This window comes from Theropithecus gelada, chromosome 11, assembly GCF_003255815.1.
Source record: "Theropithecus gelada isolate Dixy chromosome 11, Tgel_1.0, whole genome shotgun sequence".
Taxonomy (NCBI): Eukaryota; Metazoa; Chordata; class Mammalia; order Primates; family Cercopithecidae; genus Theropithecus; species Theropithecus gelada.
Window position 1 is genome coordinate 24,801,674 of NC_037679.1, and position 288,358 is coordinate 25,090,031.

At 39.2% G+C, this 288,358-nt stretch overlaps 1 protein-coding gene and 1 long non-coding RNA gene across 8 annotated transcripts; one reads left to right on the top strand and one right to left on the bottom strand.

The window, feature by feature from the left end:
• Window positions 1–34,019: 34,019 nt before the first annotated feature.
• HMGA2 (high mobility group AT-hook 2) lies at window positions 34,020–175,315 on the top strand. Of its 7 annotated transcripts, none has more exons than XM_025403047.1 (5): window positions 34,020–35,209; window positions 37,828–37,914; window positions 48,339–48,389; window positions 160,325–160,357; window positions 172,333–175,315. In XM_025403047.1, the coding sequence occupies exons 1-5, from the start codon at window positions 35,099–35,101 to the stop codon at window positions 172,378–172,380; spliced, it is 330 nt and encodes a 109-aa protein (XP_025258832.1). In that variant the 5' UTR covers window positions 34,020–35,098; the 3' UTR covers window positions 172,381–175,315. The 7 variants fall into 7 exon arrangements, with proteins under 7 accessions (XP_025258832.1, XP_025258830.1, XP_025258829.1 ...); XM_025403045.1 differs by lacking the exon at window positions 172,333–175,315 and adding an exon at window positions 161,304–161,475; XM_025403044.1 differs by lacking the exons at window positions 160,325–160,357; window positions 172,333–175,315 and adding an exon at window positions 123,519–124,327.
• A 61,458-nt stretch (window positions 175,316–236,773) lies between these two features.
• Window positions 236,774–240,014, bottom strand: LOC112633964. The gene is made up of 3 exons (XR_003121701.1): window positions 239,909–240,014; window positions 237,509–237,620; window positions 236,774–236,917 (listed from the first exon to the last, which is right to left on the bottom strand). It is a non-coding gene; the product is annotated as an uncharacterized LOC112633964 (long non-coding RNA).
• Between the last annotated feature and the right edge of the window lie 48,344 nt (window positions 240,015–288,358).

A 288,358-nucleotide genomic window follows, 5' to 3' on the forward strand; every position in this document is an offset into this window, starting at 1 on the left:
TTTAAGTTTCACGGCTGTTTTACATTAACCTAATCTGTGATCTTCCCAAATAGTTTGAATAATTAAGAAGACCTAAGTAACAGATGAAGCCTGTGATTTCCTTATAGTTGGTTAACTTTACTGAGTTACTCTTCTTCAGTTTCACAACCAAAATAAGGAAAATTGGTATAATAAAATTTATGACTCTGGGCTTCAGAATTGCACGAATTCTAAAATAACACTAATAGAAGTTAGTTAAGCACAGTGTTAGACTCCTTACATACATCACCTCTCTTTATGCTCAGATCGGTCCTTAAAGATGGGAAGTATTTCTAGCTCCATTTTACAGAAAGGAAACTGAGTCTCTGAGGAGTAATTTGTATCAGAGATTATAACTAATGATTATTATTGGAAATAGATTTGTCTTGATATCAAAATCACAAGTAACTAGAGGAATCATTATTTTAACCCTATCACCATAATGTTTGCCCATTTAAACTAAAAAGTTCTGTTTAAAGGCTATCCTTTAATTGACAGAAGTACTATATATAACAACAGATTTCAGTATGAAGACAGAAGTTGCCATTTGCTTAAAAGATCTTATCTGCTTTCCTGTTGTACCTTGAAGTATATCAGGTATATCAATTCTACAATCAACTATGATAATTAGGGGGACAACAAATGCCCCAGAGGGAGCATTTTCTAGTGATTATATCATACATACATAATAATATCTTTATAAGCTAAGCAGGAAAACATTCTCAGAAGCATATTGTTCAGGTCAGTGATTTTAAAAGAATTCCATAGGATGAATAGCCCCTCTGTCAGAATAAAAGTTGTGGCACAAATTCCATTATAATTCTCTTTTCTCAGTCACTTGGAACTTTCTCAAAAAATTTCTTTCCAAGTGAAACTGTCCCTGGTGACTGCTTTCCAAATGTGATTTTTTTTTTTTTTTTTTTTTAGTAAAAAGAAAATTTGTTTCTTCATCCAAGAAGGAAATAGTTATTCAGTTACTTTTTTCAAAGGCTTTTAAGTGTAAATACCTCAAAATGCAAATTGTTAAACACTTAAAATTTTGTGTAAAATTAGGTGGCATTTAATTATTGTTCTTCTTGTTATAGCATATGAGAAATTAGGAAAATCATCTAGAATTTTCCAGAGTTCAATAAATTGCTTACCATATTGAAAAATTGGAGTAAAAGCAAGACTGGCTTTATAGAGCTATAGTTGGATAGAACTTGACTAAACACTTGATTAAGGTTTAATTCACAGTGATTTATCCACATAACCAGTCATGGAGTCAAGATAAAACATCACCGGCCTTTCTGTTCAAACAACATTAAGGCCTGTAGCAAAGCTGACAAAGCTGTCTTACTGGGATTCGTCTCTACGCCTTTAATGATTTGCCTTTGTTAAAGGAAATCTTCCTTAAGTTGAACTTAGCAGCTCCCTAGGATCTACAGATGCCAAGGTCTTCTTCAGTCGTAAGGTTGAACAACTGAATATCTCCACCCCCTCACCCTTCCTAACCTGAGAATACAGAACACTTGACTTTTTGCTTGTGAATTTATCCTCATGTTGTTCACACAAGTACAGTGCCAGAAAACGTTATAAGGTAGGCACACAATAGACTTCACTATTTCAAGGAGTATTTCACCTGCAAAATCTGTTGAACTACACATTGCCGGGTATTATTCAGAAAGAAGAAAAGTCATTTTGTACCATGTAAAATATAAAAAGTATTAATCAGCAAATAAATTCGTAAGTGATCAAAACTCAGCAATGTTCTGATCATCTGAGCATATGTTTATGCCTGACACCAGAACTCTAACACTAACTTGTGCTGGACACTGTTGAGACACTTTATAAGCAATAAAGATCAAATGTGATAGTAAATTGTATATTGTTTTGGAGAAAGTGATTTGATCGCAAGTCACAAAAAATAAAAAGCAGATTAAATAAGCTGCAAATGTCTGTCTTAAGTTTAAGAAGTCTGAAGGCAGTTGATCCTGGGTGGAATGGTTTTCCCAAATGGCAAAAGTTCACCTCCTTCCAGGTGGTTGTCTTGCCGGGTGTGTGAAGCCCGCTTTTCAAGATCACTTCATGTTTGAAGATGGCTGCTGAGGCTCCAGACATCACATCACCATTTCAGTCTACATGAGGAAGATGCTAAAAAAGGGCATGCATTGTATCATGATTTCCATTGCCATTCCATTTGCTCAGATTACTCAGATGGCTTCACCTGGCTATAAGGAAAGCTAAAAAATGTCATATTTATTTATTTATTTATTTTACTTTGAGGGAGTCTTGCTTGCTCTGTCACCCAGGCTGGGATGCAGTGGTGCAATCTTGGCTTACTGCAACCTCCACCTCCTGGGTTCAAGCACTTGTCCTGCTTCAGCCTCCCAAGTAGCTGGGATTACAGGTGACTGCCACCACAATCAGCTGATTTTTTTTTTTTTTGTATTTTTAGTAGAGATAGGGTATTTCCATGTTGGTCAACCTGGTCTCAACCTTCTGACCTCGAGTAATCCACCTGCCTTGGTCTCCCAAAGTGCTGGGAGTACAGGCATGAGCCACCACAACTGGCCGGAAATGTCTTTATTCTTGAAGGCCATATGTGCAGCTAAAACTCAGGGGTTTACCTTTATGAGGAAGAATGGGTATTTGAGGCAAAACTGAATTTCAGCCTTGCATATGATTAATGAATACAATAAAATTGTATAAAGTTACAGCAATTACAAAATAGGAGGAGCAGGAGAAAACCTGGTAAAGATTGAGATATTTGAATTAGATTGAACAAGAACATAAAAATCAATTATTGTGGAACATTTCCTTTTGTGCATTACTGTCACAAGATCTTCTCAAGGTCTTTAAGCTTAAACATCTTAAAAGTTAAGATCTGGCTTAAAAGTTGTATCTGCACATTCTAAACCAAAGTTGATACTTGGCAATCAATGAGTAAATTCAGATTGTGTAGTTAGCAGTCTAAAGGTTGAAAAAAATTCCACGTTGAATCAAGAATTGCCCTGGTTGCCACTGTATGGTATGTTTATGCTTAAATATTTATGATCTCCTAGAAAGATCTTATTCCTAAGAAAATATGTGTAATGTCATCCTTGCTATTTAGTACTTGGCTCTAGTGTACATTGCTCAAATATTTTAACAACCTAAAGTTCTCATTTTTTTCCCTACATTTTTTTCCATTTAAACAAGAGAGAAAATTATTTTGTTCATTTCAATATAAAAATAGAATGTAGAGGCCAGGTGCGGTGGCTCACGCCTGTGATCCCAGCACTTTGGGAGGCCAAGGCAGGTGGACCACTTGAGGTCAGGAGTTCCAGGTGAGCCTGACCAACATGGCAAAACCCTGTCTCTAATAAAAATACAAAACTAGCTGGGCGTGGTGGCATATGCCTGTAATCCCAGCTACTTGGGAGGCTGAGGCAGGAGAATCACTTGAACCCAGGAGGCGGATGTTACAGTGAGCCGAAATCATGCCATTGCACTCAAGCCTGGGCAACAAGAGCTTAACTCTGTCTCAAAAAAAATAAAAAATAAAAAAAAGAATACTTAAAAATGCAGGTGATACCAATGAAATACATAATGAGTGCAAGATACCTACTTCAAAAGCTTGTCAAGAAGATTAATGAATTTATGTAAGTATGCTTAGTTTTAAACTAATATTACTTTAATTTTTAAAATATTCATAAAATGTTATATATAATTATGCATAAAAACATAATTTAATGTGTTTTCATGACAAAGTAAATAGAGGTTAGAGATTTGTGATTTTGCTGAGTAAGATCTATAATTCACAGAACCACTAAAATATCAAAAGTCAAAATCAACTTTCCTTTTTCTTGTGAAGTTCATTTAATTTTGTTGTTATTGTTGTTTTCTTTTTTGAGATAGGGTCTTGCTCTGTCACCCAGACTGGAGTGCAGTGGTGTGATCATGGCTCGTTGCAGCCTCCAACCTCCTGGGCCCAAGTGATCCTCCCATCTCAGTCTTCCAAGTAACTAGGATTACAGGCATGTAGCACCATATCTGGCTAATTTTTTTTTTTTTCATTTTTGTAGAAACAGGGTCTCTCTATGTTGCCCAGGCTGGTCTCAAACTCCTGGGCTTCAGTGGTCCTCCTGCCATGGCCTCTCAAAGTGCTGGGATCACAGATGCGAACTGCCATGCCTGGCCCATTTAATTTTTTAGAATTACAGGTTTAATATCTTCTCTTTGCTGCCAAGGATGTTCCCTTTAAAGATATTTTAATAGTGCCCTGAAATATATCCATATCTATGTCTATATCTACACCTATACTGTATATTTAAACAGTTTTGCCACATGCTTGGAAATTATGCCTTGTAATAACTTATCAGTGGTCCAAGACCTACCAAAAGAGCCTTGTTCAAGACATAATGAACACATGTACAAAGATTGCTTTTTAGCTTCCAATTCCTAAGCCCAAGTCATACTGCATTTGCTGTAATGGAGCAATATATTATCTTGAAAAGTACTGTGTAAGCATTTTTTTGGTAGTTGAGCTAACATAAAATTTTAAAGAATGAATATATCACAGTAAAAAACTGTAAAATATGGAACATTGCATCATTTGTTTGCATTTCATATAAATATCAATATTGCTATTTCCAAAGAAAATATGGTAGAATATTAATTCTGATTAGAAAAATAAGTATTGTTAATGAGCCAAGCACATTAGATATTTGTCTTACAGCTTTGTTATAGTTTTGTTAAATAAAAAACTCTACTAAAAGAAGAAAATTGTGTTACCTTTGGGCCCTATTTTGCAATTTTTAACATAGGCAGAAACCTCCCCTACTTTCCCGGGAGCATGCTTCAATTAAACATGATGAGCATATTTCAATTAAGGTTTATATTTCATATGTATTTTCCCAGGTGTTAGTGCCAAGGTCCATAAATACAACCAAGAGAATTACATGGCTCTGTAAGAGGGTCCCACTCTGTGCTTCTGATAGTGCCTATGTGTGACTCCAAATGTCTGTGCAGCCAGTAGTAAAACGCTAAGCTTTTCTTATTGAAATCATATCAACATGCCAAACTACCATATCTTCCTGTGAAGTTATTGTCAAAATCTGAGCATTGCCTTAAGTCACCTTAACATCAGAATTACCATTACAGTATCAATTTTAACCATTTTCTGGCTAATGGTTATAGGTTGGAATATCCCGCAAGAGAAGTGCAAAGACAGAAAGTCCATTCTTGATGGTTCACAGCGTTGGAGGGACCCAGAGGTACAGGTCATCTGGAATGGCAGTATGCAAAGAATGTTAGTGGCATGCATTGTAGCTGTCATTTTTTAATATGGGCACTAAGAATTGAATTCCAGGTTAAGGTCTTATTAATATTACTTGACCCAGGAACTTGAGGTAGTTACCCAATGTCTCCAGCTTTCAGACTAATAACAAGGTGTGCTCACTGAATTATCTTCCTTACATATCAGCTTTTCAAAGGACTTCCCTGCATACAAAATCAGCAGTTGAGGTGTCAAAAAATATATAGGTAAATAAATGCAAGTTCTCACTTCAGAAAACACCAAATGCGTTCCATCGAGCAAATGTATAGAGATATCAACAAAACAGCGAAGTGTATAAAAAGGAGTTGTCAGCAATCATAAAATTGCACTGGCTGGTCTGCTCACAGAAAACACTAATCTATTAGAGCAACTCACTCATTTTTTTCCCACCCTGAGGCAGGGGAATAGCATGATTATAATAGTAGAAGCATGAAAAAGTTATGGTCCATCAGAGACTTTCTGATGGTTAAATGAAACTTGCCATTTGATTTCAGTTTAGAATTAAAACAATGAGGTTGACAGGTTTCTTTTTTCCAAACTGACCATTTGACTTTAGTGTATTAAAACTGCTAAACTGGTTTAACCAAAACTACCCTTAACTTGCCTCTGGATTCTGTCTCCTGAGAGATCAAGCCTCAGCTAATAGATCATGCTTCTTAACCCCAAGATAATCTTTAGTGAAGCCATCCGCATGTTGTTTTTTTTTTTTTTCCTTGCAGTCATTTTTAATTTTTTAGCAAAACATTGTGGAAGCAACTTAGCAATCTTGTTTTTCCTCTGTTGGGTTTCTGAAATGACTGGAAATGTGACATCTGTGTTTAAGGAGAGCTTCCTTTACAAAACTCAAAAGAAATCATTCTAGACAAAAAGATTATGAGCAAATGGAGCCTGTGTTCTGTTTGTTTGATGATAAGTCTCAGATTAATCCTGGAGCTCAATGATCCTTTCCCATTGGCTTAAATGCTGATTTCGTTTTATAAAAGCTTTACAGATTGATTGACTGATTTTTTTGTGACAAGGTCTTGCTCTGTCGCCCAGGCTGGAGTGCAGTGGCACGATTTCAGCTCACTGCAGCCTTGATCCCCTGGGCTCAGGTGATCCTCCTGCCTCAGCCTCCTGAGTAATTGGGACTACAGGAGCATGCCACCCCTCCTGGTTAAGGTTTTTTTTTTTTTTTGGTAGAGACAGGGTCTCACCTGGTTGCCAAGGCTGGTCTCAAACTCCTGGACTCAAGCGATCTGCCCACCTTGACCTCCCAGAGCGCTGGGATCACAGGTGTGAGCCACCACGCCTGGCCAAAGCTTTACAGATTTTTGTCTCCGACTTTTCTGTTTTAAGGCAGCAGTGTGTGGTGGGTTGCACTGTATCCCACAAAAATGTATGTACAAGTTCTAACCCCTGATTCTGTGAATGTGACCTTTTCTGGAAGTAAGGTCATTGAAGATGTAATTAAGTTGAGGATCTCAAGATGAGGTCATCCTGGGTGCAGGATGGGCCCTAACAATAATGGCTGGTGTCTTTATAAGAGAAAGGAGAGAGAGATTTGAGACACAGACATGCAGAGAGGAAAGCGACATGAAGATGGAAGCAAAGACTAGAGTGATAAACCTACAAGCCAAGGGTTGCCAGCTGTCACCAGAAGCTGGAAGAGAGGCATAGAAGATTCTCCCTTAGAGTCTCCGGAAGAAACCAACCCTGCTGGTGTCTTGATTGTAGACTTCTGGCTTTTAGAACTAGACTTCTGGCTTTTAGAATAGATTTCTGTTACACACAGTTGGTAGTAATTTTTTATGTCAGCCCTAGGAAACTGATACACAGTGTAAGTCTCCTGTGTGGCTCTAGGGATAATTCTTTTGTTCTAGAGGCCGTCAGAATGTTACAGGTACAGCCACAGAAGGCAGAACAACTGATACTTCACCATCAGCTGTTTCCATCACAGAGATCAGTACTCACACAACCACTTGTTGGCCTTAGTTGGTGGAAGTGTGTGGCCAGGATAAAAGCCCATGGTGTGCTTGCAAATATCAGTGTTGTGGATAAACAGTCTGATTACTCCTACGCAAAGTGCAGATTTCCTTGACCAGAAATGCCCACACCAACTACCCATAGTTACAAACCTAACTGAAGACAAACCCATGTTTTCTGTGACAATGTAAGTCAGATGACAACACCTCCCATTTCCTGAAGGCAGCATTTTTTCTCCTGAGCATAGTAGAAATCCTCTTTTAATTTCTCTGAACTTGCATAATATGAAAGTTACTTACTGCTCCCCCAAAAGAAGAACAAAGGAAGAAAGGAAGGAAAGAGGGAGAGAAAGGGGCAGGAAGGAGCAGAGGAAAGGAAAGAAGAATGGGGTGATGAGGAAAGACAGGAAAGCAGAGAGAGAGAGAAAGGGAAGAAGGAAAAGTCCTATTCACATCTGAAATGTGGAACGTATCACATTAGCATTAAAATCAAACTGCTCGCTGGGCAATGCTCATGGAATATTTGAATGTATTGTTTAGTCAAACCTTGTCTATCTTCTTCATTGACCACAGAAAGGTAAATTCATTGGCACAACTGACCAGAGCAAGATGGAAGGGCCTGGAGGAGAGCTAGGATGAGGGAGGCCAGCAGCCACCTCTTAAGGGCAGCTAAAGTCCTCACATACTCAGACCCCATCTGTATAGCAAGTCAGGTGGGCCCCTTCTGTCTGCACATTAGCCTGAGATTCTGTGCCATCACAGCCCATTTCAGCACGCTGTTGAAATTCATGCTGTCTCCATTTCTCATTGGACAGCGTAAGTAAACCAGCACCAGCAACAACACTGAAACTCGTGGCTAATCAGAAATTTTCTGTGTGCTAACATATTTTTCTTTTATTTGGGGTTAGGTCTTTAGTGAAACAGAACTTCCTCTGCCTTTTTCCTTTCCTCCCTCCATGCCCCTCTTCCCTCTTAATTTCACAAAGTAGAGGGGAATTCACAGGACAGGATATCTGGCTTTATGCCACTCTGTCCTGCAATTGAACAGTCAGCAGATGAGAGGAATGATGGTATTTAAGAACAAACAAAAGGAAAATATAAATCCTTTGGGCAGCAGATATGTGTAATTTACTCTAGTTTTCGGTTTCAACTTTTAAAAGAATGCAAGATCTTAGACAATAGAGAGTCAGAAATAGGCCAGTATAGCACTCAATCTCCCTCAATTAGGGTCATCAAAAAAAACACTATTTATGAACATATGGTGCAACTTCATGGAATTAAAAGAATAGTGGATCCAATTTGCCATCTCCATCCACAATGTCCCAGGAGTCGTGAAAACCTGTTCCTTGTGGAGTCATTTTAAGCATTCTCAGCAAATCTTTCAGACTCTCTGGATTCCACAGCATGACTCTATTTTCAATTATGGACTTGGGCTCCAGGTCTCATCTCTTTATTCTCCATCAGCCCCAATATTTATGGAAAAGTGTCATTTAATGGCACACCAATGTTGGCAAAAGCTGTATATGTCTAAGGAAAATGAAATATTTGGCAGAACATCAACCACAACATCTCTAGTTTGTATCCATTTGCATTCTATTCTGTACAGTTCTGACAGATCAACATTCCTGAAGGCCAGATTTAATCCTTTGAGTTCCTACAAGTAACCTTGGGCTTCTGCCGACCATGAAATGCTTAGACTGGCCTCATGGCCCTCCATGGTCTGGCCTATGCTAGCTGTCTGCTCTTACCTTTTGCGGCTCCCTTTCATACACTCTTCCAGATGGAATAATTTAAGGCGCACATATGTATCAGGCTTTACTTCTTCCCCTTTGATTAACCATTTGCTTGCCTGACCGTATTTTTTCTTCTCTCTCCCTGCCTCATATGTCATGTCTTTACATTATTTTGAGTGTTATTTGTATGTTGGGTCTTGCTCCTACTCAACTACAAGCACTTAGGTGAAGGGACTTATTCACCTTTAGCCCCTCTCCCTCTTTATTGGCACCTAGCACAGTGCTTTGTGTACAGCAGGCATTCCAGTTACTTGTTGACTGCAAATAGGAACAAATAAATGATAAGTAGATTAAAAGCTGAAAGATGAACATTAAATAATTTAAATCATGGCTTGGAAAGACATAAATGGGGAAAATAAATCTAAATCACATGTCATTCTTAATTCATGAGAAAAATACTATACTTTGAATCATTTTATATTGCTACCCTGTGTTACAATTATTAAGCTGGAGTGCTCCCACTTAAAATGTCTGTGTACGGGTCAGACTTGGTGGCTTACATCAGTAATCCCAGCAGTTTGAAAGCCTAAAATGGGAAGATTGCTTTGAGGCCAGGAGTTTGAGACCAGTCTACACAACACAGAGATTCTATCTCTACAAAAAAAAAAAATAATAATTAGTCAGGTGTGCTACTCAGGAGCTACTGTGTGCTACTCCCAGCTACTTGGGAGGCTGAAGTGGGAGGATTGCTTGAGCCCAGGAGTTTGAGGCTGCAGTGAGCTATGATCATGCCACTCACTGCAATTCAGCCTGGGTGACAGAGTTAGACCATGTCTCTAAAAAGATAATAAAATACTGTGTATATTATATGTTACAAGAGAAGTCAGGCTGGTAAGTTATTATGTCAGTATTAATGTTATTTTTATGATATTTCCTATAAATGAATTTGGAGAAATGCACATTTTAAGACTGTATTGCAAAAGAAATTCTATCTTGAGGTTCTGTTGCTAAGCCACTAAAAATTCAGTTGTTCATACTATGAAGTCATCCAGACACCTCAAGGAATTTTTTCCTTGTACTGCATGATTGCTCATCTGAACGCAAAAGGAAAATTTATATGTTAAAATATTTGATGGGCATTTTTATCAGAAAAGGAAAATACTAAAAAAGTGCAAAATAGTACAGAATCCTTGTTAAAAGATTTAATCAAAAGGAAGAGCAATGTCCTTTTCTATGAGATGCATATTCAGTGAATAACCGAGGACCTATATGCTTTCATGGAAACTGTGGAAAGACATGATTTCAACTTTTGATAATTATTTCCTTGTTAATAAAAAAGCCTTTGAAGTATCATGGCTCTAAGCATCAAAAAGCAAGAGAGAGATACCAGACTGAATACAAGACAATAAAAGATCTAGCCCATTAAAAAAAAAAAAAAGACACAAAAGCATTATCATCTCCTTCCAGAGTTTCTCTCCCTGATCCTAAACGCTGCATCCTCACACTACTTCAAGCTTCATGGGTAGAGAAGATGAGAAAAATGAAGTGATGGGGGAGAGAACGGGAAAATGGGAAGAAAGTGGGATAAGGGAGCTGGAGGGAGGATGCTCAGGAGTGGTTAGAATCACAAAGAAATGGGGAAGGGAATAAAACCTGCTATAAGCACCACAGACAAACAAGGTGAATTGAAGATGTTTGTGTCCCGTGTGATGTTCTACGCCTGCTACTCCTGCTACTACAATCTAGTGGATGCCATGTGCCAGGTATGGTTCTAAGTATTTTACATATAGTAAATCACTGAAGCTCATGACTCATCTACTGAGCGAAAGTCACAGAAAGCCTGACCCAAACAGTGTCAAACCAAACAAAAAAGGAAAGAGGATGGGTCTAGAACAGAGGCATCCTTCAGGCTGGGATTTATTCAAGGCTTAAATAGTGTATCCCTTTTTCCATTCCTTTTCCTCAACTGGTGCTATATTGACTCCAGACCCTAGCAAGCTCCCCACTCCTAGTCCCAAAATGGTTGCCTACAGCTATGAGCTAGGCACATATTTCCTATTCAATGAAAATGGAAATTTCTACTGTGCTTGGAAAAAAATAAGCAAAATTTTCATGATCGTCCAGAAGAAAGAAACTTGCCTATCTCTTCAACTTCTCAGGCCCATCGTACCACTCCTACTTGACGCTTCCATCACACGGGCCTCTTTAAGGTCTCAAATCCATCAGGCTCTTTGGTGGGAGTGGAGGTGAGTAGAAATAAAGGTTAAATAAAGGTCCTGGAATTTGTTGCCCTGATTGGGCAGATTTGCTCTTGTGATCAATCCCATAAACTAATCCTGCTTTGAGGAATGTGGGAATTGATGGTTGTTTTAAGCCAATTATATAGATCACCCCTGAAGCCAAGTGGAACCAATTCTATCCAAAGTAGACTGATGAAAAATTCAAGGAAACCTTAGAAAGGAGGCAAGAAGACAATCCTCATAATGATAGACTGGTGAAAATGAACATAAAAGTAAACGGCTAAATGTAAAAAAAGCAAAGAATAAAAATCTAAAATATTTTTTTATTTTGTAATACTGTTAATAATGTCTATATTTTCATATATGTGTGTATATACATGCATGTATCTATACTGAGTTGCAACATATGCTAATTTAGACAGAAAGGGAGAGTTTTTAAAAAGGGATTTTGACTGGTACAGAATCTCCTGAAAGTTGAGTGTCTTAGGTAGATTGCCAAGAAGCAGACCCTGGAGAATTTATGTCTTGGTGATTTATTAAATGATACTAGGAGAAGCCAACAAGAGAGTGGGGAAGTAAGACAGGGGATGGGAGAAAGCCCACACCCATCAAGGGTGCTAGCCTATGCAAAGGTAGTTTCAGCCTGATCCCACAGGGGAACTTTATAGCAGAAGTTATGGCTGTCTTGCCCCAACTGAAGGCACAGAAGCTGGGCTTCCTTATTCCACATCTCTGAATCACTGGTTAAGAGCGCTCCTTGGAAGGCAAATTCCTAGGATTTCCAGCCCTCTATTAATTCTGGCAAAAGCTAGCTCCAGAAGCCAGAGGACAGCCCTTGAGAGAAAGATTTAGGCACTGGCTTTTGAAATAGAAAGCACCTCAGATGCTGGGGAAAAGGAACACAGAAAAATAGCAAAAAAGGATCCAGTGAGACCTGGGCAAAGCACGAATTCAATGCGCCACTTTGAGACAATCAGCTTTCAAGTTACACATGCAGTAACAATACTCCAAACCACACTGTGCAGCTGCCCCATGCACCATCAGGGAAATCTCTGATGCTGCTGGTGCCTTGCCAGCACTGCTACCCACTGCTGCATCTAATTGCTGACTGCAGTCTTTGCCCCATCCTCACTCCCATGGATTCTGCCTGTCACCTGTTCTTAGAATCTCTAACTTCTAAAGTCTAGTGTTTATGGAATACTACACAGTCACAAAAAATAATGAAATAATGTCTTTTGCAGCAACATGGATGCAGGTGAAGGCCATTATCCTTAGTGAATTAATACGGGAACAGAAAACCAAATACCATATGTTCTCACTTATAAGTGGCAGCTAAACACTGGTTACTCATGGACATAAAAATAGGAGCAATAGATACTGGGGAATACTGGCGGAAGGAAGGGAACAACAGTTGAAAAATTAACTGTTGGTTACTATGCTCAGGACATGGGTGACAGTATCATTCATACCCCGAGCTTCAGTATCATGTAATGTACTCATGTAACAAACCTGCACATGTACCCCCGAATCTAAAATAAGTTGAAATTATAAAAAACAAAGAATAAAATAAAACAAAGTTTAGGGTGCTAAGTGATGGTGGCCAGGGTGTGTTTATACATCTGCTACAAGAAATGCCAGAAAAGGGAATATCTGGCAATTTTAGCTGCCATATCAAGAGGCAAGATCCACCTCATTAAATATTAGGTGGGAATGCCCAAAACACAGGGAGAAGATGATGATGTTGTGTAGAAAAAAAAAGTAAGAGGTATTCACTCCACTCACAAAAGCATAAAACATTTAGAATTGGGCCGAACGTGGTGGCTCACACCTGTAATCCCAGCACTTGAGGAGGCCGAGATGGACGGATCATGAGGTCAGGAGATCAAGACCATCCTGGCTAACACAGTGAAATCCCGTCTCTACTAAAAATACAAAAAAAAAAAAAAAAAAAAAATAGCCAGACATGGTGGCAGGTGCCTGTCGTCAGAGCTGCTGGGGAGGCTGAGGGAGGAGAATGGCATAAACCCAGGAGGCAGAGCTTGCAGTGAGTCGAGATTGCACCACTGCACTTCAGCCTGGGTGACAGAGCGAGACTCGGCCTCAAAAAAAAAAAAAAAAAAAAAAAAAAAAAAAAAAAAAAAAAAAAAAACCATTTAGAATTAATAAGAAATTGCCATCAGAAATTACCCTGGGGAGTGGAACCAGAGCTATAGTTTGAGGAGTGGGTGAGAGAAGATTCTTACTTCTCATTTTATATGTTTCAGTAGTGTTTAAGAATTTTATAAGTGACATGTTTCTTTTTTTGATTTCAAAGAACTGGTTTACTTTTTAAGAAGACCTGTCTCTTTATTTAGAACTGCTTTTAAAAAAAGGCTGGAGCCGGGCGCGGTGGCTCAAGCCTGTAATCCCAGCACTTTGGGAGGCCGAGAAGGGCGGATCACAAGGTCAGGAGATCGAGACCATCCTGGCTAACACGGTGAAACCCCGTCTCTCCTAAAAAAATACAAAAAACTAGCCGGGCGAGGTGGCGGGCGCCTGTAGTCCCAGCTACTTGGGAGGCTGAGGCAGGCGAATGGCGTGAACCCGGGAGGAGGAGCTTGCAGTGAGCTGAGATCCGGCCACTGCACTCCACCCTGGGTGACAGAGCGAGACTCCGTCTCAAAAAAAAAAAAAAAAAAAAAAAAGAGGCTGGAATGTTTTAATTAAATTATGTACCCTTCGCTTTCAGGAAGGGAGGCCATTCAGATTTGGTGGCAGTGGTTACCATTCATTTTTTCGTTCATTTATCAAAGATTTATTGATTGTATGCAAGGCTCAGGGGATAGAAATATGAAAGACAGAGCCTCTGTTCTCAAGGAGGGAATTAATGGTTATGATGAGAAATGTCTTTGAATGTCTTGGGTTTTGTTTTATTTTCTTACATATTGGTGAACCTTTTACTTCAGATGTAAGTACCTTCTACTATACAGCTTTAACTAGATTTACTTACGTTTTTTCCTATTAAATGGAATTAGGAAATATAAGTTGTACATCTTCACAATGATTTCCAAGCTAAATGATGTTGGTGAGGTCTTTGAAATGAGTTACTGTGGAAGTATTTTATGCTCTTGAACTTCTGTGGAAGTATTTTATGCTCTTGAACTTCATTCAAGAATTCAATTTAACTTCATTTAAAGATTTCATTAGAATTAGGTGACATCACCTTATGTTTTGTGTTGGATTGCAAAAGACTTATTGCTAGCCAGATGTGTTCCTTTTGCTGATAGTAATATAAGCATTCTAAAAGTTCTCATTTCTAAGCCTTGGATTTAATACAAAACCATAGGTAATAAAGATGTATAAAAATCTAGCACTGAGGCCGGACATGGTGGCTCATGCCTGTAATCCCAGCACTTTGGGAGGTCGAAGCGGGAGGATCACCTGAGGTCAGGAGTTCAAGACCAGCCTGGCCAACACAGTAAAACCCCCGTCTCTACTAAAAATACAAAAACTAGCCAGGCATGGTGGTGGGTGCCTGTAATCTCAGCTACCCAGGAGGCTGAGGCAGGAAAATCGCTAGAACCTGGGAGGCAGTGGCTGCAGTGAGCCCAGATCGTGCCACTGCACTCCAGCCTGGGCTGCAGAGCAAGACTTCATCTTAAAAAATAAATTAAAAAAAAAAAAATTAAAAAACAAATAAATCTAGCACTGAATTATTCTGTCTTCCTGACATCTAGTATTGACTTATGGAACATTCATGGTATGGTCAAGCTAAGTTGTAGCTTGAAGGAGGATGCTTTATCCCACCCTCAACAATCACTCTCAGTCCCTCCAAAGCCACGTAGGCAAGAAGCTGGCTGTGCGAATGCAGCAGCGGGATGAATCCAGCCTCTTCTAGCAATCAGCTTACCTCCTCCGATGCCTCCTCTCTAGACACTCTGGAGCTACCACTGCTTTAAAACTGACTGGCCTAAAATAATGCACTAGTCTTTTTTTTTTTTTTTTTTTTTTTCTTGACAGGGTCTTGCTCTGTCACCCAGATCAGAGTGCACTAGCATGATCATGACCCACTGCAGCCTTGAACTCCTGGGTTCAAGCAATCCTGCAACCTCAGCCTCCCAAGTAGCTGGAACCACAAGTGTGCACTATCATGCCCAGCAAATGTTTTTTTTACTAATGCTTGGTACAGAGAGAATCTCTCATGTTGCCCAGACTGGTCTTGAACTGCTGGGCCCAAGTTACCCCTCCACCTTGGCCTCCCAAAGTGCTGGGCTTCATGAGCCCCCATGCCTGGCCTACTACTCTTAAGGTAGTTAAAACTCTTTCATTTGTAATTAATTTGTTATGTAAATCATGTTTTAAATCCACCTTTACATTCTGAAATAAACCATGTCAATTCAGTTGGTTAAAGCAATGTTTTCAATCTGTATTCCAGGGAACCCCAGGGCTCTGCAGAGGCCTCTTAGGACAGTGAGAGGCAGAGGTTAAGAGAGAGGGTAAGGGGTTGAAGCTTTAGAGCTCTGCTTCCCTGCCCCAGCTCAATGTTTTTCCTCTCAACTTTCTATGCATTGGGCTTCCATGTAAAATTTTGTTTGGAAAAGGTTTCTGCTGATAAAAATAATAAATAACTTTAAATTTAAGATGTGCACTCTCTTCAACTCAGAAATGTAACTTTTAGAAACTGCAGAAATATTTGCACACATGCTCAGAAATGTATATATCAAGAGCTCCTTTATCATTGTTTTGCAATGACAGTAAACTGGAAGCAATCTAATATTCTTCAATAGGGGCACAGTTAAGCAAGCTATACTATGAAATACTATACAGTTGATAAAAATGCATGGAAAGATCTTTTGGACATGTTAAGTTTTTTAGAGCATTTTTCAATACAATGTGAAGAGTATGGTCCCATTTATGTAAAACAAAGCTGTATGTCTGCCTATTATATACATGTAAGTGCTTGGAATAAAGAACTAGAAGGGTGTACATGAACTGTTTCCAGTCATTACCTCTGGGGAGGATAATATGAAGACGTGGGAGGCTGATAAAGAGATACTTTTACATTTTACTCCAACTATTTCTCAGTTTTTGAATGTTCTACTATGAGAATTCATTCAAGTATAACTTGTGTACATTATTAAAGAAATAACTCAGCTTGGAAACCACTGAGTTAAAGCCTGGTGCTAATGAGGCCATGAATATGTGCTTTTTCCCTACATAGGCAGGTTGGTACCTCATATAGAAAATCTCTTTGTATGACAAAGACTGCACCCCATGTAACCCCAGCAAGCTCTTGCAACCACACATAGCACTTGTCACAATCAAGATCAAGTGAGAGGGTTTGACTGGTTAATTGCCAGCCCCCCCGGTCACAGCATGTGTCATGTTGGTAGGTCTGGCTTCATCCTTTATTCTTCATTTTTTTTTTCCTTTTTTTTTTTTAAAATTAATTTATTATTATTATACTTTAAGTTGTAGGGTACATGTGCATAACGTGCAGGTTTGTTACATATGTATACTTGTGCCATGTTGGTGTGCTACACCCATCAACTCGTCATTTACATCAGGTATAACTCCCAATGCAATCCCTCCCCCCTCCCCCCTCCCCATGATAGGCCCCGGTGTGTGATGTTCCCCTTCCTGAGTCCAAGTGATCTCATTGTTCAGTTCCCACCTATGAGTGAGAACATGCGGTGTTTGGTTTTCTGTTCTTGTGATAGTTTGCTAAGAACGATGGATTCCAGCTGCATCCATGTCCCTACAAAGGACACAAACTCATCCTTTTTTATGGCTGCATAGTATTCCATGGTGTATATGTGCCACATTTTCTTAATCCAATCTGTCACTGATGGACATTTGGGTTGATTCCAAGTCTTTGCTATTGTGAATAGTGCTGCAATAAACATACGTGTGCATGTGTCTTTATAGCAGCATAATTTATAATCCTTTGGGTATATACCCAGTAATGGGATGGCTGGGTTATTCTTCATTTTAAATAGCTTTATTGAGATATACTGTGCATATCATATGCTTAACCCATCTACAGTATACAATTCACTGGTTTTTAGTATACTCACAGCTGTGAAACCATTACCAAAATCAATTTAGAACATTTTCATCACTCCGAAGAGAAATCCTTCACTTATTAACAATCACTCCTCATCCCTCCCTCCATTCTCCCCAAGCCACAAATTTACTTTCTGTCTCAATAGATTTACCTATTTTGGACATTGCATATAAATGGAATAATATAGTATGTGGCCTTTTGGGCCTAGCTTATATCAGTTAGCATAATGTAGCATAATGTCATCCATGTTTTAGCATGTGTCAGTACTTCATTCCTTTTTTATTGCTGGGTAATATTCCATTGTATGGAAACATCACATTGCGTTTATTCATTCGTCAATTGGTGGACACTTGTGCTATTTCCATTTTTTGGCTATTACGAACAGTACCACTATAAGCATTCATGCATAAGCTTTTGTGTGGATGTATGTTTTAATTTCTCTTGGTGGTGTGTCCAGGAGTGGAATTGCTGGGTCATATGGTGATTCCACTTTTAACATTTTGAGGAACTGCTAGACTGTTTTCCAAAGTGGCAACATCATTTTACATTCCCACCAGCAATTTATGGATGTTCCAATTTCTCCATATCTTCACCAGCACTTATTTCATCTGCCTTTTTAATCATAGTCATTCTAGTTGGTGGGGAGCTGTTGTATACATTATTGTGTTCTTGAGAATGACCACTTGTATGAATTAGGCTTCTGCTCCAATACTACTGCCTATAAACAATCTCAAAATTCACTGGCTTGAACCGTAAGCATATATTCCTTCCTTATGGGTTTGCAAGTTAACTGTGGTTCTACTGGGCTTGGCTTGGCAGTAGTTCTGATCTGTTTCATGTGTCTTCATCCTAGGACTAGGCATGCTCTTCTCACAGGGGATCTCAGAACCTCAAGCAGCAAGCAGAAATATTCTGTGGCCTCGGACTGGCACTTGTTACTTCTGCTCTCAAACCTTTGTCCAAAAAGTTCATGTTGCCAAACCCAACTTCAATGAAGCCACTAAGTAAACAGTGGCTCACAGTGGCTAAGGGCAAGAGTGTATAATTGTATTAAGTAAAGAAGAGTTGGAAACAGTAATCTGGTCTGCTTTACCACTCAATTCTCTGTCCCCAGTTCCATCCTCTTTCTCAGTTTCTAGCACTGCTTAGCCATTATGTTGTTATTATAAATTGCTGTCTTTCAAAATTCCATGTCTCTCAAATCTCAGAAACTCTCTTAATTCCCCAAAGAACTCATTTTCCGACTTCTCCATTTGAGGCAACAACACCCAAATTTAGAATTATTAAAAGCCCAAATGATTAAGAATTAGAGTGTCTTTCTCCCATCAAACCTACTCCTCTTTTGTATCAAATGCTGCTAGCTGCTATGCAATAATACTTTTTTTCTTTCAAAACAAAACCAAAACCAAAATAACAACAACAACAACAACAACAACAACAAAAACGTGATTTTTTTCTGGCAATGTTCTTTCTCCCAGCCTCCCTTACTTGCAGCTGGGGTTGACCCTGTGGTGAAACGCTGTTTTAGACTTCTGGAAAAGTTTGGTTTCCTTTTCATTGTCCTTGACATTGAAGAAAATTCAATGTCATTGTCATTTTCTTCGTATTGTTTTCTGTAGGTGATGGATATGAAACTAGAGGTGGAGTGACCATACTTTAACCATAAGGTGATCATAGCAAGGAAAACCAGATGCAAAGAATTGGGACGTAGAATGGAAGAAGGCACGTGAACACTGATAACACATGGAACTCTGACTCAGCTGGCCTATTCACTTCTGAAGTTTCTGTTGTGTCACTATCTTGTTGATAAAGCATCAGTGCCTTTGCATCAACTATCAAGTAATTTACAAACTCCTTAGTGTGGTAATTAAGATGTTCCAAAGCCGTCTCTAAACTTCCAACCTTTCATCTCATGATTATTCCTTGATTTGCCACTAACTGCCCACCCAAGATCTATTCTTCATCCTTCTCTGTCCTGCTCTGTGCACTACCTAGAGGGTGATGCTGGTAGCCCAAGTCACCCAGGACCCCTTGCTTGTTAGTACTTGTTGAGTTTGGCCAATGGGATGCACTGGCATAAGGAAGCAAAAATGGGAAGAGAAAAATTTCAGAATACTTCTTCCCACTGCCCTGCTTTGGTGCTTCCCTTCTGGCAATGGTCACTTGCTTCCTGACCTCAGCTACTACCAGGTAGCTTCTCCTCCAGGGCTCCAAATCTCACTGGGTCTTCAACATGATTTCCTCCCCTTATCCATTAAGCCCTAGAATGATAATGGCTCTCGATTGCTGCCAATATCTAGGTGCCTTAACATCTCTGTTTTGCTCTTATAACCCTGTCCAATCTCTATACAAGGTCCTTGCATTCCAGTGCCTTCACAAGAACCATCTGCAGTGAATTGTTTCCAGCTGGCATCTGACTAATACAGTAAAACCTCTCCTGGTACATGCATCTGGGCTTGTATTTCAGCAACTTTTCTCATAATCCTCCCTTTGCTTGAAATCCCTGTCCTCTCTTCTCTGTGTCTAGCTGTCCTTCAAGGCCTTCTCAGGCACACTCCTCCCAAGTAGCCTTCCTTAATCCCCACAACATGGGAAATCTCTTCTTTCCTTGAACTCACTCAGCACATACTTGACAGTAATTATCTTTTTCTGGTTTAAATTATAGCGACTTATGTATATGCAACTCTGGCCAGTTGGTAAACACTTTGAAGTCTGAACCCACATCCAGGTCTGATTTGTTTTTGTTTTTCTTTTTCTCCTCTTTGCTTCTTCCCAACCTTTGCTTCTCTCTCCCAAAAGCTTGGCACCAAATGGATACTGTCTCATTCATTTGTATTACTACTTATTACTACTTACTACTTATTACTGTTTATTATTAGTACTACAAGAGATACCAGTTACAATCAACATTTTATCAAAAAATAGAAAATTATGGAACAGACTAAAATTTTCCTTTTGGTGATAATGCATTTGTTGCACTTAAAGTATACAATAATCATTCATCTATGATACCTATATGATAAGTGATTTTATTTTTATTTTAATATTTTAAGGTGATAAATCTGGTTTTCTCCCAGCACTTTTATTGGGTATCATAGAAAAAAATAACATATAAGCCAATATTCATCTGTAACTGAGGGTTATCTACCATTATGAGTTAGAATCAGAGGTATAGAGTTCTTTCCTAACCCAGTGTTTTTCACCTCTGCTCTAGGAAGTTCTAGGGATTATTTCCAAGAGTGGGAACAGGGGGATAATGGGAACCAGTGCCAGGGTAGGAAAACATGAACTGTAATTGATGAACTGCTAGAGGCTCAGAGTAGGCAAGCCTGAGAGTTAACAAACTCCATGGGGTTCCAGCCATGGGGTTGTCCACACTTCTGTGAGTTTTATCTACAGGATCTCTACCAGGTCTTCACAGTGAATATTGGAGAAAAATCTTCTCATGCTTCTGGCAAGGGAAAGGGTAAATAACCCATTTTGAAATTTTCAGCAGCATTCTGTCCTTAACAAGGTCTGCTCTCAGGAAAAACTATTAACTGGAATCCAATCTACTGGGGTTTTATTAGAGCCTAACCTACTTGAAGGAAGGACAATATCCAACCCCAGCCTCCTATAGCCATCCTGTTCCACATAACAGGCAGGGAAAAGAAGTGAGAAAGCACTCAGTTCAGGGACACAGGCTCACCAAAAAGTGCAACCTGATCATAGGACTATAGAAGACTCTCTCCCCTTCACTTCTTAGGATTACATTAGTGAAGGTCTAGTCTCCTCATTTCCTTATACCCGGTACAGCATGTCCACCTTTCAACAAAAATGGCAATGCACACTAAAAGACACACACACACACACACACACACACACACACAGAGTTTGAGTGACCGAACAAGCACCAGAGCCAGAGTCAGAAATGGGAGGAATGTTGGAATTATCAAACGAAAAATTCTTGAAAACTATGATAAGTGTGTAGAGGTCTTTAATGAAAAACGTAGAGAGTATACAAGAACAGATTATAATGTAAGCAGAAAGATGGAAATTCTAAAAAAGAATAAAAAGGAAATGCTAGAGATCAAAACACTGTAACATAAATTAAAAAAAGCTTTTGGTGAGCTCATTAGTAGACTAGACATGATTGAGGAAACAATCTCAGAACTTAAGGATATGACATTAGAAACTTCCAAAACAGAAAAGCAAAGAGAAAAAAGATGCAAAAAACCCAGAACAGAATATCCAAGAATTGTGGGACAACCATAAAAGGTGTAACATACAAAAAAAGAAAGAAACAGAAGTAATATTTGAAGCAATAGTGACTGGAAATTTCCCCCAAGTATTGTCAGACACCAAACCACAAATCCAGGAAGAGCTCAGTGAACACCAAGAAGGACAAACACAAAAAACCACACCCGAACTCAAAACAAACAAACAAGAAAAACTACACCTAGCTATAATACATTCAAACATCAGAAAATTAGAGATAAAGAAAAAGTCTTGAAAGAAGACAGAGGAAACATTTTACCCATAGAAGAGGGAAGATAATAATTACATCAGACTTCTCAGAAACCATGCAAGCAAGAAGAAAGTGTAATGAAATATTTAGAGCACTGAAAGAAAAAAAAACCCATCAACCTAGAATTCTATACCTTGTAAAATTATTCTTCAAAAGTGAAAGAGAAATAAAAACTCATAGACAGACTAAAATTGAGGGAATTTGTTGCCAGTAGAACTGCCTTGCAAGAAATGTTAAAGATCTCTTCAGGGAGAAAGAAAATGATATAGCTCAGTATCTCAGATCTACATAAAGAAGGAAGCACATCAGAGAAGGAATAAGTGAAGGTAAAATAAAAACGTTTATTTTTCTTATTTTTAGTTGATCTAACACATAACAGTTTCTTCAAAATAACAAGCAACAGTGTATTTGCATATATATATATTTACACGCATACTTATATATTCTTATGTGTAAACAAAGCAAATGACAGTAGGAGACAATAAAAGGGAGAGAGGAAGGAATTAGGGATGTTTTGTTATTGTAAGGTACTTGCACTACCCATAAAGTGGTATAGTGTTATTTGAAAGTGGACTTGGATTTATTGTAAACGTATATTGCAAGTAAAAAAAAGTTTAAAAAGTACAATTTATGTGCTATGAAAAGAGACAAAATCGAATCATATAAAATACTCAATTAAAACCATGAAAGGCAGAAAAAGAGTAGAAGACTAAATAGGAACAAAGAAAGGCAACAAATAAAATGCAGTAACAAATATCATAGATATTATTCCAACTATATCATCAGTAATCACTTTGAACATCAATAGTCTAAATGCACTAATTAAAAGTTCAAAGTGGATCAAAAAATAAGACAGACCCAAGTATATGTTATCTACAAGAAACGCACTTTACATATAAAAACATATATTAAAAGTAAAGGGATGGAGAAAGATGCACCATACTAACACTAATCACAAGAAAGAAGGAGTAACTATATTAATTTCAGACACAGAAGACTTCAGAGCAAGGAAAGTTATCTTTTAAAAGAGAGTGTTATATAACAACAAATAGGTCAGTTCTCCAAGAAGGCACAACAATTCTTAATGTATATGTGCCTAACAACAGAGCATCAAAATACATGAGGCAAAAACAGATAGAATTGCTTTGTTTGTTTTCTGAAGAACTTCTATACTGTTTTCCATAATGGCTGTACTAATTTACTTTCCCACCAACCATGTGCAAGAGTTACCCTTTCTCTTCATCCTCACAAGCATCTGTTATTTTTTGTCTTTTTGATAACAGGCATTTTAAGTGGGGTGAGATGATATCTCATTGTGGTTTTGATTTGCATTTCCCTGATGATTAGTGGAGTATTTTTTCATACATCTGTTGGCCATTTGTATATCTTCTTCTGAGAAATGTATATTCAGATCATTTGCCCATTTTAAAATTGGATAATTTGTTTTATTGTGATACATTGTTTGAATTCCTTATATATTCTGGTCATTAATCCCTTCAGACAGAGAGTTTGCAAATATTTTCCCCCATTCTGTAGGTTGTCTTTTCACTCTTGTTTCCTTTGCTCTGCAGAAGCATTTTAGTTTGATATAATCCTATTTTATATAAATCTACAGTAATCAAAGCAGTGTAATATTGGTTAAAGAATAGACAGGCGGGGCGTGGTGGCTCACGCCTGTAATCCCAGCACTTTGGGAGGCCGAGGCAGGCAGATCATGAGGTCAGGAGATCAAGACCATCCTGGCTAACACGGTGAAACCCCATCTCTACTAAAAAATACAAACAAATTAGTGAGGCGTGGTGGTGGGCGCCTGTAGTCCCAGCCACTAGGGAGGCTGAGGCAGGAGAATGGCATGAACCCAGGAGATGGAGCTTGCAGTGAGCCAAGATCGTGTCACTGCACTGCAGCCTGGGCGACAGAGCAAGACTCTGTCTCAAAAAAAAAAAAAAAAAAAAAAAGAATAGGCAGAAAATGGAACAGAAGAGAGTCAAGAAATAAACCTACATAAATATAGTCAACTGGTCTTTGACAAAGAAGCAAAGGCAGTACAATGAAGCAAAGATAATCTTTCCAACAAATGGTGCAGGAAAAACTGGATGTACAAATGCAAAAAAGAAAAAAAGAAAGGAAAAAAAAATAGATCCAGTGGGACTGCTCTGAAAAGGGAATACTTTTACTGCTGGTGGGAATGTAAATTAGTACAACCACTATGGAAAACTGTATAGGCCGGGCGCGGTGGCTCAAGCCTGTAATCCCAGCACTTTGGGAGGCCGAGACGGGCGGATCACGAGGTCAGGAGATCGAGACCATCCTGGCTAACACAGTGAAACCCCGTCTCTACTAAAAAATACAAAAAAAATAGCCGGGCGAGGTGGCGGGCGCCTGTAGTCCCAGCTATAGGGAGGCTGAGGCAGGAGAATGGCGTAAACCTGGGAGGCGGAGCTTGCAGTGAGCTGAGATCCGGCCACTGCACTCCAGCCTGGGCGACAGTGCGAGACTCCCTCTCAAAAAAAAAAAAAAAAAAAAAAAAGAAAACTGTATGGTGATTTCTTAAAGAACTAAAAGTAGAACTACCATTTGATCCAACAATCCCACTACCATGTATTTATCCAGAGGAAAAGAAATCATTATATGTAAAAAACATGTGCACACACGTTTATAGCAGCACAATTTGCAATTGCAAAAATACGGAAGCAGTCTAAATGCCCATCAACCAACGAGTGGATAAAGAAAATGTGATATATATATATATAGACATACACACACCATAGAATACTATTCAGTCACGATAAAGAATGAAATAATGGCATAGGCTGCAACCTGGATGCAGTTGGAGACCATTATTCTAAGTGAAGTAAATCAGGAATGGAAAACCATTATAGGTTCTCACTTATAAGTGGGAGCTGCCGTCGCGGTGGCTCACGCCTGTAATCCTAGCACTTTGCTAGGCCGAGGTGGGCGGATCACGAGGTCAGGAGATAGAGACCATCCTGGCTGACACTGCGAAACCCTGTCTCTACTAAAAATACAAAAAATTAGCCAGGCGTGGTGGCGGGCGCTTGTATTCCCAGCTATTCGGGAGGCTGAGGCAGGTGAATGGCGTGAACCCTGGAGGCGGAGCTTGCAGTGAGCTGAGATGGTGCCACTGCACTCCAGCCTGGGCGGCAGAGCGAGACTCCCTCTCAACAAAACAAAACAAATGGGAGCTAAGCTATGAGGATGCAAAGGCATAAGAATAATATAGTGCACTTTGGGGAACAGGCAGGAAGGAGGGAAGGGTTAAAGGATAAAAGAAAATACATTGGGTGCAGTGTACACTGCTCAGGTGAGGGGTGCAACGAAATCTCAGAAATCACCACTAGAGAACTTTTCCATGCAACCAAACACCACCTGTTCCCCAAAAACTATTGAAATTACACACACACACACACACACACAATAAATCTAGATACAGACATTATATTCTTCACAAAAATTAACTAAAATAAATCTATGATTTCCTAATAAATGTAAAATGCAAAATTATAAAACTCCTAGAAGACAGCATAAGAGAAAACCTAGATGACTTTGAGTATGGCAATGTTTTTTTTAGATACAATGCCACACGCATGATCCATGAAAGAAATAATGAATACTCTGGGCTTTACAAAAATTAAAAACTTTTGCGCTGCAAAAGACAATGTCAAGAAAATGAGAAAACAAGTCACACACTGGGAGAAAATATTTGCAAAAGTCACTTCTGATAAAGAACTCCTATTGAAAATATACAAAGAACTCTTCAAACTCAAAAATAAGAAAATTTTAAAAATCCTATTTTAAAAATAGGCAAAAGACCTGACCACAAAAGAAGATATACAGATGGCAAGTAAGCATATGCAAAGATGTTCAACATCATGTGTCATTAGGGAATTGTAAATTGAAACCACAGTCAGATACCACTACACACCTATTAGAATGGCCAAAATCCAAAACTCGTAACACCAAAAGCTGGCAAAGATGTGGAGCAACAGGGACTCTCATTTCTTGCTTGCGGGAATGCAAAATGGTAATGGTATAGCTACTTTGGAAGACAGTTTGGCAGTTTTTTACAGAGCTAAACATACTCTTACCAATCCAGCAATTGTGCTCCATGTTCTTTACCCAAAGAATTGAAAACTTATGTTCACACACACAAAAACCTGGCACAGGGATGTTTATAGCAGATTTATTCATAATTGTCAAAATTTGCAAACCACCAAGATATTCTTCACTTTGTGAGTGGATAAACTGTAGTACATCTAAACAATAAAATGTTATTCGGTGCTAAAAAGAAATTAGCTATCAAGCCATGACAAGACATGGAGAAAACTTAAATGCATATTACTAAGTAAAAGAAGCATATCTGAAAAGGATACATATGGTGTAAATCCAACTTTATGAAATTCTAGAAAAGGCAAAACTATTAAAACAGTAAAAATATCAGTGGCTGCCAGGGATTAGGTGGGAGGGGAAATGACAGGCAATGCATAGGGATTTTTAGGGCAGTAAAACTATTATTCTGTATGTGACTACGATGGTGGATACGTGTCATTCTACATTTGTCAAAACTCGTAGGATGTACATCAACAAGAGTGAACCCTACTGTAAGCTATGGACCTTGGGCAATAATGATATGTCAATGTAGGTTCATTGATTGTAATAAATGGTGTCAATGTATATATAGCTCGGGAGGTTGTATATATGTGGAGACACAATATATGGAAACTCTCTGCACTTGCCACTTTATTTTGCTGTGAACCTAAAAGTGCTGTAAAAATAAAGTTCATTGATTTTTCTAAAAAGCCAGTCACATTATAACTTTTGTCAATCATGCATGGATTGAATATTTTATCAATTAAGAATTACATTTTACTGTTCATGACAGAGAATGGCTTGAACCCGGGAGGTAGAGGTTGCAGTGAGCCAAGATCGCACCATTGCACTCCAGCCTGGGCAACAACAGTGAAACCCCGTCTCAAAACAAAACAAAACAACAACAACAAAAATAGGTTATAAATTGTAATGTACAGTATGAACCTATATTTGTTCACTTAAAGTCCAGAAGGATTAAAATAGTTTTAGAGTTTTTTCTCAGTGGTGTGATAATTGGGGCATTTTTTTCTTTACTTTTCTGTCGCTTACATTTTCAACAATGCATTTTCTATTACAGTTGTGATAAGAGAAAAAGAACAATAACAATAACTGATCAGAAAAAGAAAGAGATCCTTCTAAAAGCAGTGAAGAATGGATTCTTACAATGTAAGACTGAAAGCTAGGAGACCATGGAGGAAGATAGTGAAGAAATCCAAGTGAGAAGGGGAGGGAGCCCTAACTAAGGCAGTGGGGGTGGGAAGTAGAGTCAAGAAATATTTAGAAGGTAGAATTAGAGGGACTTGGTGATCATTTGATGTGGAAAGAGAAGGATCTAGACTGATTCCTAGCTAAGTGCAATTCCTAGTTAAGAGTGATTAAGAGTGATTGGTAAGAAAAGAAAATCGTTTTGGGGAAAAAATTATGGGCAGTTTCTATGGCTATGTAACAATTCACCCAAAAACTTAGTGAATGAAGAACAAACACAGCATGTGTTTTACCCCTAAATCTGCACTTGGGTCAGAGCTCAGCAGGGGTCTCTGCTCTCTGTTCTGCTTCACATCTGCTTGGGGTGGCTTAAAGGCAGTTGGGGGTGGGGGCCTGGAATTATCTGAATGTTCATGCACTCACTTATCAGGCAGCTGATGGGAAGATAAATGTTTGAGATCTGGCACAGCAAGGGCTCCTTGGCATTTCTATCTCTGTGTGGCCTCTACCCAAGGTCTCTACAGCATGGTGGCTTCAAGGCAGCTAAGCTTCTCATATGTCGATTCAGGAATTCTAAGGTGGCAGAAGGAGGCACAGGGAGAGAGAGATTGGGATCAAGGCAGTAATTGTATTATTCGTGTTTGCAGCCTTGTGTTATGTAGTCTCCAAAATGATGCAGCATGATTTCTACTGCCTTTTATTTATTACAAGCATGTTACTAAAATTGACCCACGTTTAAGAAGACTGGAAATTAGATTTCACCCTTTGTGGGAAGAATGTTGAAGAATTTACAAACATGTTCTCAAACCACCACACATGACCAATTCAGTTTCAGAGACACTGAGTTTGAATTTCTGGGTGCCTTAGTCTGCTTCCTGAGCAAACAAGAGTCTTGGGTAAGGATCAATCCTTATACTTTATTTAGAAATACACACTCAAGGCAGTGAAAGTAAGGAAAAATGAAGATAAGGCAGGGAAGGATGGAAAGCAATTGAAGACGATGCATTTTTATGCTGGTCACTACTACCCAATTACCACAAAGAGACAAGGCAGGTGGCTTGGTAGGAGTGGTGCAACCACGTGGGGCTTTTCCAGATAAATTCCAGATAAAGTCATTGTGCTTTGGAGCTTGGTGGCATTTCACGGATGGTGAAAGGAGAGGAAGTTTATTTAACTAGATCTCTCCTGTATTAGTTTTCAATGGCTGCATAACAAATTACCACAAACTTAATGACTTAAAATATGGTTAAAATACCCATTTACTAGCTCACAGTTTTGTGAGTCAGAGCCAGGTATGATGTGACTGGGATTCTTACTCAGGGTATCATAAGGCTGAAATCAAGGTGTCGGCCTGGCTGTGCTATTGTCTGAAGGCTCTGGGGAAGGCTCCACTTTCAAGCTTGTTCTTGTTGTTGGCAGAATTCTGTTCCTTGTCATTGGAGAACGGAGGTCCCTATTTCCTTGTTAGATGTTGGTCTGGGCTGACCTCAGCTCCTAGAAACCACTCATATTCCTTGCCACCCATGTCCTCCATCTTCAAAAACCTTCTTCAAATCCTTCTTGAGCCAGAGGAAACTCTCTGCTTTAAACATACATTTAGTATGGCTCCTCTGGATAATTTCCCTATCTTAAGGTCAGTATGTCAGGTAATACAACCTAGTCACAGGAGTGAAGTCCAGCCAGTGATTATGCACTCATGTACACCTCGAGGCAGAAAATCTTGGGTGCCATTCTGCCTACTACGCCTCCTATCCCTAAATCTGATTTCAAAGCCCATGTTCTTCCTGCTACCCAAAGCTGCTTGATAATATATGGAGACCGAGATCGCTTGGGGCTGACAATACGATGTCAATAGATGAAAGACAGACATGAAACTCTATCACTTCTGTTCTGTTTCCATGACTTTTGTTGAAAAGAACGTTCTGTGAATCCCAGCATGTATTAGGTGCTCAATAAAGAGGGTTGAATGAATGATGGATTGGACAGAGGAGACTGCTGGAAGACTTAATGTGATAAGTAAATAGATTTTAAATGAAGACCTAATTGTGTTAATTGAGATTCTCTGTAGTTCTAGATGAATTATATTTCTGAGTCCTGAGAGAATAACAGTGAGATTTCTGCAAAATCAACTCAACTCAATATATGTTCCTTGAATGAATGAGTGAACCAATTTATTTTGTTTGGTGATTCTCTGACTACAGGACTAGGAAGCCTATCAGAAAAAATTTAAAACCCCAAAACTAATTTGGCAGCATATATTTGTTCTTGATGATACTATAGGGAAACTCTTAGAGATAATCTCTCCGACATTTCATTAACTATTAACCATTAAAGACTTATTATTATTATTATTATTTTCTTTTTGAGATGGAGTCTCACTCTGTCGCCCAGGCTAGAGTGCAGTGATGTGATCTCAGCTCAGTGCAACCTCCGCCTCCCTGGTTCATGCCATTCTTCTGCCTCAGCCTCCCGAGTAGCTGGGACTACAGGTGCCCACCACCACGCCTGGCTAATTTTTTGTATTTTTAGTAGAGACGGGGTTTCACCGTGTTAGCCAGGATGGTCTCAATCTCCTGACCTCGTGATCCGCCCGCCTTGGCCTCCCAAAGTGCTGGGATTACAGGCATGAGCCACCATGTCCAGCCCACAAGTATTATTAAATAATACATTATTAAAGATATAATTTCTAAATTGTGGGTTTGAGCAGTGCAAATGACCTTATATTAAAACACATGAAACATTTTTCAGCCAAAGTAGAATGCAAAGCTCTTAAGGCAAGATTATGTGTTTATTTTGCTTTGTGTGTGTATGTGTGTGTGTTTTGACACAGGGTCTCACTCTGTCACCCAGGCTGAAGTACAGTGGTGCCATCATTGCTCACTGTAGTCATGACCTCCTGGGCTCAAGTGATCCTCTCACCTTAGCCTCTTGAGTAGCTGAGTGAGACTATAGTTGCACATCACCATGCTTGGCTAATTTTTTTATTTTTTGAAGAGACAGGGTCCCACTATGCTGCCCAGGCTGGTCTCGAACTCCTGGCCTCAAGTGATCGTCCCACCTCGGCCTTCCAGAGTGCTAGGATTAGGCATGAGCCGCTTCGCCCAGCCTATGTGTTTACACTGTACTTTACTAAACTTCTATTTACATACACACACAGAAGTGCTATGCATTCTGTTCAATCAAAATTAGTTATAATTTTTTTCTGTGACCTTACATAGATTCAATTCCAAAATACCTGATTATAATAAATCTCCATTTAATTACACATGAAATATATTCATCATTAATCAGTTATAATCTGAGTAAATCCTTAAATAATTCTTTTTAATTTGTAAATGTATTAAGGTGTCATATCACGAAAAAGTGCAATATGAGTACTTAAATCTCCTTGTCATAGAGGCATCTTTCTTTAGTTAAAAGAATATGAAAGGTATTTTAGTATATCTAAAGCTTTTCTCATCCTGTATGGTATGTTCTTTAAAATAGTAAATTTATTATAGGTGCTTTCGTCGTTGCAATAAATTAATAACTATCAGAAGTCTATCATGAACAGAACACTACTTAGACTAGTGCAACAAAAACAAACAAAAAACCGAGGTACTTGAAATGCTACCTGTCTTCTGGGAATATACATAAAATTTACATATAAGCATGTGTATTAGTCCATTCTCACACTGCTATGAAGAAATATCCAAGATTGGGTAACTTAGAAAAGAAAGAGGTTTAATAGTTCTGCATGGCTGTGAAGGCCTCAGGAAACTTACAATCATGGCAGAAGTCAAAGATGAAGCAAGACACCTTCTTCACAAAGAAGTAGGAAGGAGAAGTATGAGAGCTGGGCAAAGCAGGGAGCCCATTAAAAAAACCATCAGATCTTGTGAACACCTACTATCACGATAACAGCATGGGAGAATCACCCCCATGACTCAATGACCTCCCACCGGGTCCCTCCCACCATAGGTAGGGACTATGGGAACTACAATTCAAGATGAGTTTTGGGTGGAGACACAGCCAAACCATAGCAGCATGTATACTACCAAAACAGAAAAGACACTACCTAGTATGTGATAGCAGTGCTAAGACACCTTGAATTCTAAGATACATCCCAAATTCTGAGACGTTAAGGATGAAAATACAACCCATCTTTTTTTTTTTTTTTTTTTTTTTTTGAGACGGAGTCTCGCTCTATCACCCAGGCTGGAGTGCAGTGGCCGGACCTCAGCTCACTGCAAGCTCCGCCTCCCGGGTTTACGCCATTCTCCTGCCTCAGCCTCCCGAGTAGCTGGGACTACAGGCGCCCGCCACCTCGCCCGGCTAGTTTTTTGTATTTTTTAGTAGAGACGGGGTTTCACCGTGTTAGCCAGGATGGTCTCGATCTCCTGACCTGGTGATCCGCCCGTCTCGGCCTCCCAAAGTGCTGGGATTACAGGCTTGAGCCACCGCGCCCGGCTACAACCCATCTTAACAGTTTTCATACATATGTACTATATATCTAAGGCAGAAATTGTACATGTGATATTCTCGATCTTAGTCTACCTATTTTTTAAATGATGTTATGGGTTTGCTAAATTAATTTTACCACCCACTAATGGGCTGACCTGATCTAAACACTAATCTACATCAGGTATCACAGATAATTAAAAACCTTGTTAACATATACAACCAAGGTGCTAATTGCTCAATTCTATAGTGGGTACAGAAGAAGAAAAGACGGTTGAATATGGACAGAAACTACCTGGAAAGTTTTCAAATTAGAAAGAAGAATTGAGCCTTGAATATATGGGTAAAATATGGTGTGATAAAAAAGTAAATGGTTGAGAAGTTTAAACTGGGGGAAAAACCCTCAGATGTAAATGTAAAAAAATTCCTTTTTCTTTAAAAATAAAATCTAACCTTTTAGCATTATTTTTAAAATATATAAGAACACCATTTTGTATAATAAAAGTCTCAATAATTTCAAAGATTAGAACAAATTTTAATGTTTTGCCTACAGAAAATATACAGAATTCTGAAAAATTAAATACAGCTTCCAAAGAATGAAAATATACAAAATTGATTTGAACAGAACTTGATACAATATTTGTTTTATACCCTTGTTATAAATTCAAAAGGGGTCAAATAGTCTAAGAGCAAAATGATAGCAGCCTGAAAACAAGTGGCTGTATATTCCCCCACCCCCAGTTTTTCTGTGCTTCTCTTATATTCAAAGATTAATGCAAAAACAAAATTTTGGAATCCCCTCCTTGCTGACCTCTGTACACATTAAAAAAAAAAAAAAAAAATCCTAGGATATAATGAGGTATACAGCACAAAACTGGCTGGCTGAACTCCTCAGTGGCTCCCCTGCATTCACCCTCAGAATTTCTCTCTCCTCCTGTCAAAAAGTAAGCAAACACACACAAATCCAGAAATCTATTTTGTACGTGTATGTAAAATGTGCACACCACAGTGCAAATATGTGATCATAGTTTTTAAATGTGAACGCTTGTCAGTTAGGACATGTCACTGTAATCGTTAGGTGAAACTTCAATCCCTTTGATGAAGATACCATCTTTGAGCCAAGCCCTGACAGAAAACCTTTGGTTCCTGTTAGACCCCTCCCTTCCCAGTCAGCTGCTGGGCTCCATCCGGAGGGATGGAGGCTCTCTCTCTCCATCACAGCTAAGCGTTCCCAGACCCAGGAGAAACCCTGGATTCCTGCAGAGCACTCGACGTGCAGCAAAGTGTCCCAGCTCTGCAAAGGGCAGCTGGAAATGGATTTAAAATGGCAACGCGGACCAATCAGCGCTGCCGCGCCAAAGCAGACATTTACACGCGCCTCCTCCACATGCACAGGGGAACCTGGCGGTGCCTAACTCCTGCTTAGGGCTGCAGAGTAGGCGTTTTTATTCCACGGTGGTCTGTATCTTTGAAAAAAATAAATTCTTCCCCAGGTGAAAGTTTTTATTTTGGAATTAGTCCAAAATAATTTTGGGTGTGATGTGTGAAAATCTGAACCTAATTTTTTCAGAGTTTTGTGTTATTCAAGGATGAAAAGAGGTACATTTAAAAATGTACTCCACCTTTTAAAAACGGACTGTGGCCATTATGGTGTTCACATAACTCAGAAACAGCCCAGGCCATAAAATTAGGACTTGGCAGAAAGAGTTCTCAGGCAGAAGGTTAAATCGAGGTAAACTGAAGGGAGAGTTGGGCAGTGAGTGCAATTGTGGCGTTAGGAATCTACAAGGTGCCCTTTACTCTGCGAATGTCGGATCCCCGGGGAGGGAGATGGGGAGGGAACTTTGATTGCCTCTAGGCTTTCCTGGAGAAAAAAGTTCAATGAAGAAGCTGGCGCGCTGTGTGTGTGCACATTGCTTGCACGTGTCTGCGAATGTGCATGTCTATCTGCGTGCCTGTGTGTATGTGTGTGTGCGTAAAGGCGTGTGTTTACGTGCGCATGAGTGCCCCGTTTCCACGTGTATCTGCGTGCAAGTGTGCATGTGCTTACACGCGTGTTCGTGTGTATCTGCATGCATGTCTCCGTGTATGTGCGCGCTCGCCCGCCCGCAGTCTCTGTGGTGAGGGCATTCTGCGGCGGAGTAGGGCTGTCAGGGCCCCTCTCCCACTCCTCTGCAGTCCCTTCCCGCTCACAGTGAACCGGAGCGCTGCCTGGGGTGCAGCCTAGACGCTTCCTGCCAAGTGTTGGCTCGGGACCGTAGAGGCGCAGGTAAAGGCCGAGCCCCGAAACGTGGCTCGGGGACAGTCACGTTCCCGCGCCTTCCCAGGACAACCGCCCAGGGGTGACCTCGAGAGGCGGGTGGGGCTAGGCCCACGGCGAGCCAGTCCGGGATCCCCGGCCTGTCCCTTTAACCCCGCCGCCGGGCGGGAGCACGTGAGCTGGGCTCCGGGTGGCACCCGGGCGCCGCCGCCGCCGAGGCAGTTGTATTTCGAACGCTGCCTCTGGCTAGCAGCCAGGCGCCTTGGCTCGGCGGTCCGCCTGGCCTCCCTCCTCCTCATACTTTTCTTCCTGCGCAACCCCCTCCCCTTTATCCGCCCACGATTAGAGGTGGGCACTCCCCCCCTTCCACCACCCCCTCCCCAAGCGCAAGCGCGCGCAGCACACACACCACACACACTCACACTCACACACACTCACACACACTCATCCCACTTGAATCTTGGGGCAGGAATTCAGAAAACTTCCAGCCCGGGCAGCGCGCGCTTGGTGCAAGACTCAGGAGCGAGCAGCCCGTCCCCCTCTGACTCTCCGGTGCCGCCGCCGCCTGTTCCCGCCACCCGAGGAGGCGCGGTGCCACCCACTGCTCTGTCCTCTGCTTGTGCTCCGTGCCCGACCCTATCCCGGCGGAATCTCCCCATCCTCCTTTGCTTTCCGACTGCCCAAGGCACTTTCAATCTCAATCTCTTTCTCTTTCTCTCTCTCACTTTCTCTCTCTCTCTCTCTCTCTCTCGAGCGGGGTGGGGGGAAGAGGAGGAGGAATTCTTTCCCCGCCTAACATTTCAAGGGACACAATTCACTCCAAGTCTCTTCCCTTTCCAAGCCGCTTCCGAAGTGCTCCCGGTGCCCGCAACTCCTGATCCCAACCCGCGAGAGGAGCCTCTGCGACCTCAAAACCTCTCTTCCTTCTCCCTCGCTTCCCTCCTCCTCTCGCTACCTCCACCTCCACCGCCACCTCCACCTCCGGCACCCACCCACCGCCGCCGCCGCCGCCGCCGCCGCCGCCGCCGCCACCGGCAGCGCCTCCTCCTCTCCTCCTCCTCCTCCCCTCTTCTCTTTTTGGCAGCCGCTGGACGTCCGGTGTTGATGGTGGCAGCGGCGGCAGCCTAAGCAACAGCAGCCCTTGCAGCCCGCCAGCTAGCGCTCGCCCCGCCGGCGTCCCCAGCTCTATCACCTCATCTCCCGAAAGGTGCTGGGCAGCTCCGGGGCAGTCGAGGCGAAGCGGCTGCAGCGGCGGTAGCGGCGGCGGGAGGCAGGATGAGCGCACGCGGTGAGGGCGCGGGGCAGCCGTCCACTTCAGCCCAGGGACAACCTGCCGCCCCGGCGCCTCAGAAGAGAGGACGCGGCCGCCCCAGGAAGCAGCAGCAAGTCAGTACGCTGGCGCGGTGGGGGCACCAGCCCACCCCGTCCCCACTGCAGGGGCCCAGACACGCGCGGGGCGGCCGGAGCGCGGTAGCCCAGTCGCCGCGGCCGTCGCACGCTGCCCGCCCGCCGGCTGGGGGGAGCGGCGCAGACCCCACGAGTGTGCCGAGCGGCCCCGGGGCGCCAGCAACCCTCTGGGCGGGGAGGTGGGGAGCTGCGGCGGGCGGCCCGGGGAAGGCTGGAGGTGGGGTCGGGCGAAGCGCGTCCTCGGACTTTCGCTATTGTGCACCGCCCCGAGTGGCGCGGTGTCGCCGGGTGACTGGAAGCGACCGGGATCCGACAAACCCGGGCTCGCAGGCGCTCTCCGAGCTGCTTTTGCAACTGCCCGGGAGGAAGGAGGTGCCGGGGACCCGGGCGCTCCGGCCGATCTGGGCTGAAGGGGTTAGAGTCCTGGGGGCCGGAGGCTCTTTCTCCCGCCTCCCGGGGCTGCTCGCGGGTCGGGGGCTGGCGCGCCGCAGCCGCCCCCTTGGCGCCCTCCTCCAAGCTCTCGGTGGCCCAAGACTCGCGCCCTCCCGACAAAGAACGCATGGAGAGCCGGCTGCCTGGTCCTCTTCGGGCTCTTTAAATGTGCGGCGGCCGCCGGAGGGAGCCCGGGGCAGGGGCTACGGGAAACCTGGCTCCCCGCGCGACGGGGTTAACTCGCCCAGCCAAGGGCGCGTTGAAAGGAGTGTCCGAGAGAGTGCAGGGTAGCCAGGGTCGCTTCCTCGTCAGGCGCCCGGTCCCCCTTTTGCCCCTGGATCCCGCGCCTCAGAGCTGCAGCCATTAAATGCTCTTCTCCAAGGCCAGTGGCCGGGGGTTGAGTAGGGGACGATCGAGGGGCGCCCGGGACCCAGCGGAGTGGAGGGTTTTGTCTGCGGATGCAACCAATTAAGCGTGCAGCCGGCGCTTGCAGAGCTGCGCTCGGCGCGCAGGGCTGGGGGTTTTGTTCGCTGTAATTTCCAAGCCGCGGCGGGCAGGGTCGGAGCGGGATAAGTCTATTGAGAACATTTAAACTCCACTTTCTCGGGCTTTAAAACTTGCTCGCTCCTTAGTCTTAAATCGCTTCCTTCATGGCAAACACGCCGATTAGAAAATAATCCTAGAGTCCCAAAGTTGCCTGAGAGCAAGGTGGGGAAATTGAACAATGTTTGCTTGCCAGAGAATTTTAGAAAAATTGAGAGTTTACCTTTTCAAAATCATCAAAGGAAACAAGCCTATCTAGAGGCCCCTGAGTTTTCCCGCTCTGCCCAAGCGACACTTTACATCGCATTTGAATCCTGTTTTACACCTCCCAGGAAGTCTCTGCCCTCCCCCACTTGTTTCCCACCCGCCACCCAGCTCCAACTGACTAATTGCACCCCCCTCCAAAAAAAAAAATCCAAAAGAAATTACAATGGGGTCTGGAGGTGATTGGATACTTTACCTTTGAGTTAAGGCAGAGTTCACAAAGAAAGAAAAATGTGTCTCCGATGTATTTGCTCTCGATGTGCCCACTGGCGCTAGTGGTCCCACAGAAGCTTGCAGGGAACCTTCCCCGAATTCTGTAAATGGGATGCGAATTTTCATTGAGGACGTTCATGGGTTTTAAGTTAATTAGTCTCACTTAATCACCAAATCTGAATGAAATGTGAATAGATGATTCACTGGATAAATATTTGGGATCTGGAATATTAATCATCGCATTCTCTTAACCACTTGAGTATTTACTACTTGGCATAGGAGCCATTTAAAGTTTTGCTAAACCTAGTGATTGCTTCCATTTCTCATTCCCAGACACTCCATTCCTCCTCGCTTTTACCCCCTTTTAGTTTTCTCCACTCCATCCCCATAAGAGTTTTCTTAAAAGAAAGTTTTGAAGAAAATATGTTTATTTTTATCAAAAGATATTTAAATGTAGACTGGAGACCATGCCTGCATCTCCAAAAGGAAGTGGAGAATTGAAGCAATTAACTAGATAATTCAAGCAAAACCTCCCACAATAGATTTACTATAATTATTTGGAAATTTTAGGGGGAATGGAGTTATTTTGAACTGAAGAACTTGAATAATTCCTCCAGTATTTTACTCAGAATGTGTCAGTTGAATCATAATCCACCTAGAAGGCAGGTATACAAAGATTATTAAAAGCCACCTTTTCAATATGGAAGATTGTTGAAATATCTATGATGTTAGCTTCATATTTCTATTGTTTGAAATGCTAGTATAATGGAGAGTGGTGCTCGTTTAAAATGCTTATTATTCCTATGAGTCGCCAAATGCATAGCCCTGTAAACTTTACGCCTTAAAAGTATATGACTTTCTTTCTAGAACATGCCTCTTCAGTCTTTGTTACCATTTTAGGTTTGAAGTAGAATCTAGTTTTCATATACAAAATAGGGTTTCCTCTTTGAACCCTTGGATTAAAAGTATAGTTATTTCCCCTTTCTGTAAACTCTGTACCATCATCATCCATTTATGCTTGAACTGAAAGTGTTCCAACAGCTCTTTTGAGCAGCACATGCAGAAAATATAGCTAAAGAGTCAGGGTCAATTTCTTTCAGACATTCTTGCCACAACAGCATTTTTTTTTCCCCCCTCACAATTAGGAACCAACCGGTGAGCCCTCTCCTAAGAGACCCAGGGGAAGACCTAAAGGCAGCAAAAACAAGAGTCCCTCTAAAGCAGCTCAAAAGGTGAGATTTCTCGAGTCAAGCTCTCCTAACTTCATCAATGACTACAGGAGCCTCCCTGTAATTTTCCTATTCTAACTCCGCACCTAGGAATTTGTCCCAACTGGGTAACACAGACTCAATTCTTACATTTAACATTAATTAGATGCGAGTTAACCTTTTTTCTAAGCAGATGCTCAGCATAAAAAGTTTATGAAGATACTTAACAGTGTTGTTTTTAAACAAACAGCCACCAAATAATTTGAACCTTAAAACGGGTAGAAGTGAGGAAGGAAGGCAGGGGGGAGGGGAAGGTGGAAAATGACACAACTAATATTTGCACTAGTTGTAAGTAGTTAAAAACAAATCAAAACTATAGATTTTGCCTGGTGGTAAAGTTTTTGCAATTTCTTCTGAAAAATGATAGAGATTGATTTACTTTGTGCTTATTTCATGGCTACTGCAAACCAAATCCCCCTATTAAAGTACTTTGCCAAATAGATGATAATTAGAAGTAAATCTAGTTGTGGGATAGTGGAAAAATTTCATGAATTTTACAGCTTTAATTGTGATAATAAAGTATACTGCTTGTTTTACAATAAACCTGCAGTATAGTATATCATAATCTCAAAAAGCCTTTTCATCAAGTGACATAGAAATGTCTGAATTGGACAATGAGACTTTTTAAAACAAATATTTGGCTCATTTAATATCTCTTTTTGGGCAAAATAGAACCCAGTTAAGTGTAACATTCAGTGTTCTTCTTAATAAATTTAAAGTTGCAGTTTAAGATAACTTCAGGCTGGCTATATTTAAGATTGCAAAGAGGAACTATGTCAGGGTTAATGCATGTATAGAGAAGTACCAGTCGCTTTTTTGACTTTATAAATAAATTGGAAAAAAAAGTTTCTGCATTTTATTTGTAGGTTTGTATAGTAATTGAGAACAAAGTTTCAAAAATCAGAACTAAATTTGGATATACCTTTTCAACGGGTTTAAATACATGTACAGTATTTGTTAGAAAGGGCTATATGCTCATCGTTTGGGGATTAATGTTTTGTGTGGTTTTCTTTGTGACTGTGGGTACTAACTGTAATATATGTGCTAGTTTTCAGTGTTGTAAACTGCCATAGCAACTAATGGTACATATAAATTATTTAGGAAGTAACTATGAGTTCTTGTCTGTTTTAACAGTTTTGAACAGAGTTGAGGAGCATATTTTTAATATATTTAAATTTAATTGCTTCTTAGAGTTTAGATTTGATTGTGTTTCTTATTTAATCAATAAACTTTAAAATAGCTCTAAGTAACCTTGTTATTTAAAAATGGCAATATGTACTCTGGTATTTTTAATATGAATACTTTATATTTGTTTTATTTTACCTCATTTATAAATTAACTAAAAAGGAGTGATTTTACCAAGGAGTTTTTCTATGTTGCGTAAGTGTGGAGTTTACCTAATTTACTTTTATTCTAAGGAGATGCACAAATAAATACTTGTTAGATAGCTAACATGCATTTAAGCTATGGTGTAGTTCCTCTGAAAAATGCAGCATGATAGTATCTCCTAGGAAGAAATCTTTAAATTTCACCATAAATAAGTAATTTGAAATTTAATACTAAAAAGGAAAATGAATTGTCTCCCATATTTTACTATATTCCATGTTTTTTGGATGAATAGATAGAAATGCTCCCATTGCCTCCTCTTCATTTTAAAAAGCTTACCACTGACTAACAAAATTTGTATTGAGAAAAGGGAAGCTGAAACTAGTGCCTAGTTTACCACCTAAAGCAAAATTTTTAAAGTTGATCTATTCCTAAGTAAGGGTTGATTTATTTTTAGTGACTCTAGTGACAGGCGTTTGTAAATGAGCCCCCTAAGCCACTCATCTTTCTGAAAATTCTTCATATGTATGCATACATTATTCCAATTTCCGAAACAGAAGTAGGCTTTCTTTTTTCTAAAGATTCCTTCTCCAGAATCTTTCATTCTTTCAGACACAATTATTTCCAACAATGCTGTTATAAAAATCCCTCTTGTAATAAAAATGAATAAATACATTTGCCCATAACCTGACTTATTTTTCTTCAGTTTTATAAATTACGCTTCATCTGGAGAAGAGAATACCTTGCAAAATAATGAATGACATTGATGAATCGTTCATGGCATGTGTAAACTTAAGGTGTTTTCACTTTCAAATCAGAATTTGTTGAGTATGTTACTATTCTATATAAACATGATTTTCAAACATGTTTGTTTATTAAGCATATATTGTGTTCTAACAAAACATATATGTTCATCAGGATTTTGAAATGCAAATCTTTTTAGAAAAAATTATATTGTTCATAACATGTAAGATAAACATACCCTGTGAGACTGACCAGAGTAGATATGAGAAGTCTTCTATGAGTAACAAAGTGGGTGTTTTCCTGTAAACTGAGACCCATCACAGTGCAACATACATTGCAAAGACTGGTAAGTATATGAGAAGAAAGAAGCCTAAAATTAGAGGAGTTGCAGTGCACACTGAAATCCTGATGGTTATATGCTTAAAATGTCTTGCTGCTTGGAGTTTCTTGACTTACAAAGTTTATATTTGGATTCAGTAACTGGCCTTGGGACATTTGAAAACAAAGCTGTTTATTAGAAAATTAACAGTGTGAAACTGGACAATGCATGCAGAATGTTGCAAGACCAAGTGAATGACTACTAAATTAGCCATCACTTTAATTTCAAACCATATTCAGTAGAAAATTGATTTATATAATATGTAAAACAAAGACATTTATAAAAACACAATTTGCTATGCTTGGAACTTTTGGAAGAGAATTATTCTTCAATCTACTTAATATTCCATTAAAACGAACTACTATGCATGACCATTGTGTGATGATTCTAGTCATTCCTCAGAACTCCAATCTGAGTGCTCAAAATTTGTCCCTGAATCGGTTTCATATAGTTACCTGAATAAAAGAAAAGAAATCAGAAGTTAAAGTTTTCCTGAATAATTAATTTGTCCATGTGTGTATATGTCTGTGTGAGCATATCTTTACCCTTTTATTTTTAGTCTGAGATATACCTAAGACCAGTTATGTCTTAACCTCCTTTTTTGTTTTGTTTTGCTTTGCTTTGCTTTCCTATTGTGCTGGATGGAACTCTTTGCATTTTTACAGTTCCCAAATGGTTAGAGAGAAAAGTTATAATCTCCTTTAGTTTAGGGTTTTGTTGTACTTTTTTAATCATGACAGAATATTGGAGGGGTTGTCACTAATTCTTCAGTGTTGAAGGTCTCAAGTCAAATTCATCCTTAAGTTTTAAGCCAATTCTCATTCACATATTTTAGGAAGTTTTTTTTCTGAGGTTGAATTAAATTTTATTGGAAGGTAAATGAAAATTTAAAAAAAAAGATCTCAGGTGTGAGATAACCCTACTTCATCATGTCATATATTTGCTTCACCACCCTTGTGACTTTAGGTGTAATGGGCAGATCTAGGGAGCAAAGTGCAGAATGAAAATATCTAGATAGAGCAGCTATAGTTAAAATAACATGTTCAGAGTAAATGTTTAGTCTCTATGTTCAATTTGCTATAAAAAGAAGGCCTGCATTAATTAGATACTGTAAAGACTACTTCATGCTCCTTCTAATCATTTGCATTCCTAGAAATGTGGTTTGCTTTTCATAATCATTACCAACACCAATCACAGGTATTTTAAGAAGAGAGAAGATAGGTTTTAGTCAACATGCAGATAAATCATTCAGCATAAATGCTGAATGAGGACAGAATTTTCTTCAGAATATAGTAGGCCTAGTTGAAAGGAGAAACCAAAGGCATTATTATAGGTGAGTTAAGGAAAGGTAACATTGGCAGTTATCATATAATTCCGGCCTATGGTTTCTAAATTAAACTACTGTGATTTAGTTTAATTCCTCTGTATTTCAATGGGCAGGTAAGTTTTATTGGGGGATTCAGGGCCCTATCTGAGGATACAAATGAATTCAGGCAGATTCAGGGCCCTATCTGAGGATACAAATGAATTCAGCAGGTGAAATTAAGTAAAGCCCAACTGTTATTCCATTATCATGATATTTCAGGCTGACTTACCTAAACAATTGACTCATTTTTTTCTTTCACTTTGCCAGGGAAGATAAAGCCTTACTTAATGCACCAGCACATTCTATCTGGCAATGCTTTGAATCATCACAGATTATGATCCAAATATGGGAGATTGAAATACATTTGAATTATCTTACGAAGTAATTTTATTTCAAGGGACCCATAGTTCTACTTCTCTAGAAGCTCTCATCCTTCTGAACTCTTCTGAACTTGAAGGCTCCTCACTTCTCTGGCTGACCTACATTCCTGGCTCATTTTTATCTCAAGTTCTCAACAGATCATTTTGCTAAGGAGATAGAATATACCAGATTGGTATTCTATTGCATTTCAGTTCTTTCTCGAGAATAGATGGATGAAGAGCATTTTATGTCAGTTAAATCATTCAAAACTGTCTTGTCTTGTTAACTTTCTGCAGTTTCCAGAGCAGAAGGCACAAAGTAGAAACTGAATTTAATTTCACTGTCCTAGATTCTGAAGGTTTTAGTTAGGAATCTTTGTTCTGCCAACCAGGAGAAAAGGGGAAATGAGAACTGACTATCTGTTAGGGCATTGCATTATCTCATATTGTTTTAATACGCCGAGCAATTTTGAATGGCATAGTCTATTTAAATTAGGGAAGAGTAGTGCAGGCATTATCTTTTGTCTAGGATAATGTTTGCTCAGAAGGTAACTCCTATGATCAATAGCAGTGGTCTCTTGTATCATTGCTATTGATTTTTCTCATTACAAAGAAGTAGAGAGAAGATTTGGAGGAGGAGAATCTTAAACTTTGAAAATGATAACTTTGCCTGTCATTTGGCTTTGGTTTTAATTTAGTGTTTGTATACATGAAGATAAGCATGTGCAAAATAAGGACACCAAAGTTGACAGTAAGTGCTAACTTGGGTAATAAGCAGGAACTACAATGGATGATGGAAGTTACTTATATTTCCTATTGGTAAATATATTATGATAGCAAATTGTAATGTCTCTTCAAGGCTAAAAGTGTTGCTTGTAAAATTAGGAAACTCACAGAACTGGATTATCAAAAAGGTAAAATGAAAATTTCCTCAGTGCTTAGTGAGATTGATTTGTATAATTGATTTTGATATCAGTGTACATTGATTTATACTGTTTATGTTTTTAAAAATAGCAACTGAAGGAAATAAAATGTGTTTTCTAGGCTTTGGATAGTGGGCTTCATATAAATCAAGATACATGCAAACAAAACAGGGCACCATGACACCCAAATATTTTTCTAGTTTTTTTTTGGTACAGATGCACTGATGGATTTGCAGTGGGGGAATTCTGGCTATATCATAGTACATAAAAAATATGATGAGATAACTTGTAATAGCAAAAAATTAATAGCCATCTAAATCTGACCCTGAAGTCAGAATTGAATTATTCTTAGTTTCCAACCTCTGCTCTTGTCCTGTGTTTATAGGAAACCTGAAAATACATTACTTTTAACTAATTTGATTTTCACCCTAGAAGGTTATCTTTTATTTTTTAAATTTTCCCATGGCAGTTTTGTTTCATATGAGAATAGTTCTCCAAAGAACAGACACTTTACTGCCTTGAAATCCGATTGGGTCTCAGTTCTACTACCTGTGAACATGGGCAGGATGCTTAATCTCCCATTTGTAAAACAGGGGAATTAACAGTTGCCCTGCCCTACTTAAGTAACATAATGCTTGGAAAGTCACTTTGGAAACTTACAGAATTGGTAAGTATTATATTTGTGGGTAGCATTTTAAAGTAAGGGGAGGGAGAAGAAATTACATTTGCCTAACTGCTAAATACCATAGCTTTTGTCAGGCCCTTTATATGTCTATTAGCTCCTTTAATCCTCTGATTTAAGCATTGTGGTCTTCATTCCACAAATGAGAAAACTGTGATTCAAAGATGTAAACCAGGACATATCTGATACTCAACTCTGGTACATGGTAACACGTGGGTTTGAATTCACTTTAATTCTAAAGCTTATACTCTTTCCACTACCATGTGCTCCTGAATGTTCTGTAAAACACTTGTTAAAAGGTAGATTTCTGTTATCTCCAGTGACCTGAAATGCAGGTTGGAAATTACGCTTTGGGAAACCTTTGAAGGGCCACTCCAAAGGTTATAAAGAGACTGGAAATGTGTGCCTTCTGGTACTGATACCCACAAGACTTCTAGCTCCCAAATATATCATGGGGCTATGTCTTTGGGAATTGTAGTGCATCCAGAAGCTTTCTGCTTTGCTAAATGAGAGGGCTAGGTGAAATTATTTTTGCTAAAGTTTTACTGAACTCTAAATTCGGATGAGAAGAGGGAAATAAGACACACATATAATATAATCACTTTTCCTTCCTTTCTTTTTTCCTTCCTTTCCTCTTGCCCTCCCTTCCTCACCTCTTCCTCCTTCCTTCCCTCCCTCCCTCACTTACTCCCTTCCTCTCTCTTTGCCTCGCTCCCTCCCTCCACTCCTTCAACAAGTATATAGTGAACACCTCCTGCACACCAGGCACTAGTGCTAAGCACTGTTTTCAAGCTCAAGAGATGTGTTTGCTAGATGAATTTCTTTCCTAATTAGTTTTTAAAATCTGCAGTACATTGAAGAGTCTGCAGTACCAGAACTTGTTAGAGAAAGAAATAGTTATATTTCCCATTTAACATTTCTCCCAATCCTCGTGGACTTGCTTCTAAATATATCATAAAATTAAGTATACAGTTTTGAATCTAAAGTTTAAAACATAAAAATATTAATGAGGGCAAACAAGGGAGAAATGACACTTTTAATGAGAAATGATTGTTGTAAATATTCACATAATAGTACTGGTAATAGTCTGAAATTTCAGTTCTTACAAATGAGAATTCCGACCATATCTCCCTTTTCTCTCTCAATGAGAGCAATAAATAGTTAGAATTAGTTATGTCTCTGTTATACATGGGTTTGTAGTATAAAGCCAAATTCTATTCTGGCAAAGGAAAACCAAATATACACTTCTACAGTATTGCATATGTTAAAACAAAACAAGCCTCCTGAATGTTTTGTTTGTCTTTTTTGAAAAATAATATCCTGAAAAGCATTAAACACAGGAAAACAATATTAAAGCTGGTGTTTTCCAATATGTAAAAATTCTGGATCTAAGCTGGTTTACAAACTAAAACCCTAACTTGTTTTGCAGCCTTTGAGGAGTTTGATTAGAATGATTAAATAATGTGGGTTTTAAAGAAAAATGAAAACCTCCCAGATCGATGCCACACAGCACAGCTAATGTGTTTCTTCTAGATGTAGTCTCAGAAGAGGGTTTCAGTTTACATGTAACAGAGGCCTGAACGACCAAGGAGCGAATTTGCTTTTAACAAGTCCGAGTGATAATCGTGATATTTTGCCCTTTGGTTAATGGTGCAAAGTTTATTTCTCAGTAGGCTTTTTGTAAATGAGATGCTTGTTTAAAAGTCATCTTATTTGCAGGGCTTTTTCTGTTTTTGAGAGATTTGTTTTCTCTGACTTTGAAATGCAGTGAAATCCTTTTAGAAAAAACAAAAAACAAAAACTCTCTCTTCAATAGACTTTAAATACACCCGGATCACATCATGGCCCCTGAAACATAACAACCATGCAGAGAAAGCATGGTGTAGCACTGTTAGCTCCTAAGGTCAATAGCCTCCTTCTCCCACCCCCACTTCACACCCCCATTTCCATTAAAAAGGATTTATATTTTCCATGTTTATGTAATTTACTACTGGGTTAAGTGTGCAATCTTACAGTTGCTTCCAAAGATTAAGTTAGATGCTGCTTCTGTGCTAGAGAACTCCATACCCATATATAATTCACTATGCAGTAGCAAAAGGGATCCTTAAAAGCCTTATTCTAAAGGTGACAGATGGGTGTGATGGAATACTTGCATTGACCAAGCCTTCTGAGAGAGGGAACTAACTTGAAGAAAAACTCCCTTTTTGGGAGGCCGAGGCAGGCGGATCACGAGGTCAGGAGATCAAGACCATCCTGGCTAACACAGTGAAACCCCGTCTCTGCTAAAAATACAAAAAATTAGCCAGGCGTGGTGGCGGGCACCTGTAGTCCCAGCTACTCGGGAGGCTGAGGCAGGAGAATGGCAGGAACCCTGGAGGCGGAGCTTGCAGTGAGTTGAGATCGTGCCACTGCACTGCACTCCAGCCTGGGTGACCGAGTGAAAAAAAAAAAAAAGAAAGAAAAAGAAAAGAAAAACTCCCTTTAAGAGTTCCATCTAGTTAGGAGTGAAAGAACACTTATGGAGCACCTCATGGGAGGCAGGAACTTCTAAGTACTTGGAGGAATGACCTCTCATAGGAGGCGTCATGTCCATTTCACAGATGAAACCAAATTGAGGTCTTCAAGGCCCTGCCCAAAGTCATAAAACTAAAATGGCAGAGCAGGAATTGGAATCTAAGCGTTCCAAGGTAGAGTCTGTGATCTTCTCAGGACATCTCCCTCTCTCCATGAGGCAATGCTCTGAAGAGTATGTGATTTACTTGACACTCTGGGCTTTCACTGAATTCATGCCCTTGGGACTGAAGGTAAGACAGTGCCACTAACCTCTGACAATATATGATTCCTTTGTGGAGCCATTCAAAAGTAATAAACAATGATTCAGAGTGTCCAAATCTGATGGTTAGATAGAATTCCTAAAGGCTACCAGGTTTCCTTTTGTTCTGGGAAATTAACTGAATCAGTGACAATTATAGTTTCCTCAAGTATTTTTTTATGGTAACAAATGCTTGTATACTAAGGGGTAGTAGCATTGTTAAGAGGCTAGGAGCACAGTTTTTAGAGTTAGACAAAACTGGGTTCAAATCCCAGGTCTGCCACTTACCTGCTTTGTTTGTGACCTTGAGACAGTTGCATACCTAACCTATCTAAGACTTAGTTGTTCATCTACAAAATAAGAGAAATAATAATACCCACTTTATAAGGCTGCTGTAAGGATGAACATAACACCTGTGACTGACAGTCGAGTGCCTGGGATATTTTAAATGCTCAATATGTGTGAGTTAACATTACAATCATATAGAGTCTGGGTTAATTCATGGGACCTGTTGGATAGTAATGACAGATCAGGGAGACACTATTTTGGTAAGAAATGTTGTGGCTTATTTTATCTGTTATCTACCTGTCTGTCTATCTGTCTATCCATCTGTCTATTTGTCAACTATCATGTAAATCTATCTGTTTTTACCAGGCAGACTGAAGAGAAAAAGAGGAAAGTTTCATTTGGCAGTGTAGATAGTCAGTATCACTACCAAGTACCCCCACTGGCTGCTAACTCAGATAACAAAAGTAAAATGTGGAACAAGGTATCCTGGTTCAAGTTACCTGTATTTGTGTGTTAATATAGCCATGGATGATTCTTATACATGAAACAATATGTACTAAGTTTTCTTTATCCTAAGAAGTATGAACACATGTTTTTATAGATGTATGTGATATGTGTGTGTATTGGTGTGTTGTTGTGTCTGAAGATTGGACTAGGGCTGACAAAAACAGGGAAAAATAATTGTTTTATAAATCATGTTAACAACTGTGATATCAGAAAAATCTTCTGCGAAGTAAAGCAATGAAACAAACTCCCAAGATAGAAATGTATTCGTGTTAAGTGTGGGATTATTGTTAATAAAGTACATTTTAAATTAATCATTATTTCTAGGCACATATAGTTTTCATCACTGGGACAAACTGATGATTTCTGCTGCTTTTTTTTCCTCTGCTTTAGGTGAACTGATTGACAGGTAATTGTTTCAGGCAAGGAACATGAAATTAAACATGTAGAAGTGTACAAATGTTTGTTATTTTGAATTAGAATGCTTGTGTATTCTTTTTTATACATTTATACTTGCTTTTGACTATCAATATAGGTAGAAGAGCTTTGTAAATTGTAAAGCAATGTATCAATATTAATTTTTGCAACTTTAGTTGTGACATGGAAAGAATCTTGATCATCTTAAGAAACATTAATTTTCTAAAATACTAACATATGTAGTTACAGAATGTGGGGATAATGTTTTTAATATGGACAGAAATAAAAGCAAAATAGCTTTTTAAGAAGCATTTTCATGCATTTCAGAAGAGATCACTACAGGGGGAGTATTTTAGGGTGAGGGGTTGCATAGATACCTCTTTACATCATGCAATGAAGAAGAATCTACTAAAAAATGTGGAAAAAGATTAACCTTAGAGGAGATGGAGTTTGCTAAAAAAAAAAAAACCAAAAAACCGATACTTCATCTGCAAAGCAGAACATTCTTACTTCAAATGTGTCCCTTGGTGCAGTACTTATAAACAATGTCAGGTAGAAAACTATAATGACTTCCTTTGTCATTTGCAGAAAGCAGAAGCCACTGGAGAAAAACGGCCAAGAGGCAGACCTAGGAAATGGGTGAGTAATAAGATATAATTTTTCTTCTTTTTTTTGGAAAGAAAAATTTCTGTTGTATTAAATGAGAAAAGTTTTATTTCGTCGATTACATGAATTTCCAACTTCTGGTTTGATGAATCTTTGAAAGGGTTAAGGCAAGAGACAAATGATCATCACTTCCTACCACTAGGCTCCAGGTGTTTACGCAGAACACTTTTCTTTCCTGAAGGTGGACTCATTTTTCTATCTCTTACCAACATCAAAAGAGGCTCCACTCTTCCTTCAAATGGGGTAACAATGAGATGATTTGTTCAGTAGATTGAGTAACTAAAGTTAAAGGGTATTATGAAACCTTGGAAGTTGATTACAAATGGTGATAAAATTCATACACAATGTGTATGTGATAACTTTTTAATGTTTTTCTTTTTCTTTCCATTTTTTGTTTTGTTTTGTTTTCTCCATGGCTATTTTTTTTTGGACACATCTCATTTTCTAGGTGGTTTGTGTTTTCTTTTTCACATGGCTTTGTTAGGAAGCAAGGGTTTATTTCAAGTTTTTCTTGCTTCCCTTAGTAGTCATTCTCCACATGCAAACATTAGAAATAGCTGTATCCATACAAGTGCACTTAATCCCATAGGCACACAGATCCTGTATCTTTTGAGGCCAGAGATTCAGTCGCCACTGAAGAGCTTTGCTAATTTTATTGCTTGAACCTTGTTCCCTTGGTTGCTGTGTTACCCATGTTCTTCTGGTCTGTCTTTCCCACTGACAGAGAAGTCCTAAAAAATGAATGAACTCGTTTCTCAAGAAGGATGAGGGCATCCTTTATACCCAATGTTGTATATGATGGGTTCTTTGGCTTTCCTTTTTCCTCTTCCCCAGTTCATTCTTCACGCTCCAAATTTTTAAAAGTTTTTTTTTTTTTCCTGTTATGCTGGATTATATGTTCCTGTTTGCCATTCCTTTCTCCTCTAGAGTTCTGCATCACTTTCTATTTATACTTTGGTATTGCCTTTCATTTAATTTATTCATCTTGTATTTTTCCTCTGCTCAACATGTGTTGGGATTAGATTTCTTAGCACAAGGAAATGGGATGATCTTTAGATGAAAAACATCTCAGTATTAAAGTGTAACCTTAAAGTAAGGATATTTCATTCAACCTTCTGTTCATTAACTTAGTTCTCTCCAAACCTGCTTATCAAGTGGTGATCATCTAGCCTGTGCTTGATTACCTTTAAAGTTAGGGAACTTGCTACCTCTCAAGGCTGCCTCTTTCTTCTAGGAAAGTTCTGAACATTAGAAAATTATTCCATCTGACTCCCTGTAACTTCTGTCCACTGTCTCTAGGTCATCCTCCTGGAACATACAGAGTAATTGTTTTCACTTTCACTCATGATAGCCCTGCAAACAGTTGAGGAAAATAAACACATATTCTTTGTATGTATCTGTGTTTGTATGTAACACATACTCCAGTTTTCTCATTTTTTCCCCATAAAGGAACGTTCTTGTTGTTCTTTTCTGAGCATGTTTGTTCTTTAATCTTTTGAAAGATGTCACCTAGAACTAAATATCATATTTCAGGTGTGGGTTCCATAACCAGTGGGTTTATCACCTTCCTTATTGGACATATGATTCCAGTTATCGATTGCTGCTTAGTTAACCACTCTAAAACTTCATAGTATAAAAAAAGATTTTATTATGCACATGGATTCTTTGGGTCAAGGATACAGGCAGGGTAGATAGAGCAGAAAGTCTTGTCTCTGCTCCATGATGTCTGGGGCCTCCACTGGGAAGACTCAAGCATCAGTGGATGACTCTAACACTTGGGATCCAGAATCTGGAGCTGTTTCACTTACAAGTCTGGTGCTTTATCAAGATTGACTGGAAATCTGGGTGGGTCTGGGAGTGTGTGCACTGGATCACCCATACGTGGCCTCCCCAGGATAACCAGCCTTCTTAACATGCACTCAGAGCTCCCTCTGGGAGTGTTCTGGTAACTGAGGAGGAAGCTGCAAGGCCTTTTTTTGCCTTAGTCTCAGAAGTCAAAAACTGCTGCCTTCATTATACTCTAATGAGCACATTGTTGACTAACTTGATATTGACATACATATCAAATAGAGATCTGCTGTTTTCTAAGCATCAGAACTCTGAAAGGACATCCCATACCATTGAACATTAATTAATAAGAAAGATGTGTATAATCTTTCTAATAAGTAGCATAATAGAAAACAGATGAGTTATTTGAAGTCATGGGATTAATGTGGCTAAAATGAAATAAAATAAATTGTAAGCAACTACAGTGGCAGTTAACCAGCAAACTAACCTCCATCAAATGGGGCCTCTTAACTCTCTCAGCCTTTCATCTCCTCTGCCTTTGGACTGTCCTATAATGGTCACCAATTCACCTCCATAGGTTAGAGTCCTGTCGTCTCAGAACCTTCCTATGGCTCCACATCTGACCAGCTAATTAATTACAACCCATCCTAGTACTTCGAAGTCACCCGGTTTACATCTACCTTTCTTTACAGTTTTCTTTTTCACCACACATCCTTAAACAGTTGATTAATCAGCCAAGCCGGAGTAAACTATAGAGCAATTATATGTTTTTTTCGTAACGGGTTCTTGCTAATTTAGGGGGGGATCTGGATTGCAGGCATTCGATCTTCCTGCTGGGTAAGAAGCGCATGTGAGGCGCCCATCACAGAAATCCTTGCCTTTCTGAGAATAGCTGGGCCATTTTCTTTGACTCTCCTGGTTTCTAATTTTTACTGGCTGTGAGAATGGAAAATATTATGCAGTGAATTGTTACAAGTCCCTGATTTGGTCCCCAAAGAAGAGTTGTTCTACTGAGAAGAGGAAATAAAAGGAAATTGTATATTTTTTCTAGACAGCGTGTTTCCTCTTTGCTTGTATATCTTCTGTTGGGTAGAGTATGCAGCCAGTCACAGCAAGGCATTCCGTTCAATGGCATTCTTTGCTGGAAAGCTTGTACTGAAGAAATAAATTATTGCATTTTCCATAGGAAATGGGCTTATACTTTATAGCAAGTTCAATTCTTTCCAACAGTGTCATTCACCGATTTCCTTGAGTTAGAGATATATTTTTGAACCGACTGGATTCATTAGGTATATGGGTTAGAAGCCAAATTGTTCCCCTTTTATTCTTGTGGGGTATTTTGCTTTGTTTTAAAGCTCTTGTGCTTTTAAAACTTGTTCCAGTAGATATTATAGATTCATGTAAGAGGCCTGGGAAAAGATACTTAGTGAGGAATCCTCTGATCTGATGTAATTGGGATCGGTATGGGTAGGTGTAGGAGAGAAACTTGAGTCAGTCTTGCTTTCAGAGGGCATGAAGCATTGACCAATCCAGTGATCTAATGAGTGTGTTAAGTAGATTTGCTTAAGAACACGTCTATTGTTTACTTTAATTCCCTTCATCTTTTTTTTTTTTTTTTTAATCCCCCTAGTTTGAACTGGATTTCAGATCTATTATTTTTATGAGGTGGTCTGATTTTCAAGGGGTGTGTGTGTGTGTAGAAGAGGCTAGAGGTAAACGGGTCTCTTTTTTTTCTGGCTTTTTATAGTTAAGAGCTTAGGCTCTGGATTCAGATGGCTTGAGTTCAGATTCTGGCCCGCCATTTAGCTAACTGGAGTCTTGAGAAAATCACATGACCTTTAACTGTCCAGTTTCCTCATCTGCAAAAGTTATATTTCTAATAGAGTTGTAAGGATTAAATGAGATAATGCATGCAAAGGGCTTAATAAAGAGCATGGCACACAGGAAGTGCTCAATAAATGTTGGAAATTATGATTAATTTCACTGTACATTTTCATTTTGACATTAGCTATAGGCTAAACCTTAATTACTTAAAGCCACCAGTAGTTACACATAGAATGAATGACAGAGTTACATGTCAGACTAACCAAGTACCCTTGATGGTATCATTATGTCCTCAATATATTTATGCTGAATATTAATCAAGTTTAAGAACTGCTTATAAATAATACTAAAATGCATTTTAATTCTCTTTGCTGTTAAGGGGGAGTTTTACATTGCAGCTTAGAAGCCTTTCTTCTAATAGTAGAGATTTGGTGTCATGTGGTGTTCATCAGTTTGAAAAGAAGTATTTCTGCTGTTTGCCTCAAGATGTACATACAGAGATGGCTGATTCTCAGAACTTCTATAGAATTCCATTAGCCAGTCCTGCCAATTGAAATTTGGCATTTAATATTTGCATTTTTCTATTCTTGCATAGGAAAGGAGCTTGTCACATACTTAGTTTAGTGATGGAAAGCATTTGGAGAAAGTTGTAGAGAGTGGGGCTCAGGCTCAAGAATACAATGAAGTAATAAAGTTGTTAACCTCATGTATAAAATCCTCCGTGCAGATGTTGCTTAGTGATGCAGCTAGTGCTTCTGGAGAAAAAGAAGCAAGAACCAAATAATGAAGACTGCATCAATGGGAACAAGTGATACTTTTAGGTGTTTTGTTCTCAGAATATTTTAAAAGAAAGGAAATTAACAACAGAAGAAAAATATTTACAATATGAATTAATGGTTTTTAAAAGAAAAAAAAATCTTTCTGGAGATACTAAGATTGACCTAGAAGTTGATCCAAGGACCAGATGCTGAAACTGCACTTCAGTTGGTCACTAGAAAGATCCCAGCAATCCCCAGCTGGTTTCTCAGGCTGCTGATTCTCTTTATTTGGTAATGGGGTGTGTGCAGTACGTCGATTAAAAAATATGTATTTCCATTCCATTGCTTTTGAAGGGGGGCAGTTGTCTTTCTCTTATTAAAGAGCTTGTGATACACAGGAAAGTGATGTAATTTTATTTATTAGTCAAACATGTGAGGATTCTAGGTAAGACAACAAGGGTTTTTTCCCCTAGTTTGTAGAAATCTAGAAATTTAAGTGATGATTTGAGGATCAAGAAGGGAGAACTGAATCAAAATAAAATTTACTACACCTATTCTTTGGTTTTGGAATTCTTTGGCTTTCTTCTAAAGATCCCAAGCATTAATGTATTGAAGAACCTGGAAATCTGATTTTGAAGCTAAAGCATTAGGTTTTCATGTCCATTACTTTTCCCCTCCAGAGGTTTGCTACTTACACACACACACACACACACACACACACACACACACACGCACACACCAAAAACTTTTAGCTGTTTGTAATTTAAGACTTTCCTTGTTGAAAGTGGCTGGGAGTAGTGGCTCACGCCTGTAATCCCAGCACTTTGGGAGGCCGAGGTGGGCAGATCACTTGAGGTCAGGAGTTCGAGACCAGCCTGGCCAACATGGTGAAACCCCGTGTCTACCAATAGTACAAAAACTCCTGAGTGTGGTGGCCCATGCCTGTAGTCCCAGCTGCTCAGAAGGCTGAGGTAGGAGAATTGCTTGATCCTGGGAGGCAGAGGTTGCAGTGAGCTTAGTGATCATGCCACTGCACTACAGCCTGGGCAACAGAGCAAGACTCCATCTCACAAAAAAAAAAAAAAAGAAAAAGAAAAAGAAAAGAAAAAGAAAAAAGAAAGAAAAGAAACTGAAATATATAACTGCAGTGTTTAGAAAGGAATATCCAATAATGCAGATTGCAGATAATTGCAACTTTGTACTGGAGTCGGTGGGGAAGAAATGACTTTGATATAACATCAAAAACTCTCTGCTAATGGAATATGTGAAGGTGAAATCATTTTTCCTTAGACCCTTGCGATTATCACATGCTTTAAAAAACAGGAGATGCTCTTTTTAAAGCAACTGGATTTTAAAAATATATGCTTAGTAATTAAATATAAATTTGCTGATGCATATAATGCATTCAAAGTTGGTAAGTAATATTTTCTGAAACTAGCTTCTCCTTTGCAATTATGATAAAAATAGAGTACTTTCCAATTTTTTCCCTGTGGGGAAAAGTAGCTTAATATTGTTTTGTTTTAATAGTTTACTGCAAAATTCACTAAAATGATTATTTAAAATTAAAAGATGAAACAAAAACACGAATAAGTCATGTCTTAAAGGCAAGCATTGAATTTGATCATTCATGTTTTGATTCAATACTAATGTCTTTTTCATTTGTTTTAATATGCAAGTGCTATTCTTAATTATTCTGTTAAATGAAGACTTTCCAAAAAAGAGATTGATAATCTGCCCTACTTGGTCATCCAGTTCATCCAGTTTAGCACAGCCAATCTCTACCAGACACTAACCATTTAGGATTATAAAAGCATTGACTGCAGAGTCTGAAGCTCCAGTGACTCTGCTGCTGTGCCAAAATAGCATTGACTATAACCAAGGAAGAAGAGGTTTTTCTCACTTGTGTGGAATGGCAAATTTTAGACAGGAAGTAGTTCATAAAAATGTCTTGTTTCTCCATATGTTATCATCAGATCAACAGAGTCCTGGCCAAGACAGTATTCTCAATTTTTAATTCTAATAAAATGACAAATGTAGAATCAGTGACCATTTTGTATGACAACAAATGTATATAAGATTTTCCTTACACAGTGTACTATCCCTACTCCCATACACGTTTACCTACATTCACCTTACTGTAAGTATTTATGGATGGTAGTAAATATTTCTAAAAGGTTAGAAATCCTCATACTGTATATTAATATGCCACTTTTTTTACTAGGTAAACAAGTAAAATGATTATATTCCAGGAGAATATTTTTGTTGTGTTTTAAAGGGTGGAGCCTGCTTTTATAAGGGTTTTTGTTTTTGTTTTGTTTTGTTTTGTTTTGTTTTTGAGACAGAGTTTCGCTCTGTCACCCAGGCTGGCGTGCAGTGGCACAATCTCGGCTCACTGCAGTTTCTGCCTCCCAGGTTCAAGTGATCCTCCTATCTCAGCCTCCTGAGTAGCTGGGACTATAGGCCCATGCCACTATGCCTGGCTAATTTTTTTTTTTTTTTTTTTTTTAGTAGAGACGCGGTTTCATCATGTTGGGCAGGCTGGTCTTGAACTCCTGACTTCAGGTGATCCTCTCACCTTAGCCTCCAAAAGTGTTGGGATTACAGGCATCAGCCACCACTCACGGCCTTTAAGATTTTTTTTAAAATCAAGGAATTCCTGATTCTAAACTCTTCAATACTTGACACAAACATTTAAACATTTTTGACAAAAGATGGGATGAAATCAAGCCTACTCCTTGTACTCCAGATTGAAAAAAGGACCTCTGTATTTTGATGGGCTGAATACCTTTGGGCAGGTTGCTTAATTTATCCATGCTTTTTCTCATGTTTAAGTGCCTGACAGGAACATTCTGTCCATAACTAATGGCTGTCAAACATTTACAGTTGTAAAACACAAAAACCTTTATTGCTCCAGCCAGGGACTGATTATTGAGTTTGTGATGATGCAGCCTCTTGTCTTCTTCTTTGCTTTGTTTTCTCTGTTCCCACCTGCTGCCTGCCCTTTGGCCATTTCACTGCTCATTAGCGCCTCCACCAGATGGGGGGCAGGGGCAGGAACAGGGGGTCAGCTCTGGTATAAGGCTTGGTGAGAAGGAGGCTGAGAGTAACAGCCAACATCAGGTTTTCAGATTATCTACATCCAGGCTCGCCCCCAACCCTGTCCTCAGGAATCACTGAATGCAACCATGGCACAGAAATTTGTTTTTCATTCATTATTTTTTCATTCTTATAATAAACGTGGTTTTATAAGTTAGTTAAAAAGCTAAAAAGTATTTTTCAAGATGTCATAGTAAATAAGAGTCCCTTTTGAGCATTTCGTTAGTAAACGATGAATGGCTGCCGGTCAAGCTTGTTCTGGCAAGTCTTTCGCCTCTGTTCAGATTCAGAAGAATGGCACCAAATCTATGCTTACATTAGGCTCAGGTTGTGGAATGTAGTTCTTTCAATTCAGGTTTAGGGAATTTGCCTTATGATGGTAAAAGAGTCCTGTTTGGGTGTTAAGAGGCCACAGAGCTAACCCTAACTATATGACCAAGGAAAGCCCGTGTTATCACATTGTACTGTAGTTTCAGTGTGTTAACTCAGAAAATGCACCTGAAGTACCTCTTTAAACGTGACATTGTGCAGAAGGCACAGCACGTACAGGACAGAGACACAGACAGAGGCTACTGAAACACTTTTGTTTGTTCACCTATTTGGTTGCTTGTCTCTTTCTTGGCTGGATCATTTAAACCCTAGAGCTCCAGTTCTGAGACCCTTTGATTTTGTGATTTTCCCATTTGTCTAAACATTTTGCCAAAGCCATCTGACATTATTATGAATCAAGCCTGTGCTGGGTCCTAGGGATGTCAAGGTTAACAAGATAGGTGGGACTGCCTTTGGGGAATTTATAGTCTGGGGAGTTCTAAAGAGATAACCTGATGCCTGCCAGGTAGATTATTATTCTGTGCTTCAGATGTTAGGAGGTTAAATTAAATGACAGTTTTCAAGTATTTTGAGCTCTTTAGAATTTAAATCCTTCCATAGAAGTAATTATACTGCTTTCCAAATCCTAACAACACACTATTGGAATTTACTTATATTAACACCATAATTTGAATGTACATGTACATGTATACATATATATACACACATACACACACACTTATATATGATATACGAATTGGTTGTACTATGTACTGTGCGCCTGGGGTCACATTCTCTCATTATCATCACAGCAAATATTAAAGCTAATACAAAATGTGTACAGATTTGATTTATCAAAGTAGTCAAATTTCATCTAGTTAGTATAGGTTCAAAAAGATGAGTGTTAAGTCGTCAGGTCCCAGCTCCAAAAAGAGGAAGAAAAAGGGAATCAGAAAAACCAGGAAAATTCTGGTGAGCCATTCAACATATGGTGATCTTATTTTTCCTCTTTGTGCATACTCAGTATAATTTATGTTTATCAAATAATTTTTAAATCACCAGGTCTTATAGCAACTTAATTATATACTTTAATATTTCTGAAAAGTGCAGCCCTTTGTGTTTTAAAATGAGCTCTTTGAGGGTAGGGTGCATATCTCGTATTTATCTTTTCACCCTCAGCACCTAGGACATAGGAGGAAATTCAGCAAAGCGATTAAGAGCTCAGACTGCCTGGGTTCAGGTATCAGCTTAATCAAGGCAAGTTGCTGATGGTCCCAGCCCCTGTTTCCCTGTGTGTAAAACAAAGGGTAATCATAGTTTTTGTCTTGTAGGATTGTTTCGTAAGAATTAAATGAGAAGCCATCAAAAAAACTTTATTCAGCATGTGGCAAGCTCTCAATAGGTCATAATTGCTGATGTTAGTACAGTCCCAGGCCCATAATGGTGCTTACTAAATGTTCGGTGAGTAGGATGACAGTTTTTCTTTAGTGTGTATAAAGCATGGCTTTTGAATTTTTGTTTTCCAGTAATGAGTGTGGATTTGAATTACATTCTTTGACTTAAAAAAAGAAAAAAACCAAACAGATGATCTGTATTTCCAAAGAGGCTACACTAGGTTTTTTTGTTTTTTAAAAAGCACAACCTATAGGCATCAAAGCAGATTTGTAATAATTTTGAATTCCATCTTATGCCTCTCCGCTAAAGAAGTAAGCTGCTAGCCACTATCAACCAGGCCCAATAGAAACTTTGAATGTCTTGCCCTATATTAATATTTCCATTCCCTCACTCCTGGAAATAGCATTCTGCTTTCCAAAATAGACTCTTATGCTGTACCTTAGAAGGATTTTTGTCACAATTTTGGATCATCAGAAAAACAGAAGACAGTTTTATTGGCCAAACCTCATGAACTAATTTTCTAAGGTAGTTTCTCTCTCTGTTTTACAAAAACTCATTTTAATGGCCTATTCGTGTCCCATTTTCTTTCTATTAATTTTTAGTACTAACATGAGAATAAAGAAAAGTAAAAGTAACTCTATTTGTTTCTTTTGAGGGCATCTGAAAGCACTTAAAGTGACACATTAAGGCAGTAGGGTGTACAACTAAAGATTTACTGGGGACAAAAATCTGAAACGCTAGGCTTACATCAACATGGGAGTAAGTACTTCACAGTGAGAATAATAGCTAGCAATGTTACATAACTTAAAAGTTTAAGCATTACCAATAATGGAAGTTCAGGTTTACCAAGTTCCCAGAAAACCCAAGTATCTTCACTATTAAGGCAGTGTCCCAGTGCGGGAAGCACTAGATCCCAAGGAGGTGAGATAATAACTCTACATGCATGGAGGAACATGGACTCATACGATTATGGTTGGTAATGTTCTAGAAAGCACCATTTGTTTTGCGGTGTCTTATTATTTCCTGTTCAGAATGATTGTGATGTCAGAGAAGTACATCCTATGCAGTTTGTGTCAGAAGCTGATCCTCGAGTGTAATTTCCTTATTACAGGGTCTCTGTCTCTACATTTTCTTTCCTGCCATTATTCTCTCAGGTAGTCCAACTTCAGTGTTCCTTACATTCTCTAGTGGAAACTTGATGAGGCATTTGCATGCCTGGGCCCACTCTCAGTTGATAGAACTGGGGGTGGGGTTAGAATGCATGAACATGGCCATCTCTGTGGCCCCTCATTCTCTTGAGAGATGGACATTCTTGGCACTGGATGCACACTTTATGAGTGTTAAGGAAAGGATGAAAAGGCAGTGAGTGATCTTATAACATGTTCATTCTGTGCTATTGCTAAATCTAAAATTTCTCTTTTAAAAGAAAGTATAGTTTGATTTACAAATCAATAAAGAAATCCCTTATTCCCCTTTCATATGTTTGGACTATATATTTTCCATATATATTTGGTGAAAATTATCTCATTCCCAATCCTAATTCTCCTTATTATAATTTCTTTCATAGCTATGTTGTAGAGTTTAATGACATTGTTTGGATTGCTATTGAGATTTTCCTAAATGAGAGTGCTTATTTCCAGACTGCCAAACCAAGACAATGGTCGGCTCTGAATTTTTTTTTTTTTTTTTTTTTTTTTGAGGCTGGAGTGCAGTGGCACAATCCTGGCTCCCTGCAACCTCCGCCTCCTGGGTTCAAGTGATTCTTGAGGCACAGCCTCCCGAGTAGCTGGGATTACAGGTGCCTGCCACCACGCCTGGCTAATTTTTGTATTTTTAGTAGAGACAGGGTTTCACCATGTTGGCCAGGCTGGTCTCAGACTTCTGACCTCAAATGGTCCGCCTGCTTCAGCCTCCCAAAGTGCTGGGATTACAAGCGTGAGCCCCTACGCCCAGCCTATATTTTTTATTTAGTATTGCCCTTCCTCTATTGGTAGTTGACTTTTTTGTGGATATTAAAATTTGTCATCAAATCAGCCAGGCTTAAAGTTTTGTGCTTTCCATCCTGTTTAAACAATTGATGAGCTACATAAAACCATTTAAAATTCATAATTTTATAAGCAGTAAATTGGTAACTTTTTCTAACATATAGTCCGCCTTGCTATTAAATTGCTTATCTTAGTGGAGATTAGTTGGGATCCTTTTCAACTGTTAAGACCTATGGAAACAAAACTGTTACAGCTATGATCCTATTTACACTGTTGGAAGTTCTTAGGGAGCCATAGTATTTATAGGAAACTAATTCACGCTCAACTCACTTGTACTGCATTGTTTCCTGCTATGATAAAGCAAATGGGTTATGTATATTATTGCTTTAATAGAATAATGAATGCACTTAGATTGTATAGTGTGAGAGAGTTTGGCCTTACATAGTCATAGTATGAAGAGAGAACGATTTTTTTTTTTTTAACTAAAAAAAGACTTTTCTGCTGGGATTGTAATAATGTGGTAAGTATTCAGACTTACTATTTGCTATCTTTGAAGCAAATATATCACAATAAACATTTAGAGAAGCTGATATTTTATATCCATAAGGCAAACACAGAATTTCCCGATTTGTGTGAAAATTTGGGTGTTTTATCCTGTGGTTTTATTTTATTTTTGAGTCTGAGATACTTTTGTGTCCAAGAAAATGTTTAGATTAATTTACTTGTAGTCTTGAAGTTATCTTTTGTAGAAAACCATCCTTATGTGTATGAAAAAAGCCATTTAGAAAGGAGATTTCGTGAGTATCCTTGACAGTGGTGTACAAGTTTAATCATCTTTCCTGTGGCAGGAGAGTCTTCATGTATTCAACCTAGAATTTCTCCTTTTACGGTTCTTAGTCCATTTCCTCTTGTCTTATTCTTAATGGTGATAGAGAACATCTGCTATGTTCCTCTTCAAAACATATCTTCCTACTTGGGGTACTGTAAAGTGTACATACTTTGGGTCCTAACATATCTGCATTTGAGTCTGAACCTTATCACTTACTAACCTTAGGCCTTTGTTACCTCTCTGAGACTAAATTTCTTCTTTTGTGAAATGAGGCTGGTAATATCTCCATTGTAGTTTTAGCTAAAGTATCCAGTACCTAGCAAATGCTCAAAATACCATTATTTTGGCCTGGCACGGTGGCTCACGCCTGTAATCCCAGCACTTTGGGAGGCTGAGGCAGGTGAATCACTTGAGGTCAGGAGTTCGAGACCAGCCTGACCAACATGGTGAGACCTCATCTCTACTAAAAATACAAAAAATTAGCCGGGTGTGGTGGCACATGCCTGTAATCCTAGCTACTTGGGAGGCTGAAGCAGGAGAATCACTTGAACCCAGGAGGCAGAGGTTGCAGTGAGCCAAGATCACGCCATGGTACTCCAGCCTGGGTGACAAGAGTGAAACTCCGTCTCAAAAACAAAAACAAAAACCAAGAAATTAGATGGCCTTGGTGGCGGGCACCTGTAATTCCAGCTGCTTGGGAGGCTGAGGCAGGAGAATCGCTTGAACTCAGGAGGCGGAGTTTGGAGTGAGTCAAGATCATGCCACTGCCTGGGCAACAAAGGGAGACTCTGTCTCAAAACAACAACAGCAACAACAACAAAAATCATTAGTTTTAAACCCTGTAAAAATATGTTGTCAGCTTTCCATTTTCCACAATAAGATTCCCAAATCTTCCTTACTATGTCCTGTTTTTCTAACTCACTAATCATGGTTCTGAATGAGACTTCAAATGATATGGTAGATGGAACACTACGTTTGTGATGAAAGGCCTTTCTGACTTAATGAATTTCTAGCTTTATGACCTTGGACAGGTGACTTATCCTTGAACCTGCTTGCTCTTATGTAAAAGGGGGATAATAATTGTCATATATTCTTTGTCTTCCTCTCTGGGTTGTGGTCAGAATAATATAAGAAAGTAATTTGTAATGTACAAATAAAGCACCTTGCAATCATAAGGTAACAGCAGTAAGTATCAGCAATTAAAATTTCATACACTAGCTGGACGCAGGGGCTTACGCCTATAATCCCAGCCCTTGGGGAGGCCAAGGCAGGTGGATCACCTGAGGTCAGGAGTTCGAGGCCAGCCTGGCCAACATGGCAAAACCCCATCTCTACCAAAGAAAAAAATACAAAAATTAGCTGAGCGTGGTGGCGCGCCAGCGTAATCCCAGCTACTTGGGAGGCTGAGACAGAAGAATCGCTTGAACCCGGGAGGTGCAGCTTGCAGTGAGCTGAGATTGCACCACTGCACTCTGGCCTGTGTGACAGAGCAAGACTCTGCCTAAAAAAATAATAATAATTAAAATTTCCTGCACTACAATAGGGTGAATGAAATTGTTCCTGTTATTTATGTAACTTCTAACACTTAGCTTGCTATCTTCAGCTTTTCCCTTGTCCTATCTGGTGGTTTATGAGGCATTTACTCTTTTACCGTTTCCATCTGCTCTTGTGATTGAAAGGCTAAAACTGACAACTTTCAGATGTATCACAGAGACATGTCAAAAGAATTTCAACATGAAAGGTACTGGGTTCGTGTGCAGAAGTAGTGAATAAATAAGCAGGGTTGGGTGAGGTTAAGAGAGAGCCAGATGATCTAAGTGGTAATAAACAGGTGAAGTGTCCAGGAGAGAGAGATGAGCAAAAGAGATCTCTCCAGCAGTAGACTTTGAAGAGGAGGATTTTAGAATTCGTCTCCTAAGACATTCATTGCCAAGTTCCAACGGAACATCGTGGACAAAACATGTCTAAATGAGAAGGAAACTTTGGGACATTGAGGATTGCTTGGCGTGGAAGTGACCTGGAAGGTTACAGTGATCGCAGGCAGGAGAGGACAATGGCCATGTCTGCAGTGGCTGTGTCTAAGGGGGAAGGTTGCGGACTGACGTGTTGGGAACTGGGAGTGTGGCACTGGAGAAGACCAGTTGGATAATTGATTGCCCTAGGTGTGAAAGGTGAACCATGAGGACGGTCTAAGAGCACTGAAACTGGGGAGAAAAGAAAGTAGTGTGAACATGGTAATGCTTAAATGAATATTTACATGTGATACTGGCTTAATATTTTAAATCTACTGAATATACTGTTCAAGTTTATAGAAGCAAGAAACTTCCCCCCATATTTGTACTGTATTAATCTTTTGGTTTCCTTGCCTCAATTCAGTTTTGTTTCATGTTTAATTATGGGGCTGAAAGTACATAAGTTTGAGTAGTCTAGAGTGGAATGTGGTTAAATATCCCTGCAGATTACTTTACGTGTTTCAGTATTCCAATAAAATCAGCCGCAGTGATCCATATGGGATTTGTAGATGCTGTTTTCCCGAGGCCCTTTTCTCCATGGCTGTCTGTGACCTTAGCCATTGAATGGCTTAATCGTTTTTGGCCTCCTCAGTCAGTGATTCTGAGCGGGCAGAGTGGTAATGTGATGTCATGTCTGGGGCATGAGCCTGCATCCTCGCCGTACATGGGTCCCACCCTTCCTGGTCTAGGCAGCTCAATGCACAGTGCTTGGCGCATCGTGAGTGCTCAATAAATTCAGTTGCTTTTCCCGTCTCTCTCTGGATCTCAAATAGGAATATCCAAATTTGAGAATGCCACCAAAGCATTAGCTTCCCTAATTAAAGTCCATAGTAAAACCTGAGGCAGATGTGTGGGAACGCAGTTCCAGACACTGTAGTTAATGTAGGAGAGATGATCGCACTGTATTTACAACAAGGCTTCCCATGCTCATGAATCATAATAAGAACTCTTACAGGATTAATGAGTTTTAACTTATTGCAGAATTTTTGAACTATGTGTAATACTGGGACATTTCAAAGTGTTCGTCATGAAAAGTGGCTGATGGAGGTACACATTTTGAGATATCCTGTGTTCTGACTACGTTGTTTGTTATCTTATTGACATCTTCTGTTCCTTTTACAAAAAGGTCAGCAGGAAGGCCCTCCACATTTTCTGTAGATTTCTAGATAAGAGAAACATCAAGATAGAAGGGAACATTTTGATAGCCTTACACATTTATGTTTTTAAAAATAAAAAAATTCTTTACATAAAACTTTCTTTCGTGCCCTTTCTCTGGTAGAGAGAAAAATCAGCCCCCTTTTCTTTCAGAGAAAGGCCTTGTGCACTTTGCCCAGTTTTCCCCAAACGCTGGCATTTTGTAAAACTGTAGAACAAGATCTCAATTAGGATGTTGACATTCATACAATCCATTCATTGCAATTAGATTTCCCCAGTTTCTCATGTACTTATTTGTGTGTGTGTACATGTGAGCATCAGGTTATATACAACTTTATCACATGTAGGTTCATGTATTCACTACCAGAGGTATTATTATTTTTTAAGTTCCGGGGCACATGTGCAGGATGTGCAGGTTTGTTACATAGGTAAATGTGTGCCATGGTGGTTTGCTGCACCTATCAACCCATCACCTAGGTATTAAGCCCAGCATGCACTAGCTATTCTTCCTGATGCTATCCCTCCCCACTCCAGTATTTTTTTTTTTTTTTTTTGAGATGGAGTCTCACTCTGTCACTCAGGCTGGAATGCAGTGGCTGGATCTCAGCTCACTGCAAGCTCCGCCTCCCAGGTTTACACCATTCTCCTGCCTCAGCCTCCCGAGTAACTGGGACTACAGGTGCCCGCCACCTCGCCCAGGTAGTTTTTTTGTATTTTTTAGTAGAGACGAGGTTTCACCGTGTTAGTCAGGGTGGTCTCGATCTCCTGACCTCGTGATCCGCCCGTCTTGGCCTCCCAAAGTGTCCAGTATTATCTTTTAAGACGGTCAGTTGCTCAGGAGTTTGTGGCACATCCCATGGTGACATACACTAAATATGTCTTCTCTAAATACACAAGAACTTTGCATGACTGTAGGAATGTGGGGAGAGGAATTCTGGTCCATGATTCCTGTCTTTGGCTGTGCAGTTACTCTTTCACATTCCCTCATTATAAAGGTCTGGCTGGCCCTGGCAAAATCATAGGTGGGCTTGGCACACAGCTAACTGCTTGCCTGAAGTAACTTACGCTTCTGTACTGCATTCAGAGTTCTGCCAATTTCAGAGGCCAGGAAAGAAAGAAAGGATTGGCCTGGGAGTGTAACACACCTGCTTTTCCTGAGGGCACATACAACAGGCCTGTTTGAGTACCGGCTTGCCCTTTGGTATATATTGAAACACATGCCTGTATCGTCCTGAAGTTGTGGATGAATACATTTATCCCCTGGAAATTCCTTGTTTCACATAGATTTTAAATGTCCATGCGGGCAGACAGTCACTGAGGAAACTGTCCTGTTAATTGTACTTTGGCTATTTGCCCAAGTCTCTAGAACAATTATAGTAGAACCATGTCATCTTGACACATTTAGGAAGAGCCATATTTGAGAATGCCACTGTAACATTTAGGTTCCCCAAATAAAAATTTCATATTACAACCATGTCTCTCTCTCTCTTTCTCTCTCTCTCTCTCTCTCTCTCTCTCTCTTTCTCTCTCTCTCTCTCTCTCTCTCTCTCACACACACACACACACACACAGAGCAAAGCTGTGCTAAGATGCAAACACTAGGCAGATGGTCAAGTTGCCCCTTCAGGCTAAATGTCTCAGGCCTGCACTCTAGTCTGAGAAAAAAATGGATTTGCAAACAGCTCAAGCGGTGAATATTAACATTTGAGAATGGCCAAGGTCTATTGCATTCCACTAGTCACTCCTAGAATCTGAGGTAACCAGAACACAGATGATGATGATGATGATATCGATTGATCATAATAACTGAAGAGTGAACAATACCATCAATGTGATCATTATGGGATTCTTTTAGAGAATACATTTAGCATATTTGGACCCAAAGGCCTATGGGATCCTAAATCCCAGCTATGCTGTGGCATACAAATAACTATTTTTTCTTTTTCTTTTTTTTTGGACTAATGCTTTTTGAATATTGGCACTTCAAATTTCTACGAATTACAAGTGATACTCTTTATTTTTGGTGGTAACGATTACCTTATTTAAACAAAATCATGCTTTTGAATCAGCTGTAAACGTTTTTGACAATCTTGGAAGTGCAGAAAAAGTTATATTTGAAAGAAAATAATTACAGAATATCAGCACATGCTGCTGTTGCTTCCATAGCAAACTCCTTTGGGCCTTACTCAACCAAAATAAATGTGACCACACTACTGCGGTAGGCATGGCTTGAGGCAAATGGAAGACTGCAGTTCTGTTTCCTGTGTCCTGCTTTCTGTCCCTGAGGTCCAAGCAATGCCAGAACAGTGACTCTGGAAGTATTAAATTGTTGGACTGTGTGGTCCTTGGTCTTCCCAACTATAAACCTAGACTTGGTCTAGAGGTTATATAGTTAAATCCTCTTATATTCTACAGGTAACAAAATGAAAACCCAGAGCAATTGTGTCCAGCTCAAGGCCATGCAACCTTGTTAGCTCTGGCAAGAGCCAGGTTTCCTGACTTCTAGTCTGCTTTTCCCTGTAGCGAGCCGCTTCCTCTTGCCTCACCTGATCTTCCTTGGATTTCCATTGGGAATGTTGACCCCAGTTCTGATGAATCTCTTCCTTCAGATCCTGTGCTAGTTTCTTCAGTGCTGCCATAACAAAGTGCCATAAACTTGGGTGCTTTACCACAACAGAAATTTGCTCTTTCACAGTCTGGAAACTGGAAGTCTGACATCATGGTGTTGGCAGGGCCGTGCTCTCCCTGAAGGCTCTAGGGAAGAATCTGTTCCATCTCTTTCCCTTCACTTCTGGTGCTGTTGGTAATCCTTGATACTCCTTGGCTTTTAGATGCATTGCTCCATTCTCTGCCTCCGTTGCCACATGGTGGTAACAGCAGTTCCCGTGTGTCTGTGTCTCTTTTCCTCTTATAAGGACACCAGCCATATTTGATTAGGGCCCACCCCACTGACTTCATCTTACCTTGATTATACCTGCCAAGACCTTATTTCCAAATAAGGTCACATTCATAGAGACAAGGTGGGTTAGGGCTTCACTATATCTTCTTAGGGGACACAATTCAACCTATAGGAGTTCTTTTTAACTTTAAACCTGTTAGAACCAGGCTGGTATGTGTAATGCATAACGAGAAACTGCAGTGAATTTCATTAAGTGTAAAGCATCATATCCAGCATTTGTAGTTTGTTACAATAACACATTGAAAAGATTTATAGACTGTTTTTGGTGTGATTTTTGGATTAATTCCCTCTTTTGAAGACATTTGTTGGGTTTAGTTTATTTTAAGGAAGGAATGAATAGACCTGAAAGCACCTAATTTTTATTTTCAATTTAGGCTGGAAGCTAGCAAAAGCTTTTGCAGAGAACTTAAACTGTTTCACAGAGCACCAGCACTGTATTTGTTATCATTTTGGCCTTCAGTTTTATTAATGCTTGTTTGATGTGCTAAGCCTCTAGCTAAGACAAAAAGACAGAACTTTAGGGGTTTTGTTTGTTTTAGCAGTAATAAGGTCTAGAATAAAATGTTTGCTCTATAATATTTAATGGTGTGTATTCAACTTTTAAACCAAAATTTAAAAGAAAGAAATCCCATTCTCATTCAGCACTGTCAAATGTATTCATTCCCCCAAACTTCACTGGTTGAATATAATAATTTGTGTGTATAAATAGTCTTCCTGACTGCATTCTCTTTAATATTAGTTTATCAATTTGGGAGGAAATTTCCAAATAACCTTTATTTGTACCTTAAAAATATAGTTTTAAACGAAGTCATGGGAATGGATTGCTGTATCTTTTATTGACTTTTGTATATGTGATTCCAAATCTCCCTTTAAATTAATGTCTTCTAGTTTCAAATATACCTCTTCCCATAAGGCTATTCCTCATTTCCTATAATCTTACAGACCTAGGAGAACAATATTTTCCCTTCTTCCCTTCTGTCGTTTTGATAATTACGTCCTCTGTGCTCAGTGGTGGCCTATTAACTCACATGAATATCATGGGCTTGCAAAATAGCCTCAAATTTCCATATATTGGAACTGTGAGAATTTTCTATAATGGTGCTTTAGCAATAATGATGGAGGTGCAGGCATTTCCTGAGGATTAATGACCAGCTGGGAGGAACCAGTGGCCCTTGGCTCTGCCTCCCAGTCAGCCATTAATTCTAAGGAAATGTCTTTTGCTGAGGTTGTTATTGCTATTATAAGCTTAAAATGGAAAAACATAATAGGTGTATGAGTTATTTTTATGGGTTGATGCAGTTTCCAATGGTATGTACTAATTTGAGAAAATGAATGTGTATACATACAAGAGTAAGTCAGATTGTTTGAATCATCCCTCAGTATTCCATATGTTTTGTGACTGATTTTACAGTTCTCTCTACCTACCTTTCTCATTTACAAAAGAAAAGAAAAGAAAGAAAGAAAGAAAGAAAGAAAGAAAGAAAGAAAGAAAGAAAGAAAGAAAGAAAGAAAGAAAGAAAGAAAGAAAGAAAGAAAAGAAAAGAAAGAAAGGAAAAGAAAGAGAGAGAGAAAGAAAGAGAGAAAGGGAAAATTTGATTTAGCAATTCCTAAAAGTATTGTATTCAGTGACATCTTTGGAAACACCAATTTCTGTTATCAGCTTTAAATAATAGTCAGGTTTTATGTATGATCTAAAGGGAAAAAAAGTTTGTTTTTCAATCCTGTGATAATTTTTCTTTTAGAATGAAACATTGCAAGAAATGAAAAATAAAAAAAAAACCACTCTAACAATTGTGCTGTGCTTCTTTGATTTTTCTCTGTCATTTAACAGGCACCTTATATTTATACCTTTACATATTGAATTCATGAGAGAGTTATGCACAGCCTAGTTATTCGACATTCCAGGGGTTTTTAAAAATGTATATTAAATATTGCAATAATGGTGAATACTTTAACATAAAACCACAAAAAACCTCCTAAAAATAAAGCCAAAGAGTCAAAGTCTTGCTCACTGTGCTTTCTCATTCTTTTTAAAAGCCAGCACTTCTTGTACAGTGTTTCTACTTTTTATTCTAATCAACTGGCCTGTTGCGTTATTTTTATGTAGATTGCTAACAAGGTTTTGAAGAAACATTCTTAAAAGTCATAAAAGGGAAAATCTTGACAGTTCTGGGATATTGCCGCCCTTGACCTTTTGGAGAAACGTAGACAGCATCTCCCAGGCATGACGCCTGGGGATCGTGTTTATCTGTCATCAGTTGGTGACTCCATGTTTATCGAGCACTGGCTATAAGCCAGACTTGGTAAGGGACTGAAACAATTACAAGACACAGTTCTGCGCTGGAAGAAATAGGAATCAACCTAAGATGTCCTGTCCTGCTAGGTCATCAGGTTCCTGTCCCACTACTTTCCTTTCGCTACCGAATTCACTTATAGCCTCCAAGTAGTGTAACTATCAATAGCACCCCTTTCACTCCCCAAAGTGGCCTAATTTGGAGAGTAAGTTGTATGATCACTCTACCTACAGTCTGCCTGTTTTCAAATGCACACTTTGTCCCTCTCCTGCTCTTGTTACACATGTGTTCTGAGGCCACTTCCAGATTGTTCTTCCTCTGTCATTACTCCAGCGTGTCGTTGCTCTGCTCAGAAACTGCTAACTGGGTCTTGGTTTGTGATTAAATAATTTATAAATATTTCAGGTCCCATAAATACAATTATGTGGCTCTCATTTTACCATTTTTCTTATATATATGTAGCAGAAAGCTCTATTTCCAATATGGAAATAGCTCAGAGTAAACATTCTATTCCATGAACAGGACAAACACTTTCTAACCTTCACTTTTACCTGCAATTTCCTTCTCCCATTTTCAACTGCTTAAAATCTTCTTTAATCTTCAAAGTCCAGTTTAGACGGCACCCTTTTATGAATTAGCTCCTTACTGCCCTAGTCAGATTTGGGCTGTCTCATCCGTGGAGGAGGGTGAACAGACATTGCAGATGCTTCTCAACTTGCCATGGGGTTATGGCCCGATATACTCATTGGAAGTCGAAAATATCGTCAGTCAAAAATGCATTTAGGCCGTATGCAGTGGCTTACTCTTGTAGCCCCGGCATTTTGGGAGGTTGAGCTGGGAGGATTGCTTGAGCCCAGGAGTTTGAGACCAGCCTGGGCAATATACTAACACCCCATCTCTAAAAAAAAAAAAAAAAATATATATATATATATATATATAAAATTTTTTTATATATATATAAAATTAGCCAGGTGTGTGGTGGCACGCACCTATAGTCCCAGCTACTCGGGAGGCTAAGGTGGGAAAATTGCTTGAGCCTGGCATGTCTAGGCTTCAGTGAGCCATGACTGTGCCACTGCACTCCAGCCTGGGCAACAGAGCAAGACTCTGTCAGGAAAGAAAAGAAGAGAGAAGAGAAGAGAAGAGAAGAGAAGAGAAGGGAATGCATTTAAGACATCTCACCTACTGAACATCCTAGCCTGGGCAACAGAGCAAGACTCTGTCAGGAAAGAAAAGAAAAGAGAAGAGAGAAGAAAAGAGAAGAGAAGAGAAGAGAAGAGAAGAGAAGAGAAGAGAAGAGAATGCATTTAAGACATCTCACCTACTGAACATCCTAGCTTTGCCTAGGCTACCTTAAATATGCTCAGAACACTTACACTGCCTACAGTCTGAGCGTATTTACATTAAATATGCTTGGAACACTTACATTGGCCTACAGTCATCTTACACAAAGCCTGTTTTATAAGAAAGTATGGAATATCTCATGTAACTTACTGAATACTGTACTGAAAGTGAAAACCAGAATGGTTGTATGGGTATTTGAAGTACAATTTCTACTGAACGTGTATCACTTTCACACCATCGTAAAGCCAAAAAATTCCAGTCAGGCCATCATAGGTCGGGGACTGTCTGTATGAATGCCTTGCTTTTATTATAGCATTCTCTATTTTCTCTTGTACTGGTAATTTTTGAACAGTTATTTTTACCAGTTTTGTAAATTCCTTGAGAACAGTTTTGTATTTTCTTCAAAACCTAGGACTGTAGTATACAGTAACTGCTTAATACAATATTTGTTAAATGAAGAACAAAAAATACATGGCTAGGCTACTCAGGTCATTACCACAAAATAATTTCTTTAAACTGCGTAATTGGAAGTTACTGTTTTTTCAAAAAAGTATGTCCACAGTATTATGTCATTAATTACTGTACCCTGAGGAATTACTGCTGCTGCTAATCTTTTGGATTCAGTACTTAGAGACATAAATATAAGTGACATTAGCACTGCTACTGTTCAACAAGATTACAAAATAGAAAGTAGATGTACAAGCAGATGTTGGAAAATATCCTCAAAGATAACAAAATGTAGAATATCTTACTAGGCCTGGTTCAGGGACATAGTCTAAGCTGAAGCTGCCACACATGGTGTTTGATTTCATGGCACACTCTTCTGCAGAACTGGAAAGAGATGTGTCTACTTTGGGGCATTTTCTTGGAAATTTTTTTAAAAATGTGTCTATGATTGATTTTTAAAAAGATAATTTAGGCCAGGCACGGTGGCTTACACCTGTAATCCCAGCACTTTGGGAGGCCGAGGCGGGCGGATCATGAGGTCTGGAGTTCAAGACCATCCTGGCCAACATGGGGAAACTCTGTCTCTACTAAAAATACAAAAAACGAGCTGGGCATGGTGGCACACACCTGTGGTCCCAGCTACTTGGGAGGCTGAGGCAGGAGAATCGTTTGAACCCGGGAGGCGGAGGTTGCAGTGAGCCCAGATCATTCCACTGCACTCCAGCCTGGTGACAGAGCGAGACTCGGTCTCAAAAGAAAAAAAAAAAAAAAAGATAATTAAAAGAAACAATACATGCTATTGTATTGGATAGATAAAACAGAGTTTCATGTGACAAAACCTGTACATAAAAATATTTCTTATTGTTTAATCATCGTTTTATGTATGTGGATCACTATGGAATACTGAGCTCAGAAAATAAATTACTTTTCTTTTTCAAAACATTGGATTGGTAGTTTCATCTCGTTTTAGGTAATATTGATTTATCCTAAATTGGTAAAAACAACCTAGATACTATATATATTTAATTTAAGTACCTTATAGTTCCATGGAAAACAAACTGATAAAATTTTAAGAGTAAATTGACTAAATAAATATAGATTATACTTAAATTTTTTTCTCTATGAACTGGCTTTACAGATGTACTTTAACATTTAATATACCAACATATTTTTGAAAAAAGAATCCATTTTTGTGCAACATGTTTCTAAGTGAACAGTATGACTTCAGATTTTTAAGAGAGTTAACAAAATAATAAGCATTGGATATATTTACCTTTTTTCAAATGTTGTAACAAATTTACCAAAACGCACCACACACACACACACACACACACACTACACAACATCAAACAACAGAAAATGGGATTCTCTCTGTGTCTGTGTTCCACAGTCAGTACCACTACCACTACTACAGTTTGCTTTTATTATAGCATTATCAATTTTCTGCAAATAAGCCTACATGTCTTATAATTCTACATGTTTATATTACACAGTAATTGAGGAAAAACTAAATATTTTTGAAAGTACATTTAAAATACTACTTTAGAACAATTAATCTGCTTGGGTATACAAAATGAAAGCCAGTTGTTAGAAATCTCTTATACTCCAAAAATTAAAAGAGTGTTAAATGTCAAGGGTTAGACCTGGACTAGAAGCGTGGGTCACTTGGTGGATGACCATGCAACTCAAGAAGAGGAAGAGTGGATTTAGAATTCAAGATAGAGATGAAACACTCATGTACTTAGTATGTGTGAAATTTAGGAGAGGGAGCTGAGCTTGATGGAGCCACGAGTTGCAGTAGCTGAAGCCATGGCTGTGGATAAAGATCCCAAGAGAATGTGAAAAATGAAACGTGATATAAAAAGTGGAGAAGAAAGGGAATATGGGGACCACTGCACACAAAGGAAATAATATATGTTGTCAACTGCCAACAGCGATGTGTGGAACAGTGGTCTTTACTACATCCTTCTCCAGCTGACCCACCGTCCACAAGAACTTATGCATGCTTCCTTTGCTCTGCTCCACCCATGCTCGGTTCATGGTAATTGACATGGCTGTTTCATATCTATTAGCTCACTAGACTGAGCTTACCATTGGGATAGCCAACAACAGCAGTGAACCCTAAATCCTGACGACCCTATCAGCACTTAAGGAGAGCTGGGGAATGAAACTGGAATTCTTTTGGGGCCAGATCATTAACTCATATCTAGTGACACCCCATTTTCCCTCTGGAAAAGTTAATTGTTATGCAATTAGCCTTACAGAATGGAGCATTTCTGTTGGTTTACTAAAACTGTTAAGCCAAAATAGGGCACAAGTGCAAGTCCTGGCTTCAGAAGTTGGCTGTACCTTCCCTTCTGCAGTACAAGGTGAACATCTGTAAAGAAGAGTGCAATGTCCCGGGTGTGTTTAAACTGACTGCCTTGGCCTCAAACTAAAGCTGTTAAGCCAAAACAGGGCACAAGTGCAAGTCCTGGTTCCAGAATTGGCTGCACCTTCTTTTCTGCAGTATGAGGTGAACATCTGTAAAGAAGAGTACAGTATCCCTGGTGTGTTTACACTGACTGCCTTGTCTTCAGGGATCATTAGATTTCAAAGAAAAAAAGTCACAATATCCTTTGCATGGACCAGATGATGAGAAACTAAATTGTAATTTGGAATTCATTTACAAGAAAAGGCCTGAATGGTTTTCCCATGGACAGGATCTTGGAGGTTAGGAATACTAAATCCTGTGCCCAGCTCAGTCTCTCTGACTGACTAGGGAACATTGTCTTCAGACTACAGAAGTTGCAACCCTAACCCCAAAGCATGAGATATTCAAACCTTTCGAAGGGTGTGATGTTTCCAGGTAATTTGGCTTGGCGCAGGGATTGCATTTATGCCCAACTTTGGCTAAGCGATTTTAGTAGTCCAACAAAAATGCTCTGTTCTGTAAAGCTAATTGCAAAACAATATCTTCACTTCTCCAGATGGAAAACGGGATATGAAAATCCACCAAAGGAAAGAAATATCATTTCCCACACTATGGCTCTGCAATCTTAGAATGGTTTCATGAATATTATGTATGTGCAGTAAACATTTATGACCGTATTTAGGTCCAAGCAGCATGAGGGATTTTGTGCTAGTAGTTGTTGATGAGCACTACAAATAGGAATCCTTTATATCTGAGGTATCCATAGTAACTAAGTAGGGCCCATTTCCATCGTGCTTATTTGCTTCCAACCTGCCAACCATGCTTAGACTCTGAGGGCTCCAGGATTCCTAATTCATAAAAAAACACCCCAGAGAGGTGGGTAAGTGCTTTTCAGCAAAAGCAAACTTAAGCAAGTGATTTTAAGAGATTTGAAGAGTGCTACATGGCAGCCAAGATGATAATTTTTGGCCCAAACATAAATTTAATTGAGTAGTGTTATAAAGACAAAATTACATAGCCAGAAACAGAATTATGAGCATTAGGAAAATAATAGTGTTGTCTTGCATCTCCTTGAAATCCCCTGTTATGTTACTCACTCCACTGTTGACTATTTTGTAGGTAGCACACGTTCACCTTGCATTTGGCAGAGAACACCAGCTTTGTTATGAATGCTCACAGTTTTTGTAATACAGGGAAATATTTAACATAGTAGGGAAAAAAGGTTTAAATTCATTAACATTAATATTGTAATGTTCACATAATCCTCTTAGGACACACTCACTAAAGTGATTTTATAGTGTTTCCATTTAACACACATAGTAGCTTTTCTTATGGATTGTATGTGCAGTGCCGTTGAACAGAAGCATAAAATTGTCAGTGGCCTATATTTTTTAGATTATTTAACTATGATTAGAAATATTTTGATCCATTTTTTTCACTTCATCTCTTTTTCATATTAGTGCACACTTGACCCTTGAACAATACAGGTTTGAGCTGGACGGGTCCACTTATATGCAGATTTCTTTCAATAAAATTTACACCGAGTGCTCCTGCCTCTCCTGCCTCTTCCACCTCTTCTCCCTTTTCTGCCTCTGTTACCCCTGAAACAGCAAGACCAACCCCTCCTCATCCTCAGCCTACTCAACATGAAGAAGATAAAGATGATCCATTTCCACTTAATGAATAGTGAACAAATTTTCTCTTCTTATTTTCTTCTTTGTAGTTTACATGTAGTTTGTAAGAATGCAGTATATAATAATATAACATACAAAATATTTGTTAATCGACTGTGTTATCAGTAAGGCTTGCAGTCAACAGTAGGCTATTAGTAGTTAAGTTTTGTGGAGTCAAAAGTTTTGCGTGGATTTTTGTTGGATTTCTGACTTCACAGGGAGTCAGTGCACCAACCCCTGCATTGTTCCAGGGTCAATTGTATTTGTGTCTGATTTCATGAGGGTGAACTTTTTATACTATACTTTTACAGATAGAAATGAAAGTACTTAGTAATAATTGAATGTATGTACAGTAAAAATATTATAACTGTTGTTCTAAAATAATTATATTTAAATTGAAACCTAAGTTAGTCTTCAGGCTTTCTAAGGTTTTGAAATTTGAACTGGAATGTGAAGCAGAATGCACTAGAATAACATTTCTCCTTTCTCCAGTGTCAAGATGGGAAGGCACACATTCTAAGAGTCTGTATCCCCATCTATTTTTCACTAATATTCAAGCTATAGTTACTGGCTAAAATGATGAAGCATCAAAATTTGTGAACTCTGGGAATCATAGCAAGTGTATAACTATAATTCCTTTGTGTCTAAGGAGGGTAGACCTCTATATTAGAGAGAAAATTTACAAACATTGAGGATAAATGGAAATTGAGATTGACTCCTAAGGAAACATCTGTTCACTCACGCAGCAAACATTTATCCCACTCTGCTAATGCTAGGCACTGTGCTAGATATTTGGAGAGACACTGGGGAAAAGCCTAAGGTCTCTAGTCTTGTGGCTCTTACATTCTAGAGAGGGATTACAAATGGTGGCATAGTTATTAAAAAAATAAAGATGATGATTTCAAGACATGATAAGAGCGAAGAAGAAAAGTGAACCAAGTTAATGTAATGGAGAGTATTGGAGTGGGCAAGGCTGCTTTAGATCAGAGAGTCTGGGTGGACTTGACGGAGGAGGTCATGGATAGCCTTGCAGCTGGTAGTCCTGTGGGCAACATTAACAGCAGATAGAATGAGAGGGTTAGGGGCTAACTGAGCATTCACCTTTGTCTTCTTTTTCCCCTCGGTTATGAGTGTGACTAGGCGGAACATTCAAGAGAGATGTTGCAGGTGTCCTAACAGTCATGTAAAAGGCAAGATGATTCATTGTATCTGTTCTTTTTGTGATACTCGTGTGACTACCTATAAGCTTCAAAGTGAAATAAACATTACCTCTTCTACCTTAGCCCGCTTCTCATCATTACAAATTTAAGAAGGCAATTATTAATGTGAACAGTCATTCTTCTTTTCAGCAGTGCTAACTTAAAAAAAAAATCACTAGCACTTAGCTGAGATGCAGCTGACATGTACCAAGATTGCTTGCCATTGCCCTCTCAACCCATCTGAGTCTAGTTTTTCTTTCTGCTGCTGTTTTCCTTCTGCTGCCGTTTTTCTTTCTGCTGCTATCAAGATGGGAACATGTGCCTTCCCATCTTGACACTAGTAGAGAGAGAGATTGAGAGAGTGAGGGGGCAGAAATCAGTTCTGATTTTCTAGTTTCTAAACACTGCAGAAGAACAAAGTAGAGAAGAAAGAGGAGAGTGTGTGAGGAAAGAAGTGGCAAGAGATGCATGAGATAACTTAGCAAGGAGTTAAATCACTAGCTCACATAATGACAAAGAAATTGACACTCTAAATTGAGAGCCTGCCATTTTTGTTAACTGGTATCCCTGAATGTAGCTAATGGCACAAGCCACATAGAAACAGCGCTTGTCCTGTTTTTGTAATGAGCAGAAATCTAGCCCACTGAGACATTGAGTTCTTTTCTAACTTTTTGCTCTGTTGAGAACATCTTTGCTTTTGGATACAAAGGCAGCATGAAAATCCAGAGGCCTTCTCAGGAAGGGGAACTTCTAGGAACTTAATCTGTTAGTGGGAGAGCCAGGAACCAGCACACTTGGAGTGTTATCTGAGCAGGAGGAGTCAGAATTGGCTGGCCAGTTTTCCCTTAATGAGTGTTTATTATGTTTAAGCTACAGAACTAATTACTGTGAAAAGACATAAAGGAACAAGAAGACCAAAATCGTATCCTCATGATACTGACAAATCAGTTGGACTGAGCACACATGAATCAACTGAAGAACACTTCTGCCAAGTTCAAGTTGTGTAAAAGTGGAGGATATGAGTCTTGTGGGGACACAGAGTTGAGGCATGAGCTATTAGTCAGAGCTGTAAGGCTGCCTGCAGGAGAAGAACTTTGGATGGAGTTTTGAAGGAAGTGAGGAAAAGATCTGAATTAACGTATTAATACATAAAGCTTGTCATCTGAACAGGACTAGAAGCATCTCGAGGGTAAGAACGTGCCTTCTCTTTCTTACACATTCCCTGAAGACCCACGTTCCTTGTTGGGCACTCTGTAACAGTATTTACTAAGCACTTGAATACCTGGACATGGGCACCATGTTGCTAAGTTGATTAAAGGTTTATCTTCCGCTCTGCCACTGCCCATAGCACAAAGTGGAAACATGTCACAAGCACCTTGTAGATCTGTCCCTTTTTTCTTCTGATGTTCACCTTCCTTTTGAGCTCTTTTTCTCTCCAACATTGCTTAGAAAATAATCTTTCTGCATCTGAGAGGGAGCAAATATTCAGTAACTTTCTGCCGTTGGCCTCCCTAAAGAGGAGAATCTGCTGAATGCCACCGGAAATGTAAGGATCTCTTGTGACAGTAACGTCTCAGGGGAAAACTAGTGGTTAAATTGTTAATTCTTTGCGTCTGAAACTTTTTTCATTTGCAGTGCAGATAAGTGCCTGATCTTAGAGTATCATGTTTCTGACTTCTTTGGTCTGGCTTCATTTTTTTTTTTTTTTTTCCAAAATGCCGCTTTCATTTGTTCTTAGAGTTCAGAACATGTCAGAGAGCTTCTCTGAGCAGTAGGTGATTTTACAGAGCCCACAGAGAAGGAAAACTAAATGTCATCCCAGATGTAGTCCACTACGATCAGGGAGGAGTCAGATTACTCTCCAGGCTTTGCTGTGTCTGCTTGTGAAACAGGAAAGGGAGAACTGAGGCAATGAGTCACCTTATTTGGGCCCAAAGCACCACCTACGTTGAATATGGAGGAAATTTGAAGCAAGAGTTTCTTTTTATAGGTACTGTGTACATAATCACCATTTTCTCCATGGTTCTTATCCAATTCAGTGCGTCTTTAGGGATGGCTTATGGAATCATGATATAGCAGAAAAATACAGGTGATATCAGTCTTGCCTGTTTCTACCTAACTCTTTCATTTAAACTCTCACTAGAATCTATAGGAACTGTTAGCATAAATTTTAATAAGTTGTCGACTAGGTGATTAGTGGTATTTATTGGTTATTTTTGACAAAATAAGGGAATCATCAAATTTCGAGTTGAGAAGTAAAGTAATAATTTATGCCAAACCCCAAATGTAGACAAGGTCACATTATAAACATTAATGCTGTCCCAAACTGCCAATGCATTGCATACAAGTGAGTCTAGTAGGTTACCGTTGAGTTCCTCTACTTAATGCTTTAAGAGGTTGGCATTGGTAAGCCACTACATTTTCTTGATCAATGAGGCAGAAACCCCTTTGCAAAACACTCAGCTGATGAAAAGATTAGCTAGAATGATTCTAGGAACTGTCTTCTAAGGATCTGACTCATTCATTCCCTTTTCTTTCTTTTTTTTTTTTTTTTTGGTAGGGTTCTCTGGGCCAAGTTAGTTCGAGTATGTATCATTTAAAATAGGATATTACCATCACCATCATCATGTACATTCGTAAATCAAAGCAAGATTAGAGAAGGAATATGGTGGATCACAGAGCAACTCAGAAAGATGACAGCAACAACTAGGAAATGAAACACCATGGTTGTATTTCAGGAACCCTACCCAGCAGATAGGAATTACCATAGCTCCTAAAATTCCATCTGGGTGGTTGATGGAGCCTCAAGTAATCTGACACCATAGCCCACACTCCCCTCTTGCTACCTGCTGAAGTTAGCAGGGAAAAGTCAAAGAGGGTGCTGTCAGTGGAGTCAGTTCTGAGGGATCATAGTGAACCACCCTCCATTGCACTGACTCTTTCCCACAAAATGGGCTAGAGACAACAGCTCTCCTTATGTATTTAAGAAAGAATGGTCAAAAAATACAATTCACATTTTTTTCTGATGTACACCATTTTGACAATGTTTCACCATGTAGGTAATATGAATGGGGGCATTTAAAGACAGTCCTGTTTAATATCCTTAGCCAGTACTTATTAAATGCCTACCAAGCCCAGCACTGTTCTAGAAACTCAAAATACACCTTTAAAAACACATTTTATTGACAGTTGTATAAATGAAGAAAACAAGTCTCCGAAAATTAAAGTAACTTGCACAGATACACGAGCTAGAAAGTAATAAAACTGAATTTTGAACGCAGGTCTGTCAGACTCCAAAGTCCATGATTTTCTGCTCCATATGGCCAACCCAGTTAGAAAGGTTATAAAAAATCTTAACAGTTTTTCAGCCCTTCTCACACTTAGCTTTAAGATTAAAGTATTGGTCACGATTTGAAAAAAACAAAAAACAAAAAAAAAAGTGGTGTACAATATTCCAGCTATATTCAATAAACATTTGTTGAACACAACACATGTATATACAGGTCACTGTTACAGGTGTGTGTATAAGTAAATATAATATGGTCCTTAGCTTTAAGACCTTACAGTCTAGGGGTAGATATGCATATCCATACAACTTCTATTTATTTTTGAACTTCGACTATGTGTCAGGTGTTACGCTGAGCACGTTGTCTTGATTTATTATTTAATCCTTACAAGAGCCATGTAAGGTAGTGGTTTCAGAAATATTTTTGCCGAAATGTAAATAGTAAAAAACAATATGCGAAGCCTTTATTCCAACTAGGTAAAATAAGGAAGGCTTTACAAAGGAGTTGAATGACACTTCAGCTGAGCCCTAAAGAATGAATAGGATTCTAATAGAACAGCTGGGGGCAGGCGTGGTGGCTCACACCTGTAATCCCAGCACTTTGGGAGGTGGGCAGATCACATTAGGTCAGGAGTTTGAGACCAGCCTGGCCACCATGGCAAAAGCCCTTCTCTGCTAAAAATACAAAAATTAGCCGGGTGTGGTGGCACATTCCTGTAATCCCAGCCACTCGGAGGCTGAGGCAGGAAAATTGCTTGAACCCACGAGGTGGAGGTTTCATTGAGCCGAGATGGTGCCACTGCACTCCAGCCTGGGCAGGGGGAGACTCCATCTAAAAACAAAACAAACAAAACAGCTGGAAGAGGACTTTCCTGTGACAGGGCCTTTCATGTCATGTGAAAAGTAGGAGTAAATCAATGGAGGCAGGGAAATGTAGGGTGTATTTAGTAAGGGCAGCTAGTTTGGATTGGATAGTGTACATTAGAGACATACCATGAGTGAGGGAGTGAATGTGGACAGTGAACCTAAACGCTTAGTGGTAGCAGGTCACGAGGGCCGTGCATACATGCGTAAAGAGATTGGACGTTGCAGGAAATGGGAAGCTATTAAAGATTTCTAAGCAAGAGAATGACAGGTCAAATCCGACATGATTTGGAAAAAACGTAGGCTCAGTCAGAAGCCATAGTCTAATGACCAATGCATCATAATTATTTGCTACCCTAATTTTCTTCTTTAGAAGTCAGCTTTTAAAATATGTGTTTATAATACAGGTTTATACATTTTTACATGGTTGAAACAAAGAATAATAATATTTATTATGTAAGATTCAAATTTCAGTATCAACAAATAAAGTTTTCCTGGGCACAGTCACACCTATTGGTTCACGTGTTGTCTACACCTGCCTTCCTACTACAGTGACAGAATTGAGTACCTGCCACAGAGACCATCTGCCCAACAAAGCCTGAATTATTTACCATCTGACCCTTAAGAGAAGAAGTTTGCTGACTCCTGCTCTATTGCGTCTTTCTGGCCCTCTTAATCCATTTATATAGGTTTCTTCCCTTTGTGTGTGAATGGAAAATGAATTTAAGTTCATTAGTAGAAGCAAGAAACCTTTAGCTTGGCCTCCAGGTATTATTTGTTTTCCTTCTCATGAGAATTTTGAATGTCCTGTATCTACATTCTCAAGGCTAAAGAATAATGAGGCAGAATATGTTTTCTCCATTACTATATCCCCTTCCTACGGGGATTCTGAAGGTGTGGTTTTCCCTCTAGGTGAGAGAACTATATTCCTTTTCTAGGCAGATTCCATTTTAGTTCACACTCAGGCTGTCAGATACACAGAACAATGTCACACAAGCTTCTTAAGACCTCTTAAAAATCACTTCCAGTTTGACTTCTGCCCATACCTTATTTTGTTAGTTTTCCTCAGAAAGGCTCGGGAATAGCAGAATAACCTTTGATTACCAACAATAGATTTAATTTTCCTATTTGATATGATGATGTCACAGAAAATAACCAATTGCTTTATGTGCTCTGTAGCTTTGTGCTTCACTGCATCATCACTTTCTTGGGTTTAGGGGTCTGTGGGCATAGCAAAAGAAGGTGTGACAGCCTGTCCTTGTTAGACTGAAGCCAGTCTGAAGTGGTAAGGAGGCAACAGGATGCCAGCCAAATGAAACATATTCTCACCTCTCCAGATCTTTAATCCAGTCCGGAGCCTAGTGTGACTTGGCTTCTGCCCCCTTCATCCTTCCTAGGGTCCCCCTACACAAAGTCCTCTAAATAAGGTCGCCAGTAACCTCTTAACTGCCAAATCCAGCAGACACTTCTCAGTCCTCGTCCTGATGTCTCTTCTGAAATATCTGACACATCAGCAGCGCCTCCTTATTTCAGACTTGCCCTCCTTGGATGCCTGAAGGTAAACCTGTCCTGTGTTTCTTCTCTTGTCAAGAAGTTCTTTGCACCTGGGAGGCTCTTCTCTCTCTACCTGCCCTCTGCACGTCGCTCGTCTCCAGGGTTATATCTGAGGTCTTCTATTTTTCATTCCATGGTGTTATTCTGAGTTAGCTCCATGATATCTGTGTTTCAGTCACTGCCTGCATTGACTGACTGTATTCGTAGCTTATCTGAGTGCCATCATATACCCGGTCATCCTTGACTTGTCAGTCTCCTATTTCAACATTTGCAAAGTTCTGCTATTTATTACTCCTAAAGGTGCCTGGAGCTATATGTTTTGAGTTTTCTTTTCCTCCATTCCCACTTCCCCACTGCCACATTCTTTGTACAAGTCTTTATCTTCTCTCACTTAAACTATTTGCACCAGCCTCCTACTAGTTTTCCTGCTGTGTCTACTCTTCTTTGTCCAGCTTGCCTCCATTATTGCTGGAAGTGTTTTCTTCAGAACAGACACTCAATCACTCTCCTGCCAAAAATTGTCACTGGCTACCATTCACCCAATGGATAAAGTCTGAACTTCTTATGTTGATTATAGCATTGGGCCTAGTTTCTAATCTTGCCTCCTACCACCCACCAGTTGAAATCTTCACTTCCCTAGGACAGAAAGACCCGTTTTTCTGAAACTTACATTAGGTGTTTCACACTTGTGCTCTGATTGGTGAAGTCTTTACCTTTACTTCCATTTGGACCGATCTCAACACACCTCCCAAGACCCAGTTCAAATATGGTGCCCCCCCAACCCCTCCTGCAATTATTTCCTTCCTCTTTGCCTCATGGAAATTTGCACACACCTGAGGTAAAGGACATTTCCAAGTCTACTATAATTATTTGTTTACATGTTTTTCATGCATGAGACTGTGTCTCATCTATCTTTGTATTTTCAATGCAGAGCATAGTGTGTGTCTTATAAAAAATATCCAAGGAATGAATGTGTCCAAGCCATGTGTCTGCACCTATACTGTGAGCCCTCTAGATTCTGTTGTCTGGTGTGTTAGAAATAAATAGTGCTTTGAGCACCAAATAGGGAAGCCATCAGCAGAAAAGGTTTATTTCCTTTTCTCAATATTTTTTTCGTATTGAATCTGGGCTAAGTGTAGATGGCTATAAATAGTCACTCATGAAGTCAAATGCACTTGTGGGATTGGAGGATAATATTTATTTTAGAAAAAAAGAAAGAAGGAAAAGAGGAGAGATGTCCAATGTCACTATTAGTGAATCACATATATTATATTTTAATTTCCCATGTAAATGTGAAAAGAGCTTAGTAGAAAGTAAGATATATAAAGCATGTCTACGTGTTTTATTATATGTATACATGTATATATGTAGATGCATACATATATTTAAATGTGACCATTATCACATTACTCTATGTTTTATTTTATTATATTCATCCTCACGAAATCATTGTTTTACCTCCAGTAATAAAGACAGGGAACTGAGGATTTATTTTCAAGTCTTGCTTGTGGTATTTGCCCGTGCTTGCACAACAGTAAAAATAATGGCAGACCCATTTATTAGATGATTGAAAAGAGCAGGACACCCATGGAGGTTTAACATATGGTCGCTGCCCTTACAGAATTCAAAAATCACACACCAAAAAAGGTAGGTAACAATATAGGGTGGTTTGAGGTATGCCAACTAATGGCACACAGTTAGTGAGATTTTGTTTTTTTAATCTCTCGATAGCCTACTATAGCACTTTGCAGACACTGGATAAATATTTGCTGAATGAGTGGACAGTAAAACAGAAGCAAATTTGTACTAATTTTTCAATTACACTTTCTTCCTTGTATGCATTAAACTAGAGTTGGGTTTTGGGCTGTGTTTGTTGACACCAGCTTGTTGGGAATAAGAGTAAGAATTTATCCTTTACAGTTTCATAGATCTCATTTATCATCTACAAGAAAAGAAAACTTATTTTTGTTTTGTAAACTTCAAATGTAAATTAATAAATATATAATATAAATAATAAAGCTATATAAATAATAGGTATATATAATGTATAACATTTAAAGCTATATAAAGTCTACTACTTAGTTGAAGACTTTGTCACTCTTGCTGAGACACATTGAGTGAAAATATATATAAAAGGCTTTAATGATGTGAGGTGAATACTCAAGAAATTTTAATCATCTTCTTTTCAGTGGTAACGAATTGCGCTCATACAACAAAGCCTAGGTTTCCAGCAGGAAGCAAACCATTTGAAGATGTGGTGCCCTTTAGAAATTGTTTAGAATCTTTTTCAGAAGGAGGTGTAGTGTGACTCCAGGTGCCTCTCCAACCTTGTTGAAGTGAGTGCAGGTGACCTCTATGTACTTGTTCTTCAAGCTGCTTTATAATAAGCAGCTCGCTACCCCGATTTACCCACAGAACCACCTTAAGACTTGGCAAGATAGCTTTAAAAAAAAAATAAAGTAATGGATAATCATAGTTCAAACTCATTTGTTTTTCTGTATACATACATACAGGTAAACATTTTCACAAGTAAGCTTAAAAATAGTAGAAGAGTTTAAAGATTTGCCCCAATGGGCTCGTCTCCCTTTTCCAGTTTGGTGCTCCATCTCAGAAAAAGAGAGTCACACTTTGAGACAGATGTAGCTCTTTCTACAGATTTTTCCAGAGCAAGAAAATTGGGATCTCACACACCTGCAGTACTTATTTTATCTTCTCATTTCCCTTTATTCAACCAGAAAGGTTTCCCCCCACCAGTAATACTCTTTTAGAATTATCATGTAGCTTGATGCTATGGCCATAATGGGTTTTGTCTTGTTTTGTTTAATCACAGATGTAAAAATAAAAAGAAATGCTTATATTTAAATAGAGTTAATACAAGTAATTGTCTCAAAGTAGTCCCAAATTAATTTTTACTCCCTCATGCTCATACGAGAAAATATACTGACAGTGGCTTAGTACTTGCTTGCTTTGCTTATCTTGCTGGCAATAATACCAGATGTATTTTATTTAATTGAATAGCTGTGTTCCTGAGTGAGTAAATGATATTATTCTAAGTTGATCTATTTACATACACTGGAACTTGCAGTTTATAACAACTGTTAGTTTATTATTTCAAAGATTATACTGTGTTGCAAAGAAATATTTTATTCAGATTTTCATATATTCAGTTTTGTCTGTTTGTTTGTTTTGAGACAAAGTCACTCTCTGTTGCCCAGGTTGGAGTGCAGTGGTGTGATCTCGGCTCACTGCAACCTCCACCTTATGAGTTCAAGCCATTCTCCTGCCTCAGCCTCCTGAGTAGTTGGGATTGTGGGCATGTGCCACCATGCCTGGCTATTTTTTTGTTTTTTTTTTGTTTTTTTTTTTTTTGTGAGACGGAGTCTCGCTCTGTCGCCCAGGCTGGAGTGCAGTGGCCGGATCTCAGCTCACTGCAAGCTCCGCCTCCCGGGTTCACGCCATTCTCCTGCCTCAGCCTCCCGAGTAGCTGGGACTACAGACGCCCGCCACCTCGCCCGGCTAGTTTTTTGTATTTTTTAGCAGAGACGGGGTTTCACCAAGTTGGCCAGGCTGGCCTCGACCTCCTGACTTCAGGTGATCTGCCTGACTCGCCTCCAAGGTGCTGGGATTATAGGCGTGAGCCACTGTGCCCGGCCTTGTCTGGTTTTTTAATACCGATGGCCTACGTAAACCATCAGTCAACTATCTATGAGTTTGAACTACCAACTTGGTGGATGTTTTTCTTTTTTTATTTGCTTGTTTTCTTTGAATTATTTTTACTATCATTAGAGAATGGGCAAAGTTATTTAGTAGAGAATGAGCTCATCTCTGCTACTTCAGCTATTTTTAGAATCTGATTTTTTTTTTTAAAGTGGTTGGAGGAAAGAAATGAAACTGTATTCAACTAGGCTGACCTTGGTTGCCATTATCATGGGGATTGGTGAGTTTTTCTCTTTGTTGATGTCTTCAGTTTTCAACAAAACTGCTTCTTTGGAAGTTTCTGCTTTTTCTCCCAAACTGGTTATATAAGAATATAGTAGGTACAGGTAATTCCATTATATAAATGCGTATTTATAAATGATTTACTTAGCTGTTCCAGCTTGTTAGTTAAATATGTATTTAAGGCCCATTAAAAAAAAATATATATATATATATAAAATAGAAACTCACAGAATGGATACTGAGTTGCTGAAAATTAGCCAATCATTTGAATTTAAATCTTTTCAGGAGTTTTTGCATTAGGAATTTACACCATATACTCACTCTGAAACCACGGCATGAAAAGTATGATTAGTCACATCTATTAAAATGGTGAAAGAAAATATTTGGTAATTTTGTATTAGCCAATAAGTTACTTTGCATAAGGCAATTGTGAATACTCTTTCTGTTCCTAATCTTAATATGTACACAACTATACATTCAATATTTCTTTCAGGAAAACCAAATCCTACAACACCAAAAAGAGATTCTAATTTGGTTGCTTTCTATTTCTCTTTGTATCATTTATAAAGCAGGCAAAGCAATTTCTGGTCTCTGAGTTTTGAAAACCATACAATCATTTCACCACTTAAGCCCAAACTTTCTAAATCAAATTTTTACCCTAAGAACAAATACTTTCACCATTCATAAACCTTTCAAATTAAGGTTTTGAGTAGAACTTTCCAGACAGCCTCTGGAAACCATAGCAACACATGTCCCTAAAGCACATTATATTATATGGTGCTCTACCATAGATGCCCAGTATTTGCCACAGAAGGAAGAGAACTTGTATTACCCCATGAGTAGACCAATTGGTCAGTGGAGGGGTGACAGGTGAGCAGTCAGCAAGGGTGCTGGAGGAGGGTGGCTGTGGGGGTGTGAAGGTTTAGTAGTAGAAAAGACTCTCACTCTGGGTTGCTGGGTGCTTGCTTTGCAGCCCTGGTTTGTGAAGTGATTTATGGGCCATACATCACCTTCCTGGTTGGCTTTGTTGACACCTTGTCACATTCTTGCTTAGGCTTGAGGAATTCATTGTTCTTGTTTGAACTGATAAGAACAAAAAAAAAAAATGAAGAAAGAAAAAAGAAAGGTTTTCTCACTGAGACCTTGGGAAAAGCTAAGGGGGTGGAATGTTGACGTGGAGCGTCAGGCTGCACTTTCCCAAGCAATGCAGCCCTGTGTCTGCTGGCTGCTGCAGCGGCAGGGAATGCCATTAGGAGTGCTGGCGGAAGCTTTATTTGCCCTGTGGAAGTAGTTTCCTGGCTTGGAGCTGTTCCTTTTTGCTAGAATGGTACTGTGGAGAGAGGCCTTAGGAGGGGTCAAGGAGAGAGGTTTTCCTTTGAGAGCTGGGATACATAATGGCTGAGAGGAGATTCCAGTGGGAGGTAAAATGACCCCGGCCACTGGGAGAATGTAAAACACACGGTGACTTGATGTAAGTTGGTCTCTCCAAAGTTCATCCTGCTGTACAGCATGCATTTTGGGCATGGTGCCATGCTGACCTTTCTCCTTTAATGTGTAGTGCCCCATGCTTCACTTAGTATTTTGGCAGCCTGCACACAGAGGCTGGCATTTGAGCCCAGTGCTTTGAAGAGAGCAAAAAAGTTTCAAAATGGGAACTCTTCAAGTCATTGGTTATACATAGGGTATTATCTCCCACGTCAATGGAGCAATGGATGACCTGCCTGTTTTGTTTTTTTTTTTTTTTTTTTAGACCTCTTCCCTTTTGTCTTTGCTTCAAAAAAAGTTAATACATTAAACTATTTTTCATCCAAGAGAAGTAAACAGGTCAGATCCTATGTTCCATATCATGGGATTGTAAATGCTCATATTTCCTTTTGTGAAAATATGTTTTGTTTAAGAGCAGCCAACTGTGAACATACTGCATTCACTAATATTCTCTGTCATCATGCTACTGTTGATTGGAAGGAGAAGAACCTACTTGCACCCCAGCCAAGGGTGAGGTGTCCTGGGGAGTGTTCACACTTTTGTGTTATACTGTTAACAAGTTCATGTGTAATGTAATAAATCACTTTACCTGGAAGCGCCATTCACACATCCCCCCTATGAACCCCATTTTGAACCTGAGCCATAGAAAACTGTTTCTAAAACTGTTTCTAAGCTCCTTAAAATGGTTCTCTGCAACAATGTTTCTTACAGAATGAGGATGTATAAACTTGTTATAATGTACTTGACTTTCCAAGTGGTCCCTGTAAACAAGGGATGCTTGAAGAACTGCCAAGCTAGGTAGCCAGAGATTGGGATTGAAGAGCTGACATTGTTCTAACACTGAATGCAAATGGAAATTACCTAATACATGTGTAATAGTAAAGCTTATAAACGTGTAACAGTATAGCAATTGCAGGATTAAAATAAGAAGCAAATTTTGGAAAGTGCACACTTTTTCTTTTGGGTCATCTACCTTGGTATGAAGTGATATTTCGAATAACATTTAAATATCTAAATATATGTATTGCCATAATATTGACACCAAACTTTTAACACATATCTGTTTTTAAAAATCTACAAGCCCAGTTTCCTCAGTTTCTTTATAACTCTGATGAGCCTGCCAGTTCTGCCTTTGCTTTTTTTCCCAACTTGGAATCTACTCTGGTTTCCAGAATTAGGTTTATTGACAGTGTTTCACTGCTCTCTGCTGGAGAAGCCCAAAGCCAAGCCAGGCATCTAAGGCTCTGATGACTTGCAAGGAATGCAGGTGAGATGGTTCAGCTGATAAACTCTCGGCCTCGGAAATTAAACTCAACATAAGACTTATTCATACTAGTCGAGGATCACAGTTTGCAAGCTGTGCTGTACGGGCTAGAAATGGGTTTCTCAGAGAGTAGTATAGGTAAGATAGAAAGTATAATACTGCCTAAGCTCCAATTTCTTACTTCGAATGTCCTTTGTAAAGATATCCTATATAATGTTGCACAGAAACTGTGCAGTTTCTCAAGTCAATTTTCATCCTTCCATTTTTGACACATAGATATAAACTTAATTGTGGTATGTACATCTGAGACAGTAATCAACCATTCCCTCTGAAAGAAAAAAAAAAGAATTTTATTTTTATTTTTGAGACAGTGTCTAGCTCTGTCGCCCAGGCAGAAGTGCAGTGGCATGATCATGGCTCACTGCAGCCTTGACTTCCCAGGCTCTGATGATCCTCCCTTCTCAGCCTCCCAAGTAGCTGGGACTACAGGCATGTGCCACCATACCCAGCAAATTTTTTGTATTTTTTTTTTTTTTGGTAGTGATAGGGCTTCACCATGTTGCCCAGGCTGGTCTCGAATTCCAGGGCTCAAGCAATTCACCCACCTTGTCCCCGCAGAGTGCTGGGATTACAGGTGTGAGACACCATGCCTGGCAATAAAGCGCTTTTAACCAAAATATATCAAATTCGAAACAAACTATATATAAAGATTTTTTTCTTCTAAACTTCATATTTAGTATGTCCATGACCAGAAAAAAGAGAACAAGAGTATTTACCAAGTAAGCAAAAGTGAGTTATGACATTTTTTTCATGAAACTTTTCTAGGTAGGAATAAACATTACTTTACATCTTGATTTGCATGAACACAAAACTCTACCATAATCTAGATGCCATACTTCTCAAATTTAAAACAAAAGAACAAAAACAAAAACAGTAAACACTTTAGGTGACTGTTGTTTTAAATGTCTATATTAAGCATATATGTACACATATATTTATGCATGTGTGGATGTGTGTTTATACATATATTCTATGTATATATCCTTGGGTGGGAACAGGGAGCAAAGATCTAAGCATATCTCCACAGGGCTTTATGTTCTTTTCAGTCTGGTATCTTTTAACTTAAAAACAACTCGATGAATAGAAATCATAAAAGCCATCCTTACAACAGCATTAAAGTACTATTCTATTCTGTAGCATTCCAAGTGAATTATTGCTGTGCTGTCAAAGAAAACAAAAACATTTGGGAAGGACTGTTTATTTTACAGTGGTTGACCAAAAGTATGCAAGTGGTTATAAAAAAATGTAGACAGCTAACGATGGGAGGTGCCACTTGCACATTCTGAAATCCATTCACAAACCTTTGACACTAACTGTTGATCGCTGGAGATAATATTAGAAGCAAAGCATTTTCCACAGGGAAAATCCTAGCACTATGAAAGCATTTCAGGTCAAAGTAAATAAATAAAACCTCTATCCCTCATCCTGTATCACTGGCATCTCCTCACTCACAGAACCTAATGGCATGATTGTTTCTTCCCAAGAAGAGCAAGAAAACTTTGCAAAAATATTTCTGTCAGAGGTTATGGCAATGAGGGATTTTTGTGCCATGAAACATGTGTTGCCCTTTGTATTTAAAGATTAAAATAAAAACTGCTGTTGACAATGTTAATAGATTCTTTCATTAAACAAATATTTCATTTTGAGCTATATGGGAAATTAGAGACATCAAACGCAGTCCCTGTATATTAAAGATAACAAAATGTATACTTAGGGAAGATAAATGACTTAAGGTTACACAGCAGGCAGCATGGAAGGATGAATTAGAAGTACTAGTTCAGTGTTTGTATTTGTATGTTTTGCCTCAGAATCAGACAATATACAGTTAAGACCTCATTGATATCTCCTGGTAAATGCTTATTTAATGTTTAAGAATTTTCATTGGTGGAGAGATTCTTATTCCAGGAGTCTAGGTCTTGGAGTTTAGGTTTCTTTTACTTAAAAAAACAAAAAGATTCCTCTGATAAGTGAAGATCCATTTAACTTTCTGGTGGATCATTCGGTAACTTTCGAGAAATGAGAATAATCATAACTGGCTCTATTTATCCTTAGCATGGGGTGAAAGATATGAAAAGTTCCTTGATACGACTGGCATGATTCTATCCCATAAAACCACTCGTAAATATCGGTTGAAATAATGCCTGTAGGGAAAAATTTCAAATGTCCTTTCTATCAATGCAGAAATGCCAGTGCAGCTTGTTTTCTGGGTGGTATGTAAGTTGTAGACAGGCACCACATTGTAGACATATTATGGTGGTGCAGTGAATTGACAGGCAGTTTACCACCATTTCCATGTATTAGATTATGTGTACCTCTGGCTATCCTGAGCCTTTGCCCCCAGAGTGGAGATAGTGAAAGAGAAGGAGAGAGGGACAAGAACTCCTCGCATCCGTGCCCCTACCTCAGCCGCTCCTCCTCCTTGTCTCTGAGGGTCTCCAGAGTTTGAGTTTGGTGTCATGTTGGCCCAAGAGACTGTTGTCCTTTTGACAGCTCGGCTGTTTGTGTCTCCAGAATGAAACAGAATCAAAATTTTTTCAGATGTAGCATCTGCCTTCCCTCCAACATCCTTGGGTTAATCACGTGCTTGCTGGCCAGGATATGTAAATAAGACTTGGCTAAAAACCCCTTAAAGGATTATGAAGCAATCTTGCTTAATAGTAGCAGAACAAAACAAAACAAAAAACCACTCCAACAAATCCTCCTGTGTGCTACCAAGTAATGGAAAGATCCAGTTATGACTGGAACTGTCCTGGCCTGAGTATTGTCCTAGACCCAGAGGGAGCGAAAGAGGGAGGGAGGAAGGGAAAAAGAGAGAGAGGGAGGGGGAGAGAGAGAGGGAGGGAGGGGGGGGGAGAGAGAGAGAGAGAGAGAGAGAGAGAGAGATAAGTATGAGAGGAGGAGAGAAATTGCTGAAGGAGAGCTTCACTCACTGACTCCGCACACATTCCCTCCCAGTGGTTGCTAATGAAGAGCCCGTGCTGGTGAAGGAAGCCTGCTGATCCTGGAACTGGCCTTGTGCGCATGTGGTGGGATGACAGACACATTCCCTTCCTTGAACTGCACTCTTTTCCTTTGCACTCAGAGGTGGCCAGAGAGAGCCCCGGGTAGGTCCCGGAGTATGTTCCATGCTGCATAAGACATGGAGAGATTCCAATTGCGGGGGTTCCTCCGTAGCCTTTGCAGCTGAAGGTCTCCATCTCCTGTCCCTAGGCGGTCAGTCGCTGGCATGGCTCTGTGGAGTTTTACCTCCCAGTTGTCTATCACCAAAGCTGTCCACCCTGTCTGGAGGGGAATGAGCGTGGAAACCCCTGGCGGCTGTACTGACAAAAGCAACCTTAGTCAATGACAGAGTTGGGCAGGCGGCGAGGTCTTGCGGGCTGGCCTTTCTGCTGCTCGTAGGAGGATCATGTGCTGCTATTTCGGAGGTTCCTGCCAGTTGGCCCCTGCCCACCTTTTCTGTTCATACTGAAGCAGCCAGGAACTGAGAGAAAGAGGAAGCCTCGGCTGTGCTCTGGGCTGCGCTGCCAGGGTTGCGTCTGTAGTAGGTCCAGCAGCAAAAACAAAACAGGGCAGAGCCCAGGGAGGCCCCAGCCAGAGCAGCTGAGTGTGGAAACAAAGCAGCCCGCCCGCCCTGGGAAGCTGTCGCAGGCTGTGGAAGGCAACTTCTGGAGAGGCTGCATCCTCTTCAAGCCGGGAAACTGAGGCCCAGAGGACATGTGACATATCTGAGCAGTGACCAAGCCAGGAGTAGAAATGTCTTCTGAGGGCCTGTCCCCACTGCTGTTTGGTTTTAATTGCTCAGCTTTTAACAATGTAACCCTGGACAAGTGGCTTACTCTCCCCAGCCTCCATCTCATCTGTAAAATGGGGATGAGAAGATACCGCTAAGAATTGTTGTGACAATTACATGAGAAAGTATAAACAAAGCATGTGGCACAGTGCCCGGCCACTTAATGGGCCCTCAGTAAGTGTTGTCTAATTATGTGAACCAGAACTTGAGATGGAAGTGAAGCAGAAAAGATAGGGAGTTGTTCATAAATGCCTGATCTGCTAGGGAAATATTTTTTAAAGCAAGGCTACTTTTCACAAGGAGGGGTAGGCACACTTGAATTAAGATCAGATTGATTATATGTTTTTGTTCAGCTTTGATGTTGAAATGTCTAATCAAATGGCAGACTGTGCACCACTTCCAGGAAGAGCTCAGCTCCAACTAGGAGGAAGCAGGTAACGTGAGCCGTGGCATCTTCGCCGTTTAGATTTCCCGAATCTTTGTTTATCTTCGTTGTCTGAACCTTCCCAACAGAGTTTAAAATATTCAACTTCAAAGTTACATTCTGATGGAAAACACGTCCTAAGAGGCTGAAGGCTTGCTCTAGGAGGTGAAAGAAGAGAGGCGATGGATCACACCACATTTGTGGAAAACGTTAATGCTGGCCGGGCGCGGTGGCTCAAGCCTGTAATCCCAGCACTTTGGGAGGCCGAGACGGGTGGATCACGGGGTCAGGAGATCGAGACCACCCTGGCTAACACGGTGAAACCCCGTCTCTACTAAAAAATACAAAAAACTAGCCGGGCGAGGTGGCGGGCGCCTGTAGTCCCAGCTACTCGGGAGGCCGAGGCGGGAGAATGGCGTGAACCCGGGAGGCGGAGCTTGCAGTGAGCTGAGATCCGGCCACTGCACTCCAGCCTGGGGGACAGAGCGAGACTCCGTCTCAAAAAAAAAAAAAAAAAAAAAAAGAAAACGTTAATGCTATGTGATCTTGCCTCCTTAGACCCAGATAGATGCAAAGGATAGGGAACTCAGTTTATAAACTAATAACAGATACTCCAGAAGTGCTTTGCATCCTGTTCTGACACTAACTGGTTGTGATTCACTTGTTAAAGACAAGGATAACAACAGCAATACCATTTCTTGAGCCCTTACTGGGTGTCTGGTATTGTGCAAAGTACTCTCTCTATTACCTCAGTTTCCACAACAACTTTTATGAAATATTTCTTCCTTTTGTGATGAGGAAAGTGAGACTTAGACAGAAGTTAAATAACTTGTTCAAGATCACTCAATTAATAAATGCTCCTATGCACTTAATCACTGTGCTATGTCCTGCTTACCCCTTAATGTTAACCTTAATCCTAACTTGAATTTAGGTTAATGTCTATGCGCACTGCTGTTTTGTTCACCTGCAAATCAAGGGCTGTACTTACAGTTTTGCTAAGGCCACTTCTTTGAAAATTGTAAATATTTCCAGAAAGAGGCACAGTTTACAACAAACTTATTGCTTTCCAAATAAATTCTTCCCTATTAAAATCAATGTACCAGTTGTAATTCTCATACCTATGTATTGTTTAAGATAGAGAGTTCAGGACAGAATTGAAAACTGGGAAAAAGAATCTCGTGGTTTTGTTTGTTTGTTAGAGACATAGTCTCACTCTGTTGCCCAGGCTGGAGTTCGGTAGCCCAATCTCAGCTCACCGCAACCTCCAACCTCCCAGGTTCAAGCAATTCTCTCGCCTCAGCCTCCCAGGTAACTGGGATTACAAGCGCGCACCGCCACGCCCAGCTAATTTTTGTGTTTTTAGTAGAGATGAGGTTTTGCCATGTTGGCCAGGTTGATCTCGAACTCCTGACCTCAAGTGATCCAGCCACCTCGGCCTCCCAAAGTGCTGGGATTACAGGTGTGAGCCACCAGGCCCAGCTCTCGTATTTTTGATATACAGATTGAATATCCCTAATTTGATAACCTGAAATCTGAAATGTTCCAACATCCAAAACTTTTTGAGCAGTTACATGATATTTGAATGAATTGCTCATAGGAACATTTTGGATTTCAGATTTCCAGATTAGAGATGTTGAAATCTGTAAGTGCAAGACAAATATTCCAAAATCCGAAGAAAATCAGAAATGCAAAACAGTTCTGGTCTCAAGCATTTCAGACACTCAGCCTGTATTTGCACGCTCATGGCTGTTGGGAAAAGTTAACACATTCACCAAATTGTGCTTGGCCAATTGATAATGACTAATCAATATTAATGCACGAGTATATGTACTTTTGCTGTCAAGGGCAAAATTTAAACTTTACTTGCACTAGTCTTTAACTCTAAGGAAACTTGTACATTTATGCGAGTAATTTGGTATCCTCAAGGTAAAAACTCCAAATAGTCAGCATTATTTACTGAGTGAAATTTCTCTATGAAGACTTTTCATATCCTAATGGAATTATGCTTCTAAATTCTCAGTATTTATTAGTATCATTGAAATTTTGTGAATTAGACTCATCCAGATTAATATGTACTAGAATCGTTACCTGTATGAACTTGGACAAGTTTCTTAAATCTATCTGGGCCTTAGTTGCCTCAGCTGCAAATTGGGAATGAAAATGGTATAATCATATTATAATGGCTGTTGAGACTGTTAAATGAGTTAATTATGTAAAGTGCTTCAAATTGCAGCTGGCACATAGTAAGTGCTATATGTGTTAATTAATTGTACTAATCACTTGTGACTTTCAATTGATTCTATTTTAATTGATATATTCTATAATATAATTTGCTTCCTTCATCTCCCTTTCATGTATACAAATTAAATTTGCATAGAAAGTCTTCTAAGAAATTTTCATTCTTCTACTTCACCCTCTCTTTAGCTCTGTAGTAAGTAATTTCTAACTGCTTATTTATCCCTTAGAACTTTATCTAGAGAAGCTTTTGATATTAAGCTGTGACATATAATGGATGAAATTACAGTCATTGAATTTATTTTCTCTGAATTACTGATTATTTTAGGTAGAATTTATCTTCCTTTTTTTTTTCTGGTGCCCAAGTCTTAGAGAAACATGTTTTCAGCCCTGATCATGATAAATAGTGGGTTTTTTAAATGACATCACGAGATACATATTTCTCAGATACAAAGGATTGTTGTTATGTTCTTTTGGCCAGAAGACACTCATCTTCCTGGGAAATGTAGCCACAAAATGCTGGGTTTGAGTTTTATTAATATCCTTGTAGATGAAAAACAAAATGTTTCCCCTCTAAGTTTTTGTTCTTTTCCATTTGGCAAACCCGGTGATTTGCCACATGAGCCAATGTGTGTCTCATTTGCTTATTTTCTTGTGCACTAGCAGCCCTGGTGATAGCATCTGGAATGTGTGCAGTTCCTGGGAACAAATAGCATGTTGGAAAATGGTTGACTTGGTGGCAGCAGGATTGCTCATGCACCTGACAGCACATGCCACGTATCTCAAGCCATTTGCCTTTTGTCAAAGTGATTTTAAGATAGGCTGCCTCTCCCCAAATTTTTGTCCAAATAATAATAATAACAACAATGATAAGAAAAGATTTTTATGACCAGTGACTTTAATTTGAGAGTCAGATTTTCAAAATTATTTTGATATTTGAGCTGATGATATCAACTATGCCATGAAATTTTGTTTTGTTTTGAGGCAAATTACGCGGTTAAATGGGGAGGAACCCTCAGTTCTGGGAATTGCCCACTGCTTTCCTGGAAAACACATGAATAATCCACCCTCTTGTTTAGCATATAATCAAGAAATAACTTTAAGTATCCTTAGTCCAGCAGCCTAAGCTGCTGCTCTGCCTATGGAGTAGCCATTCTTTTATTCCTTTACTTTCCTAATAAACTTGCTTTCACTTACAAAAAAATTACTAGGTTAAACTGAATCAAGAAAAAGATCAGACTTTGAAAACTTGGTTTACATATATATTATATATGTTATATGTTGCTTTATTTTCACCATTCTTAAAAACTGTTCATTGACTAAATGATACACAGATTTAAGAGGTTAGGAGACTGAATGGAATTTAGACCGGACTGTTCTTAAACTGCTTTCAAGCTCACATTTCACTTAAGAGTAGGGACTCCCTGTCACCCTTAGTCCCTGTTTCCTCCTTTTCTTTTGATTCATCATTCTTGCAGGGAATTACTGAGAAGGACGTGAGCTAAAAGACAACACAGAGGTATTCGAGGAAGGAGGTGTGAATCAAACCAGGCCAGACCATTGAGTTCCAGAGAAATTTCCAGACAAAGCTTCTCAACCCACCAGCCAAGACCCAACCCACAGCGGTCACTTTCACTCTGTCTTATCTTGAACATACTCTTGCTTTTTGAAGGCACAGTCTGTAGAATTCCACATTTTCTGTTTCATTCATTGCTTTCCTCAGTTTCCCTTAATAAGTAAGCAAGACTTGAACTACAGGTTATGAAATTCTTGGGATTAATGACTGAGCTAATTTAGAAAGAAATGCCTGTTCTTCATGGCCCAAAAATGTAGAAAGCCAATCACCTAACTCTACTTGGCAATTTAAATGATGCCTTTTCTATAAAGAGTTCATTACACAAACGCTGACCTCCCTTCCTCATAAAATGGATGATATTTTAGTGAGGCATTTCAAAGACGAAAGAGTCTGATGACTTGGCCTAAGGCTAGTTCAATGAAGGCAATGAAAACTTACCTTGGCTATTCTTTTTCGAGTTGGCATTCCAATGAGTCACCATATGGAAGAGGATTAAGAAAAATATTTTATACTTAGGCCAGGCACAGTGCTTCACACCTGTAATCCCAGCACTTTAGGAGGCCGAGGTGGGTGGATCACCTGAGGTCAGGAGTTCGAAACCAGCCTGGCAACATGGCAAAATCTCATCTCTACCAAAAATACAAAAATTAGCCTGGTGTGGTGGCGTGTACCTGTAATCCCAGTACTTTGGGAGGCTGAGGCCAGTGGATCACTTGAGGTCAGGAGTTTGAGACCAGCCTGGCCAACATAGTGAAACTCCATCTCTACTAAAAATATACAAAAATTAGCCGGGCATGGTGGTGCGAGTCTGTAGTCTCAGCAACTCGGGAGGCTGAGGCAGGAAAATCACTTGAACCCAGGAGGTAGAGGTTGCAGTGAGCCGAGATCACGCCATTGCACTCCATCTCAAAAAAAAAAAAAAAAAATTGCACTTAGGATTTGTAAAATCCTAAAAATCTTGAAGAACAATAGTTAAATCTTACCTTCTATAATTAAAATAATTAAATATTAAGGATTCTTTGGAGTTGCGTCATTAGGAGCTTTACAGTAAGATACCTTACTAACCAATATTAGCCTGCCACAGGTAAATTTAAAAAAAAAAAAAGCAATGACAACAACATTTGAGTTTGTTAATCTAATTGCCCCTTCCTTGCCATCACTCCAAGGCATTAATGTGTCTTTAGATGACCCCATTAAGTTTTCTATTAGAATTTCCTCTCCATCTCTCTCATACACACACACACACACACACACACACACACACACACACACATCCTAGCCATTGGTGTTTCCGAGATTATGAATCCTCTTTCTGTGGTGGTTTGGGAACATAGGATATAGTTTATGAGTTGGGGAGACACAAATATGTTCTGAAAAAGAAACCTTCAAACCTACTGGGCGTGGTGGCTCACGCCTGTAATCCCAGCACTTTCGGAGGCCAAGGCAGGTGGATCACTTGAGGTCAGGAGTTTGAGACCAGCCTGGCCAACATGGTGAAACCCTGCCTCTACTAAAAATACAAAAGTTAGCTGGACACGGTGGTGTGCGCTTGTAATCCCAGCTACTCGGGAGGCTGAGGCACGATAATTGCTTGAAACCAGGAGGTGGAGGTGGCAACTAGCCAAGACATTGCCACCGCACTCCAGCCTGGGAGGCAGAGTGAGAATCAGTATCAAAAAAAAAAAAAGAAAAGAAAGAAATAAAAGAAAAGAAACTTTCAAATAAAACTATCTTTGACTAATAGACTCATTCATCCAATAGGAATAGAGTGCCCATGGTGTGCTAACTCTTATGACAATGATGACATAGGGACCCAGGGACCACCCTCCCATTAGAGGTGCACCATGCTCAGCCCGTCTAACTTCGAGCCTGCACTTTCCACCAATAATCAGCTGCCTTCTGTGCCCACACTAGGAGGAAGGATATATGCTTGATACTTTGTTTTATTATACTGTTGAATTTCATCATCACCCTACTCTTATCCACAAAAATTATCCAAACTATTAAATGTTTCTTAAAAGAAATATTAGTTGTGCCCGTTTTAATCTCCTAAATTTTATGACCTTTGTCCAATGTTCAACTAGATATTTAAGATTGCTTTCATTTGGCTTTTGGTAAGACTCATTTTTGGAATTAATACAGGATCACTATTTGTTCTCCTCAAGTCCCAGAAAAGAAAAAGGCTTTTTCCTACAAATCAAACTTCAGCATACCACGAGCTGCCAGTGTTATTTACCATTTGTTCCTTATCTTTTCCAACAAAGTGACCTTAGCACTGAACCAGGAATGCTTAGATATAGATGTGCACAGAGGACCCTTTTAGTTAATATATAGTAAATACATACCTAATAGGTAAATATGCCTATATATATATATACCCACAGATTTTTAATAAGTGAATATTCTAGAAAGTTGCCATTCCAAGAATGCTCACCGAAAACACAGTACACAAGGCCAACAAGGAATAAGATAGAATATTCCAGCTTGGCAGAATGGTGAGTGAATTGGGCTTTGACTTTAAAGAGGTAGGTAGGTGAGGAGTTGTTGACAAACCTTAGTTTGAAAGTGGTTTATGTCATGGGAAAGTACGTATCAGGGCTGTTGTGAGGACTATCTTATTTCTTTCTCACAGTAACTCAGTGAGGTAGACACTGTTATCATCCTTATTTCACTGATTAACAAACCAAGGCACAATAAGGTAAAGTCATCTGCTGCAGGACTCAACTGCTGATGAATGAAAGAGCCAGGCAGGGCAGGCTGGCTTCAGAATTGTACTGTTCCGCTTCCTATTTCTCCCTACATCCTAGCCCCACTCACATGGAAATCAGTCTGAAAAGTTCTGTCTTATTCTGTAAAGACAATCCAGGCTGGGCGCGGCGGCTCATGCTTGTAATCCCAGCACTTTGGGAGGCCGAGACGGGCGGATCACGAGGTCAGGAGATCGAGATCATCCTGGTTAACACGGTGAAACTCCGTCTCTACTAAAAATACAAAAAAAAAAAAAAAAAAAAAATTAGCCGGGCTTGGTGGCAGGCGCCTGTAGTCCCAGCTACACGGGAGGCTGAGGCAGGAGAATGGCGTGAACCCGGGAGGTGGAGCTTGCAGTGAGCCAAGATCGCTCCACTGCACTCCAGCCTGGGTGACAGAGGGAGACTCCGTCTCAAAAAAAAAAAAAAAAGACAATCCAGGCCGTCTTCCTGCTAATTCTTACCCACTTGTATTTCTTCTATAATTGCTACAAAAATGGTCCTACACAACAACAACATTGTCAACTCACAGAGTACCAAAATAGCAAAGAACCTTACAAATTCCTCTGGGCTAATTTTATCAGCAAAACACTAAGCAGAATGAGAGTTGCCCAAGTCCTGAAAATCATTATGCCACAAAGTTAGTGGTTACCAAGTTCAGCCCACTATTTAAGTATAGCCATTTAAATAGGCCACTATTTAAAACATTGTGTTATCCCCATATACTCAACTCAACAGGACAGAGACCATGTTTTATGTCTCTTTGCATGTCCAGCCCTTACCACAGCACCTGAGACATATTCCTCAACAATTTATGCTTGTTGGATGAATGATGGACTGAATAAATTAACAGGTCTTAGCTTTTAGTTTTTTAAAAATTAAAAATTGTGCTTAATCTTTCATTAATATATTCTTGTGATTTGATCAATGTAAAGAAGAGCAAGAGCATCATCTAATATTATCCTGAATACTATTTAATATATTTCTATAATGTTGCCTAAGGTATATATCTTTTGTTTTGTTGTTTTGGAAGCTGTATTACACAGTTGACTCAAGCAAGCTGTATATGCCATGAAAATCAGCATTGTTCTCCCTCACAACGCCCCCCAACACATACCCAGCTTTCAGATAGATCTGAAATCCATGAAATGGAAGTCCTTCTTGGGTTAAGCTGAGATTGAGAGGACTATTTTACTGCTTCTTCAGTATATTCTTTTTTTTTTTTTTTTTTTTTTTGAGATGGAGTCTCACTCTGTCACCCAGGCTGAAGTGCAGTGGCACAGTCTCGGCTCACTGCAACCTCCGCCTCCTGGTTCCAGCAATTCTCCTGCCTTAGCCTCCTGAGTAGCTGGGGTCCCAGGCACACATCACCATACCCGGCTGTTTTTGTATTTTTTGTAGAGACAGGGTTTCACTGTGTCACCTTGTCGGCCAGGCTAATCTCGGTCTCCTGACCTCAAGTGATCTGCCTGCCTCGGCCTCCCAAAGTGCTGGGATTATAGACGTGAGCAATAGCTCCCAGCCCACTTCTTCAATATATTCTTATATGTGAATTGAGCCTTCCATTTCTTCCCTTACCTCCTCTTCCATCGATTGGAACCAGTTGACTTTTTAATGTAAAGTATAGAAACTCAGCCGCTCTAACCCTGTTTTGATTCCAAACCCTTGTACCTACCAGGCCATTTAGGAAGACTGGGATAAATAAGCATTGTAACTCCAGGGAGCTTTCTGGTTTCATGATCCATTTCTGCTTCTTAGGGGCCAGACAGTGCTAGGCTTACAGGAGGCTCAGCCAGAAAACTGGCAAGTCGATTAATCTGTAGTTAACCACAGCAATAAATGAACACAAAGGAAATGCAGATGTAAGTAGGGGATAAACTTTGAGTGGTTCCATCAGTAGTGATTCATGGTGTTGAACTACAATAATATTTTCCTCCACACACTCTCCCAGTTCCCATTGTGACCCTGGGGCAGCATTTGGGGAAGACAGTTAGGCTTGGGGGTGGGTTCTGTGGTCATGGCTGTGTAAGATTGGTCCTACAGCTGTTAATCTGGCTGACAAATGGTTCATCAACATGTATTGTTGAAAGTGACATGATGCACAGTGCTAGTTAAGAGAGTTGCGTAAATATTAAAATACCCAAGATGGGAGAAGAGCAGTTTTCCCGGCTTCTCCAAGTTTGAGCTGCAGAATCAGAAGTGGCAGAATAGAGAGAGAAGAGACAGGACACTAGCTTGGGTTCCAGCCCCAACTCTGCTGCCCTGTGCTGCGTGGCTGCAGCAAGTGACTTATCTAATAACTGTGGGTCTCAGTTTCCTCACTCATAGTACTAGTGATCATTTCTCAGGAGTATTAAATAAAAGCATGAGTTTAAAGAGCCTAGTCCCGTGCCCAGCACAACAGAGGCTACCCTCCAAAGGTCAATCCCTCTTTCTATGTGTTTCATCCTCTCTTGGCAGCCTGTTTGCTGCATCTCTTAGCTGACTTTTGTCCCTTCCTGCTCACTTAGTCAATTCAGAGATTACAGTTTGTACAATAATGCGCTGCCTTGTCTTCTCGCTGGTGAATCTGGACCGGAATGCTCTGCCTCTGCGCCGACGCTCACTCTGATGGTCTTGGCTGGAGGACAGAGGCTGCTGGCAAAAACCTAAGAGGGAACATACCGTGGTAGCAGCATGAAAGAATTTGGCAAGGAGGTGCTCGTCACATGATTGTGATTCATACTGTACTCTCAAAATGTGGCAGGAGGGCTAGGAGAGACTTTTAATGCCAGCACACAGAGCAGAGACACTCATTTTCAAACATCACATTCTTTTTATAGTACAGGCATGCCTCACAGGGAAAATATTGAACTTGGCCTGCCAGCACCACGAGAGTCGTCCCAACTGTGATTTTATTGCTTGAGTCACTCCCTGAATCAGATACTGGCTGCATGGAGGAAGTCTTCTATTAGGGATGCTTTGAAATTGTGTTTTTAATTAATTAACACCAACTCTGGGCAGGTTTTTCATTTACTCCTAGCAGACTCTTTTTTTTTCTTTTCTTTTCTTTTCTTTCCTGAAACTTGTTAGACATTTTTGTAAGGTCTCAGTTGGATCGCTTTTAAGTATCTTGGTGAAAGAGTCATCTGTGTTGGGTGAAAGCAAAGGGACCCTTCAAAGTAGAGTTTGTCATCTCCGAGCAAATCTGATCCATGGGAACTGGGTCGTCAGGAAGAGTCCCTAAAAGTCTGGCATACCACTTTCTGATGCCTTCAGCCGTCCTCAATCCATTCATCCTGTTGTTAAAACTTAAAACTAGAGCTGGCCAGCTGTTGAGAAAAGTCCTCAGTTTTATTTCAACCAAATGGTGCTGCCTCCTGGGGCTGGAAGGGGGCTGACTTTAAGCACAATTAGAAATGTGTAGCTCTTTCAAGCAGCGGAAACCTACAAAATGGCCTTGATTCACAGAGCCCCTCTGGCTCAAAGACTCTCTGCTTCCCGTGTGTCATAAATCTGTATCTGCATCAAAAAGTGTAAAGACGGCAGTGTATGGAAGTCCCTCTTCCTCTGTGAGCGTGTCTATGACAGATTTATACTGATGGCTACACTGCACCCCGGTCACAGGCTCCTATTATAGTCATGCCCCACTGACTCAGCCCCCGTTTCCTGTGGAAGGGGAGACAAGGTCCTGCATGAAGGAGGGTGAAATTACAGCTCAACTCTCTAATTGCTGTTAGTACAGGAGGACCTTTAAGGGTTGCAGCAAGACCCATTTTGTTCATAGCAACATCTACTGTCTCCTCACCCCTGTGTGGTCACAGCTAAAACCTAAGGCGTTTAGTTTAATGACAAGATCTGCCATGACAGGGTACTCCAGAATTCAACAAGACCAAATGGATACATGCGAAAAGAACAAACCACCTCATCTGTTTAGTTTCTGTTTCTTCAAAATGGTTTTCTTTTTCTTCCTGAGGGTCCAAGTTTCAAATGTGAAAATTTTTTAAGGTAGCATTGAATCTACCTCTTTATTAGTATCTACAAATGGATGCAGACCAGGACTGGGTTTTGAAACCACCTCCTTGTTGGAGATTTTTCATCCTTGGCGAACATTGTAGGGTTTCAGAGGTAGCGGCTGATGAGAACCCTCTTGTGTTCGACTGCCACCTTCAAGGTTTAGAGCTGTCCTGCATTTCAGGGGGTGAATCGCTACTGGTAAAGAGGTCAAAATGAGCTTTATTCTAAGAGTTAAGCAACTAAGTTGCAAAGTTTAATTCGTCTAATTTTGGGAGATAAGGATGGAACTGAAGGATATTAGGATAGTTTGAATCCTCTAAGAGGAGAAAAGGCAAAACTGATGTTTCACTTTCCCATTGTATTTAGAGTAGAGCCTTCACGTGGGTAGCTGTTCCTTCTCCTGTTTGGTATGGCTCAGAGCACTTGAAAATGTCACTGGCTGAAGAAGAGTGTTTGTGATGATATTTTTTAATTCAATTTTTTTTTTTGTAGATTGTAGTACTATAAAGAAATGATACATAGAGGGGAGTAAAAACTTGTCTAGCTAACAATTGGTATAATGCTTTTGAGTGCACAGTTCTGATTAAATTATATACATTTCTTCCGTTGGCCAACTTATCGTGAGCCTGGTTGTGTGCCTCTGGTGTTTGTATGATATCCACCGCATTTTTTTTCTAACATGTTAAGGATTCTGTTTTAAATAGAAAATCAGATTGCAATTTGAAAAACTTAGTTTTGAAACTCTACCATCTGCTAGATTTGTGAAAGAGGATCTAGTAAATGAAAATTGTGTGTGTATGTGTGTGGTTTATTTTATAGGCACTGCATATTTCTTTGATGATCTATTTTCCAAGCTCATTCTTATCTTTTAGAAGATGTTTCAAGGATTTATGCATCTGGCAGGATTTCAGAGAACTCTATAGTGGTGGAGAAGTACACTCCATTTATAGGGAATCCTGAATCAGGGTCATTCAGAGCATTTATTTTGTTTTGTGCTTAAATTTATTTCTGCTCTGGACATTTCTTTCAAATGGATCATTTTTACATTGGCAAATCTAAGCATTTTATTCATAAGAACTGTAATAATAAAGCTTTTCCAGTCCAGACATAGGAGGAAATTTGCAAAATGCATCAAGAAAGTATGGCAATTGTTTTTCAAGCCATCGTGTATTTGAGAAAGTATTGCATTCATTAGTGTTTGCAAAACTGTACATTTAATGGTGCAAAAGTAAAGTTGACCTCTCCCTTTTGGTGCACAGATGTATAAACTTTATGGAAGTACACCCCAAGGTAGAGACTTATTGGAGTAACTCTTAGAAAGGGCAAAGTTGGCCATAAACAGTGATGCAATAACCCCACAATTATGTATGCTCAATTATTTGGAAGGGAAGTCTGGGAGAAGTGTTTTATATGATTACATGGGCAAATAAGAAGTGAGTGAGGAGAAGCACGGTCCAAAGGTTTGCATTTGTTGTGTATACCCCAAATAGCATCCTAATACAGCTTTATAATGTAAATCCACCGGTACCAGTAAAATGGCATTTAAAACAAATTGTAAAATGAACAACATTTGCAAAGCAATAAAGACACCACCTTTGCAACCACTTTACTACAGTTTTGAAAAATGTTAGTGAATAGCTCTCCAAAGATGCAAATAAATAATATTTTATTAGATTTCAGACTAGGAGAAAGGGGAGGAAAACCTTCAACTAGAATTACATGATTATTGCTTCGCTCCTCCCTCAACCCAGCAAACATTAAAATGGAACATAAAGCAAGTCTATAACAAGATTTATGAGGAAAGGTATTACACTTAGGGGCACATTGTGCAGAAAAGTCATTAAAATTGTTTGGGCCTTAAGAAGGGGAAAAAAACCCTTTTGAGAAAAATGAGAAACTCAGATGTATCGAAATGCCTTCCTTATGATTACCTAAGGCTTTAGGTTTTTAAAAGCCATTGTACCTAAAGGTTCTGATTCATTCTCTATTGTGGCAGCTTTTTCCTACCAGAGAAAACTGAAAGATTTTGTTTCTCTGGGAAACATACTTAAAGAGGTATAGTAGACCTGGCATTCCTTTTGCATGCTCTGGTAGACCCCGGCTCTTGTATAATAAAAACAATATAGGCATGTTATATTTGCCATATGTTAGTTAGGGGATTTCAGCACACAAATACCTCCTTGTGCACAGAAGTAGATGAAAGCAAAGCTTACTGATGTCTAGGGTCCCTGTGCCTTAACTTACCTTCTTTATCCTACTTAGTCTGCCTAGCAGACTTCTTTTTAGCTGGTTGTATGCATATTTGGATAATGGTGATAGCTCAGCTTATTCTTTATGCTTTGTTCCGCTCTAAGGACGGCTAGTACACTCGATTCAGTAGTATATGCTTTCTGATTTCCTTGCCTAATGCTTCTGTGTTATGCTAAATCTCAGTTTATTCTGTCAGTAAAGTTGAAGAGAGTAAGTGAGGAGTGCGTGTGCATGTGTGTGTTTTCTTATCTGTAAAGTTTTAACTTTGGCTTACTGTTTAACCAGGAAACTCAGCAGGACAAAGGAGAACTAAATAAAACTATATTCCTGTTGAGAATCTCCAAGGTTATGCAATACTATAAAATGGTGGTTTGAGTAGAAGTTCTGTAGTTCATCCTTATCAGAGTAATGGTTTTGGGGGTTTTTGAAAAGGAATGTTTCAAGGAGGTCTTTGAAAACCATTTTCTTCAAATGTTCATTGCATCTGAGATCCCATTTTTGTCCCTTTATTTGCTCCAGAATACCGCCCAACTGCCAACAAAGAAGGGCCTGTGCTCCCAGGAATTTTCTGCATTCCTCTCTGGAGTAGGCATTTTTCTCAGCTACAAAGGCCCTTTGGCGAATTCCCTCTAATCATTGGATTTGCCCTGGGCTCTGATAGGTGCCATTCATGGACTTGGTCTGCTGTTTGATGGGGCTGAGGCATTAATGGGATCTTTTCATGATAAACAAAACCGGGTAACATTACCAGAGGGATCACAAAGCTGCTGTTGTGGGGGGAGTGTGGTGCTTTCTCTCTCTTTCTCTCTCTCTCTCTCTGCTTTTTCCTTCTTCCTCCTCTTCTGCCTGTTCTTTTTATAAATGCACATTTGTGTGCGTGTGCAGCATGGCCATTTCTAGAAGCAGATCTTCTGACCTTTGCTGCTACTCATAAGTCAATGGCCAATGGCAAAGCCTTTGTTGAACATAAGATGATTCTATAAACTGATCTGATCTACAGTAGCTTCACAGCCTGCGGGGAGGTCTGTGTTTTCTTAATTGATTAAACATTGGAAGAACACTGCATGAAGAATCTGATTTTGAGATCTTTCTTACATGCTGGCATTTAATTACTGAAAGTATCTGGTAGTTGAGATGAATGAGTCTGTGGGAATAAACACTTAACACAATAATTTGACTTCATGTGGCTGCTGTGATGGTATATCCCTGACTGTGTTATCAATGCCAGACTGAATGGGGTAACTCCAGTCACTGTTGTTGTATCCTACTTGCTTCTAAAAAGAATACAAAAATTAGTTGAAACCTGATTCCTGCAATAGTGGAGAAGTGAAATTAGAATTAATTATTAGAAGTGACGAACACTATTTTTTTTTAATTTTTATTTTTGTGGGTATGTACATGTACATATTTGTGGTGTGTGTGAGAGATTTTGATGCAGGCATACAATGCTTAATAATCACATCGGAGTAAATGAGGTATTCATCACCTCAAGCATTTATCCTTTTTGTTGCAAACAATTCAGTTATACTCTTAGTTATTTTTTAATATACACTTAAATTATTATTGACAATAGTCACCCTGTTGCATAAGACTGTTTTTTGATGAAAAGAAACTGACAGTACAAACTAGAGAACTTGCAATCATATTAACGACATTATTTTTAAGTTTCTGAAAAAATTAAGGAAAAAGTTTCTTATTTTAAATGGAAATCTCTGTGAAGTAATTTGGGAATAGGTGGAACATTAGGCATCCTGATAGAGGTAATTCTACTTACTTACCATGTATTTTCTTATGTTCCATCTGAATACTGGGGCTCAGGCAAAAGGACAAAAAGGAGTAGTTAGGGATAGCACAGAGTGAGCAAGTGTGCAGAGCAGTGATTTAAAAGTCAAAAGGAATGTTAGGTTAAGGGAGGGTGGGTGAAAAGCAGTGCTTATTATTTCTCCTAAAGCAATAAGAAAGGCCCGGCGCTGTGGCTCTCGCCTCTAATCCCAGCACTTTGGGAGGCCAAGGCGGGCAGATCACCTGAGGTCAGGAGTTTGAGACCACACCGGCCAAAGTGGTAAAACCCTGTCTCTACTAAAATTACAAAAATTAGCCGGGCATGGTGGCACGCCCCTGTTGTAATCCCAACTACTTGAGAGGCTGAGGCAAGAGAAATCACTTGAACCCAGAATGTGGAGGTTGAGATCGCACCATTGCACCACCAGCCTGGGTGACAAGAGCAAAACTCTATCTCAAAAAAAAAACAAAAAAAAAAAAAAACAAAGTTAAATGATTCATCCATCGGAAGGGATAGCACAGTGCCCTCCTATTTCCGCCAGCCACTGATGCCAATTCTTCATTTTAATTTTGACATGACTTCTGGGCTAAGTGTAGGTATTTTAATATGAGTTTCGGCCTCCAGCTAAATAACAAACAGGACACCAGGCTTCTGTCTAGCCAAGGTTTCGTGATGCTATTTAACGGTCCCCAAATCCCTACCTCAGTACATTTTAAAATATCCACATGCTGTAAGTCGGATGGGAAAAAGTTTGACAGCTAGTCAAAGAGGAGAGAAAATCATTCCCTTTGGTAGAGCAGCACTTTATTCATTTCTTTTTTCAGGTTTTGATTTTTGATTAATGCTTTTTGTTATCATCTGTTCAGTATAACATATTGTAAATCATAAACTCAGGGTTCAGATCTTTCAATGACTTTTGCAACTTGAAAGGTGGAGCTTCCCAGCCTCAATGGAAATCTGCAGTGGCTTGTGTTCCCTGCGGGGCCCCATTACCCAGTCCTGGAAAGGTGCTAACGGGGCATCGTTTTTTTTCCCCATGAAGAAAATATCATGCATTTTAAAATATCGGTGTTATCTGATATTCACATGTTTCATATATATGGTTATAGTACATTTTCAACAGCCCTTAAGGGCTTAAATATCCTTTATATCTACTAAAATCTTGGTGGTAGCCACTATACAATGAACTCTGCTATGTCCAGCACTTGATTCACATTATCCTTAATCCTCCTAGCCTCCCTGCCAAATCATGTTACGATTATTCCCATTTCCCATTTTAAAGATGAGGAAACTGGGGCTCAGGGAGATTCTAGTGTTATAAGACAATGGAGTCAGTTTCCAATGATGCCTGGCAAGTGGCACTGGCTGTGTTCATCCTATTTTACCTTCTCGTCGGTTTATAACTCGTGTTTCTGAACAGATGAAAACTGAAAAGTTTAGTTGAACATCCGAATGTTACCAAATATCCTTATACTTCGTAGCTTGTAGTTTATGACACATTTGGGAGCAAGTTCTTTCCAATGTTTATTTATTCTCTATAGTACCTACATTTAACTTTTTTCCCCCATAATGACTTCCGATCCTCCTTCTCCCTGATTCAGTATTCACTCCATTACTTCACTGGCTTTCTTACTTACTATCTGTCACAGGACGCACACTTTGGAAAAATCTGCCTTGTGATATGATAATTGCAGGATGTTTTCTGAATTGCAGAAGGCTGGAGTAGAGGGGGATGAGGGTTTGAATCAAGTTTATCTCTGGATGAGAAGAATTCTGGCCTGGGAAAGGAACTGGAAACATTCTGGCCAGCTTTCTGAATGTCGGTTAAGGAAAAGCCTAACTCACTCTAGACTGCTCTGCATTCTAGACATTTTACCATGGTCTGTACCCTTTAGGATCTTATATTCTGAGGAAGAAAGTGATTATTTCCCAGGTCGTGTTATTTTTATGAAGAGAATTGAAGCTCTTTTAACTCTGAATAGTTTTCATTTTAATTTACAGATATCCCACTGCATCTTAGGAAAGCTGATATTTTTAGTTCCAAACTACTGGATCACATTTTACCTGCCAGCACTTTTGCCACCTAAGTAGTTTCCTGACACCTGGGGTTTTTCTACTACTCAAGTTAGACACTGAGACAACTATGCAGGGAATTTAAGTGAATAATAAAATCAAAAGTGGAAGGAAACCTTTCATCTCAATCATCTGAATATTTTGTGGTTTTAAAATCTTTATAGGATAGGGTAATATTTTAATACTTATAATGACTTCATTATTTTAGATTATCTTGTATATGTAATTTGCATTGCTTTTCTAACTGCTGTAAGCAAATTAGGTCATGTTTACTCTGTAGTCAGTGAAAACGATTTGTTCAAATTGAGGTCTCCTTGGATTATTTCAGTCATAACTACCTCTCCATTAGAGAGAAACGCCACTAATGATCAGCTTCTCTGCATTCTCTAGGAGGGCCTTAACGCACTCTAAATTTGTACATGAAGATTTTGTTATGAAAATACTGCATCTTACAGGACTAAATGGCATGCTACTATTCCAAGAAGCTTGTTTTTAGTTTTACTTCTCCCCTGGACTCCTTTTCAGGGTGTTTTCAAGCAAGGTAGAATCTGTTCCTAGGTCACGGCATAGCTGAATGCCAGAGAGCAGAATTTAACCAGACCCAAATCTTGAACCTGGTTCAGGTAGAAACCAGACAAGTGTCATTAACTTTCCCTCTTAGTAGCCACAGCAAGCTCACAGCAGCCTCTAGCCAAGGACCAAGTGTATCAAAGGGGACTGACCAGCACTGTGGACTGCAGTGAATACACAGAGCGGGGTATGGAGACCACAGGGACAATTTTATTTTTTCCTGTTCTCTAAAAGACCACTTAAGAACAAAATGAGCCCAATCTTTGTAGTAGAAGCCCTGGTAATTACTGAACACTCACTCAATTCAGTTAATAAAGCCAGACTGGCTTTAATACACCCATAGGCCAGTTTAATATACCCAAACTGGCCATTGTTTTTAAGGGAGATTTTGTTTGTGTGCTGGAGGCAGGTTGGAGCCAACTGTTACATTTTTAGGAAGTTTGGGAGCTGGTTGTTAAACACAGCCATTACTGAAAATTAACATATATACATGTATAATTAAATAAATTATGTTTGAAAACAGTCAATGTGTAAAACTCATCATTTCCAAGTTATTCTTCTGGACTTTACTATTATATATGCTCTTGATGGTATTTATGTTTATTGTATCTATGTGGAGAAATACTACATAATGGTGTGCCACCTCCCATTTCTTTCCAGCTCTGTGTCTAGTGATGACACATTAGCAGCTGAAATTGACCATGGTAGGAGCATTTACACCACAGAAATTGGCAAATGCTACGAATAGGACTTGACACATTGTTTTGATGATTGTCTAGACTTTAAAAAATTATTGAGGACATTTTAATAATGCAGGTTAAACTTAATAAAGTGTTATATCTGCAGCCTTTACATTATAAATAGCATAAAACATTTAAGGAAATATTCCTTGGGTATTCAAAAACTATCATCCAGTTTAGCAAAGAAGTCACTCACATTATTGATGAATGAGTAAAGTTCTGACTTCACTGTTTCACTTTGGTTTTACTTACTGATGTAAAGAAAAATATCAACCAATGTTCATGTTGAAACTGCACTTATTTGTTAATGACATGAGCTGTTTCTTTGCTGAAATGAATAGTCACCAAGCATTTGTTTGTTGTCTGATTTTGTGACACTGTTGTTGGTAATCGAATTACAAAAACTGATACTGAATTTTGCAAGAAATAGCAAGTGAAACAAGTTACAGGTGTATGGAATTTTAAAACAGTATTACATGTTTTATTATCAATTGTCAATTGTTTACTAAACATTCCTTAAATCACAAATTTTATAATAAACTTATGAATATGTATATATGCACACATTGTTTTTTCTCCCAAAGATCCTGACATTAAACATTTACTAGGTAATGGAAGACAATGGATGCCTTATGACGTAAATTCAGAAATCCCCCACAATTTTCTGTTGAGTCCTATTTTTAGATCCTTGTTATTCGAAGGACACAAGCAGAACTTTTCAAACAAAATAAAACACACACACACACAAGCCTAAGAAACATGATCTCCACCAACATAATATTCTGAAGTATGTGAAAATGAAGTCTTTTATGTGAGAACCATAGAAATGTTTTTCAAATATAGTAAAAATGAATGCTGTTGATTAACTTACTTTATAAAAACTTTCCTGAGTTTATTCTCTGAGAAACAACTATGTAGAAAACTTTGTCCTGGGCTCTGCACAGATTTAAGGAGGACTTGGTGCCTGTTCCCCAGGTTGAGCTTAAATATTTGCTCTAATATGGATCATCCTACTTTTAAGAGTTTTTTTTTCTTTCCAAATAAATAGGTAAAGAGCCATTCTAAGTTTCTTAGGAGAATCGACATGAATTTGTGAAGACCGTTGATCATCTTAATTTGTCTTCCGTAGATAGTAATAAACAAACAATATCGAACACCTGTTATATGCCACATTCTATACCAGGCACATTCCTCAAAACTAATCTTTTGAAAATCTCTGTGAGCTCAGTTATAATGTCTTCATTTTACACAAAAATGAGACATTATACTGGTAATCAATGATGAATATGAGATTTCAGTTCAGGTTTTTCTGACTCAAAAATTCTGTGTCTTTTCTGAAAAAATCTTTTATCCCAAGAGCCCTTGAAAAAGAAAACAATCAAAAATTATATTCCTTTAAATTACTGAACAGACACTGAGCCTGGGGAAATGCTTTCATCAAGTGTGAGAATAAAACTAAGTGACAGCTGGATGGCCAGATCCATTTTCTGCAGTAGATAGCAGAGTCTGAGAAAACAGCTGCCCAGAAATGAGGAAATGGAACAGACAGTATGTTTTGGTATCTTTTTACATTCAGAAGAAAGTAAAGAACCATATTCTGATGTCATTAGTCATCTCTGATACAAGCAAATTTTTGACCTGCTGATACTACAGGGTTTAATTGTGAAACTCACGCTGTGGCCTAAGATAATTCCAACTTCCTCACTCTCCTCTTGTCCCATACAAAATATCAGTGTGCTACTTACCAGTACTAATTCAAAATTTTATTTCTAAATTTTGTAGAGTGAGATAGTTATATAAACCAAGTAGTAGTATTAGAAAGAAAATAAAGCAAGCTAAAGTAGGATCTAAAAGAAGAAAGAGAATACATTATTTGTATATATTGGTCTAAATGTTGCCTAGTTTTGTTTGTTTGTTTGTTTGTTTAAAGAAACAAGCACCAGGATATGAGATGTCACTGGGAATACCATTTCCCTTCAGCTGCTTTATATTTCATTGTGTCCTGGTCTAGAATGTGTTTATATACATATAAATATATTCTCCACCAAATACACATTTGAAACTAATGGCTTTGCTGATTGAAAAGACTGAAACTTGTGTCACTTCACGAAAGCAGTTCCTAAAAACAAATGCCATAAAGTTAAATGTATATATGGCCAATGTATGCTAGAAAATAAAGGGACATGTAGGATTTTAAATCAGTTGATTGATTTTTCAGCCATCAGTTTGAGTAACATAAATTGCAGACTATTAGGAAACTTTGGAGAAATGCATAGGTTCACAGTAAAAGGATCTGAGTGGGGAAAAAATTACCTTTTAGGGACAGCCAAAAAGACTGTAGTCACAAGAGCAGAATGAACATACTGAGACATTGCTGGGGAGGTGGGGGCAGAGTAAGGGTCTCCAGTAAACAGGAGCCACTGTAAGAAGGATCCAAGTTAAAGGTTCGAGACATCACAGTGAGTATTTTTTTTTAGGTTAAATGTTAGCAAAATGTTTCTGACAGGCCTGTCAAACACTGTATCCATGGACCTACAGAGGCTGTTTGTGTTCCAAGAGTAGTGCTTCTTCATTCTGAGGAAGAATAGAGATTCCATCACAGGATTTCTGAAGTCAGAGTTATGTTAGGTCTTTCGGCTTTTTGATTGGTGAGAAATAGGCTTCTGTGGATAACTAGCAGATAAGAGATAACATCCATTTTTGTTGCTGGAATGAAATAAGACCCAACACTGGCAAATTTACATTCATGATAACGGCCTAGAGCCGCTTGATTTCCTAGTGGAGATAAAGAGGAAATGTTTTATTTGGGGGAGGTGGGGATTTGCCAGTACGTAGTAGTAAATAACAAAATCAAACGCATCACGTAGTGATCCATGAACAGTAATGATATCTTGAATTTGTACAGTAATTTGTAAAGCACCAGTTAATTAGAGAGAACTTTAAATCATTAGCTTCATATTCCAGAGGCCCTGGGTCAGGGACTTCTGAGAGATCTGTTCAACGTCATAGAATTAACTCGTGGATTTCGAGGCTGGGCCTAGAATCTGGACATACTGTTTCCACCCAGTGTGTCCCTTGGCTCATTGAGTGACCAAAGCACCGCAGTCTCATCTACCTCTAGATTATAGACTCATCTCACAATTGAAGCTGCAGAGCAATTCATTTTTTAAACCACTTCTAATATCAAGCACTACACAATTATCAGGTATACTCTTTCCACATAGAATTGTGACCTATCTTGTTTTTCCACAGTAGAAAGCATCCAGAATCAAGACAGCACAAGCCACCTCCTCCAGTTCCTTAGCAATTGTTCTTTAACTGATTTTTTTGCTATAACTTTACAACTAAAGTATTACTGTTTTATAAATGAATAAAACAAGGTGCAAGAGAATGGTTCTGATATGCCCAACTGGTTGATTTGATGATTCTGAATGACGCTGTTTATTAATTGATTCCAATGATTTTTTTGACATTTTGAAGATTAAATTTCTGGCTAGTTTGATGATATTAATTACTTATTTTAAAACTCTTAAACATCTTACATATATATAACTCTACAGCCAAGTCAGCTTTTGGTTACGTAAATTAGAATGAAACTGTAGAGAGTGAAAATTTTTTTCACTTTGGGAGGCCGAGGCGGGCAGATCCTGAGGTCAGAAGTTTGAAAGCAGCCTAGCCAACATGGTGAAACCCCATCTCTACTAAAAATACAAAATTTAGCTGGGCATGGTGGCGAGCGCCTGTAATCCCAGCTACTCGGGAGGCTGAGGCGCGAGAATTGCTTGAACCCGGGAGGCGGAGGTTGCAATGAGTCGAGATTGCACCACTGCACTCCAGCCTAGGCAACAGAGCAAGACTCCATCAAAAAAAAAAAATATATATATATATTTATTTATTTTAATTGCAGATAAATAGAAAGTCATTTATATCAGTCTTTGAAATGCATGTCCTAATTTTTATTTCTTGGAGGCGTGGCTTTCTGATTATTTTGGGAGTAGGTTATAATAAATTGACTTTATCACAAACACATACACATATATAACAGGAAATGAGGATGAATACTAAAGTGGGCATTTTTCTGTATAATTAACAATATTGATATAGTCAGTGAAACCAAATGAAATTGCTGTTTTTGTAAGTAAAAAAAATTGTTGAATATTGTCTGTTTCTCATGCTTTAGTCTGCTTAATTTTGTTTACGTGTTTATCAAGCTTCTTCAATGGGATTCCATTGTATTTTGAAACCAAGCTGTCTTCCAGAAGAAAAACAAAATGGAAAAAAAATTACCAATATTTAAATATTTTCATTGTTCATTATTACAGTTTTATAGGTTGAGGAATAGAAAGAAAAAGCAGAAGACAAATAAAATACCTCATGTCCAAACCTGTGTGTGGACACTAACTCCACGGCACAGACGTGTCGTCACTCAACTCCACTTCTTCTGAGGATAGCCACACAGTGTGCATGACAGTGCCTGCCCTGTATATGCACAGTACTCTTTGCATGCTTCTACTTACATAAGGAATATTTTTCTTTAAAAAATACTTTCCTTGAAAATACATATAATCTTAAACTAATACATTGTCTTTGGAAATTTTGGATAATTCATAAAAGCTGAAGGAATAAAATAAAATTATTGAATCTTACTACTCAGAAGAAATATTTATATTTACTTCTTATACACTAAAATATTAATATATTCTTATTTAGAATATTAATATATTCTAAATAAATATATCTTCTTATACACTAAAATATTAACATTTTAGTGTAAATTTTTATCTATGAAGTAAACAACTTTAAAAGCTAAATATAGAGTCTCATTCAGAATATATGGATTATACCTTATGTGTAATTTTGTATTCAGCTCTTTACACTTCACATTATATTGTGTTTCCCAAGTCATTAAATATTCTTCTAAGTAACCAGAATAGATCAGCAATAGTTCACTTAAAACAGTGAACAAACTGCATTAAAAACCAGCCAGAGCCTTACCAAAGAGCTGATGCCATGAATACCAGTCATAGCTTAGTTGCTGTTCCATATGTTAATTTAATTTGACAGAGTAAGAGTCTTTGAAGTCCTAATTCTCTTTTGCATCCAATAAACCAGTTTTTATAGTGCGTGAACTTTTAGACATCAGCCTGCAGCTAAACTCATGTCGGGAAGTTGCCGTCAGGTCACACATAACAATGGCTGGAGGGGTGTTCCTTTGGAAGTCTTGTGGGAGAGGTGAGGGGACTGTCAGGGGTCACTTGGGGGGTCAGTGCCTCTGATGATAGCATCTTACGGGCATACAGATTAGTTGCCATTTTATGTGAGCTCTTGAAGGTTGATTTCTAAAGAAATGGGTCCACAGTAGCCCAGCAACATTCATTAATAAGTGTTTAGGTGCATCTTTGTGTTTATTCATGTTCTCTGTAGCTTTACAAGGAAAAAGCTAAGCACAAATGTCTTGCTAGTATGTTGTTTCACTTCCCATACTTCAGCGAGAAGGTGACTCTCTAGTCTTCCCTACCATCAGCATTTAGAATCCGGGTGGTGAGTTAGTTCAACTCATAGAATACTCTTGGGGATATTTTTGTTTGATGCTGATTAGGGCTAGTGGTACCCACTAGAAGGGTAGAAGGGAAAAGAAACAGGGTCTTAGAGAAGAAGATCGTAAAGAAAGAGGTTAAAAATAACAAATTATGCTGAACATTAAGTTCTGTAGAGTAAGGATTTTAAGGTTTTTTTAATTGTTCTTTGTTTAGATTGTACGTTCTTTGAGGGCAGAAATCATGCTTATAAGATATTACAAGTTTAGCAGCTGATGTTTTTGTCTAATAGTTATTCTGGAGGTTCAGCATCAAATATAGTGCCATAATAGCTACAAACATTAAAGATCAAGACCCTGCGGAAATGGGTTTCTTTTCCAATTACTGATCACCTCCAGTGTGCCAGGACCTGTGCGAGGCTAGCATTTGACTGCAAAGGTGTATGGGCATTCCCTGTAGCTGAAAACGAGTGGGAGCCAAGCATGTGAACTATTAACTTCAATAAAAAGGGGTTACCAGGTGCGGTGGCTCACGCCTGTAATCCCAGCACTTTGGGAGGCCGAGGCAGGCAGATCACGAGGTCAGGAGTTCGAGACCAGCCTGGCCAATATGGTGAAACCCCGTCTCTACCAAAAAAAAAAAAAAAAATACAAAAATGAGTCAGGTGTGGTGATGCGTGCCTGTAATCCCAGCTACTCAGGAGGCTGAGGCAGGAGAATTGCTTGAACCAGGGAGGTGGAGGTTGCAGGGAACCGAGATCACACCACTCTATTACAGCCTGGGCAACAGACCGAGAGACTCCATCTCAGAAAAAAAAGTGGGGGTGGGGAGGTAAAGTGCTCTGATGGAGTCATACGCTGAGAGTTCTGGGCCTCTCAGTGTTTGTCCAAAGTTAGGGGATCACTCAATGATCAATTAACTAGCATGAAAGAGCAATTCAGAGAGGAGTCTGTGCCCCTCTTTGGAAGGACCTGGGAGGCCTATTCTTTGGGGAGTTCTTCATCAATGACAGCGATTTGAGAATAGAGAACTGAAAGACAGAGTGGCCACTTACAAGGCACACAAGCCAACATTTAGGGAAATTGGTGATTAACAGGAAATTATTGGACAAGTGCTTAATATTTCCAGTAAGGATGTTTCTAGGTAACAATCCTGTTGTGGCCGCGTGGTTCTGGGAAGTGGTAGACATGGGATTAAGCAGCTGCACTGGATAGTAATGATGTAATTAGGTTTCCAACATAATTTCCAGTCCTTCTACTGCTTCTGGGTGGTTTCAACAACTGTGTGACCTGAGTTTCATTTTGGCAGTCCATTTCAGCTGTACCGTTGCTTTTCAGCCATTACAAAGGTAGCTTGACTGCCTCTTCACACTTAATTACTCAAATCTGTGTCCTTTAAATAAAATTGAGATATCCATAGAGTCTGCCAATTAAGCATTTAGGGGAAACCACACACTGTGGAGAAAAGAAGGTCAAATTAGACAATCAAGTGGACCAAGAATTTGCCTAAGTTTGGTATAATTTTGTTGAAGATTAGCTTATTTTCATGGTGAGTTATGGTATTGCATGGAAAGCACACTTTACATTACTCGTACCTGACTGTCAAACAGCCATTACATGTGAAGGGCAGCCTGTATACAGGCTGGGTTTCCCCTTGCCGCTTGGGAACAGGCACGGGGAACTGTTGGCATGAGTCGTTCTCCTTAGCTCGGCATATCTCACACACGTATTGTAGTTCTATTCTCCAGTCTGTCTGTTCTACTCGGTGTGATTTCTTATTCATACATTCCAGCATCTCTAGATTTTTCCTCATCTCTTCAAAGTCTCATTCACTTGTCTTCTAGATATTTCCCTTCACATCCTTTCCTTTTTTTTCCTTTGCCTTTCTCTTTATTATTAACCTTTTTACAATTTCAAAATGAGCTACATATGTCTGCAGTTGTTGCTGGGAAGTATTGGTACTTTCTTCGTTTATCCACAGCTATTTTAGTGCACCGTGTTAAAATTATTTGTTTATGCATCTATTTCTTCCTTGAAGGAAGTTTCATCTTTAACATCTTCCTTGGCATCTAATGGGGACTTCATAGATGCCTATGTTTTTAACCATTGTAATTTTAGTAAGTTTATTCTGCTTTCCTGATAGTCAATTCACAAGCAGACTTTTGCAACCCAACTCCCATATAGATTGAGGAGTTTCTGCAATGTGGTCAACTACGGCAAAAGGCTTTTTTTTGTTACAAAACTCTAATCTTGATCTACTTTGACCCCACCTGAATTCCACTATAATTACCTTTACAACATATATCCTACCATCATCTTAAAAAGGCTTACTTCTGAACACATCCGCTGGCAGAAGATTTGTTTTGCTTTCTTTTCTAGGAAATTGTAGCTTAGCCAACTATGAGACTGTCTGACTTTAATTTTTCTTACTTTCTAACTGTTGATCTAACTTTTAAAAAGTAAATAGATTACCTTTAATTTGCTTATTATGCTCAATAGTCACACATTAGCAATGTAGTAATTTTAATAACAGAAAGTACATCTAAATCTCTACTGTTTGTATGTAAGTCCCATACCTGGGAGCCACAATACTTTCAAAAGTGCACATCAAAGTAATTGTTTTGTCTGGCGCCAGCACAAATTTCTGCTGGGACCTGCCCCATTTAATATAAATTATATTACCTGTGGAATTTAAAAGGATGTAAGGTGTAGTGTGCCCTGCAGGCAGGAAATTTAAACTACAGATTGCCTTCTTTTTTTTTTTTTTATCTCCGATTTATTCCTGTAATGTGGAATATTTAGCATCCCTAATTTTAATCATTTTACAGGCATATTTAGCATCCCTAATTTTAATCATTTTACAGGCATATTTTGAATTTTTCAGTCATAGGGAAGACAAAGTTAGAAATCCTATTATTCTCTCAGGCTAACTTGAGAATGAAAAATATCTAAAGCTAGGGGCGAAGTGGGAAATAGATGTCATTATCCGAAGGAGTCTATTTAGAAACCAACTAACCAACAAACAAAAAAAAGGATGATGAAGAAAAATAGGGAGTTTTGACCTAATTTAACCAAAAACCATCAAGCTTCAAACCTGATATCTTTGCCTCTTTTTTGCCTGTATAGATGTGAATGTAGGAACAGCACATCCACGGGCATGAATATGGAGATATAACCTCATCTCTGTAAATCCATTGAACACAGTTTTATCCCCTGCTTAGAGGACCAAGATGTTATATTTTAAGCCTGTGGAGGAAAACACATGCAAACCCAGCTGTTCAGGTGGAGAACTCTGGCTTCCACATTCACACCCTCAGTGACCAATTGGGCTCACGTAGTCCTCTCTTAGGAGATGGCTGCATGCATATCATCTTGGATGTTGAATGTACAGAACACTTTCACTAGGACCAGTAAAAAGGGCAAATAAAGCTAACAGCACAAAAGAGGATATATTGAAAAGAGGTAGAGAGGAAGGAAGGAGTGAGAGCGTATACTAGAGAAAAAAAAACTAGAGGCGCTAAAGACCAAAGCAATGAAGACGAGGCTCCTGTCCGCCTCCCCTCTTTGTGTTCCAGGTGGTTCTTACACTCATTTTTACTCAGCCACAGCTGAAAACATGCTTCTTTCTCTGCCCTTAGTCAAGGGAAGGGGCTTCTGCTCAGTCTCTTAATTCAGTCATTGCCTAGCCATTCTCATGAAACAGGTCCCCATCACCAAGAGGAGATACCTTCTCCAGGTCTTTTTCTTTTTTGTTCTATAATCCGAGTATTCTCTCAAAGACTAACATTGTAGTCATGAACAATAGTCACTGTTGACCAAGGTACTGCATTAAATCTTTTATGTCTTACTTGAAAATCTTTACATCGTACTCACTCCTCATGCCTACAACATACGCTCTATTGTCCCAATTTTATAGATTGTTGAGTAAGATGTTCTGTATCTTTAGCCATGAATATAAACACATGTAGTTCATAATTCTACATAAGATTTTGCTGTTTTTCCTTTGCTCCTGCATGCATTTCTCTCTGTTCAGTGTCTGTGGTCCCTGAGTGTTCATGACATCTTCTGGTAGGAACTTGGGGTACTAGATCCTTGGACACTTTTCACAGTTTTCTCCTTTTTTTATTTTTAAAACATCTTATTAGTTCTTGGAGTCCTGTCCAACTTTAACTGAAATGTGCATCTCCGTGGTTTTCTTTTGGTTTCTTATATGTTTCCTTTTCCCTTATTTAAAAAAAAAAAAAAAAGGCTAAATACCCTTTGTTCCAAGGGTTGACTGAATTCAAAGGCTCAAATTCAAGTTTTTGAACTGTATAGACAGGTTAGTAGCAATTAGTAGTTGTTGAATGCCAGCGGTAGAGAGAGCTGGTATTTAGCTCCTTCCACCCCATTCTCCTAGTCACCTTTGTCCTTTCAGCATTAGAGCCCCCACAGATTCTGCAGCAATGGACAAGATCTTCGAGAGGAACAATATTAAGAAATAAGGCTTCAGATACGCAGAGGACCTTTTCTAATCTTAAAAGCTGATATCGAACAATAGAACTATTTATTTCAAAACGACACTCCGTGTATCCAACTCAGTTGGTATACTTTGATGACTTACATTAGCATTTAAGGAACAAGCAAATTTTAGAAGATGCCTCTAGATTCAAATGTTGGAGGCAGGGAGCAGCTGGTCTTTGTTGTTAGAAAAATAGATATTCAAAGATTGGAATAACAGATGAACCATCTCTACCACTTGACTTTAAAGTTAGTTTTTAGATAAGAAGATAGCTTAATAATGGGCTGGTTGTTGAGAGGATCATCCTTCTAAAAACCTTAATATGCTTTCAGTCTTCCCCGGAAACAGGTGATAGGGTAGTTAGCATCCACATCCTCTGCTCAACAGAGCAGCTTCTCTGCTGGCACATTGCTTGGCAGGATTCCAAGGAAAGCTGTGTGATGACAGCAAGATTAAGATCCAGGAAGCAAGGCCCGGTCATATGCTCTAAGTTGTCCATTTCTTCTACTCCCTTAGCATGTTCGATTCCACGAACATGGCTTATTCCGAAAGCCAATCTTCCTAATGAGCACTCGGTCATTAGAATTTTCATCAATACCAAATGGCATTACATTTGGGATCCCTTTTGGTCTTTCTTGTCATACCCGAGATGATGAGACCCTTTATACTCTAAGTGCCCCTTATGCACACACAGAGCCAGGGCATCCGTGTAGAAATAAGAACTTACCATGGTAAATGGTCAGTACTGTTGAATCTCCAGGATGTGGGGTTCACCACATTTAACTGTATGTTTATTAACAATTCCATTCTAAAAATTACGTTACAAGCATGGCCAAACAGAAATGAAACTATGACAGTGGCATCTCTGTACTAAAAGTCTACTCTCGATGGATCTGGCTATATCTACACTTATAGATAATACATTGTATGGAAGTTCTAGTGTCAGAACTTCAGGCTGGTGATCCCTGATTTAGATACTATATTAACTATATCTTTCCACTAGTCTTTCTGTTTATGTTCTCTTTACAATCCCCAAACACCCAATAGTTTGCAACCCTTACCACACTTCACAGAATGATTCTTCAGGTAGATAATAAATATGAAAGTTTTAAATTTATGCATATTATTTTGGTAAGCTAATCAAATTTTTTATGTTAAAGTGAACTTGATATATTTTTATATTCTGTCATTTATTTCTTCATTAAGTGCACAGCTTTAAAAATTTTCAGTGCTGCAAAAATAGGCCAAAAAGTGTGACCTCATGTATTTTAAATTTAAATAAATGAATGAATGAATATGCAAATGAAAGAAATAATGTCCCCTGGGAGCATTCTTCGAAGTGGGCCTCAGCAAAATAAAGAACAAAAGCTTCTAGACCTTGCTTTCTGCTCTGTCTAGAACCCTTCTGAAACTCATTTCCTCCAATCTGTAGAGTGGCAGGGGAGTCCTGGATACTTGGGTCCTTCGCATTGTCCTGTTCATACTGAATTATCAGTTTTATTTAGCAGTTATAAGTGATTCACATTGAAGTTAAAGGAACAACCTGAGGAGGTGTTGTTCACAGACAGCCAACCCTCAGAATGTGTTTGAAAACATAGGTTATGATTCTGGAAAGAATCCTGGATTTGGAATCTCTTCCTGGATTTAATGTCAAGCCATAGCTCCGTCAGCTATTTACCGGATGAGTCTCTCTTTGTCTCTGGCCCACAGTTTTCACAAGTCTAAACTGTGGATTGTCATAGGATGATCATGCCGAATGGGGCATTTTAGTTTCCAAAATGAGAACATTATTCATCTATATAAATATAAAGTTAAAAAAGAAGCTGTTTTAGGGATGACAAAAACTCTCAAAGCAGTCCTTTAGCACTTCTATGTCCTGCTCTGAGGCAGGACCACTCTTAAATTCTTCCATTCAGATAAAAAATCTATATTGTTTGAAAATACCTTCAAAGGAGATGTGGTAGGAATTTACTCCACAAGCACAGTTACACTAGACATTATTAATTAATTACTTATAATCATGAGTCTCTTGTTTTCTGTATAGTTCTCCATCCAACAGTTCTTCAGTTCCACCATTCCTTCTGCCATTTTGTGCTATTTTTTCCTTCTGCCATTTTGTACCATTCTGTGGCCGTTTGCCTCTCCTTCCTTTTTTCTGGTCAACTCCTTCAGTGGTCTTCCCCATTTTAAACAAACTTCACTGCCCCGCTCTTCTCCGGGGTCAGTCATCTTGACTTCTGCACAGGAAGAAGATTCCACAGTCTTCCTCAGCCACTGAGTCAAATAAGTGCAATCTTTCTGGTAAGGAAACTTGCTGTCTTGTTGCAGTTGAAGCCCATTTCCTATTCTTACTTCTTCAGAGCCCGTTTCAAAACAGCTGGTTACCATCCTTTAGGTTAGTCCTTCCTAGACAGTACTTCAAAAACATTATATCACTTTTCAGTCTTTTTTGTCAAGCATGAGTTATAGAACTTCCTTTAACTTTTTCTCATAAGGCGTATTATTCAGCCTTTTAATAAGCAGCAGGGTGTAATTGAAAGAATATGGGCTTTGTAGTTAGACCTAGGTTTGAATCTGGGCTGTGTTACTAGCTGTTTGACCTGACTCAGAGATCATGACTTCTGAACATAAGTTCCCTCATCTGTCAGGTGGGGTTCATGGGACCTGTCTCACAGGGTCCTCATCACAGCTGATGTGTGTGGTGTTCCTGATGTGTCATCAGTGCTCTAAAAAGTGTTGGTTACCCTTCCTCTTCCCTTTTGTTGTACTCTTCTCTACATCAGGTCACTATTTCCTGGCACTTATGGAGCCTAGGATTGAACACAATGTTGAGAATTTGAAATAATTATCTTTATTCATCCCCCCACAAGATGCTTTTTAAAAAATGTCTTGGTTGTTTGTTGTTGTTATTGTTGTTTTTTGAGACGGAGTCTTGTTTTCGTTGCCCAGGCTGGAGTGCAGTGGCGCAATCTCAGCTCATTGCAACCTCTGCCTCCCAGGTTCAAGCAATTCTCCTGCCTCAGGCTCCTGAATAGCTGGGATTACAGGCACCCGCCACCACACCCTGCTAATTTTTGTATTTTTAGTAGAGATGGGGTTTCACCTGGTTGGCCAGGGTGGTCTCGAACTCCTGACCTCAGGTGAGCCACCCACCTTGGCCTCCCAAAGTGCTGGGAATACAGACGTGAGCCATCGCGCCTGGTCTAAAAAATGTCTATTAGTGTTTCATCACTAGATCTGTTCTGAGGTATTCATGCCATATGCCCCACCCTGATGTCGTATCCACGGGACAATCTACTACCAAGAACCAGCCCCAAGAAGAAAACATCTCTGGGAAACAGTATCAAAAGGAGTCACTTAATTGTCATTGGAGGAGTCCAGGATAGCTCTTGATCTTATTTTCACCTTGAGGAACTGTCTGTTACATCTATGAACCTTGTGTGTGTGGCTTTCTTCATATAGAAACTGATCGGGTGTCCTTCAGATCATTTCAAAACACTGGATTATTCTTTCTTAGATTTCCAACTGAAGTCTGCATCCCAAGATGCAGTTTCACTGCCATTCCATATGGCACCCTTGTGCAAATTTGAAAAAGGTACTCACTCTAGGCACATGCAGAGCCATGCCTCGGGGGACAGCTTAGAGAGTAGAGGGTGGGCTGAACTCCAGTCACTCTTGTACAGGGATCCACCTTTTTGCAGAAATCACAGTGTGGCTCTGATGTGGTTTGATTTCATAAAACAGATACTTAAAAAGTATTCACTGTCTCTGTCTCTTCAGTGCCATGTAATATCACATGACCTTCCTTTCTCATTCCATTGGTCTTTTCCTGTATCTTTTATCTTCTGTGCAGTTTGTCAGTAACATTTCATTCCCAGCTTCAGATGGGCTGCCATGACTCCTACCAGTTCCAGCTATTTCTATGGATGCACCTTTGAATGCCTGTCTTGACTTACACTTTTGTGTGTGTGTGTGGAATTACTCTTTGGGTTTAAATTTTGGGCATTTGGGTATTAACCCAAATAGATTTTGCTAAAAATTTCATTCTATTAACAGATTCTTAGTAATAGCAAATTGGCAAAATCTAGATAGTTAATTCATATTAACTTTACTTCCCCGTCTTCTCTACCACGCCTCTAGAGATGACTTAACTGAGCATCTAAATGACCTAACCCAGGGTGCTGGAGGGAAAGGGGGAATGGGTGACCATCAGTCTTAGATAATCTACACACTAATAACCTTCAAAGGAGGTGAGAGTCCAGTCGTTCTAAGAGGAATACCGTGCTGTCATCCTTGCCAGAAAAGAAGATCCTTTTATACTAGGCCCACAACTTTGGACAAGTCCCCCATAGAACAGGAAGGGAGTACAGTGGACCATTACATTTTCCAGAGCTCGGCCAAATTGATTCTGGTGGTCAATGAAGCTGCAAGTCTCAGGAAGCTGGTCCCATGTTCAGTAACTGATAGGTATTCTTACATTCATCTCAAGGAGGTAGAAGAATACTTTAATATAAAAAAAAATGTGTAAAAGGGGATGAAGATTAAGAAGTGGAAAACTTGAAGTTAAGCCAGAGGCAAAATTTCCTGACAGCATGATGTACTGGACTGCAGATAGGTCTTCTGATGGATATGCTTGCAATTCCATTGTTAAATTAATCTTGTCTGCATTTTTCCGCATTTATTTCTAATGTGTCTGCTAGGCCGGTACCTCCCTGGGAACATAATATAAAAACAACTATTAAGTAAATAGAAAAGCTTAAACAATACGCATATAACTCCAGCTTGAAGCATTTTTTTAATGCTCTATAAATCACTAGAAAACACGTGACAGGAGCTATTCCTGATCGGTCTTAGGATGTGCAGGATACCCTAAGAAGGTTTTCCTGTTTATTACTTTTTTGAGTGTATGAATTTATGTTTTTTGACTTTGAGATAGTTAATATCCAGAAGAGTTCTTTGGCTATGGAAATAGCCTTGAAGGCTTGGGTCTGGGAAAATAATAGAGAGAAAGAGTTAGTAGGGCTTAGTAGAAGAATTGAGGGAAGGATGCAGGGAAAAGGGGACAACAGATAGAAAGAGGAAGCTGGTGAAGGCAGACCTTGGCAGCTGGGGCAGCGGCACTTGGGCCGCTTACGGTGAGGTAGCCCGCAGAGGCGCCTTTGGGCGGAGAGAGAATAAAATCTGGTTTTGACATGTTTATTTTAGATGGCAATGAAATGTCTAGCCTATATGTTTTGTAGACATTGAGAAATAAGGGACTGAAAAGAGGAAGAGGGGTCAGGGCTGGAGATGGGGATCTGGGGCTCATCTGAGTATAGGAGGTAATTGAATCCTTATGGCTGCACTAAGGGAATAAGTAGAGAAGGAAAAGATGAGCTAGGAACCCCTGGCTGAGCCCTGGGGGCACTAAGTGGTAACGCATGGAGGGAGGGGGAGAAGTTAAAAGAAGGAAGAAAAAGCAGACAGAAATATCTGAGGAGTCCCAGGGCCTAAGGTCCCTGCCACTGAGGCCGTGAGAATGTTGAGAAGGCAACACAGATCCCTGGAACGGGGGAGTCGCTAAGAAGTTCAGTAAGAAGCCATGGTGTTTGACAGCTTCCATAAAAGCAAATGACAAAAGCTAGGACTGCAGAGAGGTGAAACCAAGGCCAAATCTGCGTCTGGTCTGGATAGTTTCCTCCATGCTCTCTAGTACAGAGCTTTATAAGATAGTGTTGGTTTAACGAATGAGGGAGGGAATAAGTGAATGAATGAATCAAGCAAGTAAGCAAATATAGAAACATGGGCATTTTCATAAAGCAGAGTACTCAGCAGTGCCTGTGAGCATCACTGACAGGCCAAACACATAAAACAGGCAGAAGGGAGAAAAGGAATTGAGAAAAAGAAGGACAAGGAAGAGACAGAAGGGGGAAGGAAAGAGCAGTAAGGACTGAAGAAGGCCGGGGTTTCCTGGAGTGTGCAATTATGGAGCCCTCGATCTGTGGGTTTGGCCCTTACTTTGTTCGTATCTCTAGTTGTTTCTTTGACATTCATCTTGTCTCTGTGATGAAACTTTAAGTTTCTTAGCAAAGACAAGAACTACTATTGTGTATCTCTTTAGTAACTAATACAATTCTACAAGCATTTACTTTATACTTGATAACAGGTAGAGAGAAAGAAAGCACGTTTTCAGTAATTTCTAAAAAATGAAGAATTATCTAGCAATTTGGTCAGTTAAAACATCCAGTTTTGATAAGTCAAACTAAAACATTTATTCTTCACTCAGAAGAGGCTTTTAAACTTGGATTTTCTAAGTAATTTACTCAAACCCCTGTCTCGTCTCTCAAAGACCCTCTTGTGAAATGCCCTTATGAAGTGCTTGTGAAATGGCCTTCTGACTTAGCTCCACAAAATGTCCTTCCTAATCTTAGCAAAATGAAGAAATGGGTCGAAATGATTTGAAATATGCTTCTCTGTCTCTTCCTTCACCTCTTTTTGGTTCCATTTTCGTAAGAGTACCTGTCAGCATTTGCAGATGAATTAAAGGCAGTGTCGTTCTGGAGGGAAATCACATGTTCCTTTGATTTTGTGATGGAAGGACTTATAAAGAGAAGTGGAGCTTGGTTAGAAAGGAGAAATGTGCACATGGGAAACGGAAGCAGGGCTGGTGAGAAAACTTGGTGGTGGCGTTTAATTAATTTTGATACTGGAAAATAGTTCTGTAGTTAATCTGTAAGATTTTTTATGCTGAATGCTTGGAAAATTTCGACTTTTTTATTTTCAACCACTTTGTATGCAGTGATGACATAAATAAGAAAAATGGCCCTTGAAAACATCAAAAATGTAATTTTCACCTTCTTATGCTTTAAAAACACCTAAATGCACTTTTCTCAAACTTTTAAGAGAAGAAACAAAACTCAGATTTTGGTAAAGATCAAGATGAATGGTGTTGACAAATTTCAGGAGGCTGGAGACTCTGAAAATAGTCTTATGGATGACATCTGTATGTAACTTTAAAATGCTCTACCACAGATGCTCCTATAAGGGCAACAGAGAAATAGCTGGAAAAGGTAACAATGTTACTTATTTTATTAAATATGTAAGAATTGTTTGCATCCATTTCCTGGCAGTATTTCCTGTTTTTAGGAGTGAGATCAATGATGTTGTAGAGCTAGAGATACCAGTGGGCTGACTGCAATTTTCAAAGCACCTTGAGATGTAAAAAAAATGTTTCTGCAGGAGGGAAGGGGTACAGTTCTGATAAATCTCTCAGCAGGATGAAAAAGAAAAGGGTCTAGACAGTCTTGTTTCATCTGATAGAATTTTCCCACAGAAGATGGGCAAACCTCAGATAAGAACATTTATCAGACCTCACACATTTTACAGCCACATCCCTTTGGGAACATTACACAGCATAGACTTGCTAAGTCCTGAAAATGGAAGACAGAAAGCACTATAAAAAATATGGACTGGCGCCCTGAGAAACCAGTCTTTATTACTCACCCTAACATATACATTAGGCATTTTGGTGTACTTGTTAAATGATACATAAGACCGTATCACTAATGAAAATACAGCAGTAGTCCATGAGCTCTTGGCTCAAAAGAAAGCAAAAGTAAATTAAGCAAAATATCTAATTTTTAAAAAAATGGTAGTGGTCCCATTGGAAAACCAAATATATGCTGACCCACTTTTCCTATTCTGCTCTTGTCTGATTTTCATAACAATGGGTGAATGCAGAGGAGCCTTGAGCAGGATTGCAGAAAGCAGGTACCTATAGTCCATTAATCCCAAACTTCAGAAGCAAGAGCAAGTAAGCTGGCAACCTAGGAGATGCTTTAGTAGTAAGGGCAGGTGTTGCCAGGGCAGATTTTTGCCAATGAAATAAGAATTTAAGCAAAATGTTAAATTCATTTAATGTTATTTCAAAGGCTAATCTAATAATTCTTAAACATCTATGTAAATCTGCCATTTTCTCAACTCTGGAAGACAGATAAAGAGAACCACGTGGGAAGATATAGCATGTTCTATTACTCGCCATTAAATTGATAAGAATTACAATGTCTGTGAATTCATCAATACCACTGAAAGACATGCAGTGGAATCAAATAGGTGGCAGAATAGGTACATGAATAGCATAATAGAACAAATCTTTCACCAGATGGTGTTCAGATTTGCTGTTTATTTGTGGCTTATTTAATATTATCCTGCTTTTCCTCAATCCACAAAGGATTCAAAGCGTCTTACAAAGAGCACCATGGGCCTCAGGCAACCAGCTTTTAATGACCAAAAATGAACTCTTAAGTCCATGACATTTAGTAATTTGTCACTTTTCTTGGGCACAAAGTTGAATTCTGGCTCCAGGAAGCTGATGTTTGGGAGAAAATCATTTAGTTGTGGATGAAGTGAGCCAACACATAGCCGGTAGTCCCAATGTGACTTGTTTGTTTCCTAATTTGAGTTTACATAGTAACTCTCTTAAAGAAACAAAACCATTTTTTAGTGATGGGGGAGTTCTTTGTGAAAATAGCCATGAAGTGAGAGATGAGTCCCGGGTAGAAGCTGGAAAGGGAGTTAACTTGCGGTATGAGGATGTGCACAGGAAACGCTTGCCTCTAGATAGTAATACAGTTTCAGGAGAAATCTCCAAACCTGAGTGAACTGTTTCCTGGATTCTCAAGTTTAGAGACTGTGAATCTGGGGGCTTGCCAAGTCCTCAAAAACATCAAGGGCCTACTAAAATATAATAGAAAATCTAGAAAAAAAGATAAAAAGACAAGGAACATGTAGATTTGTTTAGAATACGCACTTTAAATGCAATTCTCCTATTACCAATTGATATGGTTTGCCTGTGTCCCCACCCAAATGTCAACTCGAATTGTATCTCCCAGAATTCCCATGTGTTGTGAGAGGGACTCTCACAACAGGGGAGGTAATTGAATCATGGGGGCCAGTCTTTCCTGTGCTATTCTCATGATAGTGAATAAGTCTCACAAGAGCTGATGGGTTTATCAGGGGTTTCCACTTTCGCTTCTTCCTCATTTTCTCTTGCTACTGCCATGTAAGAAGTGCCTTTCACCTCCCGCCATGATTCTGAGGCCTCCCCAACCATGTGGAACTGAAAGTCTAATTAAACCTCTTTTTCTTCCCAGTCTCGGGTATGTCCTTATCAGCAGCATGAAAAGAGACTAATACAGTAAATTGGTACCAGCAGAGTGGGGCATTCTTGAAAAGATACTTGAAAATGTGGAAGCGACTTTGGAACTGGGCAACAGGCAGAGACTGGAACAGTTTGAAGGGCTCACAAGAAGACAGAAAATGTGGGAATGTTTGCAACTTCCTAGAGACTTGTTGAATAGCTTTGCCCAAAGTGCTGATAGTGATATGGACAATAAAATCCAGGTTGAGGTGGTCTTAGATGGAGATGAGGACCTTGTTGGGAACTGGAGCAAAGGTGACTTTTGTTATATTTAAGCAAAGAGACTGGTGGCATTTTGCTACTGCCCTAAAGAATTGTGGAACTTTGAACTTGAGAGAGATGATTTAGAGTATCTGGCAGAAGAAATTTCTAAGCAGCAAAGCATTCAAGAGGTGACTGGGGTACTGTTAAAGGCATTCAGCTTTATAAGGGAAGCAGAGCATAAAAGTTTGGAAGATTTGCAACCTGACTATGCGATAGAAAAGAAAAATCTCATTTTCTGAGGAGAAATTCAAGCCAGCTGCAGAAATTTGCATAAGTAGCAAGGAGCCTAATGTAAATCCCCAAGACCATGGGGAAAATGTCTCCAGGCCATGTCAGAGACCTTCACAGCAGCCCCTCCCTCCCATCACAGGCCTGGAGGTCCAGGAGGAAAAAGTGGTTTTGTGGGCCAGGCCCAGGGTCCCCATGCTATGTGCAGCCTAGGGACTTGGTGCCCTGTGTCCCAGCAGCTCTAGCTGTGGCTGCAAGGAACCAATGTACAGCTTAGGCTGTGGCTTTGGAGAGTGGAAGCCCCAAGCCTTGGCAGCTTCCATGTGGTGTTGAACCTGTGGGTGCACAGAAGTCAAGAATTGAGGTTTGCCAACCTCCACCTAAATTTCAGAAGATGTATGAAAATGCCTGGATGCCCAGGCAGAAGTTTGCTGCAGGGAAGGGCTCTCATGAAGAACCTCTGGTAGGGCCATGGGGAAGGGAAATGTGGGGTCAGAGCCCCCACACAGAGTCCCTACTGGGCCACTGCCTAGTGAAGCTGTGCGAAGAGGGCCACCATCCCCCAGACCCCAGAATGGTAGATCCACTGACAGCTTCCACCACGTGTCTGGAAAAGCCACAGACACTCAACACCAGCCCATAAAAGCAGCCGGGAGGGAGGCTGTACCCAGCAAAGCCACAGGGGTGGAGCTGCCTAAGACCATGGGAACCAACCTCTTACATCAGTATGACCTGGATGTGAGACCTGGAGTCAAAGGAGATCATTTTGGAGCTTTAAAATGTGACTGCCCCACTGGATTTCGGACTTCCATGGGCCCTGTAACCCCTTTATTTTGGCCAATTTCTCCCATTTGGAATGGCTGTATTTACCCAATACCTGTACCCCCATTGTATCTAGGAAGTAACTAGCTCACTTTTGATTTTACAGGCTCATACATGGAAGGGACTTGCCTTGTCTCAGATTAGACTTTGGACTGTGAACTTTTGGGTTAATGCTGAAATGAGTTAAGACTTTGGGGGACTGTTGGGAAAGCATGATTGGTTCTGAAATGTGTGGATATGAGATTTAGAAGGGCCAGGGGAGGAATGATATGGTTTGGCTGTGTCCCCATCCAATGTCAGCTCGAATTGTAGCTCCTAGAATTCCCATGTGTTGTGGAGGGACCCAGGGGAGATAATTGAATCACAGGGGCTGGTCTTTCCTGTGCTATTCTCGTGATAGTGAATAAGTCTCATGAGATCCCATAGGTTTATCAGGAGTTCTCGCTTTTGCCTCTTCCTCATTTTCTCTTGCTGCCACCATGTAAGAAGTGCCTTTCGCCTGCCACCATGATTCTGAGGCCTCCCCAGCCATGTGGAACTATAAATCCAACTAAACCTTTTTCTTCCCAGTCTTGGGTATGTCTTTATCAGCAGCATGAAAACGGACTAATACGCCAACCTTAGGAAACTTCATTGCATGACCATTTCCCTAGTTTCTTCAATTGGAAACGAGGGGAAGCTGCTCATCCCACCAATTGTTGTGCCCAAAGAAGGGCAGCATGGGCCTTCTGCTAATTTAGTTGGTAAACTTGGGTCCAATCAAGTAAAAAAAGAAGAAAAATAAATCCCTATGGCCATTCTTAAAGAAGACCCCTCAGGAAATAAAAGAACAAGGTTCTGGGTCCTTTCCCACTCCCAAAGCAGAGCAGCTCCATTTTTATGATTTATATAAAGTGATGTTCTAAAGACTGGAGGTTAGGGGACAGAATGAGGAAGAGGAATGTTTCTTTGATGAAGGAACACTCAACACCCACTAGGGGCTTCCCTGTGTTACATTCAGACCACTGTCAGTTCCTGGGCTTTCAGGGAATAAGTGATACAGTAGTGGGCTCCCCTTGCCAGCTACAGCACTGGACCAGTCCAACAAAATATATTCTGAGGCTGAAGATCAAAAAACTTAGTGAATAACTGAAACTCCTGTAGGCTCCTGTACCCTGTGGGAACCTAGAAGAGTATGGTAGGACAGCAACATAAGGGCTATGTTCTGGCTTCAAATGGGAGCTCTAGAGCTCTGATGGGAGATGCCAGACTTTATCACCCTTAAGAAAGTCATCCTCACCGGGTGCGGTGGCTCATGCCTGTAATCCCAGCACTTTGGGAGGCAGAGGCGAGTGGATCACCTGAGGTCAGGAGTTCGAGACCAGCCTGACTGACATGGAGAAACCCCATCTCCACTAAAAAATACAAAATTAGCCTGGTGTGGTGGCACCTGCCTGTAATCCCTGCTACTCAGGAGGCTGAGGCAGGAGAATCGCTTGAACCTGGGGGGCGGAAGTTGCAGTGAGCCAAGATTGTGCCATTGCACTCCAGCCTGGGCAATAAGAACAAAACTCCATCTCAAACAAACAAACAAAAAAACAGGAAAGTCATTCTCTGACCCCACCCCCAGCCCACCTTAGGAAGGATACTGTTTAATAGTAACTTAAATTCCTCTTAGGGTAGGGAAGGTCCATCTTGTCTTGGCTTATTCAGGGCAGTGGAAGCTTTACCCACTTCCCACTCTTCTTCATGTTATTGAAGCCCAGTTAAAACGAACCAACGTAAATTAGAATATAAAATTATTTTAATATTTCTTCATCTGACTTGCTTCTAATCCCATTGTTCTTTTTGCTGTATCTGAAGATAGTCCCAACTTCTCAAATATGTTATAAATTTCTGGGCTGTAAAATGAATATGGATGAGGGACTTAAATTTTGTAAATGCTATGGGGTAACAAATCCCCAACTGTCCTCTGCCTTTGTGTTGCCTCAGCTTACCACAAAACCCCCCTACGCACATACACACACACACACACACACACACACACACACACACATCCCTAAAGTCACTCTAAATATCAGTAATTATGAAGTTGACCAGGCGCGGTGGCTCACACCTGTAATCCCAGCACTTTGGGAGACTGAGGCGGGCAGATAGCTTGAGGTCAAGAGATCGAGACCATCCTGGCCAACATGGTGAAACCCATCTCTACTAAAAATACAAAAATTAGCTGGGCGTTGTGGCACATGCCTGTAGTCCCAGCTACTCAGGAGGCTGAGGCAGGAGAATCACTTGAACGCAGAAGGCGGAGGTTGCAGTGAGCTGAGATCCTGCCACTGCACTCCAGCCTGGCGACAGAGCAAGACTCTGTCTACAAAAAAAAGAAAAAAAATTTAATTGTGAAGTCTTTGGCAACTTCCTGAGGCCTTCCAACTCTCTCCCAGCCTTTCAGAACAGGTCTTCCTATATTCTTCCATCCCTCTTCTGCCATTCTGTCATATTTCTAGAGTGGGGCTGGCAATAAAGCTATCAGAGAAGAGAGAAACCATATGTTCTGAGGTAAAATTTAACAGAATAAAGAAAGAATACCATTAATTTCCAGCCCTTGAAAATGCCCAGAAGCTTCCAAACAGACCTTCCTTAAAAGTTTCCATCTACTGTCTTTTATTAAACCCTGGTATTCCTCAAATGTGAAATTCCAATCTGAATGGTTAAAATATTTTTACAAATTAAAAAAACTCTATTAATTTTGAGTAGCTCAAAAGTATCTTTTCTACAATTTCTAAAGTAAATATGCTACATTTTAGATTATAAGCTTTTGCCACCAGGTGTGAGTCTAACTACTCTTTATATCTTTTGTTCGCTCAAGGTAAAACATGTCCCAAATTTGAAAAAAATTGACTTTGAACAATTTCTAATAAGCATTTCGGTGGTCCTGAGCAGGAGGACCTATTCTTCTAGTTTGTGAAGTAGCTAAGGAAAACATCTTAGGCATAGAACATTCATTTATATTTCCAAGACCTTAGCCTGACCAATTAACCTGACTTGCAACTTGGGCGTTTAATTAGGAGCAGTTTGGACACCAGAGTTCCAGTTCTGCTGTTGGTGCCATCTTTACCTTTGGGGAAGTGTTCTGCTTGCAGCCTATATTTTGTGGACATCGTTTCCTGTATATCTTTGTGTCTAAACTTCAAACATACTAGGCATTCGGAAATTGCTCCCGGAACTGAATTAAATGCAAAGTTAATTCATGGTTGTACATGACCAGAGTTGGAGTAAAAAATGAAATAAAGTGAAAAGCATTATCAATTACTCAGGTGAAGTCATGTCAGGCAATCATTAAGTTTTCGATGATCTTGCAGATGTTTGAATGAGAATCCGGATCTTGGGGCATTTTCAGTTGTGTGCACTGACATGTGAATGTGTGTGTGCCCTCACATAAGTTCTTACATAGCAGAAGGAAGGAAGTTGTGAAAGGGGAGAAAATAGAGCTATTGACTGCAGAGCCATAAAGCTGTTTTTAGAATGACTGCTTCTGTTGTATTGGGGAACACTTCCTTTGAGAAGGGGTATATTATGCATCCTTTTTCCATTAAGTCTATTTTTGGAAGAAATTACAGAAGATAATATATTACCAGCTTCCAGGGATCTCTTATCAACATAGCCTCTGTTCTCATTACACACCTGCTTAGAGCAAAATAAATTATTCTGTCCTCAGGAATGCCAACCCCAGACAATCAAAATCTTCACTAAATCACTGTATTTATTAGGGAAGCTCTGATTTTTGAAAAGTGTTAACTCCACCCCTAAAAAGAGTAAGTGAGATCTACCAACACTGGAGTCTTGTGGTTGAGCATTCAATCAGCTTCAACAGGGACAAAGTCTAGGAATTGTTTTCAAAACAGTGTGGGGCTTCGCTTCCTACTCAGGAGGAAGATTTATCTGCATTTGGCAATTACTCCAGTTACCTTGGAACAAGAAATTTACTTCTCAGTAGTTTTACAAATTAAGTGTCTAACTTGTCTCTATAGAATTAATGCCTTAGGAGGTGGGGAGACGGAGGCAGAGCAGAGGCTTTCAAGGCCAGTTCACAAGTTTGACATTTAAAGTGATAGTAGCAATTTTTTCTCTAACTCCAACAGTGTGAAACTCTGCTTCCACCTAATTGCAGTTTGCATCCTGCAAGTATGTTGATTTAGACATTAGAACAACTTAAATGTTTAGCAGTAAAAAGTTGTTTAATCATTAAACCACTACCATTTTATTTTGCCCTTTAAACCTGCTTTCAATCAGCAGATGCTGATTTGGATACTGGTTTACAGTCTCATTAACCATGAAGATCACAAAGGAAAGGTTGTGGCAGCAGCGGGAAGCTCTGAAACACCCTCATTGTCACAGGAAACACTCAGTGAGACATTCAGCTGTCTCACAACACACGCGGCTCTGAGAGAGGTTTGGGTGACAGAAATGCCGCCTCTAATTCCAGAAGCAGCACCCTGTTCATTCCAGGAAAGGAAAGGAAAAGTGTTTTTCTGCGTGACCATGTTGATCACTGTTACCATGCAGTAATCAGGGGTCTTTTTGCGGCTTAAGTGTAATGGGAGGAGGATATATCATTGCAGACTCCTAGGTGAATGGCGTGGATGTTACTTTTTTGCAAAGCGAGGAGGAGTTGCAGTGTTTCATGGCCTTCTTTCAACACATGGGAGTTTTATCACTCATTTTAAAAGCCCAACTTAACACCATTTTCAAACTGAGTTCCAGTCCTGGATTGTTTTTCTACAAAATGGCCCCTTTCCCCTCAGAGTGGGATGGCCATGGGTGCCCATTAATTGCTACACTTGTAGGAACTGAGTTTATTCCCTTCATAGTAGAAAAACCAAGCTTATTTTCTGAAACTTAATCCTGTGAGCTACCATCCACGGCCACACCAGGCTCCAGGAAGGGATCACGACTTTCCGAAGAGATGAACTGCTGCTTTAACAAAGGCTACATGTGCCTTTTGATTCCATATTCTGCTTCTGCTAGATGTTTGGTTTTGCTGCCAAATATAAAAACCACACTGGAAAAGACAGTTCTTCACTTTTAAGTGGCTGTGTGATAGAAAATTGGTAATTAGTTCAGTTTTGAGGAAGATAGGGACAAACTGTTCTTTACGTTTTATAAAATCGCAAATTGTCACAGTGATCTCCCATTTGAGATGGAGAAATGGAAACCTAACGAGTTCCAGAGACTTGCCCAAGATCTTGTAGCTAATTATTAGAAGCAGGAAATGGGTTAGAAGCCAGAACCTTGACTTACAGCTAATTGTATTTTCAGCTAGCTAAACGTCTTTACTGGATTAATACAAACTTCTCTTGTCCTCAGATAATACAAATATCTGTCCTCATGGAAAATAAAGGCTTATTGGTCTGTCTCTTTCTCTCTCTCTCTCTCTCTGTATCTGTGTGTGTGTGTATGTATTATATATGTGTATGTATATATAAAATATGTATGTATGTATATGCATATGTATTTCTGTCACTAAAAATGTGTGTATATATATGAATGTATGTGTATATGTGTATGTATATGTTATATATTTTATAAAGACACATATTCAGTCAAACATTGCTTAACGATAGGGGTACATTCTGAGAAATGCATCTTTAGGCAATTTCATTGTTGTGTTAACATCAAAGAGAGTACTTACACAAACCTAGATAGTACAGCCTACTGAACGTCTAGGCTAAACAGTGTATCCCATTGCTCCTCGGTACAAACCTGTACAGCATGTTACTGTACTGAAACTGTACACAATTGTAACACAATAGTAAGTATTTGTGTATCGAAACATATCTAAACATAGAAAAGGTATAGTAAAAATACAGCATAAAATATTTTTAAATGGTATACCTGTATAGGGCATTTACCATGGATGGAAGTTGCCGGACTGGAAGTTGTGGTTGCTCTGGGTGAGTCAGTGAGTGAGTGGTGAGTGAATATAGCAGCCTAGAACATTACTGTACACTATATAGACTTTATAAACACCGTACACTTGGGCTACACTAAATTTATAAAAAAATATATTTCTTTCTTCAATAATAAATTAACCTTAGCTTACTGTAACTTTTTTACTTTATAAACTTTAAATTTTTTTAACTTTTTGACTCTTTGTAATAAAACTTCACTTAAAACACAAACACATTATGTAGCTGTACAAAAATATTTGTATTTATATCCTTATAAGCTTTTTTCTATTTTGAAAATTTTAATTTTTTTTTTAATTTTCAAACTTTTTGGTCAACAACGAAGATATAGCACACACCGTGCCTAGGCACACATAGGGTGTGGATCATCAGAATGTCAGTAGGCAATAGGAATTAACTCCATTATGATCTTCTGGGACTATATGCAGTTCATCGTTGAGTGAAACGTCATTATGTGGTGCATGGCTGTATTTATATCTGTATAAAGATTACACATACATAAAGGATACAAAGACAAAGAATGCATATATATTTATATATAGTATACTGTATATATGCATGTATGTATGTATGTATCTTACTTTGGGATTTCCATTTTTCTAATCTTCTTACCATTTTAAGAATTGGTCTATGCACAGCAAACTTTTAGAATCGCAATTAAAATATTCAGAGAAGTGGCCAACTTTTTGTTTTTGTTTTTGTTTTTGTTTTTTGAGACAGAGTTGTCACCCAGGCTGGAGTGCAGTGGCGCGATCTCGGCTCACGCAAGCTCCGCCTCCCGGGTTTACGCCATTCTCCTGCCTCAGCCTCCCGAGTAGCTGGGACTACAGGCGCCTGCCACCACGCCTGGCTAATTTTTTGTGTTTTTTAGTAGAGACGGTGTTTCACCGTGTTAGCCAGGATGGTCTCGATCTCCTGACCTTGTGATTCACCCGTCTCGGTCTCCCAAAGTGCTGGGATTACAGGCGTGAGCCACCGCACCTGGCCATGGCCAAGTTTTTGTATAGGTGTTTGGATACTGTGCACACAAGTTCTACATTTCTCGGTTCTCAAAACTCCTTCCTACATAAATACTGAGGACTGTTCTCTGGCCAAAGTCTGTCAAACCATCTCTCTGAGTAACAAGACTTTCTCATGTTTTCCATGCTCTATAGGTCAGTGTTGCAGCCTTCCCATACTTGATTTTTAAAGCAGAGTTTTGTTTTGTTTGTTCATGGTGCGTTATGACTATAAAATTTAAATACCTTTCCTCTTTGAAGATAATCCTTATTTTAAACACTTGCTCTTGTTTTAAAACATTGAAAAAAAATTTATCGACTTGATATTTCTAAAGAGACCTATGTATATATGTATTAGATATTTATATACATACATATGTATATATGTAATATATATTATATATATATTTTAGAAATCTGCAAATTTAATAAGGGAGTGTTCAGATTGCAGAAGACCTATCCTTAAATCCCGAATCCCAGAATTCTTAAGCTAGAAGGGCTCTTGAGAGGTGATCTCATCTATACAGAGATGTATATTTAAGGAGCTAATTTACACAAGTAGGTAGCAAAACCTTACACCAATTATTCAAGCACATGAAGCACCTTATACCAAGCACTTTGGTGAATACCCATTTCTACTCAATTTTAAACTAAATTCAACTGAAAATATCTCATTTTAAAGAGGATATTCAGTTGACTCACTGGGGAAAAACAATTGGATAAACTGACTGTTTGCCCTTACCCGGATAAAATCACTGATGAGTTGAATGCATTTTTGTAATGTGTCAAGACACTGGTGGCTTTAACCGTCACACATATTAAGTATGGGATATGTGGCGAGGAATGGAAGTTTTTATATACAGCAGTAAGAACTGTAGAGGGGGAAAACCGTGAAAGATGGAAGACAATGAGAAGAAAGAGGACAGAGATGATACACTCAAGAAAAGCTGCCTATTTCAGAGTAGAATATATTGTAAGCCCCAGTATAGTTGAATGCTTACAAGAGGAGAAGCTTTCAGCAACTCCTTTGTTTCTTAATGTATATATTATATCTGAACAGAATGCTTCTTTCCTGTGAGCTGGACAGTAGGAAGTAATCTATCTTCAACCTTGTTTGGTGTGTAAATAAAACTTCAGAAAGGGTCTGTTGAACTTTGGACAGGCAAGCTCCATGAGCTCTCCCTCACTCTTTGAGGCAGGTTAAAGGGTAGGGCCATGACCACCACCTTCATCCTTCAGGGACTATTTACAAAAGATTGAAAAATGTGCCCAGGGCCTGTACCTGGCCCTCTGTGAAACTAGCCCAACTCAAGTGGGCTGGCAGGCAAGCCTGGCTTTCATGGGGACAGAAGAGAGAGTTTAGGGTGAGCTTGGCATCTTTCAACACATGTTTTTTGGCTTCTCCTACTGAATTTGTAATTTCCATGATATTTGGTGGGAAAATGGACACTGGCTTCTTTTTCCTTTTGTCTGCTGCTTTGCAGCTATTGGGATTCTGAGCCTTGGGATAATGAAGCAGGCTGTCATTTCCTACCACCAAATAATGCATTACAAAGTGGAAATGCAAATTTCCTGTGCAAGCTCTAAGTAGCAGGTGGTATTTCCTTAATATATTGTTTTTGACCTTTGGGGAAATTGGTATTATGAGCTTACTTTGGAAAATTAAAATAGCATCAAGGTCCTACATTTTCAATAAAACAATCAATATCTTAAATTTTAAAAATCAGACTAGATTACAATACCAGGAAAAGACATACATATTTTGCTTTTATGTGTTAAAGTTTTGTAATTCAGGGAGGACAAGAAAAGGGATATGGTGCAGCTGAACTTTCTAATTCACTAAGACAGAAATAAAAGGAAAGAGAAAAATGTATATTTTTAAGTTTCAATTTAAACCATTGCTGTTAACTAAATGCTTTGATACGATCAGTCATACAAAGAGTTAAATTAAGCATGGAGCTGTTCAGATGGCAAATCTGAGTTGAGCTGAAGGTAAAAGACATCTGTATTTTTCATTCATTTGCTCAGCAGCACTAAATTTCAAGCTTGTTTTTTGTTCAGCATCAAAGAAAAGGTTGTTTTATGGTTATTGGATTTTTTTTAACCCACATATTTCATGAAAGAGACTCAAGTCACTGGGTCTTTATATTCTTTTAAGTTATTTTTCTGCCCACAGCCCTTCTGCAAGCCATCTTGTTGAAGAGGGAAAACATAATTTCATTCTTTTTCTCTTCCTTTGAAGAAAAAAATTTAAGAGATTTAAATACCGTTCACATTTTGGAACTTCCTTCTTTACCCCCTCCCGAAACCATAATCTCACAACTATGTAAAGCAATCAAATGTTGAAAGACTTAAGAGATTTTCACTCCCATAAATATCCTTTATATACTTATAACTGCTCTACTTATCAAGGGCAACAAGAATGGAACCCAGGAGCTAACTAAGTTTATAGACGTGTGTTTGTGTGTGTGTGTATCAATATATCCAGATGTGTCCAAATGTACACGGTATTTTTAGCATACAAATTGCTGATTAGGCATCTATATCATTTTTTCCTCTAAAATGTCTAAGTGCATGGATCTATTAGTGGATGGGCGCCAGAACGACACAGTCAATGGAGGACTGAAATATTTACCAAACCCAAGAAATGAAGGTTTGTTTGAATAGTTTAAACTTGACGGGAGGCTGAGACAAGAGGATCACTTGAGCGAGGAGTTCGAGGCTACAGTGAGCTCTACAATCATGCCTCTGCACTCCAGCCTCGGCGATAGAGCAAGACCCTGTCTCTCAAAAAAAATAAAATAAATTTGAGTAGAGTAAACTATGTAAACTTGGATAGTCTGGTAACCTTCATTCTTTAATTGTTCCATAGCTTATATTTGGCTTCAAGGTCCAGGTTTTCGAGCACAAGAAATCTGCGTTTTTCATTCTAAGAAGTATAAAGCAAGATAGTTATATTTCATGTGAGGTTCACATTAATTGTCATTGCGCCTCTTCTTCCCAGAAGGAAGAGGAAATGAGAGCTGGAGTCAACACTGGGTACTGTAAATGCTCATCTAATCTTGAAATCTCAGAGGTTATTAATTTTCCAGATAGTTGAGTTATTGCCTTCAAATTTTAACTTCAAATTTTATTAATGTGGTGGTATATGAAAATGCAGCCAATGTGCATGATATGTGTGTCTCAAACTATATTTATGAATTCACTAAATGTAATTTTATGTGTCTCTTGATAATGTTTGATTGTTAACATAAGCATCACTAGACTTGTCAAGTGGCAAAGATCATATTCTTTCATTCTTTCTTCCTTTCTCATTTCTTGAGTGCTGGCCATATGCCAGGAACTATGCACCCACTCTGGTGCTTGGTGTATAGAAGGCACTCAATGAATATTTATTGAATAAATGCAAAAAAAAATAAATGAATAAACAAGTTCAATGGATAGTTAAAAGGATAGTTTCGGTTCTGTAAACCTTGATTTGGGTATAGGACCAGTCACAGTGACATGACAGAGCTATTTGGTGATAAATAGTGTGGAGTGTATTTACCACCATGCAGTAATGCCCTGTCCCTCCTTGAATAGTAGTACAGATACGAGAGTGCTTTTTAAAATTTTTAATCATTGGCCACTTTCTCATGAAATTAGAGGGAAACTGTGCAGCAACAGGACTCTCTGGGCATTGTGACAAGTCTACTGTCTACAAAATTTGTGTTCAAGACAAAATCTAAAGCAACCATCTTTCAAAAGGATGTCCTCACTTTCTAAAAGACAATTATTGCAATGACTATAGCCAATGAGGTTTTTCTTGCCACTGCCATTCAAAACATCAGTGATTTTGGCATCTTGGGCACCGTACCAACTTGTTTTTTCTTTCCCACACCTCTGTCCCACATATGATAAGTTTATTCTTGGGTTGTGACAGAGGAGCATTCCTTATCACTTTGAGAAGTTCAGCTAGGATATTTAGGGGATGAATTGCATTCTTATGAATTCTTTATCATGATTACACTCCTATCTAGTATAATGTGAAGGTAAAGTAGGGCCTTTAGAGGTAGACTAGCATAGGTTTGAAATGTTTGCTTCATTCCTTACCAGCTTCCAAAAGTAACCTGGGGACATGTCCATGCTTCGTAAACATGGTGTCTTCATATACATGCTGATATACAGGAAAGATCTTTGCAGAACTCCATGAAAGTTTGTTTTTATTATTGTACCAAAGATTACATATACCTGACCAGACACAAAACTAAGCTGTAAGTTTTCTTCAAGCCTCCTTAATATTTTGTCCTTTAAGCATAAGCGATGTTGCAAAGCACCCCTTTAATTTATCGTGTGTAAACAATCACTAGAGTCTGCAAAATAGATTGCATTTCTTATGAACTCCATTTTGTAATAACATTTTGTATACTGAATGATGCATTCAGTGAATGAGGTAATTAATGCTAAAGGATAAAAAGATTATTTAAAAATTTACCAAACTATACCTTGCTTCCTTAGTAGCTATGCATAGGTAAGTATGTTGTTCTGAAATTATTGTTGACTGAAAGAATAAATATGAATGATAGTGGGAGCTATCCATTAAAAACATCTTTATTTTTTTAAACACTGGCATGCACTCTATAAGCAGTAAGCAAAAGTGACAATTTTTTCCTAATCACTAAATGTTTACTTACCATTTGTAAGAAGAGTTAACCTGTCCTTAATTTGTTTGAACCCCTGGGGCCATGAACAAACACCATAATAGAATGAAGAAAGCAATGCCAACATAGACCAATTTTGTCAGTAATAAAGAACTGTCCTGGGACAGAGTATGCCCAGATATGAGTTCTCAGAAAAAGCCACAGAACTCTTCTGTAAACTTCTATATCAACCATATCCTACCTCCTCTTCTGCCTCAGCTTGCAGTAGCAGAAAAAGTTTACATGTGTTTGTATATTCACTGAACAGTAGTCCTCAAAGAATAGGGAATTCTCACATCTTTTTAAAAAGAGCCACTTAAAGAAAATATATTCTAAGTGCTTTAATTCAGATTTAAATGGCTACATTGCGAGATATTATTCCATATAATTGGAGTAATTGCGAATTTATACAGATTTTCAACAGTGGCACTTTGTAATCATTGATAAAATACAGCAGGGTGGGGGGATAAAACCAGTATTGCTTGGATCCAGTGACATTTTCCCATGCTCACTTTTTCCAGTTGTGTAGCAATGACCATATTCTCTAATAACATTAGCATACTTTTATGCTTCGGTCTTTTTGCTTTTCATTAGGAGAATACTGGAATTCATGCTATAGAATGGTTCCTTTTATACTCCAGCCCACTTGTGCAACGACATTCCTGTGATTTTACTATCTAATATGTTGTGGCTATAACCAGAGAATGCAAAATTTGTCTTCCTGGGAGCCTTGGCCTCTATGTTTTCTACCAAATCATGCCTCCATTTTTTCTATAAAGGCTGTTGGTACACCCACAAATGTCATCTGTCTGTGACAAGCAGAACTGAGGCACTTTTGTTCTGATGCTTACATTTGTTCACATGAATAGAAGTTCCTCAGTTGAAAATGATTTGCACATAGGTTGAGGAACTGTGAATGAAATCACTCAACCTAGAGGCTGGCATTCTTCATGCTGCTGGCTGTTGATTTCTTCATCTTCTCCCTGAAGACCCTGCATGAGTGGTGAGTATCTGTAAAGGCACCAGGAGACCCAGACACCTCTGTGGCAGCCAAGCAGGTGTTACCCTGCAGGACTTAGAGGGATCTTAAGAGCAAGAGAAGGAAGGAGTGACTTATCTCACCAGTGGTCAGAGCAGAAAGTGCAGAGCAGCAAGTTGCAGGTTCTGGCAGTGATGGCTTCTGAACTGAAGAGCAACCAAACCCTCTTATGTAACCCTGTCACCACAGCTCAAAGGGAGGCTTTCTTGCCTCCCAGTAGAAGGGAACTGACAGAGCCTGTGTGGCTTTGCATCCTGAAGAATCTATAATTGTTGTGTCTGTTGAGAAAGCGTCAAGAAAATTGGATTGTTCCAACATTCAAGCTCTTCCATATTAGCTTTGTGTTCCATTTGAAAACAATAGGTTGAAAAAATAGCTTAATTCTAAGCTTATATGTATATGGGGAATTTTATCAATTATTAGCACCATTATAACTTGTTAAACAGTGAACTTATAGTTGAATGTGATCTATCAAATGGCTGCTTAACATTTGCTCAAGAATAATCTATGAGTCATCTAAGCACAAAGTAGCTATTTGAAAATTTGTTGAGTAAATGACATCTCTTTGACAGAAATATCTGCATAATTACAGTGTGTTATACATGCTCGTTATAGCCTAAGGACGTCTGTTTGAATTTGGGTTTTCCTTTTTTTTTTCTGTCTGCATAACACACATGCAGACATCATAGTTTGAATACTTACGGTTGTGATCTTGGAGAAAAGTGTATCTCTTTTCTCTTTAACAGCTTAAGCATACTAAAGGTAGTTTGTAAGCAACACATAACTTTGAACACGGAAAATTAAGTTTGCTTTTCATGAAATTCTAATTTTGTAACTTGTTGAGAGTTATTTTTAGAGAGTGGTAGCTTTTGAAGAAAAAGAAGTTTGTTTTTTTTTTTTCCTGAAATGTAATTGGTAGTCATTAATTACATTTTATAAAATATATGTTCCTTTCAAAAGCAATCTCAGACAATAGTACATTTTAAAGTCTGGATCACTTTCCCAGCAGCCCAGGGTGTTTTGAAGATAGGAGAACAAGGGAAGTACTTTAAGCCGTAAAGTCTTGCAGGGTAGCAGTTAAGTGCTTAAGGCAGTGCATTCTTGTTGCAGCGTCCTGTTACAGTAATATTATGAAAAAAAGCTACAGGGAATTCTCATACATGTCTAATACATATAGCTTTAATGTTCACTGGCTGGACCCATTCACAAATGGAATCTGTGGGTCAGATGTAGTTTGCAAGCCACTATTATTAAGCTGTTTTCCTTTTACTATTAAGTAATGGTTCCTTGTTAATATTATGAATGCATGTGTTCTTTGCTCTCTCTGTAAATCTTTTGTTCCAGTCATTTTTTTTTTTTTTTTTTGGCCTTACAAGAATGTGGGGGGAGGATATCCCTATCCACAAATCACGTACTTTAAATAGCCAGGCTAGAGCTGAATGAAGGAAATCAGTCTAGATAACATCTTTGTGAAATGTATGCCTATGAACTCTGCGTCACACAATACAAAGGAAATTGCCATTGTCCTGTACAAATTAGGTGAACAAAGCACATAAAAAAATCCTCTTCTGGTTGCCATATATATTCCTGTGCAGCTGAAACTAGAATTCCAAAGGCCACAGAAACGGCAAGGCTTAAGTGACAAATTTGCAAATCAGAGAGTGTAGGTTTTGCATTGATAATACAGAGAGATCTGTAATCATTTATCACAATGGTACCACATTTTTTGATACTGAACACTGCAGACCATAAACAATAAGGATTACATGACCACTGCTGCTACTGTGACTACTACTGCCATCACCGCCACCCTCCCTAGTGCTATTAAATCATGCTTATTAAGTTCTTACAGCCAACAATTGTGCTATATACTTTAGTGGCATTCATCATATTTAATCACCCCAGCAACCCACTGAGGAATCCACTTTATACAATTAAGGAAATTGAAGTTTAAATTGCTGCCAAGTCACACAGCTTATGCATACCTGGTCTCATACTTGATCCCGGAGGTCTTTCTGGCCCCAAAGCCCTGTTCTTCCCCACTATCTTGAACTTCCTTTCCCTGTATGTGAAGGGAATGGAACTCACCAGGTACCAAGATGTCACCTCCTAACCCTTACAAAGCCCAGTGAGTTGTTTGGAGGGGAATTTTTCCCAAGGCCAAAAAGCTGTCCCTGTAATACTCCAAAGTAACTTCGATATTCTGGAAAGAGCAACTACAATCAAAGATAGCACCTTACAAACATCCTTCCTTTATTTAAAAAAAAAAAAAAAAAAAAAAATTTTTAAGCTACTACCACCAACAGTTCTTCCCAAGATCAGAGATACCTGCACATCTGGCAATAAGCCCAGACATACCAAACTGTGTATTATCTAGAGCCAATGACTTGAATACCACTGCATCTGCAGAGAGACAAGCATCTCATTTCAATAGACAACTTGTTCCTAGAGTGGGATACTCCCCTGCTGAACTGACAGGGAGCCGGAAGAGCGGCATGGAACAAAGAGAATAGTTATGACTAGGCAGCAGACGGCCCCAAGCACAACCCCAGGTTCTGCTCTTCTTCAGCTTAACCAAGCAGAACTGCAGTTAACTCCCATTAAAAGTCAGTAGACATTTAGTCGGCTTCCAGAATGTGGGCAGAAGCTCATGTTAGTTATTTACTACCCATCTCTGGAATTCCTTTTGGACATGACCAATGAGTTACAGCTGGTCTTTAGGCAGTATGGCACACTCATTAACTAGCTGTCAGGAACAGCTACACCCTTTGGTCCACAAATCTGGATTTACCAGAGGAAAATTCCAAACAGACCAGGAAAGCAAAAACCACTGACACCATCTCCATAATAACTGTAAAACTGAAACATGTACGTTCTACAAAGAGGGCTGTTCTTCTGCCTCCTCAGAAACAATTTGACAAAGGCAAAAACTTTATGCACTACCCCTGGACAAACAATGCAAAGAAAAATGTTGTGCAGCTGATTTCAGAGTCAAGAGGGTGCTTCTTACCAACCCTCAAAGAAAAACCAGCACAGAGAATAGTAAAATGTGCAAAGCCAAACTGGTTGCTACTCTCTATCCATTCCCCAGCTTCCTTTGTTCACAGAAAGTGACCCTCTCCATGGCCCTGGGGTAAATCTGATCTGTCCATGGTTGTCATGCTGGTCCCATTCCCCTCGCAGGGCAGTTCTGGCCTGTTAAAAAGGGCGGTGAAATCTGCAGGGACTGTCGGAAGAGACTCTCTCCTTCTGCTGGACATTGACATTTCTGGAAGTGCCACTGTGAATGGCCACTGCAAATGACTGTACCCATTTTGTGATTCTGAAGGAAATAGACTGAGAATAAATGTCAACTGGCAGAGCGGAAAGAAAGAATCTGAAGCTCCGACATTTCTTGATCCACTGAAATTACCAACTTTAAACGTGCATCATCTCCAGGCTTTTTGTTATGTTAAGTAAATAATATCCTTATTATTAAATCAGTTTGAATTGGGGTTCACTGTTATACCCAAAAGCATACAGTAGGAATTTTCTTTGGTGGGCTATTTGAGACTTGTCAGAATTCATTATCTACAGTCTTACAAATCGGTTGGATTTCCATTACCTTCTTACATACACTGATCTGCTGGAAATATAGGGAGATCAAATCATATTTAATATGTCTTTTAAAATGTACTCATTTTCTTCTAGCCACTTTTGGAACTCCAAAAAAGTAACTCTGTCATGCTAACAACTCCCTTGTTAGAGAAAAGAATTGTGGGTGTGTAAGCATTGTTTTCCCATGACAATGTTTCTTTTTAATTATTTATTTATTTAGAGACAGGGTTTCACTCTGTCACCCAGGCTAGAGTGCCAGTGGCATGATCACAGCTCATGGCAGCCTTGACCTTCCCAGGCTCAGGTGATCCTACCGCCTCAGCCTCCCGAGTAGTTGAGACTACTGCTATCAAATGGGTGGCATGTACCATCACACCCAGCTAATTTTTGTACTTTTTTGTAGAGATAGAGTTTTGCCATGTTGCCCATGCAGGCCTTGAACTCCTAGGTTCAAGCCATCCTCCCACCTCATCCTCCCAAGCAGGTCACTGGGCCCTCCAAATCTAAGAGTCATGTCCAGGAATCAGCATTTCTAACAAGCACTCTTTTATGAGATATATGGAAGGCATGACTTAGCGCTTGAGGAAGAAGAGCTAGAAGAGGAGGAGGACTTCTTCCAGGCAATGAGAGGCCTTAGAAATTAGTTGGAAACCTTTTTTTAATATTTACTTCTTCCAGAAGACTAGAAACATGGTAGGGACTGAGTGAGTGAGGTGGATGGCCAATTTCCCTGCTTTAGGAAGATTCTCCCTGAAATTTTCCATTGATGTTATGGTCTGCTCAATGTTTGTAAACACAGCTTCTCTGAGACTGGAGCATGAAATGGTGTGTCGGTAGCTTTGACTGGTAATGTGCCTTAATATAAATATGTATAAACATTATATGTACGCACACATATGCAAACATACAAGTTTTTTAAAATTTTTATTTTTATTTTTATTTATTTATTTTCTTTTTTTTTGAGACCGAGTCTCGCTGGATCACCCAGGCTGGAGCACAGTGGCGTGATCTCGGCTCACTGCAACCTCCGCTTCCCAGGGTCAAGCTATTCTTTTGCCTCAGCCTCCTGAGCAGCTGTGAATACAGGCACCTGCCACCACGCCTGGCTACTTTTTGTACTTTTAGTAGAGATGGGGTTTCACCATGTTGGCCAGGCTCGTCTCAAACGCCTGACCACCTGCCTTGACCTCCCAAAGTGCTGGGATTATAGGCATGAGCCACCACACCCAGCCACATACAAGCTTTAAATGAAGTGTTTTAAATGACTTCCTCTGTATTTATAGATCATGAGTAAAAAAGAATGTCACGGATGGTAACATTCTAAAGAAATGAACACAGGCACAGGAGCACCAGCCAGTGAACACAGAGACCATACTGGACAAGGGACTAAAGGCAAGAGACGTGGAGATTTATTGATTAGAAAGCCATGTGGTTGGGAAGGGGAGAGGTGTGATGATGTAGATGGGCCTACATCATTATGGGAAGGACTCGTATGGCATCTGTATGGGGAACAAGCATTTTTATTCTTCTTCATATTTTGGTCACAGACATTAACATATAATATATGAGACTGTAAAGTCCAGAGATACAGGAACTGTGCCTGTATATTTTCTATATCATAGATACCACAGAATTTATAGCTAACATTTGTAACATAATCAAATATTATAGCAGGTAATAAACAAGAGAGGAAAAAAACAAAAATAAGTCATTAACATTTATCATGGATATTTTAGCCTTCTTAGCCTTACCCGAATTTATTTTCTACAGTTTTCAAAAGGAATAATAGAAATAAAAGGGTTAAAGAAAGTATAGATAGATAGATATAGCTATACATAAGAATAACAGGATAGGATTTCTACTTTTATAGAAATCTAGTGAGAAACAAGATGCTCCCTATATTTCTAAAACATCTTGAACTTTTTGATGAGAAAACTTTTTTCAGAGCAAAGCTGTTATTATAAAAATAGTATTCTACTGCTGATTTGTCCTTTAAATATATTAGAAACATTCTTTTGAACTAAGATCTTTTAAATTGTTACATTAAAATGCAGTTTTTCTCCTTATTTGGTCATTTTTCTTCTTAGTGAAATCATAGTCCTAGAAAGCTAGATTTTTATTATGTTTTCAAAAACAGATGCTATTTTTATAGATAAAAGAGGATGGTTGCATATAACACTGATTTTCTTCATTAAAAAAAAAAAAAGCACGGAATATGCTGAATAATTGCCCAAAATTCTTTTCTGGGGCAGTGTAGAATAGTGGAAAGGGAAAAAGATGTGGAGCTATACAACCTGGGCGGGTGTTATAGCTTCATTATATGCTGGCCTTGGAATGTTTTGCAAGTCAGTTACTGTCTTTTGGATTCAGCTTCTGCATGCATGAATCTGAATGGCAATACATCTGTACATGGTTGTTGTAAGGGTTAAAATCAGTCAGTGCACTTTTAAATCACGTTACAAACTGTGTCACTATTATTATATGACACATACAAACTATGTGTCATTATCATCATATGATCGATATCAACAAAATGAAAACTCATGTCAGCTCATCTTGAAATGAAAGAATGTTTGATTCCATGGATGTGATCGTGAAGCCGAGTTCAGAGAGATATTTCTGGAATATTCTATACAATGCTAAACAAAGATAAGCAGTTTTTAAGTTAACAGAATGCTGACCCCAGAATCATCCATTTTAGAGAAGTTGAGCTGAGTTGGGTAGTTCAAAACAGTTGCCTGAAGCTCCACTTAGGTTTGAGATGGAGTAGATTTGGAAGACAAGACGAATGAAGTATTTGATTGTCTAAAAAAGGGAATGGAGACACTTTAATTTACAGCTTCTGAGGAAAGGTCATCAATCCAGAGAAGACAGTGAAGGAAGGTCCAGGAAGAAGGTATCCTCTGGAAAGGCCAGGGTGTCAGGGCCACTGTGGAAGTGTGAGCATGTAGCAGAAAGAACTCACTTCACAACTGTTTAGAAACGTTAAGGATATAAGCTAATGTTCGGGAATAGTTAACGTTTCTCGGATTGAATATTAAGCTTCCTCCAAGGAAAACAACTCAACTGCTAAAGTCAGCCCTAAACTAGTGCCAAGAAAATAGTGCTAAATTAGGATTCTAGGAGAGATATGACTCAGTTAAGTATCATAGAGCACTCAACCCATAAACTATCCCTTTGTAGTCCTTGAGAACATAAGAGATTACAAATAAATGTACTGACTCTTTCCTTAAGGAAAAGAAATGCCTAAAATCATGATTCAGCTTTTTAAATTCAGTTTCCATGTGTACTGCTATAGGTGCTGGGAAATACTTGATAGTCAAATCATTTTGTAAAACCATTTCAAATGTTTAGTCTAAGACCGGGCAAATGTTCTTGGAACCAAATACATTTTCTGGGTATTGATTCTAAATCTCTTTAGTCAGAATGAAAGTAATAAGAACTGTTTTAAAAATCATATTATTTCTATAAGCTTATGGGCAAGCGTACAAGAAAAGATATACATGTTCCATGTCAAATTGCGTGTATCTAGTTCAAGTCCTGATCTGATGTAATATAATGACTATCTGAATAATTGGCCAAATGTCAAGAAGATGGATATCTTAAAGAGACTTTCAAGTATATTGCCAACATGATTGGAGTATTAACAACAAGTTTGGATATTAATTCTTGGTAATCTCCAATAGCATCTAATTTCATTTCCATTATTTCATAGATGCCTCCTTTTCATCTAATATTGAGCACTAATTAGTCTTCATTTGGCTGGAGTTGACATTAGCTAAAGTTTGAACTTAGGCTATAGCATCTATGCATACTTGTTTGATTTGTGAAAACCCAGCAGCATGGCAGTTTTATTCATTTTCCTGTGCTGGCTCTTAAGCACATGTGCATATGCAAAGTGACCTAGCTTTGTGAATGGTCATACACAGAGAAAAAGAAATACATATAGAATAAATAATTTGAGCCTTAAAAATATATATATGTATATATGTGTGTGTGTGTGTATATATGTGTATATGTATGTATAGCGCTCCTGTTTTGAAAACTTGTAGCAATAGGAAATAGGACTGAAACATTCATTCTTTTCTATGAAGTAACGTTAATCTCACAATTTTCACTTCACTTTTTGACTAAGGGTGGATTTTTCCCCTAAAATCTTAGAGAATCATAAAAATTGAGATGCAAAGTCGACTCCTGAGACTGTGTATTCCTTTACTCCACATGTGTGTGACTGTTTACTTCAGACTACTTTATGTTCCTCAAAGCACAACCATCTCCCGTAAAACAAAAATCTCTATTAAACTGCTATAACTCGGGAGCACACCAGAGCATCCCCTTGACACTAACCATGGTTTGACAACACTATCCCCAAACCACATCTTTTGCTTTTTAATTTGTTAAGCTTAATTGTAATCTTTAACTTTCCAAAGTGAAGGCAAAGAAATTTTCTTACTGTATTTCTTTGTGATAGGGAAAAAGTGATACTTTTCTTCTACTTCGTCTTCAAATTTCTTCTGGAATTTTTTTTCAGTGACCTTATCTCTACTTTCTTATTTTCCCTATTATAAAGAAAATAGTCATCTCTTCTTTCCTACATTTATCTTTTCCATATTTGATCAGCACGCCTCCCCACACTTAAGAAAACATTGTAGGAAAAAATATTAATCTACAATTGTACATTGTACTCTAATATCTGTGTTTCATTTGTCTCCCCCATTAGACTCTAGGCTTCTTTAAAGATTTCTTCTTTGTTTTCTACACCCAGTTCCTGTCTGTCATATAGTTCAAATATCAATTAGTATTTGATGGGCCAATGAACCACTTCATCAGGTCAGAATCCAGAAGGATGCATTTTGAAACTAATCATGACACTGTGATTTTTAAAGGGCTTCCCATTGATCTTTTCACTCCATTCCAAAGGTGTCTCAAAGGCACCCGAGGGAAGGCAAAAACTCCGAAGTATCAGCCCCCCAATCTGTTCTCATGAGAGCTGCTATGGCTCATTGCCACACATACGCAGTCTGATGTTAATCAACACTAACTAGAGCAGCTTGTGGCTATTCTCATCCTTGAGCAGATGAAACGAGGCCAGCAGCAGTGAGGGCACTTTGCTATAATAATCCAATAAATACTTTTGAAATGATGCTTACTTTTGTCTTTTGCATTAAAGTCTAAGTGCAAAGCCAAGAGAATAGAAAATAAAGAACACTTCCCCTTTTCCACAATACCAAGCAGAAATTCCAGAGATTTTGCCAAAACTCCCCCATAGATTTATCACTTCTTGGGAGACTTTGTACAGAGAACTACAAAATCTCCTTTGCACCATAAGGGCCAGATGTTACTGTTGAATTGTAACCACCCGTAGCTACATGTGTACACACATTGCACAGTCATCTCTAAATGCACACAGGAGGCACGAGGAATGGAAGTTAAGGCCTAACTTAGGCTTTTTCTAGGTTCAGAAAAAACTCTCACTAGCTACTCCTGGTAGATGGTTTCTCCTCTTTACCAAAGCCTCCCATCACTAGGAGGCAGGTTTATTTCCAACTCAGGAAGCACTAAGACAGAAAAGCTTTCAACCCCAGAAGGGTGGTGCCTAGAGGTGTGATTTGTGTAGCTAACTATAGCTGAATCTCATCCTCACAATGTTGCATCAACATTTGATCTGAAATAAATCCTTCAAACTTCAGATATACCATATTCCTATCTAATTATCAAAATACATTCCTTAGGTCCATTAAAACTTTTTGATCACTTACTATTGTAGAATACCTCAAACTGAACTCCCCTATATCTGATCAATACCTGAGTTGACCATTAATTTTAAATTTAATTCAAAGTGACAGTTTTCATTCTAGACCTTCCCTGGATAGCCACAGAGAAGTGTTATGCACAAATTATTTCAGCCATTCAGTTTCAGTGAAGAGGTAGAGTTCAGGTGGATTTGGAGTGGGTATGAGAATCTAGCCAGATGGCCACAGACAGTCCTGGTGCTCTGAAAGAACAACCACAGCATAAGCAAGAAACTGGAACACCATGCCTGGTATAGGCCAATCCCTCCTTTCACTGCAATCTGGCAGCTTTTGGTAAAGTAAGTGTAAGGGGAAGGATCCAGGCTGGAGAGGAGTGAGCAGGAAAATTGAGTACAGGATCTCAGAAGGTACAAAAAGGTATGCAGAAGGTACAAAAATCTCTTGGCTAATACAGCTTAATGACACGCACAAAAATTACTCTTACTGAATTAGAAAGACCTTACCTTGATTGTATGGGATTAAACCATATGAAATTGCTGATAATTGATTGGTTTCGACCTACAAAAATGCCTGTTCATGTGGCTCAACCTGATAGTACGAGTCACACGGTGAATGCTGTGAAGACGCTCTGCCTCCACCTATCCTGGCGATACAGTTCTGCAGGAGGATTTGCATCTAAAAATCAGAGATTTTTGTTTTTTCAGAGTCAGAGTCTTGCTCTGTTGTCCAGACTGGAATGCAGTGACTACTCACAGGTGCGATCATAGTACACTGCAGCCTCGAACTTCTGGACTCAAGAGTCCTTTTTCCTCAGTCTCCCAAGTAGCTGGGACTAAAAACATGTGCCAACATGCCTAGTCCTAAGATTTGTTTTTAGTTGACCTCCCCTGGAGCTCTGGTTTTCCATTGAGGGGCCTCAGGGGCATCCTGGGAGGGCAGACATGGGTTGGAGTAGAGGCCACGTGAATGAGTCTCAGAAATACCATTTTGTTTGCTTTCTGTTGTAGGGTCCCCACATAAGATCTAACATAAAAGGTGTGGGGGAGATTCTTATGCTTTAAAAAAAAAAAAAAAAAAAAAAAGTGGTTCAAAGCCTCCAAAGCCTGAAGTTCATTGTTTGAAAAGTGACCCAAACACAAATCTTGACATTCTGGAATATTGAAGTTTTAAAACTGTAAATCCGGAGGGCCATGAACAAACATGTCAATCACGTAATTTCATGAAAGACAAATTCTTGATAATGGTCATCCTCCTTCAGCCAGGTAAACATCAAATTCAAAGAAAATATATTCAGGACAGCAGTGTGAAATTTCTGAGGATAAGAGCATATTTCGCAGCATATAAATGAGAGTGGATCTCGGTGAATGTTCTATACAGAAAGAAAGGTTGTGTTATGAACCTTTAAATAACTTTGGACAAAGGGTGAAGAAGGATATTGTTCACACCACAAGTCAAAAGCTACTCCCATCAATGTGCCCCAACCACACAAGTCAAGGCTGCTGCTGGCCTTGATGGTTCATGGCCATTTGGAGTGTTTGCAGAGAGATTTGATGACTACTTGTCTAGAATTTGAGCTGTGTCTACTTATTCAATATTTTGGGACATTTTTCCTATAAATAACCAATCAATTTGGTCTAGAAAGCAGTGAAGTGATAAGTAATAGGTCTATGTATTTATTGAAATGTTGTCTGTATGATAGGGATATATTCATCTGTCAGTTCAGGCAGATAAAACTGGTTACACTTGTGTGGATACAAACATGATCATAAACCTCACTAGTTCAATGAGCTGGCTTACATCTAAAGGACTCTTTTGGAAGTTTAAAAACAAATATCTTTTGCATAAACATTTTTAATATGACACCATATTTAACTTAAAATTTTAAATAACAGATGATCCTGTGAGATGTTATTTTATGAGGTGTGAAGGGCCCCCAAAATGTCACTCTCATTGAGGAATTTTTATAGAAATTAGGGTTTTTACATCCTTTTTTAGTAAATGGCTAGAAGATCTGTCTTACACTATATTGCTATGAGACTGGAAAACAATCTACATGAAAAAAGATTATGCTAGGGCACAGAAGTACCTATTGGTTGAACAATGGTCATATGATTTTTAAAACAAAATCATACGATTTCAAAACAAAGTGGGCAAAATCACCCACTACTGGCTGGCAAGAAGCAAAGGATCTAATTATATTAAAATTCTGCTGCTTACATTAAAGCCAGAGACTCATCTGCACAGAGAGCCATGTGAAGGGCTTCTTTCTTTCTAAGGTCAACTTAAGACCCTTTGCATAATAATCATGTTTGCTTTACCATACACTGTGCCTAATTTTTTTTAAAAAATTAAGTTGGTAAGCTCAATTCAAGCCTCTTTTTATTTAATGTTTAGATTAGTACTAAAATGAACTACTAATGTCTGGGTCCTTTGTTAGCAAGGATTTTCTTTCAATGCCTACCAGAAGGAGTGGCTTAGCTGTCTGAGTATCAGCTTTAAAATACCTAGACTTCCTGGAACCATGGATTGTATTCTTAGGAGGGCCGAGGAACTTCTTAATTATTCTGAAATAGGTGGAATGGCAGACCATTTCCTACACAAGTGTCTTTCTACAAAATCTTAAAAATCCAGATACTCTGTGGATTTTAAAAATTCAGTAACTTTTTTTCTTTCATTTGGAGAACTGCTCGTCTGCTGTATGACCTCAGAAACCCAAAACTATGTCCTTTCCTTTTGCTTATCCTCTACAGTTTCTTAGCATGTTGTACCCTAAGCTATTTGTATATACTTTAACAATGATATTTATTTATTTGCAAGCATTATACTTTCAATTGTGGCTGAGCTAGTCCATTCTAAGGGCTAGACTACAGAGCACTACTCACTGAAATCCATGTGGTTAGAAAGAGCTCTTCTTAATCTTCACATGATATGTTCAACTGATGGGGTCTTTGAGTTCTCACCATTTTTTTTTCTTTAGAGGCAGGGTCTTGCTCTGTCACCCAGGCAGGAATGCAATGGTGTGATCATAGCTCACTGCAGCCTCAACCTCCTAGGCTCAAGCAATCCTCCCACCTCAGCCTCCTGAGTAGCTGGGAGTACAGGCATGCACCACTGCACCTGGCTAATTATTTTTAATAGAGGTGAAGTCTTGCCAGGTTACCCAGGCTGGTCTCAAACTCGTGAACTCAAACAATCCTCCCAAAGTGCTGAGATTACCGGCATGAGCCACCGCATCTGACCAGAGTTTTATTTTAACATCTATTAATCCAAAACATTTCTTCAAAGTCCTTTGGTGATTTTGTCAATGCTGCTATTGATGTTTTGTTCTGGGAGGAAGCTCTGTTTCACCCCATTGTATTTTAGAAGTTTAAATGCAACCATGGAATGAGGATTTTCATTACAAGCTTTTTGAAAGGTGCAATAGTCTCAACATCATGAATTCAAAATCTCAGTGCATTGAAGGGTTTGCATGCCAACTTGACAAAGTGCCTAAATTATATAAACTCCCTATGTGCACACTTAGAATTGGATCATCAGATTTGTCTAAACAACTTGAAAGGCTTTGCTATGTGTTCACTAGAATGGTCATTATGATGTCCACACCTTTAAGAGGGACTTATCCCCTCCACAATTGATAATGAAGGAAGAATCTCCAAGTGAGGTGAGGCTGCTGGACTTTGCAGGGCTGACTCTTGTCCCCTGGGATTCACTTTTCATCAGCAACCTGGAGGAATCAGAACTAGGCCTTGCTGAACAATCTGGAGTTGAAAATCAAAGCTGGGGAAGTACAGCTTCTCCTGGATTGGATATTGATTTGACTTTTTTCTTTTTTCTTTTTTTTTCAAGGAACAGACTGGGTTTCTTCAGAGCATTATATCAGGGATTAAGAGAATCAGTAGACTCAAGTTGTTTTAGTTTTAGAAAATGATCTCAGAAGATTATTTAAATTCCCTAGGCCTTGGTTTCCCTGTGAGAAAATGAAAACAGTAAGGCCTGGACCCTCCCAGTAACAAAGGGGCAGATGTTAAAAATATAAAGGATTTTAGCTTTTATATAGGAAATGCATGTGCAAAATATTACTCATTTTTTAAGGTGCATGGACATTTACTGTTAACGGCACAGAAGACTCATATGTATCGCTGATATTATTCAGGTCTTATAAAAAATCCTGTGGCCAGTTGTGTTTTTAATGCCAAGAACCCTGAGGAGCAACTGGTTTCTAAGTATCAACACTTAGTTCTGAGCCGAGAGATGCCTCAAGGAAGATAAGAGACTTACAGTTTGTTTGGCGTCCAAAAAGCTTTCCAGACAGCAGTTTGTTTCCTTCCCCTTTTTATGAATGGTGGTAGTATTATGCTTCAGTCTGCGTTTTCTACCAAAGCCATTCATAAAAATAAAAACAAAACAAAATAACAACAACAAAAACTTTCCCGGCACAGTCTGGAGCCATTGGGTGCCAGAGGCTGGGAAAACATCCTGGCAGCCATAACCCCAACCAACATTGAAAGTATTCAAGGGTCTGTTTGTTTGGTGGTCTGAAAAGTATGAAGTGCTGTGTCTGAGGGTAGCTGGTAGAAGTTCCGTGACACGGACTAGGCCGGGAGCCAGGGCTGGCAGAGATTCAGACATTGTCTTTCCCCTCATTGAAGTGTCAGGACCTAATTCATGGAAAATTGGGTGAGCTGGCAGCCCTTTCAGAGGATTTCATTGAGCTGCAGTGTGCAGGAGTCACATGAATGCGGGAGCCTCGGCCAAAAAAGGAGGGGGATTTCTGAGCAGTAGGAACCAGTCAGCCTGCAAGAATGTGTGTAGATTTGAAACGGTTTGGGAGTAAACATGTGTACAGGTGTAATCGACAGGGAAAAGGGGGAGGAAGAAGAGTGCTGTCTTCTTCCAAATGGCCCTTTGGAAATGAATCCTCTAATAGCCCACGCTTTTGTGTCCTAAGAGGCAAAAAGTTCTCATTGTTCTTAGTTCGATTTCCCCTGGAGAAAATATCATCTCAAAACTTGGGCTTTTGTGATGACCTCATCTCTACTGTGGTTTAAAGTCAAAGGGAAGAACGTCTTTTCCTTTGAGCAAAAGTACCTTGCCATTTATTTTATTTTTATGCTGTCCATCTAAAAACAAGAAAAGTTCTGATGATTTTTATATGGAATTTTTAATGTACCAGCAATAAACCACCGTACCACTGAGAGGAACTCTGAGAGGAAGGGGCTCTCAGAATGAATGAACAGGGGCTAGTGAATAGTGAAGGTGTTCTAACTGCTGTTATTTGGGAGAACTGTGACAATTTTATTTTTCACTGGCGCAAGAACGCATGTCACTATCCACATCAGAGTACTTCAGGTGTACTCACAAATCTCAGTGATGTGTAGATAGAATAATGCATGCCTGTATTCAGACATGAGAGTGAGGACTGGAAGTAAATAATCCATCGAAAAGCTCAGGCTTCAAATCCACCTTTTATAACGCCAAAGTAATAACAAGTACTTTCTAATACTCTATTGGAAAGTTAGGCAGGCAGAAAAACATTCCCTCGGATGTTTCACTCAAAAGAGAGAGTTTTGCTCTACATATACAATAGATATAGATATAACACAATATTCTTCCTAGGATACCATCAAGAAACTGAACAAACTCACAGAATGGGAGAAAATATTTGCAAATCATAAGGGACTTGGATGTAAAACATTAAAAGAACTCTTACAACTTCGTTATGAAGAGATAGCAATTTTTTTTTAAATGGGCAAGGGATTTAAATAAACATTTCTCCCCAGGAGACATATAAATGGCCAATAAGCACATGAAAAAATGCTCAACATCATTAGTTGTGAGAGAAATTCAAATCGAAACAGCAATGATGTTTAACTTCACACCCATTTGGATGTCTATAAGCAAAAAGACAGGCAATAACAAGCATTGTCATGTATACAGAGCAATTGGAACTCCAGATTCATTGCTGGTGAGACTGTAAAATGGTGCAGCTGCTTTGGAAAGGTGTCTGGCAGCTCCTCAAAAAGTGAAACAAAGAATTACAGTATGACGCAGTGATTCCACTCCCAGGTATATACCCAAGAATGAAAACATGTTCGCATGAAAATGTGTATATAAATGTTCATAGTAGCATTGTTCATAATAGCCAAAAGGTGGAAACACCCCAGATGTCTGCCAGCTAATGAATGGATAGGTAAAATGTGGTATATCCATACAAGGGAATATTATTTAGCATAAAAAGGAATGAACTGCTGATGCTACCACATGGATGACCTAGAAAACCCTAGGCCAGTGAAAGAAGTCACACACAAAATACTCTACATATATTGTATGATTCCACTTACGTGAAATGTCAAGATAGGTAAATTCGTAGAGACAGAGAGTAGATTCATGGTCACTTAGGCGTGGGAGGTGGCTAGGGACGTGGAGGTTAGGGAAGAGTAACCGCTAATGGGTACAATATTTCTTTTAGAGGCGATGAAAGTGTTCTAAATCAGATTGTGGTGATGGTTGCACAGCCCTCTGAATATACTAAAATATACTTTAAATGAGTGAATTGTGTGGTATGTAAATTATGTCTCAATGAAGGTGTTTTTAAAAAATGAAATATTAACAAATTAGGTACCTTCACTCCTCAGTTTTGTGACATATAGGCTAAAAACAAAGTGAATCAAACAGTTAAGTTTCTTTCAAGCTACTTGGCGTGTATGCCAGACTTTAATTGGGAATTACTTTCACTGAGATAGCCTATGTTGTGTTTCCTTAATATAGAGAGATCAGGAATAAACAATTTTCTTTTTTTTTTTTTTTTTTTGTGAGATAGGGTGTTGCTCTGTCACCCAGGCTGGAGTGCAGTGGCATGATCACGGCTCGCTGCAGCCTTGACCTTTCTTAGCTCACGTGATCCTTCCATTTAGGCATCTGAGTAGCTGGGACTACAGTTGCATGCCACCACACACTGTTAATTTTTGTACTGCTTGTAGAGACAGGGTGTCACCATGTTGCCCAACCTGGTCTAGAACTCATGGGTTCAAGCCATCTATCCGCCTCTGCCTCCCAAAGTGCTGGGATTATAAGCGTGAGCCACCACACCTGGCCATGTATAAACACTTTTAACTCTGGATATACCAGGTGAACTTTATACTTTCCTGTTTTCTTTGAAGACAAGTATCTATATTTAAAATATGTACACCTAATTTTTTCCATAATGTATATTTTCTTTTAAAATATATCTTTTTCTTTTCCTCCTTAGCCACAACAAGTTGTTCAGAAGAAGCCTGCTCAGGTAAGACATAGTCATTAATTATATTCTCCCCATTAATATAAAAAGTGAAATATGTTCTGAAAAATGTCCCCAAACTAAACCTGATTTTGCATTTTCTTCATTTTGATTATCGTCTTGCAGTGTTCTTGAAAATGTGTTGTAGCCTTCAAAGTCAGGAATATATAGTTGACAATCGTACCATTAAAAACCCCCCAAAATGTAAGGTCTTAAGTGTACAAAGCAAATATAAATTATTTTAAAAATAAAACTATTTTATTTCATTGCCTCGTATGTAAAACAAATATTTAATTTTACTCTATCTGTTACCAATTCTTAAACATCAAATTTTGCCCTTTCCAACTGACTGTCTATGTTCTGTTGACTTGACACCAGACTTCTATTTAATGATTCATGACTGGAAACATATTTCTTCATTGAACCATTTCATAATATTTGATGATCCCAAAACACTCCAAAGAATGCTGGAATACTTGAAAATTAAGTTATACTAACTTGCAGACTGATGCATTCTTAGATCTTATTTAAATAACTGAATCCCAGTCTCTGAAGTTTTTGGCAACATCAAAATTGGGAAATAGCTCTACGTCTCTTGCCCCATATTCCTGGAGCACCTTGTCCTCACTATAATCTATACATAGAAACGTTAAAAAAACATGTTTATTGAGGAAGCATATCTTGAAGAAAACAAAACTGAAGTATAAATTAACCATGATTGCTAATAATGTGAGCCATTATTAAAGTATAAGAATGTCCTGCTGTTCTCTTCCCTTCTGGATGTACATAGTCATTGGAGATCTAGGTGGTATGCTGAACCTGCTAAAATAAGCTATTGAGCAGTGTCATGAGCTATCAAATTAAGTAGAACTCTTTCGTGTAATTTTAAGTATCCATGAAATCTTTTTCCCTAGAGGTCTTTACAAATCTACCTTGCATCCTGTTTTCTTAGGTCAATGTTGCCTTGCCTGGGAAGGACCACCCAGGCAATCTTATATATCTACTATTCTCTAAAAATGCCACTTAGAAGAGAACTGAAACTTCCAAACACATGAAAGGATCCAGGGAAAGTGTCTTCAAACAATTACACATGAGCTTTAAGTGGAATAAAAACAGAGTTACCACGAAAAAAGTCATTCTCATTGCTGCTCCCATGCATAAAAGCTAAGAGTAGGAGAGGGGTGCTAAAAAGACCCAGTGTTTGTGTGTCTTTAAGCAATATTAAAAAATATATATATATATACACATTATACCATATTAAAATATATATACACACATATATAACTATATATATAACAATATGTTTATATATATACACATATATAAACACATATATATTATATATATACACATATATGTGTATATATATATTTTTATATATATATACACATATATATATAAACAAAAACTTGACATTTTAAGTAGGAGAACCCAAATATATTTAGCCTCTCATCCTTTATCTGTACAAAAATCAAGAGAAAATAAATTCATATCTGTGCATTTGAGTCAAAGGATGAGGCAGAGTTCACATTTGCATCATAGGCTGTGAACTACAGATTAATCACCTTATGTGATTTGTTAATATTGATTCAGTCCCTGTGCTTAGTGTCATAGGGAAGATGAGTCAAACAAAGAAAAACAGTCACTGCACCTGAGAAATATATTTATATGTATATGCCTGTGTCCTATCCAGTGGTATGCTGGAACTAGCCCTTGTGAGCAAATAGTGAACATCTCCTCTGAATTCTGTGCAGTGATGTCGAGTAGGTAGCTTGAAATCCACTATGGTGGGAGTATTTACACCATGGAAAATGACCAATACTAAAATTCAGGACTTCTTTTTTTTTTTTCCTGAAGAGCAAGTTGTTAAACATTTACCTCCCCAGCACGGCCCCACCCTTCAGCGATTCTGTTTATTTGGTCTGGAGATCCATCAGTATTTTTTATGAACTCCCTAAGTGAGTTTAATGTGCAACCAGAGATGAAGACACTCCATGAAAACACATGGGAAGATGTTTGAACATTTGTTGAGCAAATGACCACAGAATGTCAATGTGCATGGGACACACGGGGGATACGGATGAATGAGTGGAATGCCTCAGGTTATCAAGGGGATGATACCCCAAAGACTGGAATTTTCTTGTTTTGTTTGATTTTGTTGTTGTTGAGTTGCAGAAGGGAAAACTGAAACATAAATTAAGGGAAAGAAATTACAGATAAGATGAATGGCATATACAAAGGTAGAGAGGCAAGAACAAATACATCACAGGTGGAGATTATTAATGTGGCTAGAACTGATTGCAAGTTGGGCATTAATACACCAAGAAATAATATAAGTGAAATCACAGTTTTTCCCAAGAGAATCCAGAATCTCAAAGAATCCATAAGTGGATTGAGGTGATCTTCAAGGATGAATATGACTACCTTACAGACCCTGTTCCAGATTTGCCCCATATAGGAGAGTTCAGACTCAGAACTATAAAAAAGAACATGAGCTCATTGGGCTACCTAATTTATATTGTCTGATGACACAGTAATGAATTATGTAAACATGAAAACTATGTGAAAGTTCGTGGACGGTAATGTAAATTTTACACTACATTCAAAAGAATATCTTCCTTTTCCATCTGTTTCTTTCAAAATACCCTCCCAGATGGCTTTCCCATGTGGCAATCTGGATTAACTCAGCCTCATATCCTTCGTTCAACAGCACTTTGAGGGGTTACATTCAGAATCACTTTTGAGATAAAAATTTTAGCACAGCTAAATATTTGATATCTAAAGAAAAGGGCTCAGAAGTGTGTAAAGAGACCTAGGTTTTTCTTTCTGACCCCATCACTAGGCTAATTAATTTCTCTTTGCTCTGTTTATCCATCTAGGAAATGGAATAATAATGCCTTTTCCCTTCCTCCCAAGAACATTACAAGAGATTCATAATTATATAAATTCCAGGTAGCATTATTACGTTCTGACTTATTTTTGACTGTTTTTCATTTCCAGAGATTTATAGTCTCAAAAATTCTAGAATCCTGATTTATTCCAAAGTACTTCCTCTTTGACGTCAAGTGTTTTCCTTGAATGTTTTTTAAAGCAGGATTTTTTAGCTGGAGGAAATTTTCTAGTAATTGCTCCATCCTATCATTAGGGCTAAAGCATTCAGAGTCATCTTCCTAGTATTTCTGTCACATGTATACAGAATTACAAAGGCTCTGTGGTAAAGTATCCTTATACCACCCAATGCTGAAGTCTCCTCAGATCTTCAATAATGGCCCTTCTTGAACCTGGGGTACAAAGCAGCAGAGTTTATTCTGAGGAGACGAATTCAGAATTATGACAAATCTCAGCACCTACATATGCACTTGTGTTTGTGCGTACAAGTACATGCATCTAGAGAGAAATAAAAAGTGAAGGACCACCCTGTTGCAGGGGTTCGTGTTTGGGAAATCCACCAGGTGTCATCAGCTGCAAACATCAACTGTGTCCCATAATCCTAATGGGAGAGTTAATAGCCTCTTTAAAATCTAAAGGGGAAAATCTGTAATATGCACGTTAACTTTTTTCTAAAATTCCAAAACCAATGAAAACGGCTTACAAAATAGCTCTACTATATTTCCACCTCAAGTGATAAACAATAAATTGAAATTAGCTAATTAGAAATAAATAGAAATGAGGCTGGGTGCGGTGTCATGCCTGTAATCCCAACACTTAGGGATGTCAGGAGTTTGAGACCAGCCTGGCCAACATGGAGAAGCCCCGTCTCTACTAAATACACAAAAATTAGCCAGGCATGGCAGCAGGCACCTATAATTCCAGCTACTTGGGAGGCTAAGGCAGGAGAATCGCTTGAACCTGGTTGGCGGGGGAGGGTTGCCGTGAGCAGAGATGGTGCCACTGCACTCCAGCCTGAGTGACAGCAAGACTCCATCTCAAAAGAAAGAAATAGAAATCAGCTCATTTTTTAGCAATTTGAGCAGTTGAATTCTCAGTCATATGAATTACATTCTTAACCCTAGTAGGAAATGGTGGTAGGTTTTTCTTTTTCTTTTTTTAAAAAAAGAAACACCATAAAAGTACCAGATCATTATTATTATTATCATTAGAGGGTGCTTTGTTACTCAGGTTTTTACTTTGATAAAAATAAGTCTCTTTCCATCTGAGATGTCTAAAAATGTTTCTCTAGTTTATCAGGTATTTGATCGTTTATTGCTATTTCCCTTTTAAGGCTTTCACCTGAGACTTGAAGGGACTCCCTAAATGTAATTCAGACATTTTTCTCTCACCTTTCTTCTACCCAAAGGGAAAACAGGTTTTTAAAATCCAAAAGTTCTTAACCCTTTCAATCTACTTTCCCCATTCTTGTACAGCCCTGGCAAACAATGCCTCTGGCAATTAGGACAGGTACAAACCTGCTCCTTTTCAATTTCCCAGTGAGAGGATTGCAAAGTTTTCAGTTTCTAAAAGACTGGAAACAAAGCTTTCTGTTTCAAAAAAGAGTTTTTACTTGCGAGTAACATCTTCTGTGGGTGGTGTGCACCCGGGCAAAGAAATCTCAGTAAGCCTTGATTATCACGGGATTTCTTCCCCCTCAAAATAAAATGTTGAATGTTTTTACAGAGACTTCAAGGGCAGTTTTAAGGATGTTTATATTTCAGACAACCTAAACATTGTTTGGAGCAAAATGAGAGATTTCATTTTGGGACAAGCAAGTTGATGAATTGCAGTCAGCATCTCGTTCTCAAAGAAGGCATTTTTACTGGGGGCTTTTAGTCTAGACATACAAAGAGGGAAGGAGGAAAGGGGAAAGCATTCTCACTCTAACACTCATCTTTTACATGGTACCTTGGCCAGTGCAGTAAATAGTTCATAATAAATCAGACTTACAAATACTCACTCGTCTACTCACTCAAGGAACATAATGATTTATACTGCCTAAGTCATAAAGATTACTGATGTATTTATTTTTTTACTTATGCACTTTCAAGCTGGTAAAACATCTTGTGGGCCAGTAAATGTTTAGTAGCAACTGGCAAAACATGAAGAATCATATCAAAGGCTGCCCTGAGTTGCACTGTTTTGTTGTATAGGAAATACTTTTTGACTTAACCGCTGACCTCTGACATCACACAGGTCAAGGGACAAAGAGAGAGCAAAGTAGAAACCAAGGTTTAACCCTTAATAAAGTAGCTCAAGGACATAGCAGCACAGGGAAATTGGAGGGCAGAGGAAGCGTATCAAAATGATTATTAACTGTAAACAGATGAAGTAATTAGCTTAGCTAACAGTTGTAATACAGGAATATTGGCAGGATGAAGTCAGCGGTTCTTGGCAGGAAATGTTTTATAGAGATGACAACTTCTAACAGAAGTGAAAGAACATCACTCAATTTACGGCAACTTATAAAACTCCAAAAGGCAAAATTTAGTGTTTCTGGACTTGACACATTTGCCGAGAGTTTTTTTTTTTTTTTTAAATATGACTGTTTCTGTGTGGGGAAGTCTGTGGATTAGGCTCAAAACAAAATGGCAGTGGCTGCCTGCATTTCCCCTTCACATTGCAGAATTTTCCTCTACATTTTGATGTGTACTGGATAAAAACCAATTATTTACTCAATATATATCTTTCTTCTTACTCTCCAAACTTACTCACCCAAATTAATGTGGAACAAATAGCAATTGGCTTTAAAACCTGGTCTTTCTAAGAAAATCCTTAATCGTTGCATAGAAATATATTGCATTGTCTCAGACACTCATATTCAGGAAATGTTTGCTAGACACTCAAATGTCTACTGAGAAATTATTTGTTAACTTACTGTTACTGATATTTTTATAATCTTACTCAAAAGTCATAACTCAGGATAATGAAAAACATTTGGTGCAATAATGATTAAAATCCACAAATGTTCTGTTCCCTGGCTGCAAATAAAACACCTATGCAAAATTTTACACATCTACAAAACAAAAGGAAAAGGTTTTTCCTAGTCTATGCCATTAATAAGCACATCTGGAATATAACCCTTAAGCAGTCTTTAATCATAATTTAAAGCTACTTTGCATAAAAATAAGAATATTCCACAACAGTTGTGGAAACACTGAAATAAATTTTCTTCTTCTGAGCTGGACATGATGGCTCATGTCTGTGATCCCAGCACTTTGAGAGGCTGAGGCAGAAGTATCCCTTGAGCCCAGGAGTTTGAGACCAGCCTGAGTAACATAGTGAGACCCCATCTCTATTAAAATTAAAAAAAAAAAAAAAAAAATCCCTTCTTTTGAATACCTTGTTTATGCAAAAATCCTTTTGCTGTCTTTAGCTATTTTTTTAAATGCAGTGTTCCTGTGATAAGAATTGAACCTGGCATGGAAAACTGATCAAACCAGTAATCCTCAGAAATCGTGACTCCTGAAACTTATAATTAGTTTATACCTAAAATGATTTCCCTGTTTGAAAAATGTGCCTACCATCTCCAGATTTTTAAAAAATAGCCCTTTATCCCAGAAAGGAGAAATTCATTGTATCCCAGAGACCAGCATTACTTCTGTTGCGATATTTGCAGTAATGGAACTCTATTGAGATTACAGACAAGACAAGCCAGAGAGCATTTTAGGAAGCTAATACTTTTTATTTTACTTTCCTCTGGGGACCCTATTGAATAGTTTTTTTCTTTCTTAAGAACCTATCCTTGAATCATAGGTAAAGAAATAATCACAGAATTAGTAACTGACATTAATAATCACAGCTTCACACTATAGTCTTACTGGATTTTTACTCTTTTTCAAGGTTTCCCCAAATGGTTGTCACATTTCTCACACAATCCTGCAGTGTAGATAGACATGTATAGTCATTACTGGTCTGACACAGTGGGACTGAGACCTGCTAGTGCAGTGGTTGGCATCTATGATTAGTGAGGTCCAAGCTCAACCTTCTTTACATTAAACATGCCCTAGCAAGACCTTCAAACCAACTTTATTAAGCTGATGCTAACACACACAAAGTAGTCCTAACAATTCTATGTTATATATACGTAATGCAAAAATAAAGACAAGATCAGGTACAAATGCTGTCAATATCTCAACTTCTTGTCTCCTTTTGAAAAACGTAATTCCTGCCTAGCATTTCCACCAGAATCCCTTGCTCTTGCCAGATTATATGGTTTATATGTGTTCCATTTAACATGTTTTTTAAAAATTTGCTGTAGAGTTTTCCTAGTTGGAGGAAATAATCACTTTCCATTAAGTTAAACAGTCTTGATACATTTTAAACGAAAATATCTGACAGAGAATAGAAAAACTCAGCTTTGTGGTCTTGTCAGTCACTTAGCTACAGATGGAACTTGAAAAACTAGTTCCTGGTCATTGCTGCTGAGGAGAGCCCTTTATTTCTGCTGTAACAGGACTGACTCAAGATACTCATGATCGTGGAAAACTCCTAAGTGTGTCGTTCTGAGTTCCTGAGAAATTGAACCTACACAGATAACAAAAAAAAGAATGCCATATAGCCATAACTACCCTTTCTAGATTACCAAGTATTTGTAGGTTTATTGGCAAGATAGCTTAAATTACACATGGATTTCTGGCCTGCAACATCATGTAATAGAAGAGTTGCAGAATTATTTGCAGTTAAGAAAAAAAAAAAGATAAGGACTTATTAAAGCTGACATGAACTTCTGTGATTTTTGCACTCCTTACCACACACGAAGGAGGGCATCGTGGTAACACCACCTCTGAGTTTGTATTTCCCGGTTCCATTTAGAATCCACTGGCCTCTTCTACTGCAGACCTGCTGTTTAGTCTGCATCTGAAAATTAAACCCAGAGCTTCAGCTCTTAGCATTAAATACTGAACTTTCTTCCAGCACACACCCTCATCCATGCCTGTATGGTAAGTCTTATTAAACTCAAGACATTTTAAAATTCCATCAGCCTTAGGAGTTAAGTTTGGATATTGGGCTGTCTTCCTCCTCCTTTTTAATCAATTAGCAGAAGTGTACCCAAAGGTGTATATATCACATGCATCATATTGAACCAAATTAAAAGAACAGTGATACGTGCAAACTATATTTCTGGGTTTTAGTGGAGTTTTTTTCAAGCTTAGCTAAAACAATGAAAGAGTTACATTTACCAAATTCCTTTTTTCATGAACAAAAGAAAAACTAAGGCAAAGTAAGTGCACTTTTCCAGTAGTTATAATAAAAATATAGTTTTCCAACTCTGCCCATCCCTTGCCCCGCTCATCAATTTTCTGCCAAGAAAGCTCACATGTTTCAGCCCGGTACCATGCAACCTCACTTGTCTTTGTAAAGTAGCTGCATGATGGCTGGGAGCTGTTCGGTGTTTAGAGGCCTTAGTGGCTGGTGCTCATAAAAATGTCACTGTGCACTTGCACTTTGAAAAGTCCTTTCATATGAACATTCCTGAAGCCCCATTCCAACAGGTAAGCCTTCTTGACCAAAGAGCGGCTGTTTAGCCTTCCCACCCTGCCACTAGACCCTAATGAGATGTGTGCAACTCTTGGCTACAGTTTTCTTCTTATTATTACTTCAAGGCTTCTCTTGGGAGCTACACAAGCTCAAAGGTCCTTTGACCATTAGGTGACAAATGTGATGCAATTTTTTTAAAACATGTCAAGGTACAAGCTATTGTCTATAACACCCAGCCTTTTTTTTTTTTTTTTTTTTTTTTGAGGTCGCCCAGGCTGGAGTGCAGTGGTGCCATCTCTGCTCACTGCAAGCTCCGCTTCCCGGGTTCACGCCATTCTCCTGCCTCAGCCTCCCAAGTAGCTGGGACTACAGGTGCCCGCCACTACACCTGGCTAATTTTTTGTATTTTTAGTCGAGATGGGGTTTCACTGTGTTAGCCAGGATGGTCTTGATCTCCTGACCTTGTGATCCGCCCACTTCGGCCTCCCAGAGTGCTGGGATTACAGGTGTGAGCCACCGTGCCTGGCCCCAGCCATGTCTTTTAAGTTACTAAAGGTGATTGAAGCTCAGGGGTCCCTACCAACTCCTCAGTTACAGAAACAGGACTCTTTGGGGATGTCAGAGCCAGCTGCTTATTCTCCATGTCACCTGTTTCTGTTCTCTCTTTGCACCACAGAAGCACCCTGTGTTAACTCTGGCCAGACCATGACACTTAGGGGAGCTAAGAATGGGTTTTCCAACCTCATTCCTGACAGGGAAGGTTTTTCTTCTCTTCATTGAATGCACACTTGTGGTAGAGAATCCACACATGTAGCCAAAGACCAAGTCACCGGGAAGGTGAGAGCTGAGGTTTGCAGAAGTGGGAAGAGCCACCTGCCCCGCCACATCACCCCTTTGGGAACCATTCCTTCCTTTGAAGGGTGGCCAGCCAGGGCTATGCCAAGAAGAGAGAGCTCTCCACTAACTAGACATTTGAGAAAACCATCATTCTGAGCATGTGAGAGCCACATTGCCTGCAAACCTTTAACAGAGTGAGACTCCCACCCTCTGACATCCTAGTCATGTTCCCAGTACTAACTGATAGTCACTAGTAGAAGAATTCCAAGGTCAGCAGAAAGATGCATTAATAAAACAACTATCCACATTGTGTTAAGAACAGTTAAGGAAACATCATGATCTACCACCATTTTCATTTGAATTGTGTCTAAGGGGTGGGAAGTCAGGAGTTTCAGGAGCTCACCTCAAGCAAAGTTTCTGGGAATGTTTTGAAAAGCTGATCACATTCCATCTAGTACAAGGTCTTTGTTAAGTTCACGGCCTGAAAATTCTGTTTCCTTTCGGATTTGAAAGTACCTTGGTTTCCGGATAGTATAGAAAAATCGAACAGTTAGAAATGGAATAATTACAGCTCAATCCAGGAGGTTTGCCAGCTTGACTGTGCTCTATTAATTTGTTAACCGTAAGAAGGAATAAAATATACCTGCTGGCTTTTATGCCGTGGTCTGTTTCAGAGTAATCACCTAAGTCCACACCTCATGTCATAATGAGAAGTGAGTCATCTGGGGACAGACGAGGTGTGTATCTGCCTAACGGTTCAGTGACTTTCTGGAATTTAAATATTAAATGAAAGGACAGGGTCACAGGGCAGCTGATCTTTGGCTCGCCTCTCTTTCGTCTGCCCATGGCTTTGATCATGCTACATCCTCCTTTGTGGCCAGGGCTCCACAGAGAATCTCAGGGTCATGGCCTGTTGCCTAGTCAAGAGGTATAAACCTGCTGCTTATATATGTGAAGCCCACAGTTTGGGGGTTGGGAGTTAAAGGGGAGGTAGCCTCATACGTTCCACTTTTCCCACAAAACCCAAAGCAGACTAAACAAAACCGGTGTGAAATCTCATGACTTGATGCTGCCATGGTTATATTTTTCAAGCTGTAATCCATTCATTTGTATGTGTGTTTATTCCCAGGATTTACAGCTCTCTTAGTCTTCAGGGGGAAGGAGAATATTTGAAACCTTTTGCAAAGGGTTTGAAGTATGCAGTGGCCTGTGATTAAAGCCCAGGATAGAGAGAGTGTGTGTGTGCGTGTGTGTGTGTATGTGCATTCATGTGAGTGGGTGAGTGCCCGTTCATGTGGGGTTTTTTCTCCCATTTGCTGCTTTTACGCAAAAGCGTCACACATGGTAGCATTTAGGAGCCCCTTCACAGCTGAAGTGTTTCAAACACTAATGAATGGAAGTTTGGTCATATAATGCAGACAAGCTTTAAGGCATGCTTTACTGAATGGTGTACTGTGGTGACCTGGGAAAGGAAGAGAGGTATAAATTGTGTCGGTTAGCCACCCAGACAAAATGAAGCCATGTGGAAAATCAAATCTATTAAAGTATGAAGACTGTTATAAGCTGTTTTAAGCTGGCCATTCTTAAAGGGGCTCGGTCTGCTGCAGGACTAAATGTTTACCTCTTCTCCCAGATCTTTTTCACATGCCGTCTTATGAGACAATGTGCAGCATTTGATAAAAATCATCCTCTCACTAACGACGCTTTTATCGGAAATGTTTATTGTCTCCGCTTTACCACCCATGTCCTGAAAGGTACTGCACATTTGTTAAATAAGCAAAAGGAAAGAAAACTTTGCGGCTCAAGCCGGCTCGCAGAAACCCCAACAAATTCCAGAGCCATAAGGAATCAGAAAAAGGAAAAGGGAAAGAGGAGTTAGATTTATATGAAGAGGGGGCCTTGCAAAAACATATATATTAGATTTTCTCTGCTTGGCTAGCCCACCATCAAATGTTTGGTCCATGCGGATTAGTATTGAGATTGAGCAGTTACGCTGAACTTGGGTCACCGTCTCAAAATGTGCTTTAATAAATACAAGGGGGAGGAAATGGATTTGGGAAGGCTCGTTGTCCGCTCTGCCCCTGCTCTCACACTGCCTCTGCACAGTGGTGTAGCGGTCACACGCTGGTGTTGGCACCAAAACCGACCCGACCCAAATCCTGGTGCCACACACCCTGTAATTTTGGGCACATTCCTTGTCTGTGCCTTGGTTTTCTCATCTGTAAAATAGGAATATTAACAGAAGGTGCCTAAGCATCTGGTAAGCACTCTAAAAATACCAGCTATTATCACCAGTATCGGGAGGGTGGGTTCTTTATGCCTTAAGAACTGATCCCTCTAACTCTATTTTTCTTGTGTGCCAGTGTTTAAAACTGATGAATGGCATGCTGTCGGGAAAAATTTATTCCATTCCTATTTTTTTTCTAATTAGTGAGTAACCGTGCATTGCCCTGACCGTCTCTGGACAGCAAACAATTGAATTTGCTGACCAGCCGCCATGATGTCAAGCCTTAAGTCAACAGTGGCTAATGACCACTCTGGGAAAAAACAACACCTTGATTCCTCAATTACGGTTTAAGAAGCCCTGGCAATGAGGGCTCGCCAGTCATCGTCATCCTCTTTTGAGGCAAGCGTAATGTGCTGTGGAAACAGGTTACCTCTGCACTGTTGGCAAGAGCAGCCCACACAGTATAACGATTGAGCGTCATGGCTGTGCCCTTTGTGTGTTCCAGGAGGAAACTGAAGAGACATCCTCACAAGAGTCTGCCGAAGAGGACTAGGGGGCGCCAACGTTCGATTTCTACCTCAGCAGCAGTTGGATCTTTTGAAGGGAGAAGACACTGCAGTGACCACTTATTCTGTATTGCCATGGTCTTTCCACTTTCATCTGGGGTGGGGTGGGGTGGGGCGGGGGAGGGTGGGGGTGGGGTGGGGAGAAATCACATAACCTTAAAAAGGACTATATTAATCACCTTCTTTGTAATCCCTTCACAGTCCCAGGTTTAGTGAAAAACTGCTGTAAACACAGGGGACACAGCTTAACAATGCAACTTTTAATTACTGTTTTCTTTTTTCTTAACCTACTAATAGTTTGTTGATCTGATAAGCAAGAGTGGGCGGGTGAGGAAAACTGAATTGGGTTTAGTCAATCACTGCACTGCATGCAAACAAGAAACGTGTCACACTTGTGATGTCGGGCATTCATATAGGAAGAACGCGGTGTGTAACACTGTGTACGCCTCAAATACCACCCCAACCCACTCCCTGTAGTGAATCCTCTGTTTAGAACACCAAAGATAAGGACTAGATACTACTTTCTCTTTTTCGTATAATCTTGTAGACACTTACTTGATGATTTTTAACTTTTTATTTCTAAATGAGACGAAATGCTGATGTATCCTTTCATTCAGCTTACAAACCAGAAAAGGTTATGTTCATTTTTCAAAAAGGGAAGTAAGCAAACGAATATTGCCAACTTTTCTATTTATGGATATCACACATATCAGCAAGAGTAATAAATTTACTCACAGCACTTGTTTTCAGGACACTTCATTTTTAGGAAATCTACTTCCTACAGAGCCAAATGCCATTTAGCAATCAATAACACTTGTCAGCCTCAGAGCATTTAAGGAACCTAGACAAGTAAAATTATCCTCTTTGTAATTTAATGAAAAGGTACAACAGAATAATGCATGATTAACTCACCTAATTATGAGGTGAGAGGAGCGAAATCTAAATTTCTTTTGCTATAATTATACGTCAATTTAAAAAGCAAAAAAAAAAAAAAAAAAGGGGGCAGTCTGTCTCTCTCTGTCTCTCTCCCTCTTCCTCTCCCTCTCTCTTTTCATTGTGTATCAGTTTCCATGAAAGACCTAAATACCACTTACCTCAAATTAAGCATATGTGTTACTTCAAGTAATACGTTTTGACATAAGATGGTTGACCGAGGTGCTTTTCTTCGGCTTGAGTTCACCATCTCTTCATTCAAACTGCACTTTTAGCCAGAGATGCAATATATCCCCACTACTCAATACTACCTCTGAATGTTACAATGAATTTACAGTCTAGTACTTATTACATGCTGCTATACACAAGCAATGCAAGAAGAAAACTTACTGGGTAGGTGATTCTAATCATCTGCAGTTCTTTTTGTACACTTAATTACAGTTAAAGAAGCAATCTCCTTACTGTGTTTCAGCATGACTATGTATTTTTCTATGTTTTTTTAATTAAAAATTTTTACAAATACTTGTTTCAGCTTCTCTGCTAGATTTCTACATTAACTTGAAAATGTTTTAACCAAGTCGCTCCTAGGTTCTTAAGGATAATTTTCCTCAATCACACTACACATCACACAAGATTTGACTGTAATGTTTAAATATTACCCTCCAAGTCTGTACCTCAAATGAATTGTTTAAGGAAATGGACTAATTGACTTGCAAAGACCTACCTCCAGACTTCAAAAGAAATGAACTTGTTACTTGCAGCATTCATTTGTTTTTTCAATGTTTGAAATAGTTCAAACTGCAGCTATCCCTAGTCAAAACTATTTTTATAAAAGACGTTTGATAGAAAGGAACACATTTTTACATATTTTTGCAAAATAAGTAAATAATAAATAAAATAAAAGCCAACCTTCAAAGAAACTTGAAGCTTTGTAGGTGAGATGCAACAAGCCCTGCTTTTGCATAATGCAATCAAAAATATGTGTTTTTAAGATTAGTTGAATATAAGAAAATGCTTGACAGATATTTTCATGTATTTTACACAAATGTGATTTTTGTAATATGTCTCAACCAGATTTATTTTAAACGCTTCTTATGTAGAGATTTTATGCCTTTCTCTCCTAGTGAGTGTGCTGACTTTTTAACATGGTATTATCAACTGGGCCAGGAGGTAGTTTCTCATGACGGCTTTTGTCAGTATGGCTTTTAGTACTGAAGCCAAATGAAACTCAAAACCGTCTCTCTTCCAGCCGCTTCAGGGAGGTAGTTTCAAAAGCCACATACCTCTCTGAGACTGGCAGATCGCTCACTGTTGTGAATCACCAAAGGAGCTATGGAGAGAATTAAAACTCAACATTACTGTTAACTGTGCATTAAATAAGCAAATAAACAGTGGCTCATAAAAATAAAAGTCGCATTCCATATCTTTGGATGGGCCTTTTAGAAACCTCATTGGCCAGCTCATAAAATTGAAGCAATTGCTCGTGTTGGCCAAACATGGTACACTGAGTGATTTCCATCTCTGGTGAAGTTACACTTTTATTTCCCGTACGTTGTACAATCAAAACACACTACTACCTCTTAAGTCCCAGTATACCTCATTTTTCATACTGAAAAAAAAAAAAGCTTGTGGCCAATGGAACAGTAAGAACATCATAAAATTTTTATATATATAGTTTATTTTTGTGGGAGATAAATTTTATAGGACTGTTCTTTGCTGTTGTTGGTCACAGCTAAATAAGACTGGACATTTAACTTTTCTACCATTTCTGCAAGTTAGGTATGTTTGCAGGAGAAAAGTATCAAGACGTTTAACTGCAGTTGACTTTCTCCCTGTTCCTTTGAGTGTCTTCTAACTTTATTCCTTGTTCTTCATGTAGAATTGCTGTCTATGATTGTACTTTGAATCGCTTGCTTGTTGAAAATATTTCTCTAGTGGATTATCACTGTCTGTTCTGCACAATAAACATAACAGCCTCTGTGATCCCCATGTGTTTTGATTCCTGCTCTTTGTTACAGTTCCATTAAATGAGTAATAAAGTTTGGTCAAAACAGATCAAGGAGGGAGACACTCACAAGTCATTTTGTTGCACCCCTTGCACACACCTTGGTACACACATACATAAAGTGTGTTTTACATATCATACTCCTTCAATCAACTGCCCTGAGCTCACCTTTCAGATTCTGACATTTAATTCTACAGAGACAATCTTAGAAGAAACATGAAGAATAAGCTGTAGTTCCAAACTATAGAATTTTTACTTCAGGCTAGCGTCTACAAAGTTTGTAAGGGAAGTAACTAATGCAACAGTTGTCTTTGAAGTAACGTTGAAGAGAGATCTAGAAGTTTGATCAAAAGAATAAGAAATGAAAGCCACGAAGTGTCTCCTAGATAGGAGCCTTTTAACTCTAAAAAGTACTAGCAAAGTCAGAATGATTCTACCAAGTTCAAGGTCAACCTGACACTTAAGTTGCTAATTATGAATATATCCAGGATTTTTAAAAAGCTAAAACTTCTGGTTTGTACTATCACCATTGTTTCTCAAATTTTCTTCATTTAGCTTCTTAAGAGAAATTTGTTTCTAGAAAGAGTTTGCCAATTTTAAGACATCTACTGCCAGGAAATTTGTTAAATGTATTACTTCATTCCTGAATTCATTCACTTATTCTCACAGTCAGTATTCTGTGAGTACCTTACTGAGTTATCCTGAAAAGTGGTTGCATCCCGAAACCCCTGCCAATACCAAGGACAAATCACAGGCCCTATCACAGAAAGCCTTTATGGTCACCATCAGAGAGGGAGAATGGGTTTCAGCCAATGTAGCATTTCATATGGGAGCGTGGGGAGGGTATGTATCTTTTAATGGGCTGAGGATGCTCAACTCTTTAGTGAATTCAGGAATAGTAAGTGGTGTAGTACTCTAGGCAGAAATAAAAACAGAATTTAGGAATGAATACCCTCCAGCCAGGGGGCATATGATGCAAACTCCAGCTGTAACAAAACTTCAGAGAAGTGAAACATAAGGAGCCCAAGACCAGCACCGTGGCGCACTCCTATAGTTTCAGCTACTCAGAAGGCTAAAGCAGGAGGATCACTTGAGTCTAGGAGTTGGAGGTTGCAGTACACTATGATCACACCTCTGAATAGACACTGCACTTCAGTCTGAGCAACACAGCAAAACTCAATCTCTCAAGTTAAAAAAAAAAAAAAAAAAGCCCAAGAGCAGAGAGAAGACGGCAGATTTGATGCTCTTCTTTTCAAGTTAGTTTTATTTCTGTGAGATGACTTTTTATTGAGCAAGACTAATTTCTAGAGTTAGGTAAGGTCATTCTTGAGAAATTACTCTTCAGATCTAGGAATTCTGGCCTAAAAGTGGAAGAAAAATTGAAAAAATCAAAATTATTTTTGAAATACATAATTCAGATAGATAACAACCAGGGGTCAAAAGGCAACAACAGGGGTCTACACCCCTAATCCGAGTTTGGCCATCTGTAAGACTTGGCAATCTGGTTTCTTCTGAAGTAGGAGGGGAATGGCTGCAGATATGACCCTCTCTCCTCCATCCTCAGCCTATGTATTTGGGACTCCACCTAAGCTGAGCCAGTCATGCCTTGGTTCCTCTGTCATACCAAGACCCAGTTGCGGCCCATGGGAAAATGCCTCATGTCAGTGAGCAATACTCCACTTTGTACCTAGTTTGTAGTAGTTAGGGTCTTGTTTTTGCTTTTGAGCCTGAATCAACACCTTGATGATCTGCCTCCACTCCATGAGTAAGTCTATCTCAGCCTTCCCAGGGCCCTAAATTCTTCCCCTGTACTGCCACCAACCCTAAGGTTGATGCCTTGTGACCTGTTAGTCCCATCTCCCTTCTATTCAATTACCTATTTTCTCACTTTTGGGTTTTGCTTGTCCTGTGGCTTCCTTAGTCCTAGTTTAAGCATACATTCTTGAGGATGTGAAATAGCAACATTTGAGAATGCTGTGCTGCCAGAACCCAGACTGTGGGGTATCTACCTTGAAAGAAACTTGCTTTGTGAGGAAAATGGTAGACACAGATCTAGCTCTAGTAGTGTGCTGCTGCTGAGAATCTAGAGAGTTCAGAGAAAAGAGGAGACCTTTAACACACTGCCATGTGTGTTTTGAGATCTCCCCAAATCCTGGAGATCTCAAAAGCATCAATGTCCTCCCAAGTCAGATCACTGACTAATGTCTGCTGTTCCACTGGGCATATTGGTCAGGTTTTAGAGGAATCTAAGGAAGAAGAGCTGCCATCTAAGTAGTAATGCTCCAAGAGATGCAATGAAACAAAGACAAAGTTGATATTAAAATGCAGATAGTTTAGTCTAGCACAGGCTAGCAGCTCCTGCCCTAGAAATGAATGGCTGTGTTAGCCAGGATCCCTTCAGTTGCACTGGACATAAACCCAATACAGAATGACTTAAGCCAAACAAAACAAAACAAAACAAAATGTGTAGTAGCTGATAAACTAGGAAGTCCAGGATGTGGATCTTTAGGTACGGCTTGATCCAGGGACCCAAGGATGCGGCCAGACCTATAGTCTGTATATAACCTATAGTTCAGCTTTTCTCTATCTTGGCTTCATTCTTGGATAGGTTATGTTCTAGCGATGACAGGGTAGCTGCTGTAAGCCCCACACCCACATCATCTCGATCTAGCAAACTCTGAAGAAAGATCCTTATTTTTTTTTCAATATTTCTAACAAAATCTTGGGGTTGAATACTGTTGGGCCAATTTGGATCTCACGCCAATCACTATAAAATCATTCTGGCCAGAAGTGGGTGGGAGTGGGGAGAAAACACTGATTGGTCAGATCAGATGTGGGTCACATGTCTGTCCCCGGAGCCGGTCCATAAAGGCGGACCTCAGTAAGTGAGGGGGAAGGAAGAGAGGAGGCCCAGCCCCACGTGAAACACGAAATCAGAGATGCCCCACAGACAAACCCAAGCCCACAGCCAGGAGAAGGGAAAATAGATACAGGAGAGAGGAAGGATAGCAGCTGCCTGTTATAATGGCACAGCCAACAACTCTCACTTAACACCCAGAAACTGAGGTGAGATAAATGTGAGCAAGGCTGAAAAATGTCACAGACTTTACCATGAATGTGAGTGGAAATCAAATACCCTGAGAATTGTTAGTCTGGCAGTGGACTTTGCAGGAGGATAAAGACACCTCGTTTAGAGGCACTGAGACTTTACTGTTTCTTACCATGAAACAATTTAGCCCATCTTGATTGGGACAAGTAGTGACAACTCTTTTTGCATCATCAGTTTTTTGCTTACAAACCACTTTCACAAATTTTCTTTCTTTTCATCTTCATTACTATGGTGAGTAATAAAGCAGGTATTATTATTATTATATTTATTTTACAGATGGGTTAACTGAGGCTCAGAGAGCCTAAGTGACTGACTTGGGAAGACAGCTAGTAAATGGCAAAGCCATAATGTAATCTCAGGTTCCACACTCTCCTCTAGGCTGGTGCATACCCACAGAGTATTGCATGCAATTCCTGTTCAGGATGAACCTTCTTTTGGGTGCACATCCCTAACATAGTTAATCCTAGCTTCCCAAGCTTCAGTCAGATTTTCCAAAGTTATATTTTCAAAGGGAGCACTGAAATAGCAGCACACTCAGTCTCCAAGTCTTCAGTACCCTTCAGTTGGAAAGATTCTGTTGCATTGTGGAACACCTAAACCTAGCTATTCATCTCATTTAGCAGTCTAAGAATATATATCAAGAGACTATGAGCTATATCAGGTTTAGGGGATTCTCTAAATTGCAGCAAGTAAGCTGGCCATAAGACTCAGAACATTCTGCAAGACCAGTAACGTTTAAGGCCCCATTCCTCTACCTTTCGTCTAGTCCCCAAATCTATAGGCTTGTCGAAGTTCCCTGTGGCCTCATCTCTGAAATCAGGCATTAGGTGGGCTGATATATGGTAATTATTTATTACAACAGGATACATTTAGCCATAAAACAATTATGTTTAGCCTAATCCCAGCCAACTTAATCACATCATGAAAAATAAAACCTATATTTCAACCAGCTAATGAAAATGTGAAACTTACCTAAATCCATAAGATACATCATGCTGCCCATCCAACAATTACAGAAGTCATCTTTACAAGACAAAGGTCTTCAAATATCTCTTGAATGTGTCTGCTTTCTCTTCATCACCGTTGCCGCTACTACAGTTCAAGCACCACTACCTTTTTATGCTCCGTATGTTCTCACCCCACTTCAATTTTTTCTTTACCCACAGCCAGTGTCATCTTTTGAACAACAGAAATCCAATCACAAATTTTATGGTCTTAGTAAAATTCAAAATCTTTCCTATGGCCCAAATGGCCTGGACAGTCTGACTCCTTCTTCCTTTTTGAGTCCGAGCTCTCTCAGTCTTCCTTACTTTGTGCTCACTTGCCTTAGGGTGGCTTGGAATGCACCTTTCTCCTTCCTATAACCTTGAGCACTTTTTCCTAGGCTCTAGTACCCCCTGTTTGGAATTCTTTTCCTCCTCGGCCTCTCTTTCACTCTGGCAAACTTCCTCCTCAGTCTTCAGATCTCAGTTGAAATGTTTCTCCCTCTAGGGTAGCCTCTCTGCCTTCTCACTCCCAACTCTGACATACAATCAGGTCCTCTAGTGCAAGGGTCACCAGACCCCATTACCAAACCATTACCAGTTTGTGGTTTGTAGCCTGTTAAGAATTGGTCTGCACAGCAGGAGGTGAGCGGCAGGCAAGTGAGCATTTCCACCCATGCTTCGCCTTCTGTCAGATCAGCGGTGGCATTAGATTCTCACAGGAGCACAAACCCTATCATGAACTACGCATGCAAGAGATCTAGGCTGTGCATTCCTTATAAGAATCTAAGATGGAAGAGTTTCATCCAGAAACCATCCTTCACTGCCAACACTCCGATCCATGGAAAAGTTGTCTTCCATGAAACCGGTTGCTAGTGCCAAAAAGGTTGATGACCCTGCCCTGGTGTATATTCTCTCTTTTCATTTGTATAATTTAAGGGATACAAGTGCAATTTTGTCACATGGATATATTGCATAGTGGTGAAGTCTGAACTTTTAGTGTAGCCATCACCTGAATAATGTACATTTTACCCATTAATTTATCATCATCCACTCCCCACCCTTTACAGTCTCCTATGCCTATCATTCCACACTCTATGTTCATGTGTACACTTTAGCTCCCACTTATAAGTGAGAATATGTGGTATTTGACTTCCTGTTTCTGAGTTGTTTCACTTAAAATAATGGCCTCAAGCTCCATTCATGTTACTGCAAAAGACATGATTTCATTCTTTTTTATGTTTGTATATGTACACTGCATTTTCTTTAATCATCTGTTGATAGACACTTCAGTTGATCCCCTGTTTTTGTGATTGTTGAATACTGAATATATTCAAAAATATATTGAATATATTCTCGTGTAACACCCTAGACTTCTCCCTGGTAACAATTACTGCAGTTGTCATTAACCAATTGTGTGATGTGCCCCTGTGGAGCACGAGAGCAAGTCTGTCTTGCCATCTCTGTCTTTCTAGCACCTGGCACAGTGGTGGAACACAGTTGCTCTTCCAAAACCGCTTGAATGAAATGAACCATACAAAGTTTCCTCTGCACTGAGCAGACAGACTTTTTCTAGCATCCTCTCATCTGGCCTTTTCCTAGAGCCCTCCTGTCCTTTAGCACCCTACTAACCTTCTCTCAGAACTTACTTTCCCTCCCCTGTGCAAGGCTCGCACTCCAAGCCTCTCTCTGTTGCCACCCCATCACTTCCTCAACACAGCCAATGTAATCTCTCCTCTGCCCCATTTGTATGAGTTCAACTTTCTACCAGCATGTTCATCCTGAAAAAGTATCTGCTAAACAAATGAATTGACAACGGATGCTCCATAGACAAACACCTAACACAGTGTCTCAGATATAGTGTGCCCTGGGAACAGACAGTGGTTGCTCTGAATTACTCGGCATCTATTTTACCTCTGCTAACAGAATTTTTTTTTCTTCAGGAGATTTCTCTCCTTACTCTCAGCCTATGAGATTCAGCTGGAGCTGACATCCAATCCCTGGTGGCAGGGGAGGGTATGCGACTTAGTTCAGGCCAGTGGATATATTTTGACCCTCTGATTGGTTCAAGCAGAGGCACACAACCCAGGGTAAACCCATGATGTTTAATGTCAGTGCTTTTCTGGGACTGGTAGGAAAGTCAGCCCTTCTCACTCCGGTAGACTTGAAGCTGGTAGACTGCATGCCTGTAGCTTCTGAAGGAAGGGTGGTGAGGAGGAAGACATGTAGCCACAGCATGGGATGGGCTTGTTGGACAATGAATCCAGCACAGAGAAAAGCAGAGACAAGATTTGGAGACAGACCAAGTGTTGAAGACATAATTTGAGCCACCGGATTTCTTTGTGCCTGGAGGTTTTCAGTTACATGAGCTAATAAAGTTCCTTCTTTTCTTGAAGTTTGTCGGATTTGGGGTTCTCTCACTTTCACCCAGAAGAATCCTGATGATGGTGTAAACTAAATAATCAATAAATACAGGAATGCAGTGAAAGTCGACAAAAATGACCTTCAGAAGACCCCATTGTAGCCATGGTTCTACAACTCTCAAAGGCTGAGACCTTGGACAAAGCTCTGAGTTCCCATTTCCTTATCTTTAGACTGAGCATGGTGGTTGACCTTTATCTCTTTATCTATAGACTGACCTTTAATATTGTTTCTAGGTTTACAATTCTTTAATTCTGTGATACTAAGAGGTCCACAAAGCTTAAACACAATAGAACTAGTTCATAGAGGTGAGAATTTAGATTAAGAGCCTATAGAGGAAATAGTACTGAATCAGGGGACACCTTTCATGCATCTGCCATATCTCACGTATTCACAGCTTCCTAGTGTATTTCCAAGTTAGAGAAATGAGGAAACTCCTGGGGTGATAACAGAACCTACTGAAGTTTGAAACCCACAAATAACAAAATAGCAACCCCACAGGCAGCAGTGGAGTTTCATGAGAGAGCTTGTTTATTTCTTTATGTGTGTGTATACATATATATACACATATACACACACACACACATATGTATATGTGTATGCATGTATCATATATATGCATATATATATCACTTTAAGTTACATAGATGCAAGATATGTCTTTTCTTAAATTAAGATAATATAAAGTCATTCATAATTAACCATATATAGTAATAATAATAATAACAGTGGTAACAATTAAAAATCGTAGCCAGAGGCTAGTAAAGAAAGCAGAGCTAGTGAAGAAAGTAAATGAAACATCATCTATCATGGCACATGGATCAACGTAAGAAAATGTGCTATTATTCTGGTCATAATGGAAAACATGATATAGATTTGTAACTGACATGGTTTCAGCTTTTAACCAAACATTTCTCTGGAACTCCATTTGAATCAAAAAGACATTCTGCATAGAAGTATTCTTCCTATAGAAGGAACAACTGCCATATGGAAATGGACATTAAGCCAGAGTCTAATCTTACATCAGCCAATGAAAATCCTCCTACAATCATTATTAATAGCATCCTGATTTATGCATTTTCCTTTAGAGTTATGTTAACTGAAAATCTAGCTTCACACGTAAAACCATCAAACTAGAATCATTCTCTATTTCTTCTTACTATTCATTTGTATATCCTTGAGGTCATTCCAATGAATTCTTTTCTATTTAACTTGTTATTCCTGAGCCTGTCACATAACTTGAATTAAAAAAATGAAATCTTGACCAATTTCCCAATGGTCACAGACCACCATACCTCCTTAAACAATTATCTTTCAACTAGCCTCAGATTAAAATTTTAGAACCACTTTTAAAATTTCTTTTCGTGCCTGTGGCCTAAATGGTATTACCTAGGTTTTCTTTTAGGGTTTTTATGGTTTTAGGTCTTATGTTTAAGTCTTTAATTCATCTTGAGTTAATTTTTGTATAAGGTATAAGGAAAGGGTCCAGTTTCAGTTTTCTGCATATGGCTAACCAGTTTTCCCAACACCATTTGTTAAAAAGGGAATCCTTCCTTTCCCCTTGCTTGTTTTTCTCATGTTTGTCAAAGATCAGATGATTGTAGATGTATGGCGTTATATCTGAGTCCTCTGTTCTGTTCCATTGTTCTATATATCTGTTTTGGTACCAGTGCTGTGCTGTTTTGGTTACTGTAGCCTTGCAGTATAGTTTGAAGCCAGGTAGCATGATGCCTTCAGCTTTGTTCTTTTTGCTTAGGATTGTCTTGGCTATATGGGCTCTTTTTTAGTTCCATATGAAATTTAAAGTAGCTTTTTCTAATTCTGTGAAGAAAGTCAATGGTAGTTTGATGGGGATAGCATGGAATCTATAAATTACTTTGGGCATTATGGCCATTTTCACAATATTGATTCTTCCTATCTATGAGCATGGAATGTTTTTCCATTTGTTTGTTTCTTCTCTTATTTCCTTGAGCAGTAGTTTGCAGTTCTCCTTGAAGAGGTCCTTCACATCCCTTGTAAGTTGTATTCCTAGGTATTTTATTCTCTTTTTAGCAATTGTGAATGGGAGTTCACTCATGATTTGGCTCTCTGTCTATTATTGGCATATAGGAATGCTTGTGATTTTTGCACATTGATTTTATATCCTGAGACTTTGCTGAAGTTGCTTATCAGCTTAAGGAGATTTTGGGCTGAGACGTTGGTGTTTTCTAAATATGCAATCATGTCATTAAACACCAAAAGCAATGGCAACCAAAGCCAAAACTGACAAATGTGATCTAATTAAACTAAAGAGCTTATGTACAGCAAAAGAAACTATCATCAGAGTGAACAGGCAACCTACAGAATGGGAGAAAAATTTTGTAATCTATCCATCTGACAAAGGGCTAATATCCAGAATATACAAGGAACTAAAACAAATTTACAAGAAACAAACAACCCCATCAAAAAGTGGGCAAAGGATATGAACAGACACTTCTCAAAAGAAGACACTTATGCAGCCAACAAACAAATGAAGAAAAGCTCATCTTCACTGGTCATTAGAGAAATGCAAATCAAAATCACAATGAGATACAATCTCATGCCAGTTAGAATGGCTATCATTAAAAAGTCAGGAAACAACAGATGCTGGAGAGAATGTGGAGAAATAGGAACACTTTTACACTGTTGGTGGGAGTGTAAATTAGTTCAACAATTATGGAAGACAGCACGGCAATTCCTCAAGGATCTGGAACCAGAAATACCATCTGACTCAGCAATACCATTACTGGGTATATACCCAAAGGATTATAAATCATTCTACTATAAAGACACATGCACATGTATGTTTATTGCAGCACTGTTCACAATAGCAAAGACTTGGAACCAACCCAAATGCCCATCAATGATAGACTCGATAAAGAAAACGTGGCACATATACACCACAGAATACTATGCAGCCACAAAAAAGGGTGAGTTCATGTCCTTTGCAGGGACATGGATGAAGCTGGAAACCATCATTCTCAGCAAACTAACACAGGAACAGAAAACCAAACACCACATGTTCTCATTCATAAGTGGGAGTTGAACAATGAGAACACGTGGATGCAGGGAGGGGAACATCACACACTGGGGCCTGTCAGTGGGTGGGAGGCTGAAGAAGGGATAGCATTAGGAGAAATATCTAATGTAGATGATGGGTTGATGGGTGCAGCAAACCACCATGGCACGTGTATACCTATGTAACAAACCTCCATGTTCTGCAAATGTATCCCAGAACTTAAAGTATAATAATAATAATTATTATTATTATTATTTCTTTTAAAGTTTTTCGTATCATTTGTGAGGGCAGTCAGTGCATATTAGCTATGGTCCAATGAAGAGAGATAGGAAAAGCATGGAGGAGGCCGAGCATGGTGGCTCATGCCTGTAATCCTAGCAATTTGGGAGGCCGAGGCAGGCAGATCACCTGAGGTCAGGAGTTCGAGACCAGGCTGGCCAACATGGTGAAACCCCATCTCTACTAAAAATACAAAAATTAACCAGGCCTGGTGGTGCATATCTGTAATCCCAGCTGCTCAGGAGGCTGAGGCAGGAGAATCACTTGAACCTGGGAGGTGGAGGTTGCAGTGAGCCGAGGTCATCATTGCACTCCAGCCTGGGCTACAGAATGAGACTCTGTTCAAAAAAAAAAAAAAAAAAAAAAGGCATGGAGAAGCTGTGTGATGCTTCCTATGGCCTCTCCTGCCCCATTGGAGAGGGTAGTGGATGGGAGGGTAATGGAACTGTATTGAAAACATTTTTCAATGTGGTCTTTGTTAACTATTATTCAAAGGCTCTAAAGAAATAAGAAAATGTAACAACTTTCCCTCACCTATTTGTCAAGCCATAAATAAGAGGCTAGGTTATAGCATGTGGCACCAACCGTTCTGAAAGTATTTTACTTTCTTCTTTCATAAGGGTGTAAAAGTATATGGTGCATTCTCAATTTACTTAGGAAATGGCTGGAGGAAAAGAGCTTAGGAAATATTCATTTCCTATGGAACACAGGAAATCTGCATAACCTTCTCTCTATCTCTTTCCTTTTAACATTTGGGTTTAAGCCAATATTTTTTAACTCATTAGCCTTTAACTGAGCAGTTATTTAACACATCTGAGGGTTGTTTAGATTCTTACTTTTCACATAATCAGTGTATGCAAACTAAAGTGCAACTGTACACAGTGACAGTGGCTTTCATTAATTCATTCCACATGTTTACTGAGCACCTACTATGTTCCAGGCACTATGCCATGTATTGGAACTACCAAGACAAATAGTCCAATCTCTGCACCCATGGAGAATAAAGTCCAGCAGGAGAAACTGAAAACAAATGTCACACTTGAAGGGATAGATACTCCATCTCCATAAAGTGATTCTTTCACGTTGCATGCCTGTAACAAAGCATCTCATGTACCCTGTAAATATATACACCTACTATGTACCCACAATAATTCAAAATAAAAAAATTTAAAGGAAGCAAACAGCAGTGATAATAGAGTATACGAAGGGAAATGCCAGAGGGATGCACCCGGAGCTGTGGGAGGTACAGCATCCCCATTTAGGTGGCGCCATTGTTGAGAATGGCATCTCTAAGGAGGGCACAGCTAAACTGAACCTGAAAGATGAGAAGGAGTTTAGCCAAGCAAAAAGGGAAAGGGAAGTGGAGGATGCTCCCAATAGATCCATAATATAGTCTACACACCAGCACCATGCAAACAAAATAATTGTGCTAAAAAGATTTTTTAAAACAACTATCCATGTTTAAATTACATCACTGTAATGACTGAAGAATGAGTTGCCATGGTATGTGATTCTGTGTGCTCTTGAACAACTAATTGGTGGATGACAATGTGCCAGCACAACTCCAGGCACAGACAGAGTGGAGTGGATCAGAGCTGAGGCTCAGAAATGACTCTGTCAGAAGCCATTTCATGTTGTGAAAATCTCATGAATTTCCTGAAACGAAGGTCATTTATACTCCAGATGAACAGACAGGAAGATAAATGTAGGGAGAAGGGTGGAGGGAAAGCAAGCAAAGGACACCAACAGATGTTTCCAAAAGAGTGTATACACAACTTTTCCTTCACTTTCTATAGCTCCTGTTGCAACAAATCCTGTTGACAAGCACTGTTGCAGTTCTACAAGAATGCCCTAATAAATATAAATGATAGTCTTAAAAGTATTGTATGATGCTTTTTCCTTGCATTTTAAGGACATGAATAGGCATATGAAATTCCTATCTGTTAGGATTGATAAGCAGAATTTATCCAATTGAGTTTATGTTACTAAATATTTATATTTTTGGATTGAGTTTTTCTCTCTTTTTAGGCTAAATCCAGATGTTTTCAATCCATGCAAGATGACAACAGAGATGTAATACATTCTTCAATAATCCATATAAAGCTTAGCACAATGCCTGGCGTGTAATAAGTGTTCAATGCTTAATAAATGTTAGCTATTATTATTGTTGATATGACCTCTTTACAGAAAATAAATAGAAAATGTTTTCTGAGACATGTACACTCTTTTAAAATCAAGCACATGATGAAGAAAGCAAGTAGTTCACAAAATCTTATAATGAAAAACAGCAGTGACTTGCTTCCTCCTGCCCACAGCCTCTCTTCTTATTCCTCAGATACAACTAATTGCCTTTCATTTTCTCAGCTGTTCTTTCAGGTATTTGCTTTCCTATTTTTAAATTGTAGACATATATCTTTTTATTGATTAACTCATTCCAGGCATTATCAATTGACATCTTTTCATGGCAGATGAGGATTTAGGTCTCTTGCATCATTTCCTTTAGTCACTCACTCAGGAAATAACAATAACTACTGTTATTATTTTGAGACAGGGTCTCTCTCTGTGGCTGCAGCGCAGTGGCATGATCAGTCTTGGCTCACTGCAACCTCCACCTCCTGGGCTCAAGCCAACCTCCCACGTCAGCCTCCCAAGTAGCTGGGACTATACAGGAACATGCAACTATACCAGGCTAATTTTTTGTATTTTTTGTAGAGACAAGGTCTCCTTATGTTGCCCAGGCTGGTCTCAAACACCTGAGCTCAAAAGATCTGCCCACCTCAGCCTCCCAAAGTGCTAGGATTAAAGGCCTGATCCACTATGCCTGGCCAACTCAACAAATAATTATTGAACACCTAGAGTGCCAAGAATTACATAGGCACTGAGGATACCACAGTGAACAAAACTGACAAAAACTCCTTGCCTGCAAGAAGTTTACATTCTAATGGGAAAAGAGACATTAAATATGTCAGCGGGCTACATGTTCAATGGAGAAAAATTTAGTTGGCGACCAGAATATGGAACACTGGCTAGAGAGGACTACAGTTTTAATACTTTGGTCATGAAATGCCTCTCTGAGAGGTTGATATTTGACCAGACTCTAACTTTGGGAATTTTCTGTTGTTGTTTCTTTGATAATTTCTTTGCCTTCATTTTCTCTGTTCTACCTTTTTGGATACCCTATTAATCAAATGTTGAACTTCCTGGTTTAATCCTCTACAATGCTTGGATTTTCTTTTCTACCTTTCTCTGTCTTTGACTTTTTGTTCTATTCTCTGGGAGATTTTCTTGATTTTTCTCTTTTTAACTATTCATACAACAAGTATGTGGAGGTCTTTTTTCTTGAGACTCTTCAGTTGTCCTGGAAAGTCACCTCTGAATTCCAGGCTTGGGACAGAAACCACGATGTTGACGTTTTATGTACAAATAAATAGATGGGCGGCGGGGGCGGCGGCTCACGCCTGTAATCCCAGCACTTTGGGAGGCCGAGGCAGGTGGATCATGAGGATAGAGACCACGGTGAAACCCCGTCTCTACTAAAAATACAAAACATTAGCCGGGCGTGGTGGTAGGCGCCTGTAGTCCCAGCTACTAGGGAGGCTGAGGCAGGAGAACAGCGTGAACCCGGCAGGCGGAGCTTGCAGTGAGCGGAGATCTCGCCACTGTACTCCAGCCTGGGCGACAGACAGAGCGAGACTCCATCTCAAAAAAAAAAAAAAAAAGAAAAGAAATAGATGAAAGTCAAGAGATCCATGTAATCCCTCTGTTTTTAGACCTACACCCAAATCCCATCCACTACTGTACCTGGAATTCCAGAATCCTAAATCTTCGTGGTATTCCTCTGGACAAATCTGATTGATTTACTTTTTTCTTTATCTGTGGGCAAAGAGGCAGCCTCCTCTGGTCTGCTAACTTTGTGCTTCAGAAATGTGTGGAAAATTCTTATCTGCTACGGACTCCTATCCTATTCTCTTCTTTTTCTATAAATATATGGAGTACAAGCGTGATATGGTTTGGCTGTGTCCCCACCCAAATCTCACCTTGAATTGTAATAATCCCTACATGTCAAGGACAGGGCCAGGTGGAGATAATGGAATCATGGGGGCGTTCCCCCAAACTGTTCTTGTGGTAGTGAATAAGTCTCATGAGATCTCACGGTTTTGTAAATTAAAGCTCCCCTGCACAAGCTCTCTTGTCTGCCTCCATGCAAGATGTGACTTTGCTCCTCCTTTGCCTTCTGCCATGATTGTGAGGCTTCCCCAGCCACGTGGAACTGTGAGTCAATTAAACCTGTTTTCTTTATAAACGACCAGTCTCTGGTATGTCTGGTATGTCTTTATTAGCATCGTGAGAACAGACTAATACAAAGTGTAATTGTGTTACATGTGTAGATTGAGTACTGGTGAACTCAAGGCTTTTAGGGTATCTCCCATCTGAATAACGTACATTTACCCATTAGGTAATTTGTTTTTGTTTTTGTTTTTGTTTTCTGTTTTTTGTGTTTTTTTTGAGACAGAGTCTTGCTCAGTCACCCAGGCTGGAGTGCAGTGGCACGATCTCGACTCACTGCAACCTCTGTCTCCTGGGTTCACGCAATTCTCCCACCTCAGCCTCCCAACTAGCTGGGATTATAGGCACATGCCACCATTCCTGGCTAATTTTTGTATTTTCAGTAGAGACAGGGTTTCGCCATGTTGGCCAGGCTGGTCTCGAAATCCTGGCCTTAAATGATCCGCCCACTTCAGCTTCCTGAAGTGCTGGGATTACAGGCATGAGCCACCGTGCCCAGCCATCATTGGGTAATTTCTTATCATCCACCTCCCTCCCAGCCCTTCATCTTTCTGAGTCTCCAGTGTCTATCATTCCACATTCTATGTCCATGTGTACACATTATTTAGCTTCCACTTACAAGTGAGAACATGCAGTATTTGTCTTTCTGTGACTGTGTTGTTTCACTTACAATAATGGCCTCAAGTTCCATTCATGTTGCTGCAGAAGACGTGATTTCATTCTTTTGATGACTGAATAGTATTCCATCGTGTATGTACACCACATTTTCTTATCCGATCATCTGTTGATGGGAAATTAGGTTGATTCCATATCTTCGCTATTGTGAATAGTGCTGTGATAAACATATGGATACAGGTATCTTTTTGATATAATGGTTTCTTGTAATCAATATAATGAGATTATATTGATATTGAAATATAATGAGTAGATACCCAGTAGTGGGATTGCTGGATCAAATGGTTGTTTTTTCTAGCAATTTGAGAAATCGCCAAACTGCTTTTCACAGAGGTTGTATTAATTTACATTCTTACCTACAGTGTATGTGAGTTTCCATTTCTCTGCACCCACACCAAAATGTTAATTTTTGTCATTTTAATAATAGTCATTCTGACTGGTATAGGATGATATTTCACTGTGGTTTCAATTTGCATTTCTCTGATGATTAGTGATGTTAAATATTGTTTCATATGCCTGTTGGCCATTTGTATGTCTTCCCTTGAAAAAATAAAAAGACTATGTCCTTTGCCCACTGTTTTCTTTTTTTAAAATTGTTATAATTTTAGTAGAGAAGGGGAGTTTTGCCACTTTGTCCAGGTTGGTCTCAAACTCCTGACCTCAAGTTATCCACCCGCCTCGGCCTCTCAACGTGTTGGGATTACAGGAGTGAGCCAGTACGCCCACCCGTTGCCCACATTTTAATGGGATTATTTTTGTTCTCATGAATCTGTATCATTTGTATGCCTTTGCTATAATTGTAATGAGGTTTAGGGAAAAAGGGAAAATTAATGTATTGGTTCATCTGCTCTCTATTATTGGATATCCATGTACAATTTTAAAAAGCATTTGTTGATTGCTATAATTCCCATCATATACACAGGTATATGTACATTTCCCCATATATTTATCTAATATACATATTACATATGTTATGTGTGTGTGTGTGTGTATTATGTGTATGTGTGTGTGCAAGTATGTCTGTATAATCTTTTTTCCATCATTCCACTCTTTTGGAGGTAAGATATGTAAACTCAAGAAATATCATTAATCTCAAATACACAAAGTTCTATAACTATGTTTCAAAGTGAAAGTTCATGGTACATGTTAGGACCTGCAAAATGGCTGGAGTAGAGATTTGTTTTAGGGAGAAGAAACTAATTACAGAAGATGCTGGAGAGAAATTTTTTTTTAATGGAGACTGACCCTGAAAGTAAAGTTAAGCAGTTTGAAATTTATTCTACGATCTGTTGAGAACCACTGAATGAGTTGAACAGAGAATACTATAATCAGATTTATATTTTAGAAAATTCACTGGCTACAGCAGAAAGAATTTAGTAGGGGGCAAAACTGAGATGGATCAATTAGCAGGTGATTGCAATGACAGTAGAGACAGAGAGCACTGGGTCAATTTGAGAGATATTTGGGAAATAGAGTTGATGAGTCTTGATGTTTGTTAGAAGTGGGAGTGGGAGTGGAAAGAGGACTCCAGGATGGTTCCTGGTTCTGACCTAAGCAGGCAGGTTCTGGTGCCATTCACTAAGATAGGAAGGATAGAAAAAGTGGGTTAAGAAGAAGCTAATGTGGGGAGAGGGCAGAGATCAGAAGCCAACTACACATGCTAAGGCCACAGCCAACTACAGACCTCACTGTGAAGGGAAGAGCAATCTCCTCTGAATGTAGATTGAAGCACTGATTCATATCTCCTGAAGAACACTGACTAGAGAGAGTGATTTGAGGACCCAAGTGGGAATGTGACTGTCTATTACTTAAGAGTCCACAGAAAAAACACCACATTTTCCAGAATTTGCATCCAGTGACAGAGAAAGTTTACTTCCATTGAATAAATTCAAAATTGTATTTTTGTTACAGCCCATGCATAATGGATTGAAGATACTAATTACGGCAATATAAAATTCTGTACTCTTCCAATTGAAAATACACATTCTCTCCAAGCACACATAAAACATTTATCAAAACTGACCACATAACCAGGTCACAAAGGACAGCTCAAAATTTTTCAAAAATGTAATCTCATGGAGATTACATTTGTAAAGCAAATTATCCCTAAATTAGACACCAACAATAACAATATGGAAAAGAAGATATATTTTGATTAAATGCACCTCCAAATAATTTATGGGTTAAAGAGGAAATGATAATGGAAATTACAAAATTTTTAGACCTAAACAACCACAAAAGCCCTACATATTAAAATGTATGGGGTATAGCTAAAGTGGTCTTTAGATATTATTTTACAACCTCAAATGTTTCTTTAAAGGGATACTGAAAACAAGCATTTGCTTTAAGAAAATACATTAAGTCATTGAAGGAAACTAGATACCAATGTTAAGAGCTTGTCATTTTTCATATATACAAAACTTTATTGGGTAAACAAATAAACTCTTGTTTGCCCCAAGTAAAATTTATTTCAGCCAAGTAATAAAAATGCTAATTTCACCTACTCTGTCCTTTTTCTTTTTGTTTCCGTTTATTTATTTATTTATTTATTTATTTATTTATTTATTTATTTATTTTAAGACAGGGTCTCACTCTCTCATCCATGCTGGAATGTAGTGGTGCAACCATGGCTCAATTTAGCCTCGACCTCCTGGGTTCAAGTGATCCTCCTGCCTCAGCCTCCCTAGTAGCAGGGACTACAGACATGCACCACCATCCTTGGCTAATTTTTAAGTTTTTTGTACAGATAGGGTCTCACCAAGTTGCCCAGGCTGGTCTCGAACTTTTTGGCTCAAGCAATTTTCCCACTATGGTGGAATGGTAGATATTTGGCTTTCTCATATATATTATGTATATATAATATCTGTATGTAATGCAATAGGATTCCGTGTGTGTGTGTGTGTCTGCGCATAATAAAGTTCTACTTGTTCAAGTTTTCTCTAAATAGAAAACAGCTCTGAGAGAAGCAAGAGTTGAAGGATGAATAAGAACAGGGGCCCGAGGTTCAGACAGCACTGAATTCTATCTCCACTTTACCTTGTATTAGTTGGGCAACTTGCGCACATCTTTGCAACCTCTGAACACTTCACTTTCTTTCTCTGTAAATTGTAGATGCTGGAGCCCGGGTACCAGCCGTAGATGAGCATTGTGATGAATACCAGTCACTGTATATGGAGTGCTCACCTTGCTGCCTAGCAGTGGCAACAATCACTACACAGTAGGTACTGGAACTAGAAAAGGAATAATACTTTATGGTAGAAGGGAACTTTTAATTTTGACAAGCATTTCAGGGTACATTTTTCACTTGGCTTTTGATATTCATAGCTGGTAGGTTTGATTAGGCCTTATTCTCATTTTACAGTAGGGCATCTAAGTCCCAGAGAGCTTAAGTGCTTTGTCTAAAATTGCAAAGCTAGTTAGTGACTGTCTGGTTTTGGAACCTGATTTCCCGACTTCCCGAGCGTAGTTCTTCCTATGATATGTTTCAGTAGAAGTGCTACTTAGAGATCTCCTGTAAGGGACCTCCATTCTAAGCAGCTTAAGTAGGACCCAGATTCACTTATTTATCTTTTAAGGCAGTAGAAGAATCAATACTCTATAAAAATGTGGACTAAAAGCTCTCTTAGAACAAAAAGACCTGTAAAATTTGTGCACACTTGAAAAAAAAAATTAATTTATAATTTACATAAAAATTGACCCTTTCTAGTGCACAATTTTGTAAGTGTTAACAGACAACTGCAGTCATGAGAGCATCACAACAATCAAAACAGAGCAGCTCCGTCACCCCGCAAATGCCTCTGTATCACTCTGTACTTAGCTTCTTCTCTTAATCCCAGTTACTGGCAATCCCTGGTCTGTTTTCTGTCCCTATAGTTTGTTCTTCTCCAGAAAGTCATAAAATGGCATACAGTATGTAGCCTTTTGATTTTGAGTCTGGCTTATCATTATACACTGGAAATTCATCCATGTTGTTGAATTCACTTATGGGCTGTCGGTTTTGATTCCTGAGTAGTATTCCATCAGATGAATGTACCACTATTTGCTTTTTTAAAAATTTATTTTAATTTATTTTTATTATACTTTAAGTTCTAGGATACATGTGCACAACGTGCAGGTTTGTTACATATGTATACACGTGCCATGTTGGTGTGCTGCACCCATTAACTCGTCATTTACATTAGGTATATCTCCTAATGCTATCCCTCCCCACTTCCCCCACCCCACGACAGGCCCCGGTGTGTGATGTTCCCCTTCCTGTGTCCAAGTGTTCTCATTGTTCAATTCCCACCTATGAGTGAGAACATGCGGTGTTTGGTTTTCTGTCCTTGTGACAGTTTGCTCAGAATGATGGTTTCCAGCTTCATCCATGTCCCTGCAAAGGACAAGAACTCATCCGTTTTGTAGCTGCATAGTATTCCATGGTGTGTATGTGCCACATTTTCTTTATCCAGTCTATCACTGATGGACATTTGGGTTGGTTCCAATTCTTTGCTATTGTGAATAGTGCCACAATAAACATACATGTGCATGTATCTTTATAGCAGCATGATTCATAATCTTTTGGGTATATACCCAGTAATGGGATGGTTGAGTCAAATGGTATTTCTAGTTCTAGATCCTTGAGGAATTGCTACATTGTCTTCCACAATGGTTGAACTAGTTTACAGTCCCGCCAACAGTGTAAGAGTGTTCCTATTTCTCCACATACATTCCCCCCTTAAGAGATATTTGGATTGTTTCCAGATTTTGGTGATTACAAATAAAGCCACTGTAAACATGTGCACATAAGTTTTCCCATGAACATAAATTTTCATGTCTCTTGGGTAAATACCTAGAAGTAGAATTGCTTGCTCCATGATACACCTTTCAAAGAACCATCAGACTGTTTTCCAAAGTAGCAAGACATTTGCATTCCCACCAGCGATGTGTGAGAGTTCTGGTTCCTCTAATTCTTGCAAGTACTCGGTATTATCATGATTTTTTTTTTTGTTTTTAATTTTTGGGGTTTTTTTTAGCCATTCTAATTGATGTTAAGTAATATTGTGTTTCACTAGAGATATTTTGTAATGATAATAACCTAAGGATCCCTGTTCAAACAAATAGCCATTCTAATTGATAGGGGAAATGTAAACAGTCCCTAATCAATAATTTTGCTAGTTGTTTTTCTTTCTTACCCAGTTGGGCATGTAACTTAAATATACATATGAGGGCACAAACACACAAAAATCTAAATCTCACTATTTTGGCAAATGTTATTCTTTTGCACCGTCAGAAATGACTTTTTTTTTTCTAGGGATTGAGGAATAGTATGTGTTCATCTACACTTTTCCAACAAGGAATATATAAATACTTGTATGGCATGGTAAGCAGAATAATGGCCACCAAAGATGTCCACGTCCTAATGTATAGAGCCTGTGAATATGTGACAATACGTAGCAAGAGGGAATTAATACTGCAGATGGAACTACGTTTGCTACTCAGCAGACCTTGGGATGGGAAGAGTGTCATGGATTATCCAGGTGGGGCAATGCAATCACAAGAGGTCTTCTGAAAATGAAACAGGGAGGCAGGAGAGTCAGTGTCAGAGTGATGCAGCACGAGAAAGACTCAATGCTTCTAGAAGCCACAGGATGAAAGGAAACAGATTCTCCCCTAAAGCCTTCAGAAGGAACACAGTTCCACTGATACCATGATTTTAGCTCGGTGAGACCTGTTAATATTTTTGACTTCTGACTTCCATAAACTCAAGAGAATAAATTTGTGTTATTTGAAGCCACTGAGTTTATGGTAATTTGTTACAGCAGCAATTGGACACTCATACTGTTCATACTTACTTTACCCTACAAGGAAAAAGGCTAGGTGGGCACCAATTGGTCTAATTTCTGAAAGGTCTTCCTTCCCATAAGCCCACAGAAGCAATATTAACTGCTTTTATTATTAACACAAACAATATTAAATGTTTGTGATACCTGCCTTTGTTGTGGCTCCTCAGCATACAGCCCTGGGACATCTTCTTATCCCTTTCCCCTTCTTTCTCTCCCTGGAGCTTCACCCACACTCATGGCTTTAGATACTATCTGTGTATGTTTAGATACTGTATGTGTATGGATGATTCACACGTTTGTGTCTCTCACTTAGCCCTCCTTTCAGAGCTCCATTCCAGAATATCTCCATGTGGATATTCACTGAGATCTCAAGCATAACGTGTCCAAAGCGGAACTCTTGATTTTCTATCTCCAACCTCCATCCTCACATCCCTAGGCTGCCTTTCCCTGGATTTCCCCAATTTCTTAAGAAAGAAACTAGTCAAAAACAATTGACACCTTTCCTCTACATCCAATTACCAAGTCTTGTCAAGTCTGTCTTCAAATACATCTCTAATCTATCCAGTTCTCTCCATTTGTCATCGTCACCTTAGTCCGAGCTAGCCTCATCTCCTCCCTGACTGACTGAGACAGCCTCCTAATATCCCTGTTACCCCTGGTGCTCCTTTCCAGTTCATTCTCCACACTGCAGCCAGAGTGATCTGAGCATTCCAACCTCCTTCTGACCTCAGGGCCTTCATACAAACTATTCCTTCTGCTTTGAACATGTTTCTCCCAACTTTTCATGTGACTCTTCATCCTTCAGGCTTCATTTGTTAGATAGATCTCCCCTGACAAGTAATTCTTATATCCTATTTTTTTTCATAGTTCTTATCAAAATCTATAACAATATTTGCACTAGTTTAATTTCTGTAACACTTAGTAGTGTGTAAGCTCCTTGGGCAGACACCACATCAAGTATATCTGTCTCTGTATTGTGAGTCCCAGGCCCATTACCCGATACATAGTAGATGCTCAATAATGTTTGAGGAAGGAAGATGAATTTCAGTAAAGGAAATAGTATTTATTAAGATCTCCTATTCTATCCCCTCCTGGAGATTATTTCTTTCTCTGTCTTCCACCTGGCTATCTTTGCCATTTATGCCTTTTCCCTAGGCAGTGTCATATGCTCTGAAACCTTCCTGCAGCATCAAAACACCTGTCCTATGTCACATTCCCACTGGGACTCTGCCCTCTTCTGGTCAATATGGGAACTGATTTTTTTTTTTTCCCCCTGATGCTATTTTAATGGATGATTAAGGGCTACTCTATTTTCCTTCTTAGTCAGTATTTCTATCTTAATTGGCAGTTTCTGGAAAAACAAGAACTAGCCCCAAAGTAAAGAGTTCAATCTATTTCTGTTTAGTGATATGTATATAAATCAAGTCCATTACTAAATTCATGAGGGATGAATCCATGTATACAACCATGGCAGTCTTCATTCATGAATTCAACACCTATTTTTTGACTACCTATCGTTAAAAGAAAAACTTCAGCTGAATTAAATTTAAAGGAGTCTAATTGAGCAATGAACAGTTCATAAATCGGGCAGCCCCCAAAATCACAGCAGATTCAGAGATACTCCAGGAATGCCTGTGGTCAGAACAAATTTATAGACAAAAAAAAAGGAAGTGATGTACAGAAATCAGAGGTGAGGTACAGAAACTGCTGGATTGGTTACAGATTGCTGTTTGCCTTATTTGAACACAGTTTGAACACTCAGCAGTGTACAAGTGGTTGAAGTATGGCTGCTGGGATTGGCCAAGTCTCAGCTATTGTTTCAGGGCATACTCCTAAGTTAGGTTTTCAGTCTTGTTGGCCTATTAAGTTAGGTTGCAGTTCACCCACAAGGACTCAAATAAAGAAGTATAGAGTCCTTCTCAGGCAATATTTAGTTTTCTTTAACAAATCCCCACTTTTGGTCATTTTTTCTCAATTTTGAGACATTGACCAAAACATTAGTCATTGATGTCACTATCACCATTGTAAATGTACTTATTTGGTTTTAAAACCCACTGTGAAACAGTAGAACAGTGAGTTTTGCAAAGGTAGGAACACAGACTTGAGTAGAAGGTACCTCCTGATGCTGGAACATTCTGTTTACAGGAGAAAAACGAAATCTGGTCTATTCTAAGATATATGTGTTTGCCTAAAGTCTTAGTTTGATTATATCACATGTAGCACGAGCGACTCCATTTTTGTTTGCTTTGGTCTGCTGGGGCCTAGTGCATGAACTCAGTCCAAAACAATCGCCTCCCATAATTTTGTTTTTAAAAAATCTCCTTTTTGGGTCAGGTTCTCACTTAGGTGAGAGTGTGACCAAAACTTACGGCCTTAGCGCCACACTTAGTTAGTGTCATTTTGAGTTTCGGTCTCAGCATGTCATTCATAGGTTACGGTGTCCTCACGGTTGCATACTTCTTTCAGCTCTTGTCATTGCAGTGAAGAGAGACCATTTGACATTCTAGAGATGGCTGCATGCAAACATTTAAAACCTTTGAGAGAATACAGTGCACCAGGGAGACTGTGATTATGACTTTGGGGAGGATAATACCAAGAATTTGGAGTATGCTCCTTACTAGGGTCCCCACAAACCAAACCACCTAAAATCAAATAGGTTAGAGAATGAGCTAGACGAAGAGTCTATTCACTTAACTAAGCAGTTTCTTCGTTAATCCCCTACAAGAAAATCTCTATAATCTACATTTGATATATTTCTCCATAGGCCACGAGGGCCAGCAGCTGCACAGATACTTTTCTGTTTAGCCACTAAATAATCTAGATCTATTCTATTATTTAGCATCACTTTCACAAGAGAATTTAAGTGTCGTGTAACCATAGCTTTTACGGTAGAATCTGCTATAGAGACTATCATGAGGGATACATTTCTAATCATTGCCTCTTTTACTCCAAGCCATGAAAAAAGAACCTAACAAATGATGCCTTTCTTGAAGAGTGAAGGCCTCCTGGCAATGTTCTCTTTAACCATGATGTGGTTTAAGAAGAGTGAACCAATGTTCTGTTTTTGACTGATTATGAGGCAACATATGTACCACTGAAGTTTCTTATCCATATTAGGCCTTTTTTTTTGAGATAGAGTCTTACTCTGTTGCCCAGGCTGGAATGCACTGGTGTGATCTAGGCTCACTGTAGCCTCCGCCTCCTGGGTTCAAGCGATTCTCCTGCCTCAGCCTCCCGAGTAGCTGGGACTACAGGTACACCACCATGCCCAGATAATTTTTGTGTTTTTAGTAGAGACGGGGTTTCACCATGTTGGCCAGGATGGTCTCGATCTCCTGACCTCGTGATTTACCTGCCTCGGCCCCCAAAGTGCTGGGATTACAGGCGTGAGCCATTGCACTCAGCCAGGCTTTCATTTTTTATCTATCAAAGTATAAGGTTATCCATGCATAAGGCTGGTTGCAAAATCCTTCACAAATAAAAGTATAACCCATAAGTGCACACAACAGACCCCCTTTTCATTTCTGTTGTTCATAGAGACATAAACAAGGAAAAATTTTCAAAGAGAAGTCTCATGAGAGTAGAGAAGTCTTGATCCCTGATCTTGGGAAAAGCTGCTCACATCAAGGATGCCGTCTTTTGGGGAGAAACTTTCCTGGTTAGCTTTACCTTAAGGATTCCAGTGGGTCTACAGTTTCAAGAATGTGGAGGGACCCTTCTCAGTTGTGACATTATGAACCCAAAGTTCAAGTGTCCAAAGTCTTGTTGCAGTGTAAATGGCAAGGACAGTCTTTCCCTGATGTTTTCAGAAGATCCAATTTTCAGGTTCTAGTTTGTGAAGGAGTTGACTGTCCTCAGTAAAACATAAAAAGCTTTCTTTAGCTGATGAAATTACACTGTAGCATAATAATGTACTGTTATAACATCAGTCCTCTTGCATGAGATAACTTTTCTATAACTGGAAAACATGCATTGAAAATGACAATTGAATGAAATCCCTTTATAAAATGTTTAAATGGCCCATCAAGTAACCAAATGTACCTGAAGCTTTGATTGTTTTCCCAGAAATATGGGTTTGACAACCAAACATTGGTTATACACTATTTAGCAATTTATAAGTTACCACACCAATATATTTAATTTTGATTATTTTATCTTTTCCACAATGAGTTATGGAATGCAGAACTTTTAATAACAAAAGCTTTAAGGGCTCAGGAAGGACAAGGCAGCTGTCCTCATCCTCCAAGAATCCATCTTTAACATGGGACTTATGTTCTCTTGAATACAAGTTGGTTTTCCAATTTAGGTGCATAGCACTGATAACTCGTAGGTTACCATAGGTAATTTGACTTAGACCATGGAGGAGAGCTCATTCAAATTGCATGTGTAAACAATTTCAGTATTGGCTGATTTAGCATGAAAATCTGGCAAATTATTTTCTTGGTATTTAATTAAGTTTTGTTCTACTTGGGTTAGTAGTTTTATAACCCAGTCAGTCTTTTCATTAATTTTTATCCAGTCCAAATGATATGATTCTAAAGTTATCAGAAACCCGTATTCAGGAGTGCTTTTCAGGGTTCTTTCCATCCTTTTATGAACCTCCTAAAAAACATCAGCATATTCTAGGATTTTGTGTGCTTATGAAGTTTTCAGAAACTGCACCAGCATTAACCAATTAACTGGAAATAACTTTAAATAGTCATAGTTAAAAATACAATTGACAAGGAAATTTGGTTCTTTCTGTGGTCTACAATAAAAACATAATAACCATAATTATAATTGATAGCATATAGACATATTAGAATTTTAGAAATCACATATAATTTTGGAACATATTGATGATATACACTAGAGTATAACCTAAAGATGTATAACCTAAAACCTATAAACATTATTTCTTATTTTAACAATACTTCCCATGTAACTTAACATGTTAAATAATCCTGTTTACCTCTCTTTCAGTTGCTTCAGGGGCCTTATGTAGCACCCCAAAGTTAGAGGTCAGAAAAGACAATTTTGAAGTTGAAATTTGATTTTGGGAAGCCTTTCAAATATGTTAAAGCATTAAAACACTTAATATTATGAGATAGAATTCCAGGTCACCATAAGCCATTCATTTAGCCAAAATAATGAGTTTAAAAAAAATTTTTAAGGCAAAAACATTTACATATTGATAGAAGGAAGATTTAGCTTTCCAAATAATCTGTTTCTTGTCTTTCCCTTCTTTTTTCAGTTGTTTATTCAAAAGGCAAACAAAAGTCTTTCATTATTCTTTGATACTACATGAAAATCTTGTTTGAGAGGGAACCAAACTTCATGCTTGCATTAATCTACCATTAATATCAACCCCAATTTTTAATAACACTTATGGACAAATTTATCAATTTAATCAGTTTGACCAAAAGGTGAGATTCTCACAAACCTTTATAACCCTTTACAATTTTTACTAAAGACCAGATCAGTGCTCTAAGAAAAACTTGTTATGCTTTTATTTTAATGTTCAATTTACAGAAAAACTGAATAATACCCCCTTTAACTTTAGCCAATATGGCTACACACAGAACATTTTACAATTAATTTTACACACCTTCCACAACTTGCTCAAAGCTTTAACATTTTTTTTTTGAGACAGAGGTTCACTCTGTCACCCAGGCTGGAGTGCAGTGGCACGATTTTGGCTCACTGCAACCTCTGCCTCCCAGGTTCCAGCAATTCTCCCAACTCAGCCTCCACAATAGCAGGTGTGTGCCACCATGCTCAGCTAATTTTTTTGTATTTTTAGTAGAGATGGGGTTTCACCATGTTGGCCAGGCTGGTCTTGAACTCCTGACCTCAAGTGATCTGCATGCCTTGGCTTCTTAAAGTCCTAGGATTACAGGCATGAGCCACCACACCTGGCCCAAACCTTTAGCTTTGTCTTATTTAATTTAAAACAATCCTTTAACCTTCTAAACTAGGTAAAAATTTACATTCCTATGCCTTCTTATAATTTGTTTTTTGACCAAAAGCATACTTCACTTTTCTTACACACCTTGAATATAAAACTGTTTTTTCAATATCTCAATTACATGTGATAATGGCAAATCTTAGCAACTTTTATTTTTGGTGCATAAATTTCCTTTCACAGGTCTTTTCATGACTTGCACAGATCATCTACAACATGCTTGGACTTTCTGACTTGTCCTAAACATCCCTCTTTTTAAACTAGTTATTTTACTTTAGGACGAGAATTTACCATACAAGATCCTTTCTTTCACAAAAGTTATTTTCTTTATAACCTTCTTTGCATAGCTAGGGGGAATGGCCAATTCCACATGTTCCCAGACCTTATCTAGAGTCTAATGTCTCCAAGGTAGGTAAATTGAAAAATTTTCAAAAGTCAAAGCAGTTTATGACCTTTAAGCACTTAGCAAACCTAATATCTGACCTGCCTAATTTAGAACAAATGTCTTTATTTTACTAATAATCTTTTAAACTTTGTATTTCCCCAAGATTACTAAGGTTACAAGAACTAAAAAGCCTTACAATTTTTATTTTTCTTTCAAAATATTTTCTTTAAATGTTTATTTTTCTTTAAGCCAATTAATTAGAGCTTTTTTATATAAACATCACACATACAACATATATATAACTATACAGATAGACAGATGGAAAAAGATTCAGTAGTTGTAAGATTTTTCCTTTGCCAGTTTTTAAGTTTTTTAATTGGATTACTGGCTTTAGGGTAGAGTCCTTGGAGAAACAGGGCCAGGAAAGCATGCAGTTTCTACAGCTGAATATAATAAACAGGCACAGCTGGAAGGCAAAACAGATTTCCAGAAAGTAAGGATCCCATTCCCATTTTTATATGAGATCCTGGATCCCAAAAAGAGGGGATCAGTTCATCTCCCAGTGTGGGGTGGGGACATTTCCATAACTTCTAGGTGGCCAAGAGCATGCTTCTCTTATCCAAACACGTAGAGCTAAGTATCTTCCCATAACTGCCATTAGCTATCCCCAAAAGTGTATTTCCAACCTAGTTATTACATACCAAATCTCTCTCATAATGCAAAGTAATTTCTGATACCCCCCAAAGTCAAAAACGTCAGATAATGCAATGCAAAAGAGAACAGAGCCTTAGATTTTGAGAGGGAGCTGTCAGGTGGCTAGAATACAGTAAGCCAGGAGTAAACTGTGAGAGATGACAAAAGAGAGGTAGCCAGGAGACTAGTCAGAGACAGCCTTGTGACCACTGCAAAGACCATGGATTTTATTCTAAATGTGACATAAAGGTATTGAAAAGATTTGAGCACAGGATTGACATGATACTACTTATATTTTAAGAGGGTGACTGCCAACTATTACAGACTTTAGGAGGAAGCAGGGAGTTGCAGAAGACAGGAAACAGATGAATCAGGAGGCACAGTGCAGCAACAAGAGATGAAAGGTAACAGTGGCTTGGACTACAGTGGTAGTGGGAGAAGGTGAGTACATGATCAGATTTAAGAATTAGTTTTGAAGTTAATGCCAATAGGATTAGGAGATGGGTTTGATACAGGCTGTGGTAGAAAGAAAGGAGTCCAAGATAATGTCAAGGTTTTATGTCAGAGGAAGAAGGAGACGGTTCCACTTAGGTAATAATATGTAAAAAATAATAGCAGCATGTTGCAACCCACACGCATTTTACTAAAGAGCTCATGAATTCTGTTAACTTAGGATCTGAATGTTAGATCCTTCTGCTCTAAAGGCTAACATCATCCTTCAAGCTCCCAGGGAAACACTTCTCTATATCACTTGCCCCATATCCTTGTACATTTCTGACTGTGGTGTCCAATCTGCAGCCCATGGGCCACATGTAGCCCAGGATGGTTTTGAATGCAGCCCAACACAAATTCATAAACTTTCCTAATACATTATGAATTTTTGTGTGATTTTTTTTACCTTATCAGTTATTATTAGTGTTTCATGTTTTCTGTGTGTGTGTGTGTGTGTGTATGTGTGTTTGTTTTATTTTTTGTTTTGTTTTTTTTGAGACAGACAGAGTCTCGCTCTGTACCCAGGCTGGAGCGCAGTGGTGCAATCTCGGCTCACTGCAAGCTCCACCTCCCGGGTTCCTGCCATTCTCCTGCCTCAGCCTCCCGAGTAGCTGGGACTACAGGCGCCAGCCACCATGCCTGGCTAATTTTTTATGTTTTTAGTAGAGATGGGGTTCCACCTGTATTAGCCAGGATGATCTCGATCTCCTGACTTCATGATCCACCTGCCTCATCCTCCCAAAGTGCTGGGATTACTGGTGTGAGCCACGCGTCCGGCTGTGTTTCATGTATTTTATATGTGACCCAAGATAATTTGTCTTCCAATGTGGCCCAGGGAAGACAAAAGATTGGACACCCCTCCCCCTCCCCTCCCCCTCCTCCTCCCCCTCCCCCTCCTCCTCCTCCTCCCCCTCCCCCTCCTCTTCCCCTCCTCCTCCTCCTCAGGTTACTCAGTGTGAAGACAATGAGGATGAAGACCTATAAAGGTCTTCAGAAGGTGATCCACTTCCACTTAGTGAATAGTAAATACATTTTCTCTTCCTTATGATTTTCTTAATAACATTTTCTTTTCTCTAGCTTACTTTAAGAATATAGTATATAATACATATAACATACAAAATACGTGTCAATCAACTGTTTTTATTATTATAAGGCTTCTGGTCAACAGTAGGCGATTAGTAATTAGGTTTTGGGGGGTCAGAAGTTACAGACAGTTTTCAACTCTGCAAGGTGGGGGTAGCTTAGTGCCCCAATCCCCACGTTGTTTGAGGTCAACTGCATTTCACTTGGACAACATCACACTAGAGTCAGACAGAGGTGGTTTAAACCCCCACCCATCCACTTATCAGCACTGCTTCTTCAGGCAAGTTTCTTTTTTTGTTTGTTGGTTGGTTTTTCAAAACAGAGTCTCACTCTGTTGTCCAGGCTGGAGTGCAGTGGCGCGATCTCAGCTCACTGCAGCCTCTGCTTCCCGGGTTGAAGCAATTCTCCTGCTTCAGCCTCTCAGGTAGCTCGGGCTACAGGCACCCACCACCATGCCTATCTAATTCTTGTATTTTCAGTAGAGATGGGGTTTCGCCATGTTGGCCAGGCTGGTTTCAAACTCCTGACCTCTAGTGATCCGCCCTCCTTGGCCTCCCAAAGTGCTGGGATTACAGGCACGAGCCACTGCGCTCAGCCTTCACTCAAGTTTCTTCAGTGTTTTTTCTGTAAACATGACTTCATAAACTTACAGAGTTGTTCTGAAGATTAAATGAGGTAATGCATGCATCCTGACACTGCTCTAGCACGTAAACATTATTATTACAGTGTTCCGGACACAGTTGCCCCAAAGAGAGGGGCAGGAGACACAAGTGGATTCTCCCAGCATTCCAATGCACAGGTACAAATTGAGGGCCAGAATCAAGCCATAGCCTTTATACAAGGAAGGAGATCTTGCAAAGGGCTTTACCTTTGAGCATTGTTTTTTGTTGTTGTTTTGTTTTGTTTTGTTTTGTTTTGTTTGAGATGGAGTCTTGCCCTGTTGCCCAGTGCAGTGGCACGATCTCAGGTCACTGCAACCTCTGCCTCCAGGGTTCAAGTGATTCTCCCGTCTCAGCCTCCCAAGTAGCTGGAACTACAGGCACATGCCACCACGCCCGGCTAACTTTTTGTATTTTTAGTAGAGAAGGGGTTTCACCATGTTGGCCAGGCTGGTCTTGAATTCCTGACCTCAAGGGATCGACCCGCCTTGGCCTCCCAAAGTTCTGAGATTATAGGCCTGTTTTTCTCTTTTCAGAAATCCTGCCTTTGTTCCCTAGAAGCCTGCTCTCTGAGGACTCTCAAGGAAGCATTCTGGCTGGAGTCATCTGGAGTCACCTACCTATGCCACTGTGTCTCACGGGGCTCTAGATGGTAAGGTGCTCAGGGCAGAGATGTAGCTCTGTTCTCTTCACTAGGCTCTACACTGGGGCTCACTTCTAGGTAATGTGTTTTCAGGAGCACTATTTTTTGTTTGTAAACATAGTGCCCTTTCCCTCCTAGGAGGCTGAAAAGAAAACAAACAAAACCCAACAAGCTGCTCTGCAACCACGATACTCACCGCTACGTGTGTATCCAGCTTCTTCTGGAACAGGTAAAGTAGGAGGGAATGTTCATAGTTTTCATTTTTGAAAAAGTCTCAAAGATCTGTATAAATCCTTGGTCCAGACATGTTTCTCTGTTGGCACGTTTACAACGTTTTTGATTTATAAATGAGGAAGTGAGGACAGATGTGTTCATCTGAATGCTCAACTTCTGAACAAGACTGAATGTTCGTTCATCTACTCATTCTACATTTCAGAGGGGTTCACACTAGATTTCCAGGAGTGCACAAGTTGCAACCTGAGTCAATTGCCTCGATCACAACTGTCATTTTTCTCTCAGCCCCAACCTCAGGTGGCTCAGTCACTGGTTCATTCACTTTCCCGCTAAGGCTTGTCCCTGGAATGCCACAGCTGCAGAGTTCCCCACAAAAACGAGGCTTCTGACTGATACACTCAAAACTTACTGATAAAGAAAGCAGCAATATCCTATGCTTGAAGACGATGAAAAGAAAAAAGAAAAGTGAGGAAAAGAAACAGCAGTGAAAACAAGAGGAGCGTGATGTCACTGCTTGCTGATTGGATCTGCACTCAGAAAGCTGTGCACTTTCCTGAGTTTTAAAATTTTCCAACCAAAATCAGCACAAACTGTTAAGCTTTGTGCTGAAGATTTTGGGGACAGGAGGTTATAATAAAAGGCAAGTGATGAATATCATTTATTGAAGAAATCTGGACTCAATTGACTATCATGATCTTTGTCAATTTTGCACCATAAAAATATTTAGTCAAAAGGTTTCTGCCCTGTTCCTGTTTCTCTTTTTGCCCCTTCAAGATTCCGTTCTGTTTCCAGTATTTCATTAGCTGGGAAATTTTGTTTTGGAGTTCTGAAAACAGAGAGCCATGATCTTCAAGCCACAGGTTGATTTTCATTGGGAAAATATTGAATGAATGTTTGGTAGGCTCAAGACATGAAATGAAAGGAGATGCAAACATAAATGAACATTGCATGTGCCTTCACGGCATTTCAGTCTAGAGGAAGAGCTTAGATATATATTTAATCATCCCACGGACATTTATTAAATGCTTACTTGGCTTACTACATGCCAAACATGTTCTCAGTATCAGGAATAAAGCAAAGACATTGCTATCATGTGGCTCATATTCTGAAAGACGGAGACAAACAGTAGAGAAATAACTATAATGTGCCTGACAGTGTAGTTCCAACTTAGTGCTGTTCACTAAATAATTCTGACTCTCCCCCTTGTTGGGCACATGGTGACATCACTCGTCCCTTCCCTTTTTGAAGTTAGGTGTGACTTGTTATGACCAATGACATAGGAGCAGAGATCATATGTATCACTTGCAGGCAGAGGCTTTAAGAGTCAGTGCACAACCCGCCACATATTCCATCACCACTGCTGTGGTAATTGCAGAAACACGTGTTAAATGATGCCTCATCACTCTTCAACCCTGGGCAATTACCATGAGCAGAGGCTCCTGCTGACCTGCAGTAGACATGTAGTGTGAGCAAGACAAATGTTTTCTTTTTTAGCCACTCACATTCGAGGATTATCAGTTACCCACAACATAGACCTTTTCTAAGAGGATGGGTTGGCTAAATACTCTGTAGAAAAACTAAGCAGGGTTAAGGATATAAAGGAACGGTGTGACAGGAAGTGGTTCCTATATCAGATAGGGTGGTTAGGGAGGTCCTCTCTGATAAATTAATATTTGGGCAGAGATCTGAAAGAAATCAGAGTGCCAGCCATGAGGATTTCTGGGTGAAGAACATCTCAGGCAGATAAATAGGCAAGCACGAATGTCCTGAGACAGGAGCGTGCTTGGAATGTGTGACGAGACCAGTGTGACCAAAGCACAACGTGCATGGAGGAGAGTAGTAGGAAATGAATTTGGAAAGGTTGGTGGGCATAATAGAGGAGGGCTTTATGGTCTTCATGATCAAGTGTGATGCAGTCAGAGGCGTGTGAGATGACAGTGGATGAACAGCATTTGAGCTGGTCGTCTTTGACGCTTATCACTACCTCATTGTTTATGTCTAACTCATCATCAAATCCTGTTGATATCTTGGATCTCTTCCCTCTGCCCTGCCCTTGTCAGCCCCACAGCCACCGCTTTGGTTCCAGCCTCATTAGCCTTTACCTGAACCATTGCAGTAGCTCTCTAACTGACCAACTCCTTTCATTCTTATAGCCCTCAAATGAATCTCATCTATTACAGCCACTGCCTCCAGGAATGAGTCCTTTAACAACTCAAAACTGATCAAGTTACACAGCCCTGGTTATAACACATCCATGACTCCACACTCCCTAATGAAAAACAAAACAAACCCAACTACTTAGCATGGAATGCGAGACTGTCTTCCTATGAAAACCTACAGGTCCCCCTCTCCAGTCTTAAGCTCACCATCACTCTTTCTTCCTCATCTCCAAAATTCTCTCACTCTTTCCGCTTCCTACACATCACTTTGTTTCATACCTTCGTGTCTTTGCACTCATTCCCTTGGCCTCTCCACATCCGTATCTGCCAGCATCACTCAAAACCCTGTTTCATCATGGCCTCCTTTGCAAAACTTCCCGTAGCACTGATCCAGTGAGGTTCCCCTCTCCTTTACCTTAGAATTGAAAGACTACATCCATGGCTAGTATACATTACCTGTTTATGTGGCTGCTCCTCTTCCAGCGTGTACATTCTTTGAGAATGGAAACGTGTGACTCACTTCTGTTATCAGGGGCAGGGCCTGTACAGTTCTTCCTCCACCACGGGGTGATTGTGATGTCTCCTTCAAAAGCACCCTCTGAGAGATTTTTCCAGACCTTGCCTCCAAACCTGTTGTCTCCCTAACCTTTTGCCCATGCTTTGCTTCTAACTTTTGGTTTTACTCTCTGTTAAATGCTTTGGACTTATTATTTTCAGCCCTTCATATTTCCAGCCTCAGGCTTTGCACCGAACACCCAAAACATATCACCTGGGGCCTGCTTGGATCAATCCTGGTACCTGGACCACTTCCAGAGCCAAGGTCCTATTCTTTGTCCAGTAGTTGGGCACTGCACATTGCTGTGTATAACAGCTGCTTCACACAGGACTGCAGAACTGAACTGATCTTACGTTGCTTCACCTTCCCTCTTCTTCACTGTGCACTGGCTTAGAAAAATAGCAGAGCTTTCTCCAATTCTCCCCCAAGCTGACTCAACATAAAGCAAAGTTTCAAAACGTTTGAAAGGTGAGTGGCAGTGGCTTCCTATAGCAGTTTGGGTGGTCCCACCAGAGGCCATCAAACTTATCTTACCCACCTTTCCTTATCTCCACTCACCCTGGTGCCTTTCTACCTTCAGTTGCTGGAAATGCCTTCAGAGCCCCCACATAGCAATAGAGTTAGTAGAATTTGTCCAAACCTGTCTGAAATGGGGTATGGAAACCACAAGAATGAAGTTGTGACTTTAAAAAAAAAAAAAAACAAACTTGGCAATTCTTCCCAAATATGCATTCTGATACGGGTGAGGAGTCAGAATGAGATCCTTGTCAGACTCTGTTATGTCAGCATGAATCTCCTCCTAGGGCCATTTTGCCTCAAAGAGTATGTTTTGAATCTTTTTGTCCTGCAAAACCCACAGGAGCTGTGAGTAAGGATGGTGGCATGCAGGGACCCAGGTGTGGGCTGGAACAGCTCTTGCTGCCAGCTCCAAAATTCCTGGGAAAGCAGTGTAATTGTGGTAGGAAGAATTTCTAGGCAATACTGCTTTCAGGGAATAAAGGTGAAAGTGAAGGGAAAATTAAGCTCACAAATGAAAATGAAAGATAAAGTAGCTTTTCTTTTCTCTGGCCTGATTAAGCTTATTACTCTTTGGTTGATGAAAAGAGGATCCAACATGAGGATTTGAAGCTTGTGCTGTCCATGGTGGCTTCATATCTAGAAGGTATTTTTAATAAAAGGAGTGCTCAGATCACTGGCTAGAAGAAAGAGCACCCAAGCACGTCAGAGATGTCATGGTTAGTCCCAGATCTCACAAAGGGAACCAAAGGACTGACCAACCCCACACAGGTCAAGTCTCTTATGTTTGAAGCCTTCATAGTGACCTAAAAACATCTGCATGAAACCTCCAAATGGTAGACAACTAGATGCTTGATATCGACTCTATTTTTTTATTTTGGCATAAATTAATGGCTTATGATATTGCATCACAGTGGTTTATTAAAACCAGAACTCACTTCCCTTTAATTTTAGTTATGAGTGAGGTTTATTCAGAGACCATTGCGAATGGGTAGGAATCAACTAGAAAGGTGTAAAGCCTTGTTTTCAGATAGAGCCCCCTTGCTCCCAATGTTGGAAATAAGGTCCTAATCCCAAAGTTAGGTAATTTTCAGGTCACCCCAATGAGCACTGGAGAGACAAGAGAAGCCAGGCAGAGAGTTCCTCTGAGAATCAGTCGGAAGTCTAGGCCTGTGTCTCTCAACCTTGATTGTATAGTAAGAGCACCTGGGAGTTGGTTTTTTTCTTTTTTGTGTGTGTGTGTGTGTGTGTGGGGGTGTGGGTGTGGGTGTGGGTGTGGGTGTGGGTGTGGGTGTATGTGTTTAATTCCCAGAGAAGGCAGACAAGCTCAAGAAGTCTTCAGGTGGAAAACTAGAGCCATTACCTGAGTAGCTGTAATGCAGCTGCTGCCTCAATTCTGTGGTAAAAGGGAGATATTAAAGGTGTTGGATCAGATATTTCACCCCCTGCAAACAAGTCTTCATGCTGCCTATGAAATCTTCTCTTGTTTAAAGGTGCTTCCTCCCTCCCCAAAATATGAAGTCCAATGCATAGCATCTCTGAGAATCAGGCCCCTTTCTCCTGTCCCCAGCTTCCCAAGAATCCCACCATCCCAGTTTTTTTCTATGTATCTTACCTTATCTACAGAGCCATGTATCTGAGTGATGGCTGACTCCATCCCTATATCAAGGTAAGTGTCTAAATCAGATGTCGACAAACTATGGCCCTTGGGCCAAATCCAGTGGGACACTTGTTTTTGAAAATAAAGTTTTATTGGAACACAGTCATGCTCTTTCATGTACATATTGCCTATGGCAGTTTTTGCACTACATGGGTGGAGTTGAGTAGTTGCAACATATGATATGGTCCACAAAACATAAAATATTTATTGTTTGGCTTTTTACAGAAAGTGCTTGTGAATCCTGGTCTAAGTGTTTTTGCTCAGCGACAGATTTAGAAGTGACAACATGAGCTATTTCAGGCCAACCAAGTATGATGAGGTACCTGCTACAGTTTCCTAAAAAGATGGAACAGGAAGAGAGACCCCTGTCCATCCTGTGACCATTGCTATATCTGGATATAAGAGTCAACCCCTTGAAGACTCCTTGAACAGGAGGTGTGGAAAGAACTTATGTCCCTGATGGTACTGTTGAGTCTCTCAGTCATCCAACTTGCAGAATTCCCCACTCTAGACTTCTTAATATCTGACATACTAACTACCTGTATTGTTTAAATCAGTTTCTGATGGGGTGCTATATTATTTGCATGTTAAATATCCTGAGTCAACTATAAATTACTCAACTTGACTCCAAAGGAAATATTAAGCTAAAAAATACTAATACACATTTAAAACAAGGAACCGGTTCATAGAGTATACCAAGCCCTCAAATAACAGATAACTTATTTTATACAACAGTTACAGAAACTACAAAAGGGAGATGCTCTCCAAGTCCTTTTTATGAAGCTAGAAAAACTTTGATATTAAAAGTGCACAAGCGCAGTATAGTATGAGAAAAAATTTATAATAAACATAGCTATGAACATAGGTATGCAAACTTTTCATAACACCTAATATTTGTTACTTTTTAACCAAAGAAAGTAAGAAAGCAAAAGAGGGAGAAGAAGAGAGAAAAAGAGAGAGAAAGAAAGATAAAAAGAAAAAGAAAGAAGACAGGAAAAAAGCAAGTAAGAAAAAAAATTTAATAAATATGCAATAAAATAAATTTTCTTCATCTGATATAAGTACCTGTCAACAACCTAAAGCAGATATCATACTAAATGTGAAAATCAAAAGCATTACCTTTACAGTCAGGAACATGGTAAAGAAACTCACTATTACTGCTTCTATTCAGGACAAAAATACAGAAACAGAAAAAAATAAGAGAGTGATAAGAACTGAAAAAGTGAAACAATATGTTTAATATTAGCTGGTGATATTGTTGTCTACATAAAAAATTGAAGATATTCCACAATTGTGTTAATAAAAGTAATGATGGCTCCTCAAAGTTCCTGGATAGAAAAACAATATACAAAAACAATAGCTATGCTATACCTAATAAACAATCATTTAGAAAATGAAACTAAAGAAAAGCTCCCATTCACAATGACGGCAAAAAAATGAACATATAAATTTTTAAAAAGATGTACAACATTGTAATAAAAATATAAACATGTATTAAAATACTTAAACAACAAATAAATGAAAAATTATAGAATGCTAATAGTTAGAAAGACTCAATGCCATAAACATGATAATTTTTCCCAAATTAACTTATAAATCTAATTAAAGTTCAATAGGACTTTTGTTGAACTTGACAAACTAATCCTAAAATTCACATAGAAGAATAAAAGATCAAGAGTCATCAAGAAAATTTTGAAAAATAAAAAAAAAGAAGGGAGACACCTTGCCCTCCCAAATATCAGGATTTGTTATAGAGTTTTAGTGTTTAAAACAATGTGATACTACCTTGAGGATAAATAGATGGACTCATGCAAAACAGAAACAAACATTCACATTTAGAGAATGTGGTATATGTAGTTCTGGTGGGGGCCCTTGAAAGAGGCAAAAGAAATAGTGCGAAAAGAATGAGCTATCTAATAAAGGAGGCTGAGAACACTGGCTATACTTATGGTTTAAAAAGAAATCCTACGAAACCTTTATATGAAAAAGAATTCCAGGTTAATTAAGGCCCTAAGTATGAAATGTAAATTTTTCATATCATGAGATAGCAATATGGAGGATATAAACAAAGGAAAATCTTTATGGTCTTGAAATAGGGAAGAATTTCCTAAATAAAACAAAATTTACCTTATTAAAGTAATTAAAACTTTTTGGATGGCAAAAACTGTCTGAACAAAATTTAAAGGCACACTGTTGGAAGAAGATGTAAAAGAAATAACCAAGAAAATATTACTATACAAGATATACATTTTAAAAATCTGTAAGTAAATACGAAAAAACAATCAGATAGAAAAATGGGTAAATGACATGAATGGGCAGTTTACAACAAAAGGAAGATGAATGGCCAATGACCACATGGAAAAGTTTTCAACTTCTCTAGTGATTAGGAAAATATAAATTAGACAAAAATGAGATAACACTTTATACCAAGCAATTTGTCAAAAACTAAGAAATCTCACAACCTTTGTGTTAATGAGGATGTGAAACAACAGAAAGCAGTGTTCACTGATGGTGGCAGTGTACATTTGTACAACCATTTGGGAAATAATTTCTGCTAAAGGTGAAAATGCTTGTACTCAGCACTTCTCTTGCTGAATGCTAGAGGTGTTTGCACACGTGTATAAGAATATTCACTGTAGCATTTTTGTAATAGTAATAGAACAATTGGGAGAAAAAAAATTTATGTCGATTAGTAAAAATATTATAAAGTAGGCCGGGTGCAGTGGCTCACCCCTATAATCCCAGCACATTGGGAGGCCAAGGAGGGTGGATCACCTGAAGTCAGGAGTTTGAGACCAGCCTGGCCAACATGGCGAAACCTGGTGTCTACTAAAAATATAAAAATTAGCCAGGCATGGTAGCATGCACCTGTAATCCCAGCTGCCCAGGAGGCTGAGGCAGGAGAATCACTGGAACCCAGGAGGCAGAGGCTGCAGCGAGCCAAGATCCCACCACTGAACTCCAGCCTGGGCAACAGAGTAAGACTCTGTCTCAAAAAAAAAAAATATATATATATATATACACATATATATACACACACACACACACACACATATAAAATGTAATTTATAAAATGAACCAGATCAACATATGCAATATGGATAAATCCCATAAACACAATATTGAGTTTTTAAAGAAATTGAAAAAGATATATATAACAGATTTAACAGTGAAAAAGTTTATTATATAAAATAACATGTTATTTGTGGGTATATACATATGTAGTAAAAATATAGAAACATGGTTAGAATACTTTTGAATGAGGGAGGAAAGAAAATTGGAAGGGAGTACCTCCAACTCTATCTATAACATTTTATTCCTAAAGCAATAAATCTGAGGCAAATATGGTGACTCTGACCTGGCTACCTAGACTCTAAACAGTGGAGGCAAGACTGAAACCAAAATCTTGACACATCCCATGTATAGCAGCTGGCACCTGAGCCCTGAGGCAGTTATCCTGCAGGCTCAGCTTGCCACCTCTAGCCAAGCCAGATTCTCCTGTCTCCAGCCCATTAGCCACACCCAGAGATATGCCTTTCCTAATATGGAACACAAACAGTCCCCAGTTGTGATGGTTAATTTTATGTGTCAAATTGACTGGGTTGCAAGATGCTCACATAGTTGATCAAACATTATTTTGGGTGTCTCTGTGAGGTGTTTTTGGATGAGGTTCACATTGAAATCAGTGGACTTTGAGAAAAGCAGGGTGCCCTTTATAGAGTGTGGGCCTCATCTAATCAATCAAATGCTTGGATAGAACAACAAGGCTGACCCTCCCCCAAGTAGAAGTCTTTTTTACAGCCTTTGAACAGGGCCATCACCTTTTTCCTGCCTTTGCACTTGAACTGAAACACCAGTTCTTTCTGAGTTTCACCCTGATGCCCTTTAAACTGAAATGATATCATTGGCTCTGCTGGGTCTCCAGCTTGCTAACCGGTTCTGCAGATTTGGGGACTTGTCAGCCTTCATAATCATATGAGCCATTTTCTTGTACTAAATCTCTTTTCATATTTATACCCTATTGGCTCTGCTTCTCTGGAGAACTCTCACTAATACATCAAATTTTTTGGCATTAAAAGACCTACCCCACTTCTCTTCCTCTGAAACTCATCCCCCAAAGCTTAGACTCATTGCTGGATTGGGCTTCCTGTTGGGTAGCAAAACTTTTCCTCTCCACACTCTTTATTCTCTTAGTCTGTATTTTTTAATATGGCAAGTTGTTATATTTAACGTATATTTAATATATATTTAATAACTATTTAACAGTCAATCTTTATTATTTGGAGATTCCACATTTGCAAATTTGCCTACTTGTTAAGATTTATTTGTAGCCTCCAAATCAGTACAAGCAGCAGTTTCACGGTTCTTTGTGGACAAGCATTGAGTGGAGAAGAATTTCAATCACCTGATGCACACTTTCCCAGCTGAAGTGAAATGAGGCCACACTCCACCTTTTTTTTTTAATCTATCATACTCTAAACATATGTTCTTTTTGTGGTCTATCCAGTGCCTGGTTTTGTGTGTGTGTGTGTGTGTTTTTTGCATTTTTTGCTTTTTCTTGGTGATTTTAATGTTTAAAATAGCCCCCAAATGTTTTGCTGAAGTACTAGGGTCTAGTGTTCCTAAGTGCAAGAACGCTGTGCTTTCCCTTTTGGAGAAAATAAGTGTACATTTAAGCTTCATTCAGTCAAGTTATAGTGCTGTTGCTGTGAGTTCAATGTTAATGAATTAACCATATATATGAAATACAGTGTTTTAAACAGAAACACACACAAAACAAAGTTAGGTGTCGACAGGTTGATGAAAATGTGACTGATCTGAGGCTCACAGGAACCTAACCCTGTGTTTCTCCTAAGAGCAGTGGTTCAGTATTCAGTAACTCAGTGTTCACAGTGACTTTGCAGGACATTGCAACTGCAAATAATGAAAATCAACTGCCAGGTGCAGTGGCTGATACCTATAATCCCAGCATGTTGGGAGGCCAAAGTAGGAGGATTGCTTGATCCCAGGAGTTTGAGACCAGCCTGGAAAACATAGAGGGACCCCGTCTCTACAAAAATAATAAAAGAGATTAGCTGAGTATGATGGTACATGCCTGTGGTCCCAGCTACTTGGGAGGCTGAAGTGGGAGGATAGCCTGAGCCCAGGAGGTCAAGGCTAAAATAAGCCATTTTCATGCCACTACACTCCAGCCTGGTTGACAGAGTGAGATTTTGTCTGGAAGGAAGGAAGGAAGGAAGGAAGGAAGGAAGGAAGGAAGGAAGGAAAAAGGGAAAGGGAAAGAAAAGGAAAAGAAGAAAGGAAAAGAGAAAAGAAAGGAAAAGAAAAAAGAAGGAAATAAAGAAAGTAAACTGTATGTTTAAAAATCTAATTTGTGGGTGGGTATCTGAATGTATTTTTTTAAATGGTTTATAAAAAACACAAGACTTCTTTTGTATGTGTAAAATATATCATAATTTTAAAGCATTTTTAAAAATAAAAGGGCATTCATTGATGCCAAAGGTTAGTGTATGACAGAGAGACTGAGGGTGCAGGCAGACAAGCAGGTATCTGATCGTGAAGAGGCAGTAGGCAAAAGGAATACATTTGAATTTTATTCAGAACTGAAATAAGTAACTCATAATGGCAAAAGATTTTGTAAGATTACTCATTCCCTTCTCTCTCCCCTCTTCATCCTGCTTTCTTTAACTTTCTCACCCAACTATCAAAGGACCCAAATATTTGGAGCATTCTTATTCAAGGATGTACATTTCTAGATCTTATTTTCACAATGAGTCTGACTCCATTTCTGATGTTTGACTGCTGACAGCTTTTAGGCCTCACTCCTTCCTCTTTCCCCGTCCCACAACGCAGTAAGCTGATAGGAAATTCTGGGTGCTGTCTCCTTTGGCGCTAGTGAGAAGTTCAAACTACGTAAGTCCTTTGCCTGCACAGAAACCCTCAGCCCAGACCCACCACCTAAACACTGTAAAAGCCCCAAACCCATCTCTTTTCCTTGTCTTTTAAGCCATTTTCAGATTCCATGGGTGTTCCTTTTCTGCTCCTTCCAGAAATGCCTCAATCATGTAAGTATCAAAACTTTTCATGCGCTCTTGGTGTATGTGTGGCATCATCAGTCTCTACATCCAAACCAAATTATGGGTGGGGGTTCCATTGTATTTTTGCAGAAGGACTATTACACTTTCAATATAGAAAGACTATTCTAGGATTAAGAAGGAACTGACATGATCTAAGGTCTTGGGGGAAATAAACATTGAGAGATTAATAAAACTAAGCTTACACTTTTGAAAAACCAAAGCAAAATAACATATTTGGTGACTGATCTGCAAAAAAGGACTCATTTATCCCGGTGTGGTGGCTCATGCCTGTATTCCCAGCACTTTGGGAGGCTGAGGCCGGCAGATCACTTGAGGTCAGGAGGTCAAAACCAGCCTGACCATCATGATGAAACTCCGTTTCCATTAAAAATATGAAAATTAGTGGGTATGGGGGTGCATGCCTGTAATCCCAGCTACTGGGGAGACTGAGGCATGAAAATCGCTTGAACCTGGGAGGCAGAGGTTGTAGCGAGTCAAAATCATGCTACTGCACTCCAGCCTGGGCAACAGAGTGAGGCTCTGGCTCAAATAAATAAATAAATAAATAAGACTCATTTGGTTTTGAGTCTTGTTGTAAATGCTATGCACTTTAACCTGACCACCATCTTATTCTTATGATATGATGAGAGATAAATAGGAGTCTTTTTAGATTTATCTAAACTGCTTATTACTTGACTGGTGCTATTATTTTTCCTATTCATTGTATAGTCCCATCACTGTGAATGAAGAGATAAACCTGAGTCCCTGAAGAGCTCTCTTACTTTTGTTGCACCTCTTTAGACCACCCTGCTCCATAGCTATGTCTCACCTGGAACACAGAGGAATATAGAATCCTCCTCATTAACAGCAGAGCCATAAATTGCTGTAACTGCCACATGTCCCTGACCCTTGTTATTGCATAAAACGTGGTCCACTAAAGGCCTGCCACTCTGCACTTCAGCTAGGAAATTCTTCCCCATCTTTACTCAGAATGGAAAGTGCAGTCATAACAAAGTACCTGCAATTAGAATAAGCCATCAGCTAAATGTGTTATTACAATTTATTGGCAGATAACAATCGCTGCTATGTTCTGTGCACCTACCATAACCAAAATCATTTCTTCTGCTTTCCTGAGGTAGCTTTCCCCTTTCTGGGCTATAATAACAAGGTATTTCCCCTTCCTGGGCTATAACAGCAAAATAAACACCAAGAAACACAATTTAATGAAGAAGAAAGACAGATACCAAATATTTAGTATTTACAAAATATTATCCCTTTTGTACTTGCCAGAGTTCAAAGGGCCAGAATTTGAACCAAGATACATCTGACTCCAAAGTTTGTCATCTTTATGCCTATGGACTTTACCAGGCACCATTAATCACTGAACAGTCATTACCCACATTCTTTTTTGCTAAAAATAGAACCCTGATTTTGTTCAGCTGTCAGGTGGCCGGGTGCTTCACAGAAATTTATTCTCTTCCCAGCCCAGAAGTGACTCTTGATGAGGTTAAATCAAATATGATAATTCCATCCCTTTTCTAGCTATTGATTGAGCAGTGGACATGTGACCCAACCCTGTCAAATAAGACATTTAGAAAGTTTGCTGAGAGACTTCTTGGTACAGTTTTCTTTTCTTAAAATAGAATGATAGAAGTCCATTGATTTTTCTTATATTTTTATTTTATCGATTTATTTGTATTTATTTTTGCTTTCTTGTTGTGTCTGGATATGTTTGTAGGGATGTGATGCATAGAACATTGGTAGTCATCTTAGGACATTGGGGGAAATTACACTAAGGGAACACAACAATATCCTGAGAATACCAGAACAGAAAAATATAAAGAACCTAGATCCCTAACAAAATTGCTGAAAAGTTTAACTAAACCTTGTACCTCCACTATTCTCTTCAAATGAGATAATTTAGAACTCTTGGTTTGGGTATTTTGATTGGGTTTTCTGTTACTTGAGGTCCAAAATGACCTTACTGACACTTGGTCTATAAAATAAGATTTATTACCTGTAGATGTTTTAAAAACCTAGAAATACATTTTCCTGTAAATCAAGAAACAGTATTTCTGGATCTTTATCAGATGTAGAAAGCAGGAAAGAATATCATCTCACACTTATAACCAATAAGAAAAAAAAAGATAATTTACAGAATTACAACTTCTCTTGAATCTATCACCAGGCTATGGTCACAGGGCAGACACAACTAACTTAATAAATTCAAAGAAAAACAAGTGCCTTCAAGGAGAGTACCTGCTTGCCTGCAGCAAACACCAGATACCATGCAAGCTGGTAAGAAAAAATCAACCAAAATTTTTAACAGACTGTTAAAGGTCAAGTGGGAAAGTATAGGGTATAGAGTTTAGAGTGACAGTATAGAACTACTGAGAGCCACAAACATAAGGAGAATTCACATCCACTTGCAGGCACTTCTCCACAGATGCTGAGTGCTCACGAGAAAAATTAAAGACAGGATGAGATTCCAGAGAAAACATCACTGTAGTACAGACTTGCACAGAAGAAGAGCAGCCACTGAGGCAAAGGCTTGAAGATATAGCCATTTCTTTCTCTCCTCAGGGGAAGAAAAAAAAAAGCCTTACCCCGCTGAGGGAAAAACAACAATAAAAACTACGTCGCCATCAGGGCACTGGTAAAGACCCATTGTAGCTGGGGAAAGGAACAGAAAAACCTTCTGGGGAAGGGCAGGAATATATCCTAAGCTTGACCATTGGGGATCATTAGAGATTTCCTACTGCTGAGCAAATAAAAATATCACAGAGAAAGCACCACCTCTAAGACCCAAGGACAGAGCACCTATCTGAGACTGAGATTGAACCAGAATAGCAAAGAACACCTCCACTCCATTCCCAACACCAGGCTAGCAAGGTCAATAAACAAGTAATAGCAGTCTTCAAGAGCATTGAGAGACAACTTAACAAGGCATAGGCCCAAAGGGAAGACCTAAATCTGAGGATGAAGCAGACATTGAGAAAAAACCTCTGACAAACTACTCTCCACCTAAGCACAAGGTAACACTAGAAGTTGAAGCCTGTGACACATTGAGAGTAACCATAACAGGAAGATAGCATACACGCAGTCTAATTCCTGGCTTGATTGAATCAATTCCATATACCAGAAGCCTAGTAAAAAGCCATAAATATTTGCTTCAGTCTTTGCTCTCTACATAAGTGTCCAGTTTTCAATAAAAAATTGTAAGACACACAAAGCAGCACATAAAAAGAATATACCATTAAGAGACAAAGTAATTAACACAACCACATTCAATAATGAGAGATATTTTGGAACTACCAAACTTTAAAATAACTATCATTAATATGTTAAAAGATCTAGTGAAAAACATCACTAATTTGCATGATCACAAGGAAACGGTCAGCAAAAAGGTGGAAACTATGAGAAAATGCTAGAATGAAAAGCATGATAAAAGAGACGAAGAATACTGGAGAATGATGAAAGTATGATGATGAATAGGCATTGTCTGGCTTCATTCCCTCTCACCCTCAAGAAATCTAACTAGCAATTATCCACAGGTAAAAATGCCATCCTGAATACTGGGAGTAAGTGTGACACCCCCTTGGACTGAAGAACCTAGCAGAGCTGCAATCAAATGATAAGAGGAGTAATTCTTTTGAACTACACTGCACCTTCCTCAAGCCAGCATATTGCCACACAGAGATAATTTCCCTGGACCCACAATTTCTGTAGTAGAAAAAAATGAGTTGGAGATGGATAGTCAGCTTCCCCACCATTCTGGCACCCTTTGCAGGAGGATTGGTTCTCTTATCACATAGAGAACATTGGGAGTACTGACAGGGCTAGAACATCTGGGGTCAGTTAGAAACAAAAAACAGGAGTGAGTCTCACAGTGACCAGTGCACAAATCTTGGTGGTTGCTCTGCATTCCAGACAATTTCTAAATGACTCATAGATCAAAAAGGAAGTTATAAGGAGATTTGGAAAATACTCTGAATTGAATAAAAAGTAAAAACACAAGACAACAAAATTTGCAAGATGTGGTCAAAGCAATGCTTTTGGGAAAATTTATAGAACTGAAATGCTTATATTAGAAGAGAAGAAATATTTCAAATCAATGATATAAGCTTTTGCCTTAAGAAACTTGATAAAGAGAGCAAAGTGAACCCAAAGGAAGAAAATCTTAAAGATCAGAGCAGAAGTCAATGAAACTGATAGCAGAAAAATTATGGAAAATATTACTAATTAATATAATTAATTAATAAACTGACAAAAAAGAGAGAGAAGACACAAGTTACAAATATCAGAAATGGAAGAATACATATCACTATATAACCTACAACTATTTAGAGGGTAACAAAAAACTACTGTGTATCCATAGATTTGACAACTTCGATGAAATGGACACATTTCTTGAGACACAAGCTTCCAAATTTCCTTCAAGAAGAAATAGATTAGTCTTATATCTTTTTTAAAAATTCATTTTTAATTAAAAACCTTCCAACAAAGAAAATTCCAGGCCCAGATGGCTGTGAAGCCCTATCATTTTCTGCATTTGCTTCGGTTTTGATTCTCCACTCTGGGCTTCATAATTATTAGATTTTTGTTTTTTCAAAACAGGATCTCACTCCATCACCCAGCCTGGAGTGCAGTGGTATGACTGGCTAACTGCAGTCTCAACCTCCTGGGCTCAAGCAATTCTCCCACTTCAGCCACCTGAGTAGCTGGGACAACAGCCACACAGAACCATGCCCAGCTAATTTTTCATTTTTTTTGCAGAGATAAGGTTTCACTCTGTCGCCCAGGCTGGTCTTGAACTCCTAAGCTCAAACAATCCTCCTTACTCAGCTTCCCAAAGCACTGAGATTACAGGCGTAAGCCACTGCAACTGGCTAATTATTTGACCTTTGTGTGTGAATATTGTTTGTGTTATACCTACATAATTATTTTTTAGATATTAAGTTCATAGAAATTTAGTTTAAAAGTTATTACTATACTATCTTAGATTCATGATCATTTTTCAATTAATGACTTTATAAGCACCATTAAAGCTATCCCCACAACTCCATGAAAAGGGGAGGCAAATGGAATCATGGGGAACAGAAGTTAAACAACTTTTCCAGCCTCTTATTAAATTGATCAGTTCAAATGAGTCCAACTATAAGTCAAGGGCCTTGAGTCTTGTCTGCTGCACTCCTGTGACTGGACTAACTGGGTCTGGCTACTGTGCAAGGTCAAAAATACACAACCCAAAACTGCCAAGCTAAGGGAGAAATCAAGAGTTGGAGTAAGATTACCACGCCAGAGCTAGACATACAAAAATGAAGATCTGAGACAAAGCAGACACAGTCAGCAGGAAGCAAGGATGACTGAGAGTTTTGCAAGTCTGAATTAGGCTTTCAAGCCGTGGTAGGACAAACCAGAGGTCAAAGGGGAGGCCCAGAGGAAATTCAACCCTTCAGACTTTCTGCTGAAATAGACTGGGGTCAGGGAGGCCAATTGGCAGCTTAGAGAAGACAGCCTGAGGCTGAATATCTGGTTCTACCTGAGGTGTGTGTCTTATGCCCTTTCTGATCTGGTTCACAGATTAACTTTTGCATGCTCAATTCACTCACCCTGCTCCCCCGCAAGGTCCAGAACTGATCAGTAAACTCAGCCGAACAGTGGATTTTGTGAAATAGAAAAAAGCCAAGACAGTTGATTGAATGAACAATGTCAGCAACGCGTTAGATGTTTTGGTGTCCTTTTGACAGAGCTTATTCATAATCACTTTTGCTTAATGTTTTAAAGTATGATCTTATATTTAAAAGAAAATGTGGAGTGGCAACAGAAAGAACAAGTTTTGAAGTAAAAATGACTTGAATAAAAATCACTGCTGTTTTTGGGCACAAGACTTTAGACAATTAGAAATCTCTAAATCTCAATGTCCCCATATATAACGTGGGATCAACAATGTCTACCTCTTGTGAGAAATAAATGATATTTGCAAAGCACCTAATACATAGAAGGCACTCGATAAAAAGTAATAATATTTTATACATCTTGTTTAAACTGAAACTTGGACATTCCATAAATAATCCATCTAGTTTATTCAACAAATATTTATTGAGCCCCTACTATGTGCAACAAATACTCTTTTAGGTACATGGGATTCAACAAGAAACCCCAGTCTCTGTCCTCCTGGAACTGGCCTTCTATTGAGGGTTTGTATACCATATGCCAACACAGCAAAAGATGCTTCTTCCACTGGGCCCAGAATAGAATCCTTCACCTCACTTCACTCCACCGGTAACAACTAAGGTTACCGAATTACACCTATTGGAAAGATATTCTGTAGCTTTCCCTGATACTTTCTGCCTCATCATAATAATATCCTGCTAAGGAAAAAGGTCCAGTTCTGCAGAATGGATAACATCTATTCAGAATAGGAATGTAAACTTTGCGGGCCCCCCCCATACATCAGTACTGGTATTGGTATTTCAAAGTAATCATATGCTACAGGGGCCAAAGACTCAAATGCCAACTGGGGGGCCATGGGTAAATGAGTCAAGAAGCCCAGCGCCATGGTTAAAGAGTGAGGAAAATTATAAAAATTAAACTATCTCTATAAAATGCGCAGCCACTACTACTTTCAGTCGATATTGCCAGAGAAAATGCTAGTGTGGTCAGATCTGACTTTTTAAGAGAAGCTGAAATCTGAATTTTTACATAAAATTAAGTGATTTTCCAAATAAAATCTCTCAATAGTACTTATTCAGCCCAGGAGACATAAATTTACAAGCCCAATAGAGGTTTAGAGGACTACGTTTTTAAAAATCAGTAGTGTAAACAGTCTGTAATCCTTTTTCACTTGCTACATGGAAAGACATTCTCAGAATTGCAAAATGCCAAATGGCAATGGTTTATAATTTTGTTCATTTGTTTGTTTTTATCTGAAACCACAGTTGTTATCCAACATCTAAGAATGTAGAGCTCAATGGGTCAATCCCATAATTTGTGGAGAAGCTGCAATAAGGCTGGAATAATGATGGATTAAAGGGAATAGGTTGCCCTCACCCTAACGTCTCGGGGTCTACCATTACCCTGGGATTAAGACATGCAGAGACTTGTTTGTAGTCACAGATTTTGTATCCTCTCTTGCCATGGCTACAACAAGAACGCACATCTGTGAAGTGTTTGCCAGCATGTCAGGAGTAACAGGACTCTTGAAGCCATTTCAAATGTCAATCCTTGTGCGTAACATCTTTAAGAAGATTGTTGCTAGAGATCTTAATATTAAAAAAAGAAACCTGAAACACAATACTTTTAGCCGCTTAAAAGTGGAGTTCTTTTTCACTAAGCAAAGTTGAACTTTTTAAACATCTTTTTACCAAACAAGCCTCTTTTTGGTGGTGAGCAAATAAATTAGCATGTGGGTCCTAAGTGCTCTTAAAATCGTTTTGCTATAGATCTGTCCACTGTTTATAATTCTTGAATAAAGCTAAAAGTAAAGAAAGCCTTTCTCTGAAGGTTTATGAGCATTTTTCCATGAAGCAGAAGTCAAACAGAAGATCAAAGTGATCTAACAAAATGCTCCAAACTTGGGTTGGGGTGGGCTGAAAGGCGGTGAAAACAAATCAGCCCCTCCAGATAGTTTGAGAGATAGGTCTTTTTACTTAAAATGAAACAAAACGGAAAGCATGAGAGTTTGAGCGTATCAAACTAATGAGAGTTTGAGTGAATCAAGCTAAGGTTTCTGAACAATGTTGTTCAAGTATCCGCCTTTGATATTTTACCCATAGTATCAAAAACATCTTAAAGGAAGTTAGTCAACTGTTGTACTAAGTAGCAAATATGAACAAAATCAGGTGAATTTCATATCCCTCTGTTCCTAACAGCCATTCATCTCTAGGCTTCTCTGAGTCTCTGCCAAGGGTGGACATTTCCAAGCTCACAAAGGATTAATGTACAGTCTTGAACTGTTTTTGAAGAGTCTAATGTATTCTGTATATTTTGAATACTACTTAATTGGCATTTAGTTTTTCATACACTACCAGTTTAAATGCCTACTAACCATTTACTTTACACAGAAAAATAAAACAAAGGAAACAAAATAAATTTATCGCTGAAAAGGCATGAATCTATTCTTCCATGATTAAATCCTCAATAAATCTGCTTCTAATCACACATTGGTATTTAAAGATCTAGTAACTACTCTATTAAACTTAATTCTCTCTATTTAATGACAGTTATTCTCAATATAATGACAGTTATTTGAAATATATACCCACAGATTATTAACAACATTTTAACAAGAGTTTTAAACCATGGAATGTGAGTATGAATCTATCAAATGTCAATAAATCAATTCCGATTTAATGCAGAATGCCTGAATTGTTAAATCAAAACATATCCCAAGTGAGAATGTTTTTTAAAACATTTTAATGGAAAAAAAAAATTTGCCAGGGGGAGAATAACCATTTGTGAACTGCTAGTATTATTTCAGAATAAAATTAAGGATATATAACTTTATAATATATTTATTTTATATAAAACTATGCATTTGAAGGAGCACATTAAATTTTCTTGATTGGGCTGGGCACAGTGGCTCATGTTCGTAATCTCAGCACTTTGGGAGGCTGAGGCGGGCAGATCACAAGGTCAAGAGTTCAAGACCATCCTGGCCAATGTGGTGAAATCCCTTCTGTACTAAAAATACAAAAATTAGCTGGGCATGGTAGTGTGTGCCTGCAATCCCAGCAACTTGGGAGGCTGAGGCAGGAGAATCGCTTGAACTAGGGAGTCGGAGGTTGCAGTGAGTCGAGATTGTGCCATTGTACTCCAGCATGGCAACAGAGCAAGACGCCATCTAAAAAAAAAAAAAAAAAAATTGACTGGGAGTTGATTTTATCCAGAAAACGATTTTAACCTTATGAGTCAAGTGGTTTTACTTTTTCTGTTGCCAATTAAATATGTGCTAAAATATTACAAACTATTTTATTCCAGAGATTCACAGCCAGGTTTTTTACAAAACATTCCTTTATATTGAACACAAGAAAAATTGTTTTCAAGTTACAGTGCTCACCAATTCACCATCTCTTAAACAAAACAAGTCCTTAATCCAAATAATTCTGTTTCAGGCTACTGGCACAGTTTGCTGCCTATCAGATACACTCTGGCTGCCATATCTTTCTGGTCAGCATAAATGGTCCATGCCATTCTTGCTTGAACTTTCCCTTCCGCGTATCCTCTTCTACATCACTGGAGCATTTACTGGACCAGGAATGTAGACTGGCAAGTCAGTGTGACGTAAGAATCCTAACCTATAAAGTACATCAGTAGACACTTTGTAGCATGTGCCGTTTATTAGGGTTTCCATTAAAAGCATTACATTTCCATACTTTACGACCATAAAAGAGTAAATAATTTCAAAGGATTCCTTGATAGGAGACTTCTGTTTTAAATGGAACTTGGAAATATCTGGGAAATCACTGGAATAAATGTGCTTAATAGACCCAATGCTGTGAAGTTCTTTTTAACTGTTTTCTTAAGCACATAAAAAGATATAACATTTCCTCCAACATTTTTTGAAATACATTTTGGTTTGGGGTTTTTCTCTGTAACGTTTGCTGTATAAATATTTCTTACAATGCTTTCATTGTTCTTTCTTTCTTTCCTTCATTCTTTCCTTCTTTCTCTTAGTGCTGAGGCTGACTTCTTAACACCAATAGATTCTGATCCCTTTCATTGCTTTAATCTGCAAGATAAATTAGAGCTTAAAGTCAGAAAGTACCATTACATGCCACTGAAGAAAACCTGCCACACTACATGATAAGTTGGCAAACATACACTAAATGTCCCTGTTGAGATATTTCCTTTTTTAGAGGAAATTCCATCCATGGGACTAACCAAATATTTCATCAATCTGGGCTGTATGAGAAGCCAATACAGCATTCTTTTCATGGAAAAGATTAGATCAGGCCAGTTTCAGAATGAAATAATTTTTAAATATATTCCTAATACCAAACATTTAAGGAAAATTTAAGTAGTCCATAATATATTCTCACATTATAATCTAATTGGAATTGTCCAGATCAGCTGCCTTTATGATCCTCATTCTCCAGGAAATTACATCAATTTATCTCCGATTTTGTCTGTGTAGGCATGACATTAGATAGCACACTTTCTTTTTTCAGGATTGCATTTCTAAGCATCAGCCAAAGTACCTCAACAACACTAGCTGTCAAAGGCAAGATGATGAGTAGATAATATACTTAAGGTGAAACTGATTATCTAACTGTACCAATTAGAGGTCACAGGATGGTGGAGATTAATTTCTTTAAACCAAAATGTTAAACCCTCAATAACAACCCCTGGAACCAAGAAAAGTAAGCATGGAATGTTATCGGGTGGGTTTTCCCAACTTAACGAAGAAGGCACGAGTAATTGATTATAGCAACTACCAGACTTGCATGCCAGGCTCTGTACCAAATTGTTGGCCCATATCATATCATTTAATTCTTACAACCCCTCCTGATCTTTGTTTTACAGATGAGGAAATTGAGACTCAGAGAGTTGAGGAACTTTCCCAAGGTTATAGAGTTAGTAGTGTACCTAGGATTTTAACCCAAGTCTGGCTGAGTCCAAAGCATATGTCCTTAACTGTCATGCCCAATATCCCTCTAGATTCAGAGTCAGGCAGGGTTAGAGGACAGAGCCCAGAGCCAAAGCTAAAAAGAAGGTTGACTTTTAGGAGGTGAAAATGCAGTCAAGTCAAGAACGAAGTTATCCAACATCTGTCCACAGGGCCAAGGCCTCCTCCTAGCAGAGTAGATCTGGTTGGCAGGGAAGGAAAATTGAAGGTACATGAGCAGCATCTTGGATCTGGGAAAAAGACCTAAAGTCTGAGCACTATCAAGTGGGAGAGGAGGAAAAGCTATATGCCTCCCTCTAGTACTGACATAGGCCTAAGCATCTGCGTGGTGGAAAGCTGGTGGATTCATCTAGCTCAGATGGCAAGTAAAGAGGAATGAAGGCAAAGAATGACAATCCAAGGCATGTCTCAAGGTGATCACTGCATGTGGACACTACTTTGGAGAGGCTGGGAAAAGGAGCAGGCAAAGAAGAATCTAGGGGAATTAATCACTTGCCTGCCAAGGAGATGCAGTTTAGAAACCAAAGGGAAAAGCAGGGCTCGCTCCCACAAAGCACTCAATCTCCTGAAAGAAAAAGCATAAATAGAGTCATATTTGCCAATGAAGGTTTCTAAATGTTTAAACTAGCTGGTAACACCGCACAGATGGAGAAACTAATGCTTGCGGAAGTTAATGATTTGTACCGTAGTCACTCGGTGAGTCGGAGATAGAGCAGATGTAAACCCCCAATCTCAGGACTCCCAGATCTGCACATAAACTATCAAAAATACAAACCTTCTAGCCCTGAAATCTGCCCAGCCCTTTGTCTACTGTGTGGTCCCTGTCAACCTTCAACATTGTACTACACAGAAGGAATTTCTTTCCCCTTTCACGGTTTCTAAGTCTTGGTTAGCTACATGACTGGGTCTCTGTGTTTTTTCTTTTATTCTTTCATTCATTCTACAAATATTTGTTGAATTTTTACTATGCACAAGGCACTGTTCTAGATGCTGGGAACACAGCAGTGAACAAGACAGAGATCTTGCTTTCCTCTAATGCTGGTTCTGGGAGGGGCAGACAGACAATGAACACACAAGAAAATATCAGAATAAAAATGTTATAAAAGAAAATAGAGCAGAGTGATGGGATGGAAAGTAACAGCAGGAGATAACTTAGACTGAATGGTCAAGGATGGACCCTTAGGTGAGGAGATTTTGAGCTGAGACCTGAATGCCACAAAAAAACCAGCCAAATGAAGATGGAAGGAAAGCAGATTTTTCAATCCAAATATGCACGTATAGATTTCCCAGTTACGCATTCTATAACATGTTTTTCCAGCTACTCAAGATAACTTATTAGATTGCCAGCGAATGAAAGTGTCATCCTATGCGGAATAAAGTAACATATTTTATTCTAAATTTTAAAGTTTCATTAGCAAGCTTTGATATTTTGATGATTAATTTTTATGAATCTGAAATTGCCTAATCATTTCACAACATATTAAGACACAGCAGTCTTATCAGAGATTAGTACACAAAGGAAGTAAGAGATTCACTGAAGAGCTCAAGGGCATGACAAATGTTTCATCCAGATTATGCTCAAATTCATCTGCATGATAGATACTACACATTCTGTGGTCCACCACCGTCACTACTTTGCCCCATTTTATTCTAACCGGCCTCCCAGCTCTCCAGCAACCAAGGTGATCCTTTCAAAAAGAAACTGCAATCATGTCTCTCCACCACTGACCTCACTCTAAATTACAACATTCTGCAACTGTGGATTGTTATGGGCTGAATTACATCCCCCTAAAATTCAAACATTGAGGCCTGTATTAGTCTGTTCTCACACTGCTAATAAAGACATACCTGAGACTGGGTAATTTATGAAGGAAAGAGGTTTAATTGATTCACAGTTCCAAGTGACTGGGGAGGCCTCACAATCGTGACAGAAGGCAAGTGAGGAGTAAAGTTACATCTTAACATGGCGGCCCGCAAGAGAGCTTGTATAGGGGAACTCCCATTTATAAAATCATCAGATCTCGTGAGACTTATTCACTACCACAAGAATAGGAGGGGGGAAACTGCCCACATGATTCAATTATCTCCATCTGGTCCCAACCTTGACACGTGGGGATTATTACAATTCAAGGTGAGATTTTTGGTGGGGACACAGCCGGACCATATCAAGGCCCTAATGTGACAATATTGGGAGATTAGGGCCTTTACGGAGATAATTAAGGCTAAATGAGGTCAAAAGGGAGGGTTCCTATCCAATAGGACAGGTGTCTTTATGAAAAGAAGAGACACCAGAGATCTCTCTCTACATGCTCATAGAGAAAAGGTCGTGGGAAAACACAGCGAGAGAGTGGCCATCTGAAAGTTGGAAAGAACTGCCTCACCGGACATCAACTCTGACAGCACCTTATCTAGCACTTCTAGCCCCTAGAATTGTGGGAAAATAAATGTCTGTTGTTTAAGCCGCCCAGTCTGTGGCATTGTTATGGTCCCCTGGCAGACACATGTGTGGTTGTTGACCATCTACTCACCTCACTTTCCTCTGCCTCTCTCCTGCTTTGCTCCCCTCACCCACTCATTCCAGACAGGCTGGTGGCCCTGTTCCCTGTGCCTGAAGGATTCCTCCCAGAATATCCACGGGGATCTCCCTTTCTCCCTCTTCAGGGCTTTGCTCAAATGTTCCTTCCCAGCGAGACTTTCTCTGACCACCTGTATTTAAAATCATGAAACCTCCCCTCCTCCACAGCTCATTTCATTTCCCTCCTCTATCACTTTCCATGGCACTTATCCCCTGTCGATAAATAATAGCCACGTAACTTATTTATTTGGGTGCATTGTTTGCCTCCTCCAACTATGATATAAGCTCCATGAGGGCAGAGAGTGTTGCAGTCCTATATCCTGTCAGATGAGGACAGAATAGAGGAGTGTACAAGTGTGTGTGGGGAAGAGAGAGAGACTGAGAGAGAGGGAAAGAGAGAGGGAAAAGATCACCAGTCAGATCAAGATTTTGCCCACTGGAAGCAGTTCTTTTGAGCGCTTTGACCCAAATTTACTAGATATGGACTTATAAACGCTAATAAAATAACAAAGAAAATACTGTAAAGAGTTCACAGTGCAATGAGGAGGTACTACTACCCAGCACCTGGCAGAGGGCCTGTTACAAAGGAGAAGTTCAGTGATTATTTTTTCAACCGAATGGTTATTGTCACCATGACCAGCATCTCCATAATCTAGTGACCTGCCCCCATTACTAACAATCTGATTATGAGGAAGGGTTTTATCATTTGGAAACGTCACAGGTCATTGAGAGCAGGGTATTATGTGCTGACAGTGACTAGCGTAGTGCCTGACTTGTAGTAGACTCCCGGTAAATATTTGTGGAATTAACTGATTTTTTTTTTTCACATTTATTGCTTTAACATAAAAGAGATTACAAAGAATCAGATGAAGAGATACATAGGGAAAGGAATGTGGAAAGGGACACAGAGCTCCCAAGCCTTGTCTGGGTGTGCCCTGTTCCAGGAACCTCCACATGCTGTTATCCAGAAGCGCATCCGATCTCCGTCCTTTGGGGTTTTCACAGAGGCTTCATTACATAGGCATGATTGATTAAACCATTGGCCATTGGTGATTAACTTGACCTTTAGTCCCTCTCCTTCCCAGAGATTGAAGGGCGGGGCTGAAGTCCCAACCCTCTATTCCTGCCTTGGTCTTTCCTGTGACCAGCCCTCATCCTGAAGCCACCTAAAGGTTGCCAGTCACCAGTCATCTCATTAGCATTCAAAAACATACATTACTTTGGAGATTCCAAGGATTTTAGAAGCTGAACACCAGGAAACAAAGACCAAATATATATCCCATAAAATAACAGTTCACTCCACTCCCTATCCTCCAACACAGATCCCTTATATTAAAAAAATGTACAACTCAAATGGTACTGGCAAATTATTGGAATCCCATTTAATCTTTAATAATTAGTTCAATCCACTCTTACGTCATGCGAATGTGTCTCTCAGGGCAAGGCCACTCAGGTTTGCAGGCTTCCCATTCAATCTTGTCAGGGTCCAAGAGCAAACATAGTCTCAGCAAACATAGAGCTTTACCCTTCCTGGCATCTGGCATAATTGAGCTGAAAGGCAACGTCATGTTTTGCTCTGAGCCTCTTTGGAAGTGTTGATATAATATTGGATTTCTCTTATTACATGCCCATTTATTCATTTCTTTTCTTATATGATCTTATTTGAAGATATTATTCATTTCTTCAACCTCATCTACTATTTCTCCTTCTCTTCATTTATACCTAAACTTTTCCACCTTTGCTAACATAGCAGAAAATCTGGCAGGACAAAAATACTTAGACAGTCCTCCTTTAGATGTTAATTTTAAGTAATTTTCAATACCGCCCATTATCCTAATGTTCCTTTCAGTAAATAAGCTTTTCTTATTCTGCTTGGCTCTGAGCATAATGTCCAAATTGGTTCAAATTTTTAAAAGCCACCATATTTTTATCTTTGGGAATAAGAAAACAGAATTTCTTACATGGTAGAAAGGAAAAATGTCACTACAAAATGTAATAACAGCATTTTACAATATGCATCTCACAAACTGTATAAAACACACAAAGTACATCTACTAAAACTTTGTTCTAAAACAATTTTTAAATGAACTAGTTTTTAATACAATCAAAATTACTGAGTTAAAAAAAAAAAGATTGAGAAGGAGCTTTGCATAAACAAAAACTCTATCTGAAAATAATTATTCCTTAATCCTAAGAGTTGAGGGTAGCTTTCCTTTGTTTATTAGCTTTTTAATTTTTTTTAATGTAAGTGATTTTCTTAGAGTAGAAAGTTTAGTATCAGAATTGGCTGTGTTGTATACATAGTGGTCACTTTTCAGATATTTTCCTGTCTGTTGGATTAGGACTCTTATTTTCTCCACACCCACCCTCAATACTCCCCCATATCCCCACTGGTCTCTCAATATCTCCACCAAAGAGCAAATCAGTTGACTGAAGATAAGTAAAAAATACATGGGGTTGATAGTTAAAACTATTGACCAGGCCGGGCACGGTGGCTCGTGCCTGTAATCCCAGCATTTCAGGAGGCCAAAGCGGGCGGATCACCTGAGGTCAGGAGTTTGAGACCAGCCTGGCTAATGTGGTGAAATCCCTTATCTACTAAAAATACAAAAAAAAAAAAAAAATAGCTGGGCATGGTGGTGGGATCCTGTAGTCCCAGCTACTCAGGAGGCTGAAGCAGGAGAATCACTTGAACCTGGGAGGCGGAGGTTGCAGCGAGCCGAGATCGCACCACTGCACTCCAGCCTGCCCTACAGAGCGAGACTCCGTGTAATAATAAAAAATAATAAAAAAGCTACTGACCAAAATTTTTATGCTTTGAGATTTCTCTGTGAATTTGCATGAACATGGGAGCCTAGCCCATTAAACTGGCTAACCGAATTATATGACTATCTACATGTTTTCAGAGGGTAGAATGATTTTTTCCACAATCTAATAAAATTTATATTATTATATCCTTAACCCATAAGTGGGTATGTTGAGTATAACTTTTTAAAAATTTTTTTACTTTGAGAGATTGCATGTTTAGGTTTTAATGTGTTTCCTGTTTTGTTTATTGTTTAGGAAAAATCAAAAAACTAACCTTATCAATCTGGCATTTGTTTAAATTTTTATTTGCACAGCAAACATTATTCAGTGCTGTGTTAGTATTAAAATATGAGAAACACCAGGACAAAAATACATAGACACTCCTCCTTTAGATGCTAATTTTAAGTAGCAGAAAAAGCCAAATTCTGCATTCAGAATGCAAAGAAATAAGGAAAAGAAGTAACAGAAAGAGGTTAGTGTGGGCTGAGACCACTTGAGGGCATTTGAGCACCTTTGCATTCTATGCTAGTAAAGTGACAGAAGTTAGAAAGTTGGCCTATCTTTAAAGATCAATAGATAGATAGATAGATAGATAGATAGATAGATAGATAGATAGATACATTTATATATATATATGAATAGAAGAGATACATTTTATATCTGCCCCAGAACTCATTTTGGATTTTTTTCAACATCCTTCTGACAATAAGTTAGAAAGAGATCAAAGTTGAAACTATTAGCAAGTAATAAAATTAAATCAATAAGTTATTAAATACCACATCCAAGTTATCAAAAATTACAATAAAGAGTTAAAAAAGAAAAAGTATACTATATACAGTGAGATTATATGAATCTCCAGACTCCCATTTCTGAAAAAAGCTCATTAAATATTCATAAATCTAAGTAACTTCCCAGTAGGACATCTCCCAAACAAAGTGTGGCTGAATCCAGAAAGCTGAAATACATAAAAACAGAATTTGGGTGTTGACTTTGACTGTCTGGAATTTATTAGGAAGCAGAAATGCCACCAAAATGGAAATTGCACACAGGGAAAAAATCCCACCGTGCTTTTATCCAGCTAGGTTGGAAATGATGTAATAAATGCACCATAATTTATGTATATAAATGTGTGAGTAACTCATCCAGGGACTGGCAAGTGTAGAATTTTAGTGGAAAAAAATAGTGTACATCAAAGAAATTTGACCAGTGGCCAACAACCATTAATCTCTTCATGACCTCTTAAATATATAGATGCCAAATAAAACTTGTCATTTTATTCCATCTCTCAAAGCAATACATTCTTATTTATGAAGTTATGAGAGAACATAACATTATACCTTATTTGACATACAACACACACAGAGCATACAGCAACCTTGAGAAGATTTCCTTCATAAAAATGAGGACATTGATAAATCAACAGCCATACACCTCAAGGATAATGGTTTAAGTCTGACCATAGTCCCCAAACTTAATGTGATTGTGATCTTCATTCATCTTTCCATAGTCAGCAGCCCACATCACAGAAACCACTGTATGTGATACATCACCACCAGCCAGCTTGCTAACCAGGAGAGACTTCAAATAAAGATAGCGTTGAATTATTTCAGATGTGGAGGCATGAGAGAAAATTTCAGAATTAAAAGTCAAATACTTTAAGTATCACAGTAAAAGAAAACATTTGTGTAGTTGTCCGGAAAACCTATGAGTCGTTGGCTGTAGTTCCCACAGAATTATGACATTCCATGTGCAGACGTTGTTAGTGATAAACCTTTCCACTGATGTGGCTTTAGCAGAAGCCACTTAGCATGCTTCAGATTCATGGCTTGATAGGTTTCCATGGAGAGCTTCCCTTAAAGGTATTTCCTTCTTTGGATTTTACAGTTCTGTATCTTACACACCTCACCAATATAATAACATAATGTGTTATTTATTACTACTTTTGAAATGAATAACCAACATTTCCCACTTTGAAATATACTTCAACAAAGTCTCGATCAAAATATTTCTGTTTATCTGGATACGAATTCAAGAAGTCTTGCAGATAATAATTTAAAGTATACTCAAGTAACGGTATAGTTATGTGATTGCCTTTCCCACTGCAACCTCAATAAATACTTGTAATGGAGTGTGTGTGGGGTGGGGTGTAGAGGGAGAGAGGGAGAAAAAAACAAAGAGAGTCAGTCAGATCAATATTTTGCGATTTGAAAACATACAAATAGCCAGTAGGCTTATGAAAAATGCTCAACATTAGTAATTATTAGGGAAATGAAAATTAAAATGACAATGAGTTATCATCTCATCCCTGTTAGAACAGCTATTATCAAAAAGACTAAAGATAAAAAATGTTGGCAAGGATGTAGAGAAAAGGGAACACTTCTACACTGTTGGTAGAAATGTAAGTTAGTATAGCCATTGTGGAAAACAGTGTGGAGGCACCTCAAAAAAACAAAAATAGAATTTACATATCATCCAGCAATCTCACTTCTGGGTGTATATCCAAAGGAGGTGAAATCAGCACCTCAAAGAGATATCTGCGCCCTCATGTTCATTGCAGCAGTATTCACAATAGCCAAGATATGGAATCAACATAAACGTCCATCAACAGATGAATGGATTTTAAAAATGTAGTGGAATACTATTCAACCTCTAAAAAGAAGAAAATTCTGTAATTTTCAATAACATGGATGAATCTGGAGGACATTGTGCTAAGTGAAATCGGCCAGGCACAAAAAGACAAATACCATAAGATCTCACTTACATGTGGAATCTGAAAAAATCAAATTCGTGGACATAGAGGGTAGAATGGTGATTACCAGAGGCTGAGGGGCACGGTGGGGAGAATAGAATGGGGAGATGTTGGTGAAAGGAGACAAAGTTTCAGTTATATAGGAGGAATACGTTTCGAGATCTATTACACAGCACCATAACCAGTTAACAATAATGTATCATATGTTTCAAAATTGCTTTAAAAAGTAGATTGTAAATGTTCTCACTACATAAAAATGGTAACTATGTAAGGTGATAAAATGTTAATTTGCTTGATATAATCATGCTACAATGTATTTATATATCAAAACATCACATTGTACCCCATAAATATATACAATTATTATTTCTCAATTCAAAAGAAAAACTTGAGTTAAGAAAAGATTTTACTCCAACTGGACTTACAAATGTGAAGGAAATAAAATAATAAAGAAAGAGTTCAAAGTGCAATGAAGAGGTACTACTGCCCAATACCTGGAAGAAGACCTCTCACAAAGTAGAAGTTCGACAAATACTTTTTAACAAAATAGTCGTTGTTAACATAAACCATCATATACATAATCTAGTGACACCCTGCCAGCTATCATCATCTGATTATGAAAAAGATTTTCATCATATATAGAAACTTCCCAGGTCAGCAAGGTCAGGTCTCATGTGCTGACAAAGGCCTGCTCATAGCAACCACCCCTGCTGGCCTTGAAAAATGAATTTGCTCATCTTCTCCAAAATGGTCCAAAAGTTAATATCTTGTAAGAAATGTTATGAGATAAACAATTCTCACCTGGTGTTTCCATTTGCCCAGAGTCAGAGTACATAACCTAATCCCAAGACTCCTAAAACACATGAAAATTGGACCTGTAGTGAGACCACAAGGCATCAGAATGCATGATCATCCTTCCAAGTTCAGACGATGCTGTAGCATCAAACCACATGCAATATTTGCTCTGTATTTTCCAGGAAGCAAAAGAAACAGGAAACCAACAAAATCAGCATCGTTGACCAATTATTCAGGGCTAGTCCTTCTCTCTTTCTCTTGATTAGTGGCTATTTCCGGCAGCTCCTAAAACTGAGGCAGCCAATGTCATCACTGTGGAAATATGGATTGTGAGTGGCACTTAGAGAGCAACCAGCTGGGGGCTGTATATTAACAAGTGCAAGAATGGGAGCAGAAACAGTGTACAGAGACCCAGAATGTGCCAAAAGATGGCAAATCACCCCCTGGGGTCCAAAACAGATCCAGCTGAGAGACAGAGAGAATGATTGTCTTCTCCACAAAACTGCCTCTCACAGAACACAGAACCCTTTAGATTTATGCATGTGTTTTGACAAAACTGGATGGTTCCTATCATCTAGGGACACTGGAAGGGTCCCGTAGGGAGGCAAACAATATAAATAGGTCAACTTTTAAGAAGTTTCAGCATCCCGAGGTGTCCGAAGTCACACACCAACACCAAACCTTTGTGCACCTGGATGCTACATGCCACCCACAAAGGCCTCCTATCCAGATCTCACATTCTGTCCCAGCCTCTAATTCAGCCATCGGATAGCCAGCTCCTCTCGCTGGCCACAATAAAGCCAATTCATGTCAGTTCATTGCTGTTCAATGGATGTTAGTTCCATTTTTAAATTACATGCTTATGTGAACGCTTTTCATATTCACTACCCAAAATTTACTTACTCAGTAATTTCTTAAGATTCCAAGCTTATAGACCATTGAACTCACATGGTTTGATTACTGAGTAATTCTTAAAATCTCTTTACTGGAGTGTGACATTTATCTAAAGTCAAATCTAGAAAGAAAAAAAATATGTGATGGTAATAAACTACTATTGAAACAGAATCCTAACATGAGATGTTAAACAATAGGGCATTGTAAATAATACCCTACCCAAAAGGTTCTCTGTGATAGCCGCAGCTAAGAAAAACATATGATAACAATAATATGATTTCCATAACCCAACAGTCCTTTCACCACTTGTTCCATGTGGGGATGATATGCAATAGCTCTGCTCTACATTTTGTGTGTGTGTGTGTGAAAAAATAAATTCTTTCTCACAAATAATAAATTTATAGCCAGGGAATTTCTTTATGACTCAAGCTTCCATTTCTTTAACTTACTGCTTTTAGAGACATAAATTCTATTAGCCTCTGTGTGGAAAGTTCGTTAGGGCAACTTGAGATCAGTGGGAATTGGTAAATGTCTTATAGTTTAAGATGAAAACATGCAATTCACTTAGAGTCTTTTCAGTGCTCTACAATATTCCTGGCCATTTCAACCCAATATGTGAATTCCGACTACTTCAGTGAACACTAAATTAGGCAATGGTCTACATTAATTCATTACATTTGAGTAAAGAAAGATGAACTGAAAAAAAAAACATGGCACGCAAGAATGTGTATGTCATGTCAACCAGCTGAATATGCATTTCAGAATACCATAGCCTTATTTACATTTTAGAAACTGTTTCATTCTTAAAACTATTTGGGTTAAAATCAATTCATTCTTCCAGTGCTTGAATACAAATAGGGCCCATAGGATAACAGAGATACCCCATGTATATAGTTTATTTTACTTAAGCAAACACTTAATTTTTTTTTTTTTTAATCAACGCTGTCCAGGCAATTAAATGTTTTCTTTAAAAGAAATTATTTGAAAAATACTGGAATTTATCTTGTTGTCTATACTTCAATAGCAAGTTAATAACTTTGAACTTAAAAAATATAAACTGCTATCCCTTTCCTTTTGTTTAGAGACCTTTTCTTTATAGAACATCTATACTAGTCCTCTGCAAGGGGGGTTCCCTGGACAGTGCTGGCCCTGGGCGGATTGGCACCACACTGCAATGAGTTCAGTGAAACTGAGAGTGAGCACTTAGAAACTTTTCTAGTCATCTGACATGAAATTTTTTTGTCTTGTTTTTACGGAGCGGGAGGAGACGGAGTCTTGCTCTGTCACCCAGGCTAGAGTACGGTGGCGTGATCTCTGCTCACTGCAACCTCGGCCTCCCGGGTTCAAGCAATTCTCCTGGCTCAGCCTCCTGAGTAGCTGGGACTACAAGTGGACACCCCCACGCCTGGCTACTTTTTGTGTTTTTAGTAGAGATGGGGTTTCACCATATTGGTGAGGCTGGTCTTGAACTCCTGACCTCGGGTGATCCACCTGCCTCGGCCTCTCAAAGTGCTGCGATTACAGGCGTGAGCCACCGCGACTGGCCTGTCTTTTGAATCTGATATTAAATATGAGAGGCTTGCATTTTGTATGATTTGGGGTGTTTTTAAATTTAATTTTTCTAGAAATACATTTTTGTTACATTTGATTAAAACACCAGTTTATGACTGATTGAACATTTGTTCAATATGACTGATTGAACAAATAAAAACTGATCCTTTGCCACAAATAGTTTGAGAAGCTTGGGTCTAAGCTATAAAGTGATCTGGATGGCCCGGTAACTGTTTTGTGAATTAACTGTACATTACACACATACACACACACACACACACACACACAAACACACACACCTTATCTATATAACAGAACAGCCAACTCAGCAGAAACAAAGCTCAAAGCTCTGTGAACTCATTTCCTCAGTATCTCCAGATGTGCCACAGCTGAGGAGAGTGTTCAGAAATAGGAATGGTTTGATTACATGATTGAAGCAAATGGATTTGTTATGCCTTGATCCTTTTTCTTCCTGCCTTCCCCTCTCCCTTCCTTCTTCCTTCCTTCCTCCCCTTCCCTTCCCTCCCTCCTCCCTTTCTTTCTTCCCTTCTTTCCTCCCTTCCTCTTTTCCTTCCTTTCCTCCCTTCCTTTGTTCTTTTTCCTTTCCTATATCATCTTATTTATCTGTCTCTAAAGAGTTAAACAAAGAGCCCACGATCACACACATCAGCAAACTACATCGGTCAAATTCACTGAGGCAGAGGAAGGAGAAAAAGAGTTTAGGGATATATGGAGAAGCAAAACTATGGTTCAGAAATGCAGGTACATTAGGATCTAGAGACAAGTATCTATATCAAACAAAAGAAACGTTCCTTTATGAATTCTCAGAGAATATATATTTTTCTGAATTAAACCTACCTTTTATTAATCTATTTTAATTCTCTAGAAAAGGAATTTTTAAATCTGAATTTCTGAAGAACTCTTCTTGGTTGCTCCCCCATGAAAATCCAAAGGAATTTCTTCTAAAAGTCATTAATGAACATTCCTTTAGATGCTTTGGGGAAGAGAACCAGTGAAGCCATTTCCCCTGCTTCCCCCTCACCCCAGCTGAAGTGTTGCAGACCACAAGACTTTGCTTGGGCCCAAATCATTTCTCCCAGACTCTGAAATATGGGTGGTTAAAAACAGGATGCCAAAACAACCATATTTCCTCCCCTCATGCTGCCCTTTTACATGTACTCAAGACAATGCAGATTTATTCTGCCTCACCTGTGTCTAATGTCAGACACATGCCCCAGAATGTCTGACAACTGTTGTGTTTCATTTTACAATAAAAGAAATGCATTACCCAAACTTTCAAGAAAACACAAAGAAATGAATCTGTATCCCTTATGCTTTGCAATTCATTTTTCTTCTTTGTCAGTTCTTGAAACTGAATTCCCCGGGTTGGGGCTTTATACTACAATTTTGTCTTCTGCCCTTTTCTTTGCTTCCCCCTTCACTCTACCCCCCTGCGCCCCACCCCCTAGGGGCTTTGGCTTCAAATCAAAACAGCTTTCAAGTGGCCAGGACCAAGTTCCAAAGCTTCTACATTTCCTACAGATTTTCCTTCTTTCCCAGATTTTTCTAAGCCCCACTCTTTGTAGGAAGGCATGCACCTCCAGATAGGGCCCTGACTGTAGGCATTGTGCTCGGGCCCCCATCCCAACTGCAGAAGTTTATTTGAAGTATGTTACTCTTCGCCTGCTTCTTAACTTGAGGCCCAATAGTCTTACAATGTCATTTTTTTCCTCTACTGTAAATCAAGGGACAGCTGTCTTTGGACTAAATTCCAAATAGTTGGTCTGGAAATGAACTTCTCAGTGGGTCCCTCCTCCATTCTGGCTGACATTTCCCCATTAATTTCTTTTTCTCTTTCATCCATTCATTGGCTGATGAGTCTATAAATACACCTCATCTGCTTTTACTTTGCTTTTTAAGAATAAACTGATACCAAACACACTGTCTTAATTACATCCACAGGCAAAGCATAACGAGTTTAAATGTTGTCACAATATAGTTTAAAAATTTGACATGGTTCATTATGCCAGCTGTGATAAAACTGTGAAATGAAAATCTTAGTTTGAACGTGTAAATGAGCAATTCATCTGAAAAGGTATTTTTAACATTAATAAATGAGACTACCTAGAAACCTACTAAGCAAAGGAAGGGAGTTGAACAGGAAACCGATAAGTAGATTGGTAAAGAAGCAAGGAAACCCGGCCTCCATTCCTCTTGGGCACAACACCTGTAAAATTAGGCAAGTCAGCCCTCCCAAATTCAGACCAGACCTGGAGAACGTTGTTCCTCATTCTGTTCTTGAGCATTCACATTATGAGGTGGCTGCTGATTCATGAGGATCTGAATTCTAGGGGCACATCAGGAAGGAAGGCTCAGGAAAATTCTGATTTATTCCCAGAAGACAGTAGGTTTTGGAAAACTCTGCTTTTAAGATGTAAACAAGATTAAAGGAAAGGATAAGGTAACACTCATATGTTCTTGATATAAAATTACTTCTTTTAAAACCTTTGGTTGTGATGATATGGCTGATAACTTTCCAATAACAGTAGCCCACTGGAATAAATTAACATTCTGAATTTTGTGAAGCCATCTTTGTTTTCCTGAGGTATTTTCACACAAACACATTCTTAACTGACAGAGAGCAATGGAGAAATAAATATTCATTTTTAAATGGAAAATAAAAGTCAATGGCAAGTTTCTCAGGTAGGTGACTACTATAATCTTCCTGTTTTCACACATAAAGAGCTTCAAGAAAATAGCAGTTAATGTACATTGAGTCGTATGTGAAAACTGATAGACATATCAAAAAAGTTTTAAATGAGCCAAAAGAAGAAAAGACTTACAGATGGCCAGATGGCTTTGACATTGATGGAGTAGTATAAGAAGAGTGATGATCAGATGTTTAACTATTTCTATGAGAATCATTCAAAGTAAATATGATTAAACTGTAGAGAAATCAATTTTGGCAATGTATAAGAAGTTGCAGACTCTAGCTGGAACCCATTCATCACTAGACGAGTTTATTAAAGGAGACTGTGGAAGAATCCTTTTTGGGTTTTTGTTTTTGTTTTTTTTTTTTTGACAAAGTCTTTCTCTGTCACCTATGCTAGAGTACAATTGTGCACTCTTAGCTCACGGCAGCCTTGAACTTCTGGGCTCAAGTGATCCTCCTGCCTCAGCCTCCCAAAGCCCAGCCAAGAATCTTGTTTTTTTAAAAAAGCTCAGGGAACAACAACATGTTAATAGTAACTCTGTGCTAGGCATTTTCACATAAATATCTTACGGACTCTTTGCAGCAACTCTGCAATAGGCATTAACTCTGCACACAATAAGATGTAGAGATAGTCTCCAATTGTCATGCATTCAATTTCCATATATCATGTGTGGACAGCTATACACACTTACTACGTACTAAAATCACCCTTTTATACATCAGTTTTGATGAATAAACTTTTCGAGGGCCCTGGTGGCTGCTTGCTGGCTAATAATTCAGTTTGACAGCCCTGTTGCCAGGCAGACAATGCTGTGGATTCACCAAACCATTTAGTTTCTTTCCTGGGCACTTGGAAAAACTACATATCCCAATCTTTTTCCATCTAGATGGCATATTGTGACAATTGATGGCCAATGAAGTGTAAGCAAGTGTCAAGTGTGTACTTCTAGCCCTGGTCCTTAAAAAGACCCATAAGAGGCTGGCATGGTGGTTCACACCTGTAATCCCAGCACTTTGGGAGACTGAGGTGAGCGGATCCCTTGAGCCCAGGAGTTCAAGACCAGCCTGGACAATCTGGCAAAACCCCATCTTTACAAAAAAACGCAAAAATTAGCCAGGCATGGTGGCATGCACCTGTAGTCCCAGCTACTGGGGAGGCTGAGGTGGGAGGATTGCTTGAATACAGGAGGTGGAGGCTACAGTGAGTCCTGATTTTGCCATTGCACTCTAACCTGGGTGACAGAGCCAGACCCTGTGAAGAAGAAGAAGAGGAAGAAGAAGAAGAGGAAGAAGAAGAAGAAGAAGAAGAAGAAGAAGAAGAAGAAGAAGAAGAAGAAGAAGAAGAAGAAGAAGGGGAAGGGGAAGGGGAAGGGGAAGGGGGAGGAGGAGGAGGAGGAGGAGGAGGAGGAGGAGGAGGAGAAAAAGAAGAAGAAGGAAGAAGAAGAAGGAGGAGGAGGAGGAGGAGGAGAAAGAGACAGAGGAGGCGGAGGAGGAGGAGGAGATGATGTGAGAATCCCTCTCTTTGCTCATCGGCTGCTGAATAAAGCAGACCCAGCACAGGCGTCCAGGGGAGACCCTGATGGATAACAGAGTCTCTGAGGAGAGATGCCAGGACACCTGAGTCTGGCAATTTAAGAAGAGCTGCCCAAGCAAGATCAGCTCCAGTGGACTCTCTCTCTCTCATAGATAGATAGATAGATAGACAGACAGACAGACAGATAGATAGATAGATAGATAGATAGATAGATAGATAGATAGATAGATAGATATTTTTTTGACATAGAGTCTTCCTCTGCTGCCCAGGCTGGAGTACAGTGGCATGGTCATGGTTCACTGCAGCCTCTACCTCCTGGCCTCAGGCGATCCTACCACCTCAGCCTCAAGTAGCAGGGACTACAGGTGTGTGCCACCATGCCTGGGAAATGTTTTAATTTTTTGTAGAGACAGGGTCTTGCTATGTTGTCCAGGCTGGCCTTGAACTCCTGGGCTCAAGTTATCCTCCTGCCTCAGCCTCCCAAAGTCCACTGGACTGGACTTTTTATGACAAAAAATTTAAACTAAATCAGTGAGGTTTGGAATTTGTTTGTAACAGCAGTAATTAAAAATAATTACCCCTAAAAAATAACTTCTGTGAATTCAGTGATCCAAACAAAGATTAATATTTATGTAATTATTTGAATATTTTACTGTAATTTGTCATAATGTTTCTATTAAAAATGGTGAAAAATAGAATAATAAAGGTTTAAATACTAGTAACAGGAGTATCATGGACTTAATATAATACAGAAAAGAATAATAATTATTAGACATGTTAAAAGCGATGTCTCTAACCTCAGCCAGGGGCTCACTTAAGCATGTTGACTACACATTCGGTTGCAAAGAAAAATAGAATTAGAGAATGTGTGTGAGATGCTAGAATTCTAATCATTGAACTATTGTGTCTAAAAAGCAAAACTTATATCAAAACAGGATCCCTTGCCCCTTTTATATTAAATCCATTGTTTCACTATCTTACAATCAACTTGCAGGCATGTTTTCAGGATCGAAAGACAAAAGTGTCTATTTTCTTATTTTTAAATATAAGAATATTAAAAATCAGAAAAGTTGAACAATTTCCCCAAACTCTTGTTAATAAATAATAGAATTAAGATGCATTTCAAGATTGGCATCAGCCTAAAGCCTTATTCTTTTCATTATACCTCACTGGCTCTCATCTCTGTAAAAAATTAGGATGTCTGCCTATCTTTGAAGAATAAAATATATAAAATGATCTTACAGCGCCCCCTTTGAGCATTTTGATTCTGTGATAAAGATATTTCCATCATTTCCTGATCTTGTGAATGCAGGAGCCTTATGAAAAATGTCCCTTTACTACAAAGGTTGGCAAATGCTCAAAGATATGGCTTTAGTCAGCTATGCCATGCTGTCTCTACTAAACAGCATTATTTCTAGGAAGAATTTCTATTACTTTAAAGTGGAAAATAAAGTTACAACAACATTAAAGAGTATGTTACAGTTCCACGCTGTATTCTGTTGGCAGAAAACTTGGCCTCTGCACCAGCATTCTACCCCAATTGGCCATGTCTCAGGAGAAAAGAATTCCTCTCATCTCTCTACAGCAGTCTTTTCTGCTTAACTCAGACCCCCAGCGAAGTCGGGTGACAAATACAAAAGGTTTCCAAGAGAGAAATGGCAAGGAAAGAGCTTGGAGACATCCTACCTCTTGAAAAGAATAAAAAAATAAATAAATAGTCTATCATCATGGGCCTTGGAATGACATCATAAGACCAGTAGTTGTCACCTCTGCCATTTCAAAGTCAATGTGTATGAGCTATTTTAACTGAAAAAACTATTTTTCATTGACCATCCAACAACTTTGACTTCATACAGTATTTTGAGAACCGATTTTTATAATAGCTCAGCTCCACAGTCTTTTGGACTCAATAGAAAGTGCATGTAGTGGTCAGACTTTTGCTTGCGAGTGATATCAATGTGAAAATAAGCTTTAATAAAGTTGCCAGCATCCGTGGACATCTGTACCCATAACAACTTCCATGGCTTCAGGTCTGCCAAAGGTTTTGCTTGATGGGTGTTTCCTATGAAGCTTCTCCTGCTTTCCCACCCATAGCACTGTTCTCTGGCCCACGCAGGGCCAGAAGAAGCCACTAGGAGAAATTATTGGTCAGGCAACCCTCCAGTGCCACAAGCCCAGCCCTCCCTCTTCATGTCCCTGAGCTGTGTCCAAAAATAGAAAATGAGACATGATGATGGATTGAGAGTAGGAAGAAGGGAGGGATCTCGGGGTGAGTGTTGAAGTCAACACAATGGAATTCCACCAGCAAAGGCTTGCTGCATAAATCACTCTTGAGAGAAAGTTGGGCACACTGGGAAGTGTGTGGGGGCTTCCAGGCAAGTGGTGGACGGGCACTATCAGGAGGCACACCCAGAAGGAGGTGGTGCAGTGTAGAACAGGACTTCTCAAACTTGAATGTGCCTATGAATAACCTGGAGATCTTGCTAAAATGTAGGTTCTGACTCAGTTGTCTGGGGTGAGGCCTGAGACACTACCTTTCTAGTAAACTTTCAGTTGACAATCCTTGAGGAGCAAGGATGCAGAAAGTAAGAACACAAAGTCCAATTTCAGAACCTATGAGCTGCGAAATCTTGAGCTTTGTTTTTTTTAACCTGTGAAATGGAGATCGTTTTAAGTATTCTTGTATCAGATTATTGTGAGCATTAAGTGACATGATGTCATTTACCTGGGATATAATAAAGATTCAATATGTTGATCACCATCAATATTTCATTTTTACTCATTTGAGTATTGGGGCAGCTTCCAAAACATTAATTTGTTGATTTGATTTTTTAATGGTGAGACGAGGTGCGCAGAATGAAGTGAAGTCCAGGGTGGAAGGATAGGAGCAGGTGGAGGAAGTGGGAAGAAAAGCAATCCTAGGAAGGAATAAAAAGAAAGATCCCCCTTTCGGCCAGAACCACCATCTTCCAGTAATTCACCAAAATGATGAATACAAAGGGAAAGAGGAGAGGCACCAAATATATGTTCTCTAGGCCTTTTAGAAAACATAGAATTGTTCCTTTGGCCACGTATATGCGAATCTATAAGAAAGGTGATGTTGTAGACATAAGGGAATGGGTGCTGTCCAAAAAGGAATGCCCCACAAGTGTTACCATGGCAAAGCTGGAAGAGTCTACAGTGTTCCCCAGCATGCTGTTGGCATTGTTGTAAACAAACAAGTTAAGGGCAAGATTCTTGCCAAGACAATTAATGTGCATATTAAGCATATTAAGCACTCTAAAAGCTGAGATAGTTGAAACATGTGAAGGAAAATGATCAGAATAAGAAAGAAACCAAAGAGAAAGGTACTTGGGTTCAACTGAAGCGCCAGCCTGCTCCACCCAGAGAAACACACTTTGTGAGAACCAATGTGAAGGAAGCTGAGCTGCTGGAAACTATTCCCTATGAATTCATGGCATAATAGGTGTTTTAAAAAATAAAAGACTTCTGGACAAAAAAAAGAAAGAAAGAAAGTAAAAAGAAAGAAAGAAAGAAAGAAAGAAAGAAAGAAAGAAAGAAAGAAAGAAAGAAAGAAAGAAAGAAAGAAAGAGAGAGAGAGAGAGAGAGAGAAAGAGAGAGAGAGAGAAAGAAAGAAAGAAAGAAAGAAAGAAAGAAAGAAAGAAGGAAGGAGAGAGAGAGAGAGAGAAAGAAAGCAAGCAAGAAAGCAAGCAAGCAAGCAAGATCCCTACCTATACCTTTATCATTCATGTTCAGACAGAAAGTTTCCCAGTGACAGATGCATCGCTGTGAAATTACGTTAAGAGAGGTACTTCCTAGGGAAGCTGCAGAACGTGCTTTGTGGTTTCTTCATCTATTACAAAAATAAAGGCATTGAAGTAAGACTATAGCTACCACAGTACCACATTGCTTTAACCCACATGTGACTCTCACATAACTTTTTTACATTAGGGATAGCATAAACTTAACTGAATTAAACAAAGTAAACCAAATTATTTTTGATGCAAACAAAGAGTACTCCACCAAAATTTTGGTCAAAGTGCTTAACTCTTAAACTTTTCTCCAGTTCTCTGAGATTATGAGGGCACAAGTGAAGAATACCTAAAATAGTAATTGCATCCTGGTGGCCCAACAGCTGACTATAGTCCATGGAGTTTTGGGTTTTAGTTGATTTAAATTAATTGCTACATTTAAATAAAGGAAGAGTTTGGCTCAATTCCCTCCCAGCAACTAGAAACTGAAGTTGAGTAATGGATACTCCTTTTAAATGAGACATGTACTCTACAGTTTACTACTGTTCCCACTATTTCTTATAAGCATACACAGACTTATTTACCTTATCAATCTAAGCCTGTGTAGAGAGTTGAGTTTGTCACTCCTAACCTAAGAAGAGGTGGTAAAGAAGCACAGGATTTCTTCCTAGAAGGATGAATAGATGCAAAAGAGATGAAAAATGAGGGGAAACCCCATTTTTAAAATATTTACTCCATACTTACCATTTAAGTGCTCTTTATCTCTCTCTGCAGGTCCAAATTCCCATCTAGTATCATTTTCTTTCTGCTAAAAGAACAACATTTAACATTTCTTATAGTAAAGATCACATGCCTTTTACTGACCTGAAAAAAAATTTTATTTTGCCTTTATCTTTAAAAAAATATTTTCAGTAGGTATAGAATTCCAGGCTGGCAGATTTTTGTTTGTTTTTCTCCAGCACTTAAAAGATGACCTTCCATTGTCTTTAGGCCTGCATGGTTTATGACGAGAAGTCTGCTATCACCCTCAAGTTTATATCTCTGTACACAATGTATCTTTTTCTCCCTGCTGTGATTTAGATTTTCTTTTTGGCATAAATTTCAGAAATTTAACTGTGATGTGCCTTAGTGTGATTTTCTTTATATTACTGCTGTTTGGAGTTTGTTGAGTCTTTTGAATCTATGAGTTTACATTTTTTATAAAATTTGTATAATTTTCAGCCACTATTTCTTCAAATAGTGTTTCTGTTTCCCCATATCACATTTGTAAGACTCCAATTGCACTTACGTTGCATGGCTTAATAAGATCCCAGAGTTCACTGGGGCTCTCTGTATGTGTGTGTTTGCTTTTGGTTTTTTTTGTTTTTGTTTTTGTTTTTGAAATGGAGTCTCACTCTGTCACCCAGGCTGGAGTGCAGTGGCACAATCTTGGCTCACTACAACCTCCACCTCCCATATTTAAGCAATTCTCCTGCCTCAGTCTCCCAAATAGCTGAAATTACAGACACCAACCACCATGCCTGAAAATTTTTTGTATTTTTAGTACAGATGTGGTTTCACCATGTTGACCAGGTTAGTCTTGAACTCCTGACCTCAAGTGATCCACCCTCCTCAGCCTCCCAAAGTGCTGGGATTACAGGCGTAAGCCTGGACTTTTTTTTTTTTTCTCTAACCTGTGTTTCATTTTGGATAGTTACTATTGCTATGTCTTCAGGTACAGTGACTTTTTCTTCTGCATCACATAAGGTGCTGGTAATCCTATCCAGATTATTTTTTATTTCACATTCCCATCTCTATAAGTTTCATTTGGGTCTTTTTAATGTCTTTTATTCCCTATTCGTCGTGTTTATGTTCTCTTTTACATCCTTAAGCATAGGATAAACTTTGTTAAGGTCCTTGCCTATTAATTCCATTATCTCTGTCTTTTTTTTTTTTTTTTTTTGAGACGGAATCTCGCTCTGTCGCCCAGGCTGGAGTGCAGTGGCGCGATCTCAGCTCACGCAAGCTCTGCCTCCCGGGTTCCCACCATTCTCCTGCCTCAGCCTCCCGAGTAGCTGGGACTACAGGCGCCCGCCGCCACGCCCGGCTTTTTTTTGTACTTTTAGTAGAGACAGGGTTTCACCGTGTTAGCCAGGATGGTCTCGATCTCCTGACCTCGTGATCTGCCCACCTCGGCTTCCCAAAGTGCTGGGATTACAGGTGTGAGCCACCGTGCCTGGCCATCTCTGTCATTTCTTGATCTATTTCTACTGATTAATTTCTCTCTTGTTATAAATCACATTTTTACACTTTCTGGTATATCTAAAAATTACTATTTGAATTACAGATATTGTTAATTTTATTTTGTTGGGTGCTGGATTGTATTCTCTCCCTTTAAAGAACATTGGATTTTGTGGCAGATCAGTTTGATTCATGAAAGGCTCATTTTTACATTTTGTATGGTGGTTCCAGAGCAGCTTTTATTATAGGACTAATTTACTCCACTACTAAAGCATGGCACTTCTGAGGACTTCAGCCAACACCCTGTGTATTTAGGGGTTTCTTTGCTCAAGCTGGTAGAAACATGAAGTATTCCCAGTCCTCTGTAAGCTCTAAATATTGTTCAGCCTGTGCTTTCAGGGAGTTCTTTCCCGCAGTCTTCATAGTGTCTTCACGTGCAGGTGCAGATCAATAAAACTCATCCAAAGATATGGGGTAAGTGCTCTGCAGATCTCCAGAGCTTCCTTTCTATCTGGTTTCCCCTTTCTGGTAATCTACCCTGCAAATTCTAGCCTCCTCAGTCTCCTCAGACTTTAAACTCTGTCTCTTCAATTTAGCAAGACCCCTGGGCTGTTTTGGTTATTCCACCATGGGTAGTAATCCTGGAAACTGCCTCCGGGGATAAGCTGTGGCAATTATAGGGCTCATCCCATTTATTTTCCTACTCACAGGGATTAAAATACTGTTGTCTGATGTCTGACATTTTGTCTCATTTCTAACTGTTTACAATGGGAAAACATTTGCTGTAGCAGTTAATCATTGATGGTCAGCAGCAGAAGTGAGTGTAGTTGCTAGAAAACAAAGGCAAGGAGAGCATTTCAGGCAGGGCAGGGATGATCACACAAGCCAAGGCAAACAGGTGAGAAACAGTAATTATGAGTATCAGAAAACAACAACTTGGTGTTGCTGCACCATAAAGCTAAGGCTGGAAGGGATTGGAAAAATACGAGGCTGACGCTGGCATCCAGGGCTAGAATTTGAGGCTTCCAGGGATATGTGATTAAGAACTATGGAATAGGAAGAAAAACAATAGACAAAGAATTAGGAGACCTGGGTTCAGGTTCTAGTTTATTATTAGCCGTGTAACTTTGAATAACTTTTTTGTGCTTTAGTTTTGTCATTTGTAAAATAAGAAACCTTCGTTAGTTTTTGCCCAAGACTATATTTCAAGGTAAAATTTTCATAACTGAGTTCAGTGGAGGTAGGGGACCCTTTCGGCTGGGGTCTTCAGAGAAAATAGGTTTCTAATAACAAGTATTTACTGGATACCTGCTACATGCAAAGACGTGGCCCCAGAGCTTTAAATACATGGTTTAGTCCCTACAACAAACCCCCCCCCAACTCGCTCCACCCATCTCATAGATTCGGCAACAGAGAGGTTAATAGTTGGTCGAAGGTCACATGGCTAAAAAATGAGGGAAACAGGATCTGAACTCAAGTCTGAGTAATTATATTTTGCTGCTCCTATCTCGGGCCAGATATCACTATGTCTTTTAAGCTCCTTGGGTAATTATAATGTGCATCCAGGGTTAACAGTCACTGATTAGAAAGGTTAAAAGCAGGTTTGAGACAACAACCTTAATAATAACAAGTAACACCTTGAATAATGCCTCCCCTCCCTAATTAAGTCAATTTGCACACACAGTGATTGTACCTACACTCTAGCCCAACCCCTGTAAAGAGCTGGAGAATGGGTGGGTGACCCTCTGACTTTCCAGAACAGGATATCTTCAAGAGGTGACCTCCTCATAGAGCGAGTGGTCAGTTGTACTATCTAATCTTCTTTGTGCTTTTTGCAACAGTACAGATTGACTAAGAATATATTAATATTTATTAATGTTGGGGCAAATTGATGCCACATTTTATGCAATTTAATTTACGGAGCATATTGATGCTATTAGAGTAACATTTTACTGTAACAATAGCAATTGAAACCCTGCTAGGGTCCATGTACTATGCTGAGCACCTGTATTATCTCAGTTAATTCTCACAACAACCTCAGGAAGTAGGTGCAGTTATTGTTCATGTTTTACAGAAAACTGAGACTCTAAGTTACACAGTGAGGAGTGCAGAAGTGAGTCCAGGCAGTATGGCCCCCGAGCCAAAGTTCCGAGCCCTTCACTGTGTTGCTGCACTTCTTATAGTGGCTACCGGAGGGAGGAAGAAGGCTTTTTTTTTTTTCTTTTTCAGTTGCAAATAGTGAAACAAGAACAATCAAAGGGGCTAAATAATGTCCTATCATCCTTTTAAAACATAGACTAGAACAAATAAGGAAACTCTTGATTCCCTGAGACTAAAACCCTTACATTCTTCTGGTCTCTCGTAGGTGAAACCTCATTTTTGGCACACGGGTCATTGCTCAAAAGCAATGCGTGCCTTTATCTTTTTGATCTGTGTGTGGTCTCAGTAATGTACGTGTGTTATGGGCCATGCCACAAATCTGGCACCCCCTTCACTAGTAACAATTTTACTACACAGACCACGTTAACGTGAAAAACCTGGAACAAAGAGAAACTCTGACTAGCAGCATTGTTTTCACGGGGAAATGGACTACATGGTATATCACCTATTGATAGAAAAAATAGTTTTAAAACATTTTCTTTTTAGAGTGAGAATTGCCAATGTCTAAATCAAAGATGAGTACTTAAAAGATCTAGGGACATGAGAAGCCAATGATAGTTTGGATGATAACACAGAAGCCTCCATTCAAATCTCCTGGAAACTTGCACCCAGTTTTAAGCAAATGAGCACAAGTGTGTCTCTGATTGAGACCAAATGTTTTGGAAAGCAATTTTACCTTAGACAAGTCTTGATTATTCAACAAGTAATAGGTTTTGGCAAACTTCTCTATGGGACAAATAGACATTTTTCCAACAGCATGTGAAGTGACTTTTTCACACTTATAGGAGAAAAAGGTACTCGAAGAAGTGGCTTGCTGATTAGGAAACCTTAGTAGCCTCCAGTCATAAATTTTTCCCACCAGCAAGGTTGGCAGTGACAACAGCGTGTATAAGAAAAATGCATAGATGACTCCATTGTTTCATTTAGGTTGTTAGTTTCAACTTCTCTCAAGCAAAACACAAACAACTCTTTGATTGAGCTTACTACGAAGTATGAAAATTAACATAAATATCATTCCACACATACTCCCAGCTCTAAAGAGGCGTTTACAAAGACAGCAGAAACTCAAGCCAGATCAAACATAATAGCAAATTGGATAGTAGCCTGGAATTAACAGTGGATCAATGAATCAACCTCACATTTTTATCATTTTTCACTTAAGAAGCTTTGACCCAGTGTAAAGAGTATTTATTCTCTCAAACCCTGTGCATAGTGAGTGCTGCCCTGGGGCATATTCAGTATCAGAATTATTGTGGAAGAGATTTCCCCACTGGGCAGGAGTTTGGACTAAATGATTCTAGATGTTGGGTAGAACATGCTGAATTTGTAGATAACAGGTCTGTTCAAGGTCTGAGGAAATAGTGCAGCCAACCTCGAGCCATTGAAACACTTCCAACAAAGTTTCTGAAGTAAAAACATTGAGTAGCTCCCGAGTTTGTTCCAGTAAACACTGGCCATGTTGGGGGCAGGTGGGTAATGGAGTCTAAATATCCCTGGACACTGTGCTGCAGATTCTGTCAGTGTTCTCTGTGGTCTGCCAGTGAAGGCTAAGTTCCTGGACTCCATGCATAAAATGTGGGGTCAGTTTGCTCCAACATTAATGCAGCAGGGTCATTTGTATGGGGTAAATACTCAAGATTCATTGTCTGATGGCCACGGAAAACTAGGATGCCTACACACAAAGAGCGAGGTTCAGAGTGGAAGCTTAATACGCAAAAGAAAGAGACGAGCTCTCTCTCCTGCAGAAAGAGAGGTCCCGGAAAAACTGGCTGCCACTTCCGTAGTGAAATGCAGAAGGTTTTATCCATGAGCTTGAGGAGGCCGTGTCTGATTTACATAGGGCACGAAAGATTGGTCAGACCAGGTGTGCCATTTGCATAGTGCACAAAGAAGTGGGCCGCCCCACCCTAATCTTTTATTATGCAGATGGGTTATCTACCTGGTCGGTGCCATGTTGCCTGGTTCTTTACTGCACAGGTGGTGACAAAGAAAAGGGAAGATGAAGCCAAGCCTCCATGTTGAACATACCTGGCTTGCAGGTAGCCCTATTCTGTTGGCACAGCTGCTAGCATTTACCTGTGCAAGCTTCCAGCTTACTTATCTGTGTCCGCAGCTCAAATTTTCAGGCTGCTCTTTTTTAGAAAAGAAATGATTTGGGGGTTGCTTTGTGTTAAAAGGGAAGCCTTGCCAAGGACTCTCTTACTCTCACTATCTGCCTAAAAAATTTCTATCTCATGTGTCATTAACACATATTAATTTATATCCAGTCAATATATACTTTTGCAAAAAGCACAAAGAAGACTAGATAGTACAACCGACCATTGGCTGAACCAAGAAGGTCCTTGAGGAGCTCACTTTTTAAATGTATCCTCTTCCAGAAAATTAAAGCATTATCCACCCGTTCTGGAGGCTGGGCTGTAATATAGAAATAATCACAGCGTGTCCAAATTGGTGTTCCTTCGGCAACTCAGACCTGTAAGTCCAGGTTTCCTACCCAACAGGTAGGAGGTCTTTGCTGGGTCTTTAGCCTGTGGGGGCTGAGGCAAAGTGGTGACCATCTGCAGCAGAACAAGATGCTTCTGGCCCCAGGAAAGACATTCCAACAACTGCTCCAACAACAGGCTCCTGCCTGTACCATTTTAACAGTCAGACTCCCATTAGGGTGTTTCTCAGCCCATACTGAAGAATCAAAGAGGATGTGATCTCAGCTGAAGCCTGACAGCAGGACTGAATCCATTGAATTTCCTGCATTAAAACTGGAAAACCTTCTAAATACATTCATGTGAATATTTTCTTACGGTCCTGAGTTTAAAAAAACTAAATCATTATTAAAATAAAAATCTTAATAACTGCCTTAGTCCTCTAAACTGGTAGCGTGAGTTTTAAAACTCCCTCCATAACAGATGTGGGACTTCCAACTTACTTGGAGTCTTACAGACAGCCTTGGACTTTGCTGCCCCCAGAGTACCGCTGGTAGCTGCAAGCATAAGAGGATGTGATTCATCGTCCACTCCCTGTGCAGACAATTCAGCAGGGCTGTGAGGGAACTGCTGTCTGTCCAAGCCACTGATGAGAGCTTTCTTGTGTGTTTCATCAAAACTGAAGCCAAGTCCAAAGGGTTATGTCAAGAAAATTGCATTAGACAGTGCTCTTTCAACATCTAAATGCCCATGCCTTTAAAATCCTGAATAGAATTGATGATATTTCCCCCTGAAGCTATTTGCTCATAAGAAACATCAGGAAAACCATCTTTCTTTCCTCTTTTTGGCAAAAGAAGCATTGGATGCAAAGGACAGGCGAGAATCGGTAGGGAGGATACACCGCTAACAGACAGCATTAACAAGACGGCACAAAAGTAAGGCTGTACTGTTGTGTTACTCTTATTTTTGGCTCTCAGTGATGGCAATTGGAAATAATAAAAATAAAATAAATACAAGCAGTGAGGGTGAGAATGGGCCAGGGGTGGAGTGTGGAAGAAATTCCCTTTCTGGTGCTCTCCTATTGCTGAGCAGCTAGAAATTGCTTCAGAACATTGCTTCTGCCTTTCCTGGCCACATTCTCTCTTTTTTCCTTCTATAGGCAGTAGAGTGAAAGGGTGAGGGAAAAGTCGCTGGCTTCAGAGAGACCTGAGTTCTAGGCCCAGGTCTGCCACTACACTATTTTTAATTGTGTTTATAATCTTGATTGGTATTCATTGAGTAATTTATCAAGTACTTACTGTGTGCTGGGTAGTCTTCTCAAGTCTTTGAGTCTATTAATTTAGTTAATTATCACAATGATGATAAGTACTTATTTTTACACCATTTTATAAATGAGACAGCAATTAAGTCACTTGCACAATGTCACACAGCTCAGAATTGGAGGACCTGGGATTCAAACCCACCGAGTCTGGTCACAGAGCACAAGCTCTTAGTGACTGCACTATCTTTAGAGTTATCTAAGCCCATTTTCTCATCTTAAAATATATAGCTTATATGCCTCATGGAATTATTATGTTGGTTAAATGAGATAATGCATATAGGCCGGGAGTGGTGGCTGACACCTATAATCCCAGCTACTTGGGAGGCTGAGGCACAAGAATCACTTGAATCCAGGAGGTGGAGGTTGCAGTAAGCCGAGATCATGCCACTGCGCTCCAGTCTGGGCGGCAGAGCGAAACACTGTCTCAGAACAAAACAAAACAATAAAAAAGAGATCAATACATATAAATTTAGCACAGGGCCTGGGGTCTAGTAAGCACTAAAAAGATGTCAGGTATTATTTTTTGCCTTTCCCTGTCCTTTCAGCCCAGACCCCCAGAGGTGGAACCAGCAGGGAAAACTTGAAGAAATCATGCCAGTTTCTTTTCTTCCCCACCCAGGGAGTCCTGTGTTCATATATTGTTGTGCTACATAACTAATACTCGAAGGAATAATAAGGAGGTCACTGAGTGCCGAGAATATGTTAGGCATTATACAAAAATGGTCATTCTACAAAACCTGTTTGCTTCCCAAGCCTACTCGGTCTCTGCTGAGTGGGTTTAAGATTACTGGCAATATATCCATTGCAAACCCTTTTAGCCAGGAGAGTCTGCTGCTTTGTCTTTAAGACTTTGTCTCTGCAAGAATACTGGACTCTTTGATTTCAGCGGCAAGGGTGTTTGGGTAGCAGCCAGAGTCTGTAACACTTTTTGTCCTTTAAAGCCTTCATGCATCTGTTGTTTCGCCATCACAACTGACTGCCTTGACTTGGTTGGAATTACAACTCAATTTACACCCTATATTTTTCCTTTATTTCTTCAGCATCATACAGGACTCAAGATTTAACAGCATTTCTTTGACTTTCTGGCCTCCTCTCGAGACTTTGATTTATTTCTACCAGCCATATAACAGTGTTCTTGGCAGCCAATAAGAAGTCTTCAATTGGACACTCTAATCAGGCTCTTTTCCTTGGCAACAAGTTCTAGTCACCTCCTCTTCTTTGCTGAGAGAAAACTCAAGAAGAGAATAAAAAAAAAGTGCTCCAGATTTAGAAGGAAGCAAAAGCTATCTCAACAGGTGAAAGAAAGCCGACTCTTGTGAAAGTAGGAAGGGAAAACTTTGCCTCTATAGGTATTGTTTCTTTAGGAAGCCATAAGGCAAAAATAACTGGTTATAATCCAGAGTATTGAGTGTTTTTCCTGATACTCACTTGCCACATGATTTAAGTCAAGCCTGTGAGCTTCTCTGGGACTCAGTTTTCCCATCTGTAGAATATTACTCTCTGGCATCTTCACCACAGAGTTTAAAGCATTCGCCATATGTTAACCTTTTTACTTTTCACAATCCTGTAAGAGTCGGGCACAGATACTTTGCTTTCAGACCTGAAAGGAAAAAGAGAAGCAAATAAATTGTGCGGCCTGCCTACAGTTGCAGTATAGCTGGGATAAGAATTTACATTGTTTATCTTAATGCCAAATGCTATTGTTTCCCAGAAACTTCTCTGTCACAAAAATGGAATTATTAACGTAGAAATATGGCATCTTGCTTGCAAGTCAATTGACTTGGGTGTTTAAATAAAGTTAGTGGATTTAAAAACCCAATCTAATAGAAAAACATTGGTCAGAGTTTGACATTATACAAATATTTCATACTTGGGGCCTACCACCTTGAAACACTGACTACTTTAATCCTCACTGTTACCTTGTGAAATACATTATTAGTCATTATTAGTTCCATTTTACAGCTGGAGGAACTAAAGAAGAAAGTTCAAATGGCTTCTCTGGGGCCACAGAGGAAGTCAGTACTACACAAGAGAAATTCTTGTATTTTCTCTCTTTTCCTCACCCAGATAGAGAAAGCAGGTTTTCTGGAGAAGTTCTCACATCTGAAATCATTCATAAAACTAGAGGCAAATTCACATGGCATTAGTTTTGGGGAACAGTCACAGCTACAGCATTTCTAAAAATGTAAACATAAAAGCAAATGTAAGATCCATATTGGAAAACACCCTTGAGGTTGTGTTTCTCTAATTGTAGTCACTGGGCTTCCAGGAATTTGGGAGCACAGACCCCAAATCATTCACAGACCATGACACTTCTCTTCCTCATGAATTAACTATATATTGGTGGTATTCAATGAAAAACTGATGTCTTTTCATGCGTACCCCAGCCAAAAATAATGCTAGGCTTCCTGATGATTCTCAAGATGTGCGATGAAGTGTGTGTGTGTGTGTGTGTGTGTGTGTGATGTCAAGTAGACATTTACTGAACATTAACTGTATCAAGCACTGTGCCTACTTATTGGAAAACAGAAGTAAAAATCTCCTTCCCCTCAAAGAATTTAGGATTTAGGTAAGAAAACAAAATACACATATATACTAGGCTTTGGTAAAACCTAGAGTTTAAATATGTTACTTTTAATTTTGCTTAATCCCATATTTCTTTAACTTTTGGAATTCAGAACTTTTCTTCAAGAAGAACCTAATAATAATGCCACTATAATTAGTACTGCTCACTTTAAAATTAATTTTTTAATCTCTCCATCAATATTCAGGTTTAGAATTTCCTAAAAGGCCATGTACTTAAGCTTTCTTGTAAAACAATTACATCATCAAGACGCAAATAAAGACTTCTTAATTTCCATTTATATTCAATTATTTGATGTTAAATTTGGGCTTCCTGTCTGCCAAGTTATACGCTGTATGGTGAACATATAAACAGGAATCCAGTATGAGCCCTGCCCAGTAGTGTAGTGGAAGAATGACATGGAAACCTCTGATTGCAATACAATGAGGCGAATGCTGGTTGACACACCTACAATATATGACCAGCACCTGGAAACCAGCCATGCCAGCATATGGAGGTGCATGGAGGTATGCCGAGCAAAGGAAGGCTTTGTGGAGGAAGTGATGTTTGAGCGGCTCTGAAAAAAACAGAAGGTCCCCAAGGTGAGAAGAGGATGAGAACTTTTCCAGGCAAAAGGAGAAACAAAATGGCATGATCTGGGAGTCTCCTGGGGATCTACCCATCAAGAGAAAACCTCCTGAGAATGTCTAAAAGTGGAGCAGGGGGCTTCGCACAGCAAGCTGAATCAAACACCACACTGCTTCAGCTAATGACATCTGCTGCCAGCATCTTCTGCTCTAACCTGCAAACACTGAGATACCTCTAACTTCTCGCCTTTCTTACCTTCTTCCTCTGCCAAAAAAAAAAAAAAAAAAAAAAAAAAAAGTAGTGTCTGCTTCCAACTTCTCAAGCACGTGAAAAAAGACCTTGAGCTCCATCAGTGAGTAAGACCAGATAAACAGCAATACAGTATTGGTGTCATCTTTGTCAGACTCATGAAAGCGCCTCCTTAAACAATAAATTATCGTCAACATTCCAGGGTATAGCTGCTTAATATGTGTGCTAGCCACGTCTCTGATACCTCTTCTTTCTGGGGTTTACCCTTTGGCTATTTCATTGCTTGTTAGCATTTATGTACACAAGTGGTTGTGCAATTCTACTCTTTCAGCTGCTGTTAGTTCTTGTGGTGATGAAAGGTAAAACAGAGGGTGCAACAAGGTTCAGGAATAATCTGTGGACTTTTATTTTTTAGTGTGATACATCTCACAGAAAATTGACATGTTTGTTGTAGTTTATGGAAAATTAACATTACTCTCAAAATGTTCCTTTACAGTGTTTTTTGGTGAAAAACATTTGTAAATAGTCTCCACAACTGTTGAATGGCTACGGTTCTGATGAATTTCTTGAGCAGTAAGAGAAGTCCCTACAGCAAGCAGTCTGCTGTTTTGAAATTATTTGCAAGGGAAAGTATTGTATAAAGATAATTATGTTGTGGCTAAAGAACTATCTTAGGCTAAAGTCCTTGAACAAAGAACAGTTATAAGCATGTCTTTGTTTGAAGTTTTGTGGTGAAATAATCATTGGCAGCTTATGTAGATATGCCTTGATTGATAACTATCCTATGCTTTTTTCTTTTTTTTTTTTTTTTTTGAGACAGGGTCTCTCTCTCTCTGTCACCCAGGCTGGAGTGCAGTGGTACGATTACAGCTCACTGCATCCTCGACCGCCTGGGCTCAAGCAATCCTCCCATCTCAGCCTCCTGAGTATGTAGAACTACAGGCATGCACGACCATGCCCGGTTAACTTTCAAAACATTTTTTGTAGAGACAAGGCCTCCCTATGTTACCCAGGCTTGTGTCAAACTCCTGGCCTCAAGCAAGCCTCCTGTCTCAGCCTCCCAAAGTGCTGGGAGGCTGAGACAGCCCAGCTGCTATGAAAATATTTTTTTAAATGTGGAGCATTTGCTGGGTGACAAAGTACATTTTTAAAAAAATCCACATTAAAGAAAGTCATGTATTCACTCAGCAAATATTTACTGAGTTGCTTCATCTGCATAAACACAGATATAAATTCTTGATACATCATTTTTAAAACAAGTAATGATTATAATTACTCAAAGGGAACTTAAGACTGTTTACTGTTGGCAAAGACAAAAATCTGTTACCATATATTGAGCAATTACTAAATATCAGGCACATACTAAGTGCCCAATGTATATATTATCTCAACCCTCTTGGTAACCCTTTGAGGTATTTTTATTAACCCCTTTTTACAGGTGAGGAATATGAGAGTCAGAGAGATAAAGAAACTTGTCAAAGTTTGTTAGAGCTAATACACAGAGCCAGGTTTTGAACTCTGGAATCTCTAGTTCCAAAGGTTTATCACTTAACCGCTATCTCCCCATTGCCTTATGTAATATATTTGCTAATAGAAGAGCTACTTATTGAGATACTTATTCCTGGTTGGTAACATGGTAACACATCACTTTACAGTGTACAAGATGTGTAGCCACTAACCACAACTCTTGAGGCAGGTATTTATTAACTCTTCTATTCTAGAGCTGAGTAAATTGAGACTTAAGGAAATTAAGGGACTTACCAAAAGTCATATAGCTAGTATGAGGCAGGATGAAGACCAGAAGTCAGGAACAACTCCTCTGCTGTTGCAACTGTACCACTCTGTACTACAAAGAGATAGAAAGAGAAGTGATGGGAAGTTTGTCTTTCAAAACATGTGCACATGCACTCCACAAGTAAGGAGGTACTAGCACTTCTCTTTGTGTTAATAAAATAACAATTTGAATTAAAATGCTTCTCAATTTTAATTTTACAAAAATTTAGCAGCAATTAACACAATTCATTAGCCTAACAATAAATACCAAAAGAATCACATATTTTAGCTCTCATAAAATATTAAGGTATTACTGATTATAAAAAGTATATTTTTCTTAGTTTCTATTTTTAATAGCCTTTCAAGGGCTGGAGACTGTTTAGAATTATAGATAATGATTGTAAATCTTTTTCACTGTAGGAAAACAAAGCAAGATAAAACGAGGAATTTATTATCTACCTGTTTTAATCTGAAAACGGGTAAATTTTCCAAAATGAATTGTTACTGAAAACTCTGAAAAGATAATGAACCGTGAAGAGACCTTTCAATCTTGTTAATTTTTGAAGTTGAAATTTTTAAATTTAAAATGGAGAGGAAAGAGTAAAAAACTCTATCCCTCTGAAGGATGTTTAGAGGATATCATTCAAAAATTTGGTGCCAACAACAATTTATACACAGCATGAAGAGCAACGAATTCCACTTCTGTGGTTTGTATCTGGAGAATAAAAGAAGTCAAAGGGAAAAATTCCAAAGAAGGTTTAAATTTATTCTCCAAACTCAGAGCCTAGTTCAAGTTCGCCTGTGTGGTTTTATTGCTTAGTTCACACACAGGAATTAGCACTGGGGATCCTACAATCCTGTTTAAAAAAAATAAAATAAAATCTTTTGCTGCTGGTGTTGATACAAGAAAACACTCTTTCTTAAATTCAGCATGTGATTATTTGCTTCCTCACAAGTTCAAAATGCGTGAAAAGGGGGAGGGGAGTGTCTTTAAAAAAGAACATCCTTCCACCACATTTTAAAATGTTGCTCTTTTGTCAATGACAGGCAATTGGGGGCTTCTAAAAACAAAGAAACATAGTGGTATCTTTCAAATTAGTCAACAGGGAATTTAGTGTCAAGTTATGATCATAACCAGATTATCCACGGAGTTGCTTTCTGTAGTTACTTCTTTATAGGGAATATATATAATTTAAATTTTAAATCACCAAGATTTAACATTGATCTTTACTACAGTAAAATCCCCTCTGGGGGTGGGTTGGGGGGGAAGTGTGGGGAAACTCTTACCATGGCATTCCTTCAGGAATAATGTTTTATAGTTGCAACCAGATAAAATATGATTTGCCTATGAGGTGAAAGCTACTACTATATTTTACCATCTGTGTTACATATTACTGTGAAATTATATGAAAGTTATATTGAAATAAGTGCTAGAAGAAGACCAATTGTCTAACCGAAGAAAACATTCAGAAATCTAATAGTTTCAGAGAGGAGAAATGTAAGGTACAAAATGTATACTTTGCCAAAGTCATATAACACAATGATCAGGGAAGGAGCATCTAAATTGCCTAGGAGTCTAGCTGTTCACAGTCATGTGTTAAACTCCAAGATAGGTGGAATCTCACCATCCTGACATAACCACATGAACCCCTTGTAAATATACCATTTACATTAGCATTTGAACTTGATCTGATACTTTTCCACACTTCGGAGGCCACTGCCAATCAAACTAGTTTTTTAAAATGCATTAGCTCTTTTTGTCTTGGTCAAGCTAATCAAAGTTTTTGTAATTTTGCATTTGGTAGCATCCACAGTGTAGCACAAGTTTGAGATAAGAAAAATCTTAGAATTCTTTCATTTGCTTCTTAAACAAACACCAAATCCCTAATCTGTGTTTTCATTCAAGTTTGCTCATTTCCAGTTATTTTATCTAAATATCTTTTTCTATTTTGTAGATGCAAATTTTCTTCTTGATTTAACATTGTCAAAAAAATGTACCATATATATGAGGATTTCAAAGCTATCTTCTAAACTGCAAAGTACTATTTACATTACCTGAAATTTAACATCCCAAAAGTTTTTTAATTAAAAAGTTTTAAAAAACAAGATGCACCAATTTTCCCACTTTAAATATTTTCAATGACTCTAATTTTTAAATAATTTTTTAAAAACCAAACCAGGTCCCTTGTGGGTAACCTTCATATCACCACCTACTCTGGGGTAGATGTAATGAAGCTGAGATATTGGGGTACAACATCTGGCAAGGACTTGTGAATTACAATTTTCTTTTACAACTAAAAACCGTATCCTGGTCAGGTCTCAGTGGGGTTTAATGCTGTCAGAGCACACAAGGTTTGTTTTGATCTGTTATGGAGAAACACACATAGCTTTCAGTTCACACTAATAACATCCCTGTGTCTGGTATACACCAATCCAGAGGCTACTAATTAAAGATTGGAATTAACCAAACACAGTTTCACTACAAAACATGTGAAACTTATTAAAACTTAAAAGTAACTGCTGATTCTCAATACAGGCAAAACTAAAGAATGTAGGAGTCTTGTGGGTTACTTAAGCAAAAAATTTTAAAGCACACTCTAGATGCCTCAGGTCTGCAAACTCAGTACACAATGTGTTAACATAATAGAAAAATGTGCAAGACTTTTAAGATTACTGAAACCAAGAGATGAAAAGAATTTAACAGGGAGGCAGCCCATTTCCTTCACCAGGGTTAACTTCCACTCTGAATCTTTGGTCTAACAAATAGTTTTATATGCAGTTGTTGGAACAATTACCTTACCATTTTCTCACCAGAAAACTGTTTGTTGATTTGGTAATAAAAGGGGCAGTTTGGACTAGTGGAACATGGCCAGAGGTGGTGAGTTCAGCAGCTAAATTACATAATTCAAAATAAGACTACGAATTTTGTTTATTTTAAAAATTTTTTATCTATGTGTAATATACAATCAGAATAGCGCATATTTCAAAAGTATACACCTTACTGAATTTTCACAAACTGAATCTATCCATGTAAGCAGCACCTAGACCGTGACACAGAACATTATCAGTACTCTTACAATTTTTTTTTGACTTAGCACTGTCTCGCTACTCACACTCAGCATTAGCATCTTGTCCTATATCATGATTAGAAAGAATAGTGAAGCCCCAAATCCGGAAAGCAATGGGAGATGACAACAGCCAGTGTTGAGTTCTCTCTGCTTGTGGTTTTGACAGGGCTACTAGGTCCCAAAATGTTGTGTGTGACACCGACTGCTCATGGTAGATTATTCAAGAAAGGCAGAGAAGAGGGGAACAAAACAGTTCAATTAAAGCTCTTTCCCTAGGAGGTGCACCCAAAGCTGTGGTTTATAAAAGTCGTGAATGCACTGTGCTTTGGGGGCTAAGATCCCAGGTTCTAGAATCAAAGAGATTCCATCCCTACAATTTACTAGCAGGGAGAGCTGGTCCAAATTATTTAATCTCTCTGAACCTCAGTGGCCTCATCATCTTTATTTAGATGCATCAGCCTCACTGAGTTATTGAGAAGATCAAGTAAGATCCCCTACAATTGTACGTGGAAAGGGCTGAACACAAAGTAGTAATCAAAAAATGGCATTGATCATTATTATCGCAATGATCAAAAAGCAGAATCATTCATTGGAGAAGTAAATCTCCTAGTTTTCTCCTCTGTTGAATATCAGTTCACCCTCTGCTTGTGGGTTTTTTAAATCTGTCTCTTAGTGTATTCAAACTAATTTTAAGACTAAAGGGTAAGTGACTCCCTTTGGTGAAAGAACCAGTGTACTCCATTCCTTCTCTCTTTTGGATTTACATAATTTAGGAACTTTCTACAAATATCTCCTAGCATTTATTATACACCAGCTTTCAAATTTTGGTGTGCATAAACATCACCCAGATTTCTGGTACCTCATACCTAAATATTCTCCTCTAGTTGATTTGTGGTGGGCCCCAGCAATCTCCATGCTGTCAAGCAGAATGTGCATGAAGTCAGTACCCAGGTGATTCTGACATAGGTGGTCCCTGGGTCACCCATTCAGAAATGTAGACCCTCTGAGTCTGGGGACCTCAGAGATGATAAAGAGCACCTGCTGAACCAGAAGAATTTTCACTGATCTGATTTTCTGTGCTAAGTAGACAGTACCCACAGCTAATACTTTCCAAACATTAAAGGAATTTCCCAAGGAATGAAAAAAACAATTATCCAAATATGTGGGTGGCTGGCCTTCATTTCAGATAAGTCATTTGCATGTCATTAATAGTCCTAAGGAGAAATTAGATGTTAATGAAATTAGTTGAGTCAAATCAATGCAAATTTAAAATTCATGAAAGCAAAAATAAGATTTCTGCTGATGTATAAATGTAACATTTTTCTCATTACGGTTTTCTGTTCCTTGAGCATATTTCTTGGCATTTGACATTCTCTATATTTTGGCATTTTCAGTTCTTACTTTTTCTCTAAAAATAAGCTTATCAGCACCAAGCCCAAGACATTTTTGTAAAATATTTTATTTACAGGTATACAGGTGCAGACGCATATGTACTGAGATAAGCATAACACTTTGCTGAATGAATAATTCTTTCTGGCCTTCACATTTTCCTCCATTTTCTCCTTTTCCATTGTCATCGTCAGCACCTCACTCAGTGCATATCAAATTATGTCCACATGTGTTTAAAAGATCTATCCTTTCACTAAGTTCAATTATAGGTCTTCCTTTTTTTCTTTTTTTTTTTTTGAGACAGAGTCTCGCTCTGTTGCCCAGGCTGGAGTGCAGTGGTGCGATCTCGGCTCACTGCAACCTCCACCTCTCGGATTCAAGCAATTCTCCTGCCTCAGCCTCCTGAATAGCTGGGATTACAGTCGCATGCCACCACAGTGGGCTACTTTTTTGTATTTTTATTAGAGACAGGATTTCACCATATTGGACAGGCTGGTCTCAAACTCCTGATCTTGTGATCCACCCACCTCGGCCTCCCAAAGTGCTGGGATTACAGGCATGAGCCACCGCACCTGGCCCCAATTATAGGTCTTTCTACAAAACAATTGGATATTCTTAAATACAAGACTGCCATCCAGATTCTAAGTTTAATTTTCTTCAGTTGAGCTCAATACAAATTTATATAGGACCTACTATGTGCCTGGTTCAATTAGGATGGGTTGATTATTTTCACAAAAGCTGACTGGGAAATAAAAACTACATTGTGATGAAGCACAAGCTGGAATGAGGACAAGATGACACTTATCTCAATCAAAGAAGCACCAGGAGCAAAAACGGGCTGTGAATCGATAGATCAGTCAGCTCCCATCATATTTGAATTTGCTTTCATGTCACAGATCATTTTCAGTTCTCTTCCTAGACACTCCCCCAACAATCCTGCCCAGACAGCACAGTTGTTAGAAACTGTTTCCTAACACAATGCTAGTCTGCCAAACACTGGCCCAGGATCTGACATTGCCAAATCTGCCTGCCTTTCTAAGAGGACCTGAGCAACCTATTTCTGAGAAAGCACCTGCTGAAGTAAGAAAGAAAAGCTTTAGGGCTAGATAAAAATAGATCAATATTAGTGCTTGTCCTGAGAAGAAGGAAGGATGATTGTGTGACATTTTTCCCATGCTCTTCGAATTTTCCATAGTTAAAATGTAACTTTCATAACTGGAAAAGGTAACTTTTAAAAAGCAAATAAGGAAAAGTGTATCTCAAATTGGAGTGTCCTACCATTAGAAATTATAGTATAGAGTCATTGCAATTGTTGCTTTTATCAGATATTCTTATTTGTATTTTAAGTTCAAACGCGTATTAAATTCAATAATGTAGTCACTTTGAAAAAGGACCCTCAACAGAATACACACAGTTGCTTTTTTCTTGGATAACAGATTTCAAGCATGACAGAGATCGAAAATGGTTCTGTTTTCCTCCTTTTCCCTCCAAGTTTTCTAAAATAAGCATGAATAACTTTTATAAATTAGAAACATACCAATCAATGTTATTATTTGGAAAGAAGATTTTAGACTCTGAAGCCTACAGATATTTGGACTTTGCCCTAATTTATGTCTACTCGCCAACATTTTGCAGGCTTTTCGAGTGGTGGACAATTTCTTAAAATAACATTCAATAAATTCATTTGCTTTTATGATTTTATAATTGGATACCTTGTAAATATTCTTGATTTAAGTCTTTTTGGTGTTGGGATGAATTGAATTCGGGAAACTGTACAGTTAACACAATTCAATCTCATTTGGATATGGCCTTTTAAATGAGCAGGCATCAGATTGACAATGTAGGGCTTGTGAAAGTGTCTCATTACCTAGGATTATCATAATCCTGGAAATGACACATTTTTAAATTTGTAGATTCATTTTAAGACCACAGAGAAAGCTGAAAGAAGGAGCCTATATTTATTGTGACCAGGTGTTCCTGGCCCACTATCTTTAATAGCCAAGACCACATTGCTCTATCCCCAGAGCTCTGTTCAGGAAGGCATAAAAGGTATGAACATTTAAGAGGGCCTGGTAAAATCTTCACCTTAACCACTCAAAGTGTACCTCATTCTAGGGGTAAAACTTAGCAGCTTCCAACTAAAAGTGAGAAGCACTCTCATTTCTTAAAACAGATGTTGAAGTCAGTAAACTCAGTCTTTGTCTGACATATCATCCTACTGGACCAAATAAGAGTTTAGGAATTTGAATTCATTAAAACAAACAAGCATGAAAAGGCAAATGATATAACTGGCCAGTTCCAATTCTAATGGCCTAAGTGCACTCATTCTATAATTTTTTTTTTTTTTTTTTTTTTGAGACAGAGTCTCACTCTGTCACCCAGACTGGATACAATGACACCATCTTGTCATTGATGGTTGAGATTGCATCTCACTGCAATCTCCGCCCCCCGGGTTCAAACAATTCTCCTGCCTCAGCCTCCCAAGTAGCTGGGATTACAGGTGCGCACCACAAAGTCCAGCTAATTTTTGTATTTTTAGTAGAGACAAGGGTTTCACCATGTTGTCCAGGCTGGTCTCAAACTCGTGACCTCGTGATCCGCCCTCCTCGACCTCCCAAAGTGTTGGGATTACAGACATGAGCCCCCGCGCCCGTCACATTATAGAATTTCTGTTTTTCCACTTAAAGACACTCTTTAACATTGAAAAACACAATTTAAGACATACAGTACTTTAAAATAATACTACTCAGAAAAAAGAGAAAGATGCACACATCAGTCTGTTGTAAGTTACAGGATCTGTATTTATAAGCCTGAAAGAAATTATACATTTTAAATACAACTATGGATAATTGCCTTCTTCAATGGGTGCATCACTGAGAAGAAAGATCTCTTAACACTTTATTCCATTAACAGCTTTTTTCCCACAAAGACTGGGTGGATCTTTAAAAATGTATTACTTTAAGCAGCAAAGTTCAGCTCAGTGAATGGCCTACTGAAGGGCACACAAACAAAGTGTTCAACACTGAGACCCAGAGTCCACTGGTTGCTCTGCAAGGTTCTGTAATTACTGGTGAAGTCCTTGGGCCTGAGCTAGGCTCTTTCTGTGGTTTGCTTTGCATATACTGGGACGTGAATGGTAATGAAGCATAGTGGTTAAGGGCTGGCACTATTCTGCAGCCAGACTGCTTGTGTTCAAATACCCAGGTCCCCTACTTACTAGCTTGTGATCTTAAGTGGCCTATTTTAGTTATTTCTGTCTCTATTGCCTTGCCTATAGATAAGGATAATATTAATAATATCACTATATCATAAGGTTGTTGTAAGCTGTCAGTGAAGTTAATTCATGTAAAATTCTTCAGGCAATGCCTGATACATAAAAAATTGTAATGTAAGTATTAACTGTATTTATAAATGCAGTCAGTGTGAAGATACAAGTGAGAGAAAAATCAAGAAGGAAGTAAGAGCACTGCCAAAAATTGTCTTAGAAAAAATTACAAAGGATATGAAAATTGTCTTTAAAAAATTATAAATGATACGCATGGTTCTAAGTTATGAAATCTCAGAGGGTTTGTTGCTTTTTTTTTTCCCTCTTCCATCTGGGTGAAAGTTTCCAAAAAATTTGAATAGAAATTTCTATATCATCATCCAAACTTTCCCATAAACAAAAAATAATCTCCCACTAGGCTGAGATAGCATTTTTAAAGAAACAGCAGACACTTGTGAAACACATTCCCCCATGAAAGTAATGATCAAAACTTGTTCTCAACTTCACGTAGAACCTATTGTGTTAAGAAGTGAATCTCGGCCGGGCGCGGTGGCTCAAGCCTGTAATCCCAGCACTTTGGGAGGCCGAGACGGGCGGATCACGAGGTCAGGAGATCGAGACCATCCTGGCTAACACGGTGAAACCCCGTCTCTACTAAAAAAAATACAAAAAACTAGCTGGGCGATGTGGCGGGCGCCTGTAGTCCCAGCTACTCGGAAGGCTGAGGCAGGAGAATGGCGTGAACCCGGGAGGCGGAGCTTGCAGTGAGCTGAGATCCGGCCACTGCACTCCAGCCCTCCAGCCTGGGCGACAGAGCGAGACTCCGTCTCAAAAAAAAAAAAAAAAAAAAAGTGAATCTCTGGGGGACTGAACATCAATTGCTTGCCCATGTTCAAAATATTTTTTAATCACAGACTGCCAGTGGGAAATGGCACAGAAGAATAAGGAGGCTATCTAACGAATGGGAAGCACAATGACAAGAGTCTAATTCAGCAGATTTCTCAAAGGCCTTTCCAACGCTATTATGCAGTCAAATGAAGGGGAAGGTAACAGCGGATTATTACCTTTCACTCAACACTTTTTCCTCTGCCAAGAATTTTTTAAATGTCACAGGAATATAATTCACATGCTTCACAGATTGTGAACAATTTTCTCTAAACCTTCAACCATGTATCCAGCAGCACCTAAGCTCAATATAATCTGAGCACAACAGCAAATGGCCAACACACCATCTGTCCTGCCACTCCAACTCCCCAGGGTATGAACGAGAGGACTCCATGCGGCACTTGACCACGGAGGCAGAAAAACAAATGCTGCTGGGAGTGGTGTGATGTGAACATGCTGTAGCTCTGCCAAAACACGTGAAAAGCTGGGAGCCATAGCACAGAACGAGTGCAGTGAGAAACTCTTCTTGATGGTCATTTTATCAACTTGGTTGACTGTAGAAAGGGAAAGATCCTCCTGAACATTGCAGTGCCAGTCATTCACGAGCTGTGAAATCTTGCTGTATGCCAGGCACTGTGCTAAAAGTTTTACTGCAAGTATTATCTCATTTAATCCTATGAGCCCTGTTTTACACTTAAGAAACTGAGGCACATGCAGGTTAAGTGTTTTACCCAATATCTCCCATTGGCAATTGTGATACTGCATAATCAATACACAATATGCACTTGAATGAGTAAGTAAATAAATGAGTGAATGCATTTCAGAGTAGGAATCTAGTTTCTTAACACACAAATTCACTAGGTATTCACATATTGCTAGATCTGAAGGGAAAGGACACCATAAAAGGGTGAGGGTCTTTGAAAATGACTCAGATTGCTTAACAGAATGGCAAAGAATCATTAATTGCATACTGCAGAGAAACATAGTGACCATTACATACCCTCCTCCTCCTCCTCCTCCTTATCTTTTCTTCTGCTGTTGAATTTCCCATGAATGTTTAAACTGGCTTTTAACGGTTCTGGGTAACCATTATGATTATGGTTTTGTTTGGAGCTAGCAGTTTATTGGTCTCCCATAAACAGTGGCAATTCTCTCACAGTAGCAGTCATCTGGTAGGAAGCCAGGCACTCAATTGTTCGTTCATTTATTCTACAAGAACTCATGGAGTATCTATCAAATGTCAGGCCCTAAAGATATGGTGGTGAACAAGATGCAGTCCTGCTTTCAGAGTCTTACAATTTAGCAGGAAATCCAGTGGTAAACAAATAATTAATTGCCCAAGAGTTAATAAATTACAGTTGAGATACATGTTATCACGAAGAGGTACATCACACAGAGAGATGTAACAGTGGTGTCAGCCCAGCCTGGAGGAGTCAAGGAAGTCTTCATTGACGTGATGTTTAAGCTGAGACCCATGGAAAATGAATGCATGTTTGTTGGGAGGCAAGGGGGCCAGGTAGCGCTAGGTAAAAATATTCTAAACCGAGCATTTGCAAAGACCTTGAAACAGGAAGGAGCTGGATGCAATATGGGTGTTCATTTTAATTATCAAATAATTAACAAGTAGCTCACGCCTGTAATCCCAGCAGGGGAGGCTGAGGCAGGAGGATCACTTGAACCCTGAAGTTCAAAACCAGTCTAGGTAACATAGGAAGACCTCTTCTCTACAAAAAATTTTTAAAATTAACCAGGCACGGTAGCACTCCCCTGTGATCCTAGCTACTCAAGAGGCGGAGGTGGGAGGCTTGCTTTAGCCCCAGAGGTCACATTCCAGCCTGGATGATGGAGCAAGACCCCGTCTCAAAACAAACAAACAAAAAAAATTAACTATTGATTGGCAATAGAGTAACATCTTCTGGAAACTGCCAAATAAGCTGAGCACTAAAAAATAAGATAACTACGAAACAGACCCCAAAAAATTATTCAAACTCTAAACAATCACCATTGGCTGTGGTATAGAAAATCTTTTGGAATTATTTGCTGTAGAAGCAACCTCTGAAGTACTCATGAGTCTACCACGAAGATCCCATGTCCTCTCTCTGCATCTGCCTGCCCCAATCCAGCATAAGAAGGCAGAGGGAAAGGGGGAGAAATAGAAAGAATCCTACAGTCTCTGTCATTTATAAAAACATTATTTCCAAAACATTCATTTGATGATGATTCTGCTCTTCCAGCAAAGCAAAGCAGGGAGGCAGCTGGCCCACTGCACTTCCCTGGCCCCGCCACCCCACACACATTTCCTTCCCTGAATTTCTCCACCCACCTTTAACTCAGACTTATGAATTTGCCAAAGTAAACAGAGATGCCTTTAAAAAAAAAAAAAAAACAGGAGGGAAATGAGGAGAAAGGGGAACATAAATCCCTCCAGGACTTCTTGCACTTCGTGATTCACACAGCAAAATCATCTGAATGCCAACCTGACTCCTGTAGCTTTTCAAAACACGTGAACAACCCGGTTCCTCAGCTTAGGTGACCTAAAAAGCAGGCCCTCCAACTGATGGCGTTCAAGGTGTGTGGTCCAGAAAATCAATCCATTTGGAGGACAAAGCCCACACCTCTTCTTTGCAAGTTCATTTGGTTTCCTCACTCATTGTTTTCTCCAGGTAATGCCTGCAACCTAAGTAGGATCAGTAAAGTAAGTAGCCCTTGATAAAGGGAACACAGGAAACATAGGAAGGAGGGAGTGAGGGAGGGAGCGGGTGGAGGGAGGTGCCTAAGAGAGAGTCGAGAGGCCTCCCTCATACTGGGAACTTAGGAAGAGTCTGATCAAAGCTGTCTGATGCTTCAGGTTCTGCGTAATGCAGCAAAGAGCTAAAATTACTAAATTTTTACTTAGAAATGATTATGAAGCTGAATCACGGGTCACTCAGCATTTTCCTAATTTGGAACCCCTGGAGGCTACTCTGACTAAAACAGTCCCAATTTGGCATGGAAATGAATTAAGAGCCTCCCAGCGAACACGGGCTTTTCAACAATCTCAAACCTTTTCCAAGAGGCCAGGCAGGGATTTAACTTTGCCCACCTCTCTACACAAAATCACTCACAGTTTATGACTGACTTTTAGAAGTGAATTCTGAAGAAATTATGTACTGATTCAGCTTATTCTGAGTTCTGTTTTGAGTTTTAAAGCAATCCCATTGTTTTAACCAAACAAAAAGTTTTTACTTCAGCATAATAAATAAGAAAAAATATATATATATAAGCTATAGGCTGAATTCTCTTTTCTTCAGAAGATTTCCTCTCTGTCAATAGTTCTTAAAGCAGGAAAAGTCAGGGCCTGAAGGGTAATGTTCTCATTTTCATTTTGTCCTCACTCAGTTTCCACAAGCACAACCACTACGTTGCCCAATTGCGGGAAACATGGTTTTTGTTTTGTTTTTTTTGTTGTTTTATTTATTGATTGATTGATTTTTTGTAAGCCATAGTGTGAATGGTACAATGTGGAATAACTGTTCCAAAAGGATATCAAGGATGGGGGGTGTAGAATATTCTAGAACATTGGCCTTATGTACATCAGCTTGTACATTTCCACTGTGCTTCTCCCAACCACTCTCTCTCCAAAATAATTCTTTTTGTCACAAAAGCCCGGTGCATAGGAGAAAAAGAGGACTAGGGGAAGCAGGGCCGAGTGAGAAACAGGTTTATTAGAAACACACATTCAAACATCCTTCTGAGCCACTGTTGCCCTGAAGAAGCCTAAAGTCGATTTCCTTTTTGCATCTTCTGAAATTGAAGTATTTTCCACAGAGTGCCATTTCAGCCCCCCTCACTGTGAATATCACACAAAGATTGACACAACTTTTGGAACCTATAGCTATAGTTCATTTCACGCTTGTAACCTTGAGTTTCTTGCATCAACTTAGTTTCCTGTTGTTTCCCCAAAGCTTTTGCTCTTCACAGAGGGACATCTCTGGGCAGCAGCACAATTTTTGCTGATAAAGTTAAATTGACCCTAGTGATATAGGACAATTTGAACTGACAAAGAATTCAAACTAGGTAGGATAAGGAAAGGTGCTTGGAAACTAATGGCTTAGCTTTTGAATGCTCTGTTCCCAGGCTGTCCTCCCGGGAGTATCAAACTTCTAGGACACTTAATATGTTGCTGAGGGTGCGCTACTTCAGCAATGAACTGTTTACTATATAGAGAACAAGAGAAAAAACAAATTTCCCCCAAAAGTGTTAGAGAATGTAAAGATGTATTTAATAACATTTGATGGGGTGGAGAAAGCTTTTTTTTCAAGGAGAACTTTTTTTGGCACCACAAAATTAAAGGATTTTCTAACCCTGTCTTCTTTTTGTCTTTCCCAGAGAAGGAAATTGTAAAGGCCAGCCCTTGAAAAATAATATAGCAAAATCTAACTTTATTCCCCTAATCTCTTAATAATGCTGCAGCTGGCCATGATCTATTTAGCATAACACAAAAATAATGCATTTGTACCAAGCAGATTTGAAATGCTTTAAAATAATGAAAGCTATTTACTTGATTGATTAAGTTAAAGTGTTTATATAAAAGTGTCATATTTTGACATCAGTCATACAACACCACATCTGGTACTTCTAATTAAATTGTGTGAAAAAGACTACATTTTTTATTCGGTTGCAACAATATGGCTAATGGGAAGTACAAACGTATTCGTCATGCCCAGAGCCTGGGATCTGCAGTTATGGCATGTGGCTGCTAAAATCCCCAGATTTGGATTTTGCAAAGCTTTTCATAGCCTCTAACACATGTTTTGCCTGAATAAAGACTGAAAAACTGAGCTCCACCTCTGTGAGTCAACGGTTACTATTTTTCCTATTTTGATTTAAACCTCTCCAAGCGCCATCAGAGAACTAAAATGTAATGAGAATTAGAATAAAGTTGTCTTAAGGAATTGGTGCTCAGAGCCCAGGTAAGGCACTTTGTTTTGTTAAGCTTTAGTCCTGCAGATTAGGAAACAAACTCAAGAAACTTTAATGGGGGAACAGGGGAGTGAAATCCTATTATTCATTCAGAGCAGGAGCTCATTTATATCTTTGGTGAAGTGTAGAACTCATACATACCTTAAAAATGGCCTGCTCCTTACTGAAGCACTTGATTTAAACCACGGAGATTTTTTTTCTCCCAAAGTTAGGATGAAATATTTTACATATAGCAAATAAAGGACAAAATGGCTTGGCTAGTTAAGGCATGCTTACTTCACTTTTAATATAGACAAATAATACTTCAAAATCCTCTTTTTATTTTTTTAAGTAAAATTATGTCCATCCCATGTGCAGATTCAATTTACGGACTAAGTACACAACCAAATCTAGCCTCCCTGGGAACCATCCATTTGCTTAAGAAGGTGGAGGAGACACTGCTGTATTTTCTTAAAGAGATTCCTGGCATTTTTTTCCTCCTTCGTTTTGCCTTAAAGACTACCTTGAGAAATATCGCCCAGCAGTAAAAGGAAAATGAGTTCAAGCTTCAAAATCAGGAAATTTGGGTAGTAAAATGTACGTTATAAAGTCAATGTTGATAGAAAAATAAATCGAGCCCTTTTAAAGAGGTTGTCAGCCATGAGAAGTGAAGACCATCTGATTTCCTATAGAATTATTCAGCCTTCCTCAGGCAAAGGCTGCCTCCAAAAGGCTCAGAAGCTGTAAAAGGCGACGTTGGCCCAAGATGGTAAAGCATTTGAACACACATTTGGGATATGCACTTATTTACCATGTACTATGTTCAATTTAAAGAAAATAAATGCAAAGGCAGGAACCATGAACAAATAGAGGGTACGATTTTCCATAATTGCAAGAAGGCTTAGGTAATGCTCTATGCGGTGTTTGATTTAAAATGTTAAAATATTAACAGAAGTTTTCTACAGCAGAGTGTTCCTATCACAGTGAAATGACTCATAAGAATGCTAAATTCAAACCAGATGGGCACAAACATTAACTGAAAAAAAAAATCAGATATTTAGGGGTCAGCATGGGTCTTCATAAAAATGAAGACCTTGTCTGAGTTATTGAAAAATGAACTTTCAGTGATAAAAAAGAAAACAAGAGAAAATAGTAGTGACTTTATTTTAATTATACAAGCCACTGTCAATTAGAAGAGCTAACATTTACAAAACTTTATATTGCCATTTTAATTTGAAAAAGATGACTATGGTGATCTTGAGACTTCAGATAAACAGGGATGTCAGTATCTCCTTTATAGCCAGAGTCAGGGACTCATTAGTTTAGCTGTGTGCCACGCTAATAGTCTACCAGAATCTCCTTGCTTCTCACCGAGAGGAACCCTCATTGAAGATTTGTGTGGTAGAGAAACCTCCAACCGTCAATCCGCGGCATAATGCCAGCCTTTGCTCTTCCTTCAACAGACCACAGAGGAAAATTCTCATTGCTGGGTCAGACATCCCACCAAATCTCCTCTGCTCTCTTGTTAAAAATATGTTTCCTTGCATTTCTCCTTTTTTGTTTGTTCCTCCAGAGCTTTTTACCATTTGCAGATTGTCTGCAACATGTGCTGGGTTTAAATGTGTACATACCCTACAGGAAGAAAAATATGCGGGCTCAGAATTAATATTGTTTTTGACTTATAGGGAAATTCCAGTTGTGTTTAACTTGGACTGTGGGATCCAGGAACTTTACAGAGAGGAGAAACGAATGTGTTTTGAGCAAAAATGTGTATGGGGAGTTCCCTACTGTTTTGTTGCTGGAATCTTGGACAACACAGGGAAAAATGACAAGCACATAATTTAGTCTGGCAGCCATACCACTCTGTGCTGTGAGCCTGTCAGTTCTTACTAGCTAAGTAAGGGCTGGCCTGCTTTGGTGTGAGGATGAGAGACCTCCCAGGAACAAGTAGGTACTTCAGGAAATGGTGTTTCGCATTCAGTAGGTGGCCTCTCCTCTCCGGGTCCATGTGAATCGATGCCCCGCGTGGTGTTAGGAGGCACTGTCTGCACTGAGCTGTTTACCTTTTGTATGAAACTTAAAACCACAGACCTAACCATTTGTGGTCACCAGAGATCTTATGGCAGACTTTCTAAGAGCAGTTGTGTTAACTCCAGAATCCTGGCCCGAGTCCAACTAAAGTAATTACATTCTGCCTCCCTAAAATCCCCCCTGCAGTTTCAATTGAATACAATAGTCTCAGCCCTCTGTCTCAAAGCTGGGCATAATGTTAGCATTCCATGCAGGAACAGCCTGTGATTCCATGCTAAAAGAAGTGATTCCCCAATCCTCACCAAGGTGTAGTGATGCTTAATTAATTAGTGCTCATAAAAGCCTGTGGAGAACCACAGTTTCAACGTGCTCACAGTACGCAAAGTGGCAGGAATGTTCACATGTTCGTCTGTCTGTAAGAGTCAGCAGTCAGTGTGGTCTCAGACTGCCTTCATAGAAGCAGAAATTCAGGACAAGGGAGGTAGGGTTGCGTCCCATTGCCCTCTGGCCTGGAAATATATGTGGAGCAGTGTACTCAACTCTGGAGATGCACTTAAAAAGGGTACCTCATCTAGGTAGAGCAAGTCCTCAGAGGCCACCAGAATGAGGAAGGATCTAGAAATGATGTCATATGAGGGATGGTTAAAGGAACTTGGGGCATTTAGCTAAAAAGAAAAGAAGGAAGGAAGGAAGGCATCCATTCACCAAGACCAAATTCAAGTCTATCAGATGAAATGCATTCCTCCAAGAACTAATTTAGTCCTTACTGTCTGTAGCACTAATCTGGCCCTTTTCACAGTCTCTTATTGGCTATCTAATTAATTCTGAATGTCTTTTCTCGTTCAACATGTTTCTAAGACTTCCCAGAACAGGCACCATGCTTGATACGTCTCTGTTATCTGTAGTAGTCGTAAGCAAAGTAAATTCAACTCAGCCCTTTGCAAGACCTGTTTATTAAGAACCTGTGTTGGGAGGCCGAGACGGGCGGATCACGAGGTCAGGAGATCGAGACCATCCTGGCTAACACGGTAAAACCCATCTCTACTAAAAAATACAAAAAAACTAGCCAGGCGAGGTGGCGAGCGCCTGTAGTCCCAGCTACTGGGGAGCCTGAGGCAGGAGAATGGCCTGAACCCGGGAGGGGGAGCTTGCAGTGAGCTGAGATCCAGCCACTGCACTCCAGCCCGGGCAAGAGAGCGAGACTCCGTTTCAAAAAAAAAAAAAGAAAAAAAAAAGAACCTGTGACATCTGTGCTGGGTGTACAAAGATGAATAAGATAAACCTGCCATCAAATGTGACCTCTAACTGTATGGCTTAAATTATAAAATAACAGATAAATAAAAGAAAGAAAAAAATCCCACCAAGTTGGAAGGTTCTGGAAATATTTTTATGAAAGAAGAATACATTTTTTAATAAGGCAACGTGTCAGGGGAAAACATTTTACAGGGAAAGAGCCTTAACCCTTTCTCCACTTAGAAAAAATAAAAAAAAGTGCAGCTTTCTGCCAGCGCTCATTTAATTTTACATAAACACGCTCCTTGAGGATGAAGCAAATCTGACTGATTTTCAATGTGAAAATAAAATATCAAAACTGTTCTTGGAGTTATTTCTAAACAGAACTAATATCAGAATTGTCTGATTCATCGAAATTGTCTATTTCAGGAAAAATCAGATTTATCAAATTAATCTTCAGCTAACAACTGTTTGAGAACAATGTTACCACGTGTAGGAATGTCACATTTTCTAGGATTTGACATTTTCAGCAATCAAGAATTACTATATATTTTTTTTTTAATTTTTTTTTTGAGATGGAGTTTCCCTCTTGTTGCCCAGGCTGGAGTGCAATGGCATGATCTCAGCTCACCACAACCTCCACCTCCCGGGTTCAAGTGATTCTCCTGCCTCAGCCTCCCAAGTAGCTGGGATTACAGGCATGAGCCACCACGCCTGGCTAATTTTGTATTTTTAGTAGAGACGGTGTTTCTCCATGTTGGTCAGGCTGGTCTCAAACTCCTGACCTCAAGTGGTCCGCCCGCCTCGGCCTCCCAAAGTGCTGGGATTACAGGTGTGAGCCACCGCTCCTGGCCAAGAATTATTTTATTTTTTAAATGAAAATACGATTACTAAAAATAGAATGCTATAAATAGAATGACGTCTTTTGTTTCCAAGGTCACTATACAAGAGCAATGCAAAAATAATAACAATGAAAGTGAGATATTTTGTGGCAAAGTTATCTAAGGGCAAAGGCTGTGGTGGCAAGCACTGCCGGCAAGTATTCAAGGGGCAAACAGGCAGAGGGTGTACGTGCAAGGGCCTGAAAGTGGGAAAACACGGAGTAATTTCTGGGAATTATATAAAGATGTTTCTTGAACTAGAGGATATAGTTAGGGGAGGAAAAGAAAACAGAAGGAAAGGTCAATTAGGAATATATTTTGGAGGGCTCTGAGAAATTAGTATTGGCTGTGGTTTTAATGCGTCCCCCAAATTTTATATGTCGGAAACAGAATCCCAGAATTCATATGTTGATGGTATTTGGAGGTGGGGTTTTTGGGAGGGAATTGGAATTAGATAAAGTCCTCAGGGTGGGGCCCCCATGATGGGACTGGAGGCTTTCTAAAAAGAGAGGCCCAGGCTGACACGTGCACTCCTACCGTCTTGCCCTGTGGTGCCTCTGCCGTGCTATGACCTCGCAATGAGGCCCTTGCCAGAAGCGGACCACATGCAGCTTCTCAGCCTTGGACTGCTCAGCTTTTAGAACTGTAAGGAACAAATTTCTTTTCTTTGTAAATTACCCAGCCTCAGGTATTCTGTTATAGGAACAGAAAACAGACTGAGATCGTGCATTACCGCTCAGCAAAGAGCAGTTGGGTATTGAAGGGGGAGCTACTGAGATGAGCCCTCCGCCTCAGGGTGCTGCTGTAGCAGGGCTGTGCCAGGTGGATGAGAGAGCCAAAGGCTGGAGTCTGGGTCATTTCTAGGCTAACCAGGGAGCGGGGCTCTGGTGCAAAAGATGTGGGAGTGGGGGCCCCTTTCTCCATATCACAGGTAACCCATACTCGTTACCATCTTGACTTTCTATGAGTGTCATAGCTCACCCTCACTACTTTCCCTGCTGCCCACCACCCCCACCCTGGCAGGCTAAGTGCGTGGTACACCCCAGGGGGAATAGGCTGAGAATTCTGAGCCTCAACCCCACCCAGTCTTGGAAATTCTAGCCCTTTATCTCTTTGACCCTATAACCTGTACCAGAAGCTTAGATTAATCGCTGAGGGACTGCACCCAGGGAGGGATGGGGTGTTACTAGGGAAACTGGATTTACTCTTTAGTTGCTAGGTCTGGCTCCAAGTTCTGGGTTTCCTCGTTCCAAGTTCCAAGACCCTTGATACGAGCCATTCCTCTGGACCCTTTCCTCAGGGAGTTTGGTGACGAAAGAGCATGTTATCATATCCCTAGAGACTGCTGTGGCCTAAGAATAGAAAAAGAGGAAATCACTGCATTGTGGGGGATTCCAGTCCCTCCACTTCATGCTTCTCTTGGGCCCAGAGAGAAGCTGTTTTCCTTTACAAACTGTGCAGTACATACATCCAGGGCATAAGAATTTTGTTCTTTCCTACGCTTTGAGGAGACTACAGTGTATTTTGCCTTAAATAGATGCCCTGACATTTTACCAGCTTCATAGTCTGCATATTTCACTTCCAACACTGAGGTTAAAACAGAAACGAATACAGTAAATTTTAGACCTGAATGAAATCTACAAGTTTTGTTTTGTTTGTTAACCTTTTGCCATAAATTGTGACTATTTCCAATGATTTCACAAATTGCTGTCTGTAAATTCTAGGAATGTGTGTTTGAGGCTCCCCTATTTTGAAATCATAGACAGTCCAAAGATACAATCTGACCAAATTTTTTATCAAGATAAGGAATGGGGGCTGGTGACATAGAATAAGGGTGTTTCCAAGAGGGTTCAGGACTGGGAGGGGAAATAATCCAAAGTCGTGACCTGTCTTGTACCAACAGTGAAACACAAACAAACAGCATAAGCTTCCTCTTAGAGAGTTTTGGGAACCTAGAAGGTCCTCTTATGTGGACACCTTCACTTAGCAAGTGAGAAACATTAAAACTGAAAGAGAAATTTTCTTAAGCCCTGTTATAAGAAATAAATGTGTAGGAACAGATTACAAGGCAATATCTATAGTTTTAAGGGTTAGCTCATCAAGCCTGTTTTGTTGATCTACTAACTACAAATTCAAATGTGAGAGGGACCAATATATAAAAATCCATTCCTTGTCTGGGTTCTTGAACCTGCAAACACACTCAATGATAGTAACAAGAATATTAGTGTGTGTCTATTGCAAGCTGTTTGTCTTATTTCAGCCTCTTAGCATCCCTGGGAGGATGGCATTATCACCTCATTGTAAAGATGAGGAAACTTGTTGGGCTAAAGTGACTCAACTTGCAAGATATCAAAGTGTGATACGTCTGGCTTCCAAGACTAATGTTTTCAGTTACAACTAAACTTTTCTATGTTGATTTCCCATTAGTCCAAGGTCTACATGTGAAAATTTCGGTTCTAATTTCCATTTTAGGAATCATTCACACTCTGAATCACGCGAGGGTTGTTACGTGGCTTGTGACCAACTGACCATTACAGTTAATCCCTCACATCTCTTCCTCACACCAAATCATTCTCCAAATAAAATTATTCAAAAATCAAATCCAAGGATAAGAAAAAAGTGAGCAGAGGGGAGTCCGTTCAGTTTCATCTTCCTCTAACTAGTTCAACACTCCACTTATTTGGCTATTCCAAAGATATTTTGTCCTGCTTAAAAATGGAGGCGCAACAACGTACCATTCAAAAAACAGCTAGCATATCTTCTGGCATTTAAAAAAAAAAGAAGTTTAACCGAGAAATCCTGTAAGATTCTTTTTTTTTTTTTTTTTTTTTTTTTTTGAGACACAGTCTCCCTCTGTCATTCAGGCTGGAGTGTAGTGGCACTATTTCAGCTCACTGCAACCTCCACCTCCCTGGTTCAAGTGAATCTCCTGCCTCTGCCTCCTGAGTAGCTGGGACTACAGGTGCATGCCACTACATCTGACCTTTTTTTTTTTAATTTTTTATTTTCAGAAGAGACAGAGTTTTGCCATGTTGACTAGACTAGTCTCGAACTCCTAGCCTTAAGTGATCGTCCCACCTCAGCCTCCCAAAGTGCTGGGATTATGGGCAAGCCACTTGCCCGGCCAATTCTGTAAGATTCTATAAGTTCTCCTGCACTTGCCAGGTGTGGCAACTCATGCCTATAATCTCAGCACTTGGGGAAGCTGAGGCACAGGCCAGGAGTTCTAGGTTACAGAGAGCTATGATCGTGTCACTGCACTCCAGCCTAGGCAACAGAATGAGACCCTATATCTATTTTTTAAGAAGCAGGGGTGCTGGTTGAGGTGGCTTACCCCTGTAATCTCAACACTTTGGGAGGCCAAGGTGGGAGGATTGCTTGAGGCCAGGAGTTTGACACCAGCCTGGGCAACCTAGCAAGACTTCATCTCCGCTTTTATTTATATATATATATATATGTATGTGTGTATATATATGTACGTGTATATATATGTGTGTGTATATATGTATGTATATATGTATGTGTGTGTGTATATATGTGTATATATGAATGTGTGTATATATGTATATGTGTGTATATATAGTATGTGTGTATATGTGTGTGTGTATATATACACAGTTTTTTTTTTTAATTAAATGAGCATGGTGATGTGTGCCAGCTGAGCTTAAGTCCAGGAGTTCAAAACAGTGAAGTATGATTATGCCACTGCACACTTCAGCCTGGGCAACAGAACAAGACCCTGTCTCAAAAAAACCAAACCAAAACAAAAAACAAAAACAATAAAAAAGTTTTCTGCAGTTGATCATGAGAGGCAAGCTTTCTTTTAATTGAGAACAGAAGAGCAATGGCAAGGAATATAGAAACCTTTTCTGATATCTTCAAGGTGGTAGAAAGTTTTTAATGGAAAAATACACTGCAATGCACTCTGTAGTTAATTCAACCATTTGTTCTTTTAACAAATACTTATTGAATACTTGTTATGGATTAGATACTATCAAACTTGTAATATAGCTTCATAATTGAGATCTGAAATAAACAAAGATTTAGGAACTCTTACCTCACTAACTTGGAAATATGATCTTAGCAGTGAGGTGTGTATTTCCATCCAGTGATGCAAATCATTAGGTAGCTTTTTTATGAAAAAGAAAAAGGGACAAATTTTGTTGTGGAAGCTGTATGTGTTGATACTAGTTGCAAGGAAGAACAGCACAAAACTTCTTATGGACTTGAAATAATGCTTCAAGCATTTCTTGCTTTCCACACAAATATATACCCGGTCACAAATGTAAGCACTGTCCTCCCACATAGTCTTGGCATTGCACAAAGAAAGAAGCATGAAACAAGGAGATCTCACCTCATGGCCTCTGTATCCCAGCTCACACATGGTAACGGGACCTTTGCTGATACATTTTAGTGAAAGTTCAATCAGTTATCCTTGAATGATATACATACTTTTAAATACAAAAAAAATGGAAAATACTTTTATAATATTTTAAATCTGGTCCTCTAGAAAGAAAATAAATTTCAATGATTGTACTGTCACTATTACTATTACTACCTTAGATATAAATAACATTTTTCTTAGAAAAAGTCAGAGGGTTTCTGACAGAGAAAGTGAAACACAGATTATTATTATTTTTTATTTTTTTGAGAGAGAATCTTGCTCTGTCACCCAGGCTAGACTGCAGTGGTATGATCTTGGCTCACTGCAGCCTCGACCTCCTGGGTTCAAGTGATTCTCGTGCCTCAGTCTCCTGAGTAGCTGTGATTACAGGCATTCGGCACCACACCCAGCTAATTTTTGTATTTTTAGTAGAGATGGGGTCTCACCATGTTGGCCAAGCTGGTCTCGAACTCCTGTCCTCAGATGATCTACCTGCCTCAGCCTCCCAAAGTGCTGGGATCACAGGCACGAGCCACCATGCCCGGCCCAGATTAATTAATTTACCTAATCACACAGGTGGTTTCTGAAGGACAGCAGTAAAAACCATATACTATTGTTGGAATTGATACTACTATTTGGGGACACAGCATTCACTTTCAGAAATTTATTCTACAGATATGCTCACATGAGCATGCAAAGTGTACGCGGATGTTCATTGGTGTTAAAACAGAGAAAAATCAGAAATGAGAAACCAAGTGTCTTTCAACAGAGGACTGGTTAAATGAATTATGTTGCATCCATAAATGGAAAATGAAAATTTGCTTTAAAAAATGATTTAGGTCAATATGGGATGATATGGAATGACTATAATATATAAGGTCTTTTGACTCTAAGTTTAGTGTTCAATACACTATGTTGTCCATTTCAGTTAAAGTTGGGTCAAGAAAACAGAAGTCACTCTGTGGAGGAAGGGCTTTAATGGAGGGAAGTAGAGACGTACACAAACATTGGTAGGGTTGGGGAACAAAGGTCAGGGAAGCCATCACCCATTATCACAGTCTGCAAGACTATGTGGGTGGTTCTCAAGAGCTCTTCCAGAGGCCATCAGCCTGCACTAAAGCAAATGACTCTCAAAAAACCATTATCAACTACAGCAGCCACTTGCAGGACCAAAGCAGGTAATCAGCAAGAGCTCACCCAGTAGCAACCATAGACCATTCATGTATGATCAGCCCACACGCCGGCCTGAAACTGCCTGTGGAGAGTAATAGTCCCTACTCTTCTCCCTTCCAGATCTCACCATGGGTCTCACACTGGCCCACTCAGGCCCAGAAACAAGTGAAGAGGGACATTCTTGGAAATGTGTTGCAGAGGAGACTGGGGAAGCTGGGGTGGCAAAGATGGGATTTGACCCCAGATAGCACATCACTCTGCCATTTACAGTAGAGGTTAGCATTAGGATCATTTGACTGGTGGCCAAGGCATATATGAAATATAATTTTACAACAAAAATTTTTATTTATACCCAATTTCTCTAAAACAGCATCTTTAGGACGTGTGCTCAATTCTCTCTTGAAGGTAGAAGTCATCTCTTATTTTCAGAACTGAGAAATCACAAAGAACTTCTGAGCTTCAAAAAATATGCTGCCTTTTTTTCAAGTCCTTGCAGTGAAGGGGAGAATCTACAGAAAAGTTTGGCCTTTTGATTTACATAATAATAGCATCGGTTAACCCTTCAACTAGTGTAGTGCTTATTTGCACAAGTGCTGTTGCACACAAAATGTTTTGTGTAATCCTCCAGCAATCCCTGGAGTAAGTAGTAGCAGCCTCATTTTACAGATGAGAAAAATCAAGAGTGAGAAATTTCCACATGATCACGCTGTAGCTGTTTTGTGGAACCTAGACCTGAAGTCCAACTCACTCTAAAACCCATGTTCCAATCAACTCAAGGATCCATATCTTCGTGAATTGAAAACTCTAAGAATTATGTCCTTTATGAAATATGATTTGTGAGGCTGAGGCAGAGGGAAGAAAATGCCTTATCATGAGTTGAGGCAAGTATTTAATAAACCTTGAGTTTGAATAAAAATGTTGGATGCTTTAAAATCCCCTCTAAAATATTTGCACTATTGTTATTTAAATGCCTGTATTGCCAGTTGTATCAAGTCACTATTCTTCAGTAGTACCGTTTGCTTCAAAGAGGCAAAATTCACAGTGCAGAAGGATGAAACTAATTTTTTTCCTTAGAGAAAAAGAAATGGAATTTCTCTAAATGTCTTAAATACATGGTATAAGAGAATGCAGTCTGGATGGGAAAAGAATTTTCACTTTCAAGAGGAACTTGATTTTACCCACGGGCGAATAGGTGATTTTATCTGTGCCCTGAGGCGTTCTCTTCCACTTCTGCTTTTGCAATATCTCTGCTTTGTTTTTGATGAGGTTAGTTTCCAATGGGTTACAGTTCTTGTACTATCTGTGCAGAAATGTACTGTCTGCACTAAGCTACAGGATTTTTATGAGGATGGCCTTCAATGCGTCAGATTAGTGGCTACTTGATTGACTATTTGATTCAAGTATAAGGCAAGTTCAAAGAGGATCAAAACTATTGGTAACCTGGTAAAATCTGGTTCTAAGAGAACTCAAAGAGAGTTCGAAGAAGCTTTCTTGAGTTAACAGCTGTTCTAATAGACCTGGGTCATTGGTTTCCCCTGGTTAGTATGCATACAATGGACCTGATTGAAAGGCTAAGCCTCAGAGATGTCACTTTGTCGCTTTGATTCTTGATAGCCTATGCCACAGTTTGACCTTCAAAACACTCTAGAATCCCCCCAATATACCTTTCTACCTTCAGATGATAGCCTAAGCTCAACCTCTGTTCTGCCCCTCTCTTCTTGCACTTTGTCCTGTGTTTCCTTTCTTCCTAAAAGGAAATGTGATGAATAATATAGTATATAAATCTCTTAGATGCAAAAGACGGAAACTTAATTTAGCACAGGAAAAAGAAAAGATATTTAATTGGCTCAAAAAGTGATGTCGGCCGGGCGCGGTGGCTCAAGCCTGTAATCCCAGCACTTTGGGAGGCCGAGACGGGCGGATCACGAGGTCAGGAGATCGAGACCATCCTGGCTAACACGGTGAAACCCCGTCTCTACTAAAAAAAATACAAAAAACTAGCCGGGCGAGGTGGCGGGCACCTGTAGTCCCAGCTACTCGGGAGGCTGAGGCAGGAGAATGGCGTAAACCCAGGAGGCGGAGCTTGCAGTGAGCTGAGATCCGGCCACTGCACTCCAGCCTGGGCCACAGAGCGAGACTCCGTCTCAAAAAAAAAACAAAAACAAACAAACAAACAAAAAAAGTGATGTCAGTTGCGTCAACTAGTCTATCAGACACAGTTGCATCCAGGGACTCTGATAATATCAATTACATTTGTTTTCTCTACCTTTTGACTCTGGTTTTCCCAGCATTATCTCCATTCTCCCAATCTCTACCCTTATGTTGGCAAGAGAGCTTCCAGAACTCCATGCTTACAGCACGTCTTCTCAGCAACTTCAGTAGAAAGGGAGATTATTTTTTCCTTAAAGCTGCTTTGTCAAAAATTATGAAATTGGGTTTACAGATCTGATTGGTTCCATGTCCACACCTAAAGCCAAGAGTGGCCCATCCCCAAAGCCAGAAGTGGAGTCAGCTCCCCACAAACTGCATGGGGTAAGAATGGAGACAAGAAATTAGGCAGCTGTCATCAGGAAAAGGGGGAACGAACGTTGAGTGATAAAACAAAAACGATATGCACTACAAAGATAGGGTCCTCCTCACTCCAGAAGTCAAGTCTTGTGCGGGAGATATATACATACATAGATAATTACATCTTGTGCCGTCCTGCAGATCTTCATATTTCCTAAAGAAGTGTATCTGTACAATAAGTATTGCCAAGAGTTTATTTTACTGCACTGCTATTTTATGAATTGCTGCTGTTTTGAGGCAGAAATACTAAAACTGATTTCTTTATATCCAATCCCATAAGAAATTCTTTTAATTTTGAAAAATAAAAGAAATCTCATGCCTGACAACTATTTTATTTTTCCGACTTTAGGTCTTTGTTTTCATGCATACATATATTTTTTATAGTTGAAATCTTGGTGGTAAACAACATTTTGCATTCGATTTTTTAAAAGTTATATAATTATGAACATCTTTCCCTATTGTTATAACAACAATCTAATGATCTGGTCCAGTGATTGCATAATATTCCCTTGAGCAAATCTCCTATGGTTTCCTTAACCATTCTTCTATAGTGAGAAACGTAGGTGGTTTCCAAATATTTACAATTATACAATCCATTGCAGTAAACATCTGTGTATATGCAGAGATTTTTTCTGAAAAAATTACTTCCTTAGATTACATTTCCTAGAGTAGGATTACTGGGACAAAGAGTTAAAGTATACAAAAAGGGTTACAAACAAGGGATTTGAAATCAGATATCCCTGAGTTCAAATCCCAGCTAGGTCATCTATGTGACCTGAGACATGTCACCAATCCTGCTTTTCTGAATTTCCATATCTTATCTGTAAAATGGGCATGAAGATATCTATTTCTTAAGGTTGTTGACAGACTCATATGGAATCATTCATATAGAGTATTTAGCACAGTGTATGACACACAGTAAGTACCTCCACAATTAAAGTTAATATTGGGGCTGTTGTCCTATGACTCTTGATGATATATTATCACATTGCTTTCTTAGAAAATTTTACTAATATACACAGAAATATACCCAGTTTTATTACATTTGTAATGAATGTTTTATTATACTTGTCATTCTTACAATTTACAATTTCAAATGGTACTACAAGGCATTTTAACTGGAAGTTTTCTGATCACTAAATAAATTAAACTTTCTGCATGTATTTTAAAACCTATTGTTCTGAACTAAAAGGACACTATCCTTTCCAACCTCAAGCAGAGGGTCACTTAGGATTGCTTATTCTCAAGATTTTCCTAATCAAAAAATACCCAAATGATAGAATGTGTCTCATCCACAACAGTGACATTTCATGGCAGAGTTTTTTTTTGCCTGAGGACCATATCCCTTGGACGTCATACTAGAATTGGAAAATACATGGTTTGAATAAGTCTCTCAGTTGACTTACCTCATTCAGTTAAGAATCACTCATCTAAATAAACATATACATTCAACTGTATCAATGGTTTAACATAGAAATATCCACACCTTTTCATCATCCCAGTTTTTCTATCTGTGAATGTGGGATTGGACAGTCCATAAGATTGGAGGATTTGAGAAACAGGCAATACAGAGTGGGTGTGTGTGGAGGTCCCCCTCAAATGTGAGCTCAGTCATACATGTGCTCTACTTCTTATCAATATAGAGACTCAATTCTACCCTTACCCCTGTAGCTGCAGCAAAAGCCAGCAAGTACTGGGGTGATAGGAGAGTGACGTGGTGCAGTGAGAGACAGAAGGCTCATGAACACTTGCTAACACAATGATTGGTTTCCCCACCCCTCCCCTGACCCAGAATAGAAAGGAAATACAACCCTGAAGGACCATGGATGGCCCCAATCTCAAAAGGCCTCTCTTCACACAGGGTCAGTGTTTTGGGCCCAGGTAGGACAGAGGAAATCACTCAGTCAATAAAAACAAGCAAAAAAAAGCAATGAAAGAAGGGAGAAGTGGGAAGAGAGGCTCCACGGGAAAGGAGAGGCAGAGAGCTAATTCATAAGGGAAAAAATGTAGTGTTGCTATCTTCTTTGCCATCTTCAGCCCAGAAAGAGAAATCAATACTGGATTTCTAAACCCGGAAGTTGGCCTTATAATATGGACTTCCCAATACTACTCCCAATACTCACTGAGGGTGGGGAATATGTAGCAGTTTCTGTAGTTCATGCACACCAAAGATCAAACTGAGCAACCCTTGGTATGA

Coding starts and splice junctions, on each gene's coding strand:
- HMGA2 (XM_025403044.1), top strand. CDS start 35,099: ATGAGCGCACGCGGTGAGGGCGCGGGGCAGCCGTCCACTTCAGCCCAG. Junction 35,210..37,827: donor GCCCCAGGAAGCAGCAGCAA/GTCAGTACGCTG, acceptor CCTCACAATTAG/GAACCAACCGGTGAGCCCTC. Junction 37,915..48,338: donor CCTCTAAAGCAGCTCAAAAG/GTGAGATTTCTC, acceptor TGTCATTTGCAG/AAAGCAGAAGCCACTGGAGA.